The following is a 288358-nucleotide window of genomic DNA, read 5'->3' as shown; positions in this document are numbered from 1 at the left end:
CAACATATATATCCATAAATAGATAAAAATACAAATAAATATAAAAATAAATTAAAACAAATATTAGTAATAATTATTTATTAATTATTTATTTAGTAATTTATCTATTTTTAATTTTGTCAGTTTTTGTAGATCCGGAAAACGGATCCAGGAATTATTTATATTGTGAATATAATTGAAATATTGTCATGTAATGGACATTACTGACACCTATAGGACTGGAGTGTGATATGAACATTTTACATTTTAATTCCATTGATTCATTTTCTCTCATGTGCAATGTTACAATAGTAGCAAAGTGTGGAAGCACCAGTTTAGCACTACATAACATTTTTCTGCCTTATCTCTTTTCACCATACTTCTAAAATAATTGCTCTGGACAACAATGGCAGTCTTTACAAATCGAAATCAAGATGACGCAGCAGGTTGTTGCCAATGCAGTTTTATGAAAATGTAGCAGATAGCTTTATGTCCGAACAATCTCCAAATGTGCTGATGAGATCAAGCAGCTTAAGGATGCGAGCGTCCGACAAGATGTATAACGCAATTTGATGGTGGTGCCGTCGATGATGCATAAAAACTCAATGGGACGTATTAAGTGTTGCCGATGCTAACGCTGCGAAACTGGATGTTAGACTCTGAAGGAGGAAGGCATTCGAGTTCTTGACTCTCGTATGAAAGTGCAAGTGGATATTTGATAAACAAAAAGCATATGGTTTGACAACTGCTATTTATTACATTTTCAGTGTACAGTTAGAAAATAAGTGTTTGGGGAAAATAGTTTGTGTTGTTGCATATTTACTGTTCACACTGGAAAAAATATTGACAACAATTTCAAACATTTCAGAGATACAACAAGATTTGTCTCCTCATCAGAAAAACATGTCAACTCAGCATTATGAAACAAGACCTAAAGATAGCCGCGAACATTTGATTAGTGCCCTGTCAGCAAACGAACCCTCCCATGCATATTCCTCAAATGCTGCAAAATTGGAAAAATCCACTAACAAAATGACACATTCCTTATCAGTCAATGAGAAGCCAACAAACGGCGAGCGCATTGAAAGCTTATCAGCAGTTAAGGGACTAAATCATTTCCCTGCGGGCACCGTCTTCAGAGACACGTCGGGTTCTTTGGGGAGTTTTAATTGGTGGCTGGCTAAAAGTAGACTTATTAAAATGACAACATTGACTCTCTTGGAGTACCTTTAGTCGCCCAATTAGGATTTTTTTTTTCTTTTTTTTTTATGGGAGCTGTAAATAGAAGCAAAAAACATTTTCAGAGGGGTTGGCTGGAATCCAGTAGAATTGCTTTGATGCGTTAATTGGCTGCTGTGGTCATATTATTTGGGGGGCAGATGAGGCTCACAGTGCTTCTGGTCAAAGGAAGCGAACGCGCCTTCTGCTTTGATCTTGCCCCCCCCCCTCAAAGAACACCCCAAGTGGTTTTGTTGGACTTTCAGAAAACTATTATCCAAGCTGAACAAGAGCTACCGAGTGCACCTTCCAATCACGAGGGGGGAAGATTAAAAAGGATGCTCCAACTGGAGTTGGGGTGCACAATGTTAAAAGTGCAGTGCGGATTCTCTCTTCGCTCTTGGTGTATTTTTCTAGAGCTAGACCAGGGGTGTCCAAACGTTTTCATTTGAGGGCCACATACAGAAAATCAGAAGGACGCAAGGGCCACATAATGTTATGAAGAGAAATTGTGTTTAGTCCTAAAAATTGTACAAATAATTTATTTGCAATATGGCAGTAGGGTTATTATAGTTTTGGAAATTTTCATTTTGTTTTGAGTTTTGTTTTTTAAATTTAGTTAGATTTTAATTAGTTTTCAGGGTGGTTCTGTTAGTTTTTTATTAGTTTTAGTTCTTTAATAAATGCATAGTTTTATTATAGTTAGTTTCAGTATTAGTTTTAGTTTTATGCTTTTTTTTAATGTGTATTACTTGTGCGCAATATTTAAAAAACACCATGGGTGCAACGTCATTATTCCCTTTTATGTCAAAATAAATCTGCTAAAAATCACATTTAAAATCATCCCCAAATGCTCATGCATTAAATTAATTACCAAAGACTAAAACGAAGGACATTTTTGCTATAATTATAGTTAGTTTTATTTTAGTTAATTTTGTAAACATAAAATGTGGTTTCAGTTTATTAGTTAATGAGTTAGTTTATTTTTTCGTTAACGGAATTGTTTTGAATTTTAGTTTTTTCGTTAGTTTTAGTTAACTAAAATAACCTTTAATAGCACCTGTGTTTTTTGACACCCTCCCTTCTTACTTTGACCATCTCCAAACATTTTTGTTTTTATGTTATTTGAACTGAGTCAAATGGCATTTTTAGCATATATCGCGGGCCACTAAAAAATGGACGGCGGGCCGCAAATGGCCCCCGGGCTGTAGTTTGGACACCACTGACCTAGACAGTGCACCTCTGGCGTTCCACAAATGCTGGCGTATCCTGATTTCCTGTTTGACAATTTGGGAGACCAGTCACTGCCAAGCTGATTAGTCTGCCGTAACAACTGTGTGTCCTTTGAGTTGCGCCCAGAGTGACAATTTGGTGGCAGAAAGTTGGTCTAAACTTCTCGCTTGCTCAGATCACGTCTAAATACTGGTGCAGCTAATATAAAACGATTTTGTTGAATTAGATTGGGGCATAGGCAGATGTAGGGCTGCTCGATTATGAAGACAAAACAAGACAATGTATAAACGTCAAAAATATTAAGACAAATAAAATTCTGTGAAACACTATAATTCAAGTTCCTTTTGGACAAAACAAAATTTATTAAATTAGTTATTAAAAAATAAATAAAAGGTGCAAACAACTCACAATTAGTATTATCCATCCATCCATTTTCTTGACCGCTTATTCCTCGCAAGGGTCGCGGGGGGTGCTGGAGCCTATCTCACCTGGCTCTGGGCAGTAGGCAGGGGACACCCTGGACTGGTTGCCAGCCAATCGCAGGGCACATAGAGACGAACAACCATCCACACTCACAAGCACACCTAGGGACAATTCGGAGCGCCCAATTAACCTGCCATGCATGTCTTTGGAATGTGGGAGGAGACTGGAGTACCCGGAGAAGACCCACGCAGGCACGGGGAGAACATGCAAACTCCACCCAGGAAGGCCGGAGCCTGGACTCGAACCGAGTCCTCAGTACTGGGAGGCAGACGTGCTAATCAGTCATCCACCGTGCCGCCCCAATTAGTATTACCTTAATAATCTTTTTTTTTTTTTTTTACAATTATGCTGATTTTGTAATTGTGGATTGTAATAATTGAAATTCTAATTCAATTTCGATTAATTGCACAACCCTAAGCAGATGGATTCCGAGCTCCGCTGGCTTGCAGTCGTCTAAATGATCAATATCAGGTCTAACCTGCATCTACGCAGATATGCCATGCCCTTTACTGGATTTAGCTGGCCGCGAAAATAGAGCCTTGCTATTGGCTGACGGCCAGTCTGGGGTATACCCTGCCTCTCAGCCAAAGTCAGCAGGAATCCACTAAAACTTAACAGTGACCCAAATGAGAGCTTGGATGACAATTAACACATTCACTGCCATAGACGGCTTTAGACGTCAAAGATTCTTTTTTTTTTTTTTCCTGCACACGCAATAAAACAATGTGCAAAAAAGCTTTTTCGTTATGCATCAATTTGGTATGAAAGCAACAACAGTAAATTGCAGCGTTTACTACACATAGTTAAAAAAAATAAATATCAACTTTTGTGTAGTCTCCAAGAATATTCAAAACATGCGGACATCCAACTTTAACACATTCACTGCCATAGACGGTTTTAGACGTCAAAGATTTTTTTTTTGTCCTGGACTGGCAGTGAATGAGTTAAGAATGCTAAACATTTGGACAGTTTTGTGATTTGTTGCAAATAAAATGAAGGTTGTACAAGGACAACTTTGGATCAAACCGTTTCTATTTCCATGATTTAGTTTCACCATGCGAACAGTATTAAATCTCCGAGGGTAGGCCTCTCTTTACAAAAGACGAGGAGTCAGTCATATTGAATGATTGTAAATACTGCAAGTGTAATGCTTCCACACTCGTGCAATAACAAACAGGGGAGCGTGCTTCAATGGGGGGTTGAAATAAAATCCCACGACTGGCTCAAACTCTCTCCGATGTTGACGAGCATCGATTGCTAATGTCTGGCGTGTTGTTTCCCCGAGTGTGAAAGAGGCGAAATGTCGACATACCTTATTTCATTTTTAATACTTTGCTATCCACTCCCACCATCGTGTTCCATATGATTATACTGACCCACCCCCCCCCCCCACCCCCCCTTGCCAATGGATGGATCTTCAAGAAAGACTGTTTGTAACAGTCTTTTAAAGAACAATAAAAATGTACGTACTGTATATGAGAGATGAAAGGGAATATTGGGGATATTTCCCCAAGAAGTGGAGGCTTTTGTGTGTCGGAATCATCCCTCAATGTGTTCTTTTTGCAGTCAGATAATCATCAATTTCTCACTTGCACTGTGTCCTACTTGGCCTACTTATCTCGCGTTCACTGACTTGTGCTGGGGAGGGTGATAATCATTTGATGTAGAGGACTAATGCAATTGTGTCCTTCATTATTAGACTTCTTATTTATTAGCTAGAGGTCGGTTTAGAGAGGAAGAAGACTTTTTATTGCGTCAGGATGAAAAAAAAAAATCTTTGCAGACGATGGCCATGGAAGGAAGGTGAGGGGAGAAAAGAAATCAGCTCGATAAGTGAATCGATATTTCTCGAAACGTTTAAAAAAGGGCCAGCAAGCGGAGTTCCCGACGTCTCCATTTTGAGTAGCCCTGAGCTGCGAGGCTGTTTTTGTATGCCACACATGATTTATTGCTAGCACCTCCTGTTTCATCCAGACTGAGAGACACAGAGAGAAGAGAGAGAGACAGACAGAGAATGTGAGGAAAAAAAGCGAGGACGGCTCATTTCTATTAATCAACAGTGATTCATCGGCGAGGGCTATTCTCAACATACTGTCATCCGCTTCCATCAACTGTGCTCAAGAACATAGGATTCTGCTTAGATATATTGTTCATATTGTGACCATTTTACAAAAAAACAACAACATTCCATTACTGAGACATAACTATAATATGACATTGAAATCAAGAAGAAAAAAAAGAAGACATTTTTCCCCTAAGTCGAACTGAAATTTTAAATAATAATAATAATAATAATAATAATAATAACAATAATAATAATAAATCATCCAGAAGTGATGAATAAGCCTGTATTTATTAATTATACAAACTAGGGATGGGGGAGTACCGATACCAGGTATCGGTATCGGGCCGATACCAGCCTTTTTTTTTTCTTTTTCTTTTTTTTTTAAGTACTCGAGTACTCATGAGGGGAAGATGTTAAGTGAGTCCTCCTTGCCTGTAACTGGCGCTAGCTTGCAGCAGTTTTTCACTAAAACTTCACCAGTTTGGAAATACTTCAAAATTGTGAATCTTAAACTAAAAGAGCATTTTTGTGTTTTATTTTGAGCGTTAAGACAATTGAAGAGTGACTGTGCTGTTTTTTTTGGTCAAAATTAAAGGAAATATATTTGTTTAAAATATCTTTTAGTGATTTTTTTTTTTTATTTGTCCAACTGTACTACTGGTATCGGCAGTTGGTATCGGTGAGTACTGAGGGTCTGAGTATCGGTCTGAAAAAAAAGTGGTATCGAACATCCCTAATACAAACACAAAAGTAATAAATGCTTAAGGCACCTTAAATTATGGAGATGAACATATTTTCAATGGTGAGGAACTCAGAGTCTAGCCGCTGCTCCTCTGCGTTGAGAGGAGCCAGCTGAGGTGGCTTGGGCATCTGGTTCGGATGCCTCCTGGACGCCTCCCTGGGGAGGTGTTCCGAGCATGTCCCACCGGCGGGAGGCCCCGGGGACGACCCAGGACACGCTTGAGAGATTATGTCTCTCGGCTGGCCTGGGTTCCGAGGCCAGCCGAGAGATCCCTCTTGGGATCTTGGGATCCCGCCGGAGGAGCTGGTTGAAGTGGCTGGGGAGAGGGAGGTCTGGGTTTCCCTCCTAAAGCTGCTGCCCCCGCGACCCGACCTCGGATAAGCGGTAGAAGATGGATGGATGGATGGATGGATGGATGGATGGATGGATGGATGGATGGATGGACATATTTTCACTAATATATGATTTTGTAGACTTTCTGTATGTCGTCATGGAGACAAGTCACAGCATGAACCAAAGTTATAGTAGTAATGAAAACTAATGAAACTAAAATTGGGGGAACATGTAGGTTTACTTTTTGTTATTCATTTCAATTATTTATATTTCTGGAGTGTTTCTGCCAAATATTTCCTGTAATCATAACTTTACTACTGTGTTAGTGTAGTCTAGTGATGGATGGATTTATGATTTAAATAAAAATCTGGGTTACGTTACGTTTACGGATGTCCACAGTTAATGGAGGATATGTTGTATGGTTTCGTAGAACAAACATTGCAGGTGTTGTTTACTGAAACTACTGAAGATGCTTGAGTGGCACGTTCCTCTCGGTGTACAAACGACGATCCCCAAGACACTTCGTCGAGCCGACAATCAAAACTTCTTCGCCTTCTGTTTGCTCTTTTCACGAAATCGAATACATTTGAATATATTAAACATTAGAGGCGACGTTTTGGAGACGTTCCTCTTATGATCTAGATGTGTAGCTTAACTCAAAAGCCGGACAAGCGATACGGACGGTCGTGCATGCTTTCATGTTAAACTCCGTAAAGCTCTCATTAGTTTCCACTGCCGCCAGGGTCTTTTTTTTTACGACCAGGCGTGCGCCGCTTACAGACAATAGACCTCGAGAGACGGGGAGAACGTGCGAGCGTTTCGCGGAGCCTCATTATCGGAGATGCATCATGCCACGCTGGTGCAAACGGTGGATGAGAAGGATTAATTGAATGTTTCGCGGAGGGGGAGGATCATTTTCTTTCTGCCACTTTGACAGATAGATGCCACTCTGGTTTTCAGTGCAGCTATAATTTCCCACGGACAGTCCCTTAAGCCAAGTTCCTCTCAACCAGTTCTCAAACATTTTGGGTCCAGGGGAGAAGTTTTCCAAGGACCCCAGCAAGGTCCTAATACCAATTAATCAGAACTAGTATGTCTAAATGTCATGAAGGTTATTTATTTTTTTAACCTAAAATAATCAGGACCTGATTTGTGCTGTCACAATCGAATATTTTTAGTAGGGATGGGCAAGTACCGATACCAGGTATCGGTATCGTGCCGATACCAGCCTTTTTCCAAGTACTCGAGTACTCGTGACGCAGACGAGTACAAGCGAACGATGGCAGAGGGGGAAAACGTTAAGTGAGTCCTCCTTGCCTGTAACTGGCGCTAGCTTGCAGCAGTTTTTCACCAAAACTTCACCCGTTTGGAAATTCTTCAAAATTGTGAATCTTAAACTAAAAGAGCATTTTTGTGTTTTATTTTGAGCATTAAGACTATTGAAGAGTGACTGTGCTTTTTTTTTTTTTTTTTTTTTCAAAATTTAAGGAAATATATTTGTTTAAAAATATATTTTAGTGATTTTTTTTTTTTTTTTGTCAAAATGTACTACTGGTATCAGCAGTTGGTATCGGTGAGTGCTGATGGTCTGAGTATCGGTATCGGTCTGAAAAAAAGTGGTGTCGAACATCCCTAATTTTTAGAATCGATTAACTCATTCACTTCCAATGACAACTATAGACGTCAAAAATCCAAGCAAACAGCCAGTGTTAATTTTGGAAAAAATAAAATAAAATAAAATAAATAAAATTTAAATTTGAATAATAACAAAAAAAAAATTAATTTAGTTTTAGTTATAGTCTTCTGACGATATTTCATTAAAGCCTTAGTCATAACTCAGTCACCTGATTGTATTTTAGTTTTAATCCAATTTTAGTCAACAGAAATAAAGAGCACTTTTAGTCGACTAAAATTGACTTTTGGAGGCCGAGACCCAGTATGTGGTCTCGGTAAGACCAAGACCGATCACAAGAACGTCAACGCCCGTGTTGTAGGGTAACAGGAATCCGTTCTACGCACGATGGTAGCACTTAGCAATGAAATTGTTGTCATCGTTGTTATTAATAACAACAATGATTAATAACTATGAATGAAAACAATGAATAACTAAAACTAAATTCAAATTTCTTGTCAAAATTTGCACTGGCTGTTTGCTTGGATTTTTGACGTCTATAGTCGTCATTGGCAGTGAATGAGTTAATCTATCGATTATTCAATCGATTAATCTGGTTCATTTTAATTTTGCATTAAAGTATTACAAAAGCATTTTTTCCCCCTGATTATGGTTTAGTAACTCATTCACTCCCTGCATTTTCACAGAAGCAGTCCCGACCAAAAGAAAGATTAAAGTCTCGTCTTTCATCAGGAAAAAAAAAAAAAGAAGTATGTTTCTATCTGTTTCCGTTTTGCAACAATTAGCATTAGAAGAGAGCTAAGTTTAATCAGTTTTAATAAATCTATTTAAAGTTGTAAGTAATTGAGTTTTTCACCATGGTCCTGGTTGATCTCCTTTGCTCTGCTGCCACCTGCTGGCCGTTTGTGTAATAACTACCATTTCTGCAACCGTTCTTTGCAGTTGAGAGGCGGCATCAAAGCCTTCTGTATGCTCTAGCATTTTTAAAAAAAAAACGTATAAATACGTCTTTGGGACACTTAGAACATAAAAAAAAACATTTATACGTTATTGGGAGTAAATGAGTTAACCAGTGATTGGTGTTTACTTCGTATTCATATAGTGATTTTAAAAAAGGGGGGATTGATGTCGTATGTTTGTTACCAGTTCGCTAATTGTTTTCCAAAATAAAAACAGATGTTTGCAAATGTCTTATTTTGATTAAACACAGAAGATAATCATCTTCTTTCAAATCAGTGAACAATTACTGTTGATATGCTGAAATCAGAGTATTTGGACTATTTTAAATAAATAAAAAATGGCTCCAAACGATTAATTGATTATTAAAACAGTTGTTGATTAATTTGATAATTGATCGAGCCTTTGATGTTTACTTATCACAATCAACTAATGACTGAGGTTCACTTACTAATCAAAACGAGTCATCAGTGTATAAATGTAATGGAAAAACTCAATTTTTCAAGCACTTCAAGGCAGATGTGGCGGCCTGCTGCGATCCAAAACTGAGGTCAAATCCGACTTCCAGTACACATGTGATGTCTGATTTGATTACCAAGCTGCACATTTAATAATTGTAATTGAATAAAAAATAAATAAAAAATGCCTGGTCCTGGGTTGGCCCGCTTCAAGCATTAGCCAATCAAGCCTAAAAGCATTACTTCAAGTCGTCCTGAGTGATTTTGCCTTTTTCGTGAGTCCAGCAGTTCTATTTTTGTTTTATTTTATTTGATCAGATTTGAGGACACCTCCATCAAAAGTCAATCGGTAATGGCTTTCCTAAGGCTCCCGATTCCTCAGCTTTCCATTGCGAGCGATGCATCCTCTGGAATGCTTTTACACTGTCCGGCCTACGCTAGAAGCTCATCAGTCTACCGGCAGCACAGGAAAATAAAAAAAATAAAAAATAAAAAATCTTTAAAATTGTTGAATTGTTGGCATGTTGGCATCACTTCCTCTCCAACTATGTCTTTAATCCAGTTGGGAATCTCTATGTAAAAAAAAAAAAAGTTATCTTTATATTGCAGATTTTGACCAACTGTGGGTGGGTCTGGAATGTATCCTCGCAATGAGTGGAGGTTCACGATATTTTTTACAGCGACTACTCAGAAATAAAGTTAGTTATGAGTCCTGCCTCAGGACAGTTGCCGCTTTCCTCCATGAACAGAAATACAAGAAGGTTCACTGCGCTCAACTTTACAGCTTTGAAGTTGATGATTGTTTAAAAGGGCGACACTCCTCTGAAGGACAAATGAGAAGGGATGGTCGGTCGGTCGGTCGGTCTGAGAGACAAAATGAAGAAGAGCAGATGTGCGTTTCTTGCCGATTACATCTCCATTCATTTGGATTGCCGAGACAATGCCTGCTAAAGATTGTGCAAAAGATGTTTACCAATTCCATTTCCTCCACAAAAGGCCTATTAGGGAAGTTTATCCTTTGCAATTAATCAAGCCTAAGTGTTTTGTGAAACACTTTTGGCAGTTTCACCTCAAGTTTTTTTTTTTCTCTGTGACTGCAAAATTAATTTATATATTGGATCAATTTTTGTATTAATGTAGTTTCTGTCAAAGGAACAGAAGTCAACCTGTCACCACAGGAATTTAGCAGGAAATCATATGAAAAACTACACTACAAAATTGTGCTGATGATGATAGACTGAAAATTAGTGTTGTTCCGATACCGTTTTTTGGCTCCCGATACCGATACCCAGCTTTGCAGTATCAGCCGATACCGATACCATACCGATACTTAATTTTTTTTTCCTCAACATGAAAAAGCTGTTGGTTCATTGGTTCAGAGCATTCAAGGGCCAATAGGATATCTTAGAATGTTGTGCACGAGCAAGACACAAGATGCTGCATCCAAAATCCTATAATAGCGTCGGCATTAATGGTATCGGCATGTAACTTGTGAGTAGTCACCGATACTGATACCACTGTTTTTATGCAGTATCGGCACCTCTGCCGATACCAGTATCAGTATCGGAACAACACTACTGAAAATGTAATATTTATTCCTGAATGTGCACATTAGATTTTACCAAGATTTCAACACAGTTGAGCGAGTTCTAAAAAAAAAAAAAAAAGAAATGTTTGTCATAAACACCTTACAGCAAAATTAAGCCCTATCTTCAATCTTTTAGAATGATTGTAGAAATGTAAACGTGTAGCAGGAGAGTATTCACTGTGTTTGACCCTTTCCACAGTATGTTAATAAACACTCCATCTTGAAATTATAAAAAAAAAAAAAAAAAGTAAAGTTAAAGCACTGTGATTACTTTCCAGATGCACGTAAAACCTTTTTGCAGCCAAGCCACGATGAAATTAGGCGAAAAGCTGGACATCCGCTGCGAGAATTGAGCCTAACGTGTTGGACGACCATCAGATCATTTTTGTGTCAGGAAATTAGGTCAGTTGTCATCTAACACGGTGAAAGCAGAGTCACCATGAGATCTCCCAAACTCATTATGGAGACATATGCAACATTTTCGCAAAATAAATGCATTGTATTCTTCCTACTAACGTGCCTCTGTCAAAATATCTCTGTTCAGCTTTAAAGTGCATCATAAGATGCCTTAAAAAAAGGTGAGCATTCTGCCGTTAGTCCCAATTGCAGTGTACAAAAACTACATTGTGCTTCCCTGAATGCCATGGCAGCTATTTTTTGAACGTTTCAAACTAAATATTCATGAGCTCTTCATATGAAAGGAAGTCAACCACATTCAACTGGCACTGCTTCCTTGCTTCAACAGAGAGGAGCTAATTTAGTGTTGCCAACTTAGCGATTCCGTTGCTATATTTAGCCACTTTTGTGAATGCTATTTTGTGTTAAAAAAAAAAAAAAAAAAGCGATTAGAAATTTGTATTCCCTCTAAGACGAAGACAAAATGAGCAGAATTGTTTTTACATTTTGCATGTGACAAGAAAGGAGTCTGGCGGGAGACAATCATGGAGCTGAACATTGCAAAAAACGTGATTTAAAAGTAGTGATTTGTCAACATGTTACAAATTTTTGACCTAAGGTATATGAGGTAAAGCAGGAAACATTTTGCTAAGGTCGCCTTGCATCACAGCAAAGATGTCAGATTTGTTATACATTATAATCTTATTAGACACTTTATCATAAAATTAAAGCAGTAAGTTTGTTGAGTAAATTCATTACTTATTATACTTCACACTCAGTATCTATACAGAAGAATGTTTACAATGACAGGTTTTAATGGTCTTCATATTGGCTATTACATTATTATCTTAACTCATTTGCTGCCAAAAACGTATAAATACGTTCTATTTTAAATATTACCATGCTCCCAAAGACGTACATGTTTTGTTGTTGTTTTTATGTTTTTTTTATGCTAGAGCATTGAGAAGGCTTTGATGCAGCCTCTGAACTGAAGAGAATGCTTGAAGCAATGGTAGCTTTCACAAAAACGGCCAGCAGCTGGCAGCAGAGTATAAGAGATCAACCAGGGCCATGTTGCAACAACCTCTTTTCTCCACTGTTTTAAACAGAGTTGTGAATAATGATGAAACTTAGCTATATTTTAATGCTAATTGCTGCAAAACGGAAACTGATATAAATATACTTTTTTTTTCCTGATGAAAGAAGAGACTCTAATCTAATCTAATTTTATAGCAACAGAACACAATACCCAGTCAAAATCCAGTAAAACAGTGAAGGGGGTTGCTTCAGTGAAAATGGATGGGAGTGAATGAGTTAAGCTTAGTTCATGTTTGATCAGCCATCGGTTAGCTAAACTGTGAAGTTAACATAGTTTACTTGTCTTGGTAGGTTTTATAGTGACGCACAAAGTTAGATGTTGTGTCTCTTATTTTCAATTTGCAAAAACCTTACATGCTGCCGTCTCCCCCACCCCCCGATTTCTTAAAAAACAAAATGTTCAAATCAAAATGTAATCATCTTCGCCTCTAAAATCCAGATGTGGCTTCTGCACTCCACATCATAGCTTACTGGTGGGTCGCCAGGTTGGAGCACACTACAAACAAACAAAAGAAATTACTTTCCTTTTGAAAACAACACAATTTGCTCGCAGTCGTGAAAATTCAGGTTTTCTAATATTAACAGGCAAGAATGTAGTCAAGTCTAAGTCAAATTGAGTCTTTTAAATACCAAGTCAAGGTCAAATTAATTGGATTTGTTTTTGTGTGTGTGTAAGTTTTAGCCAAGCAAGTCGTAAAATTGGCATGTGACTCGGGTCCCCAACTGCAGTGAAAAACATGATTTGGAAAAAGTGAACAGCTTGATAATGATAACATACACACACACACACACAAAAAAGCGAGGCTACAAGTGGCAGTGCCTGTTTCTACACCGATATTGGCTTGTTAGAACAGCCGTTGACGTGACATGGTGGATTATCAGCATGTATTCAGAGCACTCTGCAGATTTGCTCCCAACATTTGATGGAAACCCAGATTAATTGTTATAAATGTCCTTGCAGGAAGTGACACCGCGAGGCATCAAATTATGCACACCAGCGGCGCCACAACACAGAGGGAATCGTCCTTTTACATTTCCATTTTTATTGTTGGACAGTGCAGGTCATTTGCTGCACAAAGCGGCATCCGGCCTTGTTTGTTGTCAGCGGTTTGACAATTCAAACATTCCCGCGGGCAACAAAGGCTGTGAATATAATGGAATGTTTATGTTTATATTGTGGTCGTAACTTACATGTATTTGGATGTGAGCTTTTTTTTTTTTCTTTTTTTCTTTTTTTAATATATATATATTTCTGGTCAGTCCAATACACGAAAGTCGTCAGCCGTAAACATTTCTTGACAATAACATGTTTAAACATGACATTCTGATTAATATTACATTTGTGGAATATAAGTTTTGAAACAAAATCCAGCCGTTTTCATCCATCTCGGGGCGGCCATTTTACCACTTGCTGTCGACTGAAGATGACATCACAGTTCTCACAACCAATCACAGCTCATCTGTTTTCTGATGCTGAGCTGTGATTGGTTGTTAAATGAGACCTGAGCAACTATGATGTCATCTTCGGTCGACGGCAAGTTGCAAAATGGCCGCCTTATGATATTGATAGAAACTGCTGGATTTTGCTGCTTAACGCAATATTGACCAGAATTCCGTATTTAGACGAGTGGGGCTACATAGAAAATATTTTTGTCAAGAATTTGTTTTGGGGTTGACTTCCTCTTTAATACAGGTTTATGGTTTGCTGGAGCAAATGCATCATACATAGATTACTTACAAAATGTTGGGCATATGGGGTGTGTAATTTCAGGATTTCCCATTTAGATAGCTTTTCCTGTTGAATTGATAAAAACACAAGCAAGTTCCTGTCCTTCGTGAAGTACTGAGATTCAATATAAAACGTTTATTTCCAAATATTTACAAAAAAAAAACAAAAAAAATCCATAAAGGCAGAATATGATTCAACTCTTGTATTGGATGTTATTAGATTCTCCAGGAACTAAATGGGCCTGTAAGTGTATCTCCCTCGCAAAGAAGCTACTATTAGGCTTAGTGCGAGCTGATGAAGAACAATAAATATTCAAGGCGTGAAAGTGTCTTAAAATGAGAAATGTTCAGTCTGGCCTCTGTGTGAGTCATTTCTTCTCCTTCTACTTGGGAGACAAAGACTGAAAGCCGGCGTCCTTTCGTCTGGCAGAGGTGAAGTGAGGCAAAGGAGAAAAGGACGGACGATTCGTCCTAGTGCTTCATTGTCTTGTAAAATATCCCGCAGGTTACTCGCGTCGGATGGCGCTATCTGGCTCATACGTTGCATGGTTGGAATAATAGTGTGGATGGTGGGGTGAGGGGTGGGAATTGCAAGCAGAGATAGACAGATACGTTTTTTTGTTTTTTGTTTTTTTTCAAGTGATGATACCGATTTTGATTATTTGTAGTCAAGGAGGCCGATAACCGATATTTGGAACCGATATTCATTTTCAGTTTAAAAAAAAAAAGTGTGGGGAGGTGTAAAAATGATTTAAAATACAAATGCCAATCTTGACTTGATGTTGTAATGTCTTAAAGCATGTTTATTGAACAATTTTTCAGACTTTTCTAAATGTAGAAGTGTTTTTGTTGTTGCCGTTTTTAATCTTATGCAATAGTCATTCTTTTAAATTTCTAACAAAATGTTCAGGGAGCTCCCAAGACTATCAGCATGTCTTAAAAAGTTAAAAATGGAAACTTAAACAAGGAAATACCATAGCGCTCTATAGTTTCTACAGTAAATATTTTTGTACCAAAATGTAATAATAACTGAAATAGTTCCCTGAGATTAAAATGGTTTTAGATTTACCTTTTATCGACCATCAGATTTTTAAAACAAGGCCGATACCAATATTCGTCTGCTAGTACATCGCTCGGGTCAGCTGCAGCTGATTCCATGATTGCATGGAATCCACCTCCAACAGACCAAAAACGATATTTGGTCTCTTGGAGAAAAGCATACAGTGGGAGGGGCCTAGCTCAGATTGTAGCGTGGCAGTCTCCTAAGCTGAAGGTTGTGGGTTCGAACCTTAACCCTTGAGTGAGTTTTATTTTTATTTTTTTCAATTTTTTATTTTACTCTACCAAGTGTAAATCTTAGTTTACTCTTACAAAATTTACTGTAATAGTGTCAAATTGTAATTAGATAAACTGGCGTTCATATTAGGGATGAGCGAGTACCGATACCAGGTATCGATATCGGGCCGATACCAAACTTTTTTCAAGTACTTGAGTACTCGTGACGCAGACGAGTACAAGCGACCAATGGCAGAGGGGGAAGACGTTAAGTGAGTCCTCCTCGCCTGCAACTGGCACTAGCTTGCAGCAGTTTTTCACCAAAACTTCACCGGTTTGGAAATACTGTACTTCAAAATTGTGAATCTTAAACTAAAAGAGCATTTTTGTGTTTTATTTTGAGCGCTAAGACTATTGAAGAGTGACTGTGCTGTGTTTTTTGTTTTTGTCAAAATTAAAGGAAATATATTTGTTTAAAAATATCTTTTAGTGATTTTTTTTTTATTTGTCAAAATGTACTACTGGTATCAGTAGTTGGTATCGGTATAGGTGAGTGCTGAGGGTCTGAATATCGGTATCGGTCTGGAAAAAAAAGTGGTATCGAACATCCCTAGTTCATATCCATAGTTCATATATGAAATTTTATGACTTGGTGGATTTTAAAATAGCACAAATAATGTATAAAGTTTATAACAATTTACTCTGCCACAGTACTCAGAAGTTATTTGAAATTAGACACAGTCCTTATGATATAAGGGGTACAAGTGTGTACAAAAAACCCAAAACAAGAACAAATATTAAGCAAAGGTGTGTATCTGTAAAAGGTGTTGATCTGTGGAATCATCTGGAAATTGCTCTGAAAAATTGTGACTCAATGCTGGAGTTTAAAAAAATGTTTAAAAGTAAAGTTCTAAAAAATTATTTATGTCAGACCAGTATATGAAAAATGTACATGTGAGTATGTGTAAGTGATCTGGATAGGTATTATGGTATATGTTTAGTAAATTTATGTATATATGTTTTTGGTAAATGTGAATATGTTAAATGCACTTGTGTATATATATATATATATATATATATATATATATATATATATATATATATATATATATATATATATATATATATATATATATATATATTTATAACTTGGGTTATATATATCTTTTATTATTATTTTTTAATAATTAGTAAATTAAAATTGTATTAATAATGAAATAAGTTTAAATATATTTAGTAAAAGGGGTAGGACTAGATAAGTTTTTAACTTCTTCCTACTCCCTTTTGAACATGTAAGTTATGATTAATTGAATGATTATGTTATTGGGATTTTCTTCTATTTTGATTGTTGTTGTTTTTTGTTTTATCTCTGCTGTTCATCTGTTTATATGTTCAAAAAATAATAAAAGGAAAAAAAAAAGGAAAGGATATTAATTCATGGTTCATTTGCCTTTATTTTAGCACAAGACTAACCTACAAGTCAAAAACGTTCATGTATAATAAATAAATAATCTGATATTCTTTACAGATTAATTTATTGCTCATTTGTTAAAATAAATACATAGGAAAAGAAACTTGAAAAAATAATCGTATATTTATCACAATCGCAAAATTGTGTGTGCGTGTTCGCAATTAGATTATTTTTCAAAACCATTCAGCCCTAATTAGAAAGGCACATCAAACACACACTGATGCACCTTACAAATCACACTCTCACACTAGTCCTCCAAACACACCAGAGGAAACCGGCGCCCCTCATCCCGGCCTCTGTCACAATCGCTTCTTGTCGCCAGGCTGTGTGTGCGTGCGTGTGCGCGCGTGCGCGAGACTCCCTCGAGTGCGTTGCCGGGCAACCGCAGCTGCATTAATATGCGGTTGGGGGGAGGGGGGGGAGAAAGCGAGGGAAAGAGAGAGTAGGGGGATGCCTCTCGTCTGAAAGCAGCGCGAGGTGACGGGTGCCCTTCGCATCACTCCTGACGAAAGGTGCTTCAAAAACAACCTTCAAAGTTTGATTCAAAAACTCTTTGACGAGGCAACGGACGTGAAGTGAAATATTTTCCCCGCTTGTTTTGTTTTGTTTGTTTGTTTGTTTGCAGAACTGAGACGAAAGAGGAGGACGGAGGCGCTCACGTGCGATCTTCTCGCTCCCACCACCCACATCAGCCCATCATCCGTTCTTCAACTTGACATCATCCTTCCACTCAGACAAGACCAAGCACAACCGTATGCGCTTGCAAGCTCCAGCAAGTTGAGAGATGAACAGACAAGTGGAGCGCTCGGACGACAAGTGAGCCCCCTCCTGAAGGATGAGAGGGGTCCGCCGTCACTTTACTTGTCTGCGCACTCCCGGGAAGTGTCCACCTGCAGTATGTCCATGTTATTCCTGATACTTTGCAAGGTAGGTCTGCATATTTAACGGGCCATAATTTGGGGATACATTTATGTATGACCTGAGGTTATGTATACTTTATTAAAAGGGGGGGCTTTCCAGGCTCAGTTGTTTTTGTGTGAATCATTCATAGTGGCCAAAAAAAAAAAAAAAAGACGCTCCGGGTGATGGCCGTCATGTCATGCGTGCTCTTAGCAGGTGAAAGTGACTCTTACGTAACGGCAACGATGACTTTAATTGACGTCTGACCCTTGGCAACATGCTCACTTCTTTTGAGCGGATTTATTAGGCCGTGCATTTTTTTTTTTTTATGCAGACTTAGAAGGTTTTCTTTCAAATACGTTGCTGACGGGACAAATCTTTAGGTACGCCTCAGAGTTTTGATACTTGTCAGACATTACAACAGAGTCAGAGGTGTTTCTAATATTCTGGTTGCATGTATCTTTAAGTGTTTTGCTACCCGAAAAGTAAACAAAACTTTTTTTTTTGACAACTCTTAGCTTTGGAAATAGGCTAGTAGACAATATTGGTAAATTAAATGTGTTTTCATATGAACAAACAACCAGTAGAGAGAACATGCAAAGTCCACACAAGAAGTCCATGGCCGAGATTTGAACCCTGATCCTCAGATGTGCTAACCACTACTCAAGACTTCATCATGTGCACAAGAATGTGAACTTTGGGTGATTCATCATTGCATTCTCTTTGATTGCTTCCTCTCCGGAAAAAAACGTAATAATAATAATACAGATGTGGTAACTGCTAAGCCAATTTAAATTCTGTTGCTGACCAAATCAGCAGCACCAGAGCACAGAATCAATTGGAAAACTAGAGTTCTAGTCGAGTAGACCGACACGTGATAAGCGCCAGAATTTTCATGTCATGCTTTGTTGAGCTCGACTTTTTTGTTCCCTCCAGTTTGCCTCGATCATTAAACTCAGCATTCGTGTTTTTTGGAATGTGGGAGGAAGCTGGAGTAACCGACGACCGAAGTCAAGAAACAAACTTCAAAACTCTTAGGCAGACTGCCCACCAGTGATATTGATGATGATGATAATAATAATCATCATCATCATCATCATCATCATAATATTAATAATCATAATAATAATTAAAAATGAAAAAAAAACACCTCAGTAATGAGAAAATTCAGTAAGAATTGTGCGTCAAAATTTCAGATTGTCTGGCCTTGGTGGAGGTCCAGTTACTCTATTAGCATCCGACAGGGGTCACCAAAATGGTACCTACGTAACCCCCAAGGACCACATGAGTAGCTCACGGACCTGTTCTAAAAAAATAGCCCACTGGTAATAGGACATTGCGATTTCCTTGACAGAGATTTAAACAAATAACGTCTTACCTGCATATTGGTATGTGTTTCCTAATTTAAAAGTGATCAGTGTTATCACGTAAATGAATATTAATTTCTAAAAGTAAAGTATCGAAATAAAGATAATTTGTTGAAAAACTCACTTATTTGCAGTTTTTGTGCTCATTCTGAAACACGCCGCATGTGCATGTTCACATGCATTTCCAGTGGATATTTACCAAAATCAAATCTTTTAAAGTTTGACATGAAATTAAAGTATTTGGAGATCATAGTTTGGGGTATATTTACAGTTTAAACTATGACGGGCAATTATTCACAGTTTTTTGTAAACAGAACATAGTCAATCCAACAAAGACTGGGGAAAAAAATGGCAAGTTCATTCCAGCTGACAGTACGAGACGCTTTCTAATCACCAAGTGTGTCGCGGTGGGCGTGCACCTGCATGCGCATTCCGCGACGCCAAAAGCGATCGTGCCTTGTCGGAGCGCGTTAGCATCTGGCTTCCTTGTTTGACATGCTCACGATTATTCACGAGGCAAACGGTTTCACTCCCCACTGATCTGTAGATGTTAGCTTCTATTAGGCGCAAGCCAGCAGGAGTGTTGGGATTTGTTGTCTGAGGTCTGCCATCACTTCTTCTGACTGCTCTTTTTTTTTTCGTTATGTTTTTTGTTTTAAACGCCTGCGGGGTTTTTGCTGCACAGGTGCGAGCCCGGTCTCGGAAGGATAATAACTCAGCGAAAAAAAAAAAAAAAGGTTGGACTGCTGAGCGGCCTTGACAACGACGGCCCGGATTAATCAGGCATGAAAGTGTTCAAATGAGCTGTTGAGTGACAGGAGCAATCAATAGCGAGAGATAACAGAATCCTCTGTACTTCTTCCGGATGGGGCAAAGTCAAATAACGAATCAATTGGAGCGATCGCCAGAGGAGGAAAATGATCTTCCCTCTGCCTATGAGTTTTTCTTGTCAGGCCAATTTCAAGTTCATACTAAATGTATCAGGGAAAATATGCAGATACGGGGTGTGCTGCAAAACTGACATCTTTACATTGCCTAATGACATAGCCCAGCGTTTACCGACCTTCACTGAGCCAAGGCAAATACTGTCATGCTAATAATAGAACTGCCTAACTCATTTCTTGTCTCTTTGACATTAGCTATTAGCATTAGATTATTAACGTGACAATATTTTACATTATAAAAATCTTGTGGCAAGCCATCCCAACCTGTAAAATTATAACAATGGACTTTTTGGAATTTTGAAAATTTTTATTTTTTATAAGCTAAAACATTTTGGCAATGGCAATGGGTGGATATTTTGGGAGATGGGTTACTCCCCTTTAGTGAGTAAATTGCATGCCCAGCCAGGTTAAGTCTGTGATTGACTGCTAGTCTAGGACTTTTCATTCCTGGCCCCTGATCAAGTTCTTTGTTGTTTTGGCAGTTGCCGTTTTTCATGCTGTTGACCTAGTGGTTAATAGGGATGTCACAATAAGGGCAATATCATGATATCACGATATTAAAACTGCCACAATATCGTCGTCGTCATGTTCACAATATTTAAAAGGAACACATTTGTTAAAAAAAAAAAAAAAAAAAGTCAGGTTGATTTCCATTTGTGCACTTCTAGCACCCTCTAGTGGCTAGTTTATTAGTGCAATTTAATTTTCATTAGGGATGTTTTGGCCTTCTATGTTTAAAATCTACGCTAATTGTCAGACGAAAGGGAACCTAATTTGCTTGTGAAGCGATCAATGTGTGCTTGCTTTAGCAAGTAAGTGCCTCATTATTGTTATTAGAGATTGTAGGTGGTTTATATGCATTGCTGTTATGTACAAAAGCACAATGTTTTTTTGTTTTTTTTTACGAAAAAAGTATGACCTCTCTTTTTTAGATATCGCCACAATATCGCCCCCACAATATCGTGATAATTATCGTATCGTGACCTTCATATCGTGATAATATCGTATCGTGATGTTTGGATATCGTTACATCCCTAGTGGTGAGCCTGTCCGCCTCACAGTTCTGAGATCCAGGTTCCAATACTCATTTCGCCATTTTTGTTATGTATTTGACTTGGTGATAAATCAATGTACTGTTTTTTTTGTTTTGTTTTTTTAGCTACACGTTTCGCAAACTATCTTGAGTAGCAACGACTAGCTTGTCTGTTTTAATTTGGCGTACACTGTATGGACACTTTGGAGGAAAACATGCTCGATTATGTCATCTCCATCATCACGAACAATCTTGCCTCGCCTCCAACTCTCTCCTCTTTCATCTCCTCCACTTCTTGAGAGTTGGCAGACATCTTGTAACGTTCACAAAGATCTCCTCTAAGGTAGTGGCGATGCCCTCTTTATGGTGCTCCCCAGGAGGAGCAATCAAGGCCCGTTGTTCAAGATCAGAGAATGAACAACAAAGCTCCCACAGGAGAAATTATGGATCACGAGAGCAACATCTTCCTGCGGTCAACAGGTCTGATGTTTCCCCCTCAATGAGCCTCTTACTGTGAACAAGGTTGTCGAGAGCTCATTCTGATTCTGAGACATGATGCACACAAGACAGGAAGACGACTTGCAGGCACGCACAAGAAGTTGGAGACCTCAGTGCAGCGAGCGTCAACGAATTAACTGCGCTTATTTTGCATTTTCTTTGCCAAGGAACTATATTGAAATCAGCTGAGGAGCTTCATTTGGACAAAAGTAGTGCTTTGTCGCCATCTTGCGGCATCTCTGTACAGTCCCAAGTAACTACTCTGTGGTGCATGCTGCACGCCGATACTGCATTAAATAGTGGTATCGGTGAGTACTCACAAGTAACATGCCGATACCATTAATTCCAACGCTAATATAGGATTTTGGATGCGACATCTTAATGTCTTGCTCGTGCACGACATTCACTGATATGTGACATGTTCACTGCATGCCGATCTAAGATATCCTATTGGCCCTTGAATGCTCTGAACCAATGGCAGGACAGCTTTTTCATGTTGAGGAAAAAAAAACAACCGATGTATCGGTATGGTATCGGCATCGGCCGATACTGCAAAGATGGGTACCGGGATCGGTATCGGGGGCCAAAAAACAGTATCGGAACAACACTACTGCCAACCCATCACCAAAGTTAAGCATATATACTTTAGTATAATAGTATATGGTTATACGGTTATACGGAGATAATTATCACTAAAAGCAAAAAAAAAAAAAAAACGGTTTTGGCACCTATTTTCCGTGTCGACAAAAAGCTAACACACATAAAAAAATAAAATAAAATAAATAAGTTACTCATTCATGCTTGCGTGCTCATGGCCACAAAGTTTTGTAATTGGTCATGCAATCATACTCCAGCCTTTCCACTTCCTGTCAGGAAGTCTATTTTTGGTCCACTATAAGCCTACAAGCTTTTGCTGTCGCTAGTCGCCGTGTGCAACCCACTGACCTGCAAAGAGACAACACGTTTCTCCTGAGAGGTTTCGGATGCCAACTTGCACAAGCTGCTGCGCCTCTGGGATCTACAACAACAGCAGCAGCAACAAAAAGAGAACATACTACGGTTACTTTTTATACACACCTCACCGCAGGCTGCATAAAACAATACACTAGTTGAAACTCAGGAGTGCGCCATCATTTTTAATGGCTGCAATCAACAGCTACATGAAGACGGTTTCAGGCAGAAATCCTCGCTAAAGGGCATCTTTCCCCACAGCTTATTTTCAACTGTCCAACGACAGACAATGAATGTTTCATCGTTGTGAACGCTGCACTCTTTTTGCGCGCTTTGAACAGAGCAGATGGCTGATATTCTATTAAAGAAAAACGCCTCCACCTAATTTATTTTTGATGGGAAAATATTTCTTGCAGTCGTGAATAAAATATGGCGGCACGCAGGCGGCTACGCAACACGGTGTAACATGCGAGAGGCAAGATGACAGTGAAATTATTATTTATTTATTTATTACTATTTACAGATTGGGAGCCATTGTGTTTTTTTATCCATCCATCCATTCATCCATCCATCTACTTAATTAAATTGACAACTTTGGACAGACTTGCTTTTTGTTAGAACTGTGATGATGTCCTGTCTGAAGAAAAAAAAAAAAAAAAAACACGCAGCTCAAAATTTGGCATGTTTTTTTTTTAATCCCAAAAAATTAATGTTTAATGCTAAGAAATGTTAAAGCAAAAAACAACAAAAAAATCAAATCAAAACATGAATACATTAAAATATAAAATAAAATACAAAATATAAATGTGTTGTTTTATAATATTTAAAAAAAAAAAAACAATGGAAGTACAATACTTTTTTTGATGAGACTATAAAATAGAAAATAATGCATCACCAAATTTTGTGTTTTTTTTTTTTTTTCTTTTAATAGAAAAACATTGTGGGGCTATGAAAAAAATGTAGAGAGAAAAAATATGTTTTTCTTTGTTTTGTTTGGACTTTTGGGGTGAAACTACATCATGCTTACATGAATTTCTGTCACTTCAGACTGGTGTGAAACGCAAACTCCAGATGCTTCCAGGGAAAATGGTCAACTCTGTCTACAGTGATGAGGAAAGGGGAAGCCAAGACAAAGAAAGCAAGGAGGAGACCATCTTGGCCATGTTGGGCATCATCGGGACCGTTCTTAACTTGCTGGTCATCATCTTTGTCTACATCTACACCACGCTGTAGAGACGTTCTACATCAAGAACAGCCATGACGACCGACGTGCAGATATTTGTTGGAGGGCGGAGGCGGAGCAAAGACAGGAACGGGATTAAACGGGATCGAAGGCCACGCGGTGGACGTGCAACTATCCGCAATATTGGGTTGCACGTACAGAATGCATTTTGACTTTAAAGGCTTTGAAGTGCAGCGCCGCTCCTCAGATGGATCACAAAAGACTGCAATGACTTTTGAGGAGAGAGAAAAAAAAAACATTTTATAATACTATATATTCTTATCTTAAACGTGTGTTTCAGATTTTCTTCTGCGGAATGAACAATGTGAAATGAACAGAGACTTTTTCTAGATGAATTTCTTAACAAAACACAAAAATAATTTTGAACAGACTTGGAAAAGAGAGCTGTTGAATTGAAATTTATTTGGAGTTTCCTTGCCATATTCTTCAGGAAATCAGGCTGGTGTGTGTGCGTGTGTTTCCTGGGTAAAATTGGTGTGAGTTTTAAGTGCTGAAATAATCAGAAGGCCATTCCTTCTTCTCCTTCTTCAGATACTAAACTACGTGAAGTCAAGTAGTCAAGTTTGCATCAAATTCAAGACATGATTCATCAATAACTGACTGAATTTTTTTGCCCAATATTAACCAAAATGGCCTGAAGTTTTTAAGCCATCAAAACTTGAGCTGGCTTGTGCATCTACACATTATATGAATTCCAGGGAGGAATTTATTATCAGGTTACTACCATCCACTCAAACGTCATATACAATACCGGCATACTATGTACAACTCCCACTTTTAATGCTCATTTATTGGGTGAATTTTTCAGAAATTTCTTACATTGTGAAATCCAAATGTTATACTGGCCATGACCTGGGGCGACATCCAAAATAACTTTCCCACTCGTGTTGATTTCATTAAAGAAGGTCACATAAAAGTTTGGTGGAATTTAAACAGATGTGATCTGAGCCATTTCTACATTTATATACAGTCTAGCCATTTAAAAAAAAAAAATTGCTGGGTGACTTTCAAGTTGTTCTAATTTTTAAATATTTTATAAAAGTGAATTAAATCATTCCAGGGTTAATATTAAAACCAGTACAGGTAATGGTTTAATTAAAGTCTTAACATTCCTACTGTCATACTAGTAAAAAAAGTGATGTTCAAACTGAAAAATCATCATTTTGTGAATCAAGTAAGAAATCCAATTCTTGTTATAAGTACACAGTGTGAAAACAAAATCAAAGAACATTCACTTCCATATGTAGATACATTTCAGCCGAAATTAAACCATATTTGTAAAATTCGTTATGTCTGTTTGAATATGATGTTGAAATAGTGAGAAATGCATTTTACATTTTTTGACCCGAATCCTCATTTCGTGTGTCTCAAAATGTAGAACAGCTCCCTCTATTGGTATAAGAAAAAAAGCACTGCCTAATTACAATTCAGCTGTATTTTAACTTTTCGGTTAAGTACGATTGCATTCAATCTTCAAAAACTGTTTTTAAACATGCATTTAGGGCAAGCCTTTATTTACCTCTACATTTATTTGCCATACATTTCACTGAATAATTTTTGTTGTTTTTATTGCTCGCCGCGAATAAAATGAGACGGCAGTGAAAAGGCGAGTGGCATAACAGGACAGGCAGTTATTGATCGTGAAATTTTAAAAACATTTTTTAAACTGTCAAAACATTAGCTGCGACAGTCACGTTGCAGATGAGAAACTTTGTTGAAATGAATACAGAGTAAAAAAAATAAAAAATGGCCCCCAAGGAGGACATTTTGTTAACATTGTGTAAATGTGGCCTGACAGTTAAGCCACTGAGACAAAGTCTGACAAATATTTGCCCACATCATACATAATGACATTTTGAACGTCATTTTTCCAGAAAATGTGCGGTTGAACTCCTAATTGTATTCACTTTGTGGGTGTTGGACTTTGGCAGTTCTGCTGTATTTTGCAGGTGTACCTAATGTATAGTCCAGGAAACCTGGTGACGTTTACCTCCAGTTGGTCATCAAAACTACATCATGGGAAAAACCTCATGACTTCAAAAAGTGCCTGAGACCTCTTTGTGTCTCACGATCACCTTCTCTTGGAAAGGAGGCAAAATTAGACCAAATGGGAGCTTTCTAATCAAAGAGCGAGAAGATACCTGCGGGAAAAGCTGCATCCTCATTTGACCACCACAGGACTGCACTCTTATAATGCAGATCAATCATGTATTTCTGTTGAAAAAGGAAGGCCTATTAAGCACACAGACGCAGAGATAATTGTGAATGTATTACTAATTATCGGCAGTGTTGATTATCTCTCCGGTTTAGCTGTCTTTCAGAAATGTATTTAGTTACACTATTCTGCTCTTTAAGTGTATGAAATGAATCCGAATGGCACTCCTTCACTTGTGAGCTGCAAATGTAAGTTGTTTTTTTTTCATACTGCAATCTTTTTGTAAAAGGAATAAAGTGATGTTGGTGGAAATGGCTGCTCATTTGTTCTGGTTATGATTATTCATCCAACGTTTCGCAGTTTGGCCAAAATATTTCATGTGATGTCACTTGTTCCGAAATTGCTTTTACGTTCTACTAATAACAGTGGTTAAATAATGGGGTAAAAATGACAAATGACTTTTATATTACACATTTGACATTGAATTTAAACTGTTTAAAGCGCTATGTGGGCTGAAATGATTTATCAAATCAAACTCGGATTGGATCACACAAAAGAAATTAAAGCAAAATCTTTGACTTGAATCTTCACAGTCAGTTTTACACAGAGATTCATGTTACTGTAAAGCAGTACTTCTCAAATAGTGGGACGTGAGGCTTCATCAAGGGGGCCCATTTGACTTCGGGAAACATGCTTTATTTTTTTATTTTATTTTTTATTTTATTATTTTTTTTTTTCTGTCCTAGAATAAAGTGCAATTGCACCTCCACTACATTAGGGGGCAGTGGCGCTCATTATTGGCAGTGTGCGCAGGGAGCATTCGCTCTGTGGTGTTGGGGTTTTGTTTGCACTGAGCATGCACACTTTGCCACAGCAAAAATAAATAAATCAGTACAAATGATTTTATATTTTTGTTTTGCAGGTTAAAGTTGTTGTTTTTTTAAATATTGTGCTCCTGAGTTAATGTTGGTGATCAGTTTGAATGCATTATTATTTATTGATTTTATGTAATTTTATTTTTCCGTATCATATGGTTTGACATGGTCAGTCAAAAAATGTTTATAGTTTAATTAAGGATTTAATTTTATTTTTGAATTTCAGATGCACTTTACATACAGTTAATAAAGCTTTTCTTTTTTTTAAGTTCTTCCATTTTTATTTTTTTTTATTCTCTTATACGTTAATACGTTAATATGTTTCGGAGTTAAATATTTCATTTGGCTAATTGATTTAAATGAAATAAAAGGTGCAATTGTAATTTGTGTTTGACCCCAAACATCAGCAATTACTTCTATTAAACCACCTTGCATTTGACTAATAACAGGCAGGGCTGGACTGGCACAAAAAAAAAAAAAAAATAAATAAAAAATAAATAAACGGCCCTGCATTTTGACTTCAGCCCACCAGCCAGTCTTGCCTAACATGTATTTCTACCACTGATGTTTATTGATGATGTTTCAGTTTGCTATCTATATTCGAAATGGATTAATTGACTGACCCTTCTAAATTGTAGGTCTCTTGTTGTAAATAGTGGAAAATAATCATGAAAAAACACTGCATCGGCCCCAAAAGATGTCGGCCCACCGGGCATCTGCCCTGTATGCCAGATGGCCAGTCCAGACCCGATAACAGGTTAAAATGAATATTGCGTGTTACAGTTAAAGGTTTGATTATCTTCTATGGGTTTCATATTGTACAAATTCAAACTATTGTACCAGTGGTGTTCTCAAAAAGTCTGACAAGAATGTGAGATGAGAAGATGGAGGAGGAAACCAGAACTGAAAGAGTTACATCCAGGAAGGCGTAGTTCTCTGCTGAGCTGCAAATCCTTCTGCAGGATAGAGAACAAGAGTGCGACACAGCACTGAAACGCAAACCAAATCTGTCGGAATACATTCACTTTCTTCCCTTTTCCTGTTTTTGTACTTCTTCCTTGAAGGTCACGTACTGTGTCAGAATCATTCCCCAATTCTCTCTGCTAACACCTGAATTAATCCCTTTTTTTTTTGGTGGAGGAATTTAAAGTCTTCTTTTAAACAGCGCAAATGAGCATCAAAAGGGTATTTGAGGCAGCCCAGCTGCTTACATTCACGCATGCCCTTCAGCTGGCTTCAAACTCTGTTTCACCTGGACCCAGCAGGCGCACACTTCAGAATCACTGTGAGCAACAACGGGCAGAATCCTAATGTGGATTATACACTTTTAGAGAGTCAGTTAGCAGTGTGTTAAATCAAGGAAATTGTGACAATCTTAGAACTGGGAATCTGCATATGCCATAAATGTGTGCGTTTTTTTTTATGGAAACGGGTAACAGTGGACAAGAGGGATCTTAAAACAGTCCAAATAACTGCGTAACCACCACATTTACATTGGTTCCCGCAGAAAAAATGTGCCTAAAAAAATATTATTAAATGATCTGATAAGTGGAATAAAACCTGCGCAGGCGATGAACCCATCCGCCGCACGGGCCACACCAAATCAACCAGACATGCTAACAACTAGCAGCGTCCAGCGTTCTCTTTTTTTTTTTTTTTAATTCAAGCTAAGTTCCAGCTGCAATGGCAAAAACACACTAAAAATAAATGTTGTTTACAGTGGGGCGTTCACATTTGTAGCCTTTCAAAAAGTCAACCTTAAACATTTCTTGACAATAATATGTTATCTGTGACCTCACTATTCTAAACATGACATTTTGATTAATATTACATTTGTGGAATACAAGTTATGAAGCAAAAGCTAGCCATTTTTATCCATCTCAGGGGGCGGCCATTTTGCCACTTGCCGTCCACTGAAGATGACATCACAGTTGCTCAGGCAACGACCAATCACAGCTCACCTGTTTTCTGAAGCTGAGCTGTGATTGGTTGTTATCTGAGACCTGAGCAACTGTGATGTCATTTTCACAAGTGGCAAGTGGCAAAATGGCCGCTTTCTTATACTGAAAAAAAAAAACTGCACGATTTTGCTGATTCACTCATATACCACAAACACAATATTTACCAGAATATCGTATTTAGACTGCATAAAACATTACTGTCGAGAAATTTTTGGGGTGTTAACTTCCTCTTTAAGATTAACAACCCGATCAACATTTTTTTACAAGCACAGTCCTTCAAGGAGGATCACACCGGATGTGGAATTAAACTTGACTGCGAAAAAGGGTCAAACGAACACGTTGCTGTAATTAAATCCGAGCGGTGTGCTTCAAGAGTGAATTCCATTAAAAGCATTTTTCTTTCTTTTCCAATGCGACCTTAAGGTAGCAAGCGCGCATAAAGCATGCATCGAAAAATGTGATGCAATTTCATCGCTGCGGGTTTGCAGTGGGGCGAGGAGCCCGTATGTGGAGCCTTCGATCTGATGTCCACATGCACTTCTCAGATGGATTACACACTTTTTTTTTTCCATTCCTGAGATCTAATAGCACCTGTTTATTACATGTTACATGATTTTCAGCCACCTGCAGCTCACTGCCTTGAACTAGACGAGCTTGTTTGAATCGTTATCAACATTAGTTGCTTTTGGTGCCTCCAACAAGTTTAAGAACCACTGTTTTAGATCATTTGTCATCAACTGTTTTAGTAGATGGAACGTCAGGGGGCTAAACCCAGAAAAAAAAATTGCCGCAAAAATTAAAATGACTGAAAATCACCCCCTCGGAAAAGCACCTTATTGTTTGGAATTCCCCAACATGGAATTGTTACAAAACTCTGCTCTCAGAAGCAGGTGGCGGAAACAACAAAAAGCAGCAACGGTTGTCCACCCATCCCTCGCCATCCTCGTTTTTTTGTCGTGAAGATAAAAGTAAGTGCTGCTGTCAAAATAAGTGAGGAGAGGCTGACAGGCTTCTGAGGAATAACAACCGGAGGCGAAGATGTAAAAGATTAATGAGCGGACGCCGTCAAGAACAAATCACTCACATAAAAGCTCCGTCAACACTGGCAGCGTGACTGCCCACCCCCACCAACACGGCATCAAAACACCCGTTCCTCTCTCAACCTGTCATCTTTTCTGTGGTTGCAGCACGACGTCAACGTGACGATGGCGCTTCATCAAATGTGAATATATTGCACACGTATGATTTCCAACCATACATTAGTGTCAATTAAAATAAATTCGCACAATCAGCTGTGAAAGTGAAACTACAGGTGTTGTGCTTTGTGCTTCCGTTTCCATTTTTCACGCAGGTCTTTTGTCAAATGTAGTTTTTTCCAACCTTCTACTGAAAGTGAGTGCTGAGAAGAAGCAGTAGTGAGGTTAAATATAAAAACTTAAAAATTACTTTCCAAATTAAATTTTGTGCAGGCAGTAACTGGTTCAATGATTTTTTCCCCCCATAAATTCAGAAGAAAACAGAATTATAAAGGCCGAAATTTTTTATTCCAATTTTGTTTATTTAACATTTTTTCAAAATAAAGGCCAAAATTTTTTGTACCTTAGTGTTTTCTTTACTGTTAACATGAATTTAAATGTATTTTCTTACATTTATGACACACCTAACTTAATGCACTCTAAGACAATTCTGAATCTTTTTTTTTAACTCATTTGCTCCAAAAAACGTATAAACACGTTCTATTTTAAATGTTTTAAGTGTCCCAAAGACATAGTTATACATTTTTTTTTATCTTTTTTTTTTTTTATGCTAGAACATAAAGAAGGCTTTGATGCAGCCTCTGAACTGAAGAGAATGCAAGAAGCAGTGGTAGTTATTACAAAAACAGACAGTAGGTGGCAGCAGAGTTTAAGAGATCAAGCAGGGTCATATTTTTCCCCACTGTTTTAAACAGATTTGTAAATAATGACGGAACTTATATATATTCTAAAAAACTGAAACAGATAAAAATACTGTTTTGTTTTGTTTTTTTTGCTGATGAAAGAAGAGACTAATCTTTCTTTTGGTAGGTTCCATGTTTTTATAGCAATAGTACACAATATTCTGTGGGCCTTGCAAAATCGGTCAAAATCCAGTAAAACAGCTGGGAGCGAAGGGGGTTGCTTCAGTGTAAATGCCTGGGAGTGAATGAGTTAATTTATATTTACAATGATTTAATTAATAATAGCTTTTTAATTAGAGTAACACATTATAATCACTTCAGTGTTACACAAACATGAGGTGAAAATATTTTCAGACTTCTAATTCAATAATTGTAAATTAAAAAAAGATTCAGAATTGTTTTAAAGTGCATTAAGTCAGGTCTTTCATAAATGTAAGAAAATATATTTAAAATCATGTGGAAAAAAATCTGGCCTTTAAAATTAGATTTTCTTTTGAATCTTTGGGAACAAGAGATATTAAAATAATCGATTCATGGTCTTATGACTATCAGGCTCGAAAAGGAAAATCGACATTGATTATTCGATTTTTTCAACCCATCACTAGTCCAAAGATGGATCCGGCAAACGCTAATGGATGGATGGATGGATGGATGGCTGGATGGATGGATGGATGGATGGATGGATGGATGTTTTGACACAGCAGTGCAAAACCACCACAATATCGATACCCAAAATAAATACCGTATATGCAAATCTACTGCAACCATCTCCAAGGTGTTGGCATATCACACGAGCCACATCTCAAACCATTGTTGAGCTGATCCACAACACAAGGCCAGCGAGAAACGCCAGTTAATTGCCCTGCTTCGCTGCTAAAATGTCACACCGGCGCCCTTCCCACGTGGACCGTTCGCATCTGCTAATAAATGTTTGCCTTCGCCTCAGTCAGCTCAGGCACATTACCGTCATACGACGACGCCATACTGGCAAAAAGAACAAACAAAAAAAAAAAGAAAGAAAGAAAAATCAAGCACACCTGGCCGCTGGTGTAATTAACTGCTCTTATGAGATCTAATTGAGCTGGGGGGGGTTCATTTTTAATGTGACGGCTCGTTTCGTGCGGGCGCTAATCAGATAGCAACAAGGGATTAACGGTTGTAAATAGGGAGGTTCACAACTGCTAATGTCATTTGCTCACCAATGATTTTTTTTTTCTTTGCAACATAATAAACAACTACAGTGTAATTTAACATCACCTTATATTGCATGTTTTAATGATGATTTTTTTTTTTTTTTTTAACATACCATAATTTCTCCAGCCACTAATGTCGAACACTACTTGGGCAAATGTGGTATACAGCATAACATAAGGGTCCTTGGCATGTCCAATACATGCATGCAACTCCCCATTTCCCTCCAATGCATTTTACTTTGATTCCAACCAGCAATTCGGGAAGACGTCATCTCATTTATATGCTAACAAAACATCTCTGATATCATCTCAGAAAATGCATAGCATCACAAGCCGAGCACTGGTAGCCATTTTGCAGCCAGTCTCATTCATGCGCCTGTCTGAATGCACTGATCGGCAAAGAGAGGTCAGAGTCTGAGGCCACTCTGCTTTTATATTGTGTGTACATGCGCGCACGAGTGTGTGTTTAGGAATTTTATTTACTTTGACATATTGTTGCACTTTGGGCAACGGTACTATGTATGCATGTTTGTTTATTTGTTTGAGAGATGCCTGCACAAGAAGCAACCTGACCTTCAGTTGTGTTACTGTTTATAAGCAATCAGTTTTTTTTTTTTTTTTTTTTTTTTTTTTTTTTTTTTTTTTTTTTTTTTTTTTTTTTTTTTTTAATGATTGAGTAGGTCTTTGAGGGAAAAAAATGCACAAAATGAGTTCTTTGTTTGCTATTCACCAGTTTTGTGCCATTCTTGAATTGTCATTTTTAACTCATTTGCACCCCAAAATGTTCGATTTTAATTAATTACCAGTGTCCCAAGGACGTAGTTATACGTTTTTATATTTTTTTTTATGCCAGATTGAGTAGGTCTTTGAGGAAAAAAAAAATGCACAAAATGAGTTCTTTGTTTGCTATTCAGCAGTTTTGTGCCATTCTTGAATTGTCATTTTTAACTCATTTGCGCCCCAAAATGTTTGATTTTAATTAAATACTACCAGTGTCCCAAGGACGTAGTTATACGTTTTTATATATATTTTTTTTTATGCTAGAACATACAGAAGGCTTTGATGCAGCCTCTAAATGGCCAGCAGGTGGCAACAGAGTATAAGAGATCAACCAGGGCCATGTTGCAATAAGCCGTTTTCCACACAGTTTTAAACAGATTTGTGAATAATGAGGAAACTTAGCTAGTAAAACGGAAACAGACAAATATACTTTTTTTCCTGATGAAAGAAGAGACTAATATTTCTTTAGGGAGGTTCCATGTTTTTATCGGAAAATCAGTCAAAATCCAGTAAAACAACCGGGAGTGAATGGGGTTGCTTCAGTGCAAATGGCTGGGAGTGAATGAGAGCCTTTACAGTGTTTTTTTTTTTTTGGTTTTTTTTTTTGTTTTGTTTTTTGAGAGTGTTCAAACTCTGTTTAAGGCTGGCTATTTAATACACGCACTGAGCATGAAATACAGTATTGCTGCTGTGACATGCATCAGTTCAAGCAAATGCAAATGTTCATGGTCCTATGTGGCTATCTGGCTTAACTTTTCATATGATATATCCCATTTAAAATAAATAAATAAATAAATAAATAAATAAATAAATAACATTTTGGAATACTGTTACCTTAAGGTGTACTCTTACATTCCTGAATGTGTGTGGGGTGTCTTTAATGCAGCAGCTCTGAGACATAAATGTGAAGCACAGTATTGATTTTAAATGAAAACATTTTGTTGTATTTCTTAACCTTGCCATCCCCTCAACTTGAAGCTGCCCAATTCAATTTTTTCTGTACTGGATTGTTGCCCGACTCAAAGAGGGCTTTAATTTACTTTTAGCTGCTGCAAAAGGCATCTGTTGTTGCGGAAACACAAAAAGTGTAAATACAAATTGTATTTACAAAATTGTTCTATGTTTTAATCCATTTAGCTATTCAAATAATAACTTTACTAATTTATTCTAAATGAAAAATATTACATAAAATATTTTACAAACATTTTATTATATTTAATTAATAATTAAATTTAAAAAAAATTTTACATACACTATTTTTTTTTTTGTATCTCCTTTTATATAACTCGACCAATCTCAGTTAAGATATGAAAAATTGTTAGGTGCCACGTGTTTTTCAAGAGCTTATAGTTTAATATTAGTGCTGGTCACCACATGCACAAAAAGCACACTTGTCTCCATGCAACTCCGAAACTTCTGATGTAAACTCAGTCACTTTGAAGCCAAAGCAAGAGCGTTGAATTATTCAAGCCAGTCCGCTGAGCTCAAATGTGACGAGCAAACAAACAACGGCACGGAGCTGTGAGAGAAGATTCAAATAAGCTCACGTAGCCGCTGCCTCGTTGGGCGTCGCAGTTTGCTTTCCGGATGCGGGCAAATAGGACTCGACGAGGATGAAACGGCGTGCGAACGGCGGCTTTGAGTTGCTTTCAAATGAAATCACCTGAAGATCTTGTATCAAAAAAAAAAATGTGTCTGTTCTAATCACAGTGACATTGCAAGCCTGCTTCAAATAAATGTCTTAACATGACCTTATGATGAGATTTAGCCCCGCCCACTTGACTTGCACTGAACCCCCAAGCATCACCGGGTTGTGATCTGCATAATCAGCCATATGTCAATGTACGTTAACTGCTTTCCTATTACGTTTACATCACATTTTGGAATGAGGGAAGTACAAACACCTTCCCAAAAAAAAAAAAAAAACTCAAGACATAGTTGTTGTTTTTTGGTAAATTTCACAGCAGAAACTAAAAATATGGCCGTCAAAGTTTTTTTTAAATACAAATTCCAATCTTGACTTTGTTGTAAAGTTTAAAAGCATTCATGCTTTTTGAACAATTTTTCAGACTTTTCAAAATGTGTAAGTTTTTTTTTTTTATCTTAGACAATATAATTCACTTTAAAATTAAACTAAATTAAATTAAAGACCATTGCTCTGCTTTAAAAAAAAAAAAAAAGAAAGAAAAAAAAAACACCTTAAATCTTAAACCACATTTCTTTGTTTTAATGTCGAACAAAAACAAAAAGTTAAGATTCCCAGGGTCACCAGCATCTCTTATAAAGTTATCTGAAAATTTAAATGGTTTCCTGAGATTGAAATGGTTTTAGCTTGACCTTTTAATCGGCCATCAGATTTTGCAAAAAGGTTGATACTAATATTCGTCAAAATTCCCAATATCCATAGTGCATACATTTTGCTATTGTACAATGAACCACCATACATTCACCTATTTTGTATTTATTTATTTTGACCAAATCTCACCTATTCAGTGCTTTTATGATCAGGCCCTCTGGTGGCATTTTGGTTTCAGCGAAATAATTAAAAATGAGTTGAGGAGCCCTTTGCCACTGTCCTGAAGGCATCTTTGGTTGTCATTATTATCTATTAAAAAAAAAAAAAAAAAAAAAAAAAGTAGAAAATGTCGTGTCGGTGCAATTGTGTACACTGTATGCAAAAATAATATAAGGCGATTTAAAGAAAATGAATTCAAGTTCTATTCAGTCTTTATGCAATGTCACTGTAGATGATGAAGAAATAAGACTACATGATGTATAAGTGGCAGTTGCAGGTGGGCAGTGCAGAGATGTTCAATATGTGCAAGATAATGGAGGTGAGCCTCCTCCACACCTCGGCTACTGCCCACGCCGTCGCTTTCTCGGGCAGACACACACAAACGCACACACAGGCTGTGTTCTCTGTCAAGTTGTCTCCCGGCTGTCATGGAAGCATTTTGTTATCTCGTCTTCCTCACTAACATAAACGCCTCATGCTGTTTGGGAGTCCTGAGCTGGTTTCAGACTGGCACTCACAGGCTCACTAATGATGCCAGTCATCAGTGTGTGAGTGTGTCAACGTGTCCCTTTCTCTTTAAGAAATCATCTGAATCCTTTCCAGGATCAAACCGTTGCAACATACATTTTTGGGGGGGATGAAATCGGCCCGAACAATTTAGAAAAATAATCTAATTGAGATTATGCAATACATTAAAGTGCCCTCGGGCTCACACTGTCCATGTCACAGCTCACCTCTTTCCCAGGTTTGGTCTCGTGACGTTCGCAATCCGAGCCCGAGGCACTTTGACGTCAATTCCAGTGGACAGCAGGGGGCAGTATAAGGCCAAAATGGCAGCGCCTCGAGATTGGTGAAAATTGATAGATTAATATGCTTTGCTTATTCTATGAATGCAATATTAAATCAGAATAGAGCATATTGCATAGAAAAATTTTGGTCTTGAGTTTTCCTTTTTTGCTATTTTCCACAATCCACATTTACAGAAATTGTCAAAGATGTATCATGTATTCAGAAAGAAATCACTGAATTCACTTTAATGGTGTGAAACAAAGTTCATTGCTGTGTTCTAAAACAATAATAAATCTACTCACCTTGTGTCGGCGCATGATGGACACAGGAGGTGGAGGCGGAGGACTTCTGAAGGCGACTCAACTTAAATGCATCACACGCTGTCCTAAAAATTAAAAAAACAAGTAAACCGCCGTATATCAGTCAAGGACAATAAATTATGTGTAAATGAAAATGCCTGGGAGGTGAGGTTCTTCATATAATGACAAGAGCTGACTTTGCCGTGATTTATTATTGTTTCTTTTATTGTTTAGTTACGTAAATAAACACCCCTGGCTACTATAACTTTGCCAATGTTGCTGTCACTTTTAACAAGGGTTGATTTGTAGCTTTTTTTTCCCCCTCACAAAACATTTTTAACAAAACTTTTGTGAGGAGTTGAATCCATTATATTTTGGTGAGGGGGCCGAGATTAGGATAGGTCAACTTGTGACATTTTCCTTTGCTTCTCAGTGAATAATTTATAAATGTTAATGCCGTAAATGAGGCAATAATACGAAGGAGATGGATATCTGTAAGATTATTTAATACCCCTGAACAAAAATGAGATAGCTAGCGATGATAGCCAGCTACCAATAATAGCTAGCTAGCTAGCGATAATAGATAGCTAGCTAAATAGATAGATAGATAGCTAAATAGATAGCTCGCGAGCGATAATAGATAGCTAGCTAAATAGATAGCTAGCGAGCGATAATAGAGAGCTAGCTAGCTAACGATGATAGATGGACAGATGGACAGATAGATAGATAGATTAGATAGATAGATTAGATAGATAGATTAGATAGATTAGATAGATAGATGGATAGATGGATAGATGGATAGATGGATAGATGGATAGATGGATAGATGGATAGATAGATAGATAGATAGATAGATAGATAGATAGATAGATAGATAGATAGATAGATGTAGATAGATAGATAGATAGATAGATAGATAGATAGATAGATAGATAGATAGATAGATAGATAGATAGATAGATAGATGGACAGATGGACATTTTGAGAATGAGAGCCACTGCAAAGGTTGGGATACACCGCATTAGCTTATTTAGACGCTGTTTGTTTATAAACAGAGAGAAAGATTAAAATCAATTTACCATGCCAGACCTACTAAAATAGGCTCAATTCATCATCTAGTGTTTATGAGAATTCATTCTTTTGTTTGCCTACACAAACCAACACTGTACATAATGTGAACACTGCTTGTTCAAAATGTTCCCATCAAGGGTGACAAAACAACTGTGCGGTAATTACAGGAGTGTAATTGGACAACATTGATAGACACGCAGAGAGGCTAATTAAATAGAGCGGTTCGTCACATTTGGATGCTGACAAACAGGCTCAGGTATAATACACGGATTGATTAGCAGCCACTATTCGCCCCCAACCCTCACAATGAAGTCTTTGGCCTGGTAAGTAATTAGGAAGTGAGCACATGCTGCTATCGAGCAGCTCGCAGAAGCTGAGGGGGGTACTAATTGTTTTTAGTTGATTGTTCGACCTTTCTGATGGAAAAGGAGGACTCTTGACCATACTGGCGAGAGTGTGGTTTACACAAGAGAAGCTGAAAATATTAAAAATTCAGAAGTGCCTTCTGACATGAGTGAACCAACTTCTACTTTTTTATAACCCAACTTTTTTTCTTTTGCCTTAGGTAGCTTAATGCTAAAAAAAAGAACGCAAAACCCCATATATTGGTTAATAAATGGCATTACTGAATGTTTTAATAAAGTACTATTTAAAAAATAATAATTGGGAGATATTGATGTGGACTGAATGGATTAGTGATTAAATGAATTAATCCATTCATTTTAATAGGAAAAGACAATTTGAGAAGTGTTTTGTGTTACAAGTAAGGTCACAAATTAATTAAACTCTTGCCTCAAGGCACCTCTGTAGCATAATGCGGTGCACTTGTAGCCCACTAAACTTAAGGCAGATTTGGGCCATAATGAAAAGGGCGAGGGGGAAAAACTAGTATAATTACAAGACAAAAATGGTAATTACAAAAAAATAAAAATTAAAAAATAAATAAATAAATAAAGTAACAAAAACAACTACATAATATGCAGTGCAGTTTTATGTATAAAAAGTGCTATATAAATGAATTTTGATTTGACTTGACTTGATTTTGTGTGGTCAGTTCTCAAAATTCAATTCAATTATCATTCCTTTGTGCGTCAGAAAGTGCGTACAGTATAAAGGGAGGAGAAACAAACTTATGATAATATTATGAAAATGTACACAACAGCAATAAACGCCTGGTAATCTCTGCACTCGAGTAAATAAACTCCACAGGTGACTATTATGAGGAAATGTACAATAGTCAAGTTGATGATGACATTTTTGCCTCATAGGCTATAGCATATTGTGACTATCTAAAATGATATCGACTTTTCATAGAACAAATAGCAAGCTTGCCATTGTGCTAACAGCAGTTAAATTACACTGAGCAATGGCGCCACCTCCTGGTTTCAAACATCAACACACTTTAGAAATCTGTTTATTGGCACCCACTCCCAGAAAAGAAAGAAAGAAAGGAAAAAAAGTTCATTGCACTAGGTCACTGGTTAATGTATGTGATGTCATTTCCACATCAGAAGTCCGCATTTGCATTTCGAGAAGGAGGTGAAGAATTGCCTGGAAGATAAATAAAGCTGGCACTGACTTATTTTCCTCCCATGGACTCATTGACTGTTGCCACGGCAGCCATGTCCCTCTTTACAACATCTCTTTTCCAGGCAGGTCTCTCAATTATGTCTTTAAGTGTCGGCCTTTGTGGAGCTGAATTTTCTGGAATGGAACGTTTTGTTCAAACAAAGTAGTACACTAAGGCCTGCTTTAGTTTTAGCACCACATTAGCCAAATTTGCTGGGTAAAATTTTAAGTTGATGAAGTCCATCCATCCATCCATTCAATTAGTTTAAGCCCAATGAGGTTAGTCCAACACGTTAGCTAAATGATATTAATCCGATGAAGATGTCTAATTGACATTAGTGTGATGAAGGTTAACTTGAAGTTGAGTTTGATTTGGCATAATTAGCCTAAATAACCTATACAGAAAAAAAGTTAGTTGGATAACTGCAGCCTTGTTAAATTATCCTAATTGAATTCACCAGATAAAGTTAGCATGATAGAGTAGGCAGACTGTATAAAGTTAAGTTTCGCCTCATGCTAGATTTATTAGGTTAGCCAGATAAATTTAGGTGATAACATCTGATAGTCTCAGCCTGGTTTGGTTAGCCAGGAGAAGTTGGGTGGCAAACTTTAGCATGTTAGCCAGGAAGAGTTAGCATAATTTAGCTGAGATTAGCTGTATGAAATTAATCAATACGACTTTCAGCCGTAGCCATATGAAGTTAACTAGAGCTTGTTAGCGCTCAACCTGGAATATAAATTTTACCAGAAAGTTTAAGCCCTAATCCAATTGGCTGGAAAAGGCAGACAGTGCATAAGCTTACAACAAGTAGCCTACAAGCTAACTCAGTCACATTAGCCTCGACTCGACCTGACCTGTTTACAAAAACCCTCAAGAGCAGAATATAATTGAATGGTGTTGTATAAACACATTTACTGGAGTCATAATTGAGAACTGCTGCTATTTAACTTTCTCACAATAGTGATATTTCTGGCCTTCAAATAGAACCTTACATAATGACAACAAACTATAACTTATGGGAAACCCTGGTTGCCATTTGTGGCCTAAAAACAAATCACATAGAAATCCATTCGTGGTGAATGAAGTTCTTACTTGTGCGCATGAAGAAGCTGAGTGAAACTGACCACACGCGCACACACACAAAAAGCCACAGTTATGCAGCATGCTGGGCTGTGGTGTTCATCTTGTTCCAGAGGCTCCTCCCCACTCGTCTGGAAGCTGTTGACTTTTTGTCCAGATGTGGGCCTCATCTCTTTATAATGAGCCACCCTAGAACACGAGGGAGAATAGAAACAACACAAGCTCGACCACATGGCAAGCAGCAGCATGCACACACTGTAGATATGAAAATTATATAATAAAGATTTGGCTAGGATTGGGGAATTAAGTGCTTGTTCAGAGTTGGGGGAAAAGTTAAGATTCACTGTACACTAGTACACAGTCGAATGAGATCCAATACAAGAGAAAGATAGAAAGGTATTCATTCACTTATCATTCAATATTGTTATGGTTGTAATTTGTAGGGATTTTTGGTAATGATTTTATAAATATTTTTACAGAATTATTTAATTATTAAATATCATACTATTATTCATTAAAAAAACAAAAAACAATTTCAATTTATTGCTTCAACTTGGTGGCGGCGGCACGGTGAGCTAGTGGTTAGCACGTCCGCCTCCCAGTTCTGAGGTCTCCGGTTCGAGTCCAGGCTCCAGCCTTCCTGGGTGGAGTTTGCATGTTCTCCCTGTGCCCGCGTGGGTCTTCTCCGGGTACTCCAGTCTCCTCCCACATTCCAAAAACATGCATGGCAGGTTAATCGGGAATTGTCCCTAGGTGTGCTTGTGAGTGTGGATGGTTGTTCGTTTCTGTGTGCCCTGTGATTGGCTGGAGACCAGTCCCGGGTGTACCCCTCCTACTGCCTAGAGCCAGCTGAGATAGGCGCCAGCAACCCATCAAATATTGTTCAGAAACATAGCATGTTTTACTCAATGATGTCACTTTTTAAAGTAACAACTTGTCATTAGTGACGTTTTAACATCCAGCTGCATGTTTTCCTAACGGTCTTGTCACACATTTGACTTCATTTTATGTAGCCTGTAACACAGCCGTGTCAAACATAAGGCCCGCGGGCCGGATCAGGCCCGCAAAGGAGTTTAATCCGGCCCGCGAGATGATTTTGTAAAGTTAAAAAAAAAAAGTTGTAATGCTGGACTAATTAATCGGTCGGCCACAATCAAAATATATAAAATATATAAAATTTGTAACTTCACAAGCAGTCCTTGTACGGGGAAATCGTCCTGGATGTCATTATTTTACACACAACTTAAAGCTACGATTTGTTTAGTTATTATTATTATTATTAGTAGTAGTAGTAATAGTATTTATTTTAATCATAGACCAACAAACGTGTTAAATACGAATTACTGGTAACACAAATATATGATATGACAAGGATTAGCGTCCTTATAATGTTATTAACTGTGCCACGCAATGCATTCTGGGAACAGTATATATGCAAAACAGGTAGATTTAACACATCCAGGACTCAGTGTTGCCGTGTTCCATTTGCATTTGTATTATTTTTTTGGAACAATATGATTATAATTGAGCTCCGTAATTAAGGGCTGGCACACAATTAGCAGAAATCTGCGTATAATTGACGGCAATCATTTTAAAGTTATATACCGTTATTTTACCGACGCGGCCCATTTGGTAAAATATTTTCCTCCATGCGGCCCCTGAGCTAACATGAGTTTGACACCCCTGCTGTAACACAAGACAGTTCAGTGATGTGGTGTCTCAGTTTGAACACTAGGGGGCACTATGTAAAATGAGAACATGCAATTGATAAGAGATGAAGAAAAGTGTAGTATATAAACTACTTATAGGTCCCATTTGTAAGTGTTGTATATTTCTTTGAAGGTTTTTAGCTATAGGAGAGTGCAAACTATAAGAAACAGCCTTCAACCACAATAACAAACAATATATCTCTGACATGCCGAGCAAAACATTTTTATACAGCTCTTGCACTGAAATTGACACTTCCACTGCTTTATGTTTACTATTCACTGTATTTAAGTATTTGCACATCCAATGACATGTTATCCCAAGAACCCAAACAAATGCGCGAGACCTTTCCCTGGAGTGACATATTGGGCCGGGATTACTTTCCTCGAATGCTTCCCTGTCCGCCATTTGGCAACATTTGAAAAGGTTGCGCAGGTGTCTTTGACTTGGTGATGGTCCAGAGCACTCACACATGTGTGTTTGCACAAAGACAACACAGGGGCCCGCTAATGAAACATAGCAAACATCTTTGACTTGAAGGGGACTGGGCAGCACGGGGAGGGGGTGGTGTTGCCTTGACTTGGCCCAGCTTATGCCCCCGCTGTGTCTTTTGTATGTGCAAGTGGACCAAACACACACACACACACACACACACAAAAGTTTCATGATGAATCTACTGTCACTTAGGAATTTTGTTTCTTTCTCTAAATTAAAAAAAAAACACAGACAGTGGATGGGACTCGAAGCGGATCGCAGTTGACCTCACTAAAATCTTATTAGGTGAGCACAGGCTGGCGAGGGGCTTCTCTTTGCAGATGATCTGATGCTTTATAAATCACAGCCACTGTTAAAGTGGTGAGGGGTGATGTAATGGCCCCTTCTTGATACAATATAGAGCAGAGGTCCTCAAACAGGTTGTCTCCAGATGCCTTTTTCAAGAAACCCGGACCAATTATTACATTATTTTGAATAATAATATTCCCTTTCATCTCTAAAAAAAAAAAAAAAAGAAAAAAAAAAGAGCCATGGAACTGCCAATGTGGAGTAAACAGTTACATATTTCCCATAATGCCACAAGGGTAAAAATGCTACGGTTTTAGCATTTAGCCTACATTTTACCAATACGTTCGAATGACTTTATCAATACGCCCAAACGACTTTACCAATACTCAGAGCTTGGCAAAACCGTCGCTACATCGGCCGGCCCGTCATTAACGGATGCCCACCTTTGGGCGAGTGCTTTCATATTTTTGGCAAATGCTTTATTCCGCGAAGCCTCGTAAAAAATACACACACTGAGCACCGAATGATGCAGGTTTACTTTCTTTGCCAGACATTGGCCGGTTTTAATGTTTTTTCTTGTTCTTCTTGACATGAAAAAACATTACAACTCGCGCAGAGCATTTACCGAACATTTGCGAACCATGACGAGGGCTTTAGTTTGTGACTCTTTTTTTCGTCTAAAAATACAATTTAATCTCTTCTCATAAAACTGTAGTTTTTCATCACAAGGAAAAAGTCTGATTTATTTGTAATTAAAACAAAAAAGGTCAAGATTGCCCATTTTTTTCTGTAAAATATGCCACTGTTTTCTCAAAAAGCATACTTAAAAAATAAATACAATTTGTTTTATGGAAAAAAAATCTGGCTATATTCTCGTAATATAGGGAAAAAAACTTTATTGTCATCAGACAAAAAATAGGCTACTACAGCTAAAAACTGTTTTGTTGTTATCGTGTTGTTTAGCTTTTGGTTGCTACCAAAAACGATGAGAGAAAAAAAGTTGGAACGATCAAGGATGCATGTTTGTCCTTTTATGAGAAGGCGGAGTGTGCTGCTGTGTCCAAGTGCTGTTATGTAACCAAGCCGCTGCTTCCCATCCTTATGAGGAGCTGCCTTTAGGTCCTCACCACACGTGCTTAACAAAGTGTCATAAAGTCCAAACAGATGCTGATTTGTTACTTTTATTTCATATTTAACTTCAACCACGACTCTGGAGGTGACTTTTAAGATGTCTTGTGGAAACGTTTAACCTCGAGATGGGCAGCGGAACGAGCCGCGGGACTAAAGTGGCACCTGCGGGACTCGGCGAGACGAAGCCGGCGAAAGCCTCATCTTCCGTCGCGTCGTCCAAACGAGACGCTTTCGACGCTTTGAGGGCACACGCCCGCCGCCGAGCGCCGGTGGACTGTCACAGCGCCGGCAACGACTCGGAGCTCTCCGGGGACGACGACGACGCGGACGCCGAGCTGGACGGTTACGACGAGGCGGGAACGGCGGCTCGTCCGAGGGGGAAGAAGGAGCAGGCGGCGTCCAAGAAGGCTTTCACGAGGTCCAGGACGTACGGATTGTGTCACTTCAGTAGCGGGGAGGAAGATGAGCAGCAGCAGGGGGTGTCCTTCTCCACCACCTCCTCCTCCTCCTCTGGCCCTGGTGGGGCACAGGGGCCACATGGCTCCAGGGAAGGAGACAACAACAAGAGGAACCATCATGCCTTCACACCTCCACCTAATGTAAGGACTGTTTCATTTTATTAGGTACACCCGTATGGTCGAAGAAATATCATTTCATCCAGAGGATTTTTATTGACTTTATTAGGTTTAGAAAATAATAATAATAATAATACATAAATAATAAAATAATAATAATAATAATAATAATAATGAGATAATGTTTCGGAAGTATTCATGTTATTTCCGCTAATGTGGTTATGACATTAAACTAACTTGGAAAAAAATGTTTGTTTGTTTTTTTTAGCACATTTGTGTATTATTACACATATTATGTAAATAAATGAATGTGTAAAACAAATTCAACCCAATTAACAAAACCATCTGTGTGGTCAGTGTCCTCAGGCCTTCTTGACAACAGGACCAATAGAAGATGTCGCCTTATCGCAAACACAGACGTAAGTTGATATAGTCTATACTCACACCTTCCACATCAGCTGACACTGACAGCAGTCCTTCAGCACGTTTCTCCTCTTCTCTGCTCCACGTGGATAACTCCGCTTCATTTTTGTCATGATCATGATAGATTAAGAAGTTCGATGTGTCTATTGAGCATCATTATCTATGTTATTATTTTAAAAGTCTATTATCTTCAATCAGACAGGTGTGGCATTTGAGGTGTTAGTCATTTGTCACACAGTCACTCTTTTTTTTTATAAAAAAAAAAAGCAAAAAACAGTGCTATTGTGACAAATGATTCATTCATTTGTCCTCTCTCATCAGCACTTCTGGCCAGCGCACACCTCCTCTCACCACGCCAGTCATCCTATACGATGGCTCTGAAGAAGAACTGATGGACACTATTGAGAGAGAATTTAGTTGACCTCTCACCTCTACTTAATGCTAAGTTCATTGTGTTTATTTTTTTGCACAGGCACGCGTGTAGCCAACTTGTATTTTACTGTTCTCCTGACTATTGTGTGCTTTTGGAATCTGCAGTGCTCCTGCGTAACCTCTCTGTTGATAATTAGACATTAGGCCAGGAGCAGCTGAGGCACATGTAGCAGCATTTTACGTATTCTCGAAGTGCAGTGCGAGGGCCAAGCAGCTAAAAGGAAGGCGTGTGCTGCTGGCCATGTTTATTTAAGGTTTCCTTCCTGACCACAGCAAAAGCAGCACTTCTCCACCCCTAGAAGAAAGGAATGTGTGCCAAAAATTGGCTCATTATTGGAGCCAGTTGCTTTTCTGTTCAGGTTTTAACCATTGGGCTCTACTGGCCCCTAGTGGTGAAAAACACAAGCTTGAGCTCAAGTGAGGATGTAGAAAATAGTTGCAGAACACAGCATGAATATTAAGAAAAATGTTGTAATATGTAAAAAAGTTTTATATAAGAATAAAGTCATATTTTTTATAATAAAATTCTCATACAAACTTGAAAAAAAAAGTATTTTTGAGAAAATTAAATATATGGAAAATATTATGAAAATTATGTAAAATTGTATGTCAAGTTAAGCCATATTTAAAGTTGCAGTATATTCAAAATGTCTTAACCGTAAGTCATAATACAGGTTTAGTTTACATATTATATGTTCCTAATTTATCTACATATTTTGTATTCAAGTACAAATACTTGTCTCATATAAAACTGCAAACCTTTTCCTCTTATTTCTGTTAAGTGGCAAATTTTTTAACATGTCTTTTTTTTCACAATGTTTTGGCTTTATTTCCACAAAATCTTTGCATTGAGCGCTTGATTTACATTAGCCCTCGTTAACGACCGGTGAGTTTCCACCAGAATGTGTTGAGGAGTTTCTTCCAAACATGTCAAGTATGATCTGAACATTTAGACAAGTGCCATTTAATCATCGTGATGATATCAGGCGGACAGCACAAGACCTTTTACATTTGCATAATAGAAAATATATAAATAATTCCTTTAATAAACATAAGATAAACTTGCTCTCCCGTACCCCATTCAAGATTTGATGTGGAAAATAAATGACAGTACTGTATGTCAATAAAAATGACAATGAGACTAAACTTAATTGTTGTTGGCATTCAGAGAATTTGCGTGTGTTGTTTCTTTGAAGGCCTGTAGAAAGACATCCTCTTCTTCACTGATGCGCACAGTTTAGGAGGAAGAAGTGGAAGCTGCTTTTGGAGCGCGCCATACTCGCTTGCGTTCTCTGCGATGTAGTCCTCGCAAATCCTGTATGAAGCATATAAAAAATTTTTATGTCCATCTAAGGAACAGAACAAAAAGGTAAAGGTAATATACAGAGAATATCCATCTTTTTCCGCCAAACAGATCTTTAAAAAAGTTTGGGGGAAAATTAACTGAAATATTTGTGTGTTTGAGTTGAAAAACTATTAAGTTGGGGCATTTGTAAATCAAGGTAATACATAAGAGTTTACCTGAAGAGTGGGTATGGCGCCATCTGGAAGACGAGTGCGTCATTGCAGTGACCCTGTAACAATGGTGGTGGTTTACTAACCATGTGTTTGTTTTTTTTGCCAAAAAGAGACTATTAAAAAGAACATCAAGGCAATATTTCTTTCAAAGGACCTTAACAGGTTGGTCTGCATTTTTGCCATGTAAGAGGTCAAGTGCGGTGGCATTTGTTTTTACCTTCATCAGAGGTTGGTGTTGCTTGAAATTTGCACAAACACAACTATGGGGAAAATTCCGGAAGGTTTCTTCTAATGTTTTTGTTCCTGTCACAAACTGTGCTGAACTACTGGACTCACTGTATAATTACATAGCTTTCAAAATATGTAGGTTTCTTGCTCTCAGTTCTGAATGTTTGAAGGTGATATGCTGAAAAATGTAATGGGTATTCGTGGTGACAAACATATGTTAAGCCAAATGCCATTTCAAAAATAATAAAATAATGGCCATAGTGGTGTTTATTTACACAACTGTAGACCAGGGATTTTGGAGGATTTGGACAAATGCATTTTCTAAAATAATAATCATAATAATAACAACAACAACAATACGAATTAATAGCAAGTTAAAGTCTTTTTTTTTTTCCATTATTGAGAAATAATTAGAGGCAGGTGATTAGTTAGTTAGTTATTTAGGTAGTTAAAATGGACTCAGAAGATTAGTAAGTAATGACTCTATAATCAACAGTGTCTATGAACATAGATAATCACAGTAACTAGTAGGGGTGTAATGAAAAACAATTTTAAATAAGTTTTGATTTAAAAGATGTGTGTATCGAATTGAACCTGTTCCACTTGAAAATACATCAAATACGTATCGAATCGTCTTTAATTGGTGCGATATATCTTTGTAGGAAATGCCACATATACAGTCAAGACAAGTTCATTCATATATGAAAAGACAACAACAAACTCATTCAATCATACCCTCTCCTCAGTCGGTATATCAAAGATAGAATCGTTCCACTTCAAAATCAAACCATTCTTGAGTTGTATGATCGCACTCGTCTTTTATTACAAATGCAGACCTCTAGTAAGTCAACATTTTTTTTTCCTTTATGGCAAAAGGGAAGATTATTTTTATGTCAGCCATTATTCAGATTTGTATAATATTTAAGCCTTAATCATAATCAAAATTTTTTTATAAGTGCTCGAAATGGTACTGAAAAAAGAAAAAACACACACACACAAACAAAAACCCTCATATATATTTGCACCACATTTTTTTATATGACAATTTACGTTTTACTAGCACTGTTGGAATATTTTACATGTAACATCAAATATCTTCTTATTGTTGGTACTCACAGTGTCAACAAGAAGGATGTAATCACAGCTGCCTCCAAACACGATGACATCAGAGTCCTTGCCCGGACAAGCCGTGTGCCACAACCTTTAAAGCACAAAACACAAACACAGATGGATCTTTTCAAACACAACATTTGTTAATTACGCTTAAAGTGACTCTTAGCACATCTAAACTGCTACCTTGGCTTGTTCTTAAAAGGATGCTCCACTTCTCGCCATGTCTTCCTCTCCACATCGAAGATCCAGCCGTCACCTGGTAAAGCAGCGGTACAAACGAATAGTCGCAATTGTAACTCCCAACAGTGTTTGACCTCAGAGTGATTAAAAGCTCTTACTCATAGGTTTACAGTCCACACTGAGACCTCCAAATAGGAACAAGGTGCTGTCAGACACCGCTGTGAGCGAATGCCATGACCTGCCCACTGGAAGGCTGGACACAGGGACTCTGGACACCATTGTGAAGAGCACCATGACTTTAAAAAGGGACGCCCTTCAAGAGTGACACGTCACAGCGACTTACATTTCCGACCATGTCCACGAGTCAAGGTCTAAGCAGTGAATGTCATTCGTTCGGGTTTCCTGCATTCATGAACAAAAATGAAGATGTTGAACACAACTTTGGCTTATCTCCAAGGTGACAGCAGTGCTGCAAAACAGCTCTCACCCTAATTCTCCCGCCACAAATGTAGCCCCGATTTCCGAGCATGGCGCAGGCTTGGGCTGCTCGGGGGGCCGGAGCGCGGCCGTACGTTTCAGGTCGAGTCCAACTGGAGGGCGTGGGGTCAAATATGTGAACTTCATTGTTCCATCCCCACATGATGTCCTCAAACAAGACAAGACAAAAGCCACTTATTCATTAACCAGAAATGTCTGACAAAAAAAAAAAAAAAAAGAATAATAAACTACATGGTAAAATATGAACGAAAATGTTTTCTTCTTATATAATGACAGAGCCAAGAAATTGATGGTTTGTACTCATCAATGATGTCATACCCAATGATGTGGTAATTTCTTTGATGTAGTGTGAAACATGAACCATGTTGTGCTAAAATAGTCGTGAAACTACCTCCGATAAATCATCTACAATGAAGCTCCTGTTTCTTCTGTCCAACTCTGCCACAAATTTGTGACCATATCCTCCAAAGTAGATGATCCTAAAGTACATAAAAGTTTTTTTTTAATGCAGGATGGAAGCAAGCATTTGAATATTAATGCAAAAAAGTCACGTGGCTTTACCGAGCTTACCTTCCTTTGTAAACCCAGCAGGACAGTTTGTCTCGAGGCGATGGCGCAGAACCGTCACGGTGGACGACTTTGGTCCATGCGTAATGGCCGATGGCGCCTGTCAGCATGACGTGATACATCTGATGCAAATTGACACCATGACTTTATTGGCTTCATCTTTATGGTTCCTTTTATGAATTATTGCCAAAAATGTTAATCTTGGTTTCATCGGATGACGACAATGTGTGGAGGAATAACACAAAATTTTCAGGTTTCTGCTAGAAAGCCAAAAAATGTCAGAAAAAAAAGCCACCAAGAATGGCTTAACTTTGAGGTTCATCAGATTGTTTTAAATGGAGGCAGATATGTGCTAACTTCAATTTAACATGAGTTTGAATGTGACTGGTTCATTCTAAGCACAGTCACACCCCAATTGTAAGGGGGTGTGCATACTTGTGCAATCACATTGTTTCAGTTATTTATTTTTACTTCCCCTCTCAAAAACATTATTTTATTATTAACTTGAGCTGGTTTTAGTTGACTTTGTATTATAAATCTCACCTGATTGGTCTGACCATTGTCATCACAACCTCCAAAGATGTACATGTTACCATTTAGGGAACAGCTGCAGGTCCCTGACATGGAGGGCGGGACTTCCCCTGTCATGTGGAACACCTGCCTTTGAGAAGAGAATTTTTTTTAAACTAAAGCTTGGAAGTCAACGAATTGTGTTTGACTATACAGATGTAATATTCTTACCATACGCCTTGTATGAGGTCATACACCCAGATTTCATCATTGGGGAGGAACACTTCATCATCAGCAACAGACTGTGGAGAACAGCAGAGTTGAGTAGTGTACGTTTTACATATGCAGTAAAAATTATATATTTTAACAGCACATATGTTGACCATATTTTAAATTCATTTTTTTCCCCATACAACTGGTTAGGAAGTACGTGGTCCTATGTGGCCCCCAGGAGTACTGATGAAAAGTTGTGGCTCCCCATCCCTATTATATTGTGTAGGTGTACCTAATGAAATGGAATGTAGCGCTCCGATAAAAGAGCAATAAATGTGAGGAAAGTGTTTCCGGGGTTGTGTACGTGCAGTTACCATGTAGCCTCCCCACACATACAGCAGGTCGCCCTCCACCACCGCTGTGTGTCCACTACGTTCTCGGGCCACCAGTTCCGAGCGGCTCCCGGACGAAGACTCCATGACAGCCTGAAGTCTAAAAATAAACAGCAACCAGGAGTCATTAACCTAAGAAAAAAAAAAAACCGTCTGCTCGCACAGCCAAACAGTCAAACAAATACACGTCCATCTTGTCTTGACAAGTTCTTCTCTATATGTGAACAAGCCAAAAGGCTAACATCGTAAAAGAGGTGTTTAAGACGAAATAACAGCAATTACATAAAACAAGTTTAACAATTAAAAAAATTAAGCAAAGCTTGTCTATTTACCGTGTATTCTCATGTTATTGAAACCAGAATGTCTCGAAGACGTAACATGACATCGTCTACTAGTATCACAGACGCAACTACACGAAATCAGCTTCAAAATACTACGTCATATCCAGTGCTTTCCATTCAAAATAAGGCAAACTTCCGGCGCGCTTCTTTTCAAAATAAGATCAACTCTTACTGTAGATATGACATGTTAAATTAAGGAGAAAAGTGTGTGTTGTAACCGGGAGGCAGATTAAGTAAATGATCTGCTCTTCAAATGTGAGCGCTCAAGACTACAACTCTTTCTCTTATTGCAGTATAATTAACTGTTATGTGTGATGAAATAAGTTCATAGCTGTTCTGGCAAAACCTAATAACTAGTCAAATAAGATTTAAAAAAAAAACATATATATGTGTGTGTACATTACAAAAGAATCACATTTGGGTAACTAAATTGATATATATAGGTTGGCTGTTACTGCGATTGGCTGGCAACCAGTCCAGGGTGTACCCCGCCTACTGCCCAAGGCCAGCTGAGATAGGCTCCAGCGCCCCCCCCCGCGACCCTTGTGAGGAATGAAAATAGATGGATGGAAGGTTAGCTGTTAACGGGTCACGATGTTGTTGTGAGGCAGATGGAAGCACAAGGAAAATGTGCTACTGGAACAGCAAGGTGATAATGAGAGATATATAAACTGGAGCATCAACCCCATGTAACCCCTCCCCTCACTCATGGTTGTTGCTGAGCAACCAGCAGTGTGATCAAAAGGGCGAAAGATACAGTAGTAAGAAGACCAATGCAAACACTGAGCTTAACTCTTTGACCGCCAAAAACGTTCAATAACGATCAGTAAAATCACAACGTATACCGCCATAAACGTTAAATGATGTCAACTAAGTTTTTGTTTTTTTATTTTATTTCTCAGTGCAACGTCTAAGTGCAGTGCTGCATGGTCAATGGGTTGTGGAATAAAAATTAAAAAAAACACCCACTAACTATGGCCAGCAGATGGAAGCATTGTATCTCTTTTCGTGAATGATCAAAGCCTTTGTCATATCAAAGTTTTATTGATAACATGTGGCAGTAAAAGAGTTAAAAACAAGGTGGGGAAGTAATCAAATGAAGAATAGATTGTTTAATTTAACCAACATGTTCTGCCACAACAACAGGAAAAAGGCTATACAATGAACAAACCTATAAGGGAAAAAAAAACATTGTCTTAAAGTAGTGTATTTACATAGAGTAATTTTGAATTATAGTATAATATTATTTTAGGCTAAACCTATAACTAACAATTTTGAATCTCAATAATAAGTTTTATAATAATATAATAATAAGTTTTTTTTCAAAGGTGAAAAACAGGTGTCTTTTACGTCACTTTAGGAAAAGTCATCAAATTTCAGGGTGAAAGAATGACATTTAGGTTGTTTTTGTTTTGTTTTTTTATAAGTATGAAATGCCAAAATGGGTCAAAAGTTCACAGAAACGGTGTGCATGGAATTAGCAACTTAATAATAACAACAATGACACAATTTTCTAACCCCCCCCCCCCCCCCCCCTTTTTTTCAATATAAAACCTTATTGGAATTTGTTAGGGACAAATAGCAAGTAAAATGCTCTTACACAAAAACTGCCTGGAAAGAAGAAAGCAGCAGCAGTGAGGCCGGGCATGCCAGCCCAGCCAATCAGGAGGCAGCAAGCTTAGCGGGGGGGGGGGGGGGGGGGCACCAGCCAATCGGCTGCGAGGAGCCTCTGCCCCCACCTCCCTTTAGATGAGAGAGTCTCCCATCCTTCATCACTGATGAATGGAGCCGCACCGGGGACGCATCGTTACCGGAGCCGGTGAACCGCAGGCGGCGATGAAGAGACGACAGACGACCCCGCAGGATGAAGATCCCGCCGAGGACATCCTACAGCTCCGTCCTCACTCGCCTCCATCCTCCTCCTCCTCACCCCATTCCCCTCTATCGACCATGCCAGCCTCGGCGTCCGCCCTCCTGGCTCTGGCCTCGCCGGCAACCCGTCGCTCCCTCTCCATGGGCGACTTCCGCAGGGTGACGGGCGCCATGCTGGCCGCCTCCGAGCCGGCGTCCGCCTCGGCCACGGCGCCGTCCTCCAAGCTGGTGACTCCGAGCTCCAGCATGGAGTTCGAAGCGGCTCGCCGGCGCCTCCTGGAGGTGGAGGAGCGCCAGCGGGTCGTACGGGAGATGGAGCGGAGATTGGAGGAGCTCCGGGAGGTGTTCGTGCGCTCCGAGCAGGAGGTGGTGATGCACGGGGAGCGACTGGCCAGGATGTCGGCCGCCGCCCAGCAAAGCGAGATCTACGTGGCTGAGGGTAGCCAGCGCTTGAAGAAGGGACTTAAGTTCAAGAAGCACCGGCCCACCATTGTTTTCTCCTCCATGCTGGGACTCCGGACGTGCCTGCCTTGGCCTGTGAAGCTCAAGTAGGGCACAAGATCATAACCCACCTTCCGTCATCTGTATGTACCTTTTGCTCCTGTATCCTGAGGCTGGTCCTTGGGGTTTTTTGGGAGTGCCTGCACAAAGGAGCTCAGGAGCCAATCAATCCAAGTGATGCTCTTCTTTGTTGTCATGGAAACCTTGCTGCTTTCTTTTTCAACATTGACGCCAGAACTGAGTAGACTGCATGGTGCTGCATGGATGAGTCACGTATGATGGGATTCACAACGGCTGAGTGTACAATGAACTCCTGTTTATCTATTTATATTTTATTTATAGGTGAAAAAAATATATAGACCATATAAATAGAATTTTTAGAAATATTTTGTTTTGCCGCGTACTCGCAGGAGTCACTGTAGTTACGAAAGTTTACTAGCTTAATGCGAACATATAATGCCAAGACAGGTCAGAAGACAATTTAGCATAGATGGTGCTGTAAACACACAAAGAGCAGCATTACTTATAGTGCAACATTATAGCAGGGGTTCACTGTATATGTATAACAAAAAAGCATACTCAAGACATGTTTAAAATAGGACCTAGCAACACAGAGATAAAAGATGTGCCTTGACGTCTCTGTGATTCATCAATTGGGAGGAGGAGGAGACGTGACACAAGTGGGTCGCGACTCCACCTGTGGCCTCCAGTCTCCATGGCAACCACTGTTTGCTCCCCGCTCGTTTCCACACAGCTACACAGAATGTATCCGACCAGACGGCAGGCAACGGACGCTTTGATCGAAAACAAACACCGTTCGTCAAAAAAAGCGACACATAACTTAAATGACGAAACGCTTCTCGAATGACCACATTGTATTTTTGTCAGACGCCTCCATAACATTATAATTTGTTCGTGAAACTAATATCAAGTGGATATTGGTTTCAACTCAGCTCGACATGATTGACATAAAAAATGAGAAATGTATTGCGATTTCACATTCATGTTTTGTTTGATTAGAGGACAGAACATTAGGTACACCCTCATTAGATCCAATGCAAGAGCCACCTTGACATTCATCATACAGGATGTCCATGACATCTCACAATTTAAAATGAACAGACAAACACAGCATTAGTCGCACAAAGCACCTCCAGACTGTAACTGTAAAAAGACTTGGTGGTCAGTCTGCACTGTTAAATGAAGACTCCATTTTGATCTTGTCATAAACATTGCAGGTGTACTTAATGTTGTGGCCAGCGAGCGTGCACACGAAGCAGAGCGGATACGCCAGGGACGTCTATTCTTGGCATTCCAAGGTCAAGGCCGAGCAGGCTCAGCTTTCAAGAGAATTCTATGCGGGCTGTGTGAGTGCACGAGCGGGAAATTGGACATTATTACGAGAGCATCAATATTTCAGTAGCGTCGCTCACTGCTAAGCGAAAGGTTAGAGTTGAACATGTATGTTCAAAGCGTACTCTACGTGTAAGTGAAATTTGATGTGATGACTGATTAGGAGTGTGTTTTCACACATGGTTCTATTTAGCCTTCTTATTAACTCGGAATGATCAGTCAGCATTTTATGTGCATATGTGAACACTCAAACTGGATTTAAGCAAACCAATTTGAGATCACCTAATGTCTCAATCCGGTTCTGGTCACTTCCACAGTGCAGTTCTGTTAACCTATGTGCGAAGTGAGCAAAAAAGGGTCCGGGTTCATTCACTTTGTATTCATATCAGACCACGTTGGATCAGAAATAGAATTGGTTCCGCTTTCAAAAGAACTTTCAATGTGAACTGCTCTTAGTTTGGTTTGCCTCAAGTCCTCACAGTGGAATTCCGGGGGCAAAGTGAACACAATGTGGTCCAGGTTTATTTCACTTTCTGCTTTCTATTGCTATACGCCCAATGAGACCTGGAATGAATCTGAAAGAGAACTGGTTTTTCTTTCAAAACTACTTGCAATGTAAACACTTTATAGTCTTCAAGTTGTTAGCTAGTTTTCTTTTTTGGGTATACATGGACAGTCCAAAAGGGCGACGACCACTTTGAAGTGAACCAAAGTGGACTCAATTTGGTTTACTTAAAATCTTGACAGCAATTCGGCCAACGCAAAGTGGTCTGGGTTTACTCATGGCCCATCTGACCTGAAGTGGAGTTATTTTTAGTCAGCATTTGTTGAGCCCAAGTAAAAGGCCCAATCTGATTTAGACCACTTGGAAACCAACCAAATCAATCTGGTTCAAGTCATCCGAGCGGTTTACATAAAATGGGCAATGTGAACGCTTCACTTTGTATTGGCATCAGATGCGAATTGGACGAAAAAGAGAACTGGTTCCGCTTTCAAAATATATATATACATTTTTTTTTACGTGACTGCAAATAGAACTGAGCCTAGTCCCTTGGAGTCTTGAACTTATTAGTTGGCATTATGTGCACTTGTGTGAAACAGACTCAACTAGTCTAAAGAAACCCAAACTGGTCTTAATTCAGTTTAAACCCAAGATGAGTGCCGTTCACTTAAATTGGGTGCAATGTGAACTCAAAGTTGTTCAGATTTACTTCACTTCCTATTGTCATCATACCTGAAATGGACCAGAAAGAAATCTTAGTCCTCGAATGTGAACACAAATGGAATTGACTCCGTTTTCTGTTGATTCACTTTCACACCTAACAAACTGGTTAATTTTAAAAGCTCTATAGGGTGGTGACAACTGAAAATGCACGTAACCGAGTTGCTATGTTGATTTTTCCGTATCAACTCCCCAAAGGGCTCGAAGGATTGCGATTACGAGAACACGGTCAAGCAGGGCGGAGACGGACAGTTCTCATCTTTCACATGAATGACAGCCATAACGACCTTATGATTGACTAAGTCTCTATTAGCATTCCACTCTGCCAAGGGAGTGCCTGCTTACCATCTCTGTGCTACCAAACAATAAGCAGTTATTATTATTGATAGCGAAGAGCTAACGCAGATTAGGCCTTATATATATGTACTAAGGGTGATATATGTACAGTCTATAGAAATAGTGTTATACATCTGGCCTATATTGCTTCTCACATGCCTTATGCATACATGTCTGTGCATTGGCAATGATAGCCGCTGACAAAGTTAGTAGCGCTAACACATCCAACAATACTGTTTGCTTCCTATAGTTTTAGGAATATGTTTCCCAAAGAGCTCCAGAATGAATGTACTGTACTGAATTCAATTTTTTTTTGAATCTCTGGTTGGAAAGATGCTATCATATCGGAATAAAGAATACAGATGTTATATTTGTTGTGTTAGTTAAATAATAGGTACATAAATGTCGACTTTAAATTGGCATTTTTACATCAGCTGTTTTCACATAATTATTTCACTTGTTCAACACAATACAAACTTAAATGTACCAGAATAAAATGTAAAAATATGTATTAAAAAAATCTAAATATACTCTGCCTAGGGCTGAAATTTTGAAAAATAATTTATTTCTGATTGCAATTTAATATGTGATTTTTTTTTTTCAAAGGTCCTCTTCCCATGTTTTTTTTTAAACAAACACAAGCAATAAAATAAACAATCTCAGATTTATTATACATAAATGTTATAGATTAGATTTGCACTAAAATAAAGACAAATTAACCATTTATTAATATAAAATACAATAATACGTTACTAAGCACTTTGACTTGTAGTCTTTTAAGAGCTCATTTTCACAAAATTCTACAAAAAAGTGTTTTAAATATCTTTTGTTGTTTCATAAAAAAAGTAAACTTTTCAAGACTATACATACATATATGTAAAATGAAGCCGGTGGAAGGACCAAAATGAAGCTTAGTTTGTTTTGTTTTTCAAAATGAAAATTGAAAAATGACATTCTACTACATTGTGATGTGAATTTGAAATTCATTCATTGTTCAGCCCTCCTCCCGAAAGATTTTGGGCATACAAAAGGTCCAAATGTATTTATTTTTATTTTTGAATGTTCTGTATTCATATTTTTTAATGCTATGTGATTGGTACACCTTCAAGTTATGGGTTAATATGCTCCAATTTCTGTTTCTTTAAAAAACAAAACAAAAAAAAACTTGCTGTAAATGAATGAATGAATTGAATGTTTTGCTATCTCATCTGAACCTCGCGGTGATTGTAAATTTGTCTGTGTTCATTTCTAAATTGACAGCCTTAATGCCACGCTTTCCTAACGGAAATCAACCTTTATCCCTTTTGAAAGGAAGCTTTCTACTGCACAGTGCAAAGACTGAATGTTGTTCCATTTTCTGCTTGCTTTTGCTAACTTTTGTTTCACATGTAAAGTCGAACACTCTTGACTATGTGAGCTCAGCGCTGCAATGTACAAGACTAAAAGGATACGTCGTTAGGATTAAACTGGCTTAATGATTAAAAATGTTACGTAAGATTCCAAGCTGTTTTTCTGTGAATTCCTAATTGTTTGGATTTACTACCAGCTCTTGATGTTTTTTGTTTTTTTTAAGCATCACTTTGCATTTGATTCGCAGGGGTGATCCAGATGCTCTTTAAGGTTAGATAACCGTGCATATTAATGGGATATGACAGGAAATGCGCCCCACTTCCATCTTAGTACTCATTATTTGTAAGGCAGGATTTATGGCGTTACATTAAATTGAACGTTTTTGCTGGTGCTCACATTAAGGGCACACTTAAGAGTACATTCTCTTTTCCATTTCAATTTTACACATCACAGATTGCTTTTAAACAGAGACGCTAATAACGTATTCAAGGCACACTTAAACCCAGAGCTGTATTCATGCTTGCTTTTGGCAGATTAGCACGGCATCCAGCGGTGTGTTGCGCACACATTAGCGCCATAAATCCATACAGGGCTTTTGGGGATTGGCTAGGAAGCGCTTGTTATTATTTGGCCTTGTTACATAAGTGACAGGATGGAATGTCATCGTGCTGGATACCGGGCTGCAGCTGCCAAGAACACAGCCGTGCTTGGCGAGGAGGTTACAGAGGCATGATGGGAATATTAACGAGGCACCTGCAGCTGTCAAATTACATAAACACATCAAATTCGGGAGTGTTTGTCTCGCTTTTGGCGAATAATGGAGCAATTATACATTGGACTTAATTTGGTCCAAAGTTTACATACATTGTATTAACTCATTTGCTCCCAAAAACGTATAAATATGTTCTATTTTAAATATTATCATACTTCCTAAGATGTAGTTATCAATTTTGTTCATGTTTTTTCATGCTAGATCATACAGAAGGCTTTGATGCAGCCTCTGAACTGCAGAGAATGCTTCAAGCACTGGTAGATATTACAAAAACGGCCATCAGGTGGCAGCAGAGTATAAGAGATCAACCAGGGTCATGTTGCAACAAGCTCTTTTCACCACTGTTTTAAACAGATTCGTGAATAATTATGAAACCTAGCTATATTCTAATGCTAATGACTGCAAAACGGAAACTGATAGAAATATACTTTTTTTTTCTGATGAAAGATGAGATTCTAATCTTTCTTTTAGTAGGTTCCGTGATTTTATATCAATAGAACACTATATTCTGTGGGCCTTGCAAAATCAGTCAAAATCCAGTAAAACCGCCGGGAGCGAAGGGGGTTGCTTCAGTGAAAATGGCTGGGAGTGAATGAGTTAATCATGGACATAATAAAAACCTAACTTTGGCCTTATAGGAATGTAATTTAACGCCCGCCATTCTGTCTTAAAAGCAGTGTATTTATTTTATTCCAATGTGTCGTGTGTTACGCAATGTTCACAGGCAAAGGAGAAGCGCTTTATGTTTCGAATGCGTGCAGCCAGCGTCGGCCGCACTGAATAATTCAATCGATTTGTGCTTGTATGGAGCGAAAAGAAGCACTTAGCTGCTTTGTTCCCTTTGCGCTTCTGCTCTACTTGCGTCTCGGCCAACTTGCGCTGCACGCTCAGCGGCCGCAATATTAGGTACACCTGCACGCAGAAATCACATTACAAAACTAAATGACACTATCAGAGGTATTGATTTAATACGCTGCAGAACTGTATCACACCGAGAGTTGTAAACAGCAGAAAATAACTTACGCCCTTTTCGCACTGCACTCGCTCATTGTGAAAGAGTCAGCGCGCCCATATTTGGAAGTGCTGACGAAGCAGCCTTCCAGGAAGTAAAAAAAGAGATTTTTCTGCTGGTTAGACCACACCTCAACAAGTCTGCCAAAATAACGCTATATCAGCTCCTCTCCAACTGGTGGCGCTAGCCTGATGTCACAACACTGCCGCTCTCAAATAGAACATTTTCTAATTTGAGGTGCCTTAGCGCGCCACACTGCCTAGCAACGCTCCGTTGCCAGATTCCAGCCCCACATTACACAATGAATGGGTTTGACGACGTCGCACTGCACCCTGCTAAAAGCAGTGTGAAAAGGGCTATGCAGTGTCCAGATGTACCCAATAAAGTGTCCATTGTTAAACCCTTTATGGTGCTTTCGTACTAGCAGACAGTAGACACATTAATAAGGAAGTCAAGCTTAAACATTTCTTGACGATATGTTATATGTGACCTTACTAGTGTAAATATGACTGATATCTGATAAATATCTAAACATCTGATTACATTTGTGGAATATGAGTTATGAAGCAAAATCCAGTTATTTTTATCCATGTCAGGGGGCGGCCATTTTGCCACTTGCTGTCGACTGAAGATGACATCAGAGTTGCTCAGGCAACGACCAATCACAGCTCAACTGTTTTCTGAAGCTGAGCTGTGATTGGTTGTTAGCTGAGACCTGAGCAACTATGACATCATTTTCACTCGACAGCAAGTGTCAAAATGGACACCTTCTGATATTGATTAAAAACTGCTGGATTTTGCTGTTAAACTCATATTCCAATAAAGCAATATTAACCAAAATATGATAGACTAGCAGTGCTGCATAGAAAATGTTACTGTCAATAATTCTTTGGGGGAGTTGACTTCCACTTTCATATGTAAATTTGATCACAGTAGCAAATAGATAACATGCATGTGTACCTAATATTGTGGCTGGCAAGGGATGAAATACACACATATACACGTCAGTGGGCATTTTAGCCAAGTATATACACATCAATTAGCTTGTACAGTAATCCCCATGACATGAGTTACATATTTTTAGTTATATGTCAGTATAAAAAAAAAAAAAGTTCCTAAATACCATATGTACAATAAGTGCAATTGCGTGTCCATGATGCGCACATACATCCAGTAATGTACATGAATCACACTGAGGCTGGATTTACACTGCATGGCTCAATTGATGCAATTCTGGGGTTTTTTTCACAATTAGGAAATACGCCATGCGCAGAGGTGAAAAAATGAATCGATGGTAAATCTTCCGACTCATTATTAAGCCTCTTCCAAATAAAGGGCTGATGTGTCATCTATGTGCCGTCATTGAAACCCATTCATCTGTCCAAAAAGCATAAATAAGCAAACAAAATGAATCAGATGTTGGCATTCAATTGGGATTGGCCACTTGGACCTTCAGTGTAAATCCAGCCGAATAGTCCACACTAGTCCTGATTCTGATACTTGAAGATCTTTCCGGATGCAAGCACAAACCCATTTTCCTATTTTCCAACTTCTTTAGACAGCAGCTGGCCTTTGAAGTCATGAACACACATTTCCGTAGAATTATTCCATGTGCGTTTAAAGTGCATTTTTAAAAGTGATTGGCTTGGAAAATGAAGAAATGGATGTATAATGGCGACTGTTTATAAAAATTTTGAAATTGACGAAAATTCAATGAGGACAGTGGAGTTCACTAAAAAAATTTAAAACGTCTTATAGTCCTTTTCAAATCACTTTGTGTCATCCAGTTTGAGTAAATCCATGTTGCAAAACAGCATAAAAGTCCACCTGGTTGCAAATATGTAAAAATGCCAACGAGCATCCAATGCTGGTTCAGATTGTCATTTGCAGATGTGTTTAATTAATCTGTCACTTTCTGGACGTAGTTGACAGGGAAGGTGCCGCTTCTGGATGAGTCTCCTTCTATGTAACCGACCTATTGAAACACACAAAAAAACAAAACAAAAAGACGAAAACTTCATTCAAAATATTGTACTAAACATGTACATGCTACCATATGAAAAATCACAATTGTGGCCCGTACCAACTTATTGGTTAGCAATGACATGACATCATTGTTTTTTATCGCAACAAAAACCTTGTGGGGGGAATGAAAGCAGTGGTAGTTGCACTTACCCACCAGTGGGGGTCAGTAGAGACCGTAACCACAATGGTCTCATCTTTGAAAAAGGTCAGCTGCTCCGAATTGGAGGGTCGGCAGTCCACTAACGCCTTGACCCGCTTTTGGTGGTGTCTGTTGCCTGAAACCTGGCAGTTAAATTGGATATAATGAGATTAAAAAAAAACAAAAAAACAAAAAAAAACACTTTGGAAAAATTAGCAGGAACATTTAGCTTTTTGGTGAAATTTGAGGCTGACAATCCATCAAGAGTACCTCAGAGTGTCACTAGTAGAGACTGGAAGCGTTACAAATATGAAAATGGCTGCTTTTAAAGCTCAAAGGGCCATACCATCGCATTCCGACGTGCTCGCAGGGTAGGGGTGACGCCAGGTGAAGAAGACGATGTCACCGCGCTGGGCACCGGGCCTAGGCCAGCGCAGTTTCCCCCCAGGGTACAATACGGCTCCTCCTGGTTGCTGGTGGGTGACAACGCGGCACACTTGCCCTGATTGCTTCCTCCGCTGTTGGTGCGGCGATAAGATGTGGTCTTCTCCGAACTGGAAAGAGGTTGGACGTTTGTTACAATCAGAAGGTGGAAAAAAAAAAGTACAAGTGACAAATATTTTAGTAAAAGTAGAAGCACTGATTCACTTATATTAATTCGGGAGTAAAAGTCAAAAGTGATGTTAGTGAAAAATAAATATTCAAAGAAGTCAAATCTACTTGTTTGAATGTAAGTATGTACAGTGTTTCCTCGTTTATCGTGGGTGTTATGTTCCAAAAACTAGCCGTGATAATGGAAATCCGTGTTAATTAAAAAAATAAAATAAAATAAATAAATCCTTTAATTATATATATATTTTTTTCGTTCATATGTTTTTTCGTTTTGGTATGATTTTTACTTTATTATAAATGCTTTTTCATTCATCATATGTGTTGTTTTTTCATTTACATGATTTTTTTTCCATTAAAAGTTTTTTTATTTTTTTATTTACTTATACAGCACAGCATGTATTCTTTTCATTTATTATATATGTGTTTTCATGTTGGTATGATTTTTAGTTTATTATGAATGCTTTTTCATTCATCATTTATGTTTTTTCCATTTACAGTCATTTTTTTCCCATTAAAAGTTTTTTTTTTTTTTTTTTATTTACTTATGATACAGCACAGTATATATTTTGTATTTCCGGAATGCAATGACGTGGAGCAACGGGACAGACACCGTTGGATGCCCGTATGATACAGCCACACAGAAAAAACAATATTAATAAATATAAAATAATAATAAACAAACCAAAAAGCACGCTGTAAAAAAAACAAACAAACAAACTAAGTACGCTGTAAAAAAAAATCCACAAACTAGCATAACTTGACTTTACCTGACTGGCCCAATGTGGTTCTGGGAGGACGCTGCGGTGCTTTGTGAGACCAAAGGGGCTTGCACTTCCCCGGAATGTCTATGAGGCCTCAGCACGCTTCCTTTGGTTGCTTTTCCAGTCGGGGACTGATTGTCCGTGGCGGACGAAGGGGGGCTCTGCCTGGCTTGCGTCTGGGGAGCTTTGGTACTGGTGGACGGGTTCGAGGCACGTCTGGGAGGGTTGAGGCTCACGTCCGGCGTTGTGACTGATAGCTGAGGGTCGGAGCGACCTGAGTGGATAAAAGCAAGATGACACTTCATTAGGTACACAGGCGCAAGTTAGTGTGAGACAAAAGTCGATTTGGTGGACCATGCGGCCCAACAACGCTCCATTCGGTGGTTCCTGCCCCTCAACACATACACAATGAATGGGAGTGACGACGACACACTGTGCCTTGCTAAATGCAGTGTGAAAAGGGCTTTCGGTTTTAAAAAAATTCAAGTTTGGGCATCAAATTAGGGCTTCAGGCATTGGCTAGGATTTCAAGTTAGTAAATTATGGTTTCAAGCCGAGTTATGCTATGAAAGTAGGGTTTCAAGCCAGGCTTTGGGTTTCCAACATCATGTTTCAAAATAGTGTTTCAAGTTAGGGTTACAAGTTATGGCTTCGAGTTATGGATTCTAGTTAAGGTTTCAAGTTTGGCCATTAAACTGTAGTTACAGGCCAGAGTTAGGGTTTCTAAGTGGGAGTATCAAATTAGGGTTTCAAGCCAGGCTTAGGGTTTTAAACCAATGTTTAAAAGTAGGGTTTCAAGCAAGAGTCAGAATTTCAAATTAAAATTTGGGTTTTAAACATTGTTAAGAGTTTCTTGTTAAGGTATGGTTTTCAAAATAGGGTTTCTAATCAAGTTTGTGGTTTATAGTTGAAGGTTTCAAAGTAGGGTTTCAAGTTAGCGTATCAAGCTAGGGGTGAAAAAAAAGGGGCTAGGATTTCAAGTTAGGTTATCAAAGAAAATTTCAAGCCAGGGTTATGATTTTAAATAAAGATTAAGATTTAAAGATGGGATTAGGTTGCCAAGGTTAGTATTTTTGTTATAATAATATTTCCTTTTCATTACTTAATTTCTGTTTCATGAAATGTGACTCAACTGGGCGGGAGGGTGTCACCCTAGCACCCTCTGTTGATGAGCCGCCATTGGTCAGTGAATACTATGACAACAGTTTTTACCTTTAGGGGTGGATTTAGCAGGCAGCGGTGGTGGCGTGGCTACACCAGAGGGGGCGCCGTTGGCTGACGAATTTCTGTACAGGAACTCCAGGTTCTCGTAGGTCTGACAAGGTCTGCTGCTCGGGTTGCCGCCGGCGTTGCTCCCCACACTCCAGCGGGCTCCCACGCCGCCGTTTGACGACACCGGAGAGCGGTCCTTGGATACGGGGATCACCCAAAACAAGAAAACGCTTTCAGTGTACGGGTGCGAAAATACAAAATGTATTTACAAGAGGCTTACTACAAAAAATGTGTCTCCTCTTCCACTAATTGGTGCAAGGTTCAATTAATCTGTGCATCCTGCACTGTGAGATGTTTTTCTCATGTAAAATAGGTGCTTTGGCGCAGTAAAAGGAAAGTGAAGCGAGATGTTTACCTTCTCGTCCAGGTCGTCCTCGCTGTCGTACATCTCCTGCGCTTGAGTGTCCCACAAGAATTCCACGTGAATCTGAGAGTTGAACTTCCCGTTGTGGGCCAGCTCCAACTGCACACACACATGCGCACACATACTTCAATTAAAATGATTTTTTTCATTAGCTGTATGGAAGCATCTGTGTATGCAAATATGGGTTATGGTTTAAAAGCAAAGTATAAAGACAGGATTAGGGATTAAAATTGGAGTTTTAATATAAAATAACAATGTTTAACTCATTCACTCCCAGCCATTTTCACAGAAGCAGTCCCGTTCGCTCCCGGCTGTTTTACTGGATTTTGACTGATTTTGCAAGGTCCACAGATTATTGTGTTCTATTGCTATAAAAGCATGGAACCTATCAAAAGAAAGATTAAAGTCTCTTCTTTCATCAGGAAAAAAAGTATGTTTCTATCTGTTTCCCTTTTGCAGTCATTAGCATTAGAATATAGCTAGGTTTCATCAGTTTTCACAAATCTATTCAAAATTGTAAGCAATTGAGCTTTTTTTCTACATGGCCCTGGTTGATCTCCTTTGATCTGCTGCCACCCGCTGGCCGTTTGTGTAATAACTACCATTTCTGCAACCGTTCTTTGCAGTTGAGAGGCTGCATCAAAGCCTTCTGTATGTTCAAGCATAAAAAAACAAACAAACAAAAACGTATAAATACGTCTTTGGGACACTTAGAACATTAAAAAAACGTATTTATACGTTATTGGGAGTAAATGAGTTAAGGTTTCAAAATAGGGTTTCAAGCAAGAGTTATTGTTTCAAATTAGGATTAGTATTTCTAACAAAGAGTTCATATTCTATTTTTTTTTAGGGTTTCAGGATTAGGGCTTGAGGACAAGGTTATGGTTTCAAATTATGATTCCAATTAGGGTTAGGATTTCAAACCAGGATTAGGGCATCAAATAAGAGTTGGGTCAGGATTGCAAACAAGGGTTAGAGTTTGTCACACCAGGTTAGGATTGAAATGGTTTGAAATTAGGATTTCAAGTGATGATTTGAAATGATTTCCCACTGTCATCAGTTTTTCAATGTGTCGAAATGTCTCACCAGCTCAACACATTGCGTGTGCTGCAACCTCCTGGCGATATCAAGGGCAGTCTCTCCTGCAGAGTTGACTAAACACAACAATTCAATCAGAAATAATTCACATGTTCATGACTAATATTAGAGTAAGTGTTACCTATGTGAAGCGTGGCCTTGGCTTTTAGCAGCAATTTGAGTGATTCGGGCTTGTGATGGAGGACGCTGTAGTGCAGAGCCGTGTTACCTTCCGCTGTCCTCTTCTCCAAACAGTTGCTGGTGGGGCAAAAACACTATGAGGCTTCACTCTATACATATTTTCATAACTGGTAAACAACACGCAGCAGCATCCGCCATCGACCGATTAATTTCAATGGGCAGCTAAATGTCTTTTGCTGACCAAAATATTCCATCCGCACCCTTTGGTCAAAATGACAGACGGTTTTGTGTGTGCCTGCTGTGTTTATGTCTGACCTGTTCTGGCACAGGAAGTCCACGATGGCCAGAGAGCTCCTTTCTTCCAGACGCACGGCCAGATGAAGAGAGGTTTCTTTCAGACCCTTCGAGAGAAAACAACATGAAGACACGTGAGGACGAATGTTGGTGCACATCCGCTTGGCTAGTCAAGTCTGCTTGCATTGGGGTCAAGTGGGGCGGCGAGCTAGAGGATCCACCAGTTACAACTTTACAACTTCGATTCAAACCATAAAACTTACTTGAAATTAACTCATTCACTGCCACTGACGGCTATCCACGTCAAAAATCAATTTTTTTTACTGGACTGGCAGTGAATGAGTTAATTTGAAGAACCCTTACTTGAACCCTAATTTATAACACCTTTGTGTTATAAAGCTTGAAACCCTAATCTAAACTGCTAACCCTAAAACTCTAATTTGGGAAACCCTAACACTGGTTTAACCCGAATTTGAAACCCTAAAATTAGTTTAAACACCTAACCCTTGTTTAAAATAACTCAAGCTTGAAAGACTAATTTGAAACCCTGACCCTTGTTTGTAACCTAACCCTGTCTTTAAACAATACTTTGAAACACAAACTTAAAACATTTACCCTTTTGTAAAATGATAATGCAAGTTTAAAACCCTAACCAATTTTTGAAACCTTAACCTTTGTTTAAAATCATAATTCAAGCCACGTTTGAAATCCTGACTTATTTGAAAACCCTAATTTGGAATTCTGAAATGCATAGACATAAAACCCTAACCCTTGTTTGGAACCGGAACCGTTGCATAACTTGAAAACTCAAGATTGCCACACTTTGAAACCCTGATTCTTGTTTGTAACCTAACACTGTATTTAAAACCTACTTTGAAACACAAACTTATACCTTATGTATTTTTTGAAACCCGAACCGTTGTTAAAAACCTAACTCCAGGACTTGATTGAAATCCTATCTATGATTTGAAAACCCTAACTTGAAACCCGAATTTTAAACTCTAAATACAAATGTATAGTAAACTTGACACCCCAACCCTTGTATGAAATCCAAACCAAGGCTTAACGCCTTAACTCATTTAAAACTTTTGAAACCATAATCTTAACCCAAGTTTTAAAATCCTAACTCAGGCTTGAAACCGTAATTTATAGTCGAAAACCTTTATTTGAAACCTTAACCTTGAAGCTTTAATTTGAAATCTTATGCTAAATCTGAGCTAACTATCACCTATTGTCCTGCATATCATTATCAGCGCATGAACTCGACTGATTTTGAATGACGTCCAACCTGAGATGGAAACCTGGCGCAAAACAAGCAGCTGATGTCACGAGAGTTTCTTGTGCAACAGCCCCCCCCCCGCCCCTTCTAAACATCTGAAAACGCTGTCCAGATTTATGCAAGCTCACAAGACGGCAAGAAGATGAAAGAAAAACAAAAGCGGGAGCGAGCATGATGCATGCGTGTAATTCAACCGGCTTGTCTCATTCCGTCTCCAGAGACGCCAGATCCGGCCTCAAAGCTGAAATAACAAACCACGTCCAACCAGTACAAACACGAGTGCACACACGTCATCAGTGTAGTGCTTTTCTCCAATGAAGACTGACTAACAAAGTGACAATCAGGCCGAAAGCTCAATAATAAGATGTTTTGTTGAACTGACTTTACCATCACGAGATTCCTCTGCTGTTCCAATTCGGTCGCGCACGTGATTCGCTATGACGTCAAAGGTCCTCACCTGTCCGTCGGTCGCCGAAAGCGGTTTGGAGAGGTCCGCCCCTTCGGCAAAGAGCTGCAGCAGAGACGTCAGGTCCCGACTCTTGACGGCGTCGTACAGCTGGCCGGGTTCCGGCGCCTCCCTGCGCAGGACGTAGCGCCGCTCGGCGTACTTGGCTACAATGTACTCCTTTCGGGCATTCCTGGAAGAGCAGCTTCAAATTAGAGTGAAGATGTGAGATGGTTTTTAAGAAGAATTGAGACTCACATGTCACTCTGTGGCAAAGGTTTGACGGCGTCATTTGGAAGCCCCGCCTCCATGATGTCATTGAATCTTGTGTTGCCAATGCTGACGGCCAGCTGCCACATTACACAAAATAAAACAATGCTTAAATATTATACTGTGGATTTATTTATATTTCTAATTGTTTTGTTTTGTTGTTCGATTGAGACATGCGGTCGTTATCATTACAAGACAAACAATTGCATACATTATAACATAAACAGTTAGCGGTGTAATAAAAATTGATTATTTGAATTCCTTGGTGTTCAACACAGCACTATGGAAGCCCAAAAGTGTCATCATTCAATTTTAAAATTAGGTATTATCATTATTATCATCAATTGTGTTCATACTATTTTTTTTTTTTTTTTTTTTTTTTTTTTTTTTTTTATATATTTTTTTCATACTATTCTTTAACAAAAATGCTTGGACAAGACCACGTTATTCCGCAGAAAAACGCCATTATGAAATAAAAAGTCCATTGTGGAAAAGGACATTCGAAGATAAAAAATAACTTTGTAAAAAACGTTTTCTTATCTTATAAAATCTTGGAAAATAAATGAAATGTTATTTTATAAAAAGTATGACATTGTTAAATAATCATTATGAAATATTTAGTCATAATAAAATATGTGTTACATATTAAAGAATAGTATGAACACTTTTCATAATAATACCTCATTTTACAATTTAATGGCCATATTAGATAATTGTCTGTTATTTATCAAAAGGGTTTTTATTTCAAACTATCATTTTTATTTATTGAATTATGACACTTATGGGCTTCCTTACAGCACGATATTTTAGCCCGTATTTAATTGTTTTGTTTTTCAATTATGTTCAATTTATGCACCTCATTTTTCTTCAGCTGATTTTTTTGAAGTGTTCTATAAATAGAATCGGTTGAGTCTTGTGAAAGGTGGTAGTTCTCATGAATAATTGCAAACAGGATAATAGCGCATAAGCCCGTGCGTGACTGAGCATGCCTGGGACTTTTTTTTTTTTTTTTTTTTTTTTTTAATTTAATAACTGTGGGTTACTTTAAGTTGTATTTATTTCTATTGTGGCAAGAGAACGTGATTGATTAAATTTTCCGATATGGCATTGCCAGTCATTCTGTTTATTTATGTTGTGCAAGGAACGATGGCATAATCATAGTACACGTGAACATGCAACCAAGCGTGCCGTGAATTTTTTTTTGACTGTGGATTATTTCCTAGTCAAACTGTTTATTTCCATTGCGCATGGTGAGCATATTCATGTGACATGTTCTGTATACTCTGCATGCATATGAACCCGCACAGGATTGAGCATGCTGGCTTCATTTCTCCGAGTCGTTCTGTTTATTTCTATTACATGTGACCTTGCATTCTATTTTTGACTGTGGATTAATTCAAGTGACTGTGTTATTTGGTACCAGTAATTCAGAGGTGCTGAGCAGGTCCAGGGTCAGCGACTGGATCCTGGAGTAGTGCACACCCAGTTCTCTGTGAATCCCCGAACATTCGATGCAGGTCAGGATGCCGAGATTAGTCGACAGCCATGTTGGGTCTATAATGAAATGAAGGGTAAATACTAGAGCTGTCAAACGATTAAATGTTTTTAATCAGATTAATCACATCTTAGAATTTTGATTAATCATGACTAATCACTGACTTAAAAAAGCTTTTTTTCCCCCCCAACATATTTTGCCCGCTGTGTTAATTTGAATGTTTTGAGGACGTCTTCAAAAATGTATATCCACTGCACACGCTCATCCTGCTTTTTCTAATCACTTAATTATTTGCATAATTTAAAATGGGGAAAAAATGACCTACGACATATGTAAACATTTATTAAATGCTTTATTGCTCAAACTCCAACAGCGACCTTTAATGTAACCATCCACTGTCGGCTAAAAAGGATCATCTGCGGTCAAAATTAATAGTGTGATTAATCTGTGGTAATACAATGATTAATGCGATAATTTTTTTTGTGATTAATTAATTAGTTAACGCTTTAACTTTGACAGCACTAGTAAATACTCATGTTACATTAAATAAATACGACTTCAGCAATTGAGTCAAAACAAAATCTAGTTTGCTGTCTAAAGATGATGAACATGATGTCGACTATGGAATATATTTCAGAAGATTTTTCAGTTTTTTTGTTTGTTGTTTTTGTACCGCAATAAAAAAGTTCAATCGTTCAAATGTAAATCTTGTGACCTGGAGCGCCGCAGTCGGCGCAGGCCTCGTTGCCGGGCATGTGACGAAGTTCGCCGATGATAGCTCTGGAAAGCTCCTGCAGGCCGCTGTCCTGGAGGTGGAGCTGATCTCCTCCCAGTGCTGTGTTCAGGGCCTCCTCCTTGCTGTTCTGCAGCACCGACACCCAGCTGACCAACACGCACACAGGCAAGACCATGTCAATTATTGACAGCCTAAGCACACAGTAGCAAAGCCCCATGGAAAATTTTGAAGATTTAGGCAGGTGTATCATCAGTACATAGTAAGAGATTTTATTGTATTTATTATTTTTACACAGTGCATGGTGGTGGCGCAGGGCATCAAATTTTGATTACCCGCCATAAAACGTGAAACAAATTATGCAGTTACACAATGTCCTGAAACTCATCATGCACCATTTCCCACTTCCACATGAAAACACACAAAGCTTTCTTGCATTGTCAGCGCACAGGGAATTCCCACCCAAGACCATCTGGACAAAAGTGATCCTATTAATAACATGTTTCTTTCCTTTTCAATATCCTTTAGTTACCAGTCATTGTTGTACGGAGCTGATGACACCCTGGGTGCACTTTATTAGGTACACCCGTACTGCTTTATATTTTTATATCAGGCCAAAAATGTGGCTTTCAGTTCACCATTTTCCCCCCCCGCATTGTTCATACGCTCGACTTTTAAGCACACACCCAAGCTGAAAACGAACCGAGCATGACATGCAGTGACCTGCAGCAGAGTGAGGAAGAGATAAGGAGACTAACGTGAATGCAAAATCTCATTCTTACATCACACATTCCTGCTCGTCTTCTGTCTGGAAATGGTATGTGCGGTTATCTGTTGAAAACAAGCAATGGTAATGAGAAACATGTTGATTCCGAAGATGACGGTTGGATAGTTTAACTGAAAAAGTTGAGCTACGTCCTGACAAGTGAAAGTGAAAGTAGCAACAATGTCAAACTTAAGATTAATAGGACAGTATAACGAAAAAAAACAGCTCACTTCACCTTCACCTTCACTTTCTAAAAGATGGTATGCTAAAAAATAAATAAATAAATAAATAAAAAATCAGCATTTAATAAAGTAGATATATCTACAAAAAATCTAAAATAAAAATAATCAAATAAATTAATAAAATAAGATAGTTAATATTAATATAAATGGCGCAGAATGTCAGAAAATATGAGCACAAAATCAAAATATAAAAATAATAATAACTTTATATTATAAAATGTACTCCTACTTTGCCTTAACTTATTAAATACAATATAAAACATCTTATATATTACTGAGATATTTTTTAACTATAAAAATTATTAGAAAAATTAGTATGAAGTAAGTTAATTTCTTATTTGTTAATACACTTTCTCGTAGGAACAACCATGAAAACTATTCTTGTCAAGAATTCCAAGGAAGTCAGGGTTAAGGGTCAAAGATAAAACTCACGAGTAACCAGGTCAAAGGCTTTGCGGTCCTCCGGGTTGGGTCGCACCTGGCAGGTCAGGAGGTTGAGCTTGGCTGGTGGTCGGTTGATCTGAAAACACATGCACACAGACTCATATAGATACATATTATTAGTGTATACTTTTTTTTTTTTTTTTTAATTCTTTGACATTACAATTATTGTGTGCTGCTGTAAAACAAGAATGTTGTGGTTGTGTTGCACTGGATTTTATTTGTAGTCGTTACCGTGCTGTGAGAGATGGTTAGGCAGCCAAATTTTACTCCACATTTCCTCTTCTGCCACACTTTTCTAATCCTGTTGGAGAAAAAAGGGCGATGAGGAGCATTTCTGACAAGCCCTTTTAAAGCTCATCTTTCAAATCTTGACCATACACATGGGGAACCCCTCGTACACATGGTCTGTATGTGTGTGTGCGTGTTTCATATGTTTGTCTAAAAGCTGGGTCCACTCAACAAAACCACTTAGCCTCAAAAAAGTTAGAAGGAGGGGCCCCTGTTTGAATCTTCATGTCAGGATAATGGAAAGCAGCTGGAGGGGGGCAAGTATGAGACCCTCCTTACCCTCCCCCATCGTCACGACGACCACAACCTCCCCCTTCTTGTTCCATGCATTCATCTGTGTGCCCTAACAGCGACTCAGCAGGAGACCGAATTCACACGGGGTGATGATCTTTCACTCACCCGTCACTCTTCTTGAGCAAGAAACCCGACTTCTCCGTCCCGTACTGCTTGTTGCCCTGCGGCTGGTGGATGCTGTAGCCGTTGCCCGAGTTCTTCCTGTTTAGGTATTCCTGACACAAGAAATACATTCATCATACACAACCAATTTTCTTTTTTTTTTTTTTTTTTAATTGCAAAACAAACTGCTCTGCCATGCTTTGTTCACAAACAATAACAAAAACTCAAATTCAAGTTAGTGGTTTAAATTATGAAGCAATCTGTTGGGCAAGTTTACTTTAGGACACATGAAAATGTGTCTAAAATGGCCACTTTAAACCAAAATTATGCACTTCCTGCATCTTTTCTGGGATGGCTTTTTTGAGACTTTTTTTTTTATGAGTCAACTCATGATAGACATGTGCATCAAATTTTATGTTTCTGAGGGAAAACTGGCTTCAGGGCTGAATTTTTATTTTTGCAACCCAGCCAATATTGGGAAGTAATGGCCACAACGATCACCAAATATAACACTTAATGAGAATTATATATATATATATATATATATTTTTATTTATTTATTTATTTATTTATTTATTTATTTATTATAGTGTTTAACTGTTTTGTTTTAGTGTTTAAATGTTTTTATTTGGTAGTTACTAAGTTATTAGATCCAGTGTTTTCTCATGGGGGAGCCTCCACACTGAGAGGGGCGGCTGTTCTTCTCCTGTGGGCGGGCAGTAGTCCCAGGGGGGCCCCTTGGCCCGCTTCAGTCTGTTTGGAGAGGGCCACGGTCACTGTGGGCCGGCGGTCTCTGGGATGGCATTCCTCCCTGTGGTGGTTGGCCGTCATCCCTCTCAGTTTGGATGAACCCCTCCTGGGTGCCTTTCCTCACAGGGTTCTTCTGTGCCCCGCCATGTTGTGGTTTGCATGTGTGTCTGTGGGTACGATCATGGGGATATGGGCGGGAGGGATGGCTTTTTCTTTTTGTTGTATTATGGATGTTTTAATTGTTCAGCACTTTGAGTTGCATTTGAATGTATGAAAGGTGCCATATAAATAAAGTTTGTTTTGATTTGATTTGATTTGATAAGAAAGCATATTTTGTTCAGTACATTTTGAGTATGGGAACGCTCTTAAAATGGCAATTTATTTCGCACAAGAATAATGACAAAGAAACTTCACGATGGCCTAAAAGTCTTGATGCAAAAGTCTCGAAACAGTTCCTAATTTATGCTGAGGAATGTGTTGCTCTGTTTCAAGATTTACCTCTTTGCCGTCCACTTGCAGGAGCAATCGAAGAGAATCCCTCAGTTGAGTGAGCTGTTTGACTTCCTCATCCTGGTCCAGCCGTACCTACCACAAAATCATAAGTACCAGAAATCATCATCAAATCGAAGTAGGTGAATCGGAGACTTTAATTAATAGATGACCTAGATTTTTTTTCTATAACTTTCACGGAGAAGCCAACGAAACGGATGCTGGAGCTGACCTGACCACACATCAACATCACTTTTGTTTAAAGACATAAGAATTAATAATTAATAATTAGTGAAACAAGTTGTTAATGATTTGTAAGGAGAGGGTAGGACAAGATAAGCTTTGGCTTCCTTCTGCCCCTTCTCGAACCAAACACTTTGGATGACCTTTTTTTTGTTTATTTTTGTGTGTATTTGTTCGAGATAAATAAAGATCAAATCAAATCAAATCATAATGATGGAATATCTCAAAAGCAAGGATTCAGGATTTCGATTTTGTTTTGTTTGCTATTCACGGCAGGATTACTCTACTGGAAAAACAATGAATACTATATAATAATAATAATAATAATAATAATAATTTATTTCCTCATTGCGAGTGAGGGGAGGCAGTTCAGGACTTAAGAGCTTTGAGTCCAAGTCCCAGTTACGCAGACCATACTCAGAACCGCCCTCAGAGGTCTCGCCTTTTCTTTCCCCAAAACACAAGCAACAACACGATTCCATTCAACTGAAAGACATCAGCACGTTTCCCCAGGAAGATGCTGACGACTGACGCGCTGTTATCTAAACGGGCGATGACGAGTCTGAGCGAAGACACGTTCCGCTGCCTGTGAAAAACCAGAATAACACGTAACCCTCAACGTTTTTGCTTTTTTTTTTTTATTTTTTATTTTTTTTTATCCATCCATCGCGCAAGGGCAGGTCTGAGCAGAGCGGAACGAGTCGGGAGAGTTTCGAGGGAAAGTGTGACGGAAGCTTTGGTTTTTACCGCGTGCTAACAGTGGAAAGATGTCTTCCAATAACTTGCAGAGGAAAAGTTTTGGCTTGGTGCGGAAAAGAAACAGTGGAAACAGTTCGAAACGGTTGAGATTCTAAAAGAGAATGTGGTTCATATTGCGTGAATGCTCATGCAAGCCTTTATTAACATTGCAAAAGACAGAGTGGTTGACATACCCCCTATAAAAAATGCATCCATCCATTATCTGATCGGCCCCTATAATTACTAGTTTCAGCCATAAGAAAAGAACAAACTGATCCCAAAACAGTTGAAAATTTTCTTACAGTATTACCCTTAAAAATAAATAGCTATCAGATTAGTAAATTTGAAAAATATGCACCAGAGGTGGGTGTGTTAATGTCACAAAGACTCACTGTCATATCCACTAACAAACCTAAACTTAGCTCCACCCTAACCAGGGTTATAATAGTTTTGGATTTTTCATTTTTTTGTTTTTTTATTTTTTAAAACACAGATTATTATCCATCCATCCATCCATCCATCCATTTTCTTAACCGCTTTTCTTCACCAGGGTCGCGGGGATGCTGGAGCCTACACAGAATATTAAATTAATTAATTAATTAATTAATTAATTAATTTTAATTAAGACATTCATTGCCAGACCAGCAAAAAAAATGCATCATTTGACGTCTTTTTCCGTCAATGGCAGTGAAAGAGTTAAGTACTTAAGTAAATACATAAATACTAACCTTTTTAAACTCTTCTGAGTAAATCATAAATAAATTCTAAGTACGTAATAAAGTAAGTAAGTAAATAAATAAATAAATAAATAAATAAATAAATAAGTAAATGTTAACATTCTTCTTCGGTTTTAATTCTTTTTAGTAAATATCAGTGTGCCATCACTTGTGAGCTATTTTCAGACCAGGGCTACTCATGTTGTCCCTGGGGCTAACTCGAAGCCATTGGCACCATTTTATTATTTCTAAATTAATCAACAGAGTAAAAATGCATCCGTATTTGGACAGTGTCTCGTTCGTCTTGCTCAGCCCCCCATCCTCCTTCTCCGTGTGTAACCACTCACCCCTCCTTTCTCTGCTTACTGAAAAGGGGGGGGGGGGGGGTTAATTGTAGGCAATTAACTTGAAGAGGCGTCTCGTTTACTCAACTCTGCAAGCAGCCAATCATATTCTACCCTGCTTAGTACTCCCCTAACCCTTACCGATGACAAACAGTATTATCAGTTCTTGAACTTTTACTTTTTAAAACCAGGCTAAACCGTCAAACCGGTAATCGTCTCATATACTTACGAGTGACTGATGTCACTTATGTTATAATGAAATATATCATAGCACTTGGCGTCCAATCAGGTAGTGCTAACAACGTCTCTATGCTAGTCAATGCTACAATCCTCAATTCACTTCTTTCACAGCACTTCACAGGGTTAAAAAAAAAAAAAAGGTCATGCACAAAGCGACTGTTTATTACCGTGTGAACCGAAGACGCCAGTTTCTCCACAAAGGGAGCAAGATTCTCTGCAGCTTTCAGTCCGTCCTGAAAAAAACTGAGAGCAGAGGAGGGGGGAAAAAAAAGGAAGAAGAAAGGCTGAGTCATGGTGTCACTTCAATCCAAACAAAATCACACGCTCAAGCAGTCCACTTCAAACCGCTGGGAAGCTTCCAATTGGCAAAACGGTTAACCAACAGCAAAAAAAGAATTTTTGAATGTCACTTTTTCATGCCAAGAAGAACACAAGATGAGTTGTTCCTCCAGCCCCATCATCTTATGTGACACCCAGTCGATACATGGAAAGTACACAAGGCAGAGAAAATGGCTGACCTGAGCTGGGCTTGGAAGAACTTTATGAGGCTCTGGAGGAGATCCGGGCCTTGACGGACCTTCAGCTCCTGGATCTTCAAAAGGTACTGCAAATATTTGATATTTTGACTTAGAATTTCACTTTGATTACATCACAAATCACAGAAATCTGACGACCTTGTGCATATAAAGCGAATGTACGCGCAAGCAATGACGTCATTGTGAGTGTTTGTGAGAGACAACAGGCACACACAGACAGCAGTAGTCGGGTGGAGCAGCTCGCAAGAAGTGGAAATTCCACTTTCCACTTGACCCGCCTCCTCACATCCACAACCGCTGTCAATCACGAATAGAAGGTGGAGGACAGAAATTAAATTCTGGAATAATTCGTTGGTAGTTCGTGAATTTCTTTTTCTTTTCTTTTTTCTTTTTTTATTTACTGTATTTGTTTTTAAGATTTTTTTTCCTGAAAAACATTTTGAATTTTTATCTTTTTTTTTATTTTTATTTATTTATTTTTTTTAAGAATTTGGGGTTTTGAAAAAAAAAACATAAAAAAATCTTCATCTTTTATCAGCATTGTTTTTTCTTTTTAAGAATTTTGGGAGTTTTGAAAAAAAAAAAAAAAAAGTTCTTCCAAAGCATTTTAATGTCCGGCTATTTACCACAAAAAGTTAACTTCATGTTTTTTGAAGCGGAAAATTATTATAATTATGATAATTACTACTTTTTTTTTTAGTTTTTAAATAATGGATTATATTTTCTTTGGAATTCTTCAGCTCATTTCGGGGGGGGGGGGGGGGGGTTTAGCATCCATTGCTGGTCTTTTTAAAGGTCTTTTTAAACACTTGACTCATTAAGCCATTTTCAGCAGTAAAAATTTAATATTTTATCCAGAAAGAATTTGATCACTTCATTATTTTTCTTGTTCAACTAATAACTTTAAAAAACTATGTTTTTCCATTTGCTGTGGACCGAAGATGACATCACCTGTGCTGAGGAAGTAGGAAACGACCAATCATAGCTGACCTGTTTTCTGGATTTGGTCAGCAAACTGAGCCATGATTGGTTGTTAGCAAAGGTGATGTCATCGTCAGTTGACAGCAACTGGAAAAATTAGTATTTAAAAGTATTAATGGTACATGAAAAATAATGAAGTTACTGAATTCATTCTGGACGAAATATTAACTTTTTGTTGTTGAAAATATCTCAATGAGTAAAGTATCCCTTTAAGATTTTGACATACGACAGTACTGCATACTCAGATCCAACTGTGCATTGTGCAAGAAATCCCTCAGCATTCAGTTGAATCATAAAACAGCAAAACGCTCTTCTGAATGGACGACAATAACGCATCCAACCGGAACACAACCGTACTCCCTCCGGCCTCCTCCCCCAACCACATATTTTTCCCATAAAACAAGTTGGAAGCCTCATTTGGAAGCTTAGAAGAAAAGAAGACCACCCATGAGGATGTGGGTAAAGAGCACTTCAGGTATGTGCAAGGTGTTGTTTGTGCTGGCGACTCACTTCGCACATCTGCAGCTGGAAGGTCCGCCTCTCCCTCTCCATGTCCTCCCCTCCGTCCGATCCCTCCGTCCGGATCAGCTGCCTGCTCTTCTCCTTGCGCTCTTTCTCCAGTTTTGCTCTAATGTAGATGAGTTCATCAATAAAATGTGAATTTAATGTTCATGGAGGGGGGTCAAAGTAAAGAAGGAAGGGACCTGGCGTATTACAGTAGTTACATTTTTAAGTCGTACTCCTTCCAGCTCCTCTCCATCTGTTTCTTCAGCTCCTGAGGAAAACACATGAGAATAATAAATAATAATTTTTAAACATACTGTACAGAGTGTCATTGTAGTTCAACTGACACTTAACTTTTCTGCTATCTGGCTAAACCGGCTTCCACCAGCCACCATCCGCTGTGTGATTAATATACAGTGACTGAGGTCACGCTTTTGCTCGTCTATTGCCATGGTGACGCTTACAGTCAAACAATAAGCAGGTTATATCTGCTTGGAACATTGTTTTTTTCCATTCGTCTTTATAAACTGCTTTATAATATTATTTATAGGCGACAATGGGGAAATACGCGCAAAGGTTTGTTGAGGACATGGATGTCTTTTGCTGGTCTGGGTTTAGATTTTCTGACTGAATGATTACCATTGGGAAAATATCTTTACAAACGTGTGCGTGTGTATATGTTTCTAACCATCCTTCCAAGGACAAGACTCAGCACCACCCCCTGATGTCATTTTCATTTATGATTATTTTTAGGTTAGAATTTGTCATCATTTATTCTCATACAATTATGATTTTGTCAAATTTGAGTATTTTTTTTTTAAATAATACAGAAATTATCTTCTGAAAGAAGTTAATATTTTTTGTTAAATTGTTGTTGTTTTTTATTTAAGGAAAATAGAACATTTAACAGATAATCTAACAACCTATTTTGGAAGGTAGTGCATTAATTTTTATTGTTAGTTATTTTATAAAAAATAGTACTATTAAAAATTAGGTACATAATTTAAATTTTAAAAATCTATTTAAAAAATAATAATTTAACCCACTGTGGAAAATAATACTTAACAATATTCCCATTAAAATGAACTAAATATTTAACTTGATAATAATCAGCATCATATTATTTATTTAAACATCATACTGTTAAGCTTTCCATTGTTAACGCAAAACTTGAGAAGAAAGATTATACTAAAATGAAGTAACCACTATATTTTAAAATGGCTGATCGTTGGAAGGAAAAAAAAAATCATAGGCCAAATTAAAACAAAACAAAAAAAAAGTTTTTACAGGACCACAAGTTTTATTATTGTATTATGAACATTATTATTGATTCACTTCTGACAGAAATTATGCAAACTCAACTCATCACCCTCTTAAAATATTTTTTTTTTTATGCTTAAATCCTCTCCTCATGATACAAATGGTTCAAAAAATCTACTTAGTCAGTTATTTTAAGAAGGCATCGATATAGAAAATGCCATTAACCATGTTCCATCAAGTTGTATTATGCTTTGCGTATGTATTCACTCTGACATTCGTTCTTTCGGTTATTAAGATCACTCACTGATTTTGGAAGAAAAACCCGCCGAAGCCTCCTCAAGTGCTCTTGTTCCATTAGAGTTCATTTAACTGAAATCGAGTTTAACGTTCATTCGGAGACTATCAAGGGAACTTTTCACGCACCAATCTGCTGTCGCGCAGCTCCGATTTCAGCACATTTTCCAAAGGGAAGGCCATGATGTTGTTGAGGTTCTGCACCTGGAACATGTCAAGAGTGCAAGAAAAGCACAATATATCAGGTTTTCAACTCGCTGTGTGTGTTACAAAGCAGTTCAGAAGAGGTTATTTGTAAGAAAAAAGACAGGAGAGCTAAGAAATGTCATAAACAAGGCCATTAAATGCTAAACTTTTGAATTTAAAAAATCTGTTGTATAACCCAAAATGCTATTGGGAATGTTTTTGGGGGTCCTTCAGCTGAATTCTTTAGCTACTAGGGGTGTGCTCAAAAAATCGATACGGCAATATATCGTTGCGGGCCTCATTACAATACACGTATTGATACGCAGGTGTCAGAATCAATATTGCTCGTTATCTTTAAATAGGCAGTTAACGTTTGACTTTGCAGCTTGCATTGTACCTAAAAAAAATAAAAACCAGCAGCGTCTTTGAAGTTAATTGACTTCAATTAATCCAAAAATAGCTCACCAGTGATTGGACACTGTGTCTTGCTAAGAAAAATGAAAACAGAGGAAGAATATACTTCTAAACTTAACATGGCACATGTCTGTAACAATTTTCGTATATTTTGTTTAAAAACGAAATAGAATGTGTTACACGAAAAAATAATGCTGTTCTTATTTCCCCAAATATTTCAAATAAGCACATTTTAGAGCTGTAATTTTAATACTTTGATATTTTTGCTCATATCGGCTCATGCATATTAATACATTTTCCTGGTGTGTCTGTGAAAGCTGCTCCTTGCTCTGCAGTGCGTGCACATTTAAACCAGGCATGCCGCTTGGTTGCTAACAAAAATATTTTTGTCAGTCAGCATAACAAACATCCTTTAGGTGCACATATGCAAGTAGATTAATGTAATATATCGGAATACGTATCGCCTTGAAAATCAAGTATTGGGATACATATGTATCGCGATACGTATCGTATCGTGACCCCTGTATCGTGATACGTATCGTATCGTGTGGTTGGCGGCAATACCCAGCTCTATTAGCTACCAAGTTGAAATAGAAGAGAATGATCGGAAAAAAACAAAAACTTGCTTAAACATTTCCATTCATTTCACACAGATGAGCAAGGGAGTGGAGGTGACAGAGTGCTCTCGTCTGTGTGTTGAATCACTTATGGAGGTCTGTTCTTAATTAAAATCTCCATAGAAACTATCAGTGGGAGGCTTCAGTGCGCACACAAATACACACACTTTTAATTTGAGCAACGGACTAATGACTGTGTTAGTCAAGCAGCTCTATTGTCCTACAACCCGCCAACTGGTTATCCAAATGATTCATTTCTTCTCCCTAGTGTCAAGATAACCTCGTTTCCCTTTGTTGGAGTCGTGTTGAAGACCGCTCACCAGATTCTTGAGAAGGACCGTGACTTCTCGGGTGAACACGGCCATGTTGAGGAAGCCGGTGGAGACCTCGTTGTTGTCCTGGCTCAGGTGGCTGTTGCCCAGCTTCTCCAGGACCTCCGTGTACTGCTCCTTGGCTTCCATGTGAGCTGCAAGATCCAATACGGCGTCAGTCGACGGCATGTGGGTTCCATTAGTTGTCCCGCCGTAGAACACAAAGCAGCTTAAAAGGGTCTGGATTTAATGAAGTGAAGTGGACTGGATATATGGGAGAAAGTGAAAGTTGTTTTTTTCTCGGATGAGACAACGATGAATCATTTTTCAAACGAATTTGTTACGGGTAAATATGTGAAAATTAAGACACGTCTTACGGTAAATTTGACAATGTTTTTGCTTTCGACTTAGGAGTTGAGTTACAATTAAGTGAGCCTTGGTTTTTCATGTGTGGTTTTTCAGTGCTTTTACACCTGTTAGATTCAAAGTCAAGTCTGTTAAATGTCAACCCCCCAATTTTTTGGGGGGCAATAATATGTTCTATGCAGCCCCACTAATCTAAATATGTTAGTCTGGTTTATATTGTGTTAGTGGAATATGAGTTAAGCAGCAAAATCCAGCCATTTTTATCCATCTCAGGGGGCAGCCATTTTGCCACTTGCTGTCGACTGAAGATGACCTCAATGTTGCTAAGGGTTCAGGCAGCGACCAATCACAGCTCACCCGTTTTGTGAACTGTGATTGGTTGTTACCTGAGAACTGAGCAACTATGATGTCACACTCGACAGCAAGTGTCAAAATGGCTGCCCCTGAGATGGATCAAAATGGCTGGATTTTACTGATTAACAACCAATCACAGTTGAGGTAACAACCAATCAAAGCTCAGCTTCAGAAAACAGGTGAGCTGTGATTGGTCACTGCCTGAGCCCTAAGCAAAATTTATGTTATCTTCAGTTGACAACAAGTGGCAAAATGGCCGCCCACTGAGATGGATACAAATGGCTGGATTTTGCTTCAGAACTAATTTTCAACAAATGTAATATTAATCAGAATATCATGTTTAGTTAGACTAATGACGTCACACATAACATAATTTTGTCAAGAAACATTTATGGTTTACTTCCACTTGAAGGCACTCACAAAGGTCAGGGATCGAACCCACATCCTCTGGGTTAGGAGATAACTATTGTACCACTGATCCATGCCACTCTATGCTGCTCTGCGCTCGTCACAGCTACAGTGAAATGAAAAAGAAAAAAGCCAGGTGGATTTGTTCACGAACAAATTGGTTTCCAATTTTTCTGACAAGTATTGTTCGAGTTAACGCAGAGTGTGAGATCTATGTTTAGAGAGGGAAAGTGTATGCTTGGCCTGGACGTCCTATGACACAACACAACCGACTCTGCTTTTTGCCTCATTAGTTTGTTTTCTCGCAAATTTCTCATAAAATCATACACACAAAACGCCACAAAAACAATGACGAGCGCTTAAATGCGACACAGATGTGAAAATCTTGTTAAAGCGAAAATCAAGAGTCTGTATTGAATTACAACTATTTTGTCATCAGACCACAACATATTTGAGAATGTCTGCCATGAGAAACTTCCTTACATTTTCTGGTTACGTCAATGCAATAAAGAGCGGTCGCACGGGATCTACAAATGCGACGTGCAGGAAAAGGACATGTCGGGATGGCTTTGAAGATTTCCTAAAGTTGGGGGGGATTTGTGGGAATTGAGGGTTAGTTTCTACTTGAGCTTTGGAGCCGATTAGATTCGGACATTGTATCATGTTGCAATATCTTACCAAACCTCATTCTATCGTGAGTTTAGATATTAGTCACACACATTAGAGGGCAAGTCAACCCCACCCCCCCAAAAAAAAAATCTTGACAGTAGTATGTTATATGTAACCTCACTAGTCTAAATACGCTGCGATTGGCTGGCAACCAGTTCAGGGTGTACCCTGCCTACTCCCCGAAGCCAGCTGGGATAGGCTCCAGCACCCCCCGCCACCCTTGTGAGGAGCACACGGTTAAGAAGATGGATGGATGGATGGATGGATGGATGGATGGATGGTCTAAATACGGTATTCTGGTTAGTATTGCATTAGTGGGATATGAGTTAAAGAGCAAAATTCTGCATTTTTTTTATCAATATCAGAAGGTGGCCATTTTGCCACTTGATGTCGAGTAAAAATGACATCACAGTTGCTCAGGTCTCAGGTAACAACCAATCACAGCTCAGCTTCAGAAAACAGGTGAACTGTGATTGGTCGTTGCCTGAGCAACTGTGATGTCATCTTCAGTGGACAGCAAGTGGCAAAATGGCCGGCCCCTGAGATGGATAAAAACGGCTGAATTTTTGCTGTTTAACTCATATTCCACAAATGTAATATTAATCAGAATGTCATGTTTAGACGAGTGAGGTCACATTTTATTGTCAAGAATTTTTTAAGGTTGACTTCCCCTTTATTAAGTACACATGCGTCTATGTAAGATGTAGGTAAAAAAAAAAAAAAAAAAAGTTCATTTTTTAAATGAAAAGTATTAATTTAACAATAAACTTATGACTGAAGTTTTAGATTGCAAACTGTTATGTGTTTCAAATACACCTCGTATTAAAGTAAACATTGAAAACAGACTACATGTGTGAAACTATCACACAATCTGCACATAAAATGAATTTCTACAGCTCATCTTTTGACACACTTTCACATCAACACTTTGAGGTTTTTGCAACCAGGACGGGAATACTAGATGGTGTATACACTAGACGGCTTGTAGGTCAGTGAACATGGGGGGGTGTCGAGGGGGGCAAAGTGACTCACAGTGTTGATGTACGATCTCCATCGGGAGTGATTAAAGGAGCGAAACGACATAATGGTCGAAGGCGGGCGCTTACGATCAGTCCTCTCCTTCACCTACAATTTATGCTGTATGCTTGCCTAAATTCTGGGCAGCCGATGTCTGAGTCACTCGCTTCTGGTTTGGAATGGGAAGTTTAGAGGAACATCAAGCGTGCACTTCCTCGGAGCTGGTACATGTTTCTCAATGGCATGCGCACACACACACAAAGCAATTACTCAGCGCTGACGGAATCACATATCGTTAGCACGTTGGCCTCTTGATGCATGTAAACACGTTCATTCATACTGTACAGCCCACAAACATGCAGCAGCAACTTTAGATACCGTTTAAGGGTATCAATGGGTTATTATTAATAACAGCTTGCCAAATAGTGAGCCAAAGCTGAGCTCTGCGGTACTTCTTTGCCCCTCTCTACTCATTATGGAAAGTAGCTCGTTTCAAATTATGTCATAAACTTTCAAGCGAGGCTTTTTAAACAGTAGCAGAAAATGGTGAGGGCAGAGTTAGAACTTCAAAATAACACGAGAGTATAATAATCGACTTTATTTGAATCTGTACCCAAATTTCAAAGGATGAATCATCCTTTTGTTAATGTCAAACAGGAGGCTACTCATCCATTTTGATAATACTGTACCTAATTTCATATGGACAATTATTATGACTATATACTTGGCAAGGGTCATAAGTTTGTAATGCAGTGTTGACATTGGCTATCTGCCACAATTTCCCAAAATGACGTCAATCGTTTCATTTCCTATCTCGCTCCTGCTAATCAAAGCGCGTCAGACAGCCTGTTGCACGAGTTAAGGTCAAGAATGAACTTTTCTGCTTCACACTCAACCCAGCAGAGATGATAAGTGCAGTGTCAACATCAACAAATGACACACGGCAGGCGGGCGACGCCTGGCCAGCGCATGACAACATGACGACATTAAACGCGAGGAGGACAGACTTTGAGCAGGAAACTCACTGAGTCCTGAGTTGTGGATGGCTTTGATCATCTTCTTCATCTTTTGTAGAGTCGTGTGATCTATTTCCAGGGACTGTAAACAACAAAAAATGGGACATTAGATTGCCATCTTCGAGGTAACCCAATTAGGAAGTATAGGTCGGATGGAAATGACTTCCCAGCCACAATATCAGATTTAGAGGTTCGATATGGAAGGAAATGACATCCTGATACATGTTTTTATACACCAATACGATATATGTCCCGACACAGTATTTTTCCGTAGTCCTTCTGTTGTGTTTATTTTAGTGTTGTTCCGATACCGATACTGGTATCGGCAGAGGCGCAGATACGGCATCAAAACAGTGGTATCGGTATCGGTGAGTACTCACAAGTAACATGCCGATACCATTAATTCCAACGCTAATATAGGATTTTGGATGCATCTTATGTCTTGCTCGTGCACGACATTCGCTGATATGTGACATGTTCACTGCATGCCGATAAGATATCCTATTGGCCCTTGAATGCTCTGAACCAATGGCAGGACAGCGTTTTCATTTGAGGGAAAAAAAAAAATTGGCCGATACTGCAAAGCTGGGTATCGGGATCGGTATCGGGGGCCAAAAAACGGTATCAGAACAACACTAGTTTATTTCTTAACATGGGTCAATGTGACCCAAATATCACATAATGCAATGCAATGTTTTAATATTTAAAAAAAAACTACATTAATGCAAACTTTTTGAGGACTTTTCTCTATTTATATAATATACATTTTATATAGACCAAACAATAAATAAAAACATATATTGTAAAATAAAATACAAATATTCAGTGGCTAAATAAATACTGCTCATATTACACAGATTTACCTATTGTAATGCAAAAGGTTCCCACAGCATGTAACTAAAACAACAACCTGTGAGCAAGCATGTCAGTCATCTTCCTTCATACATCACTACAAATGATTCCATCTTACTTATTGTCACTTGTCTGGCTCACCTAGTCAATTTTATAATATACAAGGTCCAACATAGATATTGTAATTAACATTCCTTCCCAAAGTGCATGTGAAAACACACCAAGGAGTCAGCTAAGGTTGCCTAATTTATTCCAAAGTCTCAACTTGCTTCACATCATGTTCTGAAAGGCCCTCTGGGGAAACTTGACACTCAAAATAAAATGTAAACAAGCCATTCATCCATTTCGGGTGTTTGTCCAGCGTCCAAATTTTGTGGTATAGCCCGGGGGTCCCTCCAGATCATCCTGGGGGAGACTCCTCGTGGTCCCAGGTGGAAGCCCCTATCACACTGCTTGCACAAACAGGCGGTTTCCCGCCATTTCAGCTTTAATAAAGACACTTTGTTCATGTGGATGTGTGCTATATAACATTGGAGACTGTTGTTTTTGTATTTGATTTTAGTTTTACCTTCAAGACAGAAGTGGATGCATTGTAACATCGGACAGTTGCTTGAGTCTCATGTTCACGATGCTTCTAATTCCGTATCTTAGACACGTAGCTAGCCAATGTGTAAGATAATGTCTCTGTTTTTTTCTAAACAAGCAAGCTTCAACCTTCTTTACTCGACCTCACACAGACTCGCTTTTCCGCTGGTCCAGACACGAGGCGCTACTCCACCAGAAACAACTTTAATGGGGCAGAAATTCAGACGGAACAGAGACTCTGTGTTGTTAGGTGGTGCCGTTTAATGCGCCCTCGCTCACTTTTGATCAAGTTCATTCCCATCTCATCACAACAAGTGTGGGTCCACTAATTAATAGGCTGAGTGGATGCTGTGAAATGTGACGCAGTGAATGGGAAAGTGATTAAAAAGTGAGTGTGGATATGGGACTGTTGGTGGCAGAGGATAAACACAGTGGCAACAAACAGTACAGTGTTTATAGTTTGGTTAAACACACGTGGGCAGACACACTTAATGAGGGCATGGCGCTCTGTAACTCACTCGGGCGTCAGCTTACTTACTGCAGTTTTCCCGTCTTTGTGGATTGTCTAGTTATTTCTATGATGTAAGAAAGATCATCACCATTTTGAAGTGAGCCCTAGCATGTGCTAAAGCTAAATTAATTGTAGTTTGTGTGTTTTAGGCTAACAGCTTGAAAAGTAATCTGACAGCTCTTGCCAGTCTATATGGAGTACTTGAGAGCTGCTAGCGACTAGCGCGGCTAGCGGCTAACGCTGGAGCCGCCGCTAAAACCTGGTAACAGATGCCGTACAACAATACAAAGTCAGCGAAATGAATTTTTTTATTTTTTTTAATCTTTTGTTTTTTTTTTCTGATTGAACACGATTTCGAGACAAAAATTATTTGTGTTGTTGACGTCGGTTTATTTTGAAGTTGACCTTCTCACTCCGTTAACGGCGTGTGCTATCATGCGTAGCATTAACAATAGGGATGTAACGATATCCAAACATCATGATACGATATTATCACGATATGAAGGTCACGATACGACAATTATCACAATATTGTGGGAAGGTTGGCGACACAAAAAAGGTCACAATATTGAAAAAAAATGAGCTCATACTAAAAAAAAAAAAATCACAATATTGTGCTTTTGTACATTACAGCAATGCATATAAACCTAAAATCTCTAATAACACTTAATATTGAGGCACTTACTTGCTAATGCAAGCGCACATTGAGTTCCTCCACATATTGACTCGTTTCACCAGCATATTTTGTGCCCCTTTACTGACCATTAATGTGGATTTTAAACATAGAAGGACCAAAATATTCCTTGTGAAAATTAAACTGCACTAACAAACTCGCGACTAGGGGGTGCTAGAACTACACAAATGGAAATCAACCCGACTTTTTTAACAGGTGTGCTGCTTTTAATAACGTAACATGACAACGACGATATATTGTGGCAGTTTTGATATAGTGATATCACGATATTGCCGTTAACTTTACATCCCTAATTAACAATTGTTCCTGCGGTTGGCTTGACAACTTCTTCCTGACAGTGTACACGTAAATAAACGAGAATCTGAAGCAGAAGAAAAATGCATCAAGCATTTTTTTTAACTGAGGTACTCTATGTGCATGAGGACTTCTATGTGGTCTGAATTTTGTGGGCACGATGACATACTTACTATACTTACTTACGATACAGATTCAATTTCAACATTCCCACAACGTCGTTTTGACAGCAGCTGCTGGAAATGAGTGACACTAGTCGTACGTTATATTTATAGGAATGAAGAACCTTTGTCATCATGTAGTAAGGTTAGTAAGCAAGCTGCAGAGTGCACGTGGGGGAGAGAGAAGAGGGAAGGAATTGCCAAACCCTGCAAACCACAATCATGTCCACATGTTACCCTCTCACCGTTAATCAACATGTCCCAGACTAAATACAGTATGCCCAAGATATATATGGCGGACGGGGCCTTTAACATACAGTATTCACCCTTGAGCTGCTATTTTGAAGGCCATAAAAAGTGTTGTGCACTGATATGTTTTGCAAAAAAAAAAAAGATTACTTCATGTTCACACAATAACATCTGCTGTGATGTTCTTGCTGACACATCACCAGTACTGCAGTGACGTCCCAGAATCTTTCTGTTTACTCCTTATTTTGCACAAGATAGGACAGGAAGGACTAACCGGTGCGGATTATTTGCTTTATGGCAAAGTTCACGGCAGCCTCCCTGCATCTCTTCCTTCACTCGAGAAGCTTCGGAAGGACAGCTTTTAGACTAACTTGACAGGGAAAAAAACAGGCCCTGAAGCTTAAATATAAATATTACCGTACATGTCTCATCCATATTGTATTCCCATGACAACTTAGGGGAAGAGCTCTGACATAATTGCCTAAAGAATATTTTAACTCTCATTTGCCCTAAAATGAATCAGATGTGTCTTCATAATTTTAAACACTTAGTTTATTTAGTGTTTGATTATGCTAAAAAATATTTTCACAAACACTGAAGTCAATTTAGAGTCCTCCAAAAACCTACGCATCAAAGACAGTGAAATATCTTTAATGTGTTGTGTCCCCAATTATCATAAAAGTAATCTTTCTGACAACATTAAAGACAGTGAAACGCTTTCAAAAAGCTGTGGCTTTTATGTTTTTAATTAACCAAACGTAACTGTTTATCTACAAAGACAAGTTTTTAAGTCTTCAATTACAGACACGTTGCTTTCATTAAAATTTACTTTCAGTCCTCACACAACTTAAAAATAATAATAATAATTAGGAACAACAAAGATCATGAACAGAGATAGATAAACCTCAGTTTTATTTTCAATGAACCTATGATACAGGTTTGTAAACATCAAAGGCAATTTTGTCAACTGAACATTCTTTTTAGTAAACATTAAAGAACACTTCAAGTGGCTTTACTGTCGTCAACAATTGGGTCTTCAAACAACCTAGCTAATGTTTATTAAACATCAAAGCCAATTTTGTCTTGGGAAAAGTACTAAATCTACAGCGACACCTGATTGGTAACACCTGTACACCTTTCTTTCTTTTTTTTAACACTGGAAAATCCCATTCTGGCACATGAGATCAGAATTGAGATAAATAAGACCGGCAATAAGTAGGCCAGTCTAAAGGTGACTATTGCACGGAAGTCAAACTATTCACGCCGCAGGTAAACACCTTTTCCTTCCCCGCCTCCCTCCCTCGGTCACTCACCTCCTCTACCGCTGACACTGTGCTCCGACAGTCGCTCATTTTGGCCTGAAAGGTGGACGTGGCCGGTGACGACAGATCCTCATTGGTCAGAACCACAAAGTCCGAAATGCTGATTCTCTCCGGCATTTTTGCTCAAAAGTTTTCCCTATAACGAGTAACAAGATTCAAATCACTGCGTTCTGTGAAACCACGCAAAGCTTGCGCGCACGCAATTAATTCCCATTGGAAGCCAGAGAGCAGTGCGTGAAAGTGTCCAAAAAGTAAACTCGATCGAGCTGAAAGGAAAGTGTGTGCGCACTCTATTGTGCGCCACACAGACTGGAGGGAGGAGGAAGAAGAGGGAGAAAGGGGGAGGGAGCCAGCGCAAATCATCACGTGGGAATGTTTTTGTGGCACTGCAAGTTTCCAAGCCCGGTCTCACCTCTCACATCTCTTTTGCTACACGGTCACGATGTGTTTGTGGTTTCCATGGAAACGCAGCTGAATGCGCAGGCAGCACTATTTGCATAGGTAGCCTACACGGAGCACAACAGTTTCATCAAAATCTGTCTGTATACTCGGGCTTATTAAAAAATAAAAAATAAATAAATAAAAATAATAATAATAATAATAATAATAATAATACATAGGCCTAGAGACAGAGAGAGAGAGAGAGAGCGAGAGAGCGAGAGAGCGCTGCTAGCTGTATTAGCTGCTATGCTAGCTGGTCAAGAACAAAAATATATGAAAATTTGTTTTTCTGTGTATAAAATATGAGCAACAGGGTTGTGTTGGTTTCAGTGACACACTATCTTAAAAACTAATGCTGTCAAAGTTAACTCATTCACTGCCAATGACGACTATAGACGTCAAAAATCCAAGCAAACAGCCAGTGCAAATTTTGACAAGAAATTAGAATTTAGTTTTAGTTCTTCATTGTTTTCATCCATAGTTATTAATCATTGTCGTTATGAATAACAACGATGACAACAATTTCATTGCTACGTGCTACCATCGGGCGTAGAACGGATTCCTGTTACCCTACAACACGGGCGTTGTGATCGTTCTTGTGATCGGTCTTGGTCTTACTGAGACCACATACTGGGTCTCAGCCTCCAAAAGCCAATTTTAGTCGACTAAAATTGGTCTTTATTTTTGTTGACTAAAATTGAATTAAAACTAAGATACAATCAGGTGACTGAGTTATGACTAAGGCTTTAATTAAATTTAGTCAGAAGACTATAACTAAAACAAAATTATTATTTTTTTATATTAAAATTTTTATTTTAAATTTTCTTAAAAAAAAAAAAAATTAACACTGGCTGTTTGCTTGAATTTTGACGTCTATAGTTGTCATTGGCAGTGAATGAGTTAAAGTATCAACTCATTGATTAATCACAAAAAATATTGCATTAATTATGTATTAACGCAGCTTAATCACACTATTAATTTTGACCGCAGACGATCCTTTAGCTTGACAGCAGATGGTTGCATTAAAGGTGGCACAGCTTGTGTTTGACCAATAAACGTAAAGCATTTAAAAAATGTTTGCGTACATGACATAGAATATTTGTTCTAGTCAAAATATCGGGGTCTTTTTTTTTTCATTTTAAATCATGCAAGTAATTAACTGATTAGAAAAAGAGGATGAGAATGTGAAGTGGATCAAAAAATGTAGAAGACATCCTTAACATTACATGCAGAAAAAGAATTAACACATATTGCTCTTCAAATTTGCTGAGCAAAAAATGTTGGTAAAAAGCCTTTTAAATTAGGTGACTAATCATGATGAACGAAAATTCTAAGATTAATCTGATTAAAAATGTAATCGTTTGACAGCAAAATTAAAGAGAGGACTAGATTTAAACATCAACATTTCAAAATGAGCATTTAAAAATAAATTCCCCCCCAAAAAATGCAACTTGCACTCTGAAGCGACTTATACAGTAGTTAAAAAAATATATAGTAATGATGAATGTGGCACCCCTCTATAATCAGTCCCTTGGAGGTGAAACGCCTCTTCCGTATTGGCGCCTCATTTTCTTCTTTTGTCTCACCTCGATGACCTCAAGGGATCACCTGATGCCATGAAAGAAAAACTTCCAAAAAGAGCAAAGTTGCAGCGATGTGTGGCGAACATAACACCTGCATGCATGCCAGTGTTCAAACAGGACGTTTGCCCCGGGGGGAGGCACTGATACTCAACATTGTGCAGACGGGTGGTTTTATTTGAGGGAGAGGTGTCAAATTTAGCAGCTCCACTTTTGGGATTTAACCATAAAACAAAACCAACAAAAATAAATAATCTTATTATTATTGCATTAATGATCACTGCAACTAGGCTGTGCAATTTAGAACAACAAAATAAAAGTACAGAAAACACATCCATATTTGTTGTTTGATGTTTGAAAAACCCACCCTCCGTTATTTGCTGAAAAACGTGCTAATTCACAATTTTTGTGCTCATGTCAAAGTAGTGACTGCATTACTCTGTCCTTATCTTGATGTCAATGAACAATGTTGAATTGATTTGAGGAGCTTCATTTAAACAAGACTAGTGCTTTACCGCCATCTTGTGGTATGGCGCTGAAGAACTACGTTGAAGTGAGTTGATGAGCTTTATTTGGACAAAAATTGTGCTTTACCGCCATCTTGTGGCATCAATGCCAAGAGACTACATTGAAGTGAGTGGAGGAGTTTCATTTAGACCAAAAGAAAAGTAGTGCTTTGCTGCTGTTTAATGGCATCAAGAGGAAATACAGTAATACAATTTTTCGTCAACTACGTAACTAACTAACTCAAATTATTAATTAATTACCTTTTGTCATGACTAGGGTCATGCAAGGGTTATGTTTGTTGAATCATGACCGTGAGGTCAAGTTTTGAACTGATGCAACAAGCATCTAGTTTCAACTGGTAAGACGCTATATGATGTCAGAAGCTATGTGATGTCAGGAATCTTTAATCTCTTTATCTGGTCAACAGCCAATCAGATAATACCATGTCAGTCCTGTTACACGCGTGTCTAGCCACAACCAATCAGATCGATTGGCGGTCTATATAAGTGTGTATAAGTATAAGTGTGCGTTTTGTCAGATTATTACCTCTGTTCCTCTGTGCACCTCCACAGCCCAAGTTAGCTTAGCGTCTCGTGATTCTCGATACATTCTCGTTGTTTCTCGTCTAGTCAAGTTTCTTCTACGCCTCTCGATGTTATGCGAATAAAGAGTTAAAATCTTATTTGTGTCTGCGTTTTTGGAATCCAACACCTTTTACACACACACATTACGATTACCTTTGTAACCCAAAAATGGCCTTTTGCAGGGCTTGGTTTTCACGTCAAGTTAAGTTTATTTATATAGCCCTTAATCACACAAGAGTCTCAAAAGGCTTCACATGTCCACAGTTGACAAATATTAACGACATCCCCTAGGTACAAAACTTTTCAAGTTTCTCAAAAAAAACAACAACACACATTTAAGTCACAGAACTCTTTCAACACATACTAGGCCCAAAAGGAGCGGAAAAACCGACACTGATGCTCTGTTCATATATGAATGAACAAACTCCTCCTTGTGCCGCTTGTCCTTCAGTTGGCAATAAAGGCCGCTGCATGTGCGCCATTGTATTTGTTTACACACCGCCTAATGTGTGAGCCAACACAAACATGCCTCATGTCGGCCATGTGCTTTATTATGATGTGTAAAACACTCACACGCTATCATTGGAGCTAAAAAAAAATATATACAAATCCATCCATCCAAAATATATATATAATCTTTTTTTTTTTTTTTGTTTCACACAAGTTCACAAAAAACGTGTACATGGAGTCCTCGAGTTAAGGCGCACTCGACGTTTCAACTTTACAACGGTTCCACCCCGTCCGCCATTTTGGCTCCTGGTCCACCATATAGTCAAACAGTGTTTTCCCTTCGTCTGCTATTTAGCCCTTAGCTAATGCTAGCGCTTGTGCACTTATGGGTGTATCTTTGGCTTTTTCGCCCTAATTTTTTTTTACATATTATGGCCTCAAAGAAGAAAGCTACGTCTTCTATCAATGTTGGTCCAGCCAAAAGACAAGCAATTACCACGGAACCGAAGCTTGACATCATAAAAAGATTGCAGAAAGGAGACATCAACGAACATTAGCAAAGACTTGGGCTTCAGTTGAACAGTCGTACAGCATCTTATTTATTTATTTATTTATTTATTTATTTATTTATTTATTTATTTATTTATTTATTTATTTATTTATGTATTTTAGATTTTTTTTAATGCAAATTATTTTGATGTAAATATTGACTTTAATGGGGAAATTAGACTTAAGTCGCAATTCGGGTTACATCGCAAGCGTACTAGGAACGGAACTCCAACGTAACTCGAGGACTCCCTGCATTCAGAAACAGAGAGAAAAAAAACAAACATGCTTAAAACCAACCAACCCTACCCCCAAAAAAAACCCCACATATCCGCACACAATTTAACATCTTAACATTCACACAAACGTCATTATTGTTGACATCATCATTATCATTTTTAACATCATCATTGTCATAGTCCTCAACCCAAAAGTGTTTTATGGGTGGCGTTCTTCTTCACCAAACTCACCCAAGCACACCTTCATGATCCTTGCAAGTGTCTTTCCCAAACTGTTCCTATGTAATCGAAAACATCTGTCTAAAATGCCTTCGTAAGATGAAAAATTCCAATTGGCTCAAGCCCAACCACTGATTGATTCATTCATCCATAAAGAGTCTCGTCTTCATATTTTGTCCGTATAATGTAGGTGCATTATGCGGACTGCGTACGTCATGCTGATGTCATGCAGTCTTGCAATGTCCCGACAATACCCTCCATCAGTTTCTTTGCGGCCCCTTGTAAAGAGGCCCTCCCTGCTTTTTTGTGCACCCTTTGTCGAACCCAACGAACCGGTCTGCTCTGGCCAAGCACCAGGATGCAGGCCAGATCACGAGCAAAAGAAAGACAGGATTTGAGAGAAAGGAGTGGAAGAAAAGGTGAAAGCGTCATGGGTGTCCATTTCCTAACGGTTAGACCTGCTAATTACACAATCACAATCTCATTTTCACTTGAAGCGGTGCCTGCCTAAAGGCGAGCCTTGTCAAGTTGTAGTCAGTGTGGTATCCTAGAGGCTCGCTGGCCCCCTCTAATGGTATACTAAAGAATCACTTAAAGGCACAGTGTAGCGTTGAAACTGCTAGCAAGATTTGAACACAGCCTCACTTCAGTAGCCTCTCTGACCAAAACTAACATGCTCACTAACATCTAAAATATTGATATTCATAATAGTATGAAGTGTAAAGTTGTCATGAATAGACATAGGGAACCAATATCTAACTTTAATAAAATAGCAGCGCTAGCAGCACTAAGCTAACATTAGCACTGGCCGACGTTCACCACATTGTTATGACTTATTCAGAATGGATTACTATAAATGGTAAAGGTCAGTTTGAAGCTGTACAATCAATTTATGAATAAAAAGAGGTAATAAACGTACCTGTTGAGGAGAAATGTTGCTAATTCCGCGTGGCTTCGGAATCCTCTTAGCTGCCAGAGGTCCCTTTGCACTGCTGTAGTTTGCTCGTCTTATGTCCAGTTCTTGGTAAAGGAGGATGGGCACATTTTTCAATTTTGCAGCAGTATATATACTCCGCCATATTTTCAACAAAGCTCCGAAAGCCCGAGGTAACAAACAGGCCAGTTTGTTTGCTCCACAAAATCAAATTAGAGGCTCAAGATTGGGCGAAGAGAAGGCTGATTTTTCTTTTCTCACAGATCATTTCACTTTTTCTTTTTCAAAATTGAAATCTTCCCCTTTAAAGATAGCAATAAAACTTTAAGAACTGTTTGTATTCAAACATTTATTTAGGTGCAATATGTGCGTTTACCTTTCATGTGCAATGCAATTTCATTGAATGCTTTTATCAGTTTTCTATTTTACGTTATCGCACTACTGTACAAGTGTAAAATGTTTGTGAACGACTGTTCTAAGGGCAGCAGAGATCTTCCGCAAAGATTAGCAAACTTCCCAGCAGCCTCAGAGGACGACCATGTAACCCCCCCTAATCTTCCTACTCTTCATTCCCTCTTGTTGACTCACTCCGTCAGGTCCTGCTATCAATTTACGAGCGGCGTCAAGGCAGGAGGAGATCCGGTTTACAGTAATGTGGCCCCTCTTCTGGTCCACATGCATGACTGAGAAATGAGAATGGGAGGAAATGGACATTGGAGCAGGTTTGAATCATTTTTTAGAACTCCACAACCAGAATTTGAAACCTGTCCAAAACAGTCTGTCAACTATGTTGGACCGTTTTCAGAATGCTTGTGATTCGCTGACTCAGCATACAACGGCTGGGTGGTGCATGGGGACAAAAAGTCAACCCAACAAACTGTCTCTAATTGTCTAACCTGTTTGTGAGTCACAAATGCAGCGAGATGTGATTACGGACAATATGAAGACTTAGACGTGTAGACGTTTTTTTACGTCATTGGTCGTCTGAAGGAGTGAGTGTTCAGTTGGCCAGTGTGCATATCAGTCACCAACAACAAGTACAGTGAACCCCTGATACAGTTGTGGAGCTATAGCATAATGTTTTCCACCATTTGTGACCCGCCACAGCAGGATGAGGCACAGTGACTCATATTTCAGAAATATGAATTTGGCAGAAATAAAAAGAGCTCTGCTTTCCAATGATTTTGCAACCATTGCACTACGTTACTCATTACATCACTATTGTGTCATTACCACAGATGTGAATAGGTAGATAGAACACACCCACATTGCGCTGTGTGCCTTTGGTGACACTAAGATAGGAGCTCCAGTTGCTAATTTCCATGCGTGTGGGCGGCAAGAAAATAAAAAGGCAAAGGATGCTAGTATGGTTGCGTACAATGTCGTACATTGACAGACAATCAAAGGTTTATAAATAATAATAATTTTTAGGGGCTTTTTCCCCACTTGGTAGAACACACACTTTGGCAACAATAACAAAAAATAATAATAAATAAAATAAAGTTATTTTCTATGTCCCTACATTGCCTTTGATGGGAAAATTGCCCCTACCAACATGGCCATCATGTCGGCATAGCGGTTAGCAAGCAAGGTTGCGATCCTATTTTATCTATCCTAATGTTAGCTCATAATGACATTATTTAATTATTAAAAAGAATGCGAAATTAGCAAAAGGAAATTGTCAGCTATATGGTATATGTTGAGGATTCTTTTTGGATATCTACAATGGCACTAATGAGTGATTCCTTTGCTATATTTTGAGGTAATTATTAATTTCTTCGTTGAGTATCTTACAAAATGTCATGATGTTAAAAAGCTACTACACAACCCAGTGGCATTGATAACTCCCCCCCTACTCATTTAAATTTGTTAGGGTTGTTAACACTCTGTGGTGCAACAAATTTAAAACTTTTATTTTCAGTTTACAGGCACTTTAACAAATGTATAGTAATTGTACTTCACGTTTAAGCCACTCTAATATCATGAATAGTCTGAAAATGTAATTCAGAGATTCTTTCAAGCCAACTGGAGAAAGCCTGGACCCATAATTGAAATAATAACCCCGTCATTATGTTGCAGCTCACTGATGACCTCCTGCCATGTGAGCACCACAAAGGCACGTTTCGGCATAGGCAATTTAAGACTGTAGAAAGTCTGCTGTGATGGACGCTGTATGTGTGTGATCCATTTTATGGCCTGCTGTTAACCAAACATGGCCAAGTTGTGCAGCGTAAGCTAATAGACATTTTAGCGCTAATAGGCACCTGATGTTGGTTCAGTTGTAAACAGACAGCAGAGTTCGCACAAATCAGATGCTGTTAAGAGTGTTACGAAAACACTGATATAAATGAAGGTTTTGTATAGTTTTCGGCTATTCAAATCACAATTTAACTGTACCCACTGACCCAAATGGCAATGTCTGTAACTTGCTAGCATAAAAACAGATTTACAGATTTTTTTTTTTTTTTAGAAAGTTTGTTTTATTATTGTTATTTTTTAACCATTGAGTATGGCTGGTATGGAAGCATGGAACATTTTGACTATGTCGTTCGAATGTAGGTATTGGTAAAGTTGTTCAAACGTATTGGTAAAGTTGTATGCTAAATGCTAAAAACAACATATTGCTAACATACAAACTGACCCACATTTAAATATTGATGTATAGTCTTAATCTTGTCTGCTTATATTTCCACTTACTAAATACATTCGTAAGTCCATCCTCAGTGACCCATGCAGTGACCTCTGACCTTCTGGGGTGTCCTCTTCCTTTTGTTGGTATGTTAAGTTGCTGAGAACCATGCGCGGTCATTGTCCCCCCAGCCGAGTGGGTTCATAGTTTAGCCTTGGTCGCAGTCACGCTTCGTGTTCACCTTTTCTCTCAATGTCACTCCTCATTAGATCAATAGTTTTAGGGTCTTTAGTGCAGAGCATCCCCCCGCCCTAAAATAGGAAGGACTGTACATAAACAAAAGATGTGACACCGTGTTTGGCAACATTAACTACAAGGAGTGATGGCTTCATTATTTATTTTCATGTTTTCAACAAACACACAATATTACAAAAATATTAAGTGCTGCATGTCATACAAAAAAAAAAAAAGTGTATGAAAACAAATCAGCAAAAATAGGTATAAATACAAAATCACCTATGTACAAATACCAGAAACAAAAATAATAATGCTGATTGAAATTACTACAAATTCTCTGAATCTACATAGTAAAAAATTCAAATAAAACAAAATCACTCTGGCACACATTGTATAAGACCTATTTCCCATGCTGGCAAAATATAAAAAATAAAAATATATCACACCCAAACACACAATTTCAAGTTTTGTTAGGACAGGACACTTAGCTTATTTCTAAAAGCCCAAACAATAGCATCATATCATATGAAATATTACGTTTACAGATAAGTGCAGGCAGATAAACACACATTTGAATGCAAAGGAGCATAAAACGGCTTCCTTAGAAATACAATAGCAATTGTGCATTAGTTACTCCACATGCATTGCAAGCTCATTTGGAACCAAAGCTTCCAAATAAACGAGTGACTGATCCTCTTTTATTATTGGCTTGGCATTAATTAGACTTGAGCACCTTCCAAATACGAGTTTGAAAATAATTCACATTGCGAACAAATGATTGGAGATGACCTGTTTTTTTGTTTTCTTTTTGGAGTGTTCAGTGCTGTACGATGGCTTTAGCTTTCCAGTGATTCAAACCTGTAAAGCTTTGCAAAGGGCAATTAAAGCAAAAACAATGCTGCCCCCTGCAGGCCAAAGACGGGCAAGACTTTTTGGGGCAAATCAAAGGGCGAGATATAATTCCTGAGTTAAACGCGCTATAATTATCCGCTCTCTGATTTGGTACCTATATGGAGTGATTGATTGAGATCCTTTGAGGACGTATTTTTGATAATATTAAACAACAGCAGTGGTGTTTTGACGCCAAAATTAAATAAAAATAAACACAATAAAGCCAACCAAATTAAAGTGTGAAATAATTTTTAAATTGTCCATTCACTAATTAAAAATGGAAATATGAGAAATACTCATTAAATGTCTTTTTTTCTGTTGAAAAAAAGACATTTTATTTTTTTTTAAATGCAAAAGTTATGTTTCAATAAGATCTTTAATTTCAAACAATTTAAATAGTTAGTAGTTAATAGTTATATAGTTAGTTTTTTTTTAACACGTTTTCATTTTCAGTCAAATTTTCTTCTTTTAATTGGCTTTATATTTAATTTTGGCATCACCTATAGTCCATATATGGTTAGCAAGTTAAAAATCACAAATTAAATTTCATAGGATTTACAAAAAAAATTTTTTTAAGTGTCAATAACCTACAAATCCTCATGTTACTTAATAGTAACATTTACTAGAAATTTAATATGACCACCACAGATGATTTTAAAAACTGAAATGGTTCCCTAGCCGAATCTTAGACGTGTACCTAATGTATTGATTTTTCCTTGAAATGTACATTTCTTTTTATAACCTTTTGCTCGATTGTTATCAGGACTAACCCACAAACGAATCAACTCATCTCCACAACATTTTTTGAAGGGGAGGGGCTTCATTATTTCCCCCTTTCCCAAATGTCACATCACCTTTACAAAAGATCGTTGAGGTCGTACGAGTTGAAGAAGTCGGACACGCCCTCGCCGTTCTCCAGGCTCCACAGGTAGTCGCTGTGGTCCAGATGCGGGGAGAAGCTGACGAAGGGGGAGCCGCCGCCTTCGCTGGGGTCGGCGGGGAAGGACGCGCCGGGTAGCTGGTCCTCGGTCATCTGCAGCAAGCTGGGGGGCAAACCCAGCAGACGCTCCACGTCCAGCAGAGAAGAGGAAGATGAGGAAGAGGAGTTCGGCGCAGCCGCTGTGGACATGCTCGCTGCGTTTGTTTTGGTGGAATAATGAAAAAAAAAAATGAAAAAAAATCTAAAATGTTGTATGGGGAATGTGGCAAGTGGATCAATATTTAGGAATCTGACGTTTAATCTGGATTAGTATCTTGATTTGTCATACGTATTTCAACTCAAATGGCACAGAAATATGTAACATAATACAGGAAAATATTGCCCAAAAAAAATGAGCAATACTACTGCAGATTTTAAAAAAGTAGTTGTGATCTTGTCCGCTTTGTGTTGAACCAAACACCTGTATAATGCTGACCCCTGGTGGCCAAGGGAGTCACATCAGAAGGCGCGACAATTGACTGAATCGCAATCAACATGACTGTTTACATTCTCCATGTTATTACTGTTTTTTTATGGACTAAAACACAGAGTGCTATTTTTCTTTTCGCTTCAGTTTTATGTGGCTGGAAACTACATTTCCATTTATTGTAATGGGGTACGATAATTAGCGATATAGAGTAAGTGTTTTGAGTTGCAAGCCTGGTCACTGAATGAGTTAAACGTGTAACTGAGCCTAACTTGAAACCCAAGATAAGTCTAACCCTGAACCAGGGAAAAAAAAAAAAAAGTCCCAACTTACCTTCAACAGGCTCTTCTTTGACGCTGCTGAGGCTCACTGGCGTTGCGGTGGGCTTTTCTGGTGTGACCGAGCTTTTAACCGAACTGGTGTCTTCTAAGCACTCGTCCGGACACAGGTACACTTCGATGGGACCATTCTTACTCTTCAGATAGATCTGTAATGAGCCCTGGCAATAAATAAATAAATAGATAAATAAATAGATTGATATTTTTTGGGAAAATATCTATAAACAATACGATATAAATATATAAATAATCAGTATCAAGGAAGTACACAGTGGGACATGGATTTTCATAATAAGCGGTTTGGAAAATGGGCGGACGTACGGACTTTTAGTGAAGTGCAAAAACGTATAAATACGTTCTATTTCAAATGTTTTCAGTGTCCCAAAGACGTATTTATGCGTTTTTGTTTTTTGTTTTTTTTTATGCTAGAGCATACAGAAGGCTTTGATGCAACCTCTCAACTGTAAAGAACGGTTATTACTTAAACGGCCAGCAGGTGGCAGCAGAGTATAAGAGCTCAACCAGGGCCATGTTGAAAAAAAGCTCAAATTGCTCAAAATTCTAAATAGATTTGTGACGAATGATGGAACTTATGTATATTCATATGCTAATTGCTGTAAATGGAAACATATAATATACTTTTTTTCCTGATGAAAGAAGATATTTTAATCTTTTTTTTTTGGGGTAGGTGGCATGTTTTTTATAGCAATACAATGCAATTTGTGAGCCTTGCAAAATCTGTCAAAACCCAGCAAAAGGGAATGATGGGTATTGCTTCTGTGAAAATGGCTGGGAGTGAATGAGTCAAAAAAAGTAAATAATAATCATAGTAATAATAATAATAATAAACAATTACAAAAAAAAAAAAAAAAAAAAAAGGTTAAACCCAAAAAAGTATTCAAAAATCTTGATGAATAGTCAATATGCAGTTTCCAGGGATGGAAATAATGGGTGTATGTATGGTAGAAAAAAATAAAAATAAAAATAAATATGGGGGGTGGGGGATTGGGGGAGACCCTCAAATATGCAAATCTGTGGGTACCGAAGTGATTATTTTATTTTTTAGCCCAAAATTTAATTTACCCATATTCTCAACACAACAGACATGAAAACAAGACTGAAGAACGTTCACATCGATATTCTCCCCTTCTTTTGAATATATTCATCACTAAAATGACAACAAAAGACGCGTCCTCACCGCCGCCGTGTCGGGCACCTGCAACTTGGTCTCGGTGGGGGCTTTGACGGCGATCACCGTCTCCTCTCGGAAGCTGCCGATGGAGCGGATGTCTTGATACGTCACGTAGCCCAGCGTGCAGATGTCGAGTTAAAGTGGGCAAACGGTAACCAAAAGAAGATACTCAAAAGTTTTGTCATGACGTGAAGGATATTTTTGGTTGTCTTTGTGCTCGGTGAGCTGTTTGAGTTTCGCGCTGCTGGAGCGGATGAGCTCGTCCAGCGATCGCTCGGCTCGCTCCAGGTCTCCGAGCTCTTTCTGCACCACTCGGGCCTTGTCTCCTCCGCCGGGGCCGCCTTCGAACACATTTCCCACCCTGAGAGAACAACAAAAATTGGAGTTGTTTCCACGACAAAAAATACTGTGGAAGTTGCAAAAAAAAACATGCCTCATTGAAAGCATCAGTCACAACAGCACACGCTAACTCGCCCCTTATCAATTTCAAAATGCAATTTCAGTAGAAATTGCATGTGAATGCTAAAGAGCTGACCTGACACGGTGAAATAATTGAATTGTTCAAATATAGAATATGAGGCCCGTTTATGTCACATATAATATCTCTTGACTTTTTTGGGGGAGTGAAAATATGAGCATTTTGGAGATATGAAAATAGTTCCATGCGATGAACAGTTTCAAGTTGGAATGCTTTGAATCAGTCAAGACATTATTATTGTGAAAATGCGGAAATTTTGGGAATGAGATAAATAAAATGGCTACATAGTCATATGTACTGAATCGGTTTGAAGTTGGAGGGGCATGTGCGAATGGAGGAGGTCAACATATGTGAAATGTCTGCATTAACTTTAATTTTGATGTGGAAAATGCATGATAATTATTTTACTATTTGACTTCAGTTTCCAAGGTCTGAATGAACTGAAAAGTTTCAAATATAAATCTGAAATATGAGAGGAATGTTTTTGTTGAATGTCTTATTCACTTGAACGTTTATTTTTTTTCTCGTCTTTTTGGGTAAATGTGAAATTATGGGAAAACTGGGAATTTTTTTTAATTTGAAAATTACAACTTGAATACTGGTTCATGACGCATTTTAGAAAATTGTCCCCAATTTAATTTTGAAGGGCTCCGAATGCTGGCTAGACACACTCCTAAGCAGTAGGGGGCGACGAAGAACTGCTACAGTACGTTTCATTTTTTTTTTGGTGGAAAATGTGGAATTATGGGTAAACTGGGACTTTTTAAAAGGTGAAAACTAAAAAAAAAAAAATTGTCCTTGTTCAAGATAAAGATAAAATAAATCTGACATTGTTTATAGCAATAAATATTATTTTACTGCTCGTGGTTGTTAAAACTACATGGGACGAGGACTTTGATAAAAAATAATTGCCACTACAATATTGAGGGGAAAAAAAGAAATCCTTAACTTACAGCCACTGGATGTTGTTCTTTGACTTTTTCCGGATGAGCTGGACTCCCTCCAGGACATTGGTGATGTCATAGATCCTCCTCTTTTGGACCTCCAGGACCTCCGTGGCCCAGTTCAGGTCCAGGACGCCATCGGGGGACTCAGCAATGAGGCCCACGAACTTCTTGGTCAGCAGGCCCAGCGAGGTGTCGTACCTCGTTCGCTCGCCTGGCGACTTTGGAGCTAAAAAGCAAATAATCTGTAGCACCTTACAAGGAAAATTGAAATTGTTCATTTGAAGTTGTGTTCTTACTTCTTGGACTTGCCGCAATGCCGCCTTTGCCTTTTGGGGTGCGGAACTCGGGGAGGAAAACTGGGTCTTCAAGATCCAACTTCCTTTTAGCCTGAAGAAAGACGAGGTGATTTTAGCATACACATAAGAATATACAAAACAAAAGTCTACAGTGTACAACGTGGTAAGGGCCTTCCTGTATTTTAACCCCCACTGACTTTGAATAAGCACAAGTTCAGCGCTAAATCATAAGCGTGTCACCATGCAGGGCAAGTGAGGCCCGTCATAAATGTGCCAACAGCCCTCAAGTGCAGAAACAAAGCATCCACTCACACTTTACCAAGCAATTCAAGAGGGGCTGCTTGGACAGGGAGGCGGAAGAGACCGCGGGGAGTTTAATCAGCTCAACCCGCCGCCTGCACAACGCCACAAGTCCTCAGTAGAGTCGACCCTCCCCCGAAGAGCCCTCCCATACAGATTTCTTCTTACAGTTTAACACATTGCAGCAACACAGCACCATAAAGGGGATTACATCAAATATCAACTTGAACAAAAACAACAACGTGTATGAAGTCATAATGCTACAAGAAAGGTTTGTCAAATGAAATGTTTCTCCCTTTAGAATGAAGTCTCAATGTTACACACAAAAATATATATATATAAAATTCATAATGAAGTTTTTGTTCCAGAAAAGTGGCCCAACTGCATGAAACATTCTTCTCATTATCAGCGGGGGGAGAATTTTTTTCTTCTTCCCTAAAATCAAATCACACTCTTCCTATAAAAATAAAGTCTTAAGTTACAAGAAAAAAATTGTAAAATTGAGAAAAAGTCTTACTTATAACAATATTTTTCATGACAAGAGAAATCAGTAAGTATAAGAAAAAAAGAAAAAAATAAGTTTTCCTGGGGACTGTCATCGGGTTATGGGAAAAAAGGGTTATGACTGAAAGAAAAGTTTGTTTTTTTGTGGGACAAAAATTGCAACATTAAATAAAAATGAAACAAAATAATGTTAGAATAAAAGGGTAATGTTATAACATTTGTAAGGTATAGAGATTTTTTTTGCAACGTTACAAGAATAAATTCTCAATTTTATGATGAAAAAAAAGCTTAAAAAAAAAATGAAAAAAAAGTTACCATGTGCTGTTTTTTAGGGGAATCTATCCTCAGTTTTAGGAAAACTCACCTCACGCTTTTTTGTGCTCTGGACAAAGCCTTGTCTAATATAAAAATATTGCTATGGCGCCATCTTATGGCAACTTGGTGCCTGGGGATTATATTGAAGTGAAGGGAGAAGCTTCATTTAGTGAGGCCATAGCCTTGTCTAATAAAAATAATTAAATTAAATTAAGTACAAATATGTCTTTTTTTCTTAAATGTTAGCAATGCATGCATTAAACGTCACACATGTCCATTGATACTTTCTGTGAGATTCTTGTTGGATGGTGTGGCGTGACATTTGTCTAAAATGTGTGCCTTGGCTCAATAAATGGTTGGGAAGCAGCACTGTAGCAATCAAACCTGCAAGACAGGTCGACCCATTGGTATTGCACGAAGACGCTAACCTTGAAAGTGTGTTTGGAACATTCTTTGATAGAAGGCCAAAATGACGCTCTGGGGCAACAAACGGTTCCGCCCAACAGTAAACTTGGGCTTTTTTTTGGAACACGTCCCACAGACTACTGGAGGCGACGACGCCACACGCTGCCTGCCAACGTTTAGCATCTCACCTTGTGCTGTTCTAGCTTCTGTGTACAAACTTGGCAACTCTACGCTCCTCCGCTATGCCCAAGAAGATACTTGTTGCTAATTATCCGAGACAGCTGGCAATCTCCGGGACGCGAAATGTGGCGAATCGTATTGGACGTGAAAGCCGCCATTGTGCTAGCGTGCTAAAGCGCGACATGTCCACCTGTTAGCCAGCGACATCTGGAGCTATACAGAATGTGAAGTGAGCATGTGCACTAATGCAGTAAAAAATAAGACACATAAAGGACAAGAAACTTTAAAACAAAATGCTGGCTGTTAATATATAGTTTCACAATGAGCTAATCAAAGACATTTATTATGAGAGCTTTAAGTAAAAAAAAAGAAAAAAAAAGAAAAAAAAAAGTTTTACTAAGATGCAAGTAGTGCTTTCTCAGCATTTTTGTGGCATCTGTAGAAACTGCATCTTGCCAGGACAATATGCCCAAAAAATAAATAAAAATAAAATAAAATAAAAATTCTGCTTTAGCACCATTTCAAAATTACAATAGCAAATTAGGGCCACGTATAAAATATATATATATATATATATATATATATATATATATATATATATATATTTTTTTTTTTTATTTTAGAGGAAGGTAATATTCTGAGAAAAAAAACCCCCCTCAAATTTACAAGAAAAAAAAACCTTTAAATTTTAAAGTGACAAATTTGCAAGAAAAAAATCTCACAGAATCACGAGAAATAAACTCGCAATTTCTCGCAAGTATCTGAGTTTTTTTTTCACATATTTGCCACTTTATAATGTCCAAAATATTTGAGAATTTTCTTCTCGTAAATTTGTGAGTTTTTTTCTCGTAATTTCTCGCAAGTAGCCTGTCTCAGTTTTTTTTTTCTTGCAAATCTACTAGTTTATTTCTCGTAAATTTGTTTTGAGTTTTTTTCTGACAAATTTGTCACTATAATGTCACAAATATTTGAGCATTTTCTTCTTGTAAATTTCTGAGTTTTTTCTCGCAAATCTGCTAGTTTATTTCTCGTAAATTTGTGAGTTTTTCTCACAAATTTGCCACTTTATAATGTCATAAATATTTGAGTACTTTTTCATAAATTTGTGAGTTTATTTTATTTGTGAGTATTTTCTTCTTGTAAATTTGTGAGTTTTTTTTCCCCGCAAATCTGTTAGTTTATTTCTAGTAAATTTGTGAGGTTTTTTTTCTCACAAATGTATTCACTTTATAATGCATTTTCTTCTTGTAAATTTGTGAGTTTTTTTTCCTTGCAAATCTGCTAGTTTATTTCTCGTAAATTTGAGGGTTTTTTTCCTACAAATTTGCCACTACAATGTCACAAATATTTGAACATTTCTTGTAAATTTGTGAGTTTTTCTTTCTTGCAAGTATGAGTTTTTTTTCTCCAAAATATGTTAGTTTATTTCAAGTAAATTTGTGAGTTTTTCTCACAAATTTCTTCACTTTATAATGCATTTTCTTCTCGTAAATTTGTGCTTTTTTTCCCCCTACAAATTTGCCACTATAATGTCACAAGTATTTGAACATTTCTTGTAAGTTTGTGAATTTTTCTCACAAATTTGCCACTTTATAATGTCACAAATATTTGAGTACTTTTTCATAAATTTGTGAGATTTTTTTTCCTTGGAATTTTACCCCCCCCTCTACAATTAAAAAATAAATAAATAAATTGATAAAAATACATTAAATAATAATAATGATGATAATAATAATAATAATAATAATAATAATAATAATAATAATAATAATAATAATAATAAAAAGGTTCAGGTCTCTTGTGAGACAGGCGAGACTGAGAAAATGTTACTTAAAACATTAAATGTCAAGTTCAACACATCCAAGCATATAGTTAATAAGTTTGGGTGCTTTTGACTTGCGTTATTTTAGCCAGTAGCTGTTTGGCCTCAGGGTGGAGGTCGACCGTGTGTGCAAGGGATTTTTTCCCAGTGCATTCCAGCACGTGGATTCCTTACAGTCCGTAGTACTTTTATATAATACATGAAAGCTTGGTTTACACACGGGGATCTACACGTTTAAAAAGTGACAATTTAAGACATCTCCTTTATTAAATATGACACACGGACGGGGGGAGTTTAGCTCATATGTACTGTGTGACGAGTCAGAAGTCGATTGAGAAAAAAGAGCAAACTCTTCTCGTCGTCTTTATCTGCAAGTATCACAGCGCTCACGTCTTGCCGCCTGCCGGCGCCGTTACGCCCGAGCAGTCACGTGACACCCTGAGGTCATCCGTCCGCCTGATTGCCGCAGAATCTCTGGTGTCACGTGATAAAAAAACATTGCCAGCACCGGCAGCAAACCTTTCCTGTCAGGCTTGTATACGACTCCAGATTCCATCCGAGCCAAAGGCAAGTTACAGTAAGCTCGCAAAAGAACGACTCTTTAGTACACAAACCCCCACCTGACTACCACACCCTTGTAGTCATAGTATAAGGACAATAATGGTTGCGTTGCCAACGACAAGAAAAGAGTCTGGCGGATCTGCCATTTTGTGCTTGTTTTTAGCTTTCGCCGGGGCTTAACTACATGTTCAACTCGCCTCATAAACCTTTTTGATTGAGTGGCTTTTGTGTGTCTGTTCCATTCAATTTCAAGTGTCAAATGTGAAAGTGAAAAAGAACATGGCGGACTTCGCACGGAGGAGGTTTTTAATACATCGGCGCCACTATCAACAGGGCACTAAAGAGATTGCCTTTTACTACAACGAGGGTGATTAAAGTGGAACTTTAGTCACACTTTGACACACTAAACTCGACTACGTCCTTTTACTTTCTCTATGAATGAAGCGCCATTTTGCTTTCAAACTCGCCGTTAAGTTAAATACGGTGACTTGGAAGATTCCGCGCGCTGTGGTCAAGTCGCCGTGTCACATGAGGGCGACAAGCCAAAGAGGAATTGAACAATGGACTATGTTGCAACAATCACAGCAGTGGGGGAAAAAAAGAAGCTATGCTTGTGTGTCTCCCGTCACATAATAAAAGACATTTTTCAACCGAATATTCTCTCTTACAATATTACGGATTTGCACAAGATTACACCTTTAAACACGATGTGCATAACCCCCCCAATAAATAAATAAATAAATAAATAAAGTGCCAGCAGGTACTATTTAGCCCCAAGTACAAAATGAGTCTGTCCTAAATATAGTTCACCACTGTGAGTTACTAATAAGAATTAAAACAGAATAATTTAAATAAATCTTTGTTTGTTTGTTTATGTATTCATTTGTACCAAATACGTCTATATTTTGTTTAAGAATTAAATAAGATTGTGATCAATGGGAAAAAATGCTGTCTTTATTTACCCAAATATAAAACGACAAAACAAACAACAAAAACAAACAAGGTTATTCTAGAACAGTAATTTTAATACTGTGATATTTTTGCTCACATTAATACTGTCTGACCATTAGATTGTAGAATAGAGTATTAGATTTGATTCTAAATTCAGCACATGCCTAAATGCAACTAACGACTATTTCAATCATCGATAAATCGACATATTTAATGATTTATTTTCAAACTGACAGTGCAGAAACTGTATTAACACTTATTTTACTTATTACTAACACTTTATTAATGATACTGTTACTGGTTTGGTTCATAAAATGGGCAATAATATTGATCATTGTTTCCCAAAGTAAACGGTGTTTATAGAGGTCTGTCCACTTTCGTAGCGGATTATAAATATCTGAGATAACATACTGTCGAGGAGCTGAAATTCTGAGTATTCGGACAATTTTAGGTCAGTAAAAGATTAATTGTCATCAAAAATAATTGCAGATTACTTTACAATATATTTGATTGATTAGTTGTCAATTAATCATTGCATATCAATTCTAAAGGCAATTGCAAAATCTTTTTGGCTGGATGTCATTTATTGACAGAAGGGGTTCACTGTAGTAGGAGTGCGCAATATGGGCTCAATATTACCATATATAGCTTCAAAAGGAAAAAAAACTGTGTGGAATGATTTATGGCTTTTTTTTGTTGTTAACATATTCTGCCAATTTTAACAATATTGTGACAAGAATAACCACCATCAGCATTTTGTTCACAATAATCCCGATGACATACTAATCGTTTTTTTCCCTCTTTCAGATCTAATTAACAATTTTATACATAACATGCCATGGACACATACTTTCGCATTCCACATACCATATACAGTACACACACATGTGGGAGGGAGGTAAAGACTGCTATCAGTGCAAAAACACTCCAAGTCTATTGCGGCCTTATCAGCAACCCGCTGCCCGCTTCTGATGGCAGTACAATCAAGTCAGTCAGCTAGTTCAGGGGTGCACAACTTGCAGTCCCCTGGACCACAGATAACTTATGTGGTGTTCCATGCCAGAAACAGAGTCATATTCCATAAAAATAAACATAATCTGCTGGTTGCATCATGCATAGAACACCTGAAAGCATCATCTGTAAGGGCAGGTGGCCCCCTCGCTGTACTTAGACGACGCTAATCCTCTTGCGGCGCCTAATAGCGATGACAAGCCCGAGTGTGAGGGGTGGGTCACCACGAGATTTGGACGCAACCATCGTGTCACCCCCTTAAATCTTTACAGCTTTGGCCCAATTTGGCAAACAACAGCTGGTACGGGGAGTAAAACAGTTCACATCGGACTTTATTTCGCACTTGAGTTGTGTCTGTCACACCAGTTGTCTATTATGACCTTTTGACCCTGCGCCTTCCCTCCTGTGGTGAACAGGTTACAAAGGCAGGCAAGTGGGGCAGCTGCCATTCGAGTGTCATCACTAAAAAAGGACAAAAAGTGAAACGATGGCGACGGGTGCATGGACGATGTCAGATATATTTTCTGACCGATATGATAGCAAGTCTGGTTTCGCTGACAGTAAATTACTACAGATTATTTTTTATTAAAGTCAACAAAACAACAAAACTAAAATAATTACCAAAGTAAAATAAAGACGAGAATGCTTTTAAAAGAAATGATAACTAAATGAAACTACATTTTACATTCAGAATTAATCGGTGGGTCGCCACGGCAACTCGCAGGACGGCCACCTCCATCGCCGCCCGGTGACTCCCTCATCTATATTACCAATCAGAATTTGCAGTCTCAATAACATATCTACACAAACACACAGCTGAAATGGCGCTTACGGTTATTGGAGAATTTTTACGAGCACCGATAAAGTACACCAATACAGCGGCACATTCTTACAAATGACTATTATTAGCTTTTTAAAAAAGTCCAACTATCAACATTCTTACTTGGGAAGTGATTCCATTATCATACAGCTGGTATCATATAATCGATATTTCAGTCGGGATGTGTTAGACTAGTTTGACCAAACACTAATAATAACTTTTGTCTAAAAGTCAACCACCAAATTGTTTGGCAAACAAAATTACAATGTCAAAACTTTGTCCTGCATTAGGAAAGTTAGTATTGCACAATATGGATATTTTAGTACCATTTCAGCGAATAACAAAATATCATTTTTATATGAATGATATTGAATCAAAATCATTTATCAGTTACAACTATCAGATAGCTACAGTTAGTTAGTATGTATCTGGAATTGTGGTATCAACGTGTCTTATAGTTCCATATGGAGCCAACAAACCCCAAACATTATTGTCCTGATTCACCCAATATGAACAACACCATTTCCAAATTTACTGTAATTATTTTCTGTTATGTATTGTCTCGAATACGTTTGACTGACTCTATTGTGTCTTCCCACGTCAACAAGCGATTAAAACATGCATACCAGTGGCACATTATTCCACCCACACTCGCACACAAAAACACACAACCGGGTTTGTTGTTGGATTCCTTACCGGCAGGCGTCCGGTGGTCGACCTGATGGGCTTCTGGTCGGGTCCGTGGGGGGTCGAGTAGAGGCTGTGTGCCCTTTGTTCCACCGCGGCGGTGTTGGGGCAGATCTGGCTGAAGTAACCCACCGGTACCGTGCTCAGGGGCGGACTGGACAAGCCGGTGCCGAAGAACTCGCCGGCCACGAGCTTCATCTTGTGTTGGCTGCACGGAAGCCCCGACGCCGGGGAGACGCCTTTGGGCAGGCGCATCATTGTACCGCAAAGGGGACCCGTTTAAAAAAACAAAAACAAAAACAAAACAACCAACAACCAAACAAACACAAAAGAAATACAATACTACTACTACTACTAATAATGATAATAATAAATAATTATTATTAAAGCATTTAGATTTAGACCTCAGTCGAGGTCCAAAAGTCTAATGGCACCCAAAGTATACATTGAAGAAACAACAACGCGCTGGTTCCGAGTGGTGACGTCAGTAAAAGGGCGAACACCGCCTGTTAAAAAAAAAAACTGTACACAAATACTCCTCACAATCCACAAAACATGTCTTAAAACGTACAAGAAGTTCACCAAAGTGTGTTTAAAAATGTCCACAGGCTCGCACAAAAGACCACCGAGGGTTCGGCGGAGTGCTTCCGGCTTTTTTTTTTTCTTTTCTTTTCTTTTTTTTTTCACCCTTCTGTGCGTGAGATTGTGACCCAGTCCGCCCCGAAGTCACCAGGCTCCCTTCTCCATTCAGTCCGACGTTTTAGCGCCAAAGTTCGTCGCGCGAAATTTAGATCTCCCGCGGTTGGAGCTCGTCGCCGATTGGCCGGCGGCACGCTCGGCACGCCACATTTGCATAAAACAGTTGGGTCGGCGAGAAGGAGGGGGCGAGGGGGGCTGGTTCCTCTTAAAGAGGCAGCAGCCTCTTTTTGTTCGCTTTGGGGACACATTGTTCTTATGCTGAAAACTGAATGAAAAGTGATAGTTTGAACAGTTTTATGAAAAAAATAGTGACATAGCTTAAAAATAGTTTTAGAAAAGCAATATTTCAAGGCTAGCAAGGAAGTTATCAATACAATAATATTCTCCCATAAACTATTAAAGATCATTTTCCGTTACAGCACAGTGTTTGCAGAAGGGAAATTAAGCAACAGAAGTATGAAATATTACACAAGTGCGAGTCCCTTACAAATATGATGCAATTGTATTCTTTTTATTTAAATACACATCCTTAGTCCTGAAAACAACCACTCCAGCAGTTTAAATATGATCAAAGGCACAAATGTAGAAGCTAGTGCCTCAGATGCTCCATGCCTCTTTAGGAACAAATGTTTTTTAATAGTACTGATGGTGGTGATGACATTAAAAGAAACATAACATATAATACAAGCATGGTACGTACATAAGTTTATAGTATCAAAGTCATATTATTAAACAAAGTATCAAATGTAAGTATTATAAATAAAACAATTTGTATCAGTATATAAAAGTAAATGAAAGACTTTAAGAATAAACTAATAATAATAATGATAATTTAAAATTAAATCAATATAAAATGTCATAAATACATAAATAAATATTAAATAAAAATAGTATGCAATAATATAATACAAATAATTTTATGCAGAATATATGCGAATGAAGTGCAGTGTTAATCACGAACCAACCAAACATTGCAATGGCATTAGTCTATCCAACATATTCTATTTACCATGACTACTGTTGTGTCATTCTAATAAGTCATACAAGTTCTTATGAAATGTTCTCCATTGTAGTCGTGTAGTTGCCAAAATGCAACTCACAATAGCAAAAATGACCGAACAAACACAAAGACAGCGTGTTGTAAAATGTAGGAAAGGCTACATATCGCCTCACGGACTCCATTAGACTTAAAACGAGTATGTATGGCTTGAGAAAAAGGGTCAGCGTGCACACACAAAGGCTATTGTGGCCATTGGCAGGAGTGTGTGTGTGATAATTGGATTCATGCAGTAGCAGCGCTCGTGCTTGCTTATTGGCTCAGAGGAGATATTGAAAGAAAACAGCCCCTCCCCCAACACACGTGCACGCATGCACGCACGCGCACACACCATATGACATGACCCCCCCCCAGTCACCACCGTCATCAATCGGCAACTCCCCTCGTCCCCTCTCGAGCGCTTATTGTCACGGTGAGAAGCGTGACATCATCATTGCTCTAAGAATGGCTTTAATTATTATTCTTTCAAAAATGAATCACTTCAACAGCAATCCACAAAATGCACCAATTTTTACACGTTGATGTGAATGTACGATTCCTGATTTCCCCCCCAATTTCAATGCTTTTTTTTTTTGCCTATGATAGTTTTTTGTTTTTTTTTGCTTCTAATATCGTTTAATAATGATTTTTTTTCTGATTTTTGCTTATGATAGTGCCTCTTAAACTTTTTAAACAAAGTACCATCCCAAAATGTTCTTCTATACAGTACTACATTAGATCTCTAAGTACCACTAAAATGAACAACACTGAAATACAGTAATAAATTACTTTAAAAAATAAATAAATATTAATGTAATAAATTACTTTAAGACTATTTTCGTAGACAGGTGTACGTGAGCTCAGCGTAAAAACTGGCGCATCCTCGTTTTCGTATTGGCGAAAGTCATGCTTTTATTTTATTTTTTTTAACTTTTGTTTAGTATTATTGTACAATGGTTAACTTTTCTTAAAAGATTGTTTTCATTGTCATGTTTCAGTAGCTGGCAGTGATGCCGCTGTATCCCAAAAATAATCGTTAGCGAGTTGGCAGGCTAGCAGTCTAGTGAGCTAGCGTTCTCAGTCTTTGCATGTTTTCACCGCCTATCTTCAAACATATTGAATGTATTTAAAAAGAAATCACTCAAAATTGTCTACAGTGTCTTTAACTGAAGAACAACAACAATAACAACTTAAAAATGGAATGAACAGCAGCAGCAGCAGCAGAGTGATTTAGTGGTTTAGCACATCTCCAAAAGTTTCTTTTGCGTGTGAATTTGTGTGGTAAGTATCTTCGTCCAACACTGCCATCTTGTGGTACAATTTGGTATATCTTGTATATATGTTGACAAAGCCACGACATGTAGAAAACTGAACGTAGATTCAATCACAGAGCATTTCTAGCTGTGAGGCAGTCATGCAAACCACCATGACACAGTACTCATGAGCACCATAATTAGTTACACGACATACATTGGGATTAAAAATAAAATAAAATAAAATAAAATAAAATAAAATAAAATAAAATAAAATAAAATAAAATAAAATAAAATAAAATAAAATAAAATAAAATAAAATAAAATAGCAAGCAGATGGCACCTCATGAGTCGCGTTACTTCTGGTAAGCAGTTTTATTCTATTTGAGTTCACTAACATTTCTGATGGTTATTGCTGCACAGCCAGTACAATACATATGTACAGTATAAATGTGATACGACAAAGTGAATCTCACTATTACCACTAGATGTCAGTGTTGTATAAAGAGCTACGGCTCTGATAAAGCGTGGAGTAAACAGATCCTTGAAACCACTAGATGGAGCTATAACCCATTTTTTGGGGGGCTGTACTGATGCTAATTTTGTCTGGCATTTTACATCTTTCCTTTTTTTAATTATTGGTGAGATAATTATACTAACAAATGACAATAAGACATTTTGACAGAGTAAGACATGTTGACAGTGAATGAATGGATCCAATCTGTGAGACAGGAACCAGTTAGTTGGGCAGTGAGTAATTCCACCTTATGCCACCTGGGGGAGTCATTGATGCAATTTTTGCCAAAAAGTGGGGAAAATTACAACGTCTTTAAAACTTTCCAGTGTTTTTTTTTTTTTCTTCACTGTATGCTTAAATTAATACTTCAGGACTTTCTAATCAGATGTTTGAGTCATTTTGGTGACATCATACAAACAGTGCCCACTTTAACAGGTGCATACTGAATGCTTTTACTTTCACATAACCTATCATTTTCACTTTTACTTTATTTTTTTTAAATAAAGCTATGCACATTGTTACTGCTGCATGACAGTGCATTTTATCAATAGTAATTTTTTCTTTTTTCTATGTTTATTTATGCAAATATACTTGCATAAATGTTAAAAATATAATAAAATCCCATCCAATCAAATTATAAATGTCAATAAAATTGCCGCCGTTTCAACCATGATGACAAATAATTTTCAAATAACACACTTTGGAAAATCTTAATAAACACACAGGAAAGCCACCACCCCCGCAACCCCCAACTTTTTTGAAATTGATTTTTCCACCCATGCGCATCCTGTGGTAGCCACACCCGCTCTATACCTTCACACCATATGCATCAAACCACCCTGTTCTGTTTGTTTCAAACAGGTTTATTTCACGACATAACAGCATATTACACACAACAAACTTTACAAGAACGAGTTTATGAAACTCATGGGAATATCGTCTGTGGAAATAACACAACAATCCCCGCAGACAGTTTATAAGTAACTCTATTATAGAGTTCTGGATTGTTATAATAATAATTAAAAAAAAAGAAACCTCGCATATGCACCTTATCGATATGTACAGGTGTTGTATGGAGGTGATAAAACAAACATTGGTGACAGCTGGAATGCAAATATTTGAAGGTGCAGTATAGGAACGGGTCCAAAATGGAGGCCTGATGAAGCTTTGGTGTGTTGATGCGTCCATCCCGGACGGAACGAGCAGAAAAACAGTCAAGCGCTTTCCATCTCGTCTGCATACCTATCCCACCCTCTCTCTTGACCCCCCCCCCCCCCCCTCCTCCTCCTCCTCTTGTGCTCTTCTGGCCTGCAGTGAAGTGGAGACATGTGTCTCCCTGCACCTGCATGGAGAGAAGGAAAGAAAAAGTCAAGTCAAGATTCCTCATCCTCCTCCCTCCTCCCTCCCTCGCCGCCGCCGCAGACAGACTGGCGCCGAGCGTGGAGCGTTCATTAACCCCGGGCAGATAGCGATGAATCCGCTTTCAAATGGAACCCGGGCCTCACGGCGTAATTAGCCGCCGCTCTGGATTATTCACGCATTATCAATGGGCTGCTTTATCCGAAAGATGGTTTTCAAGTGATTTCACACTGACAACCGCACCATTCCACTGCCCCCCAAAATAAAACTAAATAAGTTCCTTAGCTTTGGAACAACAGGGAGAACATTTTATTTACGCTAAGTAAGACACTAAAATGCTGTTTTTTCTATTATTTTGCTAGGTTTTGTTAGATTTTTAGGGAGGGGTGAGACACATGTGGCCCGTGGGCTATGATTTGATCCCAGCAGAACATTTTAAGCGGACCATCATGCAAAAACCACAGGGGATGTGTTACAAAACTGCCTAAAAACTTGATTCAGTATTGTTAATAAATAATAAAGTTGAGAAACAATGTGATTTTTTTTGTGTGTGTGAATTGCACATTGGAGCTTTATCAACATATTCTGAAGATTTTTTTTGTTTCAAAAATGCATTTCAATGGCTGTCAGTGTCAACTATACACGCGTTTAAAAGATTTTGCAATTTGTTCAAAATCCTTAAAAGTGCCTAAAAAAAAAAAAGTCACTTTTCACATTATTTTTTCATACATTTAGTGTGGAAATGGAAGTTGGTTTTAATGTACTGTTGCACAATGTCTAACGTAGGAGAGTATAACTGTTTTGTATGTGGTGTTGTATATTCAAATCACGTCAGAGGGAACAAAAACAAAAAACAATCATTTTGTTTTAAAATAATTCTATATCCAATCGGAAATAGGATGAAAAATGTCCAAATCAGGAGGTCCACGACAACCAATTTTATGTCTACATTCAAAATCTCATTGCCAATTTAAAGCAACTTGTGAAACAACAAAAATATTAAATGGTTTATTATAACGAGTTTTTTAATAGTCGAACTTGTTGTTTAAAAGTAATTAAAAAAAAACAACAGTTTCTCAGTTTTTGATGGTTGGTCGTGAAAAATAAATATTGGCCCACGCACAGTATGTTGCTCACCCCTGATCGATCCCCATTGACATACAGATGACGTTTCCCACTCAAAGTATGACTCATAAAGGTTACCAAAATGGGGGCAGTAGTACCTACCATGATCAGAAATGATATATCCTAATGGCACAATCGCCCTTCATCTTTGGAGAAAGTCCTGGTCAGGTCGGCAGTCTAGAAGAAGACCCAAACTTTAATCAACAAAACTCCGTTGCATTTACGACTATTTTTATGTTTGCACCCAGATAAATCAGTATCATCAAAGACTTAGTAGTCCAAACCTGCTTACCTTTATCGACAAGAGCCTCGGGGTCTCTTCGGCCTCCAGGGCGATCTGTAAATCGAAGATGTAGTCGATGACGTGCTGCAGAATCTCCACTTGGCTCACCGTCTTGTTGCGGGGGATGCTGGGCACCAGCGCCGCCAGCCGCGAGTAGCAGTCGTTCATGTCGCCCGCCGGCACCTCCACGCACGCGTGCTGCTGATGTTGCTGCTTCGTCGTCCGGCCGATAGCCAAGCTGCGCTCCGAAATGCAGCACACGGCCTTGTAGCAGTTCCTCCCTGAGCGAACGGGACTGATGGCTTTCATGGCGGACTTGGACAAATATGAAGAGTCGTCACGGTTTGTTGACTTCCGCCTTGGTGAGAGGAGCTCGCGTCGCTGTCAAGACGAGGGTCTACAGTACGGCTTTATAGGGCGAGCGCCAGACCACGCCCTTTCACTAGCGGCAGTTTCTGATTGGCGGAAGCGAATAGAGGCGGCTTCTCATTGGCCGATACCGCCTAGTGGTCGCGGTGGTAAAGAATGAGGAAATGCGACCTGGGTTGCCTTCAAGGGATTGTCAATCAATTACCTTTTCCAGGTAGGACCGAGCAAAACAAATTGGAATATTATTGAAAGCTGGCTTTAAATAGGGTTGTACAAAGTTCTCTGCAGCTGCCATACCAAAGTCATGAAAATTATTTACATTAAAACAAGTTATATATTATGGACATTTGTGGGTTGATGTTTACTGGCTTTTTAAGACTTTTTTTTTTGTTTTTTTTTTGTTTTTAATAATAAGAATAGATTTACTAGTATGACGTCCTTAATGAATTGTGGGACAAATAATTGTCTGAAATTCTGAATGTTCACTTATGTTTTAAATAATACATTTTGTTTTTATTGTCATACTTGAACTCCCCACTTGTGGGGTCAATATGAGTATGGTCGATAACACATTTATAAAAAAAAATAAAAATAAATAAATATATTTTTGTAATATTTTATATTCAACATTTTTATTATTTGGAACACTTTTTGGAAGATTTCTTTCACTTAACCTTTACAATTATTTACTGTTTATGTTATTACAAAATGGTTCCATTATTTTATTTTAAATGAGATAATGTATGTATTTTATTTTACAATACATTTATTATTGCAATATAGTGCAAATATTTATGATTTCATTTTAAGTGTTCTATTTTTGAAAAAAAAAAGTTACTTTGAATACTTTTATAAACCTATTTTATTTATTCCTTTTTTGCAGCACAAACTTCCCTCCAAAGTCTCTTGAGTAATAGAAACTGTCAAATGTGTCTCAACACTGCGTTTCAACACTGTTTACAGTTTTTGCAATATGTTTGGTTAAGTGCAAGCTCAGCAAAAAAATATTATCATAGCCCATGAGTAGTAACTCGGCTACTATACCTCATAGTTTAAAAAAAAAATACTAGCAGACATAATGAAGGTAAAAGGTCAAGCGGAGTCTTTTCTTCTTGTGGGACACTTTAAAAAAAATAATAATAATGTGCCTCAGAGAACACATGATGCACATCTGTATCTTGTCAAATAGATAATAATAAATAAATGAATAACAAAATAAAAAGAAAGAAACAACAACAATATTGAAATAATTGCAAAGACACAAGTTGGCTGCCAGGGAAGCACGTCCCGTTCTGCTCCTTATATTTATGTCTTATTTTCCCCTCCTCTCTCTCTCTGTGTCTCTCCCTCTCTCACACACGCACACACACAATCCTGTTTTGTAGAGGAATGCAGCGGCCAGCCAGCTGTGTGTCCTATCCCGGCCCAGCTGTGTTGATCTAACGCGCCAGTCCCAGACATGCTGGCGCCAGCCTCCCGACGTCATCCATTCACCCGACGCGTACTCAACCCCCCCCCCCTCTTGACGATTCTCCACTCCGCCCTCGCGCGGAGACGCTCAACGCTCTGATTGGCTCGCTCCACTGCCAATCAACGACACTGCGCTTCACATCGGCGCAAAAAAGAACCAAAAAGTGTGGATATTTGCAGGGAAATGTGAGGTTATGACTTGTAAAAGGTAAGGTGGAGTGTTGTGATGATACCAAGTATGATTTAAGATACATATCACTGAGTTTGACCAGTTTGTGAAGGAGGAAGTTATAAACATTCCCCTTTTCAAACTTCCCATGAAGGGATAGTGGGAAAATGACATACAAGCATGATTAATGAGCTAACTTAAATACTGCTGACTTCAAGCAGTTCCCTTTCTCAGATCAGTCTTGTAATGCAACCAAGTAAAATGATATTTTCACAGTCCCTAAATATAATATATACATTTCCTCAAACCATCTTCATTAGAACAAACAAAAGTTTGTTGATAAGAGTGAGGTACGCTATAATTCATATTAATACAGTGAAGTCAAAACTAGTGTTGTTCCAATACCGATACTGGTATCGGCAGAGGTGCCGATACTGCATTAAAACAGTGGTATCGGTATCGGTGGCTACTCACAAGTAACATGCCGATACCATTAATTCCAACGCTAATATAGGATCTTGGATGCAGCATCTTGTGTCTTGCTCATGCACGACATTCACTGATATGTGATATGTTCACTACATGCCAATCTAAGATATCCTATTGGCCCTTGAATGCTCTGAACCAATGGCAGGACAGCTTTTTCATGTTGAGGGAAAAAAACAACAACTTAGGTATCGGTATCGGCCGATACTGCAAAGCTGGGTATCGGTATCGGGGGCCAAAAACCGGTATCGGAACAACACAAGTCAAAACATCAATTAGCTTGCATATGGCTAAACATCCTCAAGCTAACTTTGCTCATTAGCCAACATGATGTTTAAGATCACTGATCAAAACTTAAAAAATAAAACTAACAAAACAATTTGAACCACCATTTTTGCCAAATTCAATGTCCGAAAATGAGTTTTTATACTACAGTACACAGATATGGTAATTTCCAGACCCCATGGGGGCTAAAGCTGGATCATGGAGACCCCGCCCCAAACGCAAAAAAATTCCAGACAATTGATAAGAAAACATCCTTTATCAAATAAATCAGGTATAAAACGAATCTACCAACAAACTTAATAACCGGGTTCCCCATTAAGCTATTAGGGACATTTCGGAATCCCACCAGGGCCCCAACTAGCAACTAGACAACAACAGCTAGTAAGTGGCCCTATGAGGGGATTCCCGCCGCAAAACTGTTTTGTCATCGATATGAGCCAATGTCAGCCATTTATTGGGGCCCCATCATACCTGTTAGCATAGCAAATAGCTAAATTATACACTCCATGGTAACTTTAACTTTAAGATACTGTTTTTCAAATGATTATTTACCCAAAGTATTACTTTCGGCTACTTTATACAAAACTGTCTCACACAGACTTGACGCATGCGCACAGGCGGGATCAGGTGCTCGCCCTGCAGAAGAGCACGGACACAATCGCCTCTCTCTTTCAATGGATGGGAGAATTCCGAGCCTGGCGTCAGTGAGTCTGCCTCTCCTCTCCTCCCCCCCTCGTCTCTCCCGCTCCCTCCCGCCCTCCTCCATGCAGCTGGACGCAGACAATCAAGCCATCAACAATCGCCACGCATAATGATCACCACCCTCCTCCTCCTCTTTTTCTTCTTCTCTGCTCAATCAAATTACAATCCTAGTGTATGTTTAACAGGCGAAACGTGGTGGAAACACGGAAAAAAAAAAAAGTCACAAAATGAGCTTGAAGCCACGTGAATGAACTAAACGACAGTTAAAAGGTCAGCTTGCTCACCGACAAAGTTGTGGCGTCTGCAATGACTCTGGTGATATGCGGTGATGTCATCATCGAAGCGTGTCATCCAGGGAGGTCACGACGCTTTTCCACTAAAAGATCACGTCAAATCGGCACGTCGCAGCCAAAACAGAAGACCCAGAAATTATCTTGTTTTTCAGACAGCCACACTGCGTCTTGCGCAAAATCGGATCATCAGACGAGGGCGAGCTAGCGTGCCATATGAGATGGTTTTAATGTTTGTCGCAAAAGTACCGATAGGGCCATAAATGAGTGATTTCCGAAGAAGGTACATAGTAGGGAAAAACATGTAGGAAACATCATATGAATAGTAGAGGTGTCAAAATTAGTGCATTAATTTTGTGTTAATTTAAAGTTCCTTTAATGCCACTAATTTTTTTAACGCACGATTAATGACCGCCCGTTACTTGGAAAGTAACAATTCCACTCGTAACGCAGCAGAGACATCCAGTCAAAATTTTAATACATATATTTGTGGAGACTGGGGTCAAGTTGTATTTTTGCAATTTTAAAGAATGTGCAGAACTTCACTAGATTGCTATTATTACGAAAATAAAAATTCACTGCAATCATGCCATCTAGTGGCAGAAAAATGACCAACACAAATCAATATCACACACCTTTAATTTTAACTCCATTTTATGAATTATTAAATTGCTGTATCAATGACTAAAAGATGCAGCCATATTTTTATTAGTTTATTTTAGTTTATCTATTCTATTATTATTATTCTATTCTATCTATTCTATTCGTTTAATTTTCGTTTAATTTTAGTTTAATAGTTCAATAGTTTTTCTGTTTTTTTTTTTAAGTATGAAAACTTAAAAAAAATTTTTTCTTGTTTATTAAGAACAGAAATAAAAGTTATGATTAATCGTGAGTTAACTACTGAAGTCAGGCGATTAATTGTAATTAAAAATTTTAATCGCCTGACACCCCTAATGAATAGTTTTCATTTTTTAATCATGTTTAAAGATGTAGATTATTAAATTAACCTACAATTGTTCCTAGCCACAAAAATGAAAGACAGTTGAGGATCAAAACAGTCAACAGTTTCTAATCTCTGTAGAAATCACTGAGGCTCACACTTGCTGTTTTGTCTTCTATAAAATTTGCACAATGTTACACACGATACTGTCCGCCACCTAGTGGCCGAAATTGGAATTACAGCCCAAAATAAATATAGCAATGGAAGGGGATTTAATGTGTATCACTAAGAAGCCCAAATCATCAGAGAAGTGATCTGAAATCGGCAATATTGATATATGACGTGTACGATGCCTAATAGCAAAATATATTATATTATGGCAAAATGTATGTTTTTTTTAAAGCAAAAAGTGTTTCATTGGCAAAATACAATGTCAAAAACAATATAGTATTTGCATTAATGCAGTATTTTTAGTTTTGTTTTTTTTGTTTTTTATAAAAATACCTTTTAATACAAATTTCTTTTTCATGGCCAAAAATCGGTATTTATGGCAAACGATTTTCACTGTAAAATATACTGTTTTCAGTACAAGAGCAGCTTTTTATAATCATAAAAAAAAAAAGCATTTTTGAGCATATAAATTCTGTTGCAACAGGCCTCACAATTTATAGAGTGCCCAACTTTTAGGATTCGATCGTATTATTGCTGAAAAATAAGTTCTGTTATAATTTCCTACTCATTTTGAAACATGATACAAACAAGTTTTATGGATGTTTTATTCACCAAAATCGTGTAATGGGAAAGGCTGCATCACATGTAATAATAACCGCGTAAATTGAAATGTCTACAAGCAAGGAGTTGTTTTGAAGTAAAACCCCACCTTTAGACATACATGCCATAAAAAGCGCACGCCTGTCAACCAGCGTTCCACTTCCACACCGGTGCGGCTTCGCTGCGTGGGAACGCGGCTGTTGATGTAGTCAGGTGACCCTGCCCGTGTCCTTGGATGGGAATATTTGACACGCGCGAATAAATGGAGGCTAAGCAACACGTACGGCAGGTGGCAAGGGTGCGTGGGGGCGCCAACAAGCCACGGCGACCATGCGGGGGCCAAAACAAGCATTTCACCATGTGACTCAGCGACTGAGGCTACCAGCTGCTGGTCACACTTTTTGTTTGGTCGCTTGTCTCGACCCTGAATGGAACGGTCCGTTTAGTCGATAGCCACCCGGTGAGCTTCAACACCTGGCTTCGTGTTAGCTATACTTGCTATGTTGTTAGCATGACTCCGCAAATTTGGGAATAAAAAACATGACTTTTCAGGTGACACACTTCCACTACCTCCTTATTAGAATCCAAGTTGCAGTGAGTCGGGTCTACCACATATTTGATTCATTAATTTAACACACGTGCTGTTCCCGCTGACAACAGTTGCACAAGTTTATTGCACAAATAAAACAAATTAGATCACACTGTGTGTGTGTGTGTGAGAGTGAATTCCGTCATACATCACACACCCGATCAGACTGGACGAGGAAGACCAGCTTGCCTTTGTCATGTCTGCACACGCTCCCTGTGCTGTTTATTCGCCCTTCCCAAAAGAGCGCAATGTGGAGATTAGGGCCCTGCCGCGCTTCCATGAATGGTCATCTATTCCGTTCGGCGCGAGTTAGCGGCCGATGCTGTTTCCCGTCTGTCCTATGGGCAAGACTTAGAGAGGCCTTCAATGGGAGGAGAATATACTGCGAGTGCTTGCCTCATGGCGGGTGTGCACACAACACTTTTAGATAGAATGACAGATCATTTCTGGATAGTAGCTAGCTTGCTAGCAATCATCTACATCAATGGTGTACAAACTCGGCCCTTGAATGCCGGAGTTCTGCGGATTTCTTAGATGTTTCCCTGCTCCAATGCACCTGTTCCAATGAACAGGATAATTATCAGGTTTATGCAAAGCTTGCTGATGAGCTTCAGGTGTGTTGGAGAAGAGAAACATCCAAAACCTGCAGGACTACGGCCCTCGAGGAACGAGTTTGGACACCACTGTAGATAGATAGAAAGCTCGCTAGCTATCATCAGTGGAAGGAGAGAGGGAGAGATTGAGATAGAGAGAAGGATCTAGAGAAGGATAGAGATAGATGAAGAGATGGAGAGATAGATAGATGGAGAGATAGATAGATGGAGAGAGAGAGAGAGAGATAGATAGATAGATAGATAGATAGATAGATAGATAGATAGATAGATAGATAGATAGATAGATAGATAGATAGATAGATAGATAGATAGATAGATAGATAGATAGAGAAAATAAAAACAAATAGAAAAAAAGAGAGAAATAGAGAGATAGAGATAGATAGACGCAGAGATAGAGGGAGAGATAGATAGATAGATACATAGATGAGAGTTGGATATATAGATAGATGGAAAGATAGAAAGATTAAAAACAAAGAAAAAAGAGATAGGGAGAAATAGAGATAGGTAGAGAGAAATAGAGAGTGATAGAGATGGAGAGATAGACAGATGACAGCTAGATTGATGTATCGTTGGATAGATAGATGAGAGATAGCTGAGAGATAGAGAATAAAAACAAAGAAAAAAGAGAGAAATAGAGATAGACAGCTAGCTAGCTAGCTAGATACATAGAAAGAAAGAAAGAAAGAAAGAAAGAAAGAAAGAAAGAAAGAAAGAAAGAAAGAAAGAAAGAAAGAAAGAAACACTCGAAATACATGCAAAGGATCCTTGAGTGTTGCTGAACATGCCACGGCCACACTGACAAATGCTTGAAACAAACGACAGGAGAAACGGTGGATGCTGCAGGGGTTCAGCTGGGCACACTCCGTCCCTGGTGGGTATGTGTGCACCTGTGTGTATGTGCGTGGGTGTATCTAGGTCAAGTGGGTCATCCAAAATCTTAGATCACACAGACATATATGTCTGAATACACACTTAGCCCTCGTCAACCTTGTGTTGATAATGAATTGAAGCAGCGGGGACGGAAGACATCATAGGCAGCTGATTGCCCCCACCCCAACCATCTCACAATCTCCACTTTCCCAATCTGGGTCAGCGGTGCCCCTCTCGATCGCCCCTGTCGTGGTCTTCCAGACGGGAGGGGGCAGAGTGGGAGAAGAAAGGTCTGTGATCCAAGTGACCTGATTAAAACCTACATATGTGCGCGCACGCATAAACTGCATGGCTAATCAAACACAACACAACCCTCTGACCTTGCTACTGGACTCTCGTCGTCCCATCACAGCAGTAAGAAGCCAACACCACTTCAGCCCTGTACAGTGTGTGCGCACGTGCGTATTGTCTTATATTATGGACATTTCCTGCACACATTCTCCAGCTGCACTGTCACTTACTGGAAATACACTCCTTATTACTCAAGAGTGCTAAAAATACTGCTTCCTCCAGAGTAAGTCAAAGAGGCCTGAGGAAGTTGTGTCTCATGCACTGGAAGGCTGCAAAGCACAGACCTCCACCAAGGCCGCAACCATTTCAATTTGCTTCCAAGCCCCTGCAATGTTAACACAAGGGGACAAATCTGTATCAAAATGTGATCGATTTCACATTTGCCTCGCCCCACCGATTCAAAAAAGTCCACAGTGGACAACTCTTCCACAAAGCCATCTGAGATAGAGCCATGAGGACAAGCAGTAGAAAAAAATTAAAAGATTGACATTTTCAAACGCGGTAACAAATAGAAAGACAATCACATACAGTAACTCATTTAAATTATGCTAGCTTAATGCTAACACATAATGGAAATGACCGTAGAAGGGCTAGCTAGCCCCTAGGTAGCAAAGATGCACGCTAGCAGGAGCAGCACAATATCCATTGAATTACAGCAAAAAATGTGGTAAGAACTTTTCTATTGAATAATTTTTGTGTGATTGTAAAAGTTTGTACATGTTTTCAAGAGGCTGGAACATATTACTATAACATCACAAATCTGTTTGCGTTATTTCTTTCATTCAAACAGTAGAAATCGGAGAGGTTGCTTATCTAATCTACAATTTGTGTCCCCCGCAGACGTCTGGAGGACAATAATTAACTTACTTAAGCCCCGCCACGCGTTGACACAGGTGAGCAGCGTTATGGTGGTTAAACAGTCATTACAACACACACAGACATGACTGAGCGCCTCGGCCTGTCACATTAAGGCCCAACTAGGTCGCTGTATTACCGCTGATTGGATAAGACCGACGCCGGCCCCGTCCATACAATGTGATCGATTTAACACGGTCGTCGAGTGTCTTTTGTCAGGACCTCTCACTGGTTTTACTGCCAAGCTTATCAGCAGTCTTTCAAGTGCCGCTTTTTATTATCTTGCTTCCCAGCCTGGCCTCGCGGTCTTTTACCTCATCTGCAAACCTCATTCATACAGAGCTTGTTTACATTTGAGCTTCTTTTTAAGGATGTGAGCTACACCTCTGTGTGGTATTAACATTAAAAAATATTATAATGAAATGTATTATTAAATAATTATAATTAAAATTATTGTTTATGTATTTTTCATCACTAAAATGCCCTGTACTGTACAATATTATTGAACATTAAACTTCAAAAAAAAAGTCTTAAAGATTATCCAAGGAGAATAATGTCGTGCATCTGTTCGCTGTTAGCATTTCCCTTTTTCACCTCTTTATGATTAAAAAATACCAAAAAGTTAAATTAAAAAAGTACCAAAAAATAGCATGGAGAGACATGTATACTACTTACTCCAGTAAAAACAACACTCATAGCTATAAATAATTCAATACGACATGCTTATTTTAAGCTAGCTATGGCAGATGCTATGCTAACGTTACTGCTATTACATTTAAAGGGACTCTCTCCTCTGTTAAAATGGCCGCCATGTTTGTCCATACATTGTTTTGATAGAAAGTTGCCCCTGTCAACATGGCTGCCACATTCACACACTCTTTGGCCTTATAGTTGACTGTAAAATCTGTTTATCATTGATGAGAGAGCAACACATAGCATCGCTGTTAGCATGTAGCACAATGTATTATTTTTTCCCACAGGCGTTAATCAGTTACACATTTTCGAAAATGCTGGTTTTGGTCCCGTACACAGTTCTTTTTGTTGTTTTATAAAGCCCTTTACCAATTGTATCTAATCGTAAAGGAGATATAAAAAAAAGAAGCGCTACCATCGTGGTTCTTGAACGCACCAACTAGGTAAGTTTTTACTAACTTGAAACAACTTGCTAAGTCTAGAACTCCTTAGTATCGGCACGAATGGGGCCTGCAGTGTTAGATAATGACCATAAAAGGAGCCGTTTGGATTTCCAGATGAGAACCTCCAACAACACGGCGATGTTAGGCTAACCTCCTGCTGACTTAACCGCAGCATCTGGCAAGCGTTAGGCCTCACCTGAACTCTGCGCTGAAATCTGAGTGCCACTCACACAGATATGGCTGCCAGGCCGTGTGTTTGTCTGTGCGGTGGTGTGTGAGAGTGCTCGGTGAGGCATTTTGCGAGGCAATCGCTGGATTTGGGCTGGGAAGCAAAGGGGGCGGGTGGTATTACAACAACTGTATTTTTTTTTTTTTTTTTAAATGTCTAAATATAAATGAATTATTTTTGTAAGGTTACATTCTTCTAAAAAAAATAATTTGTTACCACTGGGGGATCTACAAAATTACCAGTGTCGGGTCTAACCCGCCCCTGCGCAGTTGCGCATAAGTGTAAACACCTATTTAAAAAATAAATAAATAAAAATGCAAAAACGTGTCATGCAGCCTTTTGTCAACAGCGACCGATGAGTTAAAAAGAGACCAAAAAAAAAAGAAAAAATACAATAAGTGCACACTCCCTGCACAGCTGCCATATTTTTTTTTTTCCAGAGAAGCTATTTCCTGTCAAAAGTCTGACAAGGGAATAATGATGGCTTTGATTGGGCCCCCAGTTAACGGGAGGCACTTCCTGTTGCTTTGTATTGCTTTCATTGTGAGGCGGCGGGGGTGGGGTTAGGAGGGGGGTTCGAGGCAGGGTTTTAGGGAAACAGCTGCTGGAGATGACACAGTCAAGAACATCCCTGTGACCCCCCGCCACCATTCACGCATACTATATACAATTAAATACATAGTTGGCCATTCTTATATGACGACGTTAGAAAAACAGGCACCAATCGGATGCCTGCTATCCGTTCATGAAAGCACAAGATCAGATATCACATTTGCTTACATATTATTTCTCTCACAAATGTGACTTTACACCCCCCCAAAATATCTTTCGTCGTGATATCATGAATTAATTTTCATAATACTATATTTTTTCTCCCCCAAGAGTATGTCTCTTTTCAATTATTTTTACAGGTAATTGTTTGGAATAAAACTTAATTTGTATTTTTTTTACTAATTAAAAAATAATAAATCTTATTTTTAATGACAATTTAAATTAAATTTTCTAGGAATATTAAAAAAAATACACTACAAATATATTTTTAATGCTAAGGTTATGTCATTATTTTACCAACAAAAAAAAAATTGTTTTTACATCTACAATATTGTTTTCACTCTAAATATTCAGAATTGCAACCTGCAGGTCAAGTGGGATCTCAACTCCTCTCTATCTCATCAGTATGGCACTAATGTTGGTCATTCTATGCAGAGGATAAAGACTATATAACAGTACTATTTTATTGTCTGTCTAGTGTACATTTTGCCGAACAGTTTGTGTTGAAGTCCATCGCTGAAAGGTTTAAAGAGCTGCAACATAGATGCTAATTAGCATTAGCATTAAGTTAGTGCGGCCTTTAGCTGTTTAAAATATACAATGCGGAATTCTTTTTGTTTTATGTTTTGTGTCACGCCTTTTCCTCCCGTAGAATATTATCGATTGATTCTCCTAATACTACAATTCCGATTCCAATATATGAGAAACCGGCATTCAAAAAGAATTCCAGGAATATGTAGTACGAAGAACATCAGCTGATGCGCATTACAGACGCATGACATATTTTTTTAAACAATGTTTCTTCACAAACGTGCCCTTGTGATGGATTTTTCGTCGTTCGTTTCCTTTCAAAGGCCGCATTGATGAGCAGCAGACGTTAGAGGCAGCGTCCACGAGTGCGTGTGCCCGGCAGCAACAGCAGCAGCAACAAGAGCAGCAGGGGTCACGGCATCAAATGGCGGGGCTAATTGAACCCGGGGTCGCGAGCGTGCATCGCTGATCGTGCTTAGCATATCTTGATAACATCGCAACCACAATTACACTCGAGTACGAGGAAAGATAGCTTATCAGTATTTTTAACGGTGTGGACTTGTTACGGGAAACTTGAACGCAATAAAAAAATACGCAGTTTGTTGTTCAGCTGTTGTTGTTTTTTTGGCTTGAGTTGTAAACAATTGTAGAGTCTAACTGATATGGATTTTTTTAAGGCTGACGATGTTTGACAGGATAAAATTCCGATCATTGATGAATTAGCCGATTAATTAAAAACGTAATAAAAAATGCTTTTGGTCCTCTCATGGTTACAAAAATAAATATATGACTTTACTTATTTAGCCGTTTTTGGCAGTCAAACATTAATATTTTTCCTATAATAAATTTGATATTTTCAATATTTTTAATTTACAATTAGTAGCTTTAAAAACACATTTTGCAACTTGCTGTCGGCTGAAAATGACATCACAAGGGCTCAGGTAACCAATCACAGCTCAGCTTGTGAATGTCACATGACCAAACTTTGAAAGCAGGTGATTGGTGACCTGAGCCTTTGTGATGTCATTTTCAGTCGACAGCAAGTTGCAAAATGTGTTTTTAAAGCTACTAAGTGTATGTGAAAAATAATGAAAGTATCAAATTAATTATAGACAAAATATTAACTTTTTATTGCTATAATGGGCTAAATAAGTGAAGTATACCTTTAAGTATTTGTTTATCTCTGTTGTAAAATTAAACGAATATTTACCAAAAATCGTCCAATTTATGTCAATTTTAAAAGCACCAATATAGGTAGATTAAATTGGCCTAAAAAAAGCCAAGTATTTTAAGTATGTATTGCCATCGTCAGTTGAAGTTTGATGTAAAACTTGAAACAGCAAGAGTTAGACTTTGCGTATTTAAGCAAACCGCATAATTCACAAAAGTCTACGAGCTTAATGTTATTACATGATGCAAAATGCCATGGATGCGCTAACAAAACAATGCTGCAATTGCTGTAACCCTTTCAGCAAACTTGCCCAATCTAAGCAAACTGACAATATAACTATACATAGAGGCACATATTCTTTATCCTCTGCAAAAATCATTGCAGCTCATCGAGCATATACTGTACAGCAGTGACTGACCTCCACTTTGGTGTGATTGAAAGTGAATGAAATTTTGACCATGTGTCTAATCGAATGACTTTTGACCTAGGCGACATGTTGAAGAGTGAGGACGCAGACGCATTTTTGATCACTCATTAGCTGTCTGCCTGTTTGTGTGTGCGTAAGCGCCTTTGTGTTCCTCTTTCCTCTATCACGTTTCTCTGTAACGTCACCTCTGACCCGGTCGCCTGACCTCCCGAGCTCTTACGCCTCCTCGCTCATCCAGCTGTGGACCAGGCTGCGTGTATGCATTTGCAATAGATCCTGACCAAAGCACGTGCACTTTGACTGACAAAAGCCAGCAAACACGTGTTTTTTTTTTCTTTTGCCTCTTATCTTGACTAATAATCACAAATCACATGCTCACTTCAACACAGTGGAACCTCCAAAGTCCAACACAATTCTGTTGCAATTTTGTTTGTTTCAACTTTTTAAAGACAAATGCAAGTGAAGGAAACTGCTCATATGAAATGTTATCAAACTATGTCTCAAAAACACAGTAGTACATTTGTGTAGGAGAGAGTGTTTGGCAGCCCCATTGCAGTGTCTGTCTAGCCCCCTCATGACCCTTCTCCTGTGCCCAGCAGGATGACCTGAGAAAGCTTACCTAACCAGAGAGCTCAGCGGACGGCGCACACACGCTATTTTTTATTTTTTTTAAATTGACAAAACACATTTTACTCTAAAACGAATATCACCCGCCAAAATGCAGTTTTCTCCCGCAAAACATGCACCCTGCCCAAACAATATAAAAAAAAAACAATCCCTAAAACCAACCAGCACCAAACATACATCACTCTTCTTCCTAAAATACGTAGTCTAAAATAATTTTTCTAAAATATTACTTTTTTTCCTTCAAAAATGACAATTTAAAAAAAAGCCAAAATTCCTGAAAAATCTTTATTTTTAATTTTCTAAAACATCCACACCAACAAGATTTTTTTTCCTTAAAAAATATTTAAAAAGACAATTAAAAAAAAACAACCAAATATTTTTCCTTAAAAAATATTTTTTTTAAAAAGACAAAAAAAAGTAAAAAAAAAAAAAAAAAAAAGTCAACTTTTTCCCCAAAAAATACATGACTGAAAAAAATGACAAAAAAAATAAATATTTTTTTCTTGTCTCAACAAACAAAGTAAACATTTATTCCCCACAGACGACAACTTTCACCCTCAAAATAGCAACAACCTTTCTGAAAACAACCATTTTTGATTTGTAGTAAGCGCCACTGCTTGACTGCTTTAACCAGATTCCTTGCTCCCTCTACAGGAGCGCAAACGAACTACACCCACAAACAACAGTTGCAAGTCAACATCCAATCATTAAGCGCTATTCACTGTCTTATCACTAATTATTACTAAACACTCACATGAAACCAAATCAAACACATCATTGAATCACATTTGTCTTTGATTTTGCATTGTGCGGTTTATCGATCACAGCTCTGCACCCGAGTTGCATTTCTTGCCCATTTCTGGGTGCGTTTGAACCCACCGGCTCGCCCGGCACTCCAGCAACACAGGGCCTCCTTTAGGTTCCCTCCCATCCCGCTCACTCGCTCGCTCTCTCTTCCTCTGCTTCCTCTAGCTCGCTCTCCCCCCTGCTAGGATCCTCACAGCTGCGCCGACCAGGTGCGTTCCGCGGCCGCCTCCCCCACCACACACACACACACACACACCCACACACACACACACCAACGGACGCAGCAGGAAATGCCTAATACCAGTTTTAGAATGATGCCACTATGCCAGCTTGTCAGCGAGAAAAGACGACATTGAGACGGCGAGTGAAAGTGACGAGCGCTCCGAGGAAAGGCAGATGAATGCATTTGCGTTCAATTATCAATTTGACTCCGGCTGCTTGGGTCAAATTTGTCCCATTCTGACATTTCAAAGTATTAAACATGCTAAAATTTGTGACCCAAAATACAGTAAAAATGGGAATATTTTAAAAATATTTTCAAGGAAAATGGTGGTAATGGTAAGAATGTTGAACTTGTGAAACTATACAAGCGTCTAAGTCATATTTTTTTTTATTGTACGGTAGGGACAGTGTTCACAGGGGGGTTTGAAACAGAACTGTATGTTTCCACCACATCTGCACAAGGTGCAACATGCATCTGATGGTTTTTAAATGGTCACGAGGGAAACTCGAAACAATGAAAGATGATCTTGTATCAGAAAAAGTGAAAGATGATCATATATCAGAGCACAAGTCATAAAGAGGGTGCCTTGAAACAGACCTGAGATCTTTTGTCTGATCATTGATTAAGGCTCGATCGGCCATTTATTAATGTCAGACGGACTATTAATACAGTTTCAAAAGTTTTGTAGTTCATAATTTGACAGGGTTGAAAATTAAAGATTTTTTGTCGAGGCTTTACTACGTTATATGAAAATGAACAGTATATCAGGGCTAAAGGGGAAGTTAAAACTGTTGTCAAAATTTGATTTGATAATCACTTTTACTAAGCCAATAAGAGGCAAAAATTATTCTCCCGCCCCCACACAGATCATTTGACTTATGCACTACTGTCATGTCATACTAACATTTAATACATGATTTTTTTTTTCTTTTTTCAAATTGCAAAGTTCCCCTTTAATGGATTTGACATAACCAAACGTCCGGTTTGAGCCACCTTGATTAAATGAATTCTCACAAAAAAAAAAAAAAAAAAAAAAAAAAAAAGTCGCTGATGTGTGCATATGTGACTTGATGCGTGGGTGGATGCACATGTGTTCTTATCAAGAGGAGTGAGGAGGTGTGGGGGGGAGAGTACCAGTTATTTTGGTCTGCGGCTCACCACAGGCCCAGCCGTCTTTTCTTGCAGCACAAAATCGAGAGGATGTGCAATAAGTTTACTTTAAAGTAGCACGACGGAAGAATTGTGAAGTTTGTTAACTCGATGGCTCCCCCAACAGTTGTGAAGTGGTAAACGTGTGTATGGTGTTTCTCAACTTTTATGCAGCCAAAGCACACCAGGATTACAGGTCGGGCTGCTCGATTGTGGGAAAAAATTATAATCATGATTGTTTTGACACTAATAAAAATCATGATTATTCAAACAATTATTTATTTTTGATACAAAACAAGAAAATGTTAAAACATTTAAAAATATTAATTAAGACCAATTAAAATAAAACAGACACACTATTTTTTTGAAGTTTCTTTTGGACCAACCAGAATTTATAATATATAGTTATAATAATATATATTTGTTTATTTATGTTGGCAAAAACTTGAAGTTGGAGCGCACCTTGTGCACCTGTTTTCTAGGTTTGGTCATGTGACATTCACAAGCTGAGCTGTGATTGGTTACCTGAGTACTTGCGATGTCATTTTCAGTCGACAGCAAGTTGCAAAATGTGTTTTTAAAGGTACTATTGTACGAGAAAAATAATGAAAGTTTCAAATTAATTATAGACAAAATATTAACTTTTTATTGCTATAATGGGCTAAATAAGTGAAGTATTTTACGAACCACTGATTGAGACCAGGGGCCAGGAAATTTAAATTGAGTAATTTTTACCATCTGCCACAAAACAGTGGGAGCCTCAAAACAAAAACAGAGTTTGAATGCGTGTAAGATGACGCACGGCGACAAAGAAGACCTTCCGGGTGGCGTTCATCTTCTTCATGGAGGACAGGACGTCGTTTTGTGCAGGTGGCGCACGAGCCGTTGGGACCAGTCGCAGAACACCTTCAAGCTACGAGACACCTCCACGGAGTAGCGCAGGGCGTCAAACGCGGACGAGACCGCGGGAAGCGACGGACGCGGCGGCGGAGGCGGGACAACGGCGTCCATCTGAAAAGCACAAAGCGGGATGTCGCGTCGGTTCACATCAACGCAAACGGCAGCAGCTGAGTGGCGGCCAATGGACGAATGAAGATATTTGGAAGTGAGCGAGTGGCTTTATGTCAAGTCAAAAAGGATGTTTTTATTTTTGTTTTTCAATACAAATGTTATCCTTAAACATGACTGTTAAAAAAAGCATTTCCAATCAGGTTTAAGCAAAATCAGTTGTGATTTGTGTGTTAAGCGGGGTTGTTGGCGTCCGCTGAAAGTAATTAATGAAGTAACTTGTAATCTAATTGAGTTACTTTAAAAACAAGGATTTAGTTAAGTGACTTTTAAAATCAAGTCATCACTTTTTAAACTCAAGCAATTAGTTACTTTTTGAAGGCAACACTGTCCCTGACATTGCCTGGCGACCAGTCTATATGCACTCAGACACTGACGGGCGACCAGTCCATGTTTTGTCTTTATGTACCCCATTCAGTTATTTTTGCAACATGTTATCCTGACATTGGCTGGGGAGCAGGTCATTTTGTTCTCTACGTGTCTTGAAACTGACTGGCAAGTCGTGACCATGGTTTGTCCTTATGTGCACCGATATTGACTGGCGACCACTCGATTGTTTGTCCTTATGTGACCTCATTTTGAGTGGTGAATAGTTTAAGTGCTCCAACATGGATGGCCGTCATTCAAATGTTTTACTATGAGTCCCGACTTAGCTGGCGACCAGTCAAGTGCTTGTCTATATGTGCCCTGACATTGACTAGTGACCAGTCCAAAAGTGCATTTCTGTCCTATTTGACAACCACTGTATTGTTTTTCTGAGATTGAAGGGAGACCATTCAACTGTTTTTATCTAAAAGACTCTTGATAACGCGAAGGTACGTGTCTGGTGTCGCAGGTTGTCCTGTCGGTGGCGACCTATCGTTCTACAGCCTCACCTGGATCAGCGCCGTTCTGACGAGTCCGGCCAGCTGCAGCAGGTGAAGACGGACGGCCCCCGCAGCCTGGGAGGGCAAGCTGACACTTTGTGTGGCTGCTTGGAGCCACTCCACATGCACACTGAAGGCCAACGTGTGCACGTACAGCTGAGGCAGATACTCGTCGGCCTGCAAGGACAAACAAACGTCACCGCATGGTGGCCTTCGCAAACACTCAGCTACATTTACAACCTAAATTCTCTTATTTTTAATCCATGCAATTGTGTGAATTTATTCCAGTTTGTTCATTTCTCTTGGCTGCTTTGCTTCAGTAAGTGGATTCAGGATTCTTTTGTCCAATCAGATATCAGCTTTGTTGTCCTATGAATATAATCTTCCCGGGGTCTTCACAATCAGTCCAGCTGGATCGATCGATCGATCCATCCATCCATTTTCTTGACCGCTTATTCCTCACAAGGGTCGCGGGGGGTGCTGGCGCCTATCTCAGCTGGCTCTGGGCAGTAGGCGGGGGACACCCTGGACTGCTTGCCAGCCAATCGCAGGGCACACAGAGACGAACAACCATCCACACTCACAAGCACACCTAGGGACAATTCGGAGCGTCGATTAACCTGCCATGCATGTCTTTGGAATGTGGGAGGAGTACCCGGAGAAGACCCACGCGGGCACGGGGAGAACATGCAAACTCCACCCAGGAAGGCCGGAGCCTGGACTCGATCATGAGTCCTCAGAACTGGGAGGCGGACGTGCTAACCCCTCGTCCACCGTGCCGGCTGGCTCACGTAAACTAAATAATATTAGTAACTGTGTCTTTTGTACAGTTCTATCAAATCAATTAATCAAACTTTTTTTTTTTTTTTCTTCTCACTCACACAAACTTACATGGTTTCCCAGGAGGGGAAGCGAACCCACGCCACCCGGCACCGAAGGCAAGTGACAGTTCCACTTCTCCACCTGGAGTCCAGTTAATCACACTTTATGTATACAACACCTACTGGTACTCTTTTGGGTGTTTCTATAATTGTGACATATTAGTGGCGCGGTTATCAATCCAAATAATCCCTGGTGAAGCCCGGAAACCATGTGCGCAGCTCTAAATGTGTCTTGCGGAAATATTAGACACATGTACAGCACTCGTGTATGTTTGATTCGTCCAGCAAGTCCGGGATTGTTTACCTTCAATGAGCGGAAGTGCGACGCAGTCGTCGAGATGACGGGAAGACTTTGCAGTCGAACCTCCAACAAGTCCTCAACAAGCCATTCGTCGCGCTGAAACGCAAACGGCCAATAATTCGACTGGAAACTTTTCATTGATTAGGATGAGGAGGGAGAAGATGAAGTGGAGGGGAAGGGTGACGGATGGGAAGGAGGAGAAGTATGAAGAGGAGAGACGGAGGAGGAGGAGAATAAGAGGAGGATTATGATGACAAAAAGGAGGAGGATGGGGCGGAGGATCAGTTGTAGTAGGAAAAAGAGGAGGAAGTGGAAGAGGAGAGAAAAAGCAGGATGACAGGGAAGAGAAGGAGATGAGAAGAAGAAAGAGGAAAGGGGATGACATGGAAGGGGAGGAAAAGGGGGAGGTGGAGGAGAAGGGAAGAAGGGGTATTATGGAAAAGAAGAGGAAGAAGGAGGAGGAGGAGAAGATGAAACGGAGGACCAGTATGAGGAGAAAGATTAGTATGAAGAGGAGAAGGAAAAGGAGCAGCAGGACAACAGGGAAGAGAAGAAAGGGGGATGGCAAGGAGGGGCGGAGAAGGAGAACGTGTAGGAAGGGGGAGAAAGAGGAAAAGTAACAAGAGGAGGAAAGAGAGAGAAGGAGGAGGAGGATGAATATTATGTCAGATAAAGGAGGAGAAAGAGGATGAGAAGATGAGGACTATATGAAGAGATGAATGTGAAAGGAGAAAGAGAAGGAGCAATTTGATGGAGGAGGAGTAGAAGGAAGAGGAAAAGCTTGATGACAAGGAATAGGAGGAGAAAGAGGGGACAGATGAAGAAGGAAAGGGTATGACATGGATGAGAAGGAAGCGTAGGAAGGGGAGAAAGAGGAACAGTACGAAGGAGAAAAGGAGGAGGAGAAGTAGTATTATGGAAAAGAGGAGGCATAGAAAGGAAAGGAGAGAGGATGACACATGAGAAGATGAAGAGGAGGACTGAGGAGGAAAAGGAAAGAGGAGGAGCAAGTATGAGAGTGAGTAGAAAGAGGAGAAGGAAGGAAAAATGAGATGATGGGTAGAGAAGAAGAAAGAGGGGGGAAATGAAGAAGGGAAGGGAATGTTATGGAGGGGAGGAGGACATAAGTGGAGGAAGCATGCGAAGAGGAGAAGGGTGAGTATTATGGAAAAGAGGAGGAGGAGAAGAAGGAGTCGTGGCAGTATTTTGGTGACCTCGAGTTGTAGTAGTTCCAAAGTCTTCCTGATGTCGTCCATTTGATCGACAGCCGACTTGAGCACCTTGCAAAGGACGCCGTCGTGGGCGTGGCGACACCGCGACGGCCGCAGCAGCTCCATCAACAGGAGGAGGCGCAGGAGACAAAAGGCGGAGTCGTGGATCACTGCCCAGGAGAAAACACCACCATGATGATGATGATGATGACGCATCATGATCGCCACACTTTAACAAGACAACAAGAACGCCAGCTCTTCCAAATTCTGCTTTTCAATGACACTAATGACAAAAAAAACAAAAAACAAACATTTTGCTGTCGTCTATCAAAGATTTCAAAGGACCAAAGAGGTGTTGTGGCCTTGTGTGTCCTGAATGATGAAACACGTGTGTGTTGTGGCGTAAAACCATCAAATCATCTTTCCCCATTGAAATGAATGGGAACACCATTAATCCGTCCCAGACTCCCCCAAAATGTAAATTTTTGAATGAGAATGTGGTGGTGCCTTGAGACACAAGCCTGACAAGTTTTTCGAGGCATGAGCCAAACTTGCGCAAACTTGAACATACTGTACATGTTTGAGATACAAGTTTGGCACGTAAAGTATAATGAGTGAAAATTGTTCAAAAAATAACCTACAAACTCTTTGTCAGACTTGACTGAAAGTTACTGTCAAACTAAACAGCGACTGCGCTACCTTGATAGCATTTTTTTGCAACTTGAAAAGAGCAGTATGGATTCTTCAACCTGAGAATCTGAATACAGCAAATGCACAAGTACACGTTCACACAAATAGAAATGCGCAACCGACACCTCAAGGACGGCCACATTCTCACCTCAAACTTTTCCACCAACTGACTTGACTGTGTCAGGCCAGAGTTTCCACCGGATGTTTTTTGAGCTTGAGATGGCTTTTGTTTCTATAAAAAAATAAAAATAAAAACATTAAAAAAAATTCTAAAACTCAAATAGGGTCCAGACAGGAGAAGCATTGTTAATAAACTCATTACTGTATACAAATGTTTGAACATTAGTAAGACTAAAAAGTTTTATGTGGTAATGAAGTCAACACCAAAAAACATTTTTGACAATATGTTCTATGCAGCCCCACTATAGTCTAAATATGTTAGTCTGGTTAATATTGCATTAGTGGAATACGAGTTAAGCAGCAAAATCCAACCACTTTTATCCATCTCATGGGGCGGCCATTTTGCCACTTGCTCTCATTTGAAGATGACATCAATGTTGCTCAGGTCTCAAGTAACAACCAATCATAGCTCAGATTCAGAAAACAGGTGATCTGTGAGTGGTCGTTGCCTGAGCAACTCTGATGTCATCTTCAGTCGACAGCAAGTGGCAAAATGGGCGGTCCCTGAGATGGATAAAAAAAATGGCTGGATTTTGCTTCATAATTCACATTTCGCAAATCTAACATTACATGTTTAGACTAGTGAGGTGACATATTATTGTCAAGAAATGTTTAAGGTTGACTTCCACTTTAAATGTAGGACATTTAACATGACCAGTTAAGTTGTATTTAAATTTTAAGTACAATATACTTAGTAGGGTACAAATCTATGTATGCATTGCGCTAGAAATTTGCCACTTATGTGATGACGGTTTGACCTTTTGTTGCAAATAACTCACATTTCCTGTTCCATGGTCATCATGACACGTTTCCTCTGCTATCACCTTCTGTAGTGGCATCATAAAGAAAGACAAAAGGAAGTTTCATTATGTGCATGTTTTCACAAAGAAGATATCATGACAGTATATTTGTGCTACAGGCCGACTCACTCACCTGTATGATGCAATAACGGTATATGACGGTTCAATTGGCTTTGTTGAAGGATCCGCGTGAAGCCGGTGCACGCCAGCACACTCAAACAAGCCAACATGTTGGATAAGTCCGTGTTTTTGGAGGATACGAATTTTAGTGGCATCGTGCACGTCAAATTGTCAACGGTTCTTGTGAAAATCAGCAACTAGCTGACGGGCCATGTGTAATGTCTGCCATCTAGTGGTGAATGCTGTTATTACAAGTTAAAACTAACCAGTGATATATTTGGTTGTTTTTAATAAAAAAAAAAAAATGGGTTACTTGTTTTCTAACATTGAACACCTGTAAGGGGAACTTATAATTTAACACAACCAATGATTCATTCAGAAAAAAACCCCAAATGCGTCACCATCAGCCAGGATGAATTTGTAGTTTACTTTCAGTTTACGCACATGCACGCATTATCTGCAGCAGGAAGAGTGTGGGTGTTAAGGAGCAGCTGCCTGGAGACATCTGACTCCGTTTGCTCCTGGTGCATCATCATCATCCTCATCATTCACCGCGATGAGCATTCCTTGGAGAAACATGCCCCTGAGTCGGTATCAGGCCGAGATCTGTTGCAGATGAAAAAGGCGCAGGCTGTGGCGCGAGCTTGTGAAAACACGCCATCTACGCACGTCCTCGTTGCGTACACGCGTGTCATGAGTGTGGCACCTGAGAAAGCCGAGGGTTGCGCAACGAACGCTGCTTTCCTGTCTTGTGTGTTGTAACGGAGGGCTTGCCGGCATGCTGGCAAGCGTGGCGAGGCGTGGCTCGCATGCCGGCAGATGCAGATGGACGGCGCAGATAAAGACCAGAAGAAAAATATGTTTACTGTAAACTATGCTGAGCGGTGAATCACTGTGCCAACTGGAAATAAAATATGAGGGCTATCAAGTACTTTAAATGTGAGATTGAAAGCAATACTTGAGTTAAAGTATCAAGAAAAAAACTTTAGAAGTTTGTCACCTTGTAGTTTCATACTTGAGTAAAAATATTAAAATATTTGTCATTAACTAATTTACTCCCAAAAACGTATAAATACGTTCTATTTTAAATATTACCATGCTCCCAAAGATGCAATTATACGTTTTGGCTTTGATGCAACCTCTGAACTGAAGAGAATGCTTGAAGCAATGGTAGTTATTACAAAAACGTATAAGAGACCAAAAAGCTCTTTTCCCCACTATTTTAAACAGATTTGTGAATAATGATGAAACTTACCCATATTCTAATGCTAATTGATGCAAAATGGAAACAGCTAGAAATACACTTTTTTTTTTTCTTGATGAAAGAAGAGACTTTAATCTTTCGTTTGGTAGCTATGGACCTTGCAAAATCAATCAAAATCCAGTAAAACAGCGGAAATGTCCTGGGAGTGAATGAGTTAATTGCACTTTTAAAATGAACAATTTTAAAATTACATCTAGCATGTGGACAGCCTTTTGTTGCGAGGTAGAATTTATAGGGTACATGCAACCATTCTGTCCATCAAAGCCCCCCCAATAAAAAAGTTACTTTACAATAATGCTCATAATAGGCAGAATGAGCAGATTAACTCCTCCCCCCAAAAATCCTAGTCAAGTCATGCTTGGATGGCCTTTGTTGCTAGGCAGAATTCACATAGCTCGATATGAAATATGGAAGCAACAGTCATGTACACAATTTTAATTTCTTGGCAAGACAGGGAGAATCTTCCTTGAAAACTAAGTGTGACCAAATTTAGATTTGATGTATTAATGCCAAATGCCATTTTGTGACTCCAGTGAAGAGCAGCCCTCCTAATCACCACTGTAACCCACATCCTCCATGTCCCGAGCCCTCCTGTTGCTAAGTGCCAATTGTGACGACTCGCTGCACTTATTTCTGCATTTCCTGTGTGTGTGTGTGTCACGCACTGCCAGTGTCGGCTAGCATGGGCGGACGCACACTGGCTACCAGGTGCACAGTGCGGGACGTGAGCCAGTAAGCCGGCGGCCCAGTGAGCAAGCCAACTGGGCCCTATGGCCACGTGCTGCCTTCCTCCACCACCGCCGCCCTTAACCCATGAGTGTTCCCTCTGGAGAGAAGCAACGAGCTTATGATACACTACTACTAAAATCTGTTAGTTCCAGAATTAGCCACATTTTGCCACAGCGCTAGTTAGCAATAACAGACAAAGACTTGTCACATTTCCGGGTTGCGCTGCTCTCTTGTCATTATGACAAATATAAACAAACGGAGTCGACAAGAGCGGAGCAAAACTTGTGTCAACGTGGCGGCCATGTTGGCCATTGAAAGCAGTGTATGGACGTGGCGGCCATGTTAACTTAGCATTGTTATGGAACACATAGCCATAGACGTTAGCTTAGCACCTCCAAAAGCAAAGGAGCATGTCCTATTCATATCTGTGGCTGTTGTTTTCACTCGAGCCAGTAGTATATATGTATTTCAATCATTATTTTTGGTACATGCTAACATTGTAGCTAATGAACACTTAGTGCAATCATTAAATTATTATTAAATTATTCTTAAAAAATGCGTTTTTGAGGATTGAATTGCAATAATCAGAGGGAAGACAGGAAGCGATTTACCATAGCAATACCGTCATCTGGTGTTTGTTAGACTTAATTCACACACAATAAACCTCTGCTATTTGTGTGGGATCAGGACTGAGCCCTGTCACAAAATTGACCCCTGCTTTAAATGCTTAATGCGCTGTAGAACTTTGAGACTTGTTGATGTTTATGGTTTTATACCACTTTTGAGGAACTCAACGACAGGGCTGAGTCCACGACAAGGTCAAAATGTAAGAGGCCAGCGCACACCAGGCGCATCCCGGGGTTTCGCCCTCTTCCCCCAGCTCGCCCCCTAGGGCCGCAGATGCAGCAACCCAGACAAGGCTGCGCTTCTCTGGGCAACACAGAGGCATTGCTGTGCTCCGGTTCCTGGAGCCCCGGCGCTCCGATAGAGAGGCCCTGCGCCCATGCAGGAACCAGAGGGGGGCGGAGGGAGAGGATGCAAAACACATCTGGCAGCTGCGAAAAACCCTGCATGCTACGAGAGAAAGGGCACGGCGTAGCGCGCGGACCTCCGCCAAGGCATGTTCTCAAATTTTCAGTGAAACAAATTTTGAATTACAGTGATCCCTCGTTTTTCGCTGGGGTTAGGTTAAAAAAAATACGCGCAATAAATGAAATCCGCAAAGTAGCTAGCTTAGTTTTACTTATATTATAAATGTTTTAAGGCTCTAAAAACCCTCACCACACAGTTTATACACTTTTCTCATCATTTTCTCACATTTCTCTCTTGTTTAAACATAATCAATGTTCAAACCTTCATACATTTTATAAAATAGGTACATTACTGTACAAAACCCCCCCCCAAAAAAACCACGCAAAATTACTAAAAAAAAAAATCAGCGTAACAGCGAGACTGCAAAAAGTGAACCGTGTTATAGCGAGAGAACACTGTAAAGCACTTTGTGAGGTAAACAAATATTCTAAAAAACAATTATGAATATGATAGGTCAGTTTTACACCCAACAAATTAAAAAATAATAATAAATAAAATATCAATATGAGAGGTCAGTTTTACAACCAGCAAGCTATAATCATATTAAGCTAAATTGCAAAAAAAAATTGTAAATAGGCTAATTGACACCCACACCAAAAGTTTAAAATTACCTATTTTTATGACATTGCTTGGGTGCACAAACAGTATCTATCATTTAAGTTTTCAATGCTTTAATAGGACGCGTTCATATTGTAGCATTATGCTAGTAACACATTAGGAACACAACCGCAGCTTAGCGACAATTTAGCAGCTAATAAATGTTTGCTGTCGTAACTTGCTAACGCTACTGAGATACCACCACATAAGCTTAAGGAAATACACCAGAAATACACCAGGGGATGAAACGTCACAAGGACACAGCTGTTCTACTAGACAAAGAAAAGACACAGAACACTATATGTTCTTAGGAAGTACGTACTGAAGTACATTCTTAGAAAAACCACATTAGCCAAGTCCATGAGAACAAACTCCGCGTTCTTGGTTGATCCTATATGACTTTGGCCACTTTTCTATATTATCTAATGGTGACCAAATCCTTATGTTTTGTGTTAACCTGGACTGTGGTGTCCAATGTGTAGAGTAGACCCATGTGTGGCACACTGCTGCTCCACCAGTACACAAGCATGCTAGCTCGCTAGTGGGAGCTAGCGGCTAGCTAACAAGGTAACTCGCTTGCTTGCTGACCATAATGTAGTTAACCTAAAAGTCAAATAGAACTAAACTGTGATTCATTCAAGTACTATAGTTTAAGAATCACTTATAGAAGTCAACGCTTGTGTAAATATATTGCTTATAGTGGGCTTGTCAGAAAAATAAGACAACGGAAAGGAGGACGCGGTGCATGATGCGTATGTGTGTGGGCGCACATCTCTGCAAGGTGTCTCACTTGTTTGTTTGAGTGGGCACTGCCGAGCATTAGGCGGCACACAGGGCGCGGCGGCGTTCGAGGTGGCGGTGGGCGAGAATGTGTGTTCATTTAAGTGTGTGGGTAAGGGTGTGTGTGTGACGCAAGCTTGGAGCTCGCTCTTCCTACGCAACGTCTCACAATGACTTTTTTTTGTTTGTTTGTTTCTGTAGAATTGAACGAGTGGCTGGGTACAAAAGGGAGAAAGTAGAGCTGAAGAGAGCACAGTGTTAGCGTTTCGATTACACAGAGTAGGTCAGTGAGAGGAGGGACAAGTTTGCGGCCAGCTGTTGGCCTATTAAAAGGCCCATCTGCACACAATAGGCTCTGTCTCAACACACACACGTACATATATACGCACTGAGCTTGGTTCCCGCTTATGGATCTTTTTACATCTCACGTTGCAAACAGAAAGAGAACGCACAATAACAATTTGAGTCATTGTATTCATAGACTACCATGCAAAATCTTTTAATCTTGTTTTTTCCCCCCCCCATGCTTGGCTCTCACATTCATGGATCCCTCCTCATTGCTGCTACCTACATGCAGTACCTACAGTGGATATAAAAAGTCTACACACCCTTGTTCAAATGCTAGATTTTTTAATTTTTTGAAATAGTAGAAATAGCACTTCCGTACCTTCATCTGTGGGAAAACATGGGGGACTGCTATAGAATACCAATTTAAAGGCACAAAATGGAGAACTGAGCCCATAAAATAATTTATATATCTCCAAAATAAATAAATAAATAAATCTGTGAAACCTCGAACCCGCAATGGAGAGGTTTACTCGTAGATGTCTAGCTGTCCGCAAAGTGGCCTCTTGTGCCGGAAACCAGAGGGAAGCCATGCTGCGTTGCCGCCAATAACGACAACTTCTCCACGGTTTTCGCTGAAAACACAATTATCAGTGGAGATGCTATACACCGGGATCGAGATCCTCGTTGGATCACAGGATATCATCTCATTTCACAGCATATTTTTTCTTGATGGGCTTTACTTTCATTTCATTGTTGATAATTCTGACAACATGATGCAGCCGAATCTTTGAGTGGCACTCGAAGATATACCTGATGACTTATTGGAACAACCGTACGCAACAAACTGTTGCAATTTCGCTATGGAGACTAGTGGCAATTCAAGATGGCCGCCATTGGCACTACTCCCCACTTTATTTTTTAGACGTCCTTGGGTTTCCTGTATAGATTTTGTAACATTCTTCCTGGGAATTTTCCGACACACTGTCAAAAAAAAAAAAAAAAAAAAAACATACTTAGACTTGCCTTTTGAGCATTATCGCCACCCAGAGGCAGAAATGGAGTGGAGCAGTGCTAACCACCACTTACGAGGATTTGCCGTTTTCATCTCTGCTTCTGCTAACAAACTTGCACTTACGGGTATGCTGGGGAAGAAAAACCTACCTCTCTTTGGCACTATAGTTCGGCCTTGGCAGAGGTCTACGATCATTCTAGTTAAGGAGGTCATTAGCTCGCACACATGCACAATAATAACAACACGACAACGTGCCAAATTAAATTAAAGCCAGGTGCTGGGGAGCAGCTAGCTGTCCCAACCGCATACCTCTCAGTGCGGTTCCATCAAGCAAGCCACACTGCTGCATGCAGACACATGCAAAAATATCTGTCCCAATACGAAAATAGGCCCCGAGAGGTTGCACCTGCACCTGTGCCCTGGTCCACACCTACACACAGGTGTCAGGATGTGACACGCACACACACACATAATAAGAAGAGGGAGGGGGAAATACGAGAGCGGGGTGAAACAAAACTGCGGTTGACCAAAAGGCTTATTTGGCGATACGATCTGTGTGTGATTTTCATTTTTAACTAGGCTGCGGGGCTGATTTGCTTAAATGTACGCACAACAATAATGTATGTATTCATTTGAAAGAAAGCACATTTCATATGATGCACAACGTGCTTTTCAATATGAGAGCCCAAAGCGAACGTTTGCGCCTGTGACTCATTGCGCTAGATGAAATGATGCGGCACAGGCGACGAGTAAGCGGAATTCACCTCAACAACACAGACAACAATGTGTCATTTCCAAAGTTTGATTTATGTAAATGACGACAGTCAACCATGAGAGTATTATTTGGATAAAACATTTTGTTATTGTGATGTCCTCCAGCTACTACCTGATACAATACCATCAATTTTTACTGCATTATTGCTGTACTGAAAACATTCTAATACTATTTTATATTTAGACACAATTACATACATGAACTATTTACCCCAAACATTCTGTATGTATATATCACACAAACATGACGCCATCATGTGGAATAAGGCTGTTACTGCACCTCAGCTGTTGTCACACAGCTGTGAATTTTTTTTCTTTTCTTCCCTCAGCAGGGGTTCTCAAACTTTTTGGGGCCAGGGGCCCCTTTATATGAGAATTTATTTTCACCCTTATAACCCTAAACAAGTAACTATAACCAACATGTTCAAATTTGTTTTCTTGAATGTGTGAAAATGTGACATTCATTTATTTGTCTGGCACAAAGCCCTTGAGATGCAACATCTGATTTGCCAGGGCTCACACGTAAAACTGAAAACTAAATAAAAGTGTCATTAAAGCGAAAATGTCCTTTACTTTCATCTTTGTCAAATAATATCAAACATGAGCTTTTAGGGTAGTTTATTTTACGTTTATTATCATACACTATGTGTTTACTTTTTTTAATTATTATTATTTTTTTATCTTGCACTTGACAAATACTCACTATATAAAATAAACCTGAAATTAATATTAGAAGTAATAAAAACTTAACAAAAGCAATGCATTTTTGAGGAAAAAAGAAACTATTAATCTGGCTAAAACTAACAAAATAAAAGCAAACAAACTACTATGAAACAAAACTATTCTAACACTGGTGCACACTGTATATTTACTAGCAAAGTCAATAGAGCAAAACCCGCTTCCATCACATGTACCAGGTTCATGGTCCCGTTACTTTGCAGATTTGTATTTGTTTTATACTGCGCCAATGGGAGAGAAAACAAAGCAGGATGTAGACCAACATTATTTCAAGATCAGGCTAGTTTGTGCAGAAAAATTGGTAATAAATCCTCTGTAATTCTGCTTCACATCTACAGAAAGTAATGATTAATTTTATGATGTATGACGTCTTTGTATATTGTGAGATGATGATTTTTGTTGTAATTTGTTAGTTTGGAAAAATGGGATTACTGGCATTTATTATCAGGATTTGTCTCCTCTGTTTATGGACTGATAGTCATCTTTGCCATTGCTCATTGTTTACAAGTGATTTGAAAGCTGTAAATTCTAGCGATTAAGACCTGCCTCTGCCATTGCCAATTATCCTGCGGCACCCTGGAGACCCAAGTCTGAGAACCACTGTATACAGTATTGTGGTGATTAAACAGGATTAACTTCTGATTACGCCACTCAATATATTTGTCACAATAAAGAGAAGAATACCACAGTTGATTGTCTAAGTGCAAAATTGTTTCAGGAAAGGCCTCAATCAGCAGCAAGGTTAATAACAAAAACAAACAAAGAAACTAAAACAAAAAACAACAACAAAATAAAATAAAAACGAGCAGGTTTTTTGAAAAACGATAATTAAAACGGCATTGTTTGTTCATAAAAACAAATTAAAACAAACGATAGTGTTGCGAAAACATCCTTTGTCTTCGTCTTTGTTAGCTTTTTGTAAATATTTAATATGTAAAACACGGTTTTCATTGGGGTTTTAGACGGTAGCACAGCTGTACGGCAACTCTACGTCCGTGAAGTGACGTAACGCGTTCATGATGACGGCCTGATGGCTTAATAACAAACCAAAACCAAAAAAAAAAAAAAAAAAAAAAAGCAGAGCGACATTTGGGTTTATTTTGATTATGATCGCGTCTCGGACAAGACAATGCGTGGTCATGAAAAAGGGTCTCGTGCGGCATATTGCACAAGGGGAAAACCCCCACGTTTAATATGTTGATGGTTATTCATATATTGTTAGTAAGTTAATAAATGCCCAAGTTTTAGCTTTTTTTTGTAGAATAATACCTGTGACCTATCTGAGACCTTTAAAAAAAAAAAAATGCACTTAACAAATAAGACCATAAAAAACTAAAACTAATAAAAACTAACAAATGTAGTCTACAAACTAATTAAAACTAACAATTTGGAAAAAATATGTCAAAACAGAATAAAAACTAAACTATAATGAAAAATCCCAAATTGCATGAAACCTGATCAGGAGTGAATTAAACGATCGTCTGTAGTTTTGCTTACAGCTCACCGCCGCCCACTCCGATGGGGCAGGAAATTCCGGTGCCTTTGAGGCCGCAATAACCTTCAGGTTTTTTCTTCAGGTACTGCTGGTGGTAGTCCTCGGCGTAGTAGAACTGCTGCAACTCCATAATTTCTGTCGTGATGGTGCCCATGCCCTTCGCCTCCAGCTCCTGTGGGTGAAACAAACATGGAAGTTTTGGAAAAATTCATTCATTTGTGTGTGTTACAACCACATTGTTTAAATGAGCTTATAGAAGGGGTAAGAAAACTTTTATGCCCAAGTCATGTCAACAATTTTCTTTACAAATAATTTGTCTTCGGGCTCGCATTGCGAACATCATGTGACCAAACCCAGAGAAGAGCCGTCAACCAGCAGGCGTCACGTGACCAAACCCACAAAACAGCTGAATTGTAACATTCACAATGCGTTCCCGAGGTAACTTTGAACCCAATTTCAGTCGACAGCAGGGGGCAGTGCTGCATAAAATGTCAGCCTTCTGACATGGATGAAATGGGTGGATGAATCAGATTTTGCGGTGAATTGGGCATGAGTTTTCTGTATGTTGGGTTGAAAAAATGCTCAAATTTGTAAGCAATAAACGCGCTATTCAGAAAAAATAATATCCAAAGAAATTGTCAGCTTCCCATTAATGTTAAATGCTGTTTTATATCTGCAACACGTCGCAAGTGAACTTTCCATGCCGGCGAGGGCACGTAAGAGTTTGCGCTGAGTGACAGAAGAAAGGAGCGTGGTCCTCTTTCTAGTGCAGCGGTTTCCCCGCTGTGGGACCGCGCATCATCTTCGCATCCCTTTGTTGTGATACATGTTGGCGCTTACACTTTCCTAAACACCTTGAGAGGAGCCTTCAAACACTTTCAGAGGCTCACTAAAGAGAGCCGTGTGATTTTCTCCGTCGTTTAACGGCGGCGTCCGGGCGTCTTTGGATCAAAACGGAAAGGCAAGTTGGTGGCGCGGTGGGACTTGCTGTGGGCAACAAGTAGCTCCAGTCGTGGTCGTCACACATCAGAAGATGTGGGTGGATATGAGGAGCTTCGCTTTATGGGAGCTGCAGAGGAACTATTGCCAGCATTTGTGTTTATCAGAATCAATTCTCATTCCACACAGTCGAGCAGTTTTTGAAATCAATAATGTACAGGCTTTTTGAAAGTGGAGAGGGGATGAAATACAGTACAGTAAACACAATACGCTAAGTGAATAGCAAACAATCCCAAGTACAGTGGAACCTCGATTTAACCGACTAATTTGGGGGAAGGGATCATTCGTTGGAGCAATTAATCGTCCGTTACATTGAAATAGTTTTTTTTCATGGTTTAAAAAATGCAAAATACAGTACAAAATCATTTTGTACTTTCATCATAGCATAAAAATGTACAGTATTTATTTATTTATAAATTGAAGCTCAATGAAAAATTCCAAAGTTTATACAACCTTACCTTATTGGTTCTTTGAGGAAAGATAATAGCCACGTTCATTAGCAACTATGTTAGCGTTTTATTTTTCACCTTTGTTACAATTTGATAAACAAATGCAGTGTACTGTACCAAAAACAGCATGGTCCAGAGAGGTGTACGGTAAAAACAAGATCCATAGATATTAAGAGGGCGATGCTACATGATCCTTTAAACTATGTACGTGCCCACGGCGGAGGCTAAGCTAACGTCTATGCTTCCTATTACATTTGTCGGGAGTCTTCTCCCCTGCTAACATAGCTGCCATGTTAGCATATATTTTTTATTTTTTTTTAGCCTGCTCTAGTCTACTGTTTATCTTTGACAAAACAGTAGCACAAAACAGAAACATGTGGTCAGTCTGTGTCTGTTGAGACTAGCATACTAAACAGCAACTTTAGGTGCATTTTGAGTGAGCTGGACACTATTGTTTGGCCGTTGAATTTGGGGGTCTGTTGGGAGTGTACAGAATCTGAAGTAAGTCGTGTTGATGAAAGTTTGTATTACCTCCATGCGCCTTACCTCTGTTTTCAATTTGTATTTGTGTGTTTTTGACTATTTTTTTCCATTCAAATAATGGCTGAAATTGCATCACGTCAGCAACTGTGGCTATCTTTTAAAGTTCAATTTAATTAATTAATAATACTTCTACTTATAATAAATTATTATTAGTATTATTTTTTTCCCCCCAAGCAGCAACTCAAATTTGGGACCACAACACAAAGCAAGAAAACTGACCAAGTGACAGCGAACTCACTGCATACAAGTGCCTATGCAGTTCTAATTTCTTTGGCGCCATCTGGTGGCCGCCATCCTGTTGCTTAATTGAGTTGAAGGCGCTTAATTTAGAAAAAAGTAGTCTTGCGCCACCTTGTGGCAATAATACAGTGCAAATCTTTGAGGAGAGGCGTCAAATATCTATGGATTCTTGCTATTAGCAGGGTTTTATTGAATTCTTATTCATGTATTGTTTTACAGTAGTACAGAAGCTTTTTTTTATTTAAGTACAAAGAGTGCTTTTTCACCTCTAATTGGGAAACTGCATGGATGGATACAAGAATGATCAACAGATCCCACTCGTAAGGGGAAATGAGTGCACGGGTATAAAGTAGTTGTCCACACGGGGGCAGCGTGGTCCTTGCTATGCGGGGCTGTGCCGCAGCGGCTTCTCTAAATCAAAAGCGATGCACCCTGCAGAGAGGCTGAGGCAGCAGCTGACCTCAAAGTCCTCGGCAGCTGCCTGCTACAATGTGAAGGCTCTAATCCTCCAGCATTAGCGTCCGCCGGCCAAATCCCAGTGTGTGGAATATCAGAAGAGACTCATGTTTAGTGTTTTTTAGCGGCATGACACAGCAGCATGTGCTACATTAAACAGCGTGCTAGCACAAGTGCCGCTCGGCTCGCCGTGGCCTAATTAACCACTCATCACCACAGAACCACGGTGGTAGCAGCGAACCCTTCGGGGCAAGAGGGTGGGGATTGGACACAGAGCAACCAAGATCCCGCCCCCACACCCCCACACCCTGCACCTTCACCGAGACTCCTTCACGCTCCATCCTACGGCAGTCACAACACGGCCGCCATTTTAGATCTATAAATCAGAATGCAGGGCGTCACGCCGCCGTGGCTAACCTGACGCGGCTTTTTTTTCGCTCGCTAGCAGTGGAGGAGTGCGAAACATTCCGTGTGAACCACACGTCAAGATCTTTGCGTGGTAGAAGCATAATAGTGTGTACATTACCATCACATTTGCCACCTCAAAAGTGTGAAATGAACATGGGCAGACATGGAAGGAAAATGTTCTCGTTGAGGATAGCCAGAATGAAATTTAGGGTCATGCTTTTGGTACCTACGCCTTCAGTGGGGACTTAACTGATTTCATCAACCTCTTAACTCGTTCACTCCCAGCCATTTTCACAGAAACAATCCCGTTCGCTCCCGGCTGTTTTACTGAATTTTGACTGATTTTGCAAGGCCCACAGAATATTGTGTTCAATTGCGATAAAAGCATGGAACCTATTAAAAGAAAGATTAAAGTCTCTTCTTTCATCAGGGAAAAAAGTATGTTTCTATCTGTTTCCATTTTGCAGCAATTAGCATTAGAAATGAGCTAAGTTTCATAATTTTTCACAAATCTATTTAAAATGGTAAGTAATTAGCTTTTTTTCTAGATGGCCCTGGTTGATCTCCTTTGCTCTGCTGCCACCTGCTGGCCGTTTGTGTAATAACTACCATTTCTGCAACCGTTCTTTGCAGTTGAGAGGCTGCATCAAAGCCTTCTGTGTGCTCTAGCATAAAAAAAAACCAAAAACAAAACAAAACGTATAAACACGTCTTTGGTACACTTAAATCATTAGATAAAAACGTATTTACACGTTATTGGGAGCAAATGAGTTAATAGCAGTCTGTAGTGATACAAAATGTGATATAACTGCACACAATTGTGCCACATATCACCTGAATCAGTTCAGAATCGATATTTATCTAATACCATGACAAAAATATGAAATAAAAAGGCAGCATGCTCTCTATAAATGTTAATTATTAAACAGTGTGTGTAGAACCGCAACAGACGTTTGGCGACTTGGCTGTAACAAGTTTTGATCTGGCTAACCAATCAGAGGCAGATATATTATGATGTAATCAAAAGGGCGCCATTTAGGCCCTCTTAGAGCAAATTTGACATCTGATTGGCTAAAGAAAGTAAGTACCATTGCTAATATAGTTTACTATAGTTTGCTGGCCAGCACTTCAGATTCGAAAGGGCACTGGGCAGATTAGATCGACATGGCAACATGGAGGTTGAAATCTGATTGGACAAAAAAAACACAACGTCCAACATACAGTACACATACCAGTGGCCATGCTGCCAAAAGAAATGCTATAACGTTGAGAATTGATCGTTACGAATAAATTTAATTTAAAAACTGTTTCCACCATTGCAGTGACCTAAAACTTGTCCAAGTCAATTGAAAAGAAAATATTTTTTCCAGAGGGTAAGTAAAAACTAACTTAGATAACATGGTTGTGCAAGTGTACATACCTTTTTCATGACTTATGACTTAATAACATGTTCAGATTCAATTAAACAATAACACGTCAAGTCTTGTTAAATCAACTTTGCACACACCAAACCTCCATTTGAAGTCACTCTGATGAACCCGAAATAAAGTTCAGCTGTTCTACAATGAAGACCAAGCACCCTGCATCAAAAGGAAACACTTTGAGTTTTTAATTGGCCCAAAGTTAAGTAGGGAGGAAGAATTGGTTTATTATTGTTTTTATTCATATAGTCAGTCACCATTTATGGGCATCCACTTGTAAAAATAATACAACATAATTTTATGACAATTTTGATGAATCCCCGGGGTCACCAGATTGTGGTTTGACAACCAGTGCCTTATCTAATACTGCATTTTCCGTGTGAGAACGCAAATAATCAGCCCATAATATTACCTACCTGCCCCTACTTTTGGTTAGTCTCATTTTTTAATGCTCATTTTCAAGGAGGCGAGGAAAAATTGTAGCAAGCTGTCACCCTAGCCATTGTTTAGTGCAGCCATATTGCCAAACTAGAAAACAAGGTGGCTGGGCTAAATAATTTTGAAAAATAAGCTGACTTTTTTTTTTTTCCCCCTTCAATGGGGTATATGCTACGGAAGAGGCGGGACTGTTTTTGCACATCAGTTTGTTTCCGGTTCGGTTTGCGACGTGTGGGCTGCGTCAAAATACTTGTGCTTCCGACTTTGTGCTCCTCGGTTGCGCATTCGCAACCCGGACCGGAACCAAACTGATGTGCAAAATCACGTCCCGCCTCTTCCGTGGCATATACCCCATCCCGTGATTACGGTTTAATATGTGATTATTTATTCAAGGTCCTCTTCCTGTGAATTTTTGTTTAAACAAACATTAGCAATAGATTGTACTGAATTACAATCAAAATTTATTACATTAATAGTTTGGTAGTAATAAGTTAGGCTTACCCATAAATTCAAGTCAAATGAATCATGAATTCATATGCAAGACTGTTTATCTTTTCCAATTAAAGTTGTGAACTTAAGTGCTCATGATGATGACTTCACAAAATTTGATCAAACAAGTGTGGCATAAACATAACTCTTAAAACAGAATACCACAATAATGTAAACAAATGTGTGGCTTTAACATATGGACTACACTTTTTAAACACTGAATTAATCTAGACACGATATAAATATTGTGAATAAAATATATACATATACAAATTAAAGCCTATGGATCAAGTTACAGCCTTTGCAATTTGAAACTTTCATTCTACTACATTTGAATGTCGAGTTGAATTTGATTAATTGTTCAGCCCTACAAGGTTGTGTAGTGCCCAGCCAGCCTCCCTCATGCCTGTCGGAAACGCTTCCCCGTCAACGGCAAGGCCGAACGGGTGGATTTCTACCCGCGTTCCCCCTCGCTCGGACGGCCGCTTCGTGCGACCGAGTCCTCCTCGCTCTCCATCCAAGCAAAAGAGAATGAGAACGCCAGTGAGAGCTCGAGTCCCCCCCTTCCACCGCTACCACAGACACTCGGGCCCCCTGCAACACAAATAGGACGTGACACCCCGAGAGAGGGCGGAGGTTGCGGAGGGGAGAGTGGAAATGTACGCGGGTCCCATACCCCACTGTGTCGCTACCGTCAAAGCCGCCCAACCAACCTCCACCCCCCCGCACGCCTTTCGGAAGGCCGGCGGCCACGCTTTGACATCGACTTTGTGACACTTGATGACTCATGGCGAAGACATTTGAAGACGGATATGACCTCAATTTGCCGATTTATGTAATCAGGCCTCAGTCTAATCCTAACGCAGACGCTTACTGCGACGTCGCATGTTTTTTGGTTTCATACAAGGACTTCTTTTTTTTTTCCTTTTTTTTTTATTACATGTGCATAATGTGAGTGACAAATATTTTTTGTTATTTCCTATATTGCCTCCCAAAAATAGGATTATTTTTTTCAAATGTTACTTTTTTTTATGTGGGGCTTGATACGTTTGTATTAGACTACCTTTAATAAATAAAAAAATGAGAATAGAAAAGATTAAAAAAAAGGGGGAAAAATACTTTGAGACATCAGCAGTCCAATTTTTTATTTTATTTTTTAAAGAAGAAAAGCTTAAATTAGTGTGATGCAAAGCACGAGTGGAGAAAAAAAAAGTCAAATGTCGCATTGCTTGCTTGTAAAATAACTGTCTGTATAAATCTGTCAAAAAAAAAAAAGTAGAACATGAATTTCCATCATTGTGTGTGTGCTTATGTGTGTATATTTACCCCCTCGCTTTTACAGTGTGGGTCAGGCATCCATTTTCTCTAGTCTTCAGCGAGCGCTGCTACATTTTGTGAAGATGCCGCAGACGGAAAAAAAAAAAAATCGACTTAAGATTCCGCCGTCCCCTTTTAACGCCCGTGCTTAACAAACGTGAGAACTTTCGAAAAAAGTCTCCACGTGACCTTGTGCGGCTACAACACTCACGCACACATTATGCGCCATTTCAACACTTCCCCCCCCAAAAAACATCGTTCCCAACCCCCGCGGCCTCCTTTCTATCTTTCAAGCTTATTAGGTTGCCTTATCAGAGGATGCACTCACCCCTCCGAGGCCTTGCACACGCAAAGTGCAGGTTGGCGGGATCAAACCTATAGGTCGCTTGCACATGTCGTCACTTCCGCCTCGGATTTCTCGTAGTCGCCATGCTGGGTGGCCTCCATTTACGTAGCGATTCGGTCTAACACGTATCTATCACGTTTGTTTTCTGCGTTTAAAATTGTACATTGTTGCTGCATCGTTGGCTGTTCGAACAAAGCCAAGGGGGAAAATGGTCGGTCTTTTTTCCGAATTCCGAAAATAATTAGGAACCAGGGCCTGGAGACAGAGGAGTGCGGACTCCGGAGGGAAGTCGTTACTTTGGGCTCGTGTGTGCAGCGATCACTTTGTGAGCGGTAAGCTTGTTTACCTTTATTTAATGCATGAGGATTAATAACGTTTCGACCGCCCATATATGGGCAAGTTGCTTATGTTTTGGATTCATGAGCAAGCAAGTTCGGTAGTACAAGCTGGCTAGCGGACGTTAGCCGAAAGCTAACATCGAACATTTTCACCCAAGTAGTGCTAGTGCAAAGTGTTTACTGCTGAAATTGGATTGATTAGTCTTGGGCTTTTAATGCCGATAACATGTTTTTTGGTGGCAAAATGTAAACTTGGAAAAAAAAGAGACAGAAGGGGCTGATGCAAGAAAACAGAGCCACGGTAGCCTACACATCATGGTAAAGAACTTATTCACGGCCACCCTACTGCGGTAAAATAACCAGTCTTTCCATATTTTATTTGTTTATATATTTGTTTATTTTAACAGGTCGCACTGCGCCCGTTTTTCTGTCCAATCATCCCGACTGGGCTCCAACATTAAAGTTGGGTCCCAAGTTACAACATCTATGTCTCAGCCCAGTCGGTGCCAAGATATGAACGTGCACAGGAGAGACAAGCAAAGAAAAGACGACTCGAAGTGGCAGAGATTGTTGCAGTTATGCAGCCAGATGGCTCCAGTAACCTGTACCCTCAAGTACTGCTGACATCATTGACTCTGGTATGCCACTCAGAATTCATTACATGATATATTGTATGCATGAGTGAATGTATGTGTTTGTTTGTGTGTGTACACGCACCTTATATTTTAGAGACATTTGGAAGTGTTTATAGAAATAAGTATTTGCCTGTAGCAATGTTCATACATTAAAAAATGCAACAAAATGTGTACATTTCTTTTACACTGACAAAAAAACTATACTACTTTACTATATTAAACCTATTACTGGTACCGTATTTTTTTGTGATTTTTTCTTTATTTTTTTCTTTAGGGATCTCATGCCACACCGACTTGATTGCCAATGACATGATGGAAACGAAGGCGAGCATCAAAGCATTGGAGGAGGACAACATGCGACTGTTTGTTTGGCGCTAATAAAGGCAGCGTTTATACAAATTCTATTGTTGGGTTTGTTTACAAAGCTATACATAATACAAATGACAGGATTTGACTCAATGTGCAATATGGTCCCTCTTAAAGTAATGGCATAAATCTCTATTATTTCTAAAAGCACAAAAAATGAAGTGAATAATGATTAGATGTAGTAATTTCAGGGATAAAATTGAACTGTTAATTAATGTAGTTTATTTTAGCACAGGTGCCTACCATCCTGAGATGACGGTATGATGTAATGTTGATGGGGTACGCAATGACTTTCATTATACTATGTACAGAGGAAAAAGTTGCTCTCTTTTAAATTTGTTTAATGTAAGACAAGTACCAGTACTGTGTTACAGTTTTCCCAATAATCCTTGTTTCACACTTGTCACAAAACCACTGTCCTTTTGGCAGTCTAGATTGGCACACTTCAAGTGATATCATTTGATTTTACAATCTGCTGCAGCACAAAAAACTACTTTATTCCGCATCTTTGAAGTACATGAGCAAGTGGTAGGTGACAGCGGCTGAGCAGGAACACTGGAAGTCCACTGCTGATCTAGTAAATGCTCTCCCGAGCAGTTCAGGTAAGGAGGGGACTTTGGGGAAAAAAAAACTCTGGCTTTTCCAACTGGCCAAAAGGAGCGATCTGGGTGGACTCGCTCAATCACACTTTGTCCACACCACAAAGTCGCAGAAGTCCCGTCCAGTTAAACTCATCTGTGCCTGAATCTGAAAATATTACAAACATTGTAATGAAAATATGAAACATAGAATTAAATAAGAAACTACAAAAAGTAAAGCCATACATACCTGGTAATACTATTGGTGTTGTCGTGACAAGTGATGGGAATTGTTGCCATCTGGCACCAGACAGAAATTGGGTGTTGTGACAGCCTCCTTAACCGTGAGATCATAAGAAAAGCTGTCAGTATGCTCAGTAGTTACCATGAACACGTTTTATTGTACTGGAAACTGAAACTAAAAATACGTCCTCTGAGAGTGGTTAACCTTAACCATTTAGAATAAGTTGATTAAGTAACATGTAACTAGTGAAAGGGTAGCATTAAATTTAATTAAGCCACGGGGAGGCTGTGCATAGTTACTTTTTATTCTTATACGCTCTGCCATATTTGCCTGTTATAAAATTGTTAGAAAAACCACATCAGGTAAACCTAGCTGTGCATGTAAACACAATGATAACAGGAAGCCTGAGAACAAATCAACATTTTTGTGTGCAGAATTACCAACACCATGTGGTTTACTTACGTGCAACAGCAACAGTTTCTTCTGATGCGATGTTAAAGTTTACACTCTGTATCCACCCGCTTACAAAATAATTGTAAGCCTCCAGGGATTTGTTGGCGTGTTATGGAGCATGTTGTCAACACGAGGTAGTGAAAGATGTCCAGAGATGTCACATTTGGCCAGCAAGCTTTCTCCATCAAAAAAAAAATCACCCTTGGTCAGGACGTAATTAGGATCAATCCCGCCACACAGAGACACCTTCTGCCTGTATCGTTGTTTTTGATCTTCCGGTAAATCGTGAAAATACTGCGAAAATTACATCAGGTTGATAAGCTCTACCGTGTAACTCGCGAGTGTACCTTGTGAACCGGCGGACACCCAATATGGCGCCCGAAGGAAAAACTCCCATGATGCATTACGATGTGCAAGCGACCTATTGTTTGTGAGCACACGCACACGGCGGCTTCATGCCACCACCCTGCCCTCCTCCGAATCAACCCTTCGCATCGAGGGCCTGAAGGGTGAAGATGTGGGGTGAGGATGAGTATGAGGGAGGGAAGCTGGGGGGGAAAAAAAAAAAAAAAAAAAAAAAAGAGGGTGCGACGTGAGGGGGAGGTGGAGATGCACTCCTCCTCTGCGCTTGGCTCCAGAAGCCTTTGATGTTCTGCAAATTTCAAATTTCATTATAGAAGAACCCGCTTCTCCCCTCCCCCGCTCTCGTACTTAAACAAGCTTTTCAAGCACCCCCCCCTCCATCCCCCTCCACCCAACCCCAATGCTGAAGTTAAGAAACTGAAAGCCCTGCAGAAGAGACTTTTCATATGGGTTAATTATTCATCGGGCTGGAAGGGTGTGAGCCAAATGTATGTGTGTCTGGATTTTATTTTATTTTGCCACGCCTGTCTTATCTCTGGCCTCACCCACTCGCTCTTGTCACCCCATCGAATGTGCGCTTCCCCCCCCCGATACGAGCAGACGGCCTTTTCGGTTGTAGTCGCCATTTTGGAGACGGGGGCGGATGGAAGGGGCGCCAATGCGGCACGGCGACCATTTTGGTTCGGAGCGCGTCAGATTTGCGTATCCCGGCGGAGCACCAGTCGAAAACTGCGGCGCCACTGAAGTCGCTGACAGATCGGCGGTGTCAGCAGCGGAGAGAGAGGGGAGGCTGTCAGATGTTTGTAAATGTGTGTTTTGTGAGTGCGAAGTAGGTTAGAGAATCTCAGACGTCAACTGGGGAGCTGACAAGACGATACGCTCCATATGAAGAGGCCTTTGGTTGCATGTGCACTCCACTAGCATTAATTTGGATTTGTTGATATAAAGCAACAGTAGGGGTGTAACGGCACATGTTGTAAAACCTCATACATTTCGGGGATATGTCCACTGTTGAAAAATGTGTCACAATGCAAGTATATTAGTTGACATTGATAATGACTTTATTATTGGAACATATGGAATAGATGAAAGACGGGGTATGGCACAAAGGTGTCCGTGTCCCTTTCAAATAGAGAGCAGCTTAGATGTCATGGCAAGCAAAAATGTTTTTGGCAGTACATCAAACTTGTCAGGTCATTTGAAGAGCATCATGCTAATCTCACTATCAACGCGTGACAAAAAAACAACTAACTAAAAGAAAAATGGCATGATGCAAAACAACTTCCAGCCATATTTGGCCAAAAAGCAATAACAACAACATGCTATTGGTATATATATATTTTTTATAGTGTAATAATTCACAGTTCAAACTGTTTCGATGTAGAGTTCTCATAAAAGGTTTCAAGGTCTAAAAAAAAAGAAAATTCAAACAAAAACACAAAATGAGTCATTGTCAGCTGATCTGCCCCGCATCATTCCAATCGGTTTGCTTTGGGTTTTTAGGGGGAATAAATAACCCTTGACGAGGACAAGAAGCTAGAAGAAGAAAAGTGCTCAAGACATTTATTTAACTTTTAACGCTTGCTTAAGTTACAATAAAACTATTTCATTCTGCGACTCTCATTGTAGTACTACATGTAGTACAGTGGACCCCTGTATACTTGCAATTTTTTTTCCTAAAATTTCTTATATTTTTTAATTTTTGTTTTCAGCTCCCCACCTTCCCCACTGCATTTTAATGGCCGCGAATTATTCGCAGATTTTAGTTATGCTTTCCTTAACTCCCACGAATAGGATCCAACCTGCCAGGAGTTGAATTTTGGCTCCCTCTAGTGGTATCTAAAAGAATCACTGCCTAAGTATTGTTGACTTGTTAGTACAATACATTAGCAATTCATTTTAAATAACTATTTGCTTTTACACTTCTTCATCATCAACTTTTACACATCTTTGTGATGTTAAAATTAGTGCTGTGAAAGTTAGAGCATTAACTTGATTAATAACAAAAAAGTAGCACATTAATTGCACTATTATTTTGGACCGCACATGATCCTTCAGCTTGACATCGGATGGTTCCATTAAAAGGTAGCACAGGTTGTGTCTGAGCAATAAACACAACTACATGTATTAAAATAAATAATTTACTAAATGTTTGCACATGACATTCAGAATATTTGGTCATGTCAAAATATTGGGGTCATTTTTCTATTTTAAATTATGCAAGTAATTAACTGATTAGAAAAAGGAGGATCAGAGTGTTAAGTGGATCAGAAATTGTTGAAAACATCCTCATAACATTAAATGTCGAAAGAATTAACACATAACAGGTGCTCTGCAAATTTGGCGGGGAAGAAAAATAAAAAGCAGTTTTAATTACGTGATTAATCAAAATTCTAAAATGTGATTAATCTGATTTTAAAAAAAAATGTTTGACAGTTCTAGTTACAATGCAAAACACTCAAGACCCTTGAATGGTGGCGCTAAAGATTACATTTCTAAAGATAATTACGTACATGATAAACCAAATTTAGGACAATCAAATTTAAACCAAGGTGAGGTTATAAGTCAGACAAGTTTTGTTGGGAGTTACCCTTCTTTAACTACCAAACAACTTTCACAGTTTAGTTTATCAGCAGTTTAGTTTATCAGCTGTTATTTAGGAGGCCAATTTTTAATTGTATGCCTGTAATAAGGGTCACTAAATGTGGTGAATGTGAGGAGGGGTCACGGTCAGCTGATTGTTGGTGTTGGTGATGGTGGTGTGTTTTGTCACCATCAGCTGATAGGTTGTCACTCTCGTCTCGCTGATGTCATTACCTTCCTCTATTTATTCGCCTTCAATCACCTCCCACCGCCCCCGGTCTCAGCTGCCACCCCTCTCTCACCTCCGACCCCAGCCCACGGCCAAGGTTGGGAGGTTGTCGCCATGGCAACAATCCCCTCCCAGCCCTTGGTCTGTGACGGCTGACCCCTAAGTTAAAAAGGACGGTCGTAATTCGCTCCCCACTGATTGCGGCTGAATGGCTTTTACGGCGCGCTGATGGGAGGATCAACGGAAAGATGGACTGACGGACAGATGGATGGAGCGAACAAAAAATGGGGGCGGAGCGACGTGTGCCACTCCAATGACCTATGCACCCTCTTGTGCTCTTTGAGCACGAGGGCTTGTAGAGAACGAGGATGTAGATGCGATCAACGGAACACAGGTGGCTTCGCTTAACTAAACGGCGTCCAACTCGGAGAGGTCGCCACTCCATAGTCAGCCACTCCATTGTTATTCAAACAAACGGGCCAACTCCACACATCAGGTTTAGCGGCTCCACAAGCACACTTGAAAGCTGGAAAATTTGCTCAATTGGGAGCAGAACAGCCACATATGAAAATTAAAGTGCGACTTCATTTAAGCAGTGATGATGTGTACAGCACAATTTAGTGGGCGCATCAACGTGATTGATCGAAAATTGCACTGAAAAGTAACGAGGTCCAAAAGATGTATGTTTTTCTCTCATTTAAAATGAAATGTTCTTTGACACAAACTCGTTTGCAGACGACAGGAGACATTTTTGAGGGCTAAAGTGACAAACAAAAAACTGTCTGACCTTGTGCTGGATATTATTTGAAATCTGCTCATCAAAAAAAAAAAAATATGTATGAAATGAAACCAGACAGGCCACTGTTACCTTTCGGTCAACGATCTTTTAAACACTTTCTCTTCAATGCCTGAATGTTTGAAAAGGCTCGGTTGAAAACTGTGACCAGTCGAGTGTTGACAAGAGAAGGACTGATCTGATAAATCTTATAACTGATATTGCTTGAAATCAAGAGAACTCTTTTTCTTTGACTGAATCGAAATAATTTGACCTTGTGTTGGATATAATGGCGAATTTGCTAATCAAAAGACAATTCCTCAACATTTGACAGGATAAAGTATGTTGCAGCTGCCAGGGAATTTAAATGAACCATTGCTGCCCTTTGACTTCAGCTACCCCAGGTCAAATATCCTTGAAAAATCAACACAGTTCTCTCGCTGGCACATGAACGTCGGAAAGGGATCAGTTGGAAACTGCGACCAGTAGAGATGTGACGCAAGACAAGGTGTGATCTCAGCTAAATTGGAAATCTTGGGACAGATTCTGTTTAAAATCAATATCAGTCTTTCGTTGACATGTATCAGTAATCTACGAAGATGATGGTTTGAAAATGGTGGGTGGGAGAATACTTAAAACACCTTTGACCCAGCCATTTCAGCTCAAGTAAAAAAAATAAATAAAAAATAAAAAATAGAATGACACATGGACATCTGAAAGCAAACGGTTGAAAAACGCAACCAGCCTCTTGAAAAGAAACTGAAGCCAACTGAATCCGACCATGACTCATTCCAAAATATGATTACTATTCAGAGAATTAAGCTAATGCTGACAACAAATGTCTACAGTTTTCCACCAACCCGGCAGGTTCTGAATTTGTCAGTAGTTGAGATTTCTGCAAAAGTAAAACTATTCAATGACAAACACAACTACTTGCACCCATCTGCTTAAAGGGGAAGTCAACCCATAAAATTATGTTAATATAATAACAATAATATGTTGTATGTGTAAACATAACATTCTGTTGAATGTTGCGTTTGTGGAATATGCATAAAGCAGCAAAATCCACGCGTTTTCTCAGACAACAAATCAAGGCTCAGCTTCAGAAAACAAGTAAGCCATGATTGGCCATTCCCTGTGATGAAACTGTGATGTCATTTCCATTTGATTGCAAGTGGCAAAATGGCCGCCCTTAGCCTACTTCTCAATTGCAATAGTTTTAACGTGTAAAGTGTCAGTCGAAAAGAAGACGTGATAGGAACATAAATTGCTTCAAAAGGAGATGGCATGATGCCCAGTATTCACATTTCAACCAATAAATTAAAAATTGATGTGGTGGAAATGTTAACATAAGCAACATGATCAATGTGGGACTTTGACTTGCTATTACTTGGATTAATGGTACATTTATGTCTCTTTTGACAGGAAATAGATCATGCTCATTAGCTCGCAATTATGTTTTCCTTTTACTCAAAGACAAACCACGGTAACATTTTATACAAATGTGCCACTTGGAAGCACGCTGGCACGTTTGCAAACATTATGACAATCTCTTAATAATATCAAATCAAATTTCTTATTTTGTATTGCCCGCATACCTTTTGGTAGGCCTCTTTGCTCTTCAGAGCAAGCTCCTGTTGAGTGGCGCTGGAAGTGTAAATGGCCGAACGGTACTGAGTCCCGATGTCGATGTGCTGCTTCATACCTGCGTACACGGACACACAATAGCGAGCGTAAGTGGCACAATCACCGCGTACACATTCCCATTTGCATCTAAAAGGTTTTCACAATTATGTCATCATCCCACATCTTGAATTCACTCAGCCAAATGTATTTAGGAGATCACTTTCAGCGTCTGCGGCGTGCTGGTGTAGGTGGGTGCGTGTTCCTTTTCTTTGTCATCGATGCACGTCAACATTTTCATCAGCTTTACATCAGTGTGTTTTTGGAGGACCAAAGCAAAGTATGTGTGGATAAGGAGGCCAAAAGAGTTGCCGCGACTTGTGTGCTCTTCACAAGCGACGTTACTGAGCAGCTTTGACGTCCGTGAAAGCCTCGGCGCTTTATTTCCCACTTTTTATTCTCCTTCATATCATTCTTTTCTTCATGCGTCCTTACTGTCTATCTTCATTGTTGTTGGGTATTGCAACACAGTAGCCATGATATATTAAATATCCCCACACTTTGACAGAGGAATCACAGCATTGTGATACTCAGCGTACTTTTTCCAATGGTATTACAATGCAGTGCCCTTAATGGGTCATACTTTTGCCCCCTTGTCCTAGACTGGTCTTCATCCATCTCACTGTGGATTAACTCCTCCTGGGTGCCTTTACTTACAGGGTAATTCTGTGCCCCGCCATGTTGTGGTTTTCACGTGTTTGTTGGGTTTTGGGTGTGTCTGTGGGTACGATCATGGGGATGGGGGGGGACTTTTTTTTATTTTTATTTTTTTTGTATTATGGATGTCCATCACTTTGAGTTGCATTTGGAATGTATGAAAGGTGCTATATAAATAAAGTTGATTGATTGATTGATTGATTGACTGTTAGCCTGTTTCAAAACTGTAGTCTGTACCATCTTAACACCTGAAACAACAACGGGGAAAAGAAAGTTTTTTACGTCCTATTATGATGTGAGTGGGGCATAACATTTTCAAAATTCCTTGGTTGTACGTTTCGTTTACATCCACTGAAATTGGGAGGCATTACAGCCAACAACGTACAAAAAAAAAAAGAAAAGAAAACAAAGTCTTCTGGAGCCATATGCTAACCCTAACAGAAAGTCCACCATTTTGACTATTTGGTAACTGGGAGCCATTTTTGGCCTTTTATAAAGGTCATATGTAAACAAACTTCTCCTACACAATTTATCCCATTGTCTTCAAACTTTGGGTGTTTCCTCTGAAGATACTTAAAATGAAAATGTATTGAAAGTTTTTAATTTTGTTGTTGCCGTGGCGATGCACTGTTTGCAGAGAAAACTAATGCAACGTTTTTGAGGCGAAAACTCATTAAAACTAAAACTTTGCACACACATAAGAACTGGCAAAACATTTATATTTTATAAGGTTTTTGTCCCATGTGCCACTATCCCATCGTGCCAGTAGTCCATCGTGGCCAGGATTGCGAGGGCCCTTTAATGCTGCTCGTAGCTCTACTTCAGTTTAGTTTATGTTTATCGTAAGAAACAGCTTGGAGCCCGCATTTATATTTTAAAAATATTGTTTGTACTATCTGCTGTTTGTTGCGACGTTTGCTGACTATTTAGTCCTCGTAACTTTCATATTTGCCTGCAATTAAATAAACCCGCAAGTTCGATGGTGCCCAATCTGACAATAAAATCACACTTACAGTATATACCTAATGCACAGACACTCAAATGCCATCCAACCAGAAACTGCCGCATAAAGGTACATATCTAATACACAGATACAACAATATGAATTTTGTGTTTAAATGTGTTCACTAGTGTGTTTTATTAAGTAGGAAAGCTGATGGGTGTAGAATGTGTCCCCCATGATAAAACTGGGGTCAACTGTACTGCATTTTTACAGTTTGACTCTTTAACCTTTTTCACGTGTGCTGCTACTGTCAAAAGCAGAATTTAACAAGCCTGGTTCTGTTTTATTCAATCATCAGCACAGTTACTCCCCAATCAAAGCAGCTGGTAGTTAGCTCCACCCACTCACAGCGCCAGCCTTGCTTTTGATTATTCCAACTCTAGAACCAATCCCCAAAGAATTGAGTCCTCAAAGAAACACAACGGCAACAAACACAATCCTCCCCCCCAAAACAACTCAGCCATCTCTCATGCGCTTTCTCCATTTTTAACAGCCCCCTTCGTTATTTTCTCCATCCGTCAAAGGCAGCAGTAATTATTAATGAGAGCCTCCCTGTTCCCTCTGCATTATGCATGAGCGAGCCTTGCTTCTTGAAAGCACGGGGTAATGGGGGGGTTGGACCAAAAGGGGGAGGGGCTCCCGGGGTCACGCGTGCCCGCTCGCACAAACGGCGCCGCCACGCGGGGGTCGCTGACCTACACCCCGTGAAAATATTAATTAACCCCCGCCGACAGGAGGAGCGGCGGTGCTGACAACAAGAGCGTTTCAAAGTGGCCCCCTTTTAAACGGTTGACAGACAAACGGAATGGCGAATCAGACAGACGTCTTAAAGCGTTTGAACCTGCTGGGATTGGTAGCAGAAGCTCGGCAAGATGGTTCTCATTGTTTATCCTCATCCTTCACACTCTTCTCTTCAGAGGCTTTTTAATCTTTCGTAGCCCCACAACCCCGCCTCTCGCTCGTTTCCTGCCGACACTTTAAAGCGTGTGCACGTTTGAACCAAAAAGAGCAGAGGGGGGATCAAGTACGAGGCCGCCTTGTTGATGCACTCGCGGTTGCGTCTTTCTTCCACAGCCTCCGCCGCTGCTTTGACCCGCTTTCATTCCAACCCCACGCCCCACCTCCGATGTATTTTTACGTAACGAGCCTTCATCCGCTAACAAGTGCCGGAGCGGGGATTAGCCTCATCTCTCCACGTACTGTCCCTGCGGCCTCCTCCAGCCTCTGGATTTCCGAGAGGGCCATCCAGCGCTCGCACGGATGTTGAACAAGAGAAGACTGCAAATGAGGCAAATTAAAAACACGAAGAGGCGCGCCTTACGTAACGGCCCGTCAAGACAAGTTAAAGCCGGTGCTGTTCAGTTTGGTTCCTTTCCACCGTGGGGATGCCGAATGCTAGGTCACCTCGGTACCTAACACTTGCCTCCATTTTTGAACCCAATACATCCATCCATTTTTTATACCGCTTACCCCTGAGCTGACTTTGGGTGAACGATGGACAATGGTAGTACCACAGTATTTGCATAGGGGACGAGCACTGTCGATAATAGTGGAAATAATTGACTCCCCCTCAAAATGTATTGTCTGGTGCTTTGAGATCATCAAATTCATTCTGTGAGCACTCAATTAATCAATGGCATTTAACCATTCCAATTGCGCTCCCTCAAAAAGCAAAAATATTTGTAATGTTTTTTAAATAAATAGCACTCTATAATAATAATAATAATAATAATAATAATAATAATAATAATAATAATAATAAATTGTCAGTTAAAATTCAAGAGGAGGTAACAACTGTAACAGATTAATGACATTCCAACTCATTTTAATGGGGGAAGATGACTTGCGATATGACTGCTTGGGTTACAACGGGTAGGCACCCCTTTAGTTGTTATGGTATGTGACAAGTTGGATCCCAAAGCAGAAACAGAGCATACAGGATAATTAAATTACCAAAACAACCCAAACTCAACTTTAAATAGAACTTGGAAGAACAACCTCAAAATAAAATAGTAACAATATAATATAACAAAATAATAGCAATTAAAAAACAAGAAATAGAAATAAATTCCCACTGTGTGTGCCTTGGCCTCTTTGGGGCAATGTGGTGCCATACATGCATGGCGTGCATATCTTACATTAATAGTAGAAGAAGAAAGTTGCAATTGAACGTATAACTCGTTTTTCACAGATTACTAAGAATATATGCCTGATAATTGTTATATTACCTGTCTGTATGTGTTCCTACAGCAATTGTGTGTGAATATTCATTATTAGAAGAAAATCACTTCCTGACCTCAATGCACATTTTCTATTAGCATGTCAATGGGATTTCACATTGACTGCTAGCATTGAATGTTTCCCATTGAATTGGCAATGTTTCCCAAACCAGAGTTGTGTTATTATTATATTTATATACATACGATGTTTGCAAACTCCAACTAGGGTGTCTGTAAACAACTTAAACCACATTGATGGAAGGCAGCAGTAAGCATGCCTAACAAACACTACGTCTAACACTGGGAGCTGATTACCAATCACTCCCAGGTATGCACCTCCAAGATTGGCTGATTGGCAATCGCTCCCAGGTGTACTTGCTCACTGTGTTACCTAAGTGAAACAAGAAAAAGCACATAACATGAAACTAAACTAAAGACCCGTTCACACGAAAGCCCGTTTCAATGTATCCGCACAAGTTTCTTACCGTTTGGGCAGTTCGTCCACACAGCAGCTCGGTTTCGGAGCTTGAAACCGAACACATTTGAAACCGGGCTCCAGAGTGGAAAGATATCAAAACGCGGAATCGTATGCCGAGAAACGTTTCTTAGGAGGAGTAATATGGCGGCCTTGCGGCTTCAAAAGTCTTGGCCTATCGGCTATTCACATCAGTGGTTCGTCTTCGTAGCTGATTCTTCTTCTATGCTTTTCCGTTAACTCGCTACAGCGCCACTCCAGACTTTGCATCTACATTTCAGCCATTAAACGTCCCAGGCATCCTCTTTTGGGCACTCGCATGTCTTGAGACGGTTTTGTCTGAACAAGATTTGTTTGAAGAACGAACCCGGCTGGCTTCCGTGTAGACAGGTCCTAAATATACTGTACTCAAAACAATGCAAAAGTCTACAAACAGGGGTCATGATAGTAGTGGGCAGTCACAGTCAGAGGTTGCAAATTTTTTGTTCTACCTTAGTCAATATCCTCAGGCTTTTTGGGTGACATTCTAGATATTTATGGTAGCTAGATAATTGCCTAAATAACAAATCTAATGGTGGCCTAAGATTGCATAGCACTTGATAAATATATTTTTGGTTGAAATGGGTCAAAATCAATTTGATCCATCTTACCCAGGGAGACTACGGTAACTTGGGGTATCCGCTGAAAGTAGGACTTAAGAAATATTATTTTTGTAGTAAAACATTACAGCAAAAGGAGGCCTGTTGGAAAAATCTAAGCTGGATGTCACATTTTAGTGTGGTAACAAGAGTCACAACCAGGCCCTGCAAGGATCAATGATTGTTGGAGCGGGACCAAATCCCAACAGTCTAATGCTCAGCAGTTGTGTTGACATAGTGTTCTGTTTATGTTTTGCTTTTTATTTTTTTTTTTAATTTTTTTTTTAATGTATTTATTTATTTTTATTTTTTTTATCCAGTCTTAGAATTAATAATAGTTTTTTTCATTCTGAACTACTTTTTGCAGCGGGTGAAAAGCATGTACAGCAGTTCTAAGAGCTATACTAGTTCTTTATTATTTCCCTTTATTGATTTCTTTGTCATATTTCTTTTGACATAACCGTGCCAAGTATTTTTGTGCTCTAAACTGATAAATATTTTGGGGTGTCGTAAAAGTATATTCACGTAGGTCTCGCGCTGCTGATAACTAATGTGTTAACTTTATTAGAGACGCATGCCAAGAAAGTGATAAAGACCTGTGTGTCAAACAAAGTGTGCTTGAGTATAAAAGTAGACTATAGGAATGTGATATGATAAACAAAGAGATCATACTAATAGGTAATTTGCATGTTCTTCGAAATGTGATTTAATAAAACTGTTTCCACAATACAAACCGTATACTGTATCTACTTTTGGTCCCCTATGGCTAGGCAATTTTTTATATTCATACATATTCTCTTGCATGATGTTGTAAACGTACACATAGACATTCATTTTTGATTTTTTGATATTATCCTTGTGCGCTGCTCTGGCCCACTTTGCTGCTGTAAAACCACAATTTCCCCATTGAGGGACTAATAAAGGCTGATTCTATTCCACCATCATTTGCACTATGGTGCAATCCAAATAAATGATGGGGACAAATGGCCGATGAGTGCAGCCTCCCTTCTGCCTTTTTTTTTTTTGTTTCTTTTTATGATGGTGCGTTCGTGCTAGCGGGTTGTGGCGTGCCCTGCGGTCCCGCTACGACTGTGTGTGCGTGCCAGCACAGCCCTCTCTCTCTCTCTCGCTATTCTCTTCTCAGCTGCTATTTTTGCCCTCGTCTTATGTAAGCCGCCGCTGATGCACTGGAGACAGAGGCAGAGTTTGGGATAGTGAGAGCATCCCCCGTGGATGCACACACATACACAAACACAAACACACTCATGCGCACTTGCACGTGCAGCCTCTCTTTAAGGGGAGCGAATGTGTGACAACAGTCAGAGCCAAACAGTAACGTGATGCTCGGATGGCGAAATGGCGTCTGGTGTGTGCGTGTGTGTGATGGGGGGGGGGGGGGGGGCGAAGTGTACGTCCACATCATGATCACTACTGTTGCTTGCGTGTATTTTCCACAACAGGGGCTCTCAAACGTGACTTCATGGTTCTGGGCATGCTGTCATAGCCCAGTGACCCTTTCGCTTTTTATTTTTAGCTACATCCAATCTCGCACATTATTCCTGCTCTACTCAAATGAGTCCAAATAAGCACACAGACGCACACAGAAACATGCTTTGCAAATAACAACAACAATAAAGCACAACTCACGGAGCGGTAGAATATGATAACGTTAAATATCATGACAACGTCAAGCTGGAACAATTATGCAATAATCAATATTTTAGAGGTATGTTTGATACGTTGCTGTACTATATAATCGAAGAAGTCGTTTTGCAAAGATTGATAAGATTTAGGTGTATGAAGGCACAGTATTAACATCTTCGCGGGTATGTAACAGTACAATACCCACAAAGAACATACAGGTGCACTTCAAAAAATTAGAATGCAAAAAAAGTTCATTTATTACAGTATTTCAATTCAAAAAGTGAATCTCGAGTGTAATTTGTGCCCCTGTGAGATGGACTTGCTAATCATTAGTCCAACGCGACGCAAAATAATACAGGATTTTCGTAGCGAGAAGTGGATGGTGTTAGACTGGCCAAGTCGATCTCCAGACTCAAACCTGACAGAAAATGAGAATGCATTTTCAATGCTGCAGAAGAGACTTGAAGGGAGTAAACCCCTAAAGCAATCCATCCATCCATCCATCCATAAAATACATGCTGTATTTTCTTACAAAAATTAAACAATTTTCAGACTTCTTTTAGGCTACACATCATCATTTGTGATTGAATGATCAAGGATGCAGAGCCGTACCTTCCACCTAAATCCTAAACATGCAATGTATTTTCACCTTACACCGCAGAGGGATACAACTAGATTTTAGTTTACAGCAATGAGTTACGCATGTTGCCAATGACGGCTATGCAGCGCGAGAAGAATCACTAAATAGATCCATCCACTCGTCCATGCCAAGACAGTTTGTATACTGAAAATAGTATGTAAATTAATTCTTCTATGAAAATGGTGTGCAGAACTTTGTATTATACAGGATTTTGTTTCCAGTAAATGCTTCACAACACTTCTGGCCTGTATAGACTCATCAAAAAAATGTAAGCCATAAGAATAAAAGAACAATTTCTTTATTACTGTGGTTAGCTTGCACACTGGAAGGGGTGCAAACCATATTGCGTATTGTTCTGAGCCACAAAATGGTTTAGAACATCATGCAAAGACCCCCTGTACAGATATTGTAAGATCTAATGATGAAATATTTTGTCCTGCAAATAATCACACTATCTGGATTCTGAGCACAATTATGGCATAAAAAAAAATAAAATATATATATATATATATCTGCGGCGGACACAATCCAATGTATTAATGTATTCCGATGGGATATAATTATCACTCGTTCTGGAGCTACCAAGGCCAGTGATGTTTCTGTTTTCTTCAAGGGCATAAAAATCACAGATGTATTACGCTCTGCAAAAGCTGTAACAGTTATTGTTAATTTGACCTTTTTTCCCCATTGTCTCATCAAAACACGAACTGTTCACATATACTTTTTGCTGCAAGGTGCATGAATGGTGCTCTAATGAGGTATTTTTGGTTGTTGCTGTTTGTCTACATCCAAACAGACGTCTTTATAAGTTTAACATAATCAAAAGGACCCGAAAAAGAAGTGCACCCCCAATACACACATACACATGCCGGGCAATCTCCATAAATTTCAGCCGTCAAGCGTGCGCCAGGGTGTAATAAGTGACACCTGGTAATGAGCATACCATGTGGGGGGCAGCGTGGGGGTGGCAAGGGTCAGGGTCAGAGTTCAAGGTGAGCTCCTGTGGGGTTTTCTTTTTTTTTTTTTTCCCAGAAGGTGGGGGAAGAATCCCCTAAATTGAGGCAATGTGGTGACTCAGGGCGACACGGGAGTACCCCCAAAAGGGAATTGGCGTGTGTCGCAGCCAGCTGGGGTTGAAGATATGATTATTGTGGAATATTCATGCTCATTTGTCCGGGACCAACGACCACCAGTATGACTTAGCAGATGGACTGATTGGCTTCTATTCTGAATCCAAATAAATAACGTGAAATCACATTACAATACTTAAAACAAAATATATATATATTTTTGTATAACATCACATCAACATGAAACATCTCTACTGGGATTGTAGCTTGCACGTAGCAATTTATTCAAACAAATTATTTTGTGTTGCTGTTTCAAAACTATTGGGCAATGTTGTGTGACCTTTGAACAGTAGATTTAAGATTAATTACGGCCTTTATTTTGGAAATTCTAAATTTTAAGCATCTGCGGACATCCTGATGATGCCCCCTTGTACATAAGTCTAAAATTTTCACTGGGGTTCATGCATTATTCACGAAGAACCTTGTCTTTCGTTTTTTTTTTAACCAAAACTCCTACAGGACATTTCACACAAAAACCTATTTATGATATTGATAAAGCAATTAATTTTGGGGAAAATCCAGCAACCAAATGAAAGTTTTAATTCATCCAGTGTGTACGAGAATTGGATGTGTCTGGCCATCATGTGAAATACTGTGATTAAACAATGGGACAACACATCTGTATAAGTGCACTGGGAGAGGCCAGCACCAATTGTTATCCATCCATAGTGGGCTGAAATGAAATTACCCACGAGTAAGAAAATGCAGTGTAGAAGTAGTTTTGTCTTTGGTGATATGATGACACCTTCTTGTGATTGGCTCCAAGCCAGCCTTCAGCTCATTCAAACGTGCAAAACAAACATGCCAATCCTTCATTTGCCAAATTGGTCCGCATATATTTGAGTGAGCAATTAAGTTTGCGCCTGGTTTTGCATGTGCAAACCTGAAGTAAATCACCCCCTAAGCGTTTCCCAATGTTTTTGTACCAAAAATATTAGCCACAGCAACTCAAAAGCGTGAAGAAAGAAAACTCTCTTGTCTAAACATACCCATATTCTTTTATTTATCGGCCTAAGTGTTCATATATGTGCACACACTATCAAAGATAAAGAAGGGCGATGCACGTTCACTGACGCAGCATCACTAAGTTAGATCATAAATAGTACATGGCCTCAAAAAAAAGAGGAAGATGGAGGGAAGAAGAAGGAAAAGAGACAAAGAGGAGGAGTGGGGTAAAGGCCTTGGTTGTTAAGATGAACAGCGGCGGGTGTGGAGGAGGGGAGCCGAGGAAGGGCAGGGATGATGTTGTGGGGGGGTTTGGATGAGGAGCTGGGAGGAGAGAGTGACTAAGAGATAAAAGAAGAGCGAGGGGATGCGAGAGTGTTTATGTGGTGAGCGGATGGCCTCAGGGAGCCGTCGACTCACTGCGCTGCTCTGCGGATGTGCTGACGGGCCCGCACGTTCGCTCAGTCGCTTGCCTTGTGGGCCCGCCGCAAACAAGGAAAGGGGCAGGTGAGACGGGTGAGGATAGAAGCGAGGATAGGTTGCAATGGGAATGGAGGCATACGTTAAAAAAAAAAAAAAAAAAGAAACGTAGAATTGGAACACGTTTGGTTGGGTTAGGGAATAATAAGCTGATTGAGGAGCTTAACGCAAAAGGGGGGATGCGATATGTTGGAGCAGCTCGAAAAGACGTTCCGTAGGGGAAAACAAAATCAAGGCCTTCCGATGAACTGTGAGCAATTAAAGTGGGAATAAGTTGGGAGCCTTGTGCGTATTAGGCGTATCGTCGTAAATATCAAACCGCGTTTCCTGCCTCGCCGCCGTTGCACTTTGACACGCCGATGTCACTTTTGTGAGTTTGTCACCGTGCGCTCATGTGTGAGGCTGCATTATTGAAGAGTCGTCATAACACAAGACATAAGGGGGCTTTGAATTTTTTGGGGGGTGGGGGGTGGAAGTAGGATGTGGGCGGGGGCGGGGGGGTCGTCTTTATGCAACATCCCAGAGAAGCCGGCAGATTGTGACTAGAGTTGCTGATTATGGAAAGAGGGCACACGGCAAAGGCTGCTGGGAGTTTCTGATTGGCTGCTAATGTTGCTATCCGGGCCGGGATTGGCGGAGCCGACGCGAGCCCCGACATCACGTTGTCGGGACTAAACCCCTTTGAACTGAGGCAAAGCGGAGCGGCGCACATCTCGAAACAGGCGTAACATGCATCCATACGTGACAGCCGCCGCCAACAAAGTGCGAAAAATGGTGGACCCCCTCAGAAATGCAGCCCCCCCGCCCCAAAATATCACAAGCACCTGTCTTTTTATATATAAGTGATGAACTTCCTCCACTCCGCCATTCTCTTCCGAGTGCATCACTGTAAGGTGGACGGAATAAATTGGAGCTTAAGCACGCGTGAAGGCACAGCCAGCGGGCCACATCACGCCACATTTGTCAAATCAGAGCAGTTTTTTTTAATTTTTTTTATGGGGCTGCACGTGAACCTCGAATCGGTGAAGGCGGGTGGTGGTGGGCTGGGTGGATGTGGGGCCGCAACGGCACAGAGTTACACTTGGAAAGTCAAAGAATATATAAAAATGGGCGCTTATTTTGGAAGGTGTGCTTAACTCTGGCTTGGAGTGCGAAGACAACAAACGGTGCTGGGTCGTAAATAAAACATGAGAGGAAGACAGGGCTGTGAGTCAGGGGAAACGCATGACTACTCGGCACGGCCCCCTTGGTGCGTCTTTGCCCATGGTGCTGACACACAACACGACCCACAGCTCCAGTGGAGCTCCGCTGCTTTCGGATGACCTTGACGACCCCTTCATTTCCGCCCCTTTTCATCCTCACTTTCGATGCCATGCCGAGCTTATGAATGTCACTGTGACAGTGTCGTCATTGACACCAGCTTCCAAATTTCTCAATGATATCAATTGTGAACTGTCATCATTGCAAAATATTTATTAATTGTACATGCGATGCTTTAGAAAACGAAGCTTTCCAAAGGACTGCAAAATGCCAAGCAAAAAAGCTAAAATACTGACCTAAAAAATATCAATTTACTGAAAACAATTTGGTCGAACTGTATCAGCTTGAAGGCGTTCAATAGTTGATGTGGCGCTGTATTTGGGTCACGCTGAATATATAAGTGCAATCATGACGGATGCAAAACATGACGGTATGAACTAAAGTAATATCACTGAGTACATGGGGTGTGTGTGTGTGTGTGTGTGTGCGTGCGTGCGCACGGTGGTGACAAGCAGGCCTATAAATCTTTGATTCTCTTCCTCCCAACTTGTCATACCCCCCACCCCCTTTTTGCCTTTCCATTCCATGTGAGTGAGCAGAGTAGCTCTTTGCCTATCCTCTTGCTGCCTCCTCTTCCACATCCAGCGCCCTCCCGGTGCATTAACGTTCTTACATCACCTCCTCCAGTGAGCAGGCCAAACGAGAGATTCACAAAGAGATGAAGAAATTGCGGAGTTTTCAACCAAATTTAAAAAGTCACCCAACAACTTGCGAGGGTTAACTCCATTAGTTCTTTTTCTTTAGTTTTTTTGTAATGACACTCATCTAATATGTTGTGGTGCTTTAAACTTTGTTGTGGTGCTTTAAACTTTAGGCAGTGGATTGAACACATATGTTTTTAGCAACATCATATTCGTTGTCCTTGCGTAGAATGACTAAAATTAGTGCCGTACTGATGAACGTACACATTCCGAAAAAATCTGATTTGTTTGTTTTTCTTCTGGGTGGCTGGAACGAATTAATGGCATTTCCATTAAATTATATACGCCACAGCACCCTACCTTTCAACTTTTTGATGAGTCATTGCTTGGTCGATTTTTGCACTTTAGTTGGTGACAAAATTATCAGCAAGCTTCTAGCTTGTTTTATTTATTAAAAACAATTACAAATGTTTGGTGGGTTTCTGGAGGCTGGAGTAGATTCAAGGCAATTTCAGTTCATTTCAATGGGGATAATCTTGGTCGCAAAATGAATTGTCAGTCAAGGTACGATATATATATATATATATATATATATTATTTTTTTTTAAATAGTGACTCACGAAGTGAAATGTACAATTTGTGAGCTTATAGCGCACACAGGAAACAGACTGCCAACATGCGGCTGTATTTTGGGTTGGCATGTCTCTCCATGGATGGCTGGATGTCAGACACATTAACACCATCCGCCATTGACTTCCACCCTTGAGACCTCCCCCAACCACGACGTACACGTCTGGGCAGAATCCTTCTGCTCCAATACACCCTTCTCTTGTCCCCTTCGGGATGCCTCTAGTTTGCTGCGCGACGATTTTTTTGGGTGTGCGTGTGAGCGCAACTACCTTGTGTCGGATCGTGGTTCTCCCAGAAGAGTTTCAGCAGCTCCTCCAGGCTTATGTCTTTGGGAGAGAAAACCACCCTCACCACTTCAGTGTGTCCAGTAAGACCTGCAGGACAGGACACAAATTTAAAGCTGCAACTAACAATTATTTTAATAGTTGATTATCTGTCAATTGTTTTGGTGATTCATTAATGTATTTCACATTGACGATGTAAAACAATGTATGAGCGAATATGCTGCAGATTGGTCGGTAACATGCCAGAAAATAAGCAAAAATGTTGTAATTGTTTTCCAGAGCAAAAGCAAATGTATGCAAATGTTTTATTTTGATTCAACACAAAGATAATATACTTTCATGGATTACTACGGGAATCAGAATATATTTATTGTTGAGAGGCTGAAGATTTAGACAATTTTAAATTAATCAAGCCAGGTCTCGAAATGAATAATCAGTTATCAAAATAACTTCTTTTTTTTTAAATTTGCAAATCGATTAGTTGTCGAGTAATGAAACAAGTGTTGCACTTCTCAATGTGTGGTATATTCTAGATGACCAACACGACGTACACTACACACTGATCTTCATTGCCAATTGCATCTCCAATGGTTTCCCCCAGTGCTTTATAGGCCTGGCAAGCTGCCCGGCACATTTTGCGCCCCCGCCAGGGTAAGCGTCAACAAATGACAAATATGATTTGCTGGATGTCTGTCTTTGTCCGCAGCGCCACCACCAGCGACAAATAAGATTTAGCGCGTGTCGTTCTGACTGTGTCCTGAGCAGGTTGAGAAGAAATTAAAAAATAAATAAAAATAATAAAAATAATAATAATAATTAACAATCACTTTTAACACACCATTCACCACAGGATAATCGCTCCGGACAATCTATCAAGAGGCATCCGATAATAGGGCCTTCGTTGAATTTGATCACTTCACACACACACCGCACCATCACTTTTAACAAATTGCACACCACAAGATAATGGCGCAGGATAATCTTTCAGAGACATTCTGCGAATCGGAAAGGTGGAGAAAATTTATGAAACTCATCAAATTTATCCGACTGTCGGTATATGTGCAACCTGCTGTTATTGAAAGAGGAAAAATTACACTTAACACACTGCACACCGTTTTAGAGACAAACCATAATCAGATATCAGACCGTTCGTTACGCAATTTTAGCTTATAATTGAGACCTTTGATTTTGATCGGTAGTGAAAGGCACAAATTCGTCCGATTGTTCCCATATGTGGATTCTGCTCGTAAAATGTACACATCACATCCAAAGCTGGCTGCCACTGCCAACATTTGACTTTTTGTCACCACCAACATCTCTCTTCAACATGGTTTCATCGGGTTGTTTTGATCGGCCGTGTGTGATCGCTGCATTCACACCTGTCCAAACAAACTATACCGAGGGGCTAAATGAAGCGTTCAATCCGAGCCAACTGTACAAGGCAGGTGCGAAAAACGCCTTGAGGGAGCCACGCGTCGGGATGGATGCCACTGTGACTTTGACAAAGTATCCTGTCCTCTCAACCCCCTGCAGTCAAAACTTTTTTTTATCCGCCTTCAAACTATCGAACAGTCTTTACCTGCTTGCTTTTTTTTTTTTTTCTTAACTCTGTAGGAGCTGTGAGCGCAAACGTGGTCTCAATCTCAATTCAGACGCCTTCATATTCTTAACGCGCATTCCCAACTGTACTCAGTTTTGTGCTAGTTACTTTCAAAATGTGACAACACGAGAGCAAGATTTGAATTTCAGATTATTATAACTAATTATAATAATAATGTTGGTGAGATCTTGGGAACGTCGAGGCCCTCAGAAAGGTGATTTATTCATCTGACTTCCAACTGGGGCTCAAATGGGCCAATTCCCTGGGAGGAGTTTGTCCAACTAACTACGAGCCATTGGAATTGATCTGAGCAGTGTCGGCACTCAAGTCCAGAGAACTTCTTGGTATTTGACTCAGATTTGTCTCGGACACTAACATCGACCGGACCAACTATGTTTTTATTCCTGAAAATTAATGTTTTCCTTCAAAAGAATCTTGAAATAAAGTTTTTCATATTGTCGAAATCCATGGCGGTAACCATGGCTACCTGGCAGCAAGCTATCTGATTGGTTAACCTGACCATGAGCGTCAAAGCACGCAGTCTTTTTCTTTCAGTCAAGTCAGCCAACAGCGGGGTTATAAAATTTAGTTTTATCAACCATCGTGAATTGTCATTAGTCACTTCAAAAAAACAAAACAAAAATACAACATGAGGCAGCCTGCAGCTTCTGTAAGAAGACAATTTCAGACACACACAGCACCACGCTGAACTTAGTTTGACACTTGCAGAACACCACAAAAAGAGGTAAGCTGCCGCCCACCGGTACTGTTTGTTTAAAAGGCAAGTTATGTGTCTTCACGTTTTTGTATTTATATTAGGGAACAAAAATAACATGGCTCCCGGTTTCATAATACAGTTTCTCTAATTTTTTAGCCGAAAAAAAATCTTAATGTTTACTCTTGATCTCATCTGGACTTGGACCTTTGTGATTCGTACTTGACTTGGACTCGGACCTTGTGGACTCTGATTTCAATCGGACCTTTGTGATTCGTACTTGACTTGGACTCGGACCTTGTGGACTCTGATTTCAATCGGACCTTTGTGATTCGGACTTGACTTGGGATGCACACCTTGTGGACTTTTGTGTCTCAGACTTGGCTTGGACTTGATAAAGGGAGACTTGACTACAGCCTTGCTTCAAACCAAAATCCCGTGGTTTAATTTCCAGCATGGGTTCTTTTAGGTGTGTCCTGTTATGATCCAGAAACCGAAACTGACTGACCGGAAAACTTTTTCAAAAATGAAATGAATTATAGACATGTCCAACCAATTTTGTGTTGATTGGTAATAGTTGAGTTTTTGGTCTTGTTAAAGATGCCTAAGATTCCAACGTTGCCTTGCACTGCCTGGTATTCAGGCACCGAATAAGTAATGCATTCCATGACTACGATTTAACCTCTTTTGTCACATTACCACTTTCCAGTCTGCCCTTTAATCCTTATGTAGCTTCCATCAGTCCTCTCTGTCTGTCTCTTTGACCGTTCCGACCCTGTTGTGTTGACAGCTCTTCACCGCGATGCCGTGGCCGACGTTCCGCTCCGTCACGGCCACTGGAGCGACGCCTGCACCTTCTCCTAGCCATTCTTTCTCTTGGATGTTCTTTCCCGTCAGAAAGTTTATCCCCTGCCTCCCCCTCAAGCTCTAGCTGTCATCCGGCTCCATCCTATAGCTGACGCACAATCCCTTGAAGGGCTTTTGCTCAGAATGTCTGCCAGCCAAAGCCCAAAGCGTCTTCTTCGTCCTTTCCGTGTCCGATCCTGCTTCGCCCCCCATCGGTGCGCCACATTCGTTCTCTAAGCGCCTTTTCGGAAAGCACGAGTTCATAATTAAAGCGCACCAAACAGAGCCAGACATCTTCATTTGAATTATATATCAATGCCCTACATGGATCTATTAGAATGTTGATGAGGAAACAGACACCCCAACACACACACGCACACATGCACGCAGGTAACCGCGATGTTTGAGTGCTTTGAGATTCAAGCGCGTGCCAAATCACAGTCTCGGGGAACGGAGCCCACTGATGGCGCTTCATATGCGGTAACCTCTGCCGAGAAACGCCGCAGTACAGCACAGAACGCAGCCCAATCCCTACAAGTAGGTCATGGGTGGGTGGGGATGGTAGAAGGAGGAGGTGGGTGGGGGAGGAATTGGTATATGCAGCCCATCTGGAGCAGTGCATTCTGAGTTTGCCTGCAGATGAAGGCAAGGCAGAGAGACGACGCGAGCGCTATAATGAGCGCGACTGTGGTACTTTTTCTGGTGCATCCGTACTCAAGGGCAGCTCAAAAAGCAGTAAGGTGTCTCACCAGTGCACTCCGAAGAAGGAATTGAGTTTAAAATGAATCAGTAGCAAAAAAAAGACAAGGGTTAAGTTCAATACCTGAGCAGACCTCTTTGTAGGTGGGGTTGGGCGTAAAGCCCCCGGCAAAGCCCACCTGGGTCGAGAAGACCCCGGAAACTTTCCAGAAAAGCTTCTCGGCGCCCCAGAAACAACCCATACCTGCACATAAACATCGCTATTGCTGAGACAACATTCATTCCCGAGGCGATTACCGACCGTATAAAACTGTGATTGAACCATTTACCGAACATGATCATCCCCATGCCGTCTGGAAAAGGCTCCATGGTGGTGTTCTGGTTGACTGCATGCTTGTCTGTGTTGGAAAACAAGTGTGAAAAAAAAGATAGGTGAGCAATTAAACTGATTTGACCCGAGTTGCCAGTTCTGCACTTTGGACTTGCTTGTTTATATCTACGATTCTGTGACGTCGGTATTCATGAGACACAACTTGACTTGGACTTGAACTACCTGACTTGAAAATTCTTGCCCGTTTATATTTGAAAATCTGCATTTTCGAGTAGTGAGCCATTAATTTAAGTCTTTGAAGTTATTTTTGTGCAGTGCGAGCGAAGCTGAAAACCCAACAGTAGGCTATGATGTGGGCTGCAGAGGCCACCTTATGAAGCAAATATCAGGAAGTATCATATTTTTGGAAAAAGGAAAAAAGAATGGTAACACGAAGAATTTAGAACTCAAGATAAGCGACATCTGACACCTGACCCAATTAAGGAGGACACAAATCTAAAGCCAATTATTACACGTTTCCCCCAACTGGAGCTGCTTTGTAGGAAGTTTACACCAAAACAAGGATTTTTGGTAGCATATTACGCTTTGGATTGAAGGATTTAAAATAGAGTTCTTGGAGAATTTTTCAAGGAGAAAAGATATTTTCACAAACCTTTTAAGTGGGGTCTTGAGTTCAGAACAAAGATAATTAGATGAAGAACTAAAAATACATTCTGAAAATACAGTTCAAGTGATCAGGATTTGTTTGTACATAAAGTAGTGATGAAATTGTAAAAATAAATAAATAAATGTAGAGTGCTCTGAAGGGTGGCACATGACTGGCACTTGAACTTCTAATGGTGCTACATGGAATTAGCACGCTAAAAAGGAAGTCAGCGTGTGCAAAGTAGGAGTGCATGTGATGTCGGCGCAGCCCACAGATGTGCGAGGGGGATTAGACTTCGCTAAGAAGACTGAGGTGACTTAGCGTGCAAATCTCTGCTAAGCAAGGCTGGTTGGTACATCAACCACTAATATTAGTCCACAGCTAAACAGGCCAATGGGTACACTAAGAGCTTAGGCACACAGCAATAATGGATGCTTGCTCAGAGGTCAATGTCAGACAGCTCTCGAGCTGTTTAGAGAGATGTGAGGTGTGACAATGACCTGAATACAAAGTTGAATGAGAAATATCATTTCCTGGATGTTTTTATCCTTTTACAGCAGGCCAAAGACCTGTGCTTACCTGGACGACATTTCAGATAAAGAGATTACTCTAAACTTAATTCATTTTTTTGGTCAAGTTAAAAAAAATTCTGACACTCATCTGTCTTGTCTTGTCTCATCCTCTCATCCTCTCATCCATCCATCCCTTTTCTTGACCGCTTATTCCTCACAAGGGTTGAGGGGGGTGCTGGAGCCTATCCCAGCTGTTTTTTGCAGTAGGCGGGGTACACCCTGAACTGGTTGCCAGCCAATCGCAGGACAAACAGAGACGAACAACCATCCACACTCATCATGATAAACTTTTTTTTCCCCCCCACTCAAAGGGCAATGCATCATGATGGAGCCTGACGGCATCACTTCAAGGGGATAATTATTTTACATTTTAGAGGTGTTTTTAAAATTCATTTTATTGTTTTACACAATCAGAGCATAGAACCCAGGGAGGTGGAATATTGCCGCCTAGGGGAGCAACGTTTCAGATTTTGGTGTACGATTATTGTCTGAGGAAAAAAAAACGTGGTTTTATGATTATCCTTACAGACAAAAAAAAAAAAGAAAAGAAAAAAAAATCACATCAGCACGGTTTGATTTTTATTTTTTTTTAATAAGTAACTGAAAATAAAAAGTTGCTGCCTTTTAAAACAAATACAGCACACAAATCAGTAAAACAATTAAATATTGGCTTTAACTTTAAGTTTATTTGAACAAAGCGAAAATATCCATCCATTTTCTATAACTATCAATCATATTTACAGGTGAAATGTTCGTCCACAGCCTTTAAACTGGCGACTTGTGCAGTTTACCGCTGCACATTGCAACAATCAGTGGGCACCGCGCCACAGGGTGGCGCCTCCTTGTTTTTGTTTTGCTCCTATGCAGCACTTTTTGTTTTGGCCATCAATGTCTTTGACGCCGTGAATGTGTATGTACACTTATCGTGACGCGTGGTAGCGCCGAAAAGCCCACCATTTTTTTGTTTCCTTTTAATAAAGTAAGCTTGTGGACTTCCAGTTCCTTTGTTGCTCTCCAGTTTTTGCTATCCAGCCGCACCGTCAATGCCTGATCAGCCACCACGTGTTACAACATGTAGGCATTATACAGCCAATTTCGTATTCTAAGATACATTTGTTGGAAGACCCAAGATGGCAGGCCCGCGGCTTTAAAAGTCTCGTCCTATGGCCCATCCAGACTGAGCCCTGTGTTGTGCGGGCTGTGTGGAAACAGAAGAGCTATAACCTATGCCGCATGGCGCATTTTGTGCCGCACACGAGTTTAAACTGACGGCCTGTTGTGAGCGGAAATAACCAGTGCTGTTGAACGGCTGCAGTTATACAACCCGAATGTTTAAGAACCACGGTTAATCGTAAAATCCCCTAATCACACCCATATCCTGGCACTACAGCATTTCCTTTGTCTAGCAATCAGATACATCTTTACAACAAGGTCATCTATGAAGGCCTCCTGGGAATGGCCGAATGACCCAAAATGGCTAACCTTGCTCTCGCAAGATGAATTCTCGCAGGTATTTGTGAGTTCAGTAACTCCGGAGAATCTTGTACCACTCTCGCTAATGACCGCCGTTCCCGAACCACCAGTCACAGAGTGACATTGTGTTTGGGGGCGGGATATGCAACTGTTGACGAAACCAGGAAGCCAGCGCCGATGCTGGAGCTAACAAACCAACCTAACATGGACGCTGCAATTAATTCTGTTCTTGCAAAATTACTGACAGTTTCCTTGTTGAATGTTGAGCAGCGAGGGGTGCTTCGTGCATTTCTAGCTGGTAAGATGTTTGTGCTTTTCCCCACTTCGACAGGAACAAACAAAATTTTCACCCGTGGCTGTGATTGGTTAAAACAAACGTGTAGAATGTCGCATCGTCCAATCAGCTTGAATTATTGTACAGAATGTCCCGCCTTTTCCCGACAAAATTACTGTGGAGAGGTACAAAAACTGGGTATTGCCAGTTTACAAAATGGCAGCATTTTATAAAAATGGCAGACGTCTTTCCAGGCATAGGTGCTTGAGACATTAATGTGCGTCTACTCCTGGCAGACATGTTTACAGTGGTTCTCAGCTGCCTGTTGTCACCCTGGGACCCATATGTTCCTATTGTCACCAAGTCACGACCCACTTTTATTTAAGTCAAGAACAATAAAGAAAATGTATTGCTAAAAAAATAACTTGGAAAATATGTATATTATTATGCTATACTATTTCACTGGTGGGCCTGAATGACAGCTGAGGTGACCAGCAGTAGTTACTAGTTATCACCAAGCACCTCTTCTAAGTTGTAGCCAAGTAGCATACCATATTTCACCTCAGTCGACACTACATTTTGCTACTACCAAATACTAACATGGTGTGTGGAATCTAAAGTGTATAGTGCATTGCAAACCACCTGCAAAAGTATACGTTCAAGACTTTTAAAAGACAACAAGCATAAGAAACTCTTAAAATGTCACCTGCGGCCCACAGGCAGTCCTCCCTGCCTTCACAGCAGCGCTGCCAGGCTATGGAAGTGCTCTGTCAGCTTCAGCCAAGCAGCAAGTGCATTTGTTAATGTGCTTGCCACATTACTCACAGAGTAAAATACTTATAGATGGTAGAGAAAAGAAGAAATTCTCCCCCTACTACAACTATATTTTGGTCAAAAGTGATTGAAGAAAAAAACAAAAAAACAAAAAACAAAAGTGTGCTAAATATGCCGAAAAAGTAAGCTCGAGAACAATGAGGGAAACAAGTGTGGTGTTGGAAGTGGAGGTGGAGGACGACGACAACAAGTGGGAAGAGGACAGATCGGCCTGACAAAGCAACAAAGAGAATAAATGGCAAAGAAGATGCAACAGTTGTTGTTAATGTCTGTAAATTGAGATAATGATTGGTAACCTTTTTGTCCTGATGAGAAAACGGGGGCGAGTTTATTTGTTCAAGGAGACTATGACAATGTACAGTATTGTAGAGTTGGGGCTCATTTTAGGTAAAATACTGTAAATGCTGGACCACACAGAACAGGCACTGTATTGGTGTTGTGATCTTCGGCGTTTTCAGAAAATCACTGGAGGAAACCATCTTCAGAAAAATTCCCAAAAAACAGCATGTTGGTTACACAATTGTTTCACTGCCCCAAAGTGATATACTTCCTGTATATTATATTATATTATATTATATTATATTATATTATTTGTGCATAGTAACTTCACGAAAACCCACTTATATTTTTATAAACAGATATATTTCAATGAAAATATTAAATTGGCCAAATTTGGACATACGGATACGAGGTAAGCGCACATATATGTACCTCCTGTATTTTATATGGAAACAGGTCTGTTTGTAAAAATACAAGTGGGAAGTGAAACCTTCACAAAAAAAAAAAAATGAGACCCTGCTATGGCATAGCTCATTTGATTGAAAAATACCCCAGTGTCTGTGACACAATTCCCCTCCAGTCGTATAGGTGGCAGTGATGCCAATTAAGAAATCAATAACTACCGCACAACACACAAGCTTTTGAATAACACAATTCTTTGCCATCCGCTTTTTGTTCATGGTGAAGGTAGCAAACAAACAAATACCCAAACAAGCTTCTGTTAGCTGCTCACCATCTTCACTTGGCTTTCCCATCATGCCTTATGCTTTTTCACCCAACACAAGCACACAATCTGATTGTTCCTACACCAGCTTTTGCTGTGGGTGTGTTCCCTGCTCCCCCGAAAAAAAGCAGTTGGCTGAGATCCAGGCTGTGCCAGGCTTCCACCAGCATAACTCCCAAACCTCCCTCCTCCCCAAACTATCCACAACCCCTCAACAAGTTCACCAACTAACACAAAAAGACATTTAAAAAACAAGCTCAGAAAGGAATTGTTATAACTTGAAATTGGACATTTCCTTTCCGTGCTTTTGTTTTCAAGGATGTCCAACACTCGTGGGACTCGCGGCGGGTCATCTTTTGTTGCCATTAAACAGGTGATTTTGCCGAAACAAAACATCAGCTGCTCACCGGCGGTCCAGGGCAAACAATCAACAGTATCGTTTTTGTGAGGTTATAATAAAGTCCAGTTTGATTAGTTTTAGTGGGCATTTGGCCTTTATTAGCCTCCGGTTTTACCTGTGGCCCTCGTCGTTCTCACCAAAATGTGAAGTCCAGACAGCTAATCATGGAAGGGACGCTGTCTCTGGATGCCAAAACCTGTGACGGCAAGGTCGATTTCCAGGCTGCTCGTTTTGTTCCCTTCCAAAAAAAAAAAAAAAAAATCCATTCCCTCTTTGCTCTTCCTCTTCCCTCACTCTCACCACTCCTCTTCCCAGCTTCACACAGGTTGGCAGCAAGCTAGGCACGAGTCGTCGGAGAAGGCTGAAGCTTTATACTGGTGCCAACTACCCTCTGCTGTATGGGAGGATGGGGAAGGGGGTGAGGAGGAGTAGGGGTAACAAGGGAGGGGAAGCAAGGCTGGTGGGGAGGTGGTCCAAGAATGCTAACAGCCAAATGAACAAAACAATGTGGCTGTGGCTCGCTGTTGCGGCACATTCGTCAAACTCTATGTCTTGTGAAGTTTTTTGGGGTTTTTGTTTTTACTTGACAGAGAAGACCTGTCCACTCTCCATAAGTTCCATAAGTAGGGTTGCAATATATGTGGTCCAAGGTGTATCACAATAAATCATGCACAGTGAGCTACATACCTAATTTGGTAACCTATTGAATGAAACAAGACAGAAGTTGCTAATTTACTGGGACAGTTTGGTCTCCAAGAGTGCCTGGGGAAAGTTCCGAGTACAGCCTAGACCAGGGGTCGCCAACTTCGGTCCTCGAGAGCTCCTATTCAGCCTGTTTTCCGTGTCTCCGCCCTATAGCACACCTGAATCTAATGATCAGCTAATCAGCAAGCTTTGCAGAAGCTTGATAACAATCCCAATCATGAAACAGGTGTGTTAGTGGAGAGAAACATGGAAAACGGGCTTGATAGGGGCTCTCAAGGACCGAACTTGGAGACCCCTGGCCTAGACCCACTGACTCTGTAAGCCCACCACGAAAGTAATCTCACTTGCACCCCAGCACAGCAGCATAGAGATATGTTGGAGGTTCAAGCGGTCAATGAACAGATGAAACGAGACCAAAAAGGCTATGACATCCCATGTATAAAAGGGTACATTATTCATCCCACACCGGAGGAACAGTGGGCAGGAACCCTGGAGACCCAAATCCAAGTTGTCAGCACCTCGGCAAACCAAAGCAAGTGGAGAAACCCCATTAAACAAACTCCACACAGAAAGGGCTCAAAGTTGGCTGTTCGAGCTGGAATCAGAGTGCGTTCTATACCTTGACGGCCAAATCAATAATTATCGACAACCAACCCCACGGTTCCTCCTCTAGCAAGATGGTGACGCATTCAGTTCAATACAAATCCAAATATAATTTGAGGGGGGATGATGATGATGGGGCAGATTGACCTGGTTGCTGGAGTGACTGTCTCTGTCGTCCTTGTGACCATTTCAAAGCATTTCAAAGTGCCAGATATCGAGTCCCCAGATGCTGATAATGCTGCATCATTAGTATTAGTTAGGGTGAGATGTTGAAGCGCCTATGAGAATCTTTATGGTAGAATAGCACTATACAAATGGTCAAAAGGTCAGCAATAAATGAAAGGCCTCATTGAATATATGCCCTTCCGTATTGGGATTGATTAAACTCCACTAATATTCTGTTGGTACATTAATAGAGGCCAGTTCATCTTAAAACCAAGTGGAAAAAACCTGAAGGACATACATTATGGAGACAAATTGATAATCAGAGGACCCTTTAGTTCACTTGAATTAAAATTTGTCATGCCAAGACATTTTGGACAATTCTGGACAGTTTCAGCTCCAGCGTTTCAGTTAGAGCAGGTCTTTAAAGGCATGATTGGATGAGAACTCTTACCTCAAACAAATGAGATACCTATGACTTGAAAAGAGACTGTGAGGAAGATCCAACACTTGCGACCTCAGATTTTATTTTTCTAAAAGTTATAGAAGAGATTCTAGGAGACTGTATAAGGGATAGCTTAACGATCAAAATATTACTCCATTCCAGCATTTCGTTAACGAACCTCGACAACTTCAGAACTCAAGATTAAAGCCCGAATCCCACTGATGTGTGAACGTTTGTGACGCTAACGAATGATGATTTCAAGTTATGGTTTGTTCAATTTTGCAATTTCGACAAATGTTTGCCTAGAGTTTAAAGTTTTTTCTTGTCGCAAGGTAACTTTGAAAACTTTTGCGAACATTGAACGATCCCTGACGGGAGCGCACATTCTCTAATCATTACCTTCGCCAGCATTCACCCCTCAGTGGGATACGGGTTTAAAATACGAACAACGGTCCAAAGGCATTATAATCACAAACAGCTTTGAAATCTTTGCCGACAAGCCAATCTCTGCCTTGCTTTTCATGTATTGTTTGTACATACTACGGATGATTACGTTCATAAAAGACATTCTGGAAATGCACGATGAATCTGCTTTAAGAGTTAAGATGAAGCATGAAGCTGTGAGATTGATATTGGTCAGCTTGAGCCTCACCGCCCCTACTATCCTGTTTGTAAGAAATATTGGCAGTCTGACTCGCGCTGGCTGAAAATAATGGCTGGTGTGCCCCTACCATGTAGCAATCTGCCACTGGATCGTTCGCGCCAAGGTCAGCGGGTACATTACAAAGACAGTAGAGAGGCAAGGAAGGGAGGGGGAGAACAAGGAGCACCTTCAATAGAAGGGGTGTTTATTTTAAAGATGGGGGGTGGGTGGACATGAACAGAAAGCTATAATTGACGATGTTTGCAAACATGCACTTCCCCAACTCCCACTAGGGTCACACTCGAACAAACTAAGCTGCTCCTCAAATCGCCCCTGCCGTGAAAAGAGGGTGGAACAGATTTGTGCCACGCGGCCTCTCCGAGCTGCTTGGACAGACGGAGCAGGAACTTATGACGGGGCGGAGCCTTCATGCGCGTAATGCCCAGATGGGCCCTCTGGACCCTTCGTCCCATGATGCACTTTGGCAACAAGAAAGATAGGTGATGACGAGGAGCATCAGAGTCAACAAAATACCCCATGTTTGCTATAATAACATTACAAATAGCTTTCCAGTGTATATTGTTAAGAATTGGACAAAATATCCATAGCAATGTATTGTATTGTATTGCAGAACAGAATCAATACACAAACGTTAAATATTGATGTTATACTATAGCTGTGTCCAGGGGATTTCGACAACTGTTCGAATGTAATCAGAATTTTTAAGTCAAAAAGCGCAGTAGTCTATGACTAACTTCAGTAACATTGTAGGAAAGATAACTACAAACAAATATGACAACACGAAACTTCTTGACCATAGCTTCTTCTGATGGGTGACCAGATTATTTAACTTGTTTTGTTTATTTTACAAAATCTTAATGAGCTATTATAACTCCAGATTAGATTTTATAGAAACCGGCTGGGATAGGCTCCAGCACCCACGAGACCCTTGTGAGGAGTGTTAACCTGTTAGCAGACATTAATGCCTTCATACGTGTTAATATTTCTTGCCATTCACGAATGCTTCGGCACTCTCTGCCATGGTGAAACTTGAAAAGTTCTCTCAGCTCGGAAACTCCGGTATCAAAATAAATTCCCAGTTGTCCAGTAGAAAATAGGACGTGAATGTGCGTCCACACATACCACATGAAGGCAGCATTATTTTCCAAAATTCACAGGTCGTTTATATAGAAATACATAATGGCAGCATGTCGAGTGTCTGGTCATGTTATGTTGCCAGAGTTGAGGCGCAACAAAGTCCACCATCACCACCACCGCTACCTCACCTTCACATGACAATTACCTGCTACAGCCATTTTTTCCTGTCGTCCGGCCAGGGCGCACTCCCTGCTCGGCATCTGAGTCTTATCTGACATGTTCTCAAGCCTCAGCGGACACCAACACAAACGAGGTGAAGCAGGTAGAGAGAAGTAGAGACAAATGGCTGGGTGTGGTACACTCGCAAGCTACCACAGCACGAGGGTGAGGAGGAGGGCATCGGCAGGGAGGGCGGCTGGTGGAAGCCGCCACGAATATGAATATTCATGGCGCGTGGGCTACGCCGTGCAACGCATAATAACTAGTCAAGGGGTTAATATGACTCTGGCACAAAAGCCTACGCCACACCGCGTGCGGGAATGAAATTAAATTTAAATAAATATTGGCGGTGGCGTGCATGCAAATGAACTTGGGCCATTTGATGGCGCTCAGAGGCCTCTTCGCAGGTTGGAGCGCGGCCTGCTGCTGTGCCTTTTGTTTTTTTTGTTTTTTTTTTTGCCATTTCGGAGGCGTTAATCCGGAAAGGGGAATAATAGCTTGTTAAAGCGCATGCAAAATAAATGGCGGCGGGATTCCAAATAATGCAAATACAGTAAATCATCTGTAAACAAGCCATTTAGCTGGTTATGTTTAATTCACTGTAGCATTGCTATGATGCGCACCGACGGCCATATTAAAACCTGTAACCATCCCATCGGAGATAACGACAATGTTGTCACTTTGTACCATATTAAAACCGCATGTTTTAATTCATCAATTCATTCATTTGCTTCAAGACATGATTATTAATACCAGATGCTAGTTATGGATGGATGCACGCTACATGTGTGGTAAAACGCTATATGCCACGGAAGAGGCGGGACTGTTTTTGCACATCAGTTTGTTTCCGGCTCGGTTTGCGACGTGTGGGCTGCGTAAAAAATACTTGTGCTTCCGATTTTGTGCTCCTCGGTTGCGCGTTCGCAACCCGGACCGGAACCAAACTGATGTGCAAAATCACGTCTCGCCTCTTCCGTGGCATATACCCCATAGGATGAGCGGGATTAAGTAACAACATAAATTGTGTGGAAAAAAAAAATGTTAAAGGGAGAGTTTGTAGTTTTAAAACTTGGGAGCAAAATTTGAATGAGGCCTAATTACGCTACTCAATTATCCCCCCCCCCCCCCACCACCACCACCACCTCAGGCATCACCACCACCAACCCGCTGTCCAAAACCACACCCCTCACTGTCCTATACATGAACTGTATCAACAGTATGCACCATAAACAAACTGTCATTAGCCAAAGCTGCAACACTGATAGCATGACCTTTTCCAATGTTATGTGTACCATAAACACTAAATATTGTGTTTTAACCCATTTAAAAGCAGTATCCATTTGTTACCCTAAGTTTAGAATGTTTTTAAATTTTAGACATTTGTTTGGAAATGACCTTCAACTCATTAACTCAACTCATTTTACATATTTTTTTTAGAATTTATGCGTCTTTGTTGTTTGTGTCCATATTAACCAGGAAAGGCAGCAGGTGTCAATAGACATGACGCTTTCAGCAAAAAACCACGCTTTTGGAGCGAGGAGGAAATCGACCACTTTATTTAGCGTGGTGATTCACATAAATATGTTTATTGAACGCAAGTTAAAAGCAGAAATTACGTTATTTACATAGTTACGTTGTACGCGCGTCACGGCCTGAATGGAATATTCCAATCGAGCACAAATGGGCATGTAAACGGGAGGAACTCTGTCCGCCACGCATGTAAACATGTTACCTCGATTGTTTCAGAAACCGGAATTCTGACCTTACAGATTTTCACGATTGTTAACACACAAAAATCTAAATTTTGGCACAATTTGCACAACCTTAACTTAATGTACAAATTGCTCGACCCGAATTGTCACTACTTCAAACTCCCTTATGACTCCCTCACACTCCGACTTTCCTTCTTTACACTCTGACGCCAATTGCAAATCACCTTGTCTAAACACTATACACACTGCTCAGTTGTTGCACACACACCTCATGTAAAAAGCTCAAAGCTTCAACCTACAATACATTCTGCAGTCAATTGCACATTCACTTGTCAAAACACTACATACAATGTTCTGTTGTTACACACACTTCTCATGTGACATCAAAGTGGTATCAACCAACAACACACAGGTGTTCAAAACTCAACACATTCAGGTCTGGTGAGCAATTAGCAATCAGGACTGCAGCATATGTGTCTTGAGCCGCCTCCTCCGCGTTTGGTGAATGGAGAATCTTGACGAGAGCAACCTGAGAAGGAGAAGTGTAAGAGTGAGAGGAGGACAGAGAAGCAGGAGCAGGACATAGAGGAGCAGGAAGAGCAAGAGAATGGAGAGGAGCGGGGGGAGGACAGGGAGGAGCAGGAGAACAGAGAGGAGTAGTAGTAAGAAGACTATTATATCCAATGAGATTCATGCTGAACCATGATTTAAGCATGAGGGAGGCTGGCTTGAGGGTCTTGCTGCTGGCCTTCCTTGATGACCTCCAAGACCAACTTGTTCCACCAGATCACATTGATGATCCATGAAGATTTACCGTAATTATGTTGTCATCTGGGACAATGTGAGTTTCCACCGAGCTCTGCTTGTACGTCAGTGTTTCCAGGACCACCCACATTTTAGGGTGTTATTTCCCCCGCCATACTCTCCATTCCTCAACCCCATCGGTTGCCTTCAGGCTCATTTCATCATTAGGGCTACTAAACATTTAGCACATAAAGCAGCTAAAGCGGAAGCTGAATAGCAGCGATATGACAGTAATATGGATGATTATTTATGTGTGGGCGCAGAATGCCTCCTCCTATACGCTCAACAAGTGACGGAGAAGTCAGGACGCTGTTTTGGCGCATGTACTGCGAGCCAAAATAACATCACACCCTGCTGCAATCCCACATCTCTCCTTTTTTTAAACTCCCTCTCTTCCTCTTCCTGGCTCTCTTATCTGGCGGGGAAATGAAGCTCAATCACCTGCGGAGGAGCTGAGGGCGGCACGGGCGACTTTGCAATGCAAATGCCAGGTAATTACCCCGACACGAGGGGAGTGCAAGCGCACGTATGGAAATAGAGCAGAGTGGGGGGAGAAAAAAAAAAAGTAGAAAGAAAGAAAGCAGGAAATAGAGAAAGAGATGAAGCAAGCGGCGGGTTCACCTGCCTGTTGATGCGGGATGATTGGGGTGTCAGGAGAATGTGGGGAAAAAAAAGAGAGGGGGGATGCAAACACTATCAGATGATGTCTGGTTGTTTGCGGCATCACCGTGTGCAACCAACTACAGTAAAACAATGAATGCCATTTATGTTGTGACCTATTTTTTTCCCCTAATAAAATCTATGATCAATACGTTCAGTAGCAGCTCTGTTGCTAACCAAAACAGCAGCGGAGACTTAGCACATGTTGTAAATGAGACATGTGGTGGCTCAACAATGTGTGTCCATGTTAGTGTTCCACATCACACAATTTGTAATATAGAGTGAAACCTCAATTTTCATGATTTGTCCATTTTAGAACAACTGACTAAAAAAACAAATATCACACCAAAGCAATATTTCCCAAAGGAAATAATGCACCGGTAAATCATATACATCTGTTCTAGACACCAAAATTAAAAACAAAAAATACATTTTCTCAAGCATAACTATTAAAGCGCTTAGGGCGCCTTATAGGTAGAAAAGTGCTATACAAGTGAAAGTCAAAGTCAAAAGAAAGACAACTCCATACATGTGCTACACTTGTGCTGGGCGCGGAAATGGGGCCAGAGATATTTGTTTGGAAAACTTCGATGAGGGGAGTAGGTGGAGCCATTTCTGCATTTAGTTATTTCTTGAATTCTATCACATTTATCACCTTCTTTATCAAATAGCGGGCACTCAAATTTGTCGCATTGTGTGTAAAGGGTTCAACTGACAGCAAAGCATACCCCACAATGTACAGAATGCTTTACTCAAACTTATGTGATTCTTTTTTTTTTATTGAGTGGGACACAACGGGCAAAAAAGTGTGGTAAAACTGTGGCAATAAACTGTGTGCTTTTATTTTGACGTTTTGACAGGATGTTGTACGTCAATATGTACATATACATCCGAAAAAAAAGAAAAGAAAAAAAAAGTACTAACTGCAGTCTCCACTATTGTGTGGCCATGCTAATGTTCCACTTGACATAAGTTGTAATATACTTGTATATTTGTTTAAGATTTTTATAGTCTGCCTCATCATATGCATTAAGTGCTTTTCATAGTTTTAAATTTTGTTTTCATCTTATCTACCTTCCAATTTTAATGACAATTGTATTTCGTATATTATATATTCACCGATTTCCAGGGGTGTGCCCTAGGATTCTGTTTTGTGGCCGCTCGTCTTCATTCTTACGATGTAAGAAAATATACTACATACACTATGAGGCATTTAGAGTCCATCTGGAAGATGAACAAACTATGGTTCTTTGTGCTATAAAAGGTTAATTATGACCGTGTGTTTGTGAGTGTACAGTTGCACGCATATCATGCTTCACTGCTTCTATGTTCATATCGCATGTGTGTGTTTTAAATACAGTCTACATATGAGCATGCGTGCACCATTATGCTCATGCCCTCTAATGGGCACTTGTGTGTGTACACGCTTGTGCATGTGTGCATGTGTGTGTGTTGTGCCGCAGGATTTAATGCGTACGCCAGCTTGCAGCTGTTTCATTGTGAGCCAACGAGAGCAGAGCGACGTGCAGATGTGCTTTAAGTATCAAAGAGATTATCAAGTGACCTGGAAATGAATAAACACACGCAGTGCGGTGCACAGTGAACGCAGCACGCCGGCCGCCATGTTGTCGTCCGGGAAGCGGCAACGCGGTGGTTTGTTTGTGTGGAAGCAACAGTGTGACTCACAAGTCTGACGAGCGTTTTTGGGCGTGTAATCGCACCGTTGCTCGAGTCTCACTTTGCACTAATTAGAATAATAAATCACACCGCTTCAAAAGGGCCCTCCGACGTGGCGGCGAGCAGGTGGGACGGCGTGAAAAACAAAAGGGTTTGATTGCTCTGCCACGGTCGGTTAAAAGCAGCGTGACGCTCCACGGGGGATTCGTATTCATAAAGCGACGTGACAAATTTGGAGTCATATTTAGGTGCGTCTTCCATGTGACAAAAGTTGGACTATTGTCCGAAATGCACATTGACTGTGGGGTTGGGAGACTCATCGATTTCAACGATAACAGTAAACAACGGCTATCATGCTTCAACCTTCACAGCCCCCGCTATAAAGCAGATTTTTAAGCAAAATGTTCTTTACATGAATTTAGATTTGTGTCGCACGATTGAGCGTGGAAAGTCGATCTCTTGACATCGTGCACAAGTGGAGATCTTCTTGCTGTTCCCATTGAATGTACTTTACTAAAAGGGAATGAGAGGAGCCGCTTCAACTGAGAACGCCCGCTTTTTCTGTTTATCAAACTGTTATGACCTATATTTTGACACATTTATGCTCAGGATAATGTGGTTGATTGAGCACATCAATTCATTTTGCTTTAAACAATAAATGCACGTTAAAGTAGTAATTGTACGTAATCTCACTCTCGATTAGTACATTAGTGTGACATGTTAACTTATTACACCTGTATAACAGTGAAAAACATGAACCCTTGAGGTCCTTATAAATATCCACACTAAGAAGTCCCCATTGACAAAAATATCAGTAAAACTATCATATATTAAAATATTTTCCCACCATAAACAAGTCAGCCTTTAAAACTGCTTCAGCCTGAAATATACATATTAAATATTCATTATTTTTAAGGGATTTTAAACTCTAAAGGCCAACATGTTTGCACAACTTCAGTTTTTTTTTAATTAAAAAATGTAATTAATAAAAGAATTTCTATAGACTACATTTCAAGTGCAGTATTTGCTCATCACTAATATTAGGCCTTGAGACAGGTCAATAATTGGTAGCAGCATTGACAAAAACTGAATATCAATAGTGACATTTTATGAAACGTGAAATACATATATAGCAAGGAAATGACAAACTTGCCAATAAATTAACGGGTTACTTTAAGGGAAAAAAAAAATATCAAGCTATACGAATTACTTATATCCGAACATAAAATCACACAGGACTACTCACATTCTCAATGAAAAATATAACGCAACATATCTTCGTATGTATTCGAAATTTATGCTGCTCAGGTGCCTACATCAAAAAAAAAGTTTCACAATGAATGTGCCACAATGCCCAAACTGTTACATTTCAACACTGTAGAGCTATTTTATTAAACACATTACAATTTTTGTTGTCGTTTTATTGTGCGTCTGGAAAGGAATAACGGCATTTTCATTCCTTTCAATGAGCATGATCACGAAGCAAATTAAACTCAGTCAAGGCACCACTGAATTTCCAATGGGGGAAAAAAAATGCATGCTGACTCTTTACATTTTTATGACGGTCTGCAGTCTTTTTCCTCATTCAAGCATCTTTACCAACGCTTGAGGGTCTTCGTTCCCTACATCCCCCCTCCTCCATTCAGCAACTATTTCTGGCCTACATCTTTTGCTAAATCTCCGTCCCACCATCTTCTTTTTATCATTATTATTCCTGAAGAGACTTTGCTTGGGGGAGAAGATGCCATTTATGTGCTGAGACAAAGCCAAACGGATGAAAAGGACGCTGGGGAACAATATGTTTGCTGACGCCACCATTGTGGAACCTTCAATTTGACCCCGAGGGCTGGGATTGAGTGAGGACCCGGCTGTCTTAATGGGTGATTTTTTTGGGATGACTCCTCTAGACTTCCATCTAAATCACTTAAAAGCCCCTCATTGTACGGCGAGTAACCATCCAACCACTGCGTGCAACCCACTTTTCACTGCAGCGGTGGCCAATTGCGGATGCATTGAAAACAGGGGAAACAATGAATCCGTTAGCTCGCGTGTCTTTAGCAGCGTAGCTCGGGGACACGTTCTCTGCTCGCCGATTGGCTGCGGCGGGAGGGAAAAGTTGGCGGAAAAGACACCGCAAGGGGAGGATGGAGGCAGAAAGGATTTGAAAAGCAAAGCCTCTTTGGTAAAGAGGGAGCCGTGTGGGGGTTGCTGCTGGATGGATGGATGGATGGATGGATGGATGGATGGATGGATGGATGGATGACACAAGGTTCAGATTAACCCTAATCTCAGGCTTTAGGTGAGGCAGTGCACAGGGGAAGCCAGGTGGTTCAAACTGGTAGAAGGAGGGGGAGGGGTGTTAATCTCAGCGTGCTTTTATTTTGATAGAGATATCCCCACAAAAATAAAGAGATGTTACGGATTGGCGGGGGGCGGGGCTAGCGCGATGGTAGCGGCAAGCCGATTGGCTGCTGCCTGCATGGCGACAGTGGCACATGCCCTGGTGCATGGGATTAGAAGGACAGCTCCCTAATCTGCTGTTCTAGGCTCGTATGTAGGCCAAGTGTGGCTTAGCCCGGCCGCTCTTAACGCGGCAACAGGAAGTGGACTGCCGTGATGTGTTGCGGCGCTTTAAAACAGTTGCTCTTGCCTCTGCATTGAAACATTCTTAATTGGTGCACACATTGTCAAGTGCTGCAAAACATGAAATTTATAATTTAGAAAAAAACTCAACTCATGATAATAGAAATGACAGGACAGTCATATAGCCAGTTAGCAGTTCTCTAGTTAGCCGTGGCTAGCATTAACAAGACTAGGGGTGTGAATTGCCTAGTACCTGACGATTCGATTCGTATCACGATTCACAGGTCACGATTCGATTCGATACCGATTAATCCCGATACGAATTTATAAGTCGATTGTTGCGATTTTTTTTCATTCAAATTTAGAAAATACTAATCAGTAAGCTTGTAGAGTGTAAGATTTATATGAAAATGTATTATTTATTTATATGAAATTTCAGTCTTATAGAGGTTGTAATTTGTTTCATGTTTGAACAGCATTGAAATAAAATATTAAGGCTTAATGTTCCATTCATATAACATTCTTCCATGCTTAAGGTGTGAATCCTTAAAAAAAAAAAAAAAAAAAAAAAAAAAAAAAAAAAAAAAATCGATTTTGCCTATTATTGAATCGATTCGAGAATCGCGCGATGTAGTATCGCGATATATCGCCGAATCGATTTTTTAACACCCCTAAACAAGACACCAAAGTATTTTGCCCAAAAGAAATACTTCATCCCTCATATGTTATCATAGGGTGCCCACTTGTTTTCTTATGGTGAACGTCATATACTCTCATACAACAGACCTACAGTATTATCTATTGTCTTATGATGTATTTCATCATTGACCCTCAGACATTCTCATGCAGTGAACCTCATACATCTCATATATGAGAACCTCATGTTCAAATACAGTGAACTCTGTTCTCCTACAAGCTCAGACGTTCTCATTACAAGACTCTCGTATGTTGTCATAAAGTGAACTTCATGTTCTTATGCAGTGAAAATCATACGTTCTCCACAAGTAACTTCACGTGTTCTCATACAGTGAACATTATGTACGATGCACTATGAACTGAGTACGATATTTTTCGGATTATACCTCGCGCCGGGTAATACATTGTACCAGAATGCATCATGGGTGCGGAAATACTTTCCGAAACTCAGGGTGCTGTTCAAATGTGTCGTTGGGTTATCAAGTGACCAAAAAAAAAAAAAAGTGCGGGCAGCAAAAGAGTTCCGGTTGGATGAAACTCCTGCTTCTAACTATGGAAAAGTGTTTCTATTTGTGTGGTCAAATCTTATACTAATGCAAAATCCTTGTAGTGGCGGACCACCACACAGCATGCTGGAAACAGAGTAACATCACACAGTTGCCATGACTACAGTGTTTTTTCATCTTTGAATTCTTCTTTTGCTTCCATTTCTTCTTCTACTTTGTTTTGGTGGTTGGCATATAATTTGTGTGCATTAACGTCGGTGGATAGAAGGTCGCAGAAATGCACAGGAAGTCAACACGAACGGGCGACGAGAATTTTGGGTGCTAGTCCGAGCTCTAATTTTAAAATACACAAGTCACACCTGAGTGTATGTCGCAGGAACAAACTATGAAAAAAAAAAGCCCGAAACATACAGTACATTCTCATCTAGTGAACCATTGTTTTCAGACAGTGAATCTCTGATGCTATCTTATCACATGTATGCTCTCATACATGACCTATTAGTGAAGCTCATTTGGTCTCATACAACATCACATTACCAAATAAGGAAATTTAGAATATGTTCTTACTGGGTGCATGTTCTAATTCAGCACATTTATTATGCTCTCATATACAGTAAACCAGTTGCTCTGAAATGGTCAACCTCCTATCATACAGTATGTGTTCTCATACAGTGGAACTATTATGTTCTCATAAAATGAACTTAACATGGTCTAATACTCTCGTACTGTAAGTTATACAATTAACCACACACTTTCATAGCGTAAACCTAACAACATTACACTATGGAAAATGGAATGTAAATGTATACTGTTATCAGATAATTGGACCACTCATGACTTCATGTTCTCAAGTCACTGTCCATTAATGTACAACGACAAACTTAACTGAGTTCTAAAAAGGCACCGTGATGATTCTATAAATTAGTCGCGCTTATTAGTAATATATATATATATATATATATATAAAAAAAAGAAACAGCACAGTGCTTTCTGCTTAACTAGGCTGCAAAATTGATTTGCCTGCATGACATTCTGTGAGCGTTATTGTTCATCACAGAATATGTCAGCCATGTAGTTCCATTACAAGTACAATTAAAAACAAAAAAGCAGAGTATTAATCATTTTAAAAAGCACTCAATGCGACAAACAGTGCTGTTGACTATTAATGGGATGATACATAAGCCTACACAGTGTAACTATAAGGTAGTTGCTTTATTTAAAAAAAATACAAGAACAAATCAGATTGTATAGGTCAAATATTTAGTTGAAGTTTAGTAATACTTTTTACCTAATGTCTAATCGCCTATCCTATGTATTGTTGTATTTTTGTGAAAAAGGTCAATTGGAGTTTTACACAGCGCTGTCTATTTTTTTTTTTTTTTTTTTACACCTGATATCATTATTGCCGTGTTTTCTTCCTCCCTACTGTACACCCCAAAGCGAAATCAGTCGTGTGTCAAACAATAACATGTGAACATGAGAGGAACGGTGCAAAGACGGGAAGTAGGTCACATAGCAATTTATTTGACAAAAAAAAAAAAAAAAAAAAAGAGGGAGGCTGAGGGGGGGATGGTGGAAGGGGAAGTGGGGCACGCTGTGTGCAGAGGCGGCGGGATTTTTGTTATTTTGGGGGAGAACGCGGCAGATTTTTTTTTTGTGTCTGCATGCTTAAAGGAAAGTTGCGGAAAGGCACTCCAAAGGTGACAAATTTATTTGGGGTGAGGTGTATAGGAGTGATACTGTATTGTGGTCGCTGGAGTGCATCGACACTGGCGACACACAAACACACACGCACACAAACACTTCCTGATCCCGATTAAACCCGCTCGACATCATCATGTAGACCGCGTCACCCCCAAGCACGCTACATACATTAGCATCTGTGCAGGTTCAAATAACTCAGTGTCTATTTGAATTATTAAATGTTTTATATTGTATTAAAAGTGCTGCCGTTTTGATTCTATACACTAAATGTGTTCAATAGAGAATATATTCACATATTAATCCAGGGTAGTGATTCTTGGATTAGAAAACGCACTATTTGACGTGATAAATACAGTATATAGAAAACGTGGATTGCACATGAAATGTTTGCATCATATATTTAAATATTACAGAAATTCACTGGGGAAAAATACTATCAAAAATAATAATAATAATAATAATAATAATAATAATAATAATAGTAATAAATATCAACCATGTTTATCTTTAAAAAAAAATAACTGACATATTTGGAATTTTTTTTGTTTTAATTCAGTTATTGCAATGTGAAATAATTTAAAATACCTTCATGTATTTTCATTTGATTCTCTGTACTGTGTGTTTGTGTATTCAGCAAATTAATATTTTGTTATAGTGTCTACTGTAGTAGAGTGATTCCAACTGGAAACAAATGACTTGTGTGTTTTAACATTGAACAATAAAGATGCTTCAAATTAAAGTTGGGTATAAGGTGGGCGAATACGGACGTAGGGCCTGAATTAATATTGTGAGAGTATTTAGTAGTCGATGGGAGACAATCTGTGCAGACTGAGGATGTGCAAAGCCACATTAACACATGAGCGAGGCTCTGGAGCACCAGTCTTCTCTAATGACTCCATAATCCCGCCCAAATGCTGCCTGCTTGCTAATCTCTCCATCGGATTACCCAAGTGGGGACGAACCCTGCGCTCTATTTGTCTCAACCCGGCTCTACTCCGAGCCGACGCCTTCTTCCTGCATGGGAACCCTCGTATACAGTCAATCTCATGTGTTCTCGTGCAGCGAAACTAATACCGGCATGTAGTACACTGCAATATTCATAGTAAACTGCTTATATTCTCATACAATCTCCCTCATATCCCCATACGCTGAACCAAATACATTCTCATATACTAACCCTCATTTTATCAAAGTGTGAAACTAAAATGTATGCTCACATTCTAAATGGGGGTGTTCATCTCTACAATGGAAAATGATTCGATACATATCTCAATATATGGACTACAAAATGATTGAATTATGCTTCAGTTCAATGTCCTTCATTGCCAATCACAAATAAGAATCGTACAAAAACAGCTTGTACGTTGCAGCCAACTACAGTGTAGTGTAGCAGCCCCTCCCACTTCGCTGAGCACGACACGTTATAGACCAAACCAGCAATTGAATCATAACATGTTTTCTGTACTATCAAATTGAAAAAAATTTAAATCAGGTATTTGTATAATAAAAGGAATGGAAATTTGGATAGAATGTTTTTCTCTTAGTATTGACAGATTAATCGAAGAATAAATAATCGTTATTGAGCAGCTTTAAAATTTAAAAATTCATGTGATCGCATCGGAATTGGCAGCATAAAACCATAAACAACCCTAAACCTACTGTGGGCTTAACAAAATAAAATAAAATAAAATAAAATAAAATAAATAAATAATTGTAGCCTACTATGGAACTAAACTGTTCTTTTATTCATACACCAATCTTCATATGGTCTCATGCAGTTAAACTCATCTTCTCATAGTAAACTAAAGATACTGTTTTCTCATACAATGGACCTCAAACAGCAAACCTATGTTCTCATATACTTCTCATATGCGTTCTCAGCCAGTCAACTGAGCACACTCGCATAAAGTCAACCTCACATTACCTTCTTTTACGGTGAAACTTGTATGTTCTCAATGTCATCTTACTCACGCAATCAACTTCGCATGTTCTCATGCAGTGAAACTCATATGTGCTCATACACGGTGTCGAAAATGTTCTCAAGGCGTGAACAAGCTTTTAGATTCTCATACAGTGAACCCTCCCTTGCTCTGCTATAAAGTTCTGCATAAGGAAATTGAACCACATTTAGTGAAATTAAACTGGACACCATCGCTCACTATTAGGCAGTAAAAACCTTGTGATTTGCCCTCAGTCCATTAGCAAAGAAAGGGAATAATTAGACTGGGCAAGTTACAATTACATACACTGAAAGATAATTGTAGTATAGGTGTATCATTCCAGATGTAATGACAGTGATTTTAAAAAAGTTGAGTAAAACAAGTCTTGTAATGAACTACAATTATATTCTGGGGTGAGTAGTATTTTGGAATTTAAAAAAATAGATTCAAACGAAGGTAAAAGAAGAAAGTGGAGGCCGTTAAAACCAAATAAAGAGAATCAAAAGGAATTCATTTAGAGTCTTTAAAGAAAAAAAATCCATAACTCCCTATATCAAAGCTTCGACTCAGGGCTTTTTCCTGTCAATTTACGTCGGACTTCAGGAGAATCTAAGCCCATTTTACTGGTCACACGTCTACCATGTCCTATTCTTTCTATCCGCTATAGAAAAACGCCATTTTGTGGGCCTAAAAATGTCGCTTTGATTTTACAGCAGCGCTTGTATGCCTGGCCCTGCACGTGTGTGTGTGTGTGTGTGTGTGTGTGTGTGCGTGTCTGTCCTATGCACTGTAGCTCAAACTGCAGTCGACAGCCTGCAACAACGCTTAGCGACGTCGTAACACTCCGCACAGCTCGAGCGAAAAATTGCACCTACATTTGATTTTTGCAGACGATTTTTGGCTGCCAAAGATCAAAATAGATATTTTACACCTTGATAAAAATGGGGATCAAAGTGTGTGTCTAAATACGATCTGGGCAGCACTCAAATGCAAATTAATGATCCACATAACGTGTAAAAATAAAAAATAAAAAAAATAAAAAATAACGAATCAGGAGCATGTGCGTGCAGCATAAAGCAAAATAAAATGTGTTGAATTGCATCATATTTTTTTTCATAAATTTACTAGGGCCCTCAGAGCACTTCAGCATCCTGCGTTAACATAACAGATGGACGCATTACGGTTGTAAAGGTTTGGCAAGTGAAGCATGAGATGGAGGTGCGTTCGATTCGACGTTGTTAGCGGAGGAGAGGGGTGGGCTGGGGTTGCTTTTTTGTTCCTGCGGCTGTCCCGTTTCCCGCGATCAGCTGACGGATGATGGAGCGCGGAAGGGGTCAGGGGGCAAAACCTTGCATTGTCAGCCGAGCCGCTCACCGCTCTCCCCCTTCCACTCCCAACCCATCTCCCGTGGGGGTTCCCCCTCCCATGGCTGCCCCCCCCCCCCCCACCTCCCCTTTCACGTGCAACCTCCTGCAGCATTGACATGCATTTATCAAACGTGTTGTGCAAAAGGGCGGCCATTGCTCTTGTATGTCATGTATGACACTTCTACATGCAACATACTTGGGTATCGGTAAATGGGCCCGATTTGGATATTTTCATTTTTGTTGCCAGTGGTTTACATAATGTCTGCTGTGTTGATTCAATTTGTGAGGACAATCAATTTATATTGGTACACAAATGTCATTTCATAAGTGTAGTCCTGGATAAAGATATAATCAAATAATAAATGTGCATGTCGTGCATTCTCAGGTTGTCATACAGTGAATCGAATATGTGGTCAGGGATAATTTTGTTCTGCTGAAGTGAACGTACACAGTGTATCACGTTGGCCCTTATACAGTGAACCTAGTATGTTATTATTACTATTATTGAACAGATAATCAATTCTCAAATCAATAATTATATTGGACAATCAATTAATCGTTCCGTGACCTCATTTAATTTTATATTGTCCAAGTCCTCAGAAAATCAAGTACTCAACAGTAAATTCTTAGATTTGGCAATGATCTACATTTTTGTCTCTTTACTAACACGGTACTGAAAACAACCAGTAACTGATTCCTAATTCATCTGTTTAGTGTTGTGTGAAATAATGCCCTGTTTTTTTTTTTTTTTTTTTTTAATAAAAGCGTGGAAATTAGGGCTGGGTATTGATACTTGAATCGATTTGATTTCCATTCGCAAGAGTTCCATTTGATTTGATTTCGAAGTTTTGTTTTTTAAATTCAATTCAATAAAATGGAACATGAATTTTTTTTGTCAAGAATATATGGGAAAAGACATTAAAAAAATCAATATATGGTTTTATGAATTGATATTGGGCTATGATGAGTATAATTTATTCAATTTGATAAAGTAAAGTTAAAATTCCAGCCCCAAATGGATATTCAAATGATTTTTATTGTACTCGATTCATTTATTAATCACCTAAATAATGGACATGTGAAAATTGTTAGTTGCAGCCCTACTTTGAACCTAGCACATTTCTTCAACCTAATACAATGTCACATATTGTACCCCAAGTTCGTTCTCGTACCATGCTCATAAGTCCAGACATAAAACCTACTACCTTCTCATTATGTGATGTTTGTGCCAATACCGTGAAATGATTAATTGAGTATGTATGTTCTACCGCGCACTTCATCGCTTCTCATGCAGTGAATCTAGAGTGAACAATGCATAGTCACATACAACAGACCTAATAATCCAGTCGGTTCTCATGCAGTAAACCTCATACGTTTTCCTGTACAAAACCAAAAGTGTTCTTTTACATCCAACCTAGTACGCTCTTTCGCAGTGAACCCAATACGTCCTCGTTCATTTACCGACGACGACACTTTGCCCTCACACGTATGACGTATGACACATGAACTTCGCTGAACCCCGCCACTGACGTCGCCGTGCAACGATTGCATCCATGAACGCTGCGGACTTCGCTGCATATATGTGCATGTAAAGGGACGAGACAGCCCCCCCCCCCCCTTCTTTTAGCCAAAACCATCGCATCGTCACAACCGCCCCACCCCACCCCCAGCCCAGTTTTTCCTATGTAATCCCTGCCAGCTGGCCTCGTTGGTTAATCCCTCTGCACTGATCAGATAGGCCACGCATCCAGTACGGGACAGGGGCAGATAGGGGCGGGACGCTCCTGTCTATGCGTGAGTGTGTACGTGTGTGTGTGTGTGTGTGTTGATGAGGTGGGGGGTGGTGTCGACCAGAAAGCATAAATTGCCGCTCGTGCCTTCGCCTCGGCGCAGTGTGTCTGTGTGCGAGCCAGTCGCCTCTTCTTCCTCCTCCTCCACCTCCGCCTCCTCCTCCTCCTCCTCCATCCCTTTATCTCCTCTTCCCTTGGATGCTCATACATATATACCTACGTGGCTTATATATGTATCCTTTTGGGCTTTTTTTTTTTCCTTCCCTGAATGGATTTTTCCTCCACAACGGTTTATATACTTTTTTTTTTTTTTTTTTAAACCTCCCTACCTGTTTTGTTTTTTTCCTGACTGCATGCCTCCCATCCCCTTGTTGTCCGCCATCCCAGCATCCCTCCTTTATCCTGCAAGCCGGCAAGAGGACCTCGGGATGCGGAATCGGGGACCACGGATGCGCCAAAACGAGAGGAAATACTGCAGCCTCCTCTCCTGTTCTCATCTGGGATATGACAACAAGTGCATTAGTTATTTTTCTAGGTAAACCAATTAATTGTTCAAAAAAAAAAGTTAGGAAGTTCCTTGGACTAACATTTCTGCTTATCACACCAGTGTTTGAATTTGTTTATTTCGAGCCTGTTAGCGACAGAGAGGTGACGGGAGAGTGGGAGGACGGACGTAAGGGGAGGGAGGGAGGAGGATGAGGGAGATAACAACGCGGCTTTACCGACTGTAACGATGCGACGCTTAAAGCCGTTAAGCGGCGGCGTTTGTGGGGGGGGCGGGGTGTAGGAGGTGATGATGGCGTCGTGTGCAGGAATGGGAGCCGGCCGTTTCCAGCTTGCTATATCTTGCATGGATGCATGTGTCTTTTGTTGCCCCCGCCCCCCCCCCCGCCGCAATCACTCGCGAACGTCGCCGCGACGGGTAACGTCAACGGTGTTCCGGTGTTTGGTTTGAGCTCTTTGTGTTCACAGTGGACCTTGATTTAATTTCAATACAATTAAGGCACGCGGTGAATGCCAAGAGAGAAGCCACAGTCTTCGCTCACCTGACGACGAGATGTCACGTACGTATGGGCCGCCCGTAGGACGCGGCGCACAAAAGGCGCAGTGAAGGTTAAGCAGCTTTGACGCGGGGATCCGGGTCGGTACCGTCAAAAGACGTTTAAATGGTCGCGGTGCCATCACAAGCAGCTTAGCGGCGTGGGCCAAGTGGACAGAGGGCTCGCACGTAGGGGTGGTAAGGGGGTGCCATGTGGTGACAGCGGGCCACTTTGAAGGTCTGCCAGTTTCCGCTTGACCTGTAATGACAACACAAGGTTAGATAGAATGTGGCATACGGGTTTAAAAAAAAAAAGAAAGAAAAAAAATGATGCCAGTTTATTTCTAACAAAAATGTAAATTGTTGCAATGGAAATCATGCGCCTCCAAATCTTGAGAGATTTAATTTTTAATAAATATCAGAAAATGCTAAGAAAAGATGTAAAAAAAAAAAAAAAGAAGAAGAAATATATATATTTTTGATAACATAAATGAGAATATTTACACATCTCAAATAATTCAATAATTTGAAAAAAAAATTCAAATATTATTTCGACCAACATGCGTATTACTATTCACATTTTTTTCCAGGTGTCTAAAAAACTGAACTTACATAATTTACATATGCTTTTTTTGTGTATGTACTTTTGTCATTTCATTCCAATTTTTATTTATTTATTTTTTGGTTTGTTGTACAAAAAAAAAGGAAAAAAATCCCAATAAAGAAATCATTTCATGCAACAAATTTCCGTTTGTTTATTTTTTAATGCCAAAAAAATGATGTAACGAAAGCAAAAATATTTTTTTTTTAAAATTTGTACAATCATAGTGCTGATTTGAATGCCATTTGAACATATAGTCCGTTCGCCATATTCAGGCCTGCCAAATGAAACTTCAGAGAACGCAAAAAACATTGTTTTAATTTAAACCCACAATAATTTTACAAAACAAAAACAAATCTATTTTCTAATCAATGTGATTAGTTTGAGAAGATGTAATTTTTTATTTTGTTATTATTATTATTATTTTTGTGGGCCAAGCACTTCGGTGCCAATCCTATAGCACTAAAGCATTTGAAGCACAATGGCGCAGTTGCATTCACTGCAGCACGTTGGCCTTTATGTTGTGATTTCCTGACGGCCCTTTTGAGGCACAATGAGCGCGTGCGGAAGGGCAAGTGTGGCGAGGTCATCAACTGCTTTTTTTTTTTTTCTTTCAGGGCGCCATCTTGCTCGCTGTCTGCGCATTATGCACGTCGGCGCTATAGAATTGGGACACCCCAACCTCCCCTCTGCAGAAATGAAGAGGGGTGGGGGTGGGGATAGGGGGTTAGACAGCAGGTGACCCCATATATATTAATATATACACACACACTGCTACCATACATCATCATGACATGTTATTACTATTGTTAAAGAGCCTCACTGTTTAACATTCTGATGTACAATATCATATGGGGAAATAACATGACTTTTTGGGGTCTTTACATGGGGTGGGAATTGTGCCATAACGATATATTAAAAGAAAACCATCTATGACACGTGACGTCACCATATTTCAAATAATGTTGAAAGAAAAACCTCTTTGTTAAGCATTGAGGAATAAAAATCTAAAATGAACTACAGTATATTACCAAGAAAATATCATCCAATGAAAACATTTTTTTCTCAAAAAGATTCAAACTAAACAATATATTCAATAATTTCTGTCTTACACGTTCAGTCATTACTTTATGTTTTACTTTTTCATTATATAAAATATCGCGACAAAAAAAAAAAAACATCATTCAATAAGTGTGATGTGTTTACAAATTACTGTTATATAGTAATCACTGTATGTTAACATTTTAAACGCATTTTCAAGAGTCAAGACTAAAAACAAAATGGTCACAAATCGCACACTTTGTTGCAAAAGAATGTCCCCTGACCAGACCAAACGCGCAAATGACAAATTTTGGCACCTAAAACTGTCTTCTTCTTTTCACAATCACAATATGTTTCATGGGTTGTTGAGTGACACAGTGTTGTCACATTAGCACAAAACTGTCACCACATGCACATACTTGGTTTTCATGTCAATTTGAGCTGTCCATAAGCATACTTTGATAAAACACAAACGAAAAATTCTCATTTATCTCTTTACAGCCACCTTATGCCAACATTGATAATAAAAGATCATCAAAATCTGCAGTTTCTGCACATACTTGGTTTCAGCTCAAACACTGGCTAATAACGGATGTCATGGCGAGTGATTCTGGAAATACTTCAAACTTGTTTTAACAATATAAAGTGATGCCCTAACTTCTGAAGTTACAAGCTGTCACTTTTTTTCTTCTTCTTCCTTGTGGTGTGTGTACACGCTTTCCTCTGTTTATTAAACAGTCTAAACAGTCAAATGCACAAATACGAAAATTCATGCCTACGGCAATGTTCCGGACATAACTTGCTAGGCACATTTTCTGTTGTGACTTCCAGGTTGTGAGTTGTGACTCCCCAAGACTATATATTTTTTTTAAGTTACATTGTTTTTTTAATGTTTTTTTTCATAGCATTATAATTCCAACTGTTCAAACAGTCAAGTGTCTGCATCATCTATTTACTAAAAAGACAAACTATCAATGAATGTACTATTCAGAACTTCTCAATACCTTACAGAATAAATAAAATATTGGATCAATTATCAATATTGTTTCCCTTTTCATCATTTTATTGGAAGATCCTTGCTTGTGCGCGCACACACACACCCACACAGCCGAGTCAAATCAATCTAATTTAGTCATGTAAATAGAGGTCGGCGCAGGCGACATGGCGAAGCGTCACTAATGGAAGAAAGAGATGGATGCCTTATGATAATGAAGGTACAATGAAGCACAAGCATGACCTTGCGGCGCCAAGTGTGGAACCGCGCACACACAACGACACACGCCTCTCCTCCTTCCACCCCCACACACCAACTAATTACAGGGTGAAAGGGGCACATCCTAGCATTTTTTCTTGTGTGCGCAGTTAAAATGTCGCCGCAAAAACAAACCTCCCCAATAAAAAGGTGTGATGCTAGCTAAGAGTTGTACCATAGCACATGCTCAAAAAGACAAGAAAACATACGCAGACCAACTGGAACAATGCCAGGCAAAATTTCGTGATTATAATTTGGGTAACACATATTATGTACACCTCTTACTCAGCTTGACAGACAGCCGAGTCAACCTATGGAAAGGTTTTCCTTTTACACTGACCAAAGGTAGAACTCGGGGTGATCCCCCCCTGCTTTAGGTTAGTTCTTATATCCACGCGTGTCATCCATCCATGTTGTTTGTGTCGTACGAGCTAGCTAGCATTAAGTTACACAATGAGGGCTGTCTCTTCAATCCAGCATCCAAGTTTGCAAACTCCCTTTCTCCAACAAACAATCAGGAATCAGCTTCAGAAATCTGGTGATCCGTGATTGGTCATTACCTGATCCATGACAACTTCTTTTTCAGTCCACAACAAGTGGCAAAATGGCCGCCTCCTGAGATGGCGAACACAAGGGGGATTTTGCTGCTTAACTCATATTCCATAAACACATTATCAGTCAGAAGACTGTGATTATACAATTGTTGAGGCCAGACTGAACATATTGTAAAGGCAATATTTGGGTTGACTTTAACTTTAAAGATTCATTAAATATTTATTTGAATGGATATCAAACTCAACTACAATTTTAAATGATATTCGTCTTTGTTGTTGTCTTCTTAAGGACGCCTAACTAATTGTATTAATTTGAATTTCCCATCCCCCACAGGCAGCAACGAGGAGCCAAAATGGAGTCCCTGGAGACCCTGAGATAAGAGTCACGGGAGTTGCCCTGGAGGCAGCGTGCTTTACAGTTTCTACGCACACGCGACACGTGCCGTCGCCCCATGCCCCCAAGTGCCTCCCACCTCCACCCCACGTCTAAACAAACACACACACGCACACATTATCAGCATCCTCAACTAACCCCTGCGTGGACACAAAAAAAGTTCACTTACTCAAGCGTGGGAAAAAGACATCCAAGGAGCGTGTGTGACCAACACATGGGGAACACTCACATCAAGTAACCCTTCACGATTAAAAACAAAATACCTTGCCATGTTAATAACTATTTGAATTTACCCTTTCTGTGACAATGTGTGACAAAAAGCGTGAGGTACACTTAAAACAAACATCATTGTATGTTCGCTAACAAACGCTGAACCACGTCGTGGCGTGCTTGCGATATCGTTCAACCCGGAAGAACGGTGGCCTAAAAAGGTCTTACTTAAACGCCCATTCCAAATATTAAAAAATAAAACCGTAAAATTGATAATTTTATTTACAAGATTACATAGGTAAACATGTAGCTTTGTGAAAACTATTTAATTTTTAACCAACTTTTACTTCTTCCGACTACATTTTGAAAAAGTAGTAACTTTTAACACGTTGTTTCAGTATGAGATTATTTACATGGGACATTTTTCTGTGAATTGTTTCTGAACTTTATGTTCAAAATGATGAATATGATTAATCAGTAATATGTAAATTATTTTTTTCTTCAGCAACCATCTTAAAATGGATATTGTTTAAATATTTTTAAATGGTCACATTTAAGATCTTTAAATCTTCATATACGGTAGGCTATATCATACACATTGAGGCGACAAGTTTATTAGGATTTGTTTTATTTTTATTTTTTTTGTTTAAGTCGTGGACTATTGATTGTTTTGGCAGTTTGTAGGAAAATTTCATTTTGGAGATCAAATACAGTATACAGGACTGTCTCGGAAAATTAGAATATTGTGATAAAGTCCATTATTTTCTGTAATGCAATTAAATAAGCAAAAATGCCATACATTCTGGATTCATTACAAATCAACTGAAATATTGATGATTATGGCTTACAGCTCAAGAAAACTCAAATATCCTATCTCAAAATATTAGAATATTTCCTCAGACCAAGTTAAAAAAATAAATAAATCCATAATCAGCAATATTAAAACAAAATGTTTGCAATATTTCAGTTGATTTGTAATGAATCCAGAATGTATGACATTTTTGCTTATTTAAATCTATAAAAGAAAATAATGGACTATCACAATATTCTAATTTTCTGAGACAGTCCTGTAATGACATTTATAGGACACAATGCTCTACAACTTACAGCACAAATCTATTTTGTCTTGGACCAATAAATGGATGACTTGACCACTATTTGTCACGATACCACAGGGTCAAGTATAGTACAACCCTAACCATGTTTATAATCAAACTAACTTGAAGTTGCTCAACATGCTCAAGTCTGGTCGAGATGTGCAATTGCCTGATACTATAACGCCCTCTTGAGGTCAATCCGCGAACTACGATCTGAATAGCAGAAGAAAATGGCGGATTGCAGAGTAACTTCCCCCACCCTGCAGTTCAGAGTTGGAATTAGCGGACAAAAAATTACTTCTGTGAGTGTTGACAAAAAGACACATCATTTTGTGGAGCTTCTTTATTCTGCCACAAATAAAAGCCAGTAGTTCTGAAAGAGGACCTTGCATGTTTATTTTTGTGTTGAAACTTCCCCAAAATGCCATTCTGAAGATCGAAAAAACGAAACAAAACAATAGAAGCCAATTTGATTATGGTTGGCTTAAGTAGCAGTCAAATGTAAAGTGGGGAATGTCGTGGTAATAGACAGGCCAGGTTAGTAGATAAGAAGGGAAAGGTGGTGAAAAGTAATGTTTGGGACGGACGGGTTTAATATATGAAAGACATTCTTCAGCTTAAGAGTAAAACAAGGGGAATGCACACCAGTTCTGCTTAATATACCACATTTATTACTTTGGAACTGATTAATAGAAAGAGTGGAGGCAAGGCCACTCGCATCGCTGTCATTAGAAAAGGGAGGGAAAACAAAACAATAAAGAACAACCCCAAAAAGAAAGCAGACCATTGCAACAATGAATCAAGCTGTCCAAGGGAAAGAAAAGGCGGGTAAATCAAGTCCAACAAAGGCTGTTAGTTAGCGGGGCACCTTTTAAATCATACTCTTAACAAGGCTCAACTTAATGGTTTTTCTGCTGCTGCTAATTTAATTCTTGACCACCATTTTGTCATCTCCCTTTACGACATCCTCAACGCAATTTGTCCCGTTGCATGCAAAAGATAAACCCCAAAAACAAATTGTAGCTATTCTGTACGCGACCTCCAGGAGAAAGAATGGGGATTATGACAGAGATTGCGAGGGACATGACATAAAACAAAAAACATGGCAGACATTTTTAAGAATGCGGTTTTCTGTGATGAAGACCTGCTGAGGAGGGAAAATAACTCCACTGTGCATCTCCACTGTGTCCTCTGAAGAAATGATGCAAAACTAAACACTTGGAAAAGTCCCACTCGTGAGCTTGGAGACCATTTTCAGCAAACGTGGATGTGACCATTACAGACCTGCTCTTGGACCGTAAAAAAAAAAGAAGGGGGGGGGGGGGAAAGATCAGGATGATCCTTTCATTTAAAATAAAAACAAAGGAGATTGGGAAGAAGCATATGCAGTGGAATGGCAAAACAAGAGTTCACCTAAGGATGCTATGCATTACGTTGTAGTCCTAGGAATAATAGTTTGTCTCTTTTTTGTGTTTTTTTTTTTAAACTACGAGTTCCAAGTAAGTCTTTAAAGTCAAAAGAAATCAACAAAGTCTTCATTGTGTTTTATTCTCATCCTCGGTTAATTCTTTAGCCTTCTTCAGTTTAAGGATTTCTTAATAGAGACGTGTGGACGTGATGATGCAATGGCTGGGAGGGGAGGGCAGGTAGGTTGGTAGGTAGGTGGGTGGTGAATGGGGGTCTGGGAGGGGGCTTTGCAGTCTTTTGACAAAAGCACCAACTGTTACTTCATCCGTCCCTGGCGTTCCTGGATGGACAGACAAAACAACATAACTTCAAATGATGCAAAACCAACACTTTGCAGGAAAAATATGCCCAAAGTGGCACAAAAACTTCAGGTCCACCCGACAGCACATCATCATCGCTGGTGCTGGGCCAAAACCTCAAATGTCAACTCAGATCAAAATGTATTTATAATCACACTTTTCAAGCATTAAAATTTTGACACCAAGTGCTGTACAAAGATAAAACCAATAGATGGCATTGGGTCAATCTTGTATTTGGACGTCAACAGTGTTGTCACTAGTACCTTGATACCAGTAGTGAAACGATACCACTGGAAAAAAAAAAAACCTTCAACATCAGTGAAAAACATCCGCGTCTATATTTCTTTACAGACTATCTTCAAATGGAACTTATGGACCAGGAATATATTGTTTTAACCGTATTTACGTTAACAGTTAAGTGTCTGCATAGTACACAGGTTTTGAGGTGAATTTACCTGCAGCCTGTAATGACTCCTGCTGTTTGGGTTGCTGGGATATGGCTCGCTGCCTTGGACCTCCACCTGCCACACAAACAAATCAAGTGAGAAAAAAATAATAATAAATGAAAAAAAAAAAAAAAAAAGAGAGACCTCACTGGTACACATTGTAAAACTTGATGCAAATGAGAAAAGCATTAAGTATAGAGACAATTTGATGAATTTGAAATAGGGAAACTTCATAATTATAATAATAATAAAAAAATAATAATCAAGAGTACACATCTCAAAGCTCTTCTAAAAACACTTTTTACAGCTTTTCCATTTAATGCGAGGCTTTAATTGATCATTTGTACAACTGCAAAACTTCATGAGAGCAATTTCTCACATGTTGCCGATCATATAAGCAAATAAAAAATAATTTTGTTCAGTGAAACATCAATGGGTAATTTGCACTGGATGTCATTAGGTTGTATAACTTGAATTGTTTAGTAGTTGTATCAAGCAAATTCTGTTACTTTATTTGCTTCAAGGCAGTGTTGTTCACCAGAAAATACAGACGTCTTGTTTTCATTTGAAAACTTAAAAGACTACGCACAATAGTGAAACATTAAAGGATAGAAGGCTTCATTGTGCATTACTTTAATACCAGGATAGTGTCCCAAATCCACATCACGAAGCTGCTAGGTAGAAATATTGCAGGATAAACATAATACTACGATGTGAGAACCATGGCACCTTGATTCATGTTAAGCTGATGACCAATGATTCAAAACTAAATTCTTGAATATGTTTTTCTCTTTTCATTTTGAGACTTAAATTAAGAGCGCAGTCATTTCTGGTTTCAGTCAGGGGACACTTGATTTCAATTTGACTTAAATCACGGCAATAGTATTACGACATTACAATCTATTCTATAAATGTGTGACAAATGTATAGAATCGTTAAGGGACACCTCACAGAAAAGCATCCACCCTACAGACTACATGGGGCTCACATTCCGATGAAGTCATGTTACTAATGCAACAACTAAAGCTGAATTTTTATTGGGAGCAAAGTAGTTAGAGACTTATGGCTAGGCCATTTAAAAAAAACAACAACAACAACAACAAAAAAAAGCATGCAAGTTCTTATGTCTCTTGATGCCATTCTTATGCCAATGTGCAAACTCACTCATTGTGAACATTCTGGAACCTCGGAAGGTCGTCTTGAGTCGACCGTCTTAAACTGAGCTCAATTAATGATTCATTCATTTTAGTGGATACAACTTAAATATTGAATATTTTTAACAAGTACATGTTGCTTTCATTGTATTTATTAAATTTGCACCGGTCCGACTGGGTCAGTGTCAATAAGCTTCAGGCGGCCCCACAAATTCACATAGTGGCCCCAGGCCATTGTTAATTTAGAACCCTGCAGGTGCTTCCTTAAATGTCTTGAATGCACAGAGGAGGTTTCCGTGCTCAAGAAATCAGATGTCATTACACACTAGACATGCTGAGGAGTATGCAAAGTACCACAGAAATGAGAGAGAAGACCTGTTATGTTATTAATAGACTGTAAACAATTAGATTCAATGTTCTTAAGAAAAAAACAAAACAAAAAAAAAACAACTCAAACCCTTTTTGTGAAACATTTGATGCAGCCCAGACATACACTCACACTATCTCCACCAGCCCCCGCATAAATTGAGTTTGAGACCCATCTTAGAATATTCAGCAATTAAGTATGTTTTATGAACCAAGCACTGCAGCAAAAAGCGATAAAATGTGATTTGGATCTAAAAAAACCAAAAACAAACAAAAAAAACAAAACACTAATTTTAAACTCTTCATCTTACATTTCCCTTAAAAACAAATTGATTAGATTATCTGATTTAGGGGGAAAAAAAATAAAATAAACACCAAAAGTGTGTGCATAGACGTGCTGTGAACACGCTCCATAACTTCCACTAACTATCTTGGCTAAACTTGGCTCCTCCCAGACACACAATACTCCTATCTCGGTTTATGCAAAACTTCCGACATACTTTTGAAATAACCAATTACTTCTTTTTGGGCTTCGGAGCCAGCTTTCAGCATCAAAGAGCATTATAGAACAGCACGAAAATAAAAATGTGAGTTTTTCCGCACATGGCTAAGGATAGATTCTACCAAATAAATAGGCGCACCCCAAAGAGCGTAAAATCATGTGCCTAATCAGACAAACAAACAAACAAACAAAAAAGATCAAGTATCTTCGTCTAATTTACACACTCATTGGGGCTCAAGTATAATGAATGACTGTTGAAGCTAGCATTGTTTAACCGTTGCTAGGCAACATGCTCCACCTGCTTCTAATAACATTACCTTTTTCACACACTCCTCCTCCTCCTGACGCTTCTCGTAGTGCGAAAAGTCGTCAAAGATGGAGGTGGTGTGTTTGTAGCCAGCGATGATCTTGAGCACCTGCCGGGCCTTGTCCAGCGGCACCTCCTGCGTGTCCCGAGAGTTGGTCACCGGCTTGTTCTCGTTGTTCTCCAGCCGGATGTGTCTCAGCTGACTGTTGGGAACGTCTTTGACAAAGATCCAGCGCACGTCAAAGCGGCCCTTCCACTTGTCCTGCGACCACACGCCGGCCGACGTGTTGTAGTCCACGGCCGAGCGCATCTCGGCCACGCCGCAGAAGTGCCCGCTGCCGTTGACGCTGAACAGGAGGTAGAGCGGCCCCTTGGCGCCCAGCGAGCGGTAGGCGGCGTCCAGCCTCTTGTTGCCGTGCTCCGTACTGCACCAGATGTTGTACTTGATGGAGCGGTGGATGTCGTCCTCGGAGTAGCTCTTGATGATGAACACGCGGCCCTGCTTGGGGTTCCAGTCAAAGTCCTTGGGGTTGTAGTTGTTGACCATACGCAGCTTCTCCAAGACCGGGTGGGGCTCGGAAGACACCCCTGGGACCATACCCACCCCGGAGGAGGAGGGAGGTGACTGGCCCGCGCCAGTCCCGCCACCGTCGCCGAACCCGTTGGCCCGGTTCCTCGGGGGGACCCAGCGGGTGGGCTGGGCGGCCTGCTGCTGTTGACTGGGCGGAGGCGGGGGCCCCTGGGAGAGAGGCGACTGGGCCAGTTGAACCATGCCGGGCTGCCCGCCGGGCGGGAACTGATGCGGCCCCATCTGGGGAACCGGGGGTACCAGCTGTCCGTTGCTGAGGGGCATCTGGGGGTTCCCCGCCGCTGTACTCCCAGGCTGGGGGGACGACTGATTGGGTTGCTGCCCGTTGCTGGGGATCGAGGGCACCTGCTGAGGCGTGACCGCTTTGGGCACGGTGCCCTTGTTGTCCCACGTGCCGATGTCCATGTTGTGTTTAATGGGTGGCGGCGGCAAATTGGCCCCCATGCCGCCCTTGGTTTTCAGCTTGGGCTGAGGCTTGGCTGGCTTGCTGGCGATGTCCGCCCAAGAGGCAGGCTTGACAGGGGCGATGGAGACGGGAGGCATGCTAGAGGGTCCCACCGAGGACACAGTGCCCAGAGGACCCCCTCCTGGTAAGCCAGAGCCGACCACCTTGGGAGCCATGTCCCCGCTGCCCCCGGGAGACGCGCCACCAATCTTTAAGCCGGCCATGCCCTGGTCCAGGCTGTTCATTCCGGGCGCTTTGTTTAGGGGTTCGTTGGCAGCCGGCGCAAAGGGGGACTGTCCATCAATCATGGCCCCTCCCAGGGAGCTGGGAGCGTACGCGTAGCTGCTGCTGTAGCCGGAGCTCTGCGGCGTGCCCGACTGTCCCTGAGAGCTGCTGTTCCCCCATGCCGAGAAGTCGATGCCGCTGGGGAAGAAGTTGAAGCCGTGCTGGCCCAAGAAGGGGTTGCTTCCCAAAGGGCCCGGCTGCCCGAACATGGCGTCTGGGAGGTAGTGGGGCTCCCCGTTGCTTAGCTGTCCGTAGGAGGCCAGGTAAGGCATAGGAGGGTCCCCGCCGGTAGACCATGCTGCCTCGTTGAGGGAGTAGGAAAATCCTATGGAGGGGCTATAATAGCTGGGCATGTACGAGTCTGACATGGCCGTATAGGCATTGCTCTAGAGGGAGAAATAAGATGTTTTAGTCTGAGCAAAATTGTATTTCATTTCATTTAATGTTTTGTGAAGACTAGTGGCACAAATCTACCTCACTAGTAAACGATAAATAATACAAAACAAACAAACACCAAGAAGCATTTTTTCCACCAAAACAGTTCACAACTCTATTGAGTTCACAGACAGTTTAAGAGATAAATAATCCTAGGCCAGTAAAAGCAATGTAACCCAAACCTGATAACCAAGTCCATCTTTAGAATGCCAATTAGTAAACTTCATGTCAATGAAATCAGTCTCTAACCCACCCATTCATTCCCTGCAAATAAAAACATCAATTACATCCTTATGCCGCGCCTCATTTAATGGTGGAAGACTGCATTCCAAGGTTGTGCAAGTCCGAAATATTCCACCTCAAAGCCTTCCGGTCAATAGTGAGAGGGAAAATCTAAAACGCAATCCTGACAACCTACATAAGCATATCATTGGCCATGAAATATTGTGGTAGAAACTAGAAAACAACTTCAATGCAAAATATTTGGTTGTATAGCCATATACTAGTTGGACAATTACCAATATGTATATAATGCAGCTGATAAAAAAATAAAAAGTTAATTTAGGAGAAGAAGTCCCTAACCCTAACCCTTGCATACTAGTATAAAAATGTATGGACTATTTCACATTAAAAAGAGTAAAAACATGTACCGGTACTTATTACTATTTAACCATGTTTTTTTTGGTTTAGATTCATATTGTTGACAGCACATGAGGAGAATACTGTCACAACATTCATAGCTGACGGTGTTAGTATCAACATTTGATGGCGGTATTGACACCCTATCTTTAAAGGAACACAAGACTTAAGAAAAACTAACCAGCTATTCTGTGAAATGGATAATTTCAACTCTTCCCTGAAAAAATTGCCAATTTACGTTGAGCAATTTTATAGAAGGTTTTATGAATATTTTTACGTTAAGTACTGTATCGGCATTTTGGACAGTCACGTGACGTATTGCGTGCGTAAAATACACACTGAATGACATGGCCACCAGTGGCAGCATTGAACTCACGAGGAATGATCTCGTCCACGGCGGACATCAAAGGTGGAATTTCGCTTTACAACAAAGAAGCACTTCATCAAAAGCAGTACGGAGGACACTGAAAGCCGAATAAAACTGGCAGATTCAGCAGCCGGTGAGTCGAGTGGATGTTAAACTTCCGGGTGACTTTTCACTCTGCTGCATGTCATGTGCTAAGCCTGCTTCAGTCCAAATTAGGAGCGGTCACCCCCCACCGGCCCACCCCCACATGGAATGACATGAAACCGGACCAGTCCTAAGGACAAGGTACCACTGCATTGGTATAATGGGCCCAATATTATTCTAAACATACAAATTAAACTATTACTACTTGCGAAAATGCAGTAGTTAGGAAAATATTTTGCCGTTTGACATATGCAACGGGAACTGCCATTGTTGTACAGCATCAGCTTCCCACACGCGAGTTGTAGGTGAAGTTGGATTTACACTTGCTAACTACTTCACTTTTGCTTAGGAAGTTTCTTCAATGAGCTATCAAGTCTCAACAAGGAACAACACAGCTTACCTGTCTGCCCTGAGTGTTCAGATAAGGCTCAAACTCATCATCATTCAAGGAATCCTTTTGGGTCACAGCTCCGTTTTGCACTGCAAATAAAAAATAAAAAATAAAACAAAGGTAAAAATTAACATTTAAGCATCTAAGGGACATTGTTAAGATTGAAATTAGCAAGGCGATAACGACAATGAGTCATGGCATCACAAGGAGAAAAAAAACTAAGCATAGTATTGGTTCTGTTCATACTGGCACTACGCATCTTCCAGATGTGGATAAAGGTCATACATATTTACTAGACTATGAGTGCAGTCTTAACATGCTTCTCAAACATTTTTATGAAGTTTTCGTTTTGTTTATTGGCATTACCAGCCTAATCCTCACCATAACATTCAGAATATTGGCTGTTATTGGCATTACCTGTCCATCCCTAACCATAACTGTCAGAACATAGGTTTTTATCGGCATTACAAGCCTAATCAGAAACATAACACTCGGAGCATATAGGCTGTTGTGAATAAATTGTACTATTTTTTTAATGTATAGAACCGGGGCGAGTCAAGTGCATTAACCAGCACACTAGCACAGCTTGTACTTTTCGCGCGATTCACGGCAAAATAGCACTAAGGGTCTGTTAAATAATTGAAAGGCAAGAAAGTGTTTATTTCATCATATATGTTTGTACTCCACTTTTCAGTGAACTTCTAGTTCATTGCCGTATTTGTTAATGTAGAACCCTGATTACGTTTAAATGTCTTGTATGCGGCTCTCGTTTGTACTTTGTCAGTAGTTCCTATCCATATAAATATGAGTGAATGCGTTTCAGTTACGCTGCTGTAGCATTTCCCCCCCCCATCTGGGGTTGAACAAAATACCCACCTATCTATTTTATCCGTCTATGTATCTAAAGTGGCACTTGAAGTCCACGTCTGGAAGACGTGTCATTCGGGGTTAACCTAGCAACCTGCTAGCGGGCTAAGCAAACAAGTGTCCCGATTGAGCGTCAAAGGCTGCTTTTCACATCAACTTCACCAACCTGGCGTGCTACGAGACGGTCACCCGGAAATTTCAATACATCTACATCGTCCTAAATGTGAGCTACGGATCGGCAAGTTGCAGGAGATCGTTCCCTCGCACACGTGTCATCGCGATACAAAAGCGAGTTAGCAAGGAAAAGAGCGATCCAGACGGGCATCATGTACCAACTTTCGGTGCGAAACGTTGAACCCGCGTTACAGTCGACTCGCCGTAGGCCTCATTTATAACCCCCCGACGTACATGTCAAGGCGTGTTGGACGAGAATCATGGGCTACGGCGCTTCAAAGCGACCAGCACACGTTAACCCGAGCTTTCAAGTCCATATAAAAGATCCGAAGGGAGGGAGGCTCTTACCTTTATTAGCTTGGCCTTTCGGTCTCTGGATTGGGTCCAGGTGATTCATGAAGGTTTGATTTATGAGAAAAGAGGAAGGGGAAAAATAGATGAAGAGATAATAGGTTGAGCAGTCAGTTCCGTTTAGCAGGTGGTCAAGGCCTACTGCTGCACTACTTAGCCACAGTCGCTTTTTGCCTCTCGAAGCTAAGCTATCACTCGCTAGCCGTAGCCGCCGCGCGATGCTGACAATTTGCTTCAGAAAATACCTCTCGTTACCTGATCGAGGAAGCTGCTGGCTGACATGTCTTTTTTTTTTTTTTTTATCCCCCAGCAGACTGCTTAAGTATATTACGAGCGGCAGGCTGGAGAATTTCGCGTAGCTACGGGTGAATTGTTTAGCCGAGCGCCCCTATCTCCCTACAGAGCCTGCTTGGTGTCTACACAATGGCGGGCTGCACTTTGCTTGACAGACTTCTCAACATGGCTGAGCGGCCTCGTCAGCCCCGAGATGACGTTTAGAAACAACAGACGAGCGCCCACTACAGTCGCGGAGGAACTAGTAGTCGTGGACTTCACTCCAAGATGGCCTCCAGTGGAAGATTTTGGAAAACTGTACTTTTCTTTCTTTTTTCTTTTTTTTAAAAAATAGTTTTATGGCTTGTTTTTTAGTTTTCTTTATTTTTATTTTTTTACGATTACTAACTGATTTTCAGGTATTAGGTAACATGATGGTAGCAGGTAATAACTTTGTCATTTTGTCATTTATAATGGTGCGCCCTTGCCACGAGGTGGCACAGTATTGTCATTATGACACTATACCCTGTTGTTATGGGTAATATACTGTACTTCTGTTCTTGAGCATTATTAACGAACTTGTATGTAGGAAACCTAGTCAATTCCAAACATAATCTTACTTATTTGTAATTCCTTCAAGTATTGATCATTCTGACTATTGCCAGGCATAATTAGTTGATCGGCATCATATCAATTAAAAATTACAGTGAGAGAGAGAGAGAGAGAGAGAGAGAGAGAGAGAGAGAGAGAGAGAGAGAGAGAGAGAGAGAGAGAGAGAGAGAGAGAGAGAGAGAGAGAGAGAGAGAGAGAGAGAGAGAGAGAGAGAGAGAGAGCGTTCTCAAAGAGAACGATTTGTGGGCATGATGTGTCTGGTGTTTGTGCCCTGACCACCAGAGGGCAGTATATTACATACATACACACATACATACATATATACTAAATGGAGATCTGATAATGAAACACACAAGACCATTGTAACCAAGCTGGAGTAATATGATAAAATGCCTGTGAATATTGTTGTATGTTGCGTCTGTATGTATTGCTTCTCTATTTATTTGAAAATAATGTATTTCAATTCAAAAAAAATTTAACGACTTCTATATTATTTTGCAATGTGTCTTAGTGCACATAATTTCATAAGACAAAGTTGTGTGGTTTGGTTGAACACACAGCACTGAATTATTTTTGCTTTACTTTAAGTTTTCCGGCAGACTTCATCTGGCAACGGCAATAAACCGCTTGAAGCAAACACTTCGCTTCTGTTTTTAAAAAAAACTTCTGTGTGTTGGCCTGCATCTTAAAAAAGTTGTGAAGCCGGGTCACTCGTAAGTCGAGGTACCATTTAATATACAACTGCAGGTCACAGGGATCACAAAAATTATGCTGCTGTGGTCAGGAATCATCAAAGGCGAAAATATGGTTCAAAATGTTGCTGTAATGTTACCTTACCCGCTTCGTAACTTCTGTATTAAGCACTGCTCGAGGCCAAAGGTTGGTCAGATGGCATGTGACTAAATTGCACCTAAGAACACATGACACAGGCCAGGAATAACCCCACGGCCCCCACACTTGGAGTCACACAAACACACACATCAAACCCCCGGTGAACAAGCGTGCACGGTTGAAAATTATGTATGATTTAGCATTGGAGAAAAAACTATGACAACGTCTACACATTGAGCTAACGATGCTGCACGGTAGCAGCAGTAAAACATTCTGAACTTGCGAACATGCTCAGAAGTACAAGCATGGCATGCATGTATCATATTCATCCTTTCAACTCTCAATCACTTTTGAGTGCTCGACTTGTCCTCCCTCCCCAGAGGGCAGCTGCCTGCCCGCTGCGGAGCGGGACAGGTGGCGTGGCCCGGAGAAGAGCTGGCTCGCCACCAGCCAATAAAAATAACTGCAGGGCTCCATGATGTCACCCCGCGAGGAAACCATGGAGAACTAAATAAATCTCTCTTAGTTTTTTTTTTTTTTTAATGTTCATACTTGTACAGCATCGTAGCCTCTCATAGATAGCGTGGCCCAATTTTTTGTGGGTTCATCATTAGCACGCTGACCGTCGGCAACTTTTTGAGTAGTTACAGCTAGGGGTGTGCCAAAAAATCGATTCATAAAAGAATCGAGATTCTCATTTATTAATCAAATCGAATCAATATTTAATATCCAAAAATCGATTTTATTTAAATTAGAAATGAAGAAGAAGGGGGAAAGGCAGTTGTAGCCCACATGCTGTTTTTGTGGGAAAAAAAAGACACTTACAATACAAAATTAATAAATGTTTAAACAAAAAAAGACACTTTAATGTCTCTATTTGTCATTTTGTCTTGCAAAGCAGACTGGAGTAGATCATGACAATGTTGTGCATATCTGTAAATTGAAGGAGAAATCATTTGTCAATCAAATTATTCTGAGTCGAAAATCGGTTTGAATCGAAAATCGATTCTGAATCGAATTGTAGACCCAAAAATCGTAATCGAATCGTGAGACAGTCAAAGATTCCCAGCCCTAGTTACAGCCTACTTCAATCACGACCAATCAAAGCGGCTCCTTTCACATCTGCGCCATGAGTAGGGTGGCCAGGTGTCCTGATTTATGCAGGACAGTCCTAATTTTTAGTGATGTGTCCTGCGAAACCCTAAGCCTTTTTAAAGAAAATTAGTCATGGTTGAGTTTATGTGACCCAACATCACCACGTTTGTCACAACTGGTTTGTGATTGGCCGAGATTGGCTTTCAGTTAAAAATCTCGCATATCATTTCACATATCATCGATAAATGTAACCGAAGTTCCATCTGTGGCTATCTGTCTACGTCATTTCCTCACCGTCTTCTTTGACAGCGCTAGAAAGCAAAAAAAAAAAAAAAGGCAGCACTAGCAAAAATGCCAAAACGCCGGACATTTTTTTTAATATTGAATGGACGAAAGAGCACGATTTCCTGGCCAAAAGCAGTCGAGGCTCGTTTCACAGTTTCTGCACGCTTTGCCGGTGTGATGTGGACATGAGCAGCCAGGGCAAAGCAGCCATAGATCGTCACGTGGGGACGGAAAAGCATAAAAGCAAGAGGCGAGCAGCAGGTGCGTCATCCTTGAAGACATTTTTTCCATGTTGGCTTTTCAAAATAAGTTGTGTTTTGTGACACGTTGTTACAGAAGCATGTCACTGCTTCGTGGTTTAAAAACATGGTGATGTAAACTAAGTAAATTGTCAAAAAGAATTTGACTTTTCATTGATATTTTTTTACAATTTAGTTACGCAAACATGATCTATAAACCATGCAAAACTTTGTTGTTGATGAAAATTTACCACGAGTCTGATGTATAACTATTATTATTTTTTAAATATTTCCTCCTTTTTGGACCTTATGGAACTGTCTTGTGTTTTCACCCAGAATTGGAGTCAGTTTTCCCAGCATTGTGCTGTTTTGTTTTGTTTTGTTTTTGCCACATCTGCCCACCAGCGATTGCATTGAGAAGACCGGACAGTCCGCTTTGGCCACTCGCATCGTCAACCAGTTGCCAGTGAGCGTGTGCAAACTAAAGCCGGAGTCTGATCTCACTGCCATGCCGAGCATTCTGAGGCCACAACACCATGCTGCCCATGTGGAACCCGATCTGTCGTAAATCTTCCCTCTTTGACCATGTGACATGCCGAATTTGTGATTTCACCATCCGTCAACCCCCCCACCCCACCTCGACCTCTTCGATCCCCCGGCACACTGAGCACAAATGTCAGGCAGGAGGGCGACAATTCCACATGTCTCCGTTGCTCTTTCTGCGCATGTCGTCCATGCGCCTGAATGTGTGTAGCCATGATATCCTGGTACGCGTTTGTGTGAATTTGCGATTGTGTGCGTGCATAACTGGAGTGACCCAGCTCCGCTTTGGCGGCGGGACACTTTCAGTAAGGGGATGTCAGGAATGTGGCACTTGTCAGCCTCCCCGAGGATGCTGTTAATTTACATTCTGTCCGTTTGAAAGGTTTAGCCTTTAATAAACTGCGAGCATTCAGGGTACTTGACTAGGACTGCGTTTCTCGCCTGTGTGTTAAGCATCACTTTGCTATCCATTCATCCATTTTCGTACCCGCTTATTCCTCACAAGGGTCGCGGGGGTGCTGAAGCCTATCCCAGCCGGCTTCGGGCAGTAGGCGGGGTACACTCTGAACTGGTTGTCAGCCAATCACAGGGCACACAGAGACAACCACTCACACTCACAAGCACACCTAGGGAAAATCCGGAGCGCCCAATTAACCTGCCATGCATGTCTTTGGAATGTGGGAGGAAACCGGAGTACCCGGAGAAGACCCACGCAGGCACGGGGAGAACATGCAAACTCCACCCAAGAAAGCCGAAGCCCGGACTCGATCTTGCGTCCTCAGCACTGGGAGGCAGACGTGCTAACCATGCTACCACCGTGCGGCCACAAACAGCACTAGAAAAACTAAAATTTGTGCATCATTGTCTTCTTAGAGTCTTATGGTAACAGAATTTCTTGGCAGCTGACCATATTTTTGTGTGAGAAGCTCACAGAATAGTTGGGTCAAAAATAATCCAAAGCGGGTCAAGAATGGCGGGAAACGGCTAACTTTGAGTTATTTAACACAAAAAGTTGGATCAAATGAATAATCCACAAAACAACCCAAAAATTGGGCTGTTATGTGTATAAGTTGGGTCAAATTCAATTAATAAACAAAAACTCAACTAATTTTTTTTTTTTTTTTTGGGGGGGGGCTTTGTGGGTTATTTATTTGACCAAAATTTTTGGGTTAATTAAATAACTCAATTGAATTGATTTTCGAATTGCATAAAAATGAGCCAACCCATTTTGAGTTATTTAAGCCCAAAAGTTGGGTCAAATGAAATGAATAACCAACAAAGCAACCCATTTTTGGGGGGTTTGTCTGTGGGTCATTCATTTCATCCAATTTTGGGGGAATTACCCAATTGAATTGGGTAAAAAAATGATCCCAACCAACTTTTTGAGAATAAAGGTTACGTCAAATTAAATTATTTTTTATTTTTTATTTTTTTATTTTTTGGGGGGTTCCAATTTATTTGACCCAACTTTTTGGGTTGAGTGTATAACTCCAAAAGTTGGATCGGTCCCTTTTTTGACTCAGTTTGGGTTATTCTTTACCCAACTGTTTTTAGAGTGTACACATAAAACTGCTGGAACAAAAAAAAAAAAAAAGTTGGATGACCTGTGAACTTGGGACATTTTAACCCAACTTTCTGTTGGGCCATCTTTCTGTTTATCCAAAACAGACCACTTTTTGTGCAAGACAACCCAAAGTTGGATAAAATTAACCCACATTAGTGACCCAATTGTTTTTACAGTGAAGTCTTCTTCCTCGCCCATTGCTCTTTCAAAGCAAATAGATCTGCAAATGAGCTGGTGCCAATTCTAGCTAACTTTGAATGAGGGGAAGTCTTCAATCTTCAATTAACCACACTGACAGAACATGTGAACTCTGGACAGGAAGGCCAGAACCCGAACTTCAGGACTGTGAGATCGACGTCACACCAATCACAGAACAACGTCACAATAACTACAAAAACCTGGTCAGTATCGGGTCCGCCTGTGTGTCCTATTAATCCAACGGGGATAGGAAACAAAAAATAGAAAACTTATGCTAAAACCAATATAGTAACAAAAAAGCAGAATCAACATTTTTGCTCAGTCAACCACATGGCTATGCTGACATGGCAAATTTCTGGCTAGTAACAGATCTGTAAGTGTGTGTACGAGTAATCCACAATGGGACAGGGGTGCGAGGTTTACACTCACTTGTACTTCCCTTTGTTTTGAAAGTAATAACTACAACAGCTTTTATAAATCATGTGCGAGGCCGCACACATGCTTCAATATCCTGTTTCTGTGTAAAAGATACATGCGATCGCAGCGGATGTTCCGTTACGGCTCTTCTGCAGTAATTTTGCGGGATCTCTGTCTTAAAGAGGCTTAAGACTAAACTCTGCAATATACGCTCACACTGGTCCTTCTTTTATTATTATTATTATTGCTGCTTTAGACGTATGCTACTGAGCAGCCAGATACTAGTTGCTGTAATTTCATTCTCTGGTTCCCAAAACAAAAATAAGTACTGCGTAAATCAACAAGATTGAAAAATTCCTTGTTGAACATGAGTCATTCCATATTAGTTCAATAATTACTGCATGACGTTTGTAATGAACTACATGGCCCCATCTTAAAGCATGCAACGCAATTCTAGTTAGATACTTCTGCATTTCTTTATTGAAGCCCCCGACTTCCCAATGTCCTGCCTGTCACTCTGCGTGGACAATGGGGAAGTTGTCTTGGGAAGAAAATACCCGCACACTTGCTGCACATCACGGAGGATTTATCACCAACATTTGTGTATAGCCATGAGAGAGGCCAGACCTGTCCATATGTGGTCGCCCCTGCATGTGTGCGTGCGCGCGCGCGCGTGTTTCCGATGACACTGCGGAGATGATTTTGAACAGCTGAAATGAGTTTGTGTGGAAGCGGGCAGCTGTACATCTCTGTCTTGGACATATATACACACTCACACAAACTGCAGCGGAATCCCAAGGTCCGACCCCCTTGAGACTAAGCCAGACTGAGACCTTAATAAAGGCCTTGTTGTTTCAGGAGCTAGCCGGTCGGTTTCGAGTTCAGGTCTCTGCGAACTCGTCTCTATAGTGCACTAGCCATTAGTCTTATTTTTACTTTGGATTTACAGTATTCTTATTATGCTTGTAAAGTCTCTATAATTGACTATGTATTTTACAGAGTCCGCCATTTCTAGTATAAACTATTAGTGGTATAGTTTGGCAATGAAAATGGAGGTCTAAATAAAACTGGGTTGCCATTAGTGTGTCAGCTGGCCTGCGACCCGTCAGCCAATGGAAACGTTTGCTCGTTTAGACTACTTTTACGAGGGGCGGGGCCTAAATGTGCAACAGGTCACAGGGAGTGATGTAACGTCTGTTTATTTTCAGCATATACGTGTAAATGTAGACACACTGGCAAGCAAGCACACACTCAGCAAGACTATTTAACATAGTGTCCTTTACCTGCAATAACAGCTGATTAAATTAGATCCTCCAATGGCCAAAGTCATTGTTTTGCTCATTGTTTGCTGGTTTCATAGTTATGCAACAAGTACACTAATGATTTCCACTAAACTTTGTGAAGGAGGGCTGTAGTGTCAAGGAAGGATAACATTTTGTTGTAAGTCACAAAAAATGTAATTAGAATTTCAAATTATTTTTTATTAGTATTTATTTTTGATTTATTTATGTTATTTATTATTGTCATTATTATTATTTTTTTCAAATATGTTTTTCACTTGTTCCCATTTGAGTCATTTTCCCCCTAAATGTACCAGGGAAATAGTAGTCTATTAAAAATGTAATAATAAAAATTATGGCTGTCAAACAATTATATTTTTTAATCAGATTAATCACAATTTAGAATTTTGATTAATCACAATTAGTCTCTTACTTAAAAAGGCTTTTTTATCAACATTTTTCGCCCGCCAAATTTGAAGAGCACCTCTTATGTGTTAATTATTTCGATGTTTAATGTTATGAGGACGTCTTGAACATTTTTTTTGGATCCTCTGCACACATTCATCCTCCTCTTTTTTTAATCAGTTAATTACATAATTTGCATAATTTAAAATGAAAAAAAAGACATGAACAAATATTCTGAATGTCATACGCAAACATTTGTTAAATGCTTTACTTAAATGCATGTAGTTATGTTTTAGTGTGCAAACACAATGTGTGCTACCTTTAACGTAACCATCCACTGTCAAGCTAAAGAATCATCTGCCCTCAAAATTAAGTGTGATTAATCCGCATTAAGACATGATTAATGTGCTATTTTTTTGTGATTAATCAATGAATTAACACTTTAACTTCGACAGCATTGTCAAGATGTTCAAAATTTCTCTGCAACAAGAATAGGAGTTTGAGAGAATAACGAGGGTTTGAAAGAGTGTGGCAAGAGACTTTGCAACATTTTGCAACACTTTAGGAAAAAAAAGGCAACACTCGCTACGTGCGAGGAACCCTCCCAAACTTGTGCCGCTCATTGTGATACGGGCTTAAGATGTGCTTATAGACGCGAGTCCTCGTGTCTTTAGATGTCTTTAAATGTCTTAAGATGTCTCAAAAATGGTGATAGATTGATCTTGGAAAGTATAGTTCTTGTTTGCAATCTTTTAACAACAAACATAGCACATATGGAACTTAACGAATGAGCAAAAGGTGTCGAAGTCTGTTGGTAAGGACTCGGTCAGGAAATGACAGTGAGAGACACAGAGAGTAATACACTCATTGCCATGAATATTATCGGTGGCGTCTCATGCCTTCCGTCAACTGCAGCTGTCGATCACGTTGGTGCTGGTGCAACACTGAGCGCATTGCATCACTCCCCTCCGACTTCAACGCCGTGCCCTCACTTAGTCTGCACTTATATGGAGCCCCCTTTTGCACATCATGCTAATGCGGGCAAGACTTTGCTGTTGCAACGATGAACGGCGAAACAGAATTCGGGTGCAAAATTATTCTCGGGGGCACGTTCTGCTCCCTTGAGTGTGGTGACAACCCGTCACTAGCTAATCTTGCAATGCATGTGGCGGGCATAGCGAGATGTTGGTCATGTTCTCTAATGCGGGGAACGCAAGCAGGGGGGGACGATGTAACTTCCCAAGGAAGCTTGTCCACTGACATACATCAGAGACATTCCACCTCATTTGACACTCGTCCATGGAATTCTGCACATTTTCCGCACTGTTCGCCGAGGCATACTGAAGTGCCTGTCACATAGACTGGCGTGCCCAAACAGCAGAGATGGATCACTAGCTATTAAATATGCCTTTTCCAATTAAACAAAAATATCTTTGAATGAGGATTTGCATAATTGAGCGATACATTTTAATACTGTTATAAAATGTATACAAAATGTGTAAATGTATCTTGTCAATTTCATTCAGTTTACGCTGTTAAGAAGTAATAATTTGTCATCAACTTTCTGTTCCATGCTGGTACAGTACGAGCAGTGTGTGTGCGACCTATGGTTGACACATACGTGTCGTTCTGGGAACACACGAAATACTCGAGATGGCTCAAAGGTTTACTTGGCAACCGATGGCTGTTTTAAGAGCGTGGATACACTTTCAGCTTGGACTGAGCGAAAAAGTGGCCACAGAACATGGAGGGAAATAAAGGGATTGATCGACGCGATTATTGTCTTTTTCAGTGATGAATACTTGAACAGTGTGCTGGTATGAATTGCAACCTTGAGAAAAGTGAGGCTAAAATCATAAGATTCATTGGTTTGGTTCCATGAAAGTATTTATACAAAGAACATATAAGAGTTGAAATGACAGCTATCCATTCTGTTTAGTTTAACTTTCATTTTAACAGTCCATCAATTTACTTTCTTAATCCTGTTGAGGCTTGTGGGGAAGCTGGAGCCTATCCAAGACTGTCTTCAACTTCATTATTGTCATTCTATTCTATGAGTCGGGCGGCTCAGTGGTTAGCACGTCCGCCTCCCAGTACTGAGGAGTTCGAGTCCAGGCTCCGGCCTTCCTGGGTGGAGTTTGCATGTTCTCCCCGTGCCTGCGTGGGTCTTCTCCGGGAACTCCGGTCTCCTCCCACATTCCAAAGACATGCATGGCAGGTGAGTGTGGATGGTTGTTCGTCTCTGTGTGCCCTGCGATCGGCTGGCGACCAGTTCAGGGTGTACCCCACCTACTGCCCGAAACCAGCTGCGATAGGCTCCAGCACCCCCGTGACCCTTGTGAGGAGCAAGCGGTTAGGAAAATGGATGGATATTCTATGAGTCAAAGGTAAAATTTGACTTGAAGTTTTATTTACAGCTAAATGTTATGATAAATGATTTGCCTGGTGGATTTAGGACTCCTACGTACATCTACGGACATCTAACTTAGAAGGACCCAAATGCAGGGAAGAAGAGAGGTAAGGCAAGAGTGGTCTCAAATCCAAAATAGGTATTACTTCCAAAAACAAAACAATAACAACACACCTGGAATTTAAAAAAAATCATAAACAAAACACAAATAAACAAAAATCCCCCCTAAAAACAAGATTCATAGTAACAAACAAACAAACACACTAACTAACTAACTAACTAACTAACTAACTAGCTGTGAGTGAGTGAGTGAGTGAGTGAGTGAGTGAGTGAGTGAGTGAGTGAGTGAGTGAGTAAGTGAGTGAAAAAAAAAAATCCGTGCGTGCTTTCAAATTGCCGCGGGAGTGACGTCACGCAGCTGACACGTTCGCCCGGCCCCGTTTGCGACACGCCACCCCCCGCTCTGCGATTGGCTGGAGGGGTGTAAACACTGTCTTTCCACAGAAACGTCCCGCTGTTTACAAAACAAACACAAAATGGCAAAATACAGGCTGAGGGTGTGGGGGTTTAGGACGAAATCACCAACAAAGATTAACATGAACACAGGTAGACTGAGAGAAAGTTAAAGTGTGTACATCCTGTATTTAAAAAGTGCATTTTCCTGAGTGAATCCGGCAGACAGCCCTTTTAATGTGTTCTTAAGAGTCTTATAGAAAACATGCTAACAACATTTAAAGCCTAAATTTGTTCAATAAAAAGTGTTATACACTTACTTTTCCTCTTCCCTAAAAAGTGCTTCCACTGAGGGAAGCCATTTTCTTTTATGATGCAATCAAAGGTAGCAAAGCCCCACCCCTACACATTTTGTATCATTGGAAAGCTCTATAGAGCACAAAAGGAGTTAATTCAATCGTATGTACTGGGTGGGAGATAGTCATGTTTAAAAAGGTTCACTACAGAGGACAAATTTGAATTGCTGGTAGTCAGGAGGTTAAGTGCCCTTTGATTGGCTGGCCCAAATATCTGATTTTACCGCTGATTTGGGATTGATCAGCACACCTGGGATCTCGTTAGGATAAGCAGTAAACAGGATGGATGGATGGAATTGAAGACATTCAAGGTGAGACATCTTTCATTCAGTCGACCTTTCTTTGGTTACCCTTAATATTTTAATTCATCGGTAATTGTAAATTGGTGGCATTGTGGTCCCATTGACAGTCATTTAAATACAAGTTTACAGTATTATGAAAATATTGCATTCATAATATTGCCAACCACAATTTCCATACTTGATTTCACATTGTTGTCAAAACCACTTGGCATGATAGTCTACATTAAATATGAAGAGCAGGTATTGGTATGGAATCGGATCAAGTGTTGGTGGTTGGTTGGTGGTCCACAAAGTGGGAGGAGTTTTTTCAGAGATGTACAGGACAGTCCAACTTACCCTCAGCGCCCAACACATTTTGCAGCCGCAGCTGTTGTGGCACCCGCACACACCCACACACTTAAGTGTGCTCCTGGTGCGGTGACTGCATGTCCATTCAGGCTGCTCCACCAGCGTCTCCTCGGGTCGCCCCTTCAGCTTTGCACGCACGCACGCACAAACACACACAACCAACACTAAGTGGAATGTTGTCGCCGTCTTGCTGGGAAAAGTGGCATTCGGCAGAAGAGTGAAGAAGACTGCGCTCATTTACCATGAGCTGTTTGGATGTTATGTACCCAGCCTATGGACATTACGCCTCGTACGCAGCCAGCGCTCCTGCTTTCATCAACACGTTACAGGTAGGTCAAATTCTCATCACGTCGTTACTTTATTATTATTGTTCTTGTTATTATTGCTATGCATGTTATTTATGTCTTGCACTTTCCAATCTGGGTTGTAGTGTGCTCTTTTATTTTTATTTTTTTTTATTTTTCCATTTTTCACGTGTCAAGTCTTGTTTTGCAGGTTGTGCAACAAAAATGTGAACAAAATACACTATCATATATACTAAATATGAAATAAAACAAACTATGTATATGTCTACTTTCATGTCAATACCCGTCAGGTTGCAAACATCTTGGTTTACATTATATTGAGTATACTGTATCTTCATACATTGATATACGTAAGTACAGGGTATCAAACTACCGTATACATCTACAAATATAGTATCTTCATATCTTTCCGCTAATATCTATCTATTAGGAGTGCAACAAAAAAAACGGTTTAAACTGGAAAAATCGTTTGTTTTAAAAGACGCAAGTGCATCGAATCGAACTGAATTGAATCGCTCAACTTATATAATATATAATTATATAATATATATAATATAATATATAATATAACTTATATAATATATATTGAGCTAGGTATCAAATCGTATTTTATTAAAGAGGTGTATCGTGGAAAGAATTCGCACATTATACAGTACTGACAAGTTCATTCTAATGCATGTAAAATGACAACAAAAAAGTAATTGTCATACCAAGTCATACCCTCTAAGCTGTACCATATCGAATCGAATCGTAATCCTAATCAAATCGTTCCACTTTCAAATCAAACTGTCCTTGAATCTTTTTGTACCCCAATTATCAAAAACCATATTGAATCTTTGAATCGTTCACATAAACAGTACATCTACAAACACACTGTATAAACATATCTAGCTACAAAAAAATACATTTGTCTATATTAGCATATATATTGTTAGTTATATATTTATATTTATAGACATTTACAAATATATCAACCCACATACATCTCCATATTTGTTCAGCTCATCTCATATATGATGTATCTATCTACATACGTATGTGCACACTATGCAAGCTACAAATGTCTTCACATCTATATATTCAGCTATATATACAGTATATATAAGAAGTTACCTGCATAACAAATATAGTATGTCTTCATAGAAAAAAAAAATATTGGAGCACCCTTGTTTCTGCAGTTTTTTCATTTTATTGTTTTGGCCAAATTTAATGACAACAAATTAGGCATTCAAATGAGCAAGAAATAGAAGAAAACAAGATGGTCTAACTTTTTTTTCAATGACAATCCTCACATATATCCACATATTGTATGTACTAGGGGTGTTAAAAAAAAATCGATTCGGCGATATATCGTGATACTACATCGCGCGATTCTCGAATCGATTCAATAAAAAAAAATCGATTTTTTTTTTTTTTTTTTTTTTTTTTTAAGAGCTCAGAATTGTTCATTCGGTAGTCTTACTAATTCAACGTCTTATCATCATTGCCTTTTTTTTTGTGTGTGTGTGTGTGAATCGATTTTTAATCTTCCATTTTTAATGGAAAAATATTCAACAAAACGTCTGACTTCGGGTTAGGATTCGCACCTTGAGCATGGAAGAATGTTATATGAACGGAACATTAAGCCTTAATATTTTATTTTAATGCTGTTCAAACATGAAACAGATTACAACCTCTATAAGACTGAAATTTCAGATAAATAAATAATACATTTTCATATAAATCTTACACTCTACAAGCTTACTGATTAGTATTTTCTAAATTTGAATGAAAAAAAATCGCAACAATCGACTTATAAATTCGTATCGGGATTAATCGGTATCGAATCGAATCGTGACCTGTGAATCGTGATACGAATCGAATCGTCAGGTACTAGGCAATTCACACCCCTAGTATGTACTGAGCTATGTGTGCAATATACTGTACATACTCAAATCTACAGTACACGACAATTTCAACAATGTTGAATGACATACAATTGGTATATAAATCTATGACACCTGTTTCATTCTCGGCCTTGTTGCCAGACTCCAAGTGGTGTGAGTAGCAGCTCACCTCCGTGCCGGGATTTCATGGACACTCCAAGGGGTCCCGAGGGAATGTCCGCCGTTCAAGGCACCGTCGGCGGATCGACGACCACGTCCTCTTCGTCCGCATCGTCTTCTTCGTCCTCCTCCTCCTCCTCGTCTTCCTCCTACACGCCGGCGGCCCCACGGCCTGACGAGGGCCCCAAGGACAAGCAGGAGGGCCCCGAGGCAGAGTACCTGAGCTCGCGCTGCGTGCTTTTCACCTATTACCAGGGGGACATCAGCAGCGTGGTGGACGAGCACTTCTCCCGGGCGCTCAGTTCCTATCTGGACGGGGAGGGCAAGAGGCGAGTTTCGGAGCAACAGATCGCAGGTGGCCCAGGTATGGTGGCCGTTTACTACATGTTGCAATATATGATTTCAGGATGGATTTCAAATGTACTTCAACATCCATCCATCCATTTTCTTGACCGCTTATTCCTCACAAGGGTCGCGGGGGGTGCTGGAGCCTATCTCAGCTGGCAGTAGGCGGGGGACACAGTGGGCTGGTTGCCAGCCAATCGCAGGGCAGTACTTCAACATTTATAGGTCAATTAAGTCCCTGTAACGTATTTTGATAGATTTGTTTCTAAATCCATGTTTGAGGAAAATTAGTGAAAATGTGAAAAGACTGAGAACTATGAAATTCTGAATTTAACTGTTTTTCACCATGTGTATGTGATCCATATTTTTTTTTTTTTTTAAACATGGCTAAAAGGGCTAAAATGTAGTAGTTTGATTGACAGTTGACAGCTGAGCGTGGCAAGGTTTCAGCGCACACCTGCAACATTTGTGAGTGGACGTCTAATTTATCACCATTTTGAAGCTTAAAGTAGCACTAAGGAACTTTTCAACCTTAATAAAATATTTTCACAAATCTTCTGATGAAACATCGACTGAAAACTAGTTGAATGATACCTTTGCCATGGCTTGAGGCGGTCTGTATCATTTTTACTGGCACTCAGCAACTTTGAGGAGGATAGTAGGAACACTGCCACACAAAAAAAAAAAAATACAAATGTGCTGACTGCTTTATGACATACGTTACTTCCCCCTTTACCCATTTGTTACAAAGACGCAAGTCAATTTGAATGTCGATGCACAAAAAAAACGACGCAATGCGCTTGTCCTGATGGGAAATGTGGTCTTCCTTCAGGCATAACATTACAGCTTTTGTCCATATGGCGCATATTTTTCACAAACATTTTGATGAATTTTAAAATTGCATAAACCATAGAGGCACATTTCGGTGTGTCTAATCACAATAATTGAAGTCTCAAATGATTTGCTAACATCTTATTAGCATAGCTTCCTCCCAAATATTGTTCAATTTCAACATTTTAGAACCTCAAATCCATTCAAACTTTGAGGTATCTTAAAATCGTCCAAACATTTTAAGCTCATCTTACTGTCGGATCATTGATGCAATTTTAAAAAGCCGGTCAGTCTGCATGCGGTATTTCTGACCTCACTTTTGTAACGCGTAATGTCAATATGACATATGACACGTCCGGCCTCACAACAGTTGCTGCATTTGAAAGGTGGCAGATTCGCCTGTGTGGCATCTTTTGGCCACACAGGATGAGCATCAGACAGGTGACTCCTTTTTTGGCGGGGTGGGTGGGGGAGGCGTCTGATGATGTGCTATTTGGAACTGTTATCCCATGAAGAGATGGTTCACGTGAGCTGTATACGTCTGAGGGTGACTTCATTGACTTTAGGGTAACATTGTAGAAAGTCAAGACAGATCACAGCTGGACTGTCAAATTATTTTTCCTCACAAGAAAGTCTAACTGTTGCCATCCTCGAACCTATACATGATACTTATACTGCTATAAATACACTAAAATAGACCAAAATTACACAGCAAATTGGTCAGTGTTAAATACCCAGTGTTGGATCAAATATGCAGTAAACAGTGTTATTTTAACACTAACTTAGGATAAAAAGTTACACTGTAAGAGTAAATATCCTTGAGTGTTGGCCTGGATGTTGGCTGTAACCTCAATAGCACTACCTTGAGTGTTAAATTGACCACGCCCTCATTTCCGGTGACGGAGAAACTTTCCAATTTAGCAAATAAATCCATATGTTATTGTCAGGGTGGCATGGCTCAGTGCTAGAGTGGTCAACTCACAAGCCTGAGAGTGTGGGTTTGATCCCAGGTTAGTATGACTACGTCAAAGTATCCTTGAGCAAGATACTGGACCCGAGTTGTTCATGATGGCGTGTCATCAGTTGTCAAAATGTAAAGTGCTTTCAGGGCCTTGTAAGGAGGGAAAGTGCGATATAAATGAAGGACCATTTAACAGAGTAAAGTGTGGTTTGAGTTACATTTTTTAACAGTGTTATACGTGCAATACACTCAAAAGGGTTTAACAACACCAGAGTTAAGTGTAGTTTGACAGAAATAAATGTTTAACACTGACACTAGTTAGAGTAGTTTCAGCAATACTTCAAGTAACACTGGTTAAGTGTGAAAAAAGTAGGGATAGACCAATAATCGGCCAGACCGATATTAGGCATTTTGAATAATATCATATCGGCCTTTTAAAAAAATAAAAAATAAAAAAAAATCTGACAGCCGATATAAGGTAAATCTAAAACCATTTTAATCTCAGGGAACTATTTATTTACATTTTCAGTTAACTTTATAAGTGATGCTGCTGAAAGTTTAAGATTTCAGGTATTTTTAAATTTTAGAAAAATAAATATTTACTGCAGAAAACTATAGAGAGCTAAGGTATTCACTTGTTAAGTTGCCATTGAACTTTTTAAGACATACAGATCACCTTGGGAGCTCTCTGAACATTTTGTTAGAAATTTAAAAGGATGACTATTGTCTGAGATTAAAAAAAAATAAAAAATTACATCTTGAAAAGTCTGAAAAGTTGTTGAATAAACATGCTTTAAGATATTACAACAAAGAAAAATGAATATCGGCTCCAAATATCGGTTATCGGCCTCCTTGACTACTAATAATTGGCATCTGTATTGCCCTGAGAAAAAAAACATATCGGTCTATGATTTTTAGAAAATGTACAGTGCACTGCCATATTTATCGGACATATGACTGGATGATAGAGACGTCACATGTGGGTGGCACACAATTAGTATTGCTCATCGACTGAGGACGATGAAGTGCCGCATCGCGTCTTTTCTGGAACAAAATAAGCAAAAGTCAATCCATCCTTCACAACGATTGTTGAAAACATGCGCCATGGCAACATGCCGAGAACCAAATTAAAAATAAAAGCCCAACCAATAATGACATAGGCAAAAATGTACCTTCAAAACATCAAAATAGTTTAAAATCAGGTTTGCTGTTGCATCAGTGGTGCAAGTTAAAAGGCCGAGTCAGTCTACCTGCGCGCGGTCTTTCTGACTACACGTGTCCTGCCTCACAACAGACGCTATGTTTGTACACGGCGCTCAGCGCACAGCCCCGTGGCGGGCGTATCCTCCTTCAAAGACGTCGCCCCCCCCACAATGGCCGCTGTCAGATTTATACGCCGTGTGATCGGACACTACCCCTCGCCGAGCCACGCGGTGTCTCTTTTCCACAGGAATATCTAAATATAAAAGTCTACTGCTGAAAACGTATAATGGCCCGCTGACATTCTGTCAAGGGCGAGGAGCAAGAGGACGGGAGGGGTGCAGAAAAAAAAACAAAAAAACAACAGGTGGGGGTGCACGGGACTTTGGAAAGGGGCAGCCGGCTCTCGCACAGGGTCGCTGTTGTGTGCGCATACGAGTGTGTTTTAAGACCATCACGAGGGCCGAGCTGACATGATAGTGAGAGATGTCACCGCAGACAGTGATTTAAGACCCTTTGGGCTGCCTCCAGGTCGCAGCGTCTGCCTTATATAGATGGCATTCGAGATATATGGGTCTCTCGCTATCTCTCTACCCAACTCTCGCTCTCTCTGCACTACATGTGGTTGTGTTTATTTCGGTGTCTTGTTGGAGCGAGCGCAGTGTGACAGTATGACCCAATGGGGAAGATATCTGGGCAAGAGGGCTAAGCCGTCATGTGACTGCCATCTACAATTCGCCACGCACTCGCTCCTCTTTTTAAGCCCCGTTTCCACCAGGCGGTACAGTCCAGTTTGGTACCAGGCTATTTTCCGCGTTTCCGCTTTCAGTGAATGGTAAGGAAAATAACTGGACGCAGTTCAAACTGAAGTACTTATACAGTATGACAGTTGGGATTGCTTGTTTGAAGAGGCACCAAACAACAGGCCACACTAAATTTATGAAAAGATATGATGCAACAATTGAAAAATGTTCATTAAAGTGGAAGTCTACCTTAAACATTTCTTGACAATCATATGTTATATGTGACCTCATTAGCCTAAACAAGACATTCTGATTAATATTACATTTGTAGAATATGAGTTATGAAGCAAAATCCAGCCGTTTTTATCCATCTCAGGGGGCGGCCATTTTGCCACTTGCTGTCGACTGAAAATGACAGTTACTTAGGGCTCAGGCAACGACCAATCACAGCTCACCTGTTTTCTGAAGCTGAGCTGTGATTGGTTGGGAACTGAGACCTGAGCAACATTGATGTCATGTTTTGCTGGTTAACTCATATTCCACTAACCTGCAATATTAACCAGAATAGACTAGTGGGGCTGCATAAAACATATTGTCAAAAGAAAATTGGGGTTCACTTTCCCTTTAATTATGTGTGGGTAACACATCATTTGGTGCAGATTTGAGGGCGACACGGAAGTGGATTTTAACTCCTACTCGAGAATCCCACTCCTGTCCCCCGTGAATTTTTTATCCTGCCCCATCCCAATCCCGTGATTAAAGGTCAAGTTGACTCCCAATGGTTCACAGCCAACTGTCTCGTTTTTCCGAGTAGCTTGGCCACAAGCAGACTGTAGCAGTAAAAAGAGAAATTGTATTCTTGAGAAACCACATTGCAAACATTCGTCAAAATCAGTTCTGTTGGTTTTGTGCCATCTTGCTCAATAGCGTCCACCCTTGACCTATCCACAAACCATCAAACAGTTTTCAAAGCCTAGCGTTTGGTGAAAGTAAATATACGAAATTATTTTCCTGTGTATCCATCGTCTAGCAGACATCTGGAGAGATAGCTATACCCTACAGGCACAGTGGTACGATACAAAATCAAACCAATTAACTCATTCACTCCCAGACATTTTCACTGAAGCAAACCCCCTTTGCTCCCGGCTGTTTTCCTGGATTTTTTACTTTTTTTTTCAAGGCCTACAGAATATTGTGTTATTTTGCTATAAAAACATGGAACCTACCAAAAGAAAGATTAGAGTCTCTTCTTTCATCAGAAAAAAATTATATTTCTATCTTTTTCCGTTTTGCAGCAAATAGCATTAGAATATAGCTAAGTTTCATCATTATTCACAAATCTGTTTAGAATTGTGGGGAAACAGCTCGTTTTCAACATGGCCCTGGTTGATCTCTTATACTCTGCTGCCATCTGCTGGCTGTTTTTGTAATTACTACAATTTTTTCATCTGTTCACTGCAGTTGAGAGGCTGCATCAAAGCCTTCTGTATGAGCTAGCATAAAAAAACTAAAAAAACAAAAACATAAAAAACAAAACAAAACGTATAAATACGTCTTTGGGACATTTAAAACATTTTAAATAGAACATATTTATACGTTTTTGGGAGCAAATGTGTTAAATTAATTAATATTATTTATGTTTAGTGGCGTGCCGATTCGTCTAATGTAAAATATGTCTCAACAAAGTTTGGAAAACAGAACAACCAAAGGGTTGTGCAATAAAAATTAGGGGTCGAGGCTTCACTTGCTCTGTACAGTGCTTTTCAACTTTCCAGGTCCTTCAAGCAATTTTACAGTCAACTCAGTCACCCTCACACAATCATGAAAAGAAATTCTGCATATAGGCATTAAGGCATTAATATATCTGCATAAAGGCCTCATTCACATATTGATATTGAGTAATGACCACCTCACTACCTGAGCTCCATGAGCTCAGTGAGTCATGTCATTCATGAGCATTCTACTGTGCTCTCTCCAACAGAAACGCCGTCACCGAGCAGCCGACGAAGCTTCCCTCCATCCTTCTGGGACAGTAACTACTCGTCGCCTCAAAGCCGCGCACCCTGCGAGACGGCGGCTCCTTCCTATTCGATGGACCCCTACGCGTCGGGGCTACACCCGGGTCTGCACGCGCACCCTCACCCGCACGCTCACCCTCACTCGCACCCCCACGCTCACCCGGCGGAGAGCTGGGGCTACACCCAGGCTCAGGCCTACGGGCCCCCGAGGCCTCTCCATGAACTGTACTCGCCCTCCACTTTGGAGCCCCACTACGGGCCCCTGCTCATGCCCACTGTTCGGCCGGCCCACCTGCCCACCTTGCCGAGCCACTACGAAGTAAGCAAGCTGGAGCCGGCGGCCTCCTGGCCTGGCCTGCTACCTCCGGGGGATGTCAGCCAGACACTTGCCCTCAACATGGATGCAGGTAAATGAAAAGGACTGATTTTCTCATATAGTCAACATATAGTCTTTAACAGGGGTTCTTGGTAGAGGTATCAAATCCAGAACCAGAAAGTAAAAACTCAGGGTGGAAATCTTTGAGTGTCTCATGATTTGTTTCAATTCAGATTTTTGGGCTTGTAATTTGATTCAGAATTGATTTTCGATTGAAAATGATTTTCAAACCATAATGATTTGATTGACAACGATTTCTGCATCAATCAATGGATGTATCTATGGAAGTAAGGAAAGTGCCTTTTCCCACAAAAACAGCGTGTGGACCACAACTGCTACTCTGTAGCTACCTATAAATGTTATAGCTTTAATAGTATAAAATAAATAAATAAAATTGATTTTGAGACATTTTAGATCGCTTGTGAAACTCTAAAAACAGGGGGAAAAAATAACCCAAATTGGGTCAAAAGACGACTGAAGCAAATTTTGGGGTAAATGAACAACCTACAACACAAACCATATAATTAATTAATTGCTTTGTGGGTTATTAATTTGACCCAACACTGTGGGTTAAATAATTAAAGCGTTGGATTGAATCTGAGTTGGATACTGAAGTTTTTTTTTATTTTTTATTAATTATTCTCGTTTGAACACATGATTGTCGTTCCTGTTCCTGTAATCATTATTATTATTGAAGTTGTTATGACAATTCTAAACGTTAAAAGAATTATACATCATTATGAAATATGTCATTTTTTTACCCAGTTGGGTTATCCAATTAATCCAAAAAGTTGGGTCAAATGAATAACCCATAGCCACCCCAATATGGGTTATTTTGTCAAACAATTTAATTTGGCCCAGCTTATTGGTTATATAACTGAAGAAGTTGGATTGGGTCTTTTTTTTTTTTTTTTTTTTACCCAATTCAATTGGGTTATTCATTTAACTCCAAAAGTTGGGTCAAATGACCCCCCCCCCCCCCCCCCCCCAAAAAAAAAAAAAAAACGATTTGCTTTGTGTGGTTTTAATTCAATTTGACCCAGCTTTTCTGGTTAAATAACTCAGAAAGTTGCATTGGGTCATTTTTTTTTTTTTTTTACCCAATTCAGTTGGGTTATGCAATTAACTAAGAAAGTTGGGTCAAATGAATAACCCACAAACAGCCCAAAACGAGTTGTTTTGTGGTGTTTTAATTTAATTTGCGACAATTGCGACAAAAATGAACCAACCCAACTTTTTGAGCTTTTTAACCCAAAAAGTTGGGTTGGTTCATTTTTGTCGCAATTGAATCGGGTTATTGAATTAAGCCAAAAAGTTGGGTCAAATTAATAAAGCACACAACAACCCCAGAAAAACAAAAAAAAAACAAAAAAAAACGTGTTTCTATGTGGGTTTTCATTTGACCCAATTTTTGGGTTAAACTCAAAAAGTTGGGTCGGTCCATTCTTGACCAAATTTGGGTTATTTTTGACCCAACTGTTTTCAGAATGCACAGTTTGGCTTTAGTCACAGGTGCTTCTACTCAAGGTGGCTGCTCGTTTACTTGCCATTGAGAAGAAGCACCTTATACCAAACTATGACAGGGTTTTTACTTTCTGGACCTGGATTTGACAGCTCTGGTTCTCGGTTTATGACGGAGTGGTGTTCCAACATGACCTGAATTTTTCCCAGTCAGAGCATGTTTTAATCTATCACCATGTAGTACTAGTCGCATTTTGAGCTTTATTTACCTTTTTTAAACAGATGTTTATCCAAATATCGATATTTTGCCGATCCTTAGCACGCGTACTTGTGATGGTGGATGCCCCCCACACCTGCATCCACCCCCCACTAACACATGCACCTTCAATGCACCAGTCAACACTTCTTAAAGAGAATCTTTGGCTCAATCAGGTTCCATGACAACATGTGCTTTGCTGTTTGCCGACATGCTCCTAATCACTGCTCCTCTAATATCCATTCTCAGGCCTGCAGCAGCACAAGAAAGGAAAGGAGCTCTACTGGTTCTAACGAGGCCCACAGTCACATTGACCACAGCCAATTAGCCCCTGGACCTTCTCCACTATTGAATAAGCGTGTCCGCTTTATCCCATGCACACACCCACACGCACACTCCTGGCCTCCCCAGACAGGATACAGGCTGGCTCCAGGTGGATGCGAGTGCACCATGGAGATAACACATAATCTGGACCGCCTTCGCCATGTCCCTCTCCCGGGGCAGACACTGGAATGGGGGCCATGTTGGACCCACAAAAACTGACTTATGCTGATCGAGGGATGGACCTGAGGGGGGAAGTCGCTCCAATGTGCCTGGTTATCTCCATTTCAAGCCTTTTTGTTTGTCGCTTCTTCCACCAAAAAAATAAGTCCTACGAGAAGATTATTACTTTGTGACTGACAAGATGGGGTTTCTATTTATTGGTGTTTATTTGTTTAGAATTGTTTGCAATATAGGCCAGTGCTTCTGAAATGATTGTGCTTGGGTTTCTTGTGTTTTTCCAGAGATGTGACAGAAGTGACCAGACAGGATTTTTTTTTTTTTTTTTTGGTGGCCTTTGAGATACACTTAAGGGAGAAATCACAACAGTTTTTTTTTTTTCTTTGAGGGAAATTGTGTTCTTTGGATTTGTTGCTTTTAATTCTCCCTTGTTTCAATCAGGACCCTCTCTTTCGTGTGTGTCATTTTTTTCTCAATTTATTTCGTGTCCAAAAAAATTGTGATGTCAATAAATCTTTTTATGATAAGGCTGCAATTTCTTAAGCGTTCCAAAAATTAGCTGCACAGTACATGGATGCCTGGTATTAAAACCTTTTTAGCTTCCTAGAGGAGGAGAAATGAAGTAAGCGACTGACATCATCAAGCTAATTAATGTGACGTCATGTGTGCGTTGTGTATGTGAAGAAGGGTATGGGCAGTGTCATTTTTCATCAACATGTGGCAGTAGCGATTCAGAATTGAATATTCTACATTCCGTAGCTTTAATGGAGTAAGTCACTCAAAATAGAAAAAGATACTAATATCAAAGCTTTATTTCCATTACAACACAGCGACATTTAGCTAGCATTGCAGTCAACACAGCTAGCATGTACTGTTGAGCAGACTGTTACACGAGCATTGATTTGCAATGCTGTTATCGTAACGTCATCAGAGTAATGCTGAACTTAAATTAGAAGACAAATAAAATGTACGTTTTTTTTAACTAAAGTATTTACATTTGTAAAAAAAAAAATAATAATGTTGTTTCTTAAATTGGAATCCAATGAGCGACACTACTCTCAACACAGAATTTGATGAAGATTGCCATGTGACCGGTCTCGTTTAAAAAGGCCTTCCATTTTGAATTCCTGCTTGCATTCGCACTTTGTCACCTATAAAGTGGCAACGAGCGCCGAATGCCAGCTATGCGCAACCGGAGAAGACGCCGAGCATGCCGGCTATGTGCCCAATGTTGTTGTGTTATTGATCCGATAATCAGATTATGCACGGAGGTATGCCCGCCTGGGCCACTGTCGCAATTTGGCGGCTGCTATGTGTGAATCCTACCCCGCTCACTAGCATGCATTTAGATGCAGCCAACTATGCGATTGGCTCTAAGCTGGGGAAACAGACACAGTAATGAAATTAAAAGAGTTTATCATCACGGGCCAAACATTTTTAGTGCCTTTTCACACTTGACACGGGGCTTGAGGTTTGTACTTTTCACACTGGATCCACCAGGATGTACTTTGCTGTGACTATGCGGCCACAACTATTATCACATTATAGCCATAAACACAACATGGCATCCAGAACAGCTATGTGTGTCACGCAATCCAGTTGAAACTAATGCAGTACAACAAATATTTTGATTGCGATTGTCCTGCAAACTCACAGCAGATTGTCATACTCATTTGCAATTAAATGCTGAATGGGGGTGTTATTCATTTATGACAACATAAAATGCTGCCCTCTCTTGCCCAATTTGTAATATTGCAGTGGAATCATACAATATTTCAGAAACAACAACTCCTAATAATAATCTCTCTCTCTCTCTCTCTCTCTCTCTCTCTCTCTCTCTCTCTCTCTCTCTCTCTCTCTCTCTCTCTCTCTCTCTCTCTCTCTCCATCCATCCATCCATCTATCGGGTTTGAGTCCCAGACCTAACTCGACTCGAAGACTAAGACAAACGTGTCAAATGTATACATGTTTGGTCACTTCTAGGCATTCTACTTCAGGATAGTTTTTAAATAACACTAAATTGAAGTATTGCTATCATCAATACATGTTGTTTAAATGTAAAAGTGGATACCGCAACAAAACAAGACAATGCCAGTTTAATTTTCGATTCTGGTTAGAAGGATTGCGTAATTGTCACATCCTTACAGCTTGAATTCCAAGAAGTTAATGTTTCATTTTCACAGTCACGATCCAGTTCTCATGACTGTCATGTGCAAGTGGGAAGAAACAAATGATACGTTAAAAAAAATAAAATAAAAAATAAAAAATAAAAAAAAGTTTGTACACCAATGAGCACCTTGTCGGGAAAATTAGGTAAATCCTGCATTTTTTCTACATCGCTCATAATACTGTAAATTTTCTCGTTTTTTTTTTTTTTTTTTTACGACATAAAAGCTAAACTGTTGCACCACAGTTGTAAAGACTTTACACTACTGTGGGGCATCACAAACACAATAAAGTATATTACAGATTGCCATTTAATTCCCCTATTACATATTCTATGGTCTACTTAAATGTTGCCGTTTGTTTTTTACTGGACATGCGCTAAATTCGAATCCCCCTGAAGTCGTACAATTCAGAATTTGACCAAAAAGTTTTAAATACTCTTCTAAAGTTGACCAACTGATGTCAAATATTTCTCATTGAATATTGTGCTAAAAATATTGTGATTTTATATATATATATATATATATATATGTATATATATATATATATATATATATATATATTTATAAATTTTGGAAAATATTATTTTATTACCCATCCCTGCTTCCTAAAATTTGACTTTACCATGAAATATAATAATTTAAATCCTTTTGAAAGTTTACATTTGTACGTATTTGTGTTATTTATTTACCGTATTCCAATTTAAGGTAATTACATTTAAATATCATTTTTTAAATTTACACTTTGGTCAGGAGCGTGGGTTGTCACTCCTGTTCCTCATCACCACAGACACGTCCCCAGTTGAAAAATTTGTTGTACAGTATTGCACAAGTAATATGATCCATCGGAAGTTGCATCATTTGAACTCTGTGAAAGTAGAAAAGGGGGTTAAAATCTCAGCTGTTCTGTTAACTAATCTGTTTTATTTGAAATGCTTATGTTCGACATTATAGCAGCATAAATGCCATGTGGCGAGTTTTCATGTACTGTATAATTGTATGATAAAAACTCACTCCTGTTACTTTCAGTCCTGTCACTCAAAGAAGTTTCATTACGACACAAATAAAAAAAAAGAAAGTTGTCTCGTTGGGGCAGTGCATATATTTTTGTTGTTCAATAAGTGCATTAATTAACAGATTTTAAGTTGAAAAAGACTTTAAGTTTGTTTTAGAATACTTACAACAAGAAAATTGCACTGATGCGGTGAAACTGATTAAGAGAAGTTAACCATATTAAAAATAAGTAAGTTCATCTCATCTTGTTGACTTGAGCGTTTATATGATGTATCCAAGTCTTATCACAAATAAATGAAGTTTTGCTAAACCAAATTAGCCAATCAATGGTCATCCGCAGAGTCTGGCACACCAACGCGTTTGAAGTATCAAAAAAATGTTAACATAATACGACGGGCTAGATACTATCTGTGGCATGAACAATATTAGCTAGCAAGTTAACAATGCTAGCTAGACACACATGACAACTTTTGTGTCGGACTATTGATTTTATTTGCAATGTAATGTAAATAGTGAGTCGAGAGCACTCTATCGTTACAGGGATAGTGTTACGGCGTATTATCTTGGTCCCTTATCGATAAGTGATTTCGTTGTAATATACAAATGAATACTTCAGTGCCGGTTTGTATTGTGCTGACCAGTACATCACACACACACCAGCATTATAAAACAATATAAGTAGAGAAACTTTTTTTTTTTTTTTTTTTTGGTCGTGCATTGGTTCTTAATTGCAATGTAATTGTAGAAACAACAAAGTGGGAACAACGGGAAATATAAACCACATACATTATACAAAAGTCAAAGTTTAAAAAAAAAAAAAAAGAAGTGAAGAGTCATCCAAAGTTCTGCTGACTTTCGATGAAACTACGCCAGATTCCCAAAAACAATTGCATCATATAAACAAATCATGATTCATCATTTCCCCATTTCAATGATTGACTGCACCGCATTTTACAGACTGCTGACAGCCACCTGACTGAGTACACGGCAGGTCATATATCGAGTCAGCTATATAAGACAAAGATCTGAGATCAGGCCCTGCATCACCTACAGGTGGTTACACTGCAGCCAGCGACAGACATACCGACGACACAACACTAAAGCAGGTAAAAAAAACACAACACACACTGACAAAAACATGCAACTACGCACATTCTGTGCTGAGAATCATAAAAATGAGATGAACATAACATGATTCAACATTTAAATTTACAGCATTTCTTATTTAAATTTAGGAGGCTTTGGTACAAAAGATATGTTCAATTAGTACAAACACATATAATGTACTGTATCTTTTATTATTAATGCTATGAAAATAACATGCCAGGAACTACTTCCAGATTGAATCTTTTGTGAACCGTTTGGACAAAACGATTCGAAAATGGGTTGTTATTGAAGTTTCGGTTCTAGCGACCTCTCCTGGCGAAAAGCAAGACTGGCGTATGGAATTGAAATTTGATGCGCGAACTCACGCACAAACACACGCACTAAAACTGAATATCAAATAAAATATAAACAATGTAATCAAGATTTTTTTAAATTATTATTATTTTTTGACAGACAAGATGAAGCTACTGCTGCTTGCTGCTGCCTTTCTGGCTGTGGCCAGCTGTGCGAGCATCTCTCTGGAGGATCTGGAGTTCCACGCGTGGAAGCTCAAGTTTGGTGAGTCACAGGCACCAGTTTGTCTTGTGTGTGATTTCCAGTGTTTTTTTTTGTTTTGTTTTTTGTTTTGAAAAATAAAATACTCTTTCCAGATGCTAAAGCGACGGGAGCTGTTCATTTTGGAAGTTTTGCAAAAAGACAAACGACCAAAAATTAGTCCCAGAAGAACAATTTAATGGTCATCTAACATTGTGACTAATTCAATGTAATGAATTCATTAATTTACTAATGGTGTGCGATACTGCAAATTTTGGTCTTGATCCGATACCAACTAAATACAGTGCCAGTATCGCTGATACCCATATGGATACTTTTTGAAAATTATAGCAATAAAATTAAAAAAATATGAAGGTAGTTGTATCATTGAATTGCTTATTCACAATCAAATTTCAACCTTTAAGTGTTTTTGTGTTGTTTTCTTAAAGGACAAAATTAGGACAAACTGATAAATAGAAAATAATTTCTCAATGTTTCCCCCCCAGAAACATTCCAACCATGACAAAATATTTTGTCATGTTCTTAAGCAAAGTGCCCAAAGGGATCATGGGAAAAGAAATTTAAACAATACTTTATCATATACTGTTTAGAAACTACAAATAAATAAAAAAAAACAACTAAAAATGCTACCTTCATCACTTGTTTTTCAACCACAATAAACAAGATGTTAAAGATTACCAACAACAAAAATTAAACATAAAACAAAATACCAAAAAAAATATATTTTTCAAGTACAATACTGTATGCGTTCATGCAATCTACTACAAAGATGAGATTCTAAGTCACGTAATGGCACATGATGGAAACACACTACTGTGATATTCCCGTTATCTGTCTAACCAAACCACAGCAGTGCATAAAAGAGCCAAAATAAACTACTAGATTGATATTTTAGTACTATTATCGATCCGATATCGATAATATCAATATTTGGATCGCTCCACCCACCTCTATAATTTACAAGAAAATGAGGTTGAACAGCCAAGCAAGAAGAAGATTGAGCTCCCCAATCCATATATATATATATTTTTTTAGGTTTTTTGTATTTTTACACAAGCATTGTACTGCAAAATTGTAGAAGAGAACATAAACAGGGCGATATCATCTGAAAGGTAAAATTTCCAAAATGATTAAACAAGCACTGGGAGAAAATCATTTCTCATTGTACTTCCATAACGATTAACTATACGGAAATGTTATGAAAGTATTGTTTGTATTGAATTGAAAGTTCAAACCCTGGGATGTATAAATTATATTTCCATTTATATCACCTTCCAAGAATCTGCTGTATAATGGGCTCTTTGCACAGCTTGACTACTTCCTGAACTGAATACCACATTTTTGTTTTCTGTCTTTCATGAGTGGACAAACTGATTAATCCAGGTGTGTCTGGCCAATGTTGTTGTAGTTACTGAGATCAGGCACACCTGGATTAATCAGCTTGTCCACTCATGACAGACAGGAAATGAAGGACTGGTGTTGAGTTCAGGAAGTAGTGGATTTGTGCAAAGAGCCCATTACCCATGTTTTTCATGGATATGACTGGATTCTTGTTCTGACTGACAGGGAAGTCGTACGGCTCTCCGTCGGAAGAGTCTGAACGCAGGACCATCTGGCTGAGCAATCGCAAACTGGTGCTTGTGCACAACATCATGGCCGATCAGGGCATCAAGTCCTACCGCCTTGGCATGACCTTCTTTGCCGATCTGGTGGGAAAACTAGCTCGCCGTTTCATCTTGATTGAACTCCTACAACTGAATGTAGAGAGTGTAAAAGTGTCCCTCCTGATCAGGAAAACGAGGAGTACAAGCAGCTGGTTTCCCAGGGATGTCTGCTGCACTTCAACAGTTCTATCCCTCGGGCTGGTTCCACGTTCCTGCCACTGTCCAACGGCGCTGACCTACCACACACGGTGGACTGGAGAGACAAGGGATACGTCACCAATGTCAAGGATCAGAAAGCTTGCGGCTCTTGTTGGGCCTTCAGCACAGTATGTGCATCACCTCCCATATTGCCTTTTTGCCTCATCATTGATGATTGCACCTAAATGTTTGTCACCTTCCTCAGACGGGGTCTTTGGAGGGTCAGACCTTCAAAAAGACGGGCAAGCTGGTCTCTCTGAGCGAGCAGCAGTTGGTCGACTGCTCCGGCGACTTTGGCAACATGGGCTGCATGGGCGGCCTCATGGATAACGCCTTCCAGTACATCCAGAAAAACGGAGGGATTGACACGGAGGAGTCTTATCCTTATGAGGCTGAGGTAAACCGAAATTGTCGATCACAGTGTTTAGTGCACAGATGTAACAGGAGAGTTTAGCTGCCTGTTCCTTGCCTGCAAATAGGATAGAAAGTGCCGCTACGACCCGGCTAACATCGGCGCCACATGCACGGGTTACGTTGACGTGAAAAAAGGCGACGAAAAGGCTTTGAAGCAGGCTGTGGCTACGATCGGACCCGTGTCGGTTGCCATTGACGCTTCACGCCAAACATTCCAACTGTATGAATCAGGTGACGGACATTTGGCCACAACAAAGTGATGAATACAAAATACTTTGATGTGAGAATATCTGGGCTTTTGTTCGACAGGCGTGTACGATGAGCCGGAGTGCAGCAGCTCTGATTTGGACCACGGCGTGCTGGCTGTCGGTTACGGCACTGACAATGGGCGGGACTACTGGCTGGTCAAGAACAGGTAAACTCCCTGATATGGATGGATTTCTTTCAATGTTTCAAAAATAACCCCTTCTGCTGGGCAATTTATTTATGTATGTATTTATTTATTTATTTAGTTGTTCATTTATTTAACTGATTTTGACTTTTCCCACATAAGAACAACATGGCGGAAAAATTGGGGTTTATCTCGTGTTTTTATTGCCAGGATAGTATGGCTGTAACGTGTAGTAAACTTACCAAACTTATATGTAACATTTTTAACATGAACATCGTGCAAATCAACTTGCGATTGTGATTGGTTAGATAGGATCCAATCATGATCCAGAAGTGTTGACATCATCCAAATTATGCGTTTTTATTGGTTTAGACACGCAAATATGTCATGTCCGCTTCCTAATCATCTATGGGCCCAAAGGGGTTAAAGAGTTAACTCTGGAGATTAATTTAAAATCGCCAAAGCATTACAAAGAAAATTAATTCTGTTTAAACAGTTTTATTTACTTCCTGTTATTTCCTATAACCTGCAATCAAAGTTAGCCAAAGGCGTGAAGATGGACAAACACGGACTTCAAGTAGTTTTAATAGACAATTGTTGGAGCAATTTCACTTTACAGACAAATTCAGATAATATATTAATCATAGCAATCAAAGCATAATATCTTTGGTGTGCAATCTCAGAGTAAAATACCTGGCTCAATTTCCCTCTTTTTATTTGATGATTTGATGATGCAATCTTTGAAGAAAAAAAAAGTAGAAGCAGAACTAGAATAATGTGATTAATTGCGATTAATCGTGATTAATTACAGAAAATTGTGCAATTAATTCTTTGAAATTTTTTTTACGCTCTTGACCACATTAGTTTCTTGAGAATCTGGGTTTAAGTTGGAGTTATTATTATTTCTATTTTTTTATTTTAATGTGTTCTTTTTTAATTTGTTTTTGTTCATGCCTGCATGGGGTTGCGTCATCAGTATCACCACCATTAATCATTTATCCCAAAATTACCCAAAACTAAAGCTGGAGTTGGTCATTGTCTTAAAATCAAATCTTAGGGTGATCATCACGCCTTGAAACCAATGTGAATAAACTCAATATTATGATTATGATCCTGGTTGGCCTATAAAGGCAGTATTGTTAATTGTTACTCTGTTTTCTAGCTGGGGTCTAAAGTGGGGCGACAAGGGCTACATCATGATGAGCAGGAACAAACGCAACCAGTGTGGAATTGCTACAGCAGCAAGTTACCCCTTAGTGTGAACAGGTTTGGAGGAAAAACAATTCCACTTGATCCACTCATAACAGGTTGCACATACAGTCGTTCATTTTTCATTAACTGTGTTTTTGCATGTTGGATTCACAGGGCCAGAGCCAAAGAACCAGGAAGACCTGTGGAATTAGACACTATTAGTTTTGACAAAGTTTTTTTTTTTTGTATATTCTGACCTTTTAAGCAGGCGATTGTAAGTGCAGTAGATGCAATATAAAAGATCATTTATCAAAATGAAGATGTGGTTCGTGTGTTTTTTTTTTATTCTAAATGACAAAGTTTAAACAGATGACCAGATGATCCCATCATTTTCTTTTCTGAAGTTGAAATATTTGTTGAGAGTTTAGTACATTTTCACATATAGTGTTCCAAAGAGAATAGACAAGTGTTTTTTTTTTGTTTTTTTTTCTTAAGCCATTTGGTTTTAGAATATTTATGAATGTCGCACATTTTAATATATTTGTAAAGGTTAAGATGTTGCCCAAAAAGTATAATCTAGACCAGGGGTGGCAAACTGCGGTCTTGGAGGGCCGGAGTTCTGCAGATTTGATAGATTTCCCTACTCGAAGTGCAGCTGATTCCAATTAACAGGCTCGTTATCGAGCTTCTGCAGAGCTTGCTGATGCGCTGATCATGAATCAGCTGTGTTGAAGAAGGGAAAATATCCAAAACCCGCAGGAATGCAGCCCTCGAGGACCAGATCTCGCCACCCCTGATCTAGACATTGATGCTACAAAATTGTACTCATCCTCACATGCATATAAAATAATCTATGACTTGTAAAACAGCTAAAGGCTGTTTTACGGGCAACTCAACCCATCAGCGTCACGGAAAGTCCTTATTCTCACTGTACATCCCGCGTGGCGTCGCTCATCTGTGCTCTATTACGTTTCCACAAATAAAACTGCAAAGCCTGAAAGGATTCAGCTCATTGGTCATGGCCAATCGAGTTTAATTGCATTTGATTTTACTGCCTGCTATCAAACTCAAGTGTGCATCAGACGACGGTGAGAACATGGAAACACACGATGTTGCATTTTTCAAAGGCTGAAGCGAAAAAGATTATTACCTATACCAAGTAGGATAGGTTTTACGTCCAATAAATGGCATACGGACAACTTTTAGTATACAATAAAGTATTTCTGTTCGAGATCTATAGAGTAAATAGCTGAGAATATAATTCAAGTCAAGTCAATTCATCTTTGGATTGTTCGGCCTTGGTGGAGGTCAACAACATTCTACTGAACTATATTGTTCTTGTGTCATCTTTTTTCCCCTTCCTGTTAGACGCGTGACATCTTTTAATCTCACACAATAAAGTCATTACTGAACTCACTCCAAAATGTCACATTAGGTCTGCTTGTGATATGATTGTAATGAAAGTGGCGGCTGCAAAACTGACAAATGAGGACGTAAAACAAATGGAAGCCGCTTATTTGACCTAAACAGAACTGAGCCAAATGGGGTCATTTAGCAAAACTCTTTCGTCAATCAAGCGTCTTAAGCGCAGACATCATTTTATCAGCAGCCAATTAGAGAAGGGTTGTTAGTGAGCACTCGGACGTTAGATAGTAACTGAAAAAGGAGACAAAGAGATGTAAGAAGAAGGGTGCCCACCAGGTGAGATTAATGAATCCGTCTTTGTAAATCCTTGTCAAACTGCAAAAGCCAAGTTGGTCTCATAAAAAAAAACTCAATTTAAATTAATTGAGCCTTTTACAAATCTACTAGAGAGAGGTGGACTTCTGGATATATACTAGAACCAAAAGCCATTTTACAATGCCAGTAAAAGTTGGAATCTTCCACCTTTTTTCCATGTCGCTTTTCTGAATAAACAGCACAGAAACTATATTAGTTATGTGAGTTCATGTTCTTCAAAATATTTAATTTTCTATAAATAGTTTTAATAATTCCTTCTTGAATATTTTCTCTTTTTTTTCAAACTGTATATTACCGCCATCGACTAGTGCAATAAAGCTTTACTCTCACTAGATGGCGCCACTTGACTGCTATGCAGTTGAGCGTCTCCGCCTGCTTTCCATCATTGAAAGTGCAAAGTCAGACGTTTTGCGTTGATTATTTCGCCCCTCCGCGCCCACCCTCCTCCTAGTGCCCTCACAAAGTGCCCTTGCTGGATGACAAACACAAACAGCCATTCGGTGGAGGTCATGTTGGTTTCACTCCCCACACTCCAACAGGAACAAACCTGAACCTACACACATGATTAATTAAATATCAATTCATGGTTTCCTTACTATCTATGCCCCCCCTTGAGTGACCCTTTGCCACCAGTAATAAATAAATACATATATGAATTAATTAAAAAACAAAACAAAAAAAACTTTCACTCGTTATTTTCAATATAGAGCACCTCAGCGCCCACCCACATCTTAAGGTTCAATATGACAAATAAATGGCGCCCTCTGGTGGACAAGACTTGGTGATCGCACTTCACTGGACAGTGAAATAAATCGAGTAAAAATAAATAAATAAATAAATAAATAAATACATAAATAAATAAATAAATAAATAAATAAATAAATAAATAAATAAATAAATAAATAAATAAATAAGTGAATGAATGAATAAATAAATAAATAAGGCGAGGTGGTGCAAGTTTTTCCACGGCTGACGGTGTGGCTTCATGAAACCGGGCTATTAGAGTATAATACTCATCTTTAACTCAAATTGCTTCAAAATTAAGCTAATTTATTTGATTCATGACATCACAGATGACAGGAGTCAGAAAAGGGAATTTTGGTTTGACTTTCGAGGCATTTATTTTGGTTGAATGTGGAATTTTATGACTTCTGTTGTATTCGAACTTGAGGTTCTATTCTTTTCTTCCATTTTCCATTTCTATTCAGTTCGATTCTGCTGCCAAATCTGACAGTTCTGTTCCCCTACTTATTGATCTCTCCATCCTGTTGCTTTAGCCAGCTACGTTTCTTGATCAGTACACCTGTCTATATGAGAGGAAAGTGAAGCAGGCACAATCTGAGGAAACGACAAACAAAAAGAGAAAATAATCAGTTGCGGCAAGGCAAATTACACCTTGAACAAAGCACTTTGCATGTCATTGTGTTGGGGATTCACGCTTGATTGACTGAATGGCTTCTAACGAGCACTGGCGAAAAACACGCGGGGAAAAGGGAGACGTCGGCCGACTCCCCCTGATGGATTGAATCACTGGCGCTCCAAACAAACACATGCGCGCGCACAGTCACTCTGGTGAGCTTTTAACGGTGCAAAGGTGTGCAATCACATTAGTATGCATGCAATGGCGAAAACCTTGCTTACCGATTCTCACTCTAAATATAAACAGTGTGCTATAGTTGTGGGTGTAAGATGAAGAGGGGATGTAGCAGTGGAAACTGTATACTGTCTTCTGGTAAGAGAAAGCTACACTCCTACTTGCCTCCTTTTGCAGAATCACTTCACTAGATGGAGTTGTGTATATAAAAACAGATGGATTGGTTAAAAAAAAATACTAAAAATAAAAAATAAAAACTCCGCTGAGACAAAGGCGCATTATGCTAATGACGGGCCTCTACAACAGATGTTAGTTTCAGTCCTGTGATGTGTTGCTCGCTGCGCTTTGGCTCCGCAGAGATTCACATCTTCAAAGTTGTTGTTGTTTTTTTTATTACATTCTCACTTGTCTATGAAAGCCACAGACTAATCATGAAAAGATCCAATTCTGTGTGTGTGACACGATTTGCGAGATCACTGTCAGTAAAACGTATGCGGAAAACTAGAACAGTGCTTGATGCGGGCCCAAAGCGCCCTATCGCTAACTAAAACAATCAATGTTGGTTGGGAAAACACACCATTTCGCCGTTTGGTTTAAACAGCTCCGACTTGAAATGGAGGGAAAAAAAGTCAACATTGCTATTTTCCACCTTAGGTACTACAATCAGAGGCAGAACAGCACAAATTCAGCAATGACGACACTACTGTCGGGAAAGTTCATTTTCTACGTCAACTAGTTCAACATTCAGTTCTCAAATTTTAAAGTGAACTACTTCAGTCCATAATACAAAATTTTGAACTTCACAGTTTAAAAAATGAACAAGATCATTTCCTGGTGGATTTCGCAAACTGATTGTTTTGTCCTGCTATTACGCTGGTCCCGTCCTGGCCAATCCTGGTATTTCTTGTGTATTGTCAATCACACAGTTGTCATAGTGTAGGAATAATAAGCTATCATACATTTGCTGCAATGAAGAACTGCTTCTGCTTGCAATGAAGACTGCTTTGCTCTGTTCGCACTCACATTCACATAGCCTGGCTATTTGAAGATGACTCAAAAAGCCGAAGAACCACAACATCTAACGCAGCAGAATGGGTCGAGACAGGCTGCTGAGGTCGCCTGTTTACTGTTAAGAAATGATTGCAAACTTGACCACACATGTACTCAGCAATCTTCCACTCACATGCACATAGACACATAGACAAACAAGTACACTGTGTTCCAACTATGCCTTGCACTTGCATTTTTAGGGTTGGAACACCCATTTAACTAGGGGGCGTGGAAAACCAAATAAAAAGAGAGGGTGAGGAGAGGAATCTTCAGAGAGTGCAGGAGTGAATTGTATCAGTCAGTTCCAGTCCTCTGTCCTCGCAAGCACTGAACTGAGAGTCTTCTCTCCTATTTGTGTCGTGTTTAATAGATGTCAAACAGGTAACCCTGACACATAGTGATCCAGATGACAAACTAATTCAAAGGGAATTTAACTGTTAAATTGATTTCTATCACTTGCAAATTCAAATTTGCGTTCTCATCCACATTTAATCGGTAGCAGGCAACTACGCGATTTTTTTGTCTTTCACGACAGTCGCGCTGTCAAATTACCCAATAAATTCACTCTGTGTTGTGGATCGGGCGCGTCGTCACACTTCAAGGCTGAACTTGACAAGACGCCACCCGATCATCGCGTGTTATTTTGCCAAGACCGCTGCGTCGGCACTGGTTTACGGGAGGCAGAACAAAAAATGAGGCAGAACAGGGAGTGTTTGGGTCAATTGAGCGCTTAGGAAAAGTGCGACTGTACATGCGTATGTAAGGCAAGTTGCAAAATGACTGAAGTCCTCTTATTTATGTTTAACAATTTTAAAACACCATAATTCATGTTGTTTCTACTAAGTACTCCCTCAAACGGTCTCCAATTTCAATACTGTAAATGTATAGGATTGTATGGCGAGAAATGTTTCTTGGGAGGAGCAATATGGCGGCTTCAGGACTTCAAATGTCTTGGCCTATCGGCTATCTAGTCATATATTCAGATCAGTGCCAGAACTACAACTACTTCATGCTGTAGCATCTACGAATCATGGGAAATGTAGTCCTACTATGTATCTACTGCGGTCATCAGCCGCTAACACGTACGTTAGGCTTTCTAGCGGCATATTTCTCCAGCGTTACAATGCGTAACCTACTCAAGGTAAACGGCACAGCCAGCTTGCAATAACTATCAGAACTGAGCAAAAAATATTGGATTATGGTGAGTGCACTGCATTGACTTGTTTAGAGCTGTTGAAGAGTCAACCAACATAGCATTTAGCATTAGCAAATGATGCACATGGCATAAGACATGACCTTTCCTTGTCCGGGGCGCCACCCTTGAACAGACACGTTTGCATCGCATGCATTTCCACCTTGTTACAACCTGGCTTGCCTCCATTGCCTGACCCATTTTCTCACCTCCCTCTGCCATCGATAGCAGGAGCTAATAAGGCAATTAAAGCCTAATTAAAGGAGTCTCGAGAAGACGCTGCTTATTTGATTATCTTGCGTGGACCACCACAACAACGTTGCTGGGGGAAAAAATATATATATCATGAAAGGCTTGAAAGTTCTTCATTGCATCTCACCTCAAGGTTACCGGTTGTGTGCGCGTGTCTATCCAAGCAGCCCACTCGTGCACAATCAAAGAGCTCGGTACATGATGTCAGACAGGTTACCGCTTCACGGCATCCTGAATCAAAGTTGCAGATTAAAAGGGAAGGAGAAAGATTTGTCCATGGATTTACGTATGTTGTTTTCATCGTGCCGTACACTGAAACAAAATCTTTACCCCTGAATTAGAAGACCCTTACAATGCATTAGCCTTGTGGTAATTACAAGAAACTCGATTAGGAGGAAGACTACGGCCAAACTGGAGGACTTAAGCTGCAATGCTTGGTAAATGGATTGAGAGTTAATTTAGTGAGCCGGAGGGTGAAACAGCCGTCGGTGAATGCGGGCGCGCTTCCATTTGCAATCACGATACCCTCGCTTTGCTTTTTAAGTGTTTCAATTAGATTGATGTGAGAGTGACGCAACATTAACGACTGTTCATGTATGTCTTTTCTTGTATGCCACTTATTGGTGAGGCATTTTGATTATGGTTTGCACATTCTTGATCATGACACTTTCGAGTATGATAGAATATACTAATGTTTATAATTCCCTGCAGAAATCTCTTGATAAAGCAATCAGTCAGTGAGGCTAAGAAATCAAATTTGAAACTTCACAGACAACATGGCCCAAAAATGAACCTTTAGGCAAGGTTTTCAGTGTAGCACTTTAGAGTACATTTCAAGTTGAACATGCGAGTATGTTCGTGACTGTGCGTGCACGGTGGGAGTCGAGTGGGTGTGCATCGTGAGGCCGCTGCTCTGACTCCTTCCTCTGGCTGCCAGATGGAGATGGAGCAACCCGGAGACTCTATGCCCAAACTCTTTTGACATCTTGAAAAGAAGAGTTCCAACGGGCCTCATTCCATTTCCCCTTTTTACAAATCATTCTGAGCATTTGACTTAATTACCTTATTCTAAAAAAAAAAAAAAAAAAAAAAAAAACTCAAATGATCATTACATGGGAGAGCCCCTGTTTGAATAGCTTGATTGTGAGCCCCCCAAAATGCCTTCATTTAATAGCTTTAAAAGTAAGTAAGTGTCTCTGCAAATGTGCTCATAGATTGACCAGTGATCATTTTAGGGTGTGTCCCTGCTTTCGCCCCAAATCACTTGCCAGGACCCTGAACAGAATAAACAGTATAGAAACTGAGAGACTTTAACCAAACAGATTTGGATTTTAATGAAACTTGGTGTACTTGTTGATAATGATGGGACAACACTAAATCTCAAATTTTAGGTCAAACGAAGCAGGTGTCTTGGCGCTACGGCCTGTCGAAATGCATTTCATGAAAAAAATTAAGCTCAAGTGGTCATGGTCAAAAGGTTACTAAAATATGGGCCAATCTTCTAAACGACTGCAGATTTGGAATCCTTGTTGAATTCAATTTGCTAGTGTTGTTTCGATACCGTTTTTTGGCCCCCGATACCGATACCGATGCCGATACCCAGCTTTGCAGTATCGGCCGATACCGATACCATACCGATACCGAAAGTTTATTTTCCTCAACATGAAAAAGCTGTCCTGCTATTGGTTCAGAGCATTCAAGGGCCAATAGGATATCTTAGATCGGCATGCAGTGAGCATGTTACATATCAGTGAATGTCGTACACGAGCAAGACAAAGATGGTGCATCCAAAATCCTATATTAGCGTTGGAATTAATGGTATCGGCATGTTACTTGTGAGTAGTCACCGATACCGATACCACTATTTTAATGCAGTATCGGCACCTCTGCCCCTTTTTGCCCAAAAATGTCAACATTCAGTGTGCCAGAGCTCCAAAACCACTGCTCTGACTGACCTCAAATTTGACATTTAGTGTTCTACCATTACTATCAACAAGTACACAAAGTTTCATTCCAATCAAAATCTAACTAAGCCTAACAACTATAACATATTGTATAACTTGACCTACAAATGAGTACCTTCTGTATGTTTTTAGGCTTTTTACACAACCACTCCAGATAAACCAAGCAAGTTTTAATTAATGCATCTGATTGAAGCAGAGTCGCTCACATTTATGTTCATATTGTCAAATGTCTGCGTAAAATAGGCTAAGTGCTAACAGGCCGCCTGAGAAGTAGCAGATGTCGTACAAATTGTTACCATCAAGCGAAGCTTTAAGAAATGACGTGCTCATAAATCTGGGAATCGACTTTCTGGGGCATTCCCATTAACCACAAAAAAAGACACGGAACTCTTATTAATCAATCTTTTATGCTTGTATATAAACAAGAATTAGACTCATATTTTTTTTTTTTGCACACCCACCCCCGGTGATAAGTAGTCGCTGAGAATTGCCTCGTTATTTTACAATCATTCCGACATCACCTGGCATTTATGTGTCTGCTCCAATCCTGCTGAGTAGGTATTAGCTTGTTCCTCATTACTTTATAATTGCTGACTTTTTGTGCGCCCTCAACAAGAAATGAAAAATGCTGAGTAGTCGGTTAAGCGTGGATTAAGTGTGAGTCCGCGAAGTCCAATAGCCTGCCCTCCCTCGGCTCTGTTTTAGCTCTCAATCGAGGGACATACGTGGCGCTTTCGCAGCCACATGCTTAGCTCTGTTGACAAGTATGCATATTATTCTGAGGCAGGACAAGGACCTTATTGGATTTTAATTATATGCGCCTCTATTTGATTAAGTACACCAGGGTCAAATGGGCACATTTGTTTGTCATGAAGGCAATTAATTGACATATAATGGTTACTGCAGACATAATGTATGTCATCAAAGACAATTGTTCATGCCCACGACGGCCATTTTAAACTGTGTGTATCTGTGAAAATACCAAAATAAAGTCTAACCCGCCTCAAATTTAGAGTGACACTCGTGCTAGACTTGCACTTGCCATGAAAATGGAGCCTTTTTTCTTTAGCTGGGCACTTCTTTTACCTTACGCTGACAAGCTAGCCATTAGCATCATTGGCATCCGCTATTGCCTTTCTCTGCATCATCTTGAGACCAAGCGGCTGCGGTGTTAAATCCACAAGTCACTTTGTCTGCCAATCAGACCTCTACCGGAAACTTCCATCACGGTTAAAAACAATTTAATTCATCTGCAATCACAGAACTGAAGACTAGATGAATTTCCAGTCCAGCAATTTGATAATAACTCTTTGACTGCCAAAAACGTTTAATAACGTATTGTAAAATCCTAATGAATGCCGCCAAAAACGTTAATTTACGTTTACTACGGGGGGGTTTTTGTTTTGTTTTTTAATGGGCAGCTCAATGTCTTGTGCAGCACTGCCTCGTCACTAAACAAAAAAATTGTGTCAAAGTCACTGTTGCTGTTGTGCAAAAAAATTTATCTTTTCACAAAAAGCTTGTTTTTCTCTTAATATTTTTGTGTTTTCGCTCATGTCACTCAAATGACCTAATTTCAAATGGTGATCACGAAAGAACGGAATAAGTTAGAAACAGACTTTTTTTTTCTCATGAAAGAATGGAATCCAATCTTTTGTATGGTATCCACCATATTTATGTCGTCATACCGTACAATATTCTGTTTGCTTTGAAAGATGAGTGAAAATGCTCCAAATCGGCTGCTACCGTTGAGTTTTTTTGGATAACATTTGGCAGTCAAAGAGATAAACTACTGCTGGTGAACACCGTCAGCCTCGTCAAAGACAAATTTCTGCCACCTGTGACAGACGAATAATGTTTCGATTTATCGTTCTACTTTCTAAGTTATCAATGTTTTTGTTTTTTACACTTCTCAATCATCCGTAAAGGACCCCTAGCTGTCCATGAAGTTGCCTAAATAAAACACACTGGCCATTTGTGTTCACACACCCTGTTGTTATAAATATATAATAATGTCTGATTAATCTTTCTTTAGAGCATCACATCTAACTATGACGACCCTAATAAATATGGGAACTACTTCTCTTGTATTTAAAGGTCATACGTGTATATTAATGAGCTTTAATGAGCTCTCTGGTGGCTGCATGTGAGGAGGGATAACTGCAAAAAAAGTGTTAGAAAATTAATCATATTCATATATAGGCACATATTTTTTTAAATCTCGCAGTGATGACAAACTTTCAGTCTGGCCCGATGCGCATTGCAAAGGCCAATCAAGCCCTCATGCAAAAGGGGCAAATTACCATATTCACAGGAACAAAATGGCCGCCTTAATTGCAGCTACATTGAGGCTGTGTTCTTCACGCCTCCTCATCACCCTTTTTCCCTCCATCACCAGCCTTTTTTTTGTTATTCTTTTGCATTTCACTTCATTCTTCCTCCAATCACTCAGTCATCAGATGGCTATTGTGTGGACGTGGGTGGGGGTGCGAGAGCTTGTAGAGGCTGTCATCATCGTACCGCAGCACAAAATGACAATAATATCAGGCTGGCACACTTGCCGTGTCAGTCTTTCTTTTTTGTCGCTCATACGTTCCCATCGCAACGCTTTTGTTTGTCTCTTGACGTCTTTTGTGTAAAAGTTCATCTCGATTGTTCAGACTGCTCGCTTGTCAGTTTACAGTCCCTAAATTGTTCTTCGGTGAGCCGATTGGAACATAATGGTGACATCAATTTTAATCCATATGAACATGCCAACTCTGCTGGCCTTTCTTTTTTTATGCATTTATCCTAATGTATTTTTTATGATTTATTTTATTGTAACCACCCCCCTCCACCATTAATTTACAAGACCTACATTTTTTTTAATGAATTAAAAAGAAAATTTAGAGATAATTTTTTAATCATTCTCCTTAATTTTTCATTGAATAACGCATGCATCTTAATGAATACTATATGCAAGAAGTAAGTGGGTTAATGATAATCCAACTTAGGGCTTCCCTGGTGGAGGTCGTCACCCTACTGAATGTCATTTCATGATGAAAAGCTGCTTAGCTTTCAGACTGTGTTCCTCCATCCTACTGTGAATCCGCCTTCCATGTTCGCTGCCGTTAATGCAAACAATGTCAGAGCTACTGTACGCTGTCACCGCTTGTCGTCTGCCGCTGTTACTCGTAGTTTGTCTTCCCTCGCTGTCGCCCAAGTGTGTTCACATTGCGCCAAAGATGTGACGGCATCAGTCACGCTTGTGGGAAAGGGGGGAACCTGTGAGTGCAAGGAGGGAAGAGTCCCAGGTGGTTTTCACAGTTGGACATCGGAGATAAGATGAGGTCTTGACTGCTGTTAAGCGGAATTTCCATACAGTCGAAACACTCAATGCCAATCTGCCAGGAGGAGAAGCAGGTTTTCTCTCTCTCAGCTCCATCCTGCTAGTCAATAATTATAATTCATTGTGTTTACATTATTATTTGACTTCCTCAGACGGACCTTTTCATGTCGTGACAGGTACTCCTGGGTGGCAAAAGACTGAACTTTTTCTGATTGCACCATGAGGAAACAAACCCTAGAATATCATTTAACTCATTTGCTCCCAATAACGTGTAAGTACGTTTTTTTTATGTTTCACGTGTCCCAAAGACGTATTTATACGTTTTTTGTTTTTTTTGTTTTTTTTTTATGCTAAAGCATTCAGAAGGCTTTGATGCAGCCTCTCAACTGCAAAGAACGGTTGCAGAAATGGTAGTTATTACACAAACGGCCAGCAGGTGGCAGCAGCGCAAAGGAGATCAACCAGGGCCATGTAGAAAAAAAGCGCAATTACTTACAATTTTAAATAGATTTGTGAAAACTGATGAAACTTAGCTCTCTTCTAATGCTAATTGCTGCAAAACGGTAACAGATAGAAACATACTTTTTTTCCTGATGAAAGAAGAGACTTTAATCTTTCTTTTGATAGGTTCCATGCTTTTATAGCAATTGAACACAATATTCTGTGGGCCTTGCAAAATCAGTCAAAATTCAGTAAAACAGCCGGGAGCGAACGGGATTGTCTCTGTGAAAATGGCTGGGAGCGAATGAGACAAGGCACGGCGATTGAGAAAACAAGGTCAATGACTTAAATGATGATATAAGCCTTCTTCACTACTGTAGTTTAAATGTGGAAAGTGCCAATTGAACAGAAGATGTTATATGAGATAAACTGTTTGGAGGGCAGACGGAATGTCATAATGTAAATTTCCACAGCTGACTTGATTCAAAGACTAATAGTTAATTAACATAATCAGTGAGGGACTGGCTAATCAATCGACAGAGACGTGCTTTTGACACTGAAATGTTCAACACACTGTCGTTTGGACAGATTAGACCTTCTTCCGCATCAAGCAGAAAAGGCTCTATAGCTGCTTATTCGACCCTTCTGGCATCCAGTAGCTAGTTCAACTGAGAATATGCAATCTTATGGTCGTTATTCTTAGTATAGCGAGCATCAAAGATAGAATTAGTGGAGGTTCCCATTAGAACTTTATACTACACAAACCAAACATTTTCTGCAAACCCAAAGATGGCTGTTTAGATCTCACCTACAGGTTCAGAATAAGAATCAAATACACTGGATTTTAAGTTTCAAAATTTGGGGCGGCGAGAAAACCTTAACCTTTAAAGGTGGCACAAACCCAAAGGAACTCCAGTGACCCAACTATATAGTAGACTATTTGTTGTAGACAGGGCCCGAGTCAAGTCATAAATAGAAAAAGAGCAATTAATGCCCACCCACAAGGTTTGTAATCACAAACAGATTCCATAATTTCTATTAGATGAATCTATGCCCTTACAAAAATAGCTCCTCTTCTCATGTCAATATAGTTCCTTGGTACTACAAGATGAAAGCCATGTCTTTTTTTTCGGGGTCATCACTTTGGCCTGAGCATAAAACAGCAAATAGGTGAGTTTTTCAGCAAATAACAGAGGAAAACGCAAAGATGAAAATGTTGTCCCATGAATACAGCATATCCATTGTTTTTGTATCAAATAAAAAGTACGTTTTCCAAACTATTTCCCCCGTAATCAAGTCAGTGCATTCTGTTGAGTTAAAATGATTATTGTGACATGCTCACTTGCATGAGATAGTTGACACCTCAGGCAAATATTTATATCCGTGTTGATCTGTTGGCTGATGCGCGCTGTATCACTTGTGCCCTATTTGTGTTTTTAATTTTTCAAAACATTTGACAGCCTGCGCCTTTCTCCTCGCCGCCATCGCTTTGTTCACGTGAGCGCTGAGGGAACTCCTGCGCCAATTAAAGCGACCTGTCACGTTTATTCTCACTGTCATTAGCCGGCGCTCAAACCTTGGATTTCGATGGCGTGCTGACGGAGTGCTAAATACGCTCCCTCTGCTTGCCTCGTAAAGAATAAGCGATTCAGCGCGCCCTTGTTCCCACTGACACTTTAATAGTGTGATAAATTCAGTTAGGAAGATGTGATTTTTAAAAACAGCCCGAGGATATTTACAGCACGTCGCAGCAACGCGACTTATTATTATGTATTGCAGATAGAGCGAGTGAAAAAACAACAAATGTGCCGTAGCTGTATTAAATGTGAGGCTGAATTAACAGTGCAGATATGTCTCAATGTGTTCAGAATGGGAGGCCTTTGGGAAAAAAAAAAAAAAAACAGCCTCTTAATAATGCTTGACGGGTCTTCTGGTGGCAAACTAAAGGCTCATTAGAAGACGCTAACTAGTCCCTGGTAGCGGAAGATGTTGCTCTCTAATAAAGAACGGACTAATTGGCTGATTACATTCATAGCCAGAGCTCAGGAGCGCCCCGCACACTGACCTCATTTAGGCAGGCCAGCGTTTAGAATGCGTGTCGTCAAACTGGGGTCACGATATGGGAGGCCTGTTTCATAAGGCTGGCTCCACACTGCGGGTCGAAGTGCCCCAATTCAGATATTAAGTCGAGACGAGGTACATCCAATTTGTGCACTCACGTTGGCACACGTCTGATAATCGGCTCATTTTTAGCCACATTTTGAAAAGGCCTGTTTGGTACCTGATTTGATGGTTTTTTTTGTTTTTTTTTTAAGTTGACCTAATGCTGGCAAAAACCTGTGAGTTTAGTAATGACATAATCAATAGATTGGGGCATTTCTTTGACTGGGCTCTTTATTCCTGCCCACCATTAGTCTGAACACAGCCGACTAATTTCGCAGCCGTTAGAAAACGACTCATTTTATTCCCTGTAACCCCTTCAAGACCCGCATTTTTTATGCTGGGCTTTTTTTTTTTTTTTTTCAAATGCTGATTTTGACTCTTTTTTTTTTTTTCTTTTTTTTCCCCCCCACATAAAATCAACATGGATAAAAAAATTAAAAAAAATAAAAATGGAAATATCTCATGTTTTTATTTGTTATAGTAGACGCCTAGTATGGCTGCAATGTGTTGTAAACTTACCAAGCTTATGTGTAACATTTTTAACATGAACATCATGCAAATCAACTTGTGATTGTGATTGGTTAGCTAAGATCCAACCATGAACCAGAAGTGTTGACATCATCCAATTATGCGTTTTATTGGTTTAGGCAAGCAAATATGTCATGTCCATTACAATCATCTATGGGCCCGAAGGGATTAAATTTGGATGCAGAAACTGACTTATTAGAGTCCAAGGTGGAGATTGAAGCCCAGAAATTTTGTTTATAAGGAACTATAAGCAGACCTCCAAGCACGAACGCACGAAGCTCACGCGAATAATAAACTATGATGGCATCTTGTTGGAAAATGGAGAAAAAGGGGGGAAAAAAAGTCTTGGTTCATCCAATACCACTACACCGAGTGTAGATCAACACAACGGACACTTTTGAGGTTTATTGGGTTTGCTAGCCCACAAGCTAATGAGCTAGCAAGCTAACAAGCTAAGGGCGCTCAACCACGGCTGGGTCGTCCAATGTCAGTGCCCCGCTTGGTCTTTTGGACTTATATTTATTTATTTATTTATTTATTTATTTATTTATTTATTTATTTATTTAGTTTTGACACATTGACAAACATTCAAAACTGTTTTAAAAATACTGACTAAAGCTAATACCGTATTTTCCGCTCCTATAAGGTGCGTCGGATTATGGCGCACCTTAAATGAATGGCCTATTTAAAAATATTTTCCATATATAAAGGCACATCGCATTATAAGGCACATAGAATAGAAGCTACAGTAGTGGCTGGGGTTGCGTTAAGCATACACTAGAGGGAGCTACGTTAAAGAGAATCTCAACAAAACAGATGAGTCGGTCAATATTTATTACCGGTAACAGAATACAAACCAGCGTTCTGACAACTCTGTTCACTCGAAAAGCAGGTTACCGGTAGTGCAGTCACAATATGGTTACATATTAACAGTACAATAACTCAACATTGTTCAAACGTTAAGTTAATATCCATATTTACATTATCTCACAGCCTTGTTCAGGTGTGGGACTACCATTCTAACTGCTGTTACTTCGGTGACGCCCCCTGACTACGGTAGCCGTATTTAACCAATATTGATCCACATAAAAGGTGCACCTGATTATAAGGCACACTGTCAGATTTTGAGAAAATTAAAGGCTTTTATAGTGCGGAAAATATGGTACTCCAAAACTAATGCGTTTTTATGCATTCACACTTAGTAGGCTTGTTAACTAAACTCGTCTCTGTGTCAAATCTTTAAACAGTGTACGACACCATAGCTTTGTTTGATACCAATGGATGGTGCCAAAACATAGAATATGGTATGGACGTATTTGAGGCACTTTCTGCCTTCACATCCCTGTTGCAAGATAAATCAAGGGGGAAAAAAAATAATGAAGAGCAACAACTCATACAAGCAAAATAATAAAAATTGAGAGAGGAGTGCGGTTGACCTGAAGGAAAGTCTTTGACAGGGACCCACGCGGCAGGCAGCACAAGTGTAGGACCGTGACACCAGAACTGAGCGCACGGTCATCCATCACTGTGGCAACCCGGCCCGTCAGCGCCACAAGCTTGGGGGACGTGACGGCGGTGCCGGGGCAGATGGGAAGGGAGGCCGAGACCCAGTATCCTCCTTCTTGAGGCAGGGAGGCGGGACGAAGGACAGGATGAGCACATGCACACACACACACACACACGCACACACACGCGTCCAAGGTAAAATAGGGGCTAAAATGGGTGTTGACCTGCGACCTTCACTGTCTCTGTGTCCACTCCACAGACAAGACTGTCTGGAGCAGGAAGTGCACACATCCATCATCTCGGCCCTCGTGACTGCTGACAACCAAAAGTCTGGCTCGTGTGTGTGCGTGAGAGCATGTACTGTACGAGCGAGAATCTCGATTTGAAGATGTCCGAAGGCCATGATTACAATATATCACGGTTTCCATTACCTTAATCATAGAATTCATTCATTGTTTTACAATATAATAATTCTCTTTTATACACTACAACTAAGAAAGTGTATCTTGAACATATCTGTCATTCATTTTGTGTTAATTAGGGGCAGATGTTATAAGTTTCTTCTTTCTGCCCCTTTTTTTTTAAAGAGTAAAATACATAAATGAAATTAAATACCTAATTTAAATGGAATAAAATGTTTTACGTGTGTACAAATGCAAAAGGCCGTTATTGTTAGTGGTGATGTGGATTGCACATTTGCACTTTTGCAGTTTAAAATAAATCATATTTGGCTACTTTTATCAGAGGATATTTATATAGTATCAATATACCATAAATACAAATCAATTTGGTTTAAATTTAATTTCATTTGTAAGTTTGTCAAACTTTTTTTTCAGATCATTTTTTGTGGTTTAATCTTTGAATTATTTGTATTAACGATATATCAGTAGGTTGTTGTATTTTTTTTCATTGCAATGCAGTATTTACACTTGTGTATTTTTTTTTTTTTACATATGTATTCATTTGTATGAATTTAAATAATTGAGAATGTTATTTATTTATTTATTCTTTTTCTTTCTTTTTTTTTTTTAAATCCCCTTAGTAACTAGCGTTTTTAATGTACAGTATTTGTACTCACAGTTTATTAATTTATTTTATTTTTATGGTCCTGGGGGAAAAAAAAAAAAACATTTGACTTGTATGTATGTCTTTCTGTCTCTATCTTGGTAATTATTTTGTACTGCAATATTTCTTTTGTTTTATTTTTTACTTGAGTATTTTTTAAACCATTTTCATGATATTTGTAAAAATGTGTTTCTATTACTGAAATATATTGTTTACTACTGTTATGGTCTCCATCTGTTGTGGTGGCTAACAAAAGTTAATAATCAAATAACCGAGCGCGCACTTTGGTAATTTTCTTACCATTTCAAACATCCCATTAAATGACCATGAGGTCTTGCCAGTGAATTAGCAAACACAGATAAACACTTAGTGAGCAGATGATCAAGTGCTGTATGAACAAATGAGCAAGGTTGCATCCCACTTAATTAAATAACATCTTATCTGTGATTCAACAGTTCAATGAAAAGCTGTTGTGGTTAAATCCAAGTCCCTCAGGTGCACCTATTGTTTTTTGTTTTGTTTTTTCCTCCCGAGCAATTACGTGTGTTTTATTCAGAATAAAGACGACTGCACGGCATTCAATTACTCCTGTGTCAGATGTTCTTGCGTCACAGAAGTGGGAAAGCAACACTTCATTTCATTTAGATTTCACTAAATCGTAAGATTGCAAGAGGAGATGAAAATGTAACTCGGTTTGTAGTCTGCGTGGGAAAAGGCAATCATCCCAGTGTAGAGCTACACTGTGATTTTGATATTATTACACGAGAGCGGCTTTCACGTCATTCTCGTGGATTGTGACTGATATACTGGATGTGGTACGACAGTCCAGGATTACTTTCAGAGTTTAAAGTAAGTAATGTTGGCGATTGACAAGCAGATGACTAAGAAGTCACCACACAATGAAATTATTGCAATCAAGAACCATACATAATAATTTTATAAAGGAAGTTTCTATTATGTTCTTACTCTAGTAGCTTATTACAGAAATATGTCATATGTAGTGCTGTCACAATTTAATATTTTTATAATAAATTTATCTATTGACTATTCCATTGATTAATCTACTAATCTGATTAATTTTAGTTTGTCATTAAAATGTATTACAAAAGCATTTTTTCCAGCCTGATCACTGTTTATTAACCAGTGATTGGTGTTTATTTTCTACTTTGTATTCATATAGTGATTTAAAAAAAGGGAGGGATTTATGTTGTTTATGTTACAAGTTGGGTTATTGTTTTCCCAAGTAAAAACAGATGTTTGCAAATGTCTTATTTTGATTAAACACATAATCAGTCTTCTTTTATGAATGACTGCATATATCAGTGAACAATTACTGTTGATATGCTGAAATCCGAGCATATCAACAATTTCAAATTAAAAAATGTCTCCAATTATTTGATTATTAAACTAGTTGTCGATTAATTTGGTAATCGATTACTTGTCGAGTAATTATGACAGCTCTAATATGGTAATAAAAAAATTAATAACATGGTAAAATAATAATTAAAAAGCAGGGATGGGCGAGTACCCATACCAGCCTTTTTTCAAGTACTCGAGTGCTCGTGACGCAGACGAGTACAAGCAACCGATGGCAGAGGGGAAAAACGTTAAGTGAGTCGTCCTCCTTGCCTGTAACTGGCGCTAGCTTGCAGCAGTTTTTCACCAAAACTTCACCGGTTTGGAAATACTTCAAAATTGTGAATCTTAAACTAAAAGAGCATTTTTGTGTTTTATTTTGAACGTTAAGACTATTGAAAAGTGACTGTGCTGTTTTTTTTTTGGTCAAATCTATTTGTTTAAAAATATCTTTTAGTGATTTTTTTTATTCGTCAAAATGTACTACTGGTATCGGCAGTTGGTATCGGTATCGGTGAGTACTGCGGGTCTGAAGTATCGGTATCGGTATAGGTCTGAAAAAAAGTGGTATCGAACATCCCTATTAAAAAGGATTGTTAAAAAAGAAGTTGTGAAAAAGTATTGGGAAATTTGCAAATTGATTGTAAATAAGAGTGTTGATCAAATGCATCAAACGCAAAAGTGGGTAGATTCGGCAAAAATTGTACTCAAGAGCACCAAGACCACATAACACTCAGTACTCAATGAAAAAACTACTCATGTACTGAGTACTTCATAAATATTAAATACAAAAAAGTGTCAAATGGGAATGTGAATCTTCAGCCGATGCCCAACTGATATCACTTTAACTATAACAGTAATAAATCAAATCTTTCTAAAATAACAAATCATTTCATGGTGTATTTGTCCCTTGTCAGGAAACAAACTCATCAGTCATAGAAAACCACTAGTGTCTGCATAAGTGCAACCAAGGGATCTATACAAACCATTAGGAGAAATGAAGACGATAGGGATTGTTGCTATTGATTAATGTGTATCATCAATATTGCAATTGGACGGGAGGGAGGAAAGTGGCGAAAAAGAAGAGACAGAGCGGAGTTTGGAAGTTAAACACTGTGCAAAAGTAGATCAGCAGCCCTGTGGAGAGCCTCCCAGCAACATCTAATGATAGACTAAATGGCTCTTCTGGAACACTGCCTGTTCCAGCACATTTCAAACTGCGTCTGCGACTCGAGCAGTGACGCAATCGCAAACTGCAGACGTGTCCTTTTTACACACAAATACGTGCGTGTTTTTGTGTCCTTTTCGCACCGTGACACACTTTGAATTGTGGGAACTTCACAATTTCCCCCATTTAGCACACTTGAGTTATTTGGGCAGAACACATTGGCGCGCATGTTGCTAGCAGACACGGACAAATACTTGACAGTCCATTAAAGCTCTTCACAAACTCAACAGGCACCAATGAGGCTCCATTAGTGCAAAAGCAGACGAAAGGCTGTCGCTGTTTTGTTTTTGTATTTCTGGGAGCTGCTTGAGGGGGTCAAGTACAGTATGGACGGCCTTTTAGAGGTTAAGCCACATCATTTCAATCACATTCAAGTCTGGACTTTGATTCGGCCACTCCAAAACCTTGATTTTTGTTTTGAAGCCATTTAGAAGTCAACGTGCTCGCGTGCTGATGTGTTTTTGATCGTTGTCGTGATGCAGAACCCAAATGTGCTTCAGCTTGTGGTCACAAACTGATTTCCCAAATATTCTCCCTCAGGATGTTCCGGTAGAGAGCAGAATTCATGGTTCCATCAATCACAGCAAGTTATCCAGGTGCTGAAGTAGCAAAGCACGACCACCCAGGGCTGGACTGCCCATCTGGCATACAGGGCAGATGCCCGGCGGGCACCTTTTCATTATTTTTTTCCTACATTTTACCACAAGCGATTGGCCCACAATTTAGAAGGATCAGTCTCTTAATCCATTTCAAACATAGATAGCAAACTGTAACAGTATGATGGGAAACTATGCAAAAAAACAACAACAACAATTTTGGAAGGGTCAAATACTTTTTCATGACACTTCATGGCCACCGCATAAAAATGCACATTTTTTTATTTTTTTTCCAATGGATAGCTATTTGAATCCGCACTTGAATGAAACCCGTATGCAAGGGAAATAGAGCATCTGACAAACGACATAATGAGTTTGATTGATTGCTCTCTTTGCTAATTGCATACAAAATGAAAACCATCTCCGACTATTCCTGGGAGTGATTATAACACTTTGTGATCAGCATCGTGGGCTAGGTGCCGGCTGAAGCATGAAACGCTGCGAAGAAAGTATGCTTTTATTGCTACATTAGTATGTGGCTCACATCCTGCTGATACACTGCTAATTAGCCCCGAGCTCAGAATGGGCACGGTTCCAATTAGTGGTCGATGTGCCCTTTTCAGTGCACAACAGTCATTCCCGAGTGTGTGTGCGCGTGTGTGCGTTTGTGTTTGTGTGTGCAGTGACAAGCGGCCACCGCCGGAATGTCAGCAGAGAGGTGATAATTTGTTTTTGTTTGTTTTTTTCCAGGGCTGTGGAGCAAGAGTGTTTGGCTAGCAGGTTTCAAATACATAATGATAATAAAGTGTTCAGTACAGACTGTGGATTTAAGACAAGGCCAATGTAAACCAAATTTTTTTTTCCAGTAATATTTTAGAAATAATGTAGATTTAGCTATTTGTCCAAGAAAAAACATGTATCTGCAAATGTATTTGTTTTTTTATTTATGAAAACAAAAAAATTGTTATCAATTATCAAACAATGTGTTCGATTTTTCATCATATATTTGTATATAGCCTTCCTTAAGAATATGACAACCTATTAGGGTCAAGTATAAAAATGTTATTTTTAGAGGGTAAACTTCATAAAAGTCAAACTTCATAAACTCAGAACATTTTTTTTTTTAAATTACTTAGGTAACATGGCTGAGCTTGAGTTGAGATATAGTTATCAATATCAATTAAAATATCAATATCAATATCAACGTAAAATATCAATTTTACAGAAAAATAAATGAGTAAACTTACTTTGGGCTTTGTAATCATTCAGGCTACTCATTTAGATTTGTTAAATTATTTTTAAATTATCCATCCATCCATTTTCTTGACCGCTTAATCCTCACAAGGGTCGCGGGGGCTGCTGGCGCCTATCTCAGCTGGCTCTGGGCAGTAGGCAGGGGACACCCTGGACTGGTTGCCAGCCAATCGCAGTATTTTTAAATTATTTTATTTCAATTGTTATTTTTATTTTATTAATATTTTGAAAATATTTAAAAAAATATTTCAAAACTCATTTGAAGATTAAATTAAAAAAAATCTTGGTGGTGCTACAGCTTGATTAAAAAATAAAAGTTATGCAGTTTATATTAGTCATTTTTTCTTCTATAAAAAGTGTAATATTTGACAAAAATTAATGATAATGAAACCCTTTTATGCCTCATGCTGCTGGCTTGATAAGACGGAGCCAAATGCTAATTAAAACACTGCCTGTACTGCTAATAAAGGCTTTATGATGAGGTTTATGAATATAATTGATCTCAAGGGGAAAGTTTGTTTTGAAAGAAAGAAACTCCACTGTGACACAAAACCTCTGAGCTTTTCAGAGGTTTGCGTTTGCTCTTCTTCTTCTCTATTCTCTTCCCTGGTAGGTCAGGTCATTCGTCTTGAGGCCTTCTCAGATGTCAGAGCAGCGCGTGGCTCAATCGATCAGGGAGACCGACTGCCCTTTATTTGGAGGTGCGCGTTTGTGTTTTCATGCACACGTGTGCACAAACAAGACATCTGATTCAGGGACATTCTTACTAGAAAACACTTTACATCACTTCTCGGGTGTTTTCTGCTTGCCTATTCTATTGACATTTCGCTTATTTTATTATATATTTTTTAGACTATATGTATATGTCAAATCAAGTCATGTTTCTTTATATAGCCCTTATACTCATATTCACATACTGAGAAAAATGCTGTTATGCTTTCATCAAAAGTTAATAAAAAATCCAACAAATATAATTTTAATTATAATTCGTCTTATGTAGCTAGTTATTGTTTTGTTTAGATGGCTAATTGTTAGCCTTTGATTTAAGTTTAAAATATATGGTGCGACAATTTCAATGATAGTTGTATGTCCTAAATTATAGATGTCCTAAATTGTAGAAGTAATACTAAAGAATAAAAATTTTATGTGTTTTTATAATAAATCAACTGTCTGATAAAAATCCTTATCCGCCAGTGACCCTTGTACTGTTCAGCAAGAGAACTGAGTGCGATGCTAGCTTCTTGCGCTTGCTAGCTTCCGCCTCGGTTAACATTTATACATTACATTACTGATAGACTTCATTTTATATTTGTGTTTAACAAATGATTGTCCAATCTAGTTTATCTCAATGGGAGATTCTGTTTTGAAAGTCGGCCATTTCACGGACACAACCGAAGTAAAATGAACGTTTTAGAATCTTCGCATGATGGGTCATGCTGGGAAATTGCCGCCAACTGACGTAAGAACAGCTCTCTGGCAACTCTTTGCGCTGATTGCCTCTCATTGTGTCGATTTGAAGCCGATCCAGCAGCAGATGTACAGTATAAAAAAAATAAATAAATAAATAAAAAAAACTTCCTTGAAATAACTGATTTGGGTGATTGTTGCGCCTTGGCAAAAGGTAGGCAGCCACTGAGTGCTTTCCAGATTAGAAATGTGGCAGGTGATGAGGCGGCAGGCAGCTTTTTTTTCGCCCATCAAATCAGTCTGAGAGCTGCAGAAAATCAGTGTATGTGTGCGAATCCCGCGGTGCAAATCACCACTGCAAATGAGAGCGGCTGACAAAGCGCCCGCTGGATAGTCAACAATAATAACACAAGAGAGTGAGAAAGAGAGAAGCTACAACAGAACAACAAAATATAAAACAGGTTTCGGTACGTCACGAAAATTCAGTTCAATATTTTTGTTGAAAACACCTAGAATTGCAGCCTGGCTAATCAAAACTATCTGACACTTGAAATGGTTGCATAATTCTTAAATTGGGTATATTTTTGCCCTTTCACATCTGACAGTTTGCAGTGGACAGCAGTACGTACCGCACAATTCTATTAAAAAATAAACAAATAAAACCTAGTGTTTGCTTCAAGTTTTATTTTTCTTATTAAATAAACATTCAGTAAACCATAATAGATTGTTTTTTTTCGTGCGCATTAACTTCGTTTTGGTCTAACATATTTATATTGGATGTAATTTGACTTTTCGTCACTAGATGGCGGCACATTTATTTAATTTGAGAGTGCAGATTTGAAAGAAGAACAAAAGCAGGAAATATTGTATTTTAGCATAGCCTAGTTTTTGTTGATAATTATTGAACGGCATCCTCTGTTATCCTGCTTTTTAAGCCTACAGAAAGTGACTGCTGTAGTTTTTTTTTTTTTTTTTTTTTTTAATGTACAATACATCTATGGGCAGGATTGATCAATAAAGTTTGTTAGTTTGGAATAAAATGAGATTTGCTTACATTTGCTTATATTTGCTTAAATGCACAATATTTTTGTGTTATCTATTTAACTGAATTATTTTTAAAGCACTTTTAAAACACCTTTAAAAAAAATCACATCCACAAATGCTATAAAAATGTGTCTCTAGGGTATTTCTTTGTCGTGGATTTCACTTATTGCGGCGGTGGTCTGGAGCCAATTTTATTGGCGCCTGAAATGACTTGATGGATTTCCCATTCGTTTCAATACGAAAAGATAATTTGAGATATAATTTTTGTAACGCTCGAAGTGAGGTTATGGAATGAATTCAACTTTTATGTCAAGGCGCCACCGAACATAATGATATATTGACAAGTTATTCACCAAAAGGCTAAACAGCTAAGCTAACAAGACTAGCTATGGTTGCTATGTTTGTATTGATATGGTGATATCTATATCTATTGATATGGTGCATGCAACCTTTACATGGACAGTCTTTCTACCTTTTTTTTTTTTTTTTTTTCAAAACTGTAGAATATTTCTAGTATAGCAACAGTAACCAAGGTGAAGTGGGTGTTTTAATAAAAGGCCTATTAAAGCAGATGAATACCGCCCTCAAATTACCCGTCTTGTGGGTGCATGCGTGCTTTTTGCTGCAACTCCAGCGTGAGAAAAACAGAGGCACACTCCTGCCAATCACGGTCACGGTCAATCAAACTTAATTGGCTTTCCCGCAATCAGACGTTATAGCTTTTAAGGTGAACATCATTTTGACGACTGTTATTGTTAGGAAGAAAAGGCGGAGTGGGGGTAAAAAAAAAATCCAGTCAGAATGTTTAACCTTTCCAAACGCCTGCCTGACTCTCTGGAGCGGATCGCATCTCCACTCTAGCTTCTGTTTATTCCCGTCTTGTTCTTGTGACTGTTGGGGAAAAGAAAAAGAAAAAAAAAGAAATGTACTTTTTTTTTTCTTTGACAGGAACCCCACAACAGCTGTCAGAGACATTCAGCAGCATGAAAAAAAATAGAAAAGCAAAATGCAACATCGTCTAGAGTTGAGGGAGAAAAAAAAACAAGAACGAAATATATTTTGTTTTCTCTCGCTGACTCCGGTATGGACGAGGCATAAAACAGGAAGCTGTGACAGAAAGGGGCTGATTGAAGGTTTGGGGAAAAGCGTTTCTTGGAAAGCTCCCAAATAGTCTTCTCAAAGAAGCACATTTAATGAGGGATTTGAAAATACATTTAAACTTTTAACCCGGGCTTAGTCTCGTCTGGTTGCCCTAACACTTACTCACATTGCTTCGAAACAAAACGTTGTCACACCGTATGGTTCTTTTCAACCTTTATTGAGCCAAGGCACATATTTTACATTAGCAAAATCTCAGGCAACCCAACACCAAATAAAATAACACAAAACATATGTAACAAATTTTGATGATCTTATCTCAATTTTCAGTGATACCTTGACTTATGTATTTCATTCGCACAAATCGACTCATTCCTAAAATGCATCTTACTAATTGTAATGAATTCAAATGTTATTAATCTGTTCCACTCACCACAAAAAAAAACCATCCCCCTTTTTTGGAAGTAAAACAGTACTAAATTGTCAAACATAAGCACTTAGCAAAACATAATAAAAGAATACAAAGAAATACATTGATTTTCTAAAGTTTAATTCAGATGAAAGTCAAGCACAGACTGTAGTACAGTACCCCAACCAGTGCTGGTTGCAGGTCCCACTATTTTGTGGCTTTTTGTTTTTGTTCTTTTTTGTAGCAAGACTGTTTAGTTTGAGCTGGTGTAAGTTTGGAAGAAGAATAACGAAAACAGGTATAACAAGTATTCCCACACAAATTATATTTCATCCTGTGTAATCCTGCTTTTTACGCCAAAAGAAAGTGACGGCTGTAGGTTCACTTTACTATGCTATGTACAGCTATTTTACTATAAGAGATAAGTTTATAATGTTTGTGATTGTATTGTTAATAATTAAGTTATTTAACTTATTACGTAAATAGAAACATAAAACTTCCTTATCCAGGATGAGTATTACTTTTGGGTTGTTTCATTAAGCTGGATTTAACTTTTAGTGAATAAATAGGATATAAAGCATCACCTGTACAATTTTTTAAAGTTTTATGATGCTGACAGAGCCTGGAACAAATGAATTCCCTTCACATTATCCTATGGGAAAAGTTGCTGTTGTAATGAGAACAACTTGGAAGTCAACCAAGGTCATGGAAATAATGGCGTTCCACTTTGGAGGTTCTGCTGTGATTTTTCTGCATGAGAGAAGTGCTCGAATGCAGATGACATCGAAAGTTTGTTTCTTTTTGGCAAGTGCAGACTTTTGGGGCCCGTTACAGGAAGTTGATGCACGCGCGGGTGTATCATCAATGACAACAGACGAAGCAGAAGTAGAAGATGAAACAGCGCGAGGAGACGTGGTGGCACAGCAGGACACAATGAGATGAAGATGAGGCAAAGAAATCAAAAGTCGACTTGCTTCTATTATATATGAGAAAATAAGACGCGGCACAGAACTGGATTTTGAGGGATCTTATTTCTCCCGAATGGTACAGAAGACGGGTTTTCCCATTGGCACGATTTCATCAAGCTGTTCAGTTCAATTTAGTTCAGCGCAATACGGTAATGGTGATGGTGACAAAAATTCACGGCTGCCTTGAGATACGAGTGACCTGACTAACATGTTTTGGTTAGAAAAAAACAAAACTGGGTTCTGATCAAGCAACAAAATCCATATTTAATGACATCATCTGAGGAAAGGAAGTGAGTTGGAAATTGTGTCCCCGTTCAGGTGCAGCGGGTGACCGGCAGATTGAGTCAAACCGTAGCAGCCTGCTGACCAGCTGCTCCTCCACTACGGGGAGGCCTCAATCCCTCTGACGGTCCGCTATAATCCCACTTCCGCCACTTTCAGTGGTAGATACGACCTCGTCCGTCCCTCATCACTATGGCCAGAAATGTCTCGGAAAAGGAAAGGGTGGTGTACAGTATAGATGGGGGTAGCAGAAGGTTGGCGCATCACTCGTTGGCGATGTGATTTGTGACAGCGTGATGCTCCCTAACGCGATTTCCCCTTCGCACGCCTCCTGCCGCGTCAACACGAAGCTCCTGCCGCTTCCGATACGCCATTTTGATATTTTCTTATTTACCTTTGCTCCACGTATACCTCCTCACTCACCACTTTTCGCGCACAGCACCTGCCTTCACACCGCTTTGTTATTTTGCCGGCGTTAATACGCTCGTCTAGCCGCCTGCATTGAATCGCAATCTACTCCGCAGAGATGGAGCATCAAACAGAAAATAAAAGCGCAGAAGAAGAAATGAAACACATGAGAAATGAGTCTGGAAGGAGTCTTGGTTCATGGATTTTTTAATCTTTTGACAAAATTCGTTGCAAGGTGATGACAGGCTAATATTGCTCGTGGTAAATTGATCAAGCTTTGCTCACCTGAGAAATGCGGCGTGCTTGCAGAACAACTTTAGCTAAACAAAATAATATTTTACGGCAGACTCGCACTTCGGCTCCCAAGGACTGTCATGCCAAAGGTGCCGACACAGCAAAATCTGTACTTCTTTTGTTTTGTTTTAAATCTTCATGAGAAAGTTGCTGACTGAACATCCTCTGCAGTGAGTTTAATAAATGGTGAAGAGTGATGACGATTAAAAACAATAAAATAAAAATAGGGAGTTACAATGAGGGCCTGACCGATATGGATTTTATTTTTATTTTTTTAAACCAATGCTGATTCTGATATTTGACAGGATAAAATGCTGATATAGATAGAGCTAGATATAGCTAGATAGTTAGAGATAAAGCTAGATGGCCAGAGATATAGCTTGATAGCTAGATAGCCAGAGATATAGCCGAGATATAGCTAGCTACCTAGCTAGCTAGCTAGCTAGCTCTAGATAGATAGATAGATAGATAGATAGATAGATAGATAGATAGATAGATAGATAGATAGATAGATAGATAGATAGATAGATAGATAGATAGATAGATAGATAGATAGATAGATAGATAGATTTTCCTAGCACTCCTCGCAAACAAATCCCGAATGTTGCAATGTGCTAAATATAATGGAGTCATGTCAGTGGCCATTAACAGCAGAGGGTGGCAACTATTTAGCCTGTGGTTAAATGTGTCTCCAAGCAAGGGTGAATGCAACTGGAAGCCGCACACTGCCTGACCGACCAGTCGGGTTTAACGGACCGTGAATGACGAGCCATCAGCGCGAGGCCCTCAAGACTGGCAGATGCTAATTTAGGACCATAATGATGCACGCACGCACGCAAGCAGACCCCCGCCCCAAAAAAGAATCCAGTCATTAGCAAACGGGAGACGGACTGTGACATTCGTGCACAGGTTTTGATTTGAGGTGAAGCCACCAACTCTTATATCACACTTTTCATTTTCAAAAATATCTTCAGAATAACCTTTGACTTCAAATTGTGACCACAGAACTTTTTAAAGCACATTTCTGCATTTTCAGTTTCACATATTCAAGATTCCCATTACCAACATTTTCCATGATATAGTTGCCTCTTTGTACTCTTTTGTACTTGTACAGAAGAACATTTTAAAAAATATTTGCGCATATTTTGAGTCACTTCAAGAAAAGTCACCAAGTTTGATTGTGAAAAAATGAAGAGAAAAAAAAATCTATTTTTATTGCTGTCAAATATCCAAAGAGATCCAGTTTTAGCCGAACTGTATGTGAGTGTTAAGTTGTGGTGCAGAAAAGCTTATGCAGTGATAAGATGCTTATTTTTCCATATTTGCGATTAGTCAGTGGACAGACTGTTGCACACCTCATTAGAGCCTCGCATGTGTCAGAATGTTAACACAAGACCTTGATTTCAATTTATTTTATTTTTTTTAAAAAGTGCCAATAATGTTGTTTGAAAATCTGCAATGCAACCTTTCGTTTAATGACTCATAAAAGTGAACATGATATCAGCTCTCTACGGCTGGATTTACATTGCACTTCCAATTTAGTGCCTACATACGATTTATTTTGCCATTTATTTAACATCAACATGTTAAATATAATAACCCTTAGGCCTTGTTCGATTTTACTACTCTTTCAGCTTCTTCATGGCCAGACCTGTATTTTATTTTATTTTTTTTAATTTTTTTTAGCATTAAGCTGATGATTTTAACTAAAATCAGTTCTTGTCATCAGTATAAAAAATCCAATCATTTTGATTTCATACTCTTCGAATTTCAACTTGTTTACACGATGCACAGGTTGTGAAAGCACCTCAAATATTCTCAGGAACAACATCTTCTTCTTCTTCTTCTTTTTTTTTTTTATCCTCTATCACTAATACAGCCAGCAGAGGGAGTGTCCACTTCATAAATTAAAAAGTAATTTTCCATAGTCAGCAGAGGGTATCCTGGCATGACATGGAAAATGTTATCATTCCTCTGGACTTCAATAGGCCAAATATTACATGACTTCATTTGTATGTTCAATTCTTGACTGGTTCTCGCCTCTGCCTCAGAGTTCAGTTCAGAGGTTGTGGGTTCAAATCCACATTAAGTTCACTGAAGACTTGAGGTGTGAATAATTATTTTTTCTATACTGTACATGCCCTGCAATTGGCTGACAACCAGTCCAGGTGTACCCCACCTCTTGCCTTTCGTCACCTGGGATAGGCTCCAGCACACCCTCTACTCAGAAGGTAATACACTGAAGAGGGAATGAGTAGGCAGAAAATCCAGAGACCCAACTCCAGGGAGATAAGCATTAAAATCTAATTGACAGCCACCAAAAAGGTTCATATTAGACATTTTTTTGGTTGGGGCACATAAACAATAAATATTTCCAGTGAATAATAATGCAAATCAAAAATGCCTAATAAGGGGCTCACCGTGTTTTTATACAAGGATTAAAAAGTCAGCTTTGCAAAATGCTCCCCTTATAAATTGAGGTGACTTGTAATTCTCACTCACCTTAAACAACAGTAAAAGCACAACTCTTACAAGTCATTTGGAGGAGTTCACGTCGCCACTGCACTCTTCATCTTCAAGCTGGAGAGCCTTCGAAATGAGAGGCTACTCAACCATGAAGACACGGGCACCTCCAAACCATCAACAAGTCCATTTTAATTCTCGACACAGGTGAACAGAGAGGCACTTCTATTAAAATTGGAAATGGCACTGTGGGGGGAAAAAAACTAAATCACATCAAGGCACCAGCAGGGAAAGAGAACGCGAGTGGCGTTGGGCATTGCGAGGGTTGTCAGATGAACCTCGCTGGTAGAAAGAAAATCGGTGCAAGCAATGTAATTTTTAATTTTGTTCAAATGCAAAAGGTCACCCGTCGCGCCACACAATGAATGCGCCACCGCTGGTGATTGCTTTACATTCGTTCATTAAAAAGCTACCATGCTTCGAGGCACAAAGCGAAGATTAAGAACCATTTCCTCTGCCCGCCGTCTGCTCGCCGCTTCTATTTTTTTACGCTCCAGGCTCACGCCGTTCTGTTTCATTATTTAGTTTCTAATTGAAGCACCTGTAGTTATGCCTGGACTGGCTTCAGTGTCCACTGGACTTCATATCTCCTGGTGGTGGCACTCAGTTGGCATCATTTTGCACCATTCTTATCTGTCGGCCCAAAACTTTATATAGAACATTCTCTTCTTGAATCATCTTTGTAATATCCATTCTTTCTCGATTCGTATATGCTGTTAGATGTAATATTCTTGCATTGAAAATGAGACAGCCAACATAGGTTAAAATAACGTTGCTAGCCTTATCAGCCGTCATTGGAATTTTTTATGTTAGCATTAAGCTAGTGCTTAGCTAGTGCTAGTGGTATTTTTGCAAGACAAACTAATATGGTTTGTTTAAGGGGTGATTGTATTTGTTTAATGATTATTTACTTAATTTGGTAGTGGAAATTAACAATTGATTTATTTTTTGAAGAACTGTTCATAATCTGCTAGAAAAGTAAACAGAGCTACAGCATACATTGAGTTTTGCTGGATGCGCAGATTAGCGTTAGCTAGCAGCCTTAGCCTCTGATAAGCGGCACTTTTTTTTTTTTTTTTGCTTGTCTCCATGCACCTTATACACACAGTTTAGTGTTTGAAGTGCAGCCTCCATGAGTGAAAAGGTTTTAATTATATTTTTGAATGCCAGTTCCCCCGCCCCCCGTTCTAAATAAGCAATAATCACTGTATGTAATTGAAGCATAGCAGAACCACTTGCCTCATAACAACTCTCTCCCGACACCCCTGATTGTCATGGCAATTATTCAGCCATTCTAGTAGAAGAGCTCCTTCATTGGAAATTGTCAGAACTGAACTTCAATCCAAATTGTTGCTTTAGGTAAAGATTTGCCATGACCCTGCCAAGAAGAGCCATTCAGGATACAAACAAATGAAAATCTCAGAAACGATTGGCTTATCGGCATTTGCTTGAACCGACCAACAAGCCAGTGGGCACAGTTCCACACAAAACGCGACACACTCACAGATCAATGGATCATGTTTGGATCGTGCCGAGTGTTAAATGCTGACAATGTATCCATCGATTTGGCTCTTTCTGTAGGCATCGATGAGTTGAGTAATGGGAAAAGCAGCATTAACCTTTAGATCAGGGATGGGGAACCTTGTTCCTGTCAGTTTTTATAACGTCACCACAGTGCCAAGAAAGAAAAAAAGAAAAAAAAAGTAATGGAACAAGTGCTTTTGAATGTATGTAATAAGTTTAGAGCTTTTTAAGGGCTACTCTAGGATTTTGTTAGGATCTGTGTACCAAAACCTTTAACAATAACTCAGAGATTTGTCATAAAAGTCGGCATTTTGGTTTGAAGCAGCCATTTTGAGGTCATGTTCTTCATCTTCAAATGGCTTTCTTTCTATTCTTATGTCAACTAAATCAATTATTGAAGGTTACCAATGCTCTGAACTCACTACATTTTGCAGCCATAATTATCCGTTTCAAAATTTACCTACATTTACTTGTAGGTATGTTTAGGAGGCCTACCCCAGAATTAATATCATGAGTAGATCCCAAAAAAGGTCTGAAGAAGCCATGCCATAAAGGACGTCACACAGGACGTCTGCCATTTTGTTTTAAAGTGGTCATCCTATGGGGGATTTGGTCAATTCTAGGGGCACTTGAAAGGTTGTTCTTCAGGATTCGTAAAATAGCGACCAAATTTGACCCACAGACGCTATGCAGGTTTGTGTGACGAGGGTCTTGATGAGATTCACAGGCGACCATCTGACATTATTTAGTATGACTCCTGAGCTCTGCTATAAGGGTTTCCAGATTCATACTGTGTCCCCTTTAAAGGGGCAGAGCTTGAGCCTTCTTTTTTCCCCTCCCCCTTCCACTTACTTTTTAATGTCTCCCTCTGTTGGTGATTGTTATGTTTCTTGTGATTGGGGGAATTGCCCTTTTTTGGGATCAATAAAGAAATGTGTGGCTAACCAATATTTATTCCCAAGTTAAGATTTGTTTGCTGATTATTATGTATCTTGTTTAATGATAACAGTGGACACATTATCCCCAAAGCAATCATAGCTACATGCTTAATATGTAAATGTGCAAACAGAAGAGCTATGTTTCCATGGTAACAATAAGGAAAAAATGATAATTAAAGGCAAGGCCTCAATACGAATGATTGCTGAGATGTTTAAGTAGTATGTGTTTAAAAATCTGGAGAAATTGTTGTCTTATTAATCCCACAGACGGCGCTTTTCGAGCTACATATAAGCGAAAAAAGATAAATAGCACTATAATGGACTGTAATTATAATACAAACAATGTGCTGATCCGACGAAATGGATGACTTGGGCTGAGTGCATTTCCGTCGTGCCTTCCTGGCATTTAATGTGCTGTCGCATCACCTTCCGCTAATGAACTTAAAGCAATACCGCCGGGGACGTGACCAAACTTGATAGCCAGCTTGGAACGAGCACAAGCGCAAAGGGGGTGGAAAGGTCACGCGCTGTCCAAGACGCTCGCTAATGATGCTGCTAACTGCCTAAATAAAGGCAAGCCGGGGAAAAGTGCTGACGCAGATGGAAAAAACAACAACAACAAAAAAGATACAAAGAACTTCCCGTAGCCGCTAACAGGATCCTCTTATACGCTGACTCTCAGCCTCGATTTTCACTTCCAATTAAAGCTTCATTGTATTTTCTTGCACTGTAGTTCATACACAGAGATCATGAACATGCCACTTTCATCATTGACCCGAGTTCATATAACCTGGTGGTGAAGAGCATGCCAAACCAACAGTTGGCACTAAGCCACTAGGCACGTTAGTGATCTCAGTGAACTAGCTACTACATCCATTCAATGTATCTCAGGTACAGCTTCCACAGAATTCGTCATCATTGTTGTTATTATTATTATTATTATTATTATTATTATTATTATGTTTTTTGTTTTTTTGGGTTTTTTTTTTAGACATAGCGAAGCAGCTTGTGGAAACATTTCATAGTGCCTAAACCAGTTAAGAAGTGAAAGCTTTAAGTTTGTAGTATTTTACAATTGGCCACCAGATGTCGCTGTGGGGAGATATTTCGAACGTTCTAAACATGGGGGGTGGTGGGGGGAAGGCACAGGCTGTTTTCGCTAGAAGTGCCCAAAGTATTAATTATTTATTGATTTACTTATTTATTTACTTATGGATTTCTGTATATATGTAATTATTTTTTTTGTCTTTCAAAAGTAAATTTCAACGCTTGATTGTTTATAAAAATAAATAAATACTTAAAAAAAAAAAAAAAAAAGATCTATCCGCACGATGACGTCACACACAACGAGACAGCTGAAGGCACTGATTGAGTCTGACCAGCGACCGATTCGAACACTGCAGTTGCAGCTGCTGCTGTCGGCAAGTTGGTCACTCCGTTTTCGTTTTTTTTTTTTTATTTAATGCCAAAGGCAATAAGATATAGTAGTGTTTAATACAGAACACTCACGAAAAACGCGCCTCGTAATTTGAGCGAACTTGTAGGTATTATCAGAGCCCGGCTATCTTACACTTCATGGCGTGCTAAGTTGCTAGCAGCTAACTTAAGTTAAAATGTACTGACATGAGTTGTAATTAATTAGCCTTTTGTGCTTTTATTCAGCTTGGAGAAAATGGGGTTTAGCAGCTTCTAACATTGCCATTTTATTGATAGTGTGCAGTTTGATACATTGTGTCCTTATGTGTTTTTTTGTGGTACAAATTTGCTAGTTGTAAGCAGCAGTGGTAGTTTTTATGAAGGCGTGCGTGCGTGTGTTTTATAAATATATACATTTGGTGGTGTGCATAATAAGTAATAAGAAATTATGAATCTGTCCCATGAGCAAACTTGTAATTATCGGGTATTTCTAGAATTGTATTAATGTCACTATGTTTATGACATGCATTAGATTATAGTATATCAACATCTCCTTCTGTAGAGATACGACAGAAGGAAAGGCGAAACAAACACAAAGGAGCTGCTGGATGCTGTGAAAAGCAGCCAATGACTTATCAGTTGGATGAAAAATATCACAAATGGTAAGAATAACATAAAATACATTGAAGAACAAGCACAAATTCATTGTTGTGGTTCAGTTAAATATTTTACTACAACGTATAGCTAGTTTGTTATTGATTAGGTGCAAGAGTTGTAAAGTAGATGAATACAAAAGCAAACTGGGCCTTGTTTCCAGATGGAGAGCAAGTAGATAATGATAGATCAGAGTCTCCAAACTGTCAGCAGTTATTCGCAGTGAGCTACTTTCAATGCATAATTGTTGCATTGCATAGACTTGTCTGACCAATTATTCTCCCGTTTTCTTTTGTAGCTTCTACACTCTCTGACCAAATCAATCCAGCTTCCGCAAAATCATCATCATCATCATCATCATCATCATCAATCTCTTCACAGATCTCAAAAGAAGCCATTCAGCATACCCCAACAGGTAAACCATAGACTACTTTTACTTTGCACTGCTCCCTACTAAGCACTGTATATAAGGTGTGTAGTTGTGTAGTTGTGTACTTTGTACAATGACATGGTATGTTGTGAAGAGTTATGAATATTGGCTGCTACAATTCAGACTGCTCAAGATTAAAGAGGGTTGTCATTACAGCCTTACAGAAGTATAGTTGCAATGACTTATATTGTAAATGATGTTTCTGTAAGGTATTTCAAGCTCTTGTTCCAAGTGTAACAGATGCCACCTTGAGCTGTGCAATTGTACTTTAGTATAACCTCACTCAATGCAGGCAAATGCTGACTTTCAGCTCAGCAGTCAGTGCATTCTGCTTCCAAGCTGATGCCAAGGTGATGCCGCGGTTCGAACCCAGAGTCAGTAGACGGAATTCCATCAGTTATACATTGTACTTGTGCCCCCTTTTTTTTTTTTTCTTTCTTTGAGCACCTGCCCCTCCATGTATGCTTCTAAAGTTGGTCTAAAAGTGAATTGTTGCTAAATTGACTCAAGCAATTTTCCTCGTAGTTCTCGGCATTCGTAGTTGTAATGACGGCGAACAATGACGTCATTAGGAAAACTGTTTCCACCTCGTGCATTCCTGCACTCCCACTAAGTGGCGAAACTGAAGCACACTTGTACAATATAATTATGGAAATCACTTTTACACAAAGTCATAGTGAGCCAAATTAACAGGGTTACGTTACACAATATTGAAGTTAAACATCTGTTTTAAGTTTTGACGCTCTTCACCTGTGATTCAAATTGCTGCAAAACTAGATGCTGGTGGTCAGCCTCTCATGAAAACTATTCGCAGAAGCCCGCACATGTGTGACAGTTCAGTTAAGTTTGGAGCCGCCCAAACAAGCATAAAGACAAGTGGCCATTTTAGGGAAGGGAGAAATGCTGTATTAATGAGTGAAGATGTTGACATCCTAAAAAAAAAAAATCTGTGAAAAAGATCTTTTTGCAGAATGTAATCCACAGCACATTTGCCCATCAATGGCCATCAGTGTCATGGGAGCTTTTGTTTATGTCATCCTGGCAAATGGAACCCCCTGATGATTTTGTTCCGTCGTCCTTTCATTACCCCGATAGCACTTCCTCCGTCTGCGCGCCCCTCTGACCTCCTTCTATTCTTCCTCTTGGCTCCCGTCCGCTTGGTCTGGTGTGAAACGGGAAGTGAGGCGCCGCGCGATGCCAGCTCGCACGCTTCCATACACACACACACACATACACACACACACACACACACACTGGAAATGGGCGCCTGCGGGGATCTGTATGGCCTCTCAGATGCCCACAAAAGAGACGTGGACCCTCCAAAAATACAACGGGCCTCTCTATTCAAACGTGTGCAGACGTGCCAGCAGTGGCCACCTGCCTGTAACACGCACACACCCGCTTTCTGAATTCTAGTCATTTTCTGTCCCAAACGGGCCCAGCGCAGCCGTGACGCCGTGTTGAGCGAGAACGGGATTAATATTGTGTTTGTGGAATATGAATTTAACAGTAAAACCAACCTGTTTTTAATCCATCTCGGCATGGCGGCCATTTTACTACTTGCTGTCGACTGAAAAATGGGCTCAGGTAATGACCAATCACGGCTCACGTTTTCTGGGTTTGGTCATGTGACATTTGCAAGCTGAGCCATGATTGGTCATTTCTTGATCTATAGGCATCTATGATGTCATTTTTAGTCAACAGCAAGTGGCAGAATGGCCGTTCAACATTAGTACACCAAAACGCAACTTCAGTTCTAATCTTCAACCTGCTCGGGCCTGCAGGGTCAAAATAAATAACCCAACCTTGAATAAAAGTAATCCAACCTGCTCAAAATCCACAGATGGAATGGGTTAATTTCAGCAAGGCACGATTGTGCTGATCCTTGGGGCTTTTTTGACAAAATCATGCCACAGAGATTTTAAAATGTGGGGTAAAAAGGCTTATAATGTCTTCTTAAAATATGCTAATCAAATTTTCCAAGACGCTGCGGTGGCACACAAAGCGCATCTCAATTTGCACGCCGTTAAAAATGTCAAGTTGTTTGCACGTTTTCAAAGCGTAGCAAACCATTTGCTTAATTTGCAGCATGCTCTTTTGGACACGTCGCAGCCGCCAGCTGACGATGATGTTTATTGGGGGCAAAAAAAAAAAAAAAAGCAGCCAGCTGCAAATATGAAGCATATCTCTTTATATCCATTTGTGTCATCCTCTACTGTTTGTATTTGTGTGCGTGTGTGAGATGAATTTGATGTTTTTCCAGCGTTTGTCAGGTCCAAAAAGCAGACGTGTGAGGATTGATAGGGGTTATCGTTTGAGAACACATCATTCATCAGGACTTGACAAATCAATATCTGACAAAAAAAGAAGAAGAAAAAAACAAAAACATTGCCACAAGCGGCTGCGTCGACCCTGGATGTGGGTGCCTGTTTCGTGTCTGATGAAATCTGAGGCACGTTGGTGTGTGTGTATGTGTGTGCGTGTGCCGTCAGGCTGGCGGTGTGGTCGGGCCTCCACAAGGCGGATTGACAGCGGCGGATTGGACAATATTTATCTACAACTCGACTGAGGAAAATAGTTTGTCCCCGGTGACATTTTCATCGATTGAAACATGTACCCTGCTACCCCTCCTTCCCCCCCTCCCCAATCCCCTCCACTGAAAAATGACTAATCTTATGACTTGTGTTCTCCGTCTG

General features: G+C 39.6%; 12 protein-coding genes and 5 long non-coding RNA genes across 31 annotated transcripts in view; 9 read left to right on the top strand and 8 right to left on the bottom strand.

Annotated features, from left to right (window-relative positions):
* Positions 1-26070, top strand: part of LOC144031942 (protein TUNAR-like) — a 62294-nt gene extending 36224 nt beyond the window's left edge. The window contains exons 1-3 of one of the 2 annotated variants that reach the window (XM_077539486.1): positions 17092-17169; positions 17283-17584; positions 23398-26070. In XM_077539486.1, coding sequence (XP_077395612.1) covers positions 17555-17584; positions 23398-23583 — 216 coding nt within the window. In that variant the 5' untranslated portion in view covers positions 17092-17169; positions 17283-17554 and the 3' untranslated portion in view covers positions 23584-26070. Of the gene's footprint in view, positions 1-17091; positions 17170-17282; positions 17585-23397 lie in introns of those variants that run through there. The other variant, XM_077539485.1, reaches the window with a different exon arrangement.
* On the bottom strand, positions 12541-39954 carry LOC144031944 (uncharacterized). Of its 3 annotated transcripts, none has more exons than XR_013287634.1 (5): positions 39833-39954; positions 36103-36185; positions 35746-35851; positions 22345-22417; positions 12541-12679 (listed from the first exon to the last, which is right to left on the bottom strand). It is a non-coding gene; the product is annotated as an uncharacterized LOC144031944 (long non-coding RNA). The 3 variants fall into 3 exon arrangements; XR_013287633.1 differs by lacking the exon at positions 35746-35851 and adding an exon at positions 25735-25807; XR_013287635.1 differs by lacking the exon at positions 35746-35851.
* A 3468-nt stretch (positions 39955-43422) lies between these two features.
* Positions 43423-46526, top strand: LOC144032091 (uncharacterized). Its single transcript, XM_077539756.1, has 3 exons — positions 43423-44040; positions 44374-44435; positions 44761-46526. The coding sequence occupies exons 1-3, from the start codon at positions 43567-43569 to the stop codon at positions 44858-44860; spliced, it is 636 nt and encodes a 211-aa protein (XP_077395882.1). The 5' UTR covers positions 43423-43566; the 3' UTR covers positions 44861-46526.
* Positions 45814-50557, bottom strand: LOC144032090 (kelch domain-containing protein 1-like). Its single transcript, XM_077539755.1, has 13 exons — positions 50423-50557; positions 50073-50190; positions 49717-49787; positions 49519-49636; positions 48979-49097; positions 48800-48887; positions 48398-48556; positions 48254-48312; positions 48069-48178; positions 47914-47986; positions 47734-47818; positions 46393-46445; positions 45814-46186 (listed from the first exon to the last, which is right to left on the bottom strand). Exons 2-13 carry the CDS (start codon positions 50175-50177, stop codon positions 46036-46038), a joined length of 1191 nt encoding a protein of 396 aa, XP_077395881.1. The 5' UTR covers positions 50178-50190; positions 50423-50557; the 3' UTR covers positions 45814-46035.
* A 1647-nt stretch (positions 50558-52204) lies between these two features.
* Positions 52205-57218, top strand: LOC144031400 (uncharacterized). Its single transcript, XM_077538509.1, has one exon. It carries the CDS (start codon positions 52214-52216, stop codon positions 52853-52855), a length of 642 nt encoding a protein of 213 aa, XP_077394635.1. The 5' UTR covers positions 52205-52213; the 3' UTR covers positions 52856-57218.
* Positions 56856-89352, bottom strand: LOC144031399 (arf-GAP with SH3 domain, ANK repeat and PH domain-containing protein 3-like). Of its 2 annotated transcripts, none has more exons than XM_077538506.1 (26): positions 89005-89352; positions 84355-84427; positions 80525-80670; positions 79117-79191; positions 77655-77704; positions 77440-77557; positions 75931-76016; positions 75580-75655; positions 73141-73227; positions 71896-72005; positions 71440-71509; positions 71197-71284; positions 70539-70587; positions 69739-69905; positions 68949-69082; positions 67517-67608; positions 67271-67463; positions 65556-65641; positions 65242-65357; positions 65109-65176; positions 64014-64121; positions 63599-63794; positions 62393-62660; positions 61360-61567; positions 61025-61156; positions 56856-60824 (listed from the first exon to the last, which is right to left on the bottom strand). In XM_077538506.1, exons 1-26 carry the CDS (start codon positions 89128-89130, stop codon positions 60750-60752), a joined length of 2997 nt encoding a protein of 998 aa, XP_077394632.1. In that variant the 5' UTR covers positions 89131-89352; the 3' UTR covers positions 56856-60749. The 2 variants fall into 2 exon arrangements, with proteins under 2 accessions (XP_077394632.1, XP_077394634.1); XM_077538508.1 differs by having other exon boundaries at positions 67271-67451; positions 89005-89350.
* An 8161-nt stretch (positions 89353-97513) lies between these two features.
* Positions 97514-112512, bottom strand: LOC144031493 (transcription factor E2F2-like). Its single transcript, XM_077538713.1, has 7 exons — positions 110493-112512; positions 102928-103018; positions 102638-102857; positions 101406-101567; positions 101213-101327; positions 100010-100175; positions 97514-99404 (listed from the first exon to the last, which is right to left on the bottom strand). The coding sequence occupies exons 1-7, from the start codon at positions 110739-110741 to the stop codon at positions 99127-99129; spliced, it is 1281 nt and encodes a 426-aa protein (XP_077394839.1). The 5' UTR covers positions 110742-112512; the 3' UTR covers positions 97514-99126.
* Positions 112513-115263: 2751 nt separating this feature from the next.
* On the bottom strand, positions 115264-117159 carry LOC144032066 (DNA-binding protein inhibitor ID-3-B-like). The gene is made up of 3 exons (XM_077539724.1): positions 116765-117159; positions 116575-116649; positions 115264-115330 (listed from the first exon to the last, which is right to left on the bottom strand). Exons 1-2 carry the CDS (start codon positions 117062-117064, stop codon positions 116596-116598), a joined length of 354 nt encoding a protein of 117 aa, XP_077395850.1. The 5' UTR covers positions 117065-117159; the 3' UTR covers positions 115264-115330; positions 116575-116595.
* Positions 116558-121257, top strand: LOC144032067 (uncharacterized). The gene is made up of 3 exons (XR_013287677.1): positions 116558-117338; positions 118510-118802; positions 120133-121257. It is a non-coding gene; the product is annotated as an uncharacterized LOC144032067 (long non-coding RNA).
* An 11236-nt stretch (positions 121258-132493) lies between these two features.
* Positions 132494-144960, bottom strand: LOC144032269 (uncharacterized). Of its 3 annotated transcripts, XM_077540016.1 has the most exons (7): positions 138721-144960; positions 138567-138614; positions 137756-137839; positions 136921-137087; positions 135710-135802; positions 134534-134701; positions 132494-133601 (listed from the first exon to the last, which is right to left on the bottom strand). In XM_077540016.1, the coding sequence occupies exons 4-7, from the start codon at positions 137041-137043 to the stop codon at positions 133431-133433; spliced, it is 555 nt and encodes a 184-aa protein (XP_077396142.1). In that variant the 5' UTR covers positions 137044-137087; positions 137756-137839; positions 138567-138614; positions 138721-144960; the 3' UTR covers positions 132494-133430. The 3 variants fall into 3 exon arrangements, with proteins under 3 accessions (XP_077396142.1, XP_077396141.1, XP_077396143.1); XM_077540015.1 differs by having other exon boundaries at positions 138567-144960; XM_077540017.1 differs by lacking the exons at positions 138567-138614; positions 138721-144960 and adding an exon at positions 138103-138141.
* A 297-nt stretch (positions 144961-145257) lies between these two features.
* LOC144032268 (mitochondrial peptide methionine sulfoxide reductase-like) lies at positions 145258-209547 on the bottom strand. Of its 5 annotated transcripts, XM_077540009.1 has the most exons (8): positions 209293-209547; positions 205289-205540; positions 204572-204739; positions 179725-179793; positions 179520-179639; positions 175521-175625; positions 162745-162851; positions 145258-147648 (listed from the first exon to the last, which is right to left on the bottom strand). In XM_077540009.1, the coding sequence occupies exons 2-8, from the start codon at positions 205422-205424 to the stop codon at positions 147475-147477; spliced, it is 879 nt and encodes a 292-aa protein (XP_077396135.1). In that variant the 5' UTR covers positions 205425-205540; positions 209293-209547; the 3' UTR covers positions 145258-147474. The 5 variants fall into 5 exon arrangements, with proteins under 5 accessions (XP_077396135.1, XP_077396138.1, XP_077396136.1 ...); XM_077540012.1 differs by lacking the exon at positions 204572-204739; XM_077540010.1 differs by lacking the exon at positions 209293-209547 and having other exon boundaries at positions 205289-205591.
* Positions 154617-156564, top strand: LOC144032271 (uncharacterized). Its single transcript, XR_013287742.1, has 3 exons — positions 154617-154914; positions 155328-155558; positions 155830-156564. It is a non-coding gene; the product is annotated as an uncharacterized LOC144032271 (long non-coding RNA).
* LOC144032270 (uncharacterized) lies at positions 204190-207963 on the top strand. The gene is made up of 2 exons (XR_013287741.1): positions 204190-204777; positions 206500-207963. It is a non-coding gene; the product is annotated as an uncharacterized LOC144032270 (long non-coding RNA).
* A 1531-nt stretch (positions 209548-211078) lies between the features above and the next one.
* LOC144032267 (YTH domain-containing family protein 2-like) lies at positions 211079-220160 on the bottom strand. Of its 4 annotated transcripts, none has more exons than XM_077540005.1 (5): positions 219656-220160; positions 218276-218355; positions 214982-216676; positions 212652-212717; positions 211079-212177 (listed from the first exon to the last, which is right to left on the bottom strand). In XM_077540005.1, exons 1-5 carry the CDS (start codon positions 219702-219704, stop codon positions 212154-212156), a joined length of 1914 nt encoding a protein of 637 aa, XP_077396131.1. In that variant the 5' UTR covers positions 219705-220160; the 3' UTR covers positions 211079-212153. The 4 variants fall into 4 exon arrangements, with proteins under 4 accessions (XP_077396131.1, XP_077396132.1, XP_077396133.1 ...); XM_077540006.1 differs by lacking the exon at positions 219656-220160 and adding an exon at positions 219542-219612; XM_077540007.1 differs by lacking the exon at positions 219656-220160 and adding an exon at positions 219466-219591.
* Positions 220161-230816: 10656 nt separating this feature from the next.
* LOC144032069 (transcription cofactor vestigial-like protein 2) lies at positions 230817-242192 on the top strand. 2 transcript variants are annotated; one of them, XM_077539729.1, is made up of 5 exons: positions 230817-230930; positions 231540-231598; positions 233602-233983; positions 239681-240124; positions 242060-242192. In XM_077539729.1, exons 1-5 carry the CDS (start codon positions 230906-230908, stop codon positions 242101-242103), a joined length of 954 nt encoding a protein of 317 aa, XP_077395855.1. In that variant the 5' UTR covers positions 230817-230905; the 3' UTR covers positions 242104-242192. The 2 variants fall into 2 exon arrangements, with proteins under 2 accessions (XP_077395855.1, XP_077395854.1); XM_077539728.1 differs by lacking the exon at positions 230817-230930 and having other exon boundaries at positions 231467-231598.
* Positions 242193-246452: 4260 nt separating this feature from the next.
* LOC144031752 (procathepsin L-like) lies at positions 246453-251329 on the top strand. Its single transcript, XM_077539165.1, has 9 exons — positions 246453-246596; positions 247051-247155; positions 248719-248861; positions 248945-249142; positions 249220-249411; positions 249494-249659; positions 249738-249843; positions 250982-251085; positions 251185-251329. The coding sequence occupies exons 2-8, from the start codon at positions 247056-247058 to the stop codon at positions 251079-251081; spliced, it is 1005 nt and encodes a 334-aa protein (XP_077395291.1). The 5' UTR covers positions 246453-246596; positions 247051-247055; the 3' UTR covers positions 251082-251085; positions 251185-251329.
* Positions 251330-284558: 33229 nt separating this feature from the next.
* Positions 284559-285648, top strand: LOC144032253 (uncharacterized). Its single transcript, XR_013287736.1, has 3 exons — positions 284559-284702; positions 285141-285240; positions 285531-285648. It is a non-coding gene; the product is annotated as an uncharacterized LOC144032253 (long non-coding RNA).
* Positions 285649-288358: the final 2710 nt, after the last annotated feature.

This window comes from Festucalex cinctus, chromosome 12 (assembly GCF_051991245.1).
Source record: "Festucalex cinctus isolate MCC-2025b chromosome 12, RoL_Fcin_1.0, whole genome shotgun sequence".
NCBI classification, from domain to species: domain Eukaryota; kingdom Metazoa; phylum Chordata; class Actinopteri; order Syngnathiformes; family Syngnathidae; genus Festucalex; species Festucalex cinctus.
This window is presented reverse-complemented; position numbering and strand designations above follow the sequence as displayed.

Excerpts from the sequence above, each read along its gene's own strand:
- LOC144031493 (XM_077538713.1), bottom strand. The coding sequence starts at position 110,741 with ATGATGCGCCTGCCCAAAGGCGTCTCCCCGGCGTCGGGGCTTCCGTGC. Across the intron at positions 102,858-102,927 it reads CATTGCGGCAAGTCCAAGAA|CTCCAAAGTCGCCAGGCGAG; the intron begins GTAAGAACACAA and ends TTTGCTTTTTAG. Across the intron at positions 101,328-101,405 it reads GAGCACAAAGACAACCAAAA|GCTGGGCTACGTGACGTATC; the intron begins ATATCCTTCACG and ends CGACATCTGCAC.
- LOC144031752 (XM_077539165.1), top strand. The coding sequence starts at position 247,056 with ATGAAGCTACTGCTGCTTGCTGCTGCCTTTCTGGCTGTGGCCAGCTGT. Across the intron at positions 247,156-248,718 it reads CGCGTGGAAGCTCAAGTTTG|GGAAGTCGTACGGCTCTCCG; the intron begins GTGAGTCACAGG and ends TCTGACTGACAG. Across the intron at positions 249,660-249,737 it reads ATTCCAACTGTATGAATCAG|GCGTGTACGATGAGCCGGAG; the intron begins GTGACGGACATT and ends TTTGTTCGACAG.
- LOC144032269 (XM_077540015.1), bottom strand. The coding sequence starts at position 137,043 with ATGGAGCTGCTGCGGCCGTCGCGGTGTCGCCACGCCCACGACGGCGTC. Across the intron at positions 134,702-135,709 it reads CGCACTTCCGCTCATTGAAG|GCCGACGAGTATCTGCCTCA; the intron begins GTAAACAATCCC and ends TTGTCCTTGCAG. Across the intron at positions 133,602-134,533 it reads TCAGAACGGCGCTGATCCAG|ATGGACGCCGTTGTCCCGCC; the intron begins GTGAGGCTGTAG and ends TGTGCTTTTCAG.
- LOC144031400 (XM_077538509.1), top strand. The coding sequence starts at position 52,214 with ATGGAGCCGCACCGGGGACGCATCGTTACCGGAGCCGGTGAACCGCAG.
- LOC144032069 (XM_077539728.1), top strand. The coding sequence starts at position 231,512 with ATGAGCTGTTTGGATGTTATGTACCCAGCCTATGGACATTACGCCTCG. Across the intron at positions 231,599-233,601 it reads CTTTCATCAACACGTTACAG|ACTCCAAGTGGTGTGAGTAG; the intron begins GTAGGTCAAATT and ends CCTTGTTGCCAG. Across the intron at positions 240,125-242,059 it reads TGCCCTCAACATGGATGCAG|GCCTGCAGCAGCACAAGAAA; the intron begins GTAAATGAAAAG and ends ATCCATTCTCAG.
- LOC144032066 (XM_077539724.1), bottom strand. The coding sequence starts at position 117,064 with ATGAAAGCCATCAGTCCCGTTCGCTCAGGGAGGAACTGCTACAAGGCC. Across the intron at positions 116,650-116,764 it reads CGAGGCTCTTGTCGATAAAG|ACTGCCGACCTGACCAGGAC; the intron begins GTAAGCAGGTTT and ends GTCTTCTTCTAG.
- LOC144031399 (XM_077538506.1), bottom strand. The coding sequence starts at position 89,130 with ATGCCGGAGAGAATCAGCATTTCGGACTTTGTGGTTCTGACCAATGAG. Across the intron at positions 71,510-71,895 it reads TTGCTCAAGAAGAGTGACGG|GATTAGAAAAGTGTGGCAGA; the intron begins GTGAGTGAAAGA and ends TTTCTCCAACAG. Across the intron at positions 62,661-63,598 it reads TGCTAAATCCACCCCTAAAG|GTCGCTCCGACCCTCAGCTA; the intron begins GTAAAAACTGTT and ends TTATCCACTCAG.
- LOC144032268 (XM_077540009.1), bottom strand. The coding sequence starts at position 205,424 with ATGGCACCGCGACCATTTAAACGTCTTTTGACGGTACCGACCCGGATC. Across the intron at positions 179,794-204,571 it reads TCAGGAAAAAAACAAAACAG|ACAAGCATGCAGTCAACCAG; the intron begins GTAGGGAGGTTT and ends TTTCCAACACAG. Across the intron at positions 162,852-175,520 it reads GAACCACGATCCGACACAAG|GTATGAAGCAGCACATCGAC; the intron begins GTAGTTGCGCTC and ends CCGTGTACGCAG.
- LOC144032090 (XM_077539755.1), bottom strand. The coding sequence starts at position 50,177 with ATGGAGTCTTCGTCCGGGAGCCGCTCGGAACTGGTGGCCCGAGAACGT. Across the intron at positions 46,446-47,733 it reads ACATCCTTCTTGTTGACACT|GGTCACTGCAATGACGCACT; the intron begins GTGAGTACCAAC and ends CCATTGTTACAG. Across the intron at positions 46,187-46,392 it reads GCGCCATACCCACTCTTCAG|GATTTGCGAGGACTACATCG; the intron begins GTAAACTCTTAT and ends TGCTTCATACAG.
- LOC144032091 (XM_077539756.1), top strand. The coding sequence starts at position 43,567 with ATGGGCAGCGGAACGAGCCGCGGGACTAAAGTGGCACCTGCGGGACTC. Across the intron at positions 44,041-44,373 it reads CCTTCACACCTCCACCTAAT|TGTCCTCAGGCCTTCTTGAC; the intron begins GTAAGGACTGTT and ends CTGTGTGGTCAG. Across the intron at positions 44,436-44,760 it reads GCCTTATCGCAAACACAGAC|CACTTCTGGCCAGCGCACAC; the intron begins GTAAGTTGATAT and ends CTCTCTCATCAG.
- LOC144032267 (XM_077540005.1), bottom strand. The coding sequence starts at position 219,704 with ATGAATCACCTGGACCCAATCCAGAGACCGAAAGGCCAAGCTAATAAA. Across the intron at positions 218,356-219,655 it reads GAAAGGCCAAGCTAATAAAG|TGCAAAACGGAGCTGTGACC; the intron begins GTAAGAGCCTCC and ends TTTTATTTGCAG. Across the intron at positions 212,718-214,981 it reads AGGAGGAGTGTGTGAAAAAG|GTGGAGGTCCAAGGCAGCGA; the intron begins GTAATGTTATTA and ends TTTGTGTGGCAG.